Genomic DNA, 288,358 nt, shown 5'->3' on the forward strand with positions numbered 1-288,358 from the left:
GGAATAGAAGTTCATGGTTATGCTACATCAGGTTTTTTATTAGTTTTTCTTATTTTAATAAAAATGTGGTTAAATATATATGCCTGCATATGTCAGTAAGTGGAAGGAGAACAATATGCTCAACACATAATTGACTGCTCTCTGCATTGGGCAAACAGATCAGGAATGTGCCATCAATCTATTTAGAGTCACAGACTTTCCAGAAAAATGCAAAAATGTGGAAGATTTTTCATTCCATTTATGAATCCACCAGATAACAATTGACCTCAGAGTAAGAAACCTTAAAGTGCAAGGAAGGAAATACCTTTTCTTATTTTTTTTAAAGGCCCTTTATGTTCTCCTCTGAGTAAAGGATCAATTTTGCATTAGTGTCGGATGGATGGGTGCTTATCCAGAAGGAGTGGGTTCCAAATGCTATACAAGGAGGATATCATTTTCCATTTTCCTCAACGCATGAGGAAAAATGAGCACAGACAGAGGGTGTGTGTGTGGTAGAGTAGGATTTTTCACTCTCTCATCTCTTTCTTTACTTCTTTTTCCTTTGGGGAAGACAGTGCTTTATTAATAAAGTAATACCCAAAGCTGTTCCATAAAAAGTGGTTGGTATTAGCAAAAAGGGGTGGTTTTGATATGTTTTGTCTGTAGATGCTCCACTTGGAGGAATCTCAAAGACCTCAGGCCCCGTTCCTCAAGCACAGTAAAGACCGGACTTCCTGTATCTTGGTTGGACCAGGAGCAATGCTCAGAACCTTGGGGACCTAGTGAAGCTCACATAGAATAGAGCTGGGACCCTGGGAGTGAACAGAGGATGGGAAATGCTGAAAGGTGTGGGGGAGGATGGGACAAGAGTGAAGGGGAAGTGATATCAGAGAGAGAGAAGGAAACCCAAAGAGAATTCTTTATGGGCTGATTAGTAACTTGAAAGGAATAGCAAGAATAAGTTTTGCACCATTATAATGACTCTCTGTATATGTGATTATCGTACAGTAAGAGATTTCTTTCAGGTAATGAACTGAAATAGCATGCCATTCCAAACACTGCATTGTTGGCAAAAGACTGGAAATTCATTGCTTGAGAAAAACTGGCCTTTATTCAAATAGAATGCATGCTTCCTTCATTGCAAAAGTCTGTTTATGAAAAAAACAGTCAGCTATACTACACAGTACAAACCATTTGTAACTGGTCCCTGGACCACAATTTGAGTAACACTGAGCTAGAAAACATTTAAAGTAGTTGAAATTACAAATAGAGGACTTGGGCTCTGAAATCAGGCAAGTCTAGATTTGAATCCTAAGTATGCTCCTGAGCAAGTTACTTAATTTCTCACTCATTTTAAAAAATATATATTTTATTGATTTTCTACAGAGAGGAAGGGGGAGGATAGAGAGTTAGAAACATCAATGAGAGAGAAACATCCATCAGCTGCCTCTTGCACACTCCCTACTGGGTATGTGCCCGCAACCAAGGTACATGCCCCCGATCAGAATCGAACCTGGGACCCTTCAGTCTGCAGGCCAACGCTCTACCCACTGAGCCTAACCATTGAGGGCAATTTCTCACTCATTTGATCAGTGGGATCTGATTGGGCTGTGAACACTCAGAAGGAACACTTTCTATAGTGTGTTTTGGCAAGTTATAAGTCCTCAATAAATGTTAGCTGTCAATATTATTTTATCTTATTAATTAATTACACATTTATTAAGTGCCTACTTTCTACTGGGCCCTTGTAAGTATTAGGGGTGCAAAGATGAATGAAATGCAGTTTTTCCACTTAACAACCATATAGCTCATGTTCTTTCCACTTCAAGATTCTAGACCAAGTGGACAATTGCAGGTGCATCATCTTTATTGCTTCCTCCACAGCCTGCTGAGTGAGTGCAGAGGAAAGATTAGCATGAATGAGTACTTCAAGTACAAGGAAATGAAAACTTCAAAAGTCTTTGTATGCAAGAACCGGAAGAACCAACTCCAACTGGCTGAAGCAATAGGAAATGCGTTGGCTTGTGTAACTGCAAGTCCAGAGTAGGGTCAGCTTCAGTGCTGACTTAATCCTATGGTTCTGGATCCATTTTCCCCAACAGTTCTTTGACTCAGCCTTTCTCAAAATGCTGGTTTCACATCTAGAGTGGTAGAGAGATAGTGATAACATTTCAGATTCTACATCCTGTACCAGGATGAGAATAGTTTACTCAAAAAACATTCCATGAACATTCCAAGAATCCTTTCAATTCACTGTTCACAACCTGAGTTGCAGTCCCATTTCCAAACTAATCACAAACAAAACTGGTTTCTCCTAAGCCTGGGGATTTTATAGGAAGGATGAATGAGAAAGCAGTAGTGGGCCCAATAGGTGTTATGAAAAATAATAAAACTTTTTAGGAATTCCTAAAGGAATGAATAGCTGCACATAAACATACTAAAGGTCAGATTGTTTAAAGCAGTTAAAAATAATCTATTGAAATTCTTCTATCTATAGAAAAGGAACTCAAGACAAGAAATAAATTAAGTAAATTGTCCAAGGTGGCTAAGCCAAAGTTGGTAGAGTTGTGACTCTAACTTGGGCATTGTTATTTAAAATATATTGTACTTTCAACACCAGCCTATTTTCTTCATCTTACCTAATAAAAACAAAACAAAGCACATATTTCTGATTGTTTTTCCATTGCTTAGGGATTCTAGCAGCTGGTGAGAACCATAGCTCATACTGAGGAGAAAGGTAAGTGCAGTTTCTGTGATATAACTTGTTTACAATACCCTTTAGTTTCTTTTGAGAATATAGATTACCTTTCAACATTCTGGTCTTGTGTAGTTATTTTGTCCTTTATCAATAAAATTTTTAAAGGGCATCTAGTGCTCAGAAAAGTACTATATAGTACTTGGGGAGCCAAGCTGCATTAATTTGTGATGACTGCTGTTATGTATCATAACCTGTATCTTATCGAACCAAGCTTTATTGTGGATGGATTCTTGAGGTTTCATTGTTTATTTGTGCAAACTTTTAAAATTATTAGGGAGAAGTTTCTTATTTGGAGCTATTGCATTATTGCTTAATGCATTATTTCATTGTATTTAGAGTGGATCCCAGAATAACTCTTACATATTGAAGGCCTTATACTTAATTATTCTAAAAAATAACCACATCACTATAGTGAACATTTATTGGCTCGTGTATCTGAAACAGTTTTGGGGGAGGAAGAGATAAGTTTGGGAGGTCTCACTGGTATTCTGTTTTAGGCCAGCAACTGAACCATTAATGTAAATCTTTAACGTCAAATCCTTAATATAAAAAATTGGTCACTGAGCCATCAAACCAGGCACTTTTATCTGGCCTGTGATCACTCCATTTCTTCTGTTCTGTAATAGGTTTAAGGGGGATTTTAGTGTTACCATACAAAGACATATGTGAAACTGGCAATACCTTTTGGATATGCGGTCTCGATTGTTTCTCAAATCCCACTAAGAGGTCTTGTTTTCATAGAAAAATCACTCTGATATTTTAATAAAGTGTATAGCTTGTGCATATTTAAACCATATAACCTAAATTTCTTATCCTTTTGTTTTTTTCCCAATGAGTATTGTACCATTTCTAAATATTTAATTAAGGCAATAAAGTACATTAGCCCTCCACACTACAGTGACCCATGGATTTACTCCCAGTTGGAAGCACTTCTGTCCTAGAACTATTAAAATCAGTGACCTTTTGGATGTCAATTTGTTTCTCCAGCTGTCCCACATGAAGATGTGAGAAACTGCACTGGTGCTATTAAGCCATGCTTTCCTACTTTTGAGTGTCAATATGTGTATTCCTATATTGAGCTTCTTTGGCAACTTCTCATGCATGTTCTCTCCCCGAGAAGTGTGAGGATGAAGCCTAAGGTCTGTGATTCATTCCAGCTTCTCTTCTGAGTGTATGGTTTCTCAGAGTCTCTTCTAATGTTCTAGTCTCTTTACTATCTCAAATGAGACTAGCTAAATTTTTTCTAGCTAGGTAATGTTAATTTGGGTATAATGTTATGACTTATAGAAAAATGTGTTTTATTTCTCTGAATTGTCATCAGTTTTGTCATATGGGGAGTTAGACCAGGATAGCCTGTCTTAATGACAGTCTATGAAATAATGTTGTATACTTACTTGTCAATAATTAGAGATTAAAAGGAACAGATGTATTCCTAATAATTTCCAAGATTATATCACCTATTTTATTAAAGGGCATTTGAACCAAGTAGGTATTAATTCTGGGCTTTGTTGTAAGTCTTGATTTTAAGAATTATTTTTGAGTCTTGTATCTTTGAATGGGTAGAAGGGAAGAATGACTACCAACATATCAGTCTGTATTGTCTGCATATTTTTAAAATATATTTTATTGATTTTTTACAGAGAGGAAGAGAGAGGGATAGAGAGTTAGAAACATCGATGGGAGAGTAACATTGATCAGCTGCCTCCTGCACACCTCCTACTGGGGATGTGCCCACAACCAAGGTACATGCCCTTGACTGGAATCGAACCTGGGACCCTTCAGTCCGCAGGCCGACGCTCTATCCACTGAGCCAAACCAGTTAGGGCATTGTCTGCATATTATCCTTCCTGAACTTAACACTAATTTTGGTATATAACACACAAAACATCCATTTTATATTGTTCTATTTAAAGCATTTTAAAAGTATGCTTCTTGTTCTGGTTATTTCTTGTCATATGCTTCAAAGACTGATGGTTTATCACCTTGTACACCTTGAATTTACACAATGTTTTATGTCAACTATGTCTCAGGAAAGATGGAAAGAAAAAAAAAGACTGATGGCTTACTGTTTGGACCAGAAACCCTAGTTCTGAAAATTAGGTACCTCCTGGTTCTAACCCTATGTGTATACTTTCTTCCTTTCTTTGTCTAGTACTTGAGTGAGTATCTCATCTGGGTCACTCCCTTAGCCTCTACATCTCATGTCAAGCTCAAAAGATAACCTTCCTAGATTATAACTCCTGATGCTGCTGAGGTATTTCAGGTTCTATAAAGCATCATACAAACAGAAATTGTGTTAACCCATCTTGCCTTCTTTCCCTTCATTATGAATTCCTTGAAGCCTGGGATCATGTCTTGCCCTAAGAATGGAATCTACTATAACTCAGTGCAATGTTCATTATATACCAGACGCATACAGTGGTGGCCCAGGCATCGGACCAGCTCAAAGATGTGCTTTATTTGACCACAAGGCATGTTTTATTTATTTTTTAATATATTTTTATTGATTTCAGAGAGAAAGGGAGAGGGAGAGAAAGAAACATCAATGATGAAATAGAATCATTGATTGGCTGCCTCCTGCATGCCCCATACTGGGGATCAAGCCTGCAACCCAGGCATATGCCCTTGACTGGAATCGAACCCTGGACCCTTCAGTCCACAAGCCGACACTCTATCCACTGAGCCAAACTGGCTAGGACCACAAGGCATGTTTTAGAAAAACCTGCGTGCATCCAGGCAGGGAATGGACTCTCAGGCTTTGAGCATGATTCCTGATACTCCGGTAGTCTTAAATTGTGCTCCATTTACATTACCTGCTTGTCCCTGAAGGACTAGAAATTGATATTGTGAAGCTTGGCTTTTTACCAGGCTTCTTTCAAGAAAAGTTATCCTTCCATCTTTTCTACCCTGAGGCTTTCCTGGTGCTATGATATCAACACTGCTTATATAGTTGACATGACATTACTTTATTCTTGGTGATAACACAAAAGCAAACAAACATCAGTGGCTGGATGTAACAACCTCTGTATCATCCTGTGTATATGAGCAGCTCTAATTCACTAAAGTCTGTGAGCATGAATAGTTACTATTTGTGACTCCAGGCTGATTTAAGGTGACAAAGGCAACAGCAGTCCTGTATGGCATCAATGCTCTTCCCAACCTTTAAGACCAATGTTATTCCCTGTTCTTTGATTATTTGGGTGTGTGTGTTAGGAATAGACCTGGTTGCAAGTGATAAAAAAAATAGTGCTTTAAATTAGACACCTGTTTATTTACTTTCACCTAAGGGCTGGCATAGGAGCTCCACAGCCATCGGGAGCCCATGCTCTTTCTAATTTAGTGCACTATTTGCCAGCCTTAAGGCTCATAAAGGCTGTTTAGCTCCAGCCCTCAGGTGCACATTCCAGCCAGCTGGAAGGAAAGTGCAGCAAGAAAGAGCACACCCCCACTTATAAGAACTCATACCAGAAATTTCGCACACATCTTCATTTGTTCCTCACCGTCCAGAGTTCTGTCACCTGGCCACAATTAGCTACCAGAGAAGTTGGGAAATAAGATTCCTCTTCCAGAGAAGTGCTCAGCTAAAAAATTGAGGGTTCAATTTCTATAGAAAAAAATGGAAAAATAAATATTGAGGCGTAGGTAGGAATCTATACATCAATATACATGACAGAATAATTATTTCTATAACTTAATTTTTATCTCTCGTGCAACAAACACAGATATATTGTCTCCCTCCCCCCAGAAAATATACATATATTCAAACATATTCAACATCTCTGAAATCAAAGCTGAAAAAGCCCTAGACTCCAGATGTATTATTTATTTCCTATGAACTGTTTAAATGCTAAAATATTTTACATTGAGTGCCTATGGCCATTTTAGTTTACCGGGTCAATCTAATATGTGATCAACTTACCTGTTGAATTTTTCCATGAGAAATAAATTTAAGTGCAATAAACAAGCAATTCAGTAAAAAAGAGAAAGGAAGCCCTAACACATGAGCTTCATTTAGAGAATTTAATTCACTAGACATCCTGGGAGCCACATCAAGAGGAGTTTCAGAGAGCAAACAAAAATGAGGCAAACAGGAGCTGGTCTAGAAACCTGAAGGAAGGGCATCTCTGCTGGAAGATTGGCAGCCCAACTCTGTGGCCGAAGCAGCTGCACACAGATGGTGAGTGCAGAAGGTATTCCTGCAAAGCCTCAGCATCGTGTCTAGGGAGCACTGCTGTGGAGCCTTTGTAAGTGCTTGCCAGGAAAAGAGACTACCTCGCTCAGTTGCTTGGGGCCTGCAGGCCTGTAGGAAGCTAGCTTTGCAACAGGACCCCTCCTGCAGAGTTTCCATTTCCCTCCATCAGCAGAGGTACCGGGGCCCATAGCTGTATCATCCAACAAGAATCCGCAGGACTCCCCTCTATCCGGGGACTTGGGAGCTTCTGCAGAAAGCACTCAGTTAAGTTGTTCTTTCACATGAGGTTGGGAGAAAAGTGACCCTTAGTCCTTGACGGCCCCCAAGCAGCCCTGGCATCTCTGCAGGGATCCAAGTCTTGGCTTGTACATTGTGAGTAGCAATGCAGCCCAAGAACTGGGCTTTATTCAGGGGCCACTGGGCCAATGTCTTCTCCAGGAGTGTACTCGTTATCGATCTGAGGGATTATAGAACAAACAGAACCTAGAAGGGGATCAGGAGTGCTCAGGAAAAAAGAAAGGGACACTCACAAAGTCACCCATTAAGTGGACTGAGGCTACAAGCCCCAGAAAAAATAAAATAAATGGACTGTCAAGAATAAAAAATATATATTAAAATAATAAAATAAAAGGAGAGATGACATCAGGACAAGCCCACAAAACCCTACAGTATCCACCTCTTTCTGATACAAAAATGAAAGACTGAATGTGCAAAATGGACAATGGTCAGACCATATATAAAAGTGGCTCTGCAGCAACCTGCCTAGGAAAGCACCCCTTATCCACAATAACCAGTCCGGGAAGCCCACCCACTCTAAGCCAGAACTTCCAGGGGGCCACACTGCTGTCTCAGGTAACAATCCAGAAAGCCAAACAAGGACTGCTATAACCACGGGCTCCCACAAGTCAGGACGGAATGAGTGGAAGCATCTCTAATTTTTGTTACCAGGTCCAATTTAGGACTAACCAGAGAAAGCAGAATATATACCCCTAACCATTCACACGGGGTGCCTACGTCTAGTTAGCCCACCAACAGCCCCCTCATGCCAATAGCCTCCAATGAGGGCAGGCCTGAAGCCTTTTCTTTTTGTTACTATAAAACTTTCCTGTTCCTATCTCCCAGTGAGTCTGCCAGAACACAAGTGCTGGCAGCTGACTCGCTTGCCCAAGCAGAGCAGGTCAAAATAAATGTGCTTTGCCTGATCTCATTTGATTAAGTCACCATTTATTTCCACAGAAACTATGTACCCTGAACACCAATCTCATCAGCTGTCAGTGCAAACCCCACATTCAGTCACCACCTTTACTATCATGAAATCCCCATTTATTGTCCTCTTCCAGAAAGCCTTACCCTCTCTTCTCACCCATCCCATATCATGCGCTTTCTTCAAAACCCTGCCTCCTCCAAAGCCCCAGCCCAGACTAGTGGTAACTACAGTGACCCTTGAACAACCCAGGGGCTAAGGGCACCGACCCTGGTGCAGTGGTACATTTGCATGTAACTTTTGACTCCCCCAAAACTTAACTACTAATAGGTTACTGTTGACCAGAAGCCTTACCAATTACATGTTATACACTGAGTGGCCAGATTATTATGATCTCTGAACGCATAATAATCTGGCCACTCAGTATATATATATATTAGAGGCCCGGTGCATGAATTCGTGCATGGGTGGGGTCCGGCCAGCCTGTCCAGGGGGAAGGGACATGGGCGGTTGGCTAGCCTGCCTGCTGGTCGAACTCCTGGTCCAGGGGACAATTTGCATGTTAGCCTTTTATTATATAGGATATACACTGAGTGGCCAGATTATTATGCGTTCAGAGATCATAGTAATCTGGCCACTCAGTGTATGTATTACATATTGTATTCTATAGTAAAGTAAGCTAGGGAAAAAGAAATATTAAGAAAACCATAAGGAAGATATCATGCATTTATGGTACTGTATGTATTTATTTATTTTTTAATCTGCAAATAAATGGATTCATTCAGTTCAAACCTGTGTTGTTTAAGGGTGAACTGTAGTCTGATAGATACCTTTGGCCCACATTATTCTGATCACCTCCTGCAGGACCTTGGCATTCGATATCTCCAGTGTGCACCTGGGTGCTCGGGTTATTTGGTCTTGTGTTATTGGTTGTCTTAATCTCTAATTTAAATGTTTGACTGTCTTTCCCAGAAACCCCTGCAAATCCCTTAAGGGATCTCCCACAGCAGTGCTACTCAAAGGGGGTCCACAGACAGAACCCCCTTGGAACTTTTTAAAAATACAAATTGATTGGACCCTGGCCCAGACCTTTGTGAACCGAAGCTCTCCGGGTGATTCCATGCACAGCACAGCGGCAGGGCGAGACACTGCCCCACGGCCTCCGGCACTGTTCTCGGCCGGAGGAAGTGTTCAATGAGCTCTCGCAGAATTAAATTGATTGCTCCCCTTTGAATGAAGCAAAGCTTCAAGTAGAAGCACTGCCTTCTGCCTTCAAGGACTGAACAAATGTGACTGAACAATACGTCTGTGCCCTGAGAACACAGGGGAAAACATTAAAAGGCAGCTCCTCCCCGCACATTCTGTCTTCACACACTTGAGAGACTTCAAGGAGCAGAGGCTTTTATGGTCTGTGACGAGTGAGTTAAATACTAGCCAATTCAGACTTCACAATAGTGCCAACGCTGACTACGAGATGGAAAGTCTTACAGAAGAAAGGAGGCTAATGACCATGGAGAGTGTCGATTCCTAACCAGGGCTGGATCAAAAGCCTGACACTCAAGTGAATGAAGTCCCCATTCCTTCTAGCTGTCACTGCACCAGAGGGAGTGGTGTCATCAAGCCAAAACTGCCAAAAAAGAAGTCTTTTCCCCAAAATATAGTGACTTCTGCAAAATCTAGACTCTGTAAACAATTGAAACCAGCTGGAGAAATCAAGAATGTGAGCTTGTGTTTGGGGGGGTCTTGCCTTCCGTCTGCACGGGTGTGTAGCTGCAATCACTACTGAGAGGAAATGAGCTGCAGTAGGCCGATCCTATGCACCTCTGTCAGCTTCACTTTAAGGAAGTAAGGCCAGAAGACCAGATTTTTTCTTTCTTTCTTATTTTTTAGAAAGCGTATGAGGTTGGCAAGAAAAAGAACATCTGAAACTAGAAGGGTTGTAGCCCTGGCCTTGTGTGTGGAGTCCTGGCGACCAGCCCCTCCAGGCCCTGTCATTTCTATATCACACTTTTCTAAGTGGTCCGTGGGGTTCTTTGGTAATGGGGCTACAAAGGGGGCCCAGGGACAGGCTATAAGAGCCACCCACTGACCACAAGAAGATGCTCCTTGGACCCGCAGGCCCCGTGTCACACCTAAGCAGGGAAGCATGTCTCATAGGAAGAGCAGGCTTCAGCGTACACAGGGCTGACCTCTGCTGTGAATGAGAGTCGGAGGTGTGTTATTGGCAGTGCTCTGTATGCTGTGCCACCAATGTGAAAAACTAATAATAAAAGCAAATATATAAATAGGTCAATAATTCCTCCATCTCCATCCTAAAGGGAAAATATGATTAAAATTCCATGTGAAGACAAGAGCCTGCCTGCAGATGGGAAGGCTGCTAAGTACATCAAAGCCACCTTACAATGTGGTTATCATGGAACCATCTGAGCAATTAGACATGACAGTGCAGAATAAAGAACTAAAAGCCAATTACAGGTCCCCTGGGCCCTAGAGAGATTTCATAAAAAATTTATACCAGGTAAAACAGAAATCATCTGAACTGCAGCTGGCGAACTCATGTGATGCACTTCGACCGCCAAGGCCCAGCACCAAAGAGTCTTTTCTGTTATCATCTGTTAGACTGGAGAGTTCTTCTGTCATATTTCTTGCCTGTGTTGAAAGGCATTTTTGGATTAAAGAAGAAGTGGTGAGAAGTGAGGGATGGAGTGACAGTGGTCATTGGCTGGTATATTCAGAATAACTGGGTGGTTTTAACCTGCTCTGGGTAACAAAGGAGTTCACAATACGATGAGCAAAATTCCTTAAAGCCAAGCCATCAGCAATTTCCTTAAGGGGTGGGAGTATCAGGATTGATGTGTTCAGGACAATAATATATGTTGCTCTTTCTCTTCACTGATGAGCTTAAGGATAACCTCTCTCTTGCTCCCTGCTGAACATCCTGCAGCACCTGACCCATGCAGCTGACCAGGAGTGCAGTGAACCAATGGCGAGCAGCCTGGCACAGAGAGGCCTCTGGGGACCAGCAGGTCACTCCCTGCCTTTGGCCTCTGAGTGTGGTCCTGAAGGGGTGAATGGTACTGAGCAGAGACCTGCCTTATAGAGTTTGCTATTGGCTCCTTCTGAGCTTCAAGTTCAATGGGAAATTCCCCAATCAATCAATTATCATCAGTCTCCTGCAGCACCTAGCAGAATCCTTGGCTCAGACTCTCTGAGCAGTGACATAGGAGCAGTGCTCCTTTTATGTGGCTCTCAGATTTGGAAACCAAAGTTTACAGTGAGTGGCTGACCATTCAAGGCAAGAAAAAATAAAATAAAATCCAGCTCTCCATACATAATTCACTGAAAGTCTTTACTTCCTATTTTTTGTTAGCAACTGACATTACTTTCATTGATCATAGTCTACTGACTTTAATTTATTAATTATTCAACATATATTTTGAATATATAAGTCAGATTATTTCCTTATAAAAGATATCTATCTGGTAGCAATAAAGAAAATACTTTGGAATTTTATGAAATCATTCAAACAGGCATACTATTAAATTCCACAAAGGCTAACTTTTATTTTATTTTATTTTTAAATTTAATAAATCTTTATTGTTCAGATTATTGCAATTGTTTCTCCTTTTTTCCCCCCATAGCTCCCCTCCACCCGGTTCCCACTCCACCCTCTGCCCTTACCTCCCCCGCACTGTCCTCATCCATAGGTGTACGATTTTTGTCCAGTCTCTTCCCGTACCCCCCACACCCTTTTCCCCCTGAGAATTATCAATCCACTCCCATTCTATGCCCCTGATTCTATTATATTCGCCAGTTTATTCTGTTCCTCAGATTTTTAATTCACTTGATTTTTAGATTCACTTGTTGATAGATATGTATTTGTTGTTCATAATTTTTACTTTTTTCTTCTTCTTCCTCTTCTTAAAGAATACCTTTCAGCATTTCATATAATACTGGTTTGGTGGTGATGAACTCCTTTAGCTTTTTCTTATCTGTGAAGCTCTTTATCTGACCTTCAATTCTGAATGATAACTTTGCTGGATAGAGTAATCTTGGTTGTAGGTTCTTGCTATTCATCACTTTGAATATTTCTTGCCACTCCCATCTGGCCTGCATAGTTTCTGTTGAGAAATCAGCTGATAATCATATGGGTGTTCCCTTGTAGGTAATTAACTGTTTTTCTCTTGCTGCTTTTAATATTCTCTCTTTGTCTTTTGCTCTTGGCATTTTAATTATGATGTGTCTTGGTGTGGTCCTCTTTGGATTCCTTTTGTTTGGGGTTCTGTGCACTTCCTGGACTTGTAAGTCTATTTCTTTCACCAGGTGAGGGAAGTTTTCAGTCATTATTTCTTCAAATAGGTTTTCAGTATCTTGCTCTCTCTCTTCTTCTGGCACCCCCATAATTCTGATGTTGGTACGCTTGAAGTTGTCCCAGAGGCTTCTTACACTATCTTCATATTTTTGGATTCTTTTTTCTTTTTGTTTTTCTGTTTGATTGTTCTTTGCTTCTTTGTATTTCAAATCTTTGAGTTGATTCTTGTGTTCCTCTAGTCTGCTGTTGGGTCTCTGTATAATATTCTTTATTTCAGTCAGTGTATGTTTAATTTCTAATTGGTCCTTTTTCATATCCTTGAGGGTCTCATTAAATTTATTGGCCTTTTCTAGGAAATTCTTGAAAAACCTTATAATTGTGGTTTTGAACTCTATATCCAGTCATTTGTTCTCCTTCATTTCTTTCATTTTTTATCTGTTTCCTTGTTTCGCTGCTTCCCTGACTTGGTAGGGTGGCTTTGTGTGCTAAGTGTCTTATATGGTTCAATGGGTCAGCCTCCCAGTTACCTGAGGTGGACACTCTTGGTGCACCCCTTTGTGGACTGTGTGTACAGCCTTGTTGTAGTTAAGTCTTTATTGTTGTTGGTGTCACTGGGAGAAATTGACCTCCAGGCCAACTGGCTGTGAGAACCCTGGCTGTGTCTATAATGGAAGAATTGCTGTGCTGGAGAAATGCTTATGGGGCAGGACTTGTTCCAGCAGGGCTTTGGTGCTCACTGAGTCTGCCTTTTGAATGTGTCCCTTATGAGAGTGGTTGAAATCTGGTGTCGTCTCACACCGACCACTAGATACACTAGTGTCTGGATCTCCAATGGGGTGCAAGTCAGCTACTGTCTGAGGCCCCCCAGCAGGAGCTACAGCAAGAGCTACAGTTTTCTCCTCTTTGCTTGGGATTTGGAGGCTTTGGAGCTATCTCACTGGAGCTGCAGTTTATTTGGTTAAGCTGCGACAGGGCAGGCCATTTATATGCAAAAGCCGCTGTGTGGAGCTTGGGTGTGTTTGTAGATTGTGCAGGGCGGGGTCTCAGGGTGTCACTAGGCTAGGGCGTGGCAAACAGCAATGGCTGCCAGTCAGTCTTCTCTGCCTTTCTGCATTTCCAAGTCCCCGCGTCCTGCGCCCCAGCACAGTAAACAATGATTGCTGGGCACACCTCTGCAAGAAAGTCACCCTCACTTTCCGACCTGATGGCTGAGAGTCCAGCTTCTCCCCATAGGAGTTTAGGTCCCCCGCGTCTCCCCAGAAACTGGATTTCAGAGTAATCGGGAGCTTGTCATCCTTCGGGTTGAAAAAAAGCAGCGCTCCCAGTCGCCCGCCACCAGCCCGATTCACATGCCTCCGTACCTCAGCTTTTCAGTGCTTGTGCTCTTTTCTCTTTCCTTCTAGTTGTAGAACTTCCACTCAGCCAGCTTTCCCATGGTTCTGGGTGATAGACATTTTGTCTTTTAGTTGTAGTTTTGAAATTGTTGTGCGAGGCAGCAGTTTAGGTGTTTACCTTTGCCACCATCTTGGTTTCTCCCACAAAGGCTAACTTTTAATATAGTTTCCCCCTCTGGACTGTATGCTTTAAAGATAAATATAATTTCTTATTTATTGCTCAGTTCACCAATAGTAGGTATTTGATAAATATTTGTTGGATTAATGTGTCTCGGTTACCTTTTGCTATATAGCAAACTATCCCAAAGCTTAGTGGATTAAAATAACAGCCATTTTATTTAATTGTTCAAAATTTTATGACTTTGGCAGGACTCAAGTGGGCAGTTTGTCTCTGCTCCATGTGGCATCTTCTGGAGTGTCTTGACAGGGGTGGGGCATCCACTTCCAGGTGGCTCACTCACATGGGCAGCAAGCTGGCATGAACAGGCGAAGTCTGGGCTCAGGATGCTTAAACAGCTGGGCTCCTCTTTCTCTCCACGTAGTCAGGGCCTCTCCACATGATCCCTCCACATGGTAGCTGACCTCCATGAGGATAGCTGGACTTTTTGATGCTGGTGTACATCCCAAAAGCACAAAGTGGAAACTGTTAGGACCGCCTAAGGTTTAGGCTGAGCACTGGCACAGTGTCACTTCCACTGCACTCTGTTGGTGAAAGCCCACTTCACTGTCGGAGGGGAATGCACAAAGGCAGGGATACTCAGAGGCATGGGTAATTGAGGCTATACTTGCAAACTAGCCACTTCAAGAATAAATGAATAAATAAACACAATCATTAAAGAATACTTCAAGTTTGAGAGAGGGGATGTTTTAGAACAAGTGGAAGAAAGTACCGCATAAAACCATTATATCTAAAGCCATATAGAGGCCCAGCGCACGAAATCGCATGAGACCCAGAGTCCCGCCTCCACCACGGGACCCAGAGTCCTGCCGCTGCTGCAGGACCCATCAATGCACCTCCTGGTGACTGGTCATTTCGTTGTTCCAGTGTTATGGTGTTATGGCCACTTGCTTTAAAAAAAAAAAAAAAAAAATATATATATATATATATATATATATATATATATATATACATATATATATATATATATATATATATATATATATATATTACATAATGCAATGGTTCCCTAGAAGGCTGCATACAAAATGAAAATATAATAGAGAAATAAAAATATAATAGAGAAATGCATGGATGCATGGACACATTCTAGACCAAGTCAATTTTCATAAAGTGTAATGTTGCCTATACATTATTGGTTCTATTTTCCCCTCTGAAAATCTTTTTAACGGGCTCCAGGGGGAATACTTTGTAAAGTATATGATTGTTTAACCACTATGTTGTACACCTGAAATTAATACAAAATAATATTCACTGTAAACTTTAATAGAAAAAAATTAATTTATTTTTTTAATAATCAAGGATAATGTCCTATAATAAGCTATGGCTGTTAGACAACTTCTTTTTGGAATTGATGCTAGACTATTATCACACATAGAATATAGGAAATGTGATGGACCATTCAAAAAACCCTAATATTCTAAAATATCTGAATTTATTAAACATGAACTGGTAAGTGTGTGTGTGTGTGTGTGTGTGTGTGTGTGTGTGTGAACTGTTTTTATTTAAGTTGTGGGAACTATTCTCAGTGGATCATGACATATGTCCACACCATACAGCTAATATTTCCAGTGCTACTTTAACAGCTTACAGTGCCCGTTGTGACAGGAAACATGCACTAACAAGGGCACATGCTCAGGAAGGGCTCGGGCATGTTTCTTGGCAAACCTGCTGCAGAAATTGCCGAGTGAGCATCAAAGAAAAGAGAACTTGCCCTTTCTTTGACTGCATTTCAGTGACCATACATTTGATTATGCAATGGCCTTGGCTTGCTTTGGAAGTTCAAAGGTCATTATCCAGAAGCTCTGCTGCTAGGAAGGCCCGCAGAACATCCAGTCCTTCCATTTCCAGCCTGGCTGCACTAGAAGCTCCTTTCCCCGTTTCTAAGTGTTGTGTTTTGTCTCTGCTCTTGCTCCCCTTCAGAACAGTCCTGCAGGCCTGGTTCCAGGACTTTTCCTCACCAGCAGGAAGGTGCTGTGCAACCCCCAGAGGGAGCAGCCGGTGACTGCCATAAGCTGGGGTGCCCTGCCAAAGCATCCTGGGCCTCGCTGGAAGAGTTGGGGAGATGCCTAGGCAGGCCTGCCCTTTGACCCACCTGGATGTGGGCTTCCAAAGAGAGCCTGGAACCATACAAAACCTGATCTGTTCACTAGACATATGTCATTTAAAATCTTTCGGACCCACTCCCCTGACAGCTTCTTTGTGTTAGAAGGTTTTTCATTGGCTTCAGTTCGAAAGAGATCCATAGGTATCCTCACGTATTCAGGTGCAACCAGCCAGTTATAGATCTAATTCCCCATCCACAAGGGTGAATGGCAGATGAAAGCCCTGAAGAGCTTCTGGACTGAAAACTAGGATAATAAATGCTGATTATGAGTCCCCCAAATATATGAAATTATTAGCAAGTTACATATTTGCTTCCCAGATAGTGACAAAGTATGAATGGTATCAATTATTAGAAAAAGTTAAAATAGTCCTCCTGGATGAGCTAAGGTTGCTCAGTTCAACCTCCCACTATTGGTAATGTTTAGTATTAGCTTCGCACACAGTGTTGCTTAATATTCTCTTCTTTGATCTTCATAACCTGTGTGGCCCACTCTGCAGGTCAGGGAACTGAAGTGCAGAGACATTAAGTAATTTGCCCAAGGTCACTTAGGCAGCAGGTGAGGAAGCTGCCATATTATCCTTGGGGACACTGCAAACTCCTACTGAAGTTACACCCGCACATGCACACACAAGTGCACACACACACACATGCACACCTGCACACACACAGGTAGTTGGCATTCTGGCAACTTGAATGAAGCAAGCATTGCTTGTAGTGCATCTTTGGAGATGCACACATCATATGCAGTTGTTTAGTGGGCATAGACTTTCAGTTTTGTGTGGGATACGAACAAAGCTGGAAATGTGTTGGGAAGCCCAAAATCATACCTATGGTTAATGGTGAACCAGGGCCCTGCCCCAGGGATTGTCAAAAGGCCATAGAGCTACACTCTACCTGTTATAACAGTGTCCAGCAGTGTTCTCACACAGATGGCAAAATATACCTAACGGCCGTCTTACAAAGAACTTATAGTGGTTCCTTTGGAGGCGAGTATGATTATAGCCACCCTCTGGGGCACTCTAAATATGCCCAAGCCTCCTGCCATGGCACAGTCGGCAAAGATATTTGCTGGCCACCACAAGCACCGATCCACGTGTCTGATGGCGGTGGGCCAACAGACAGGGTAAGGGAAGCCATGGTTCAGAAACAGATTGAAGAAATTATTAAGCACATGTATCCTCCCCTACAGTACCACCCTTTGGCTCTGCCCAAATCTCGGTGCATAGATCTTGACACTCAAACCTCCAACATCTTGGAGGCTACACTCAGAGCTCTGAATGTTACCAACCCAACCCTTGCGGGGGACTGCTGGTTGTGCATGACCCTTGGTACACCCATGCCCCTTGCCATCCCAGCAAATACTACCGATATACAGCTTAAGGGGAACTGTAGTGTTGGCTTGCCTTTTAGGATCCAACCTATAGGATTTAATACATCCCTGTGCTTACAAAGCCACCCCCAAAATGATAACTATGATTTAGATGTAGGATTCACTACCTTTACAAATTGCTCCTCTATTGTCAACTATACCTCATCTCTCTGTCCCGCTCCCGGGCAAGTGTTTGTGTGCGGAGGAAACATGGCCTTCACGGCCCTACCTACAAACTGGACGGGGCTATGCATACAGGCCATTGTTCTCCCCGATATTGATATTATTCCGGGGAATGAGCCTATTCCCCTACCCAGCCTTGACTACATTGCTGGACGCAGTAAGCGAGCTATCCAGCTCATCCCCTTACTTGTAGGTCTAGGGGTCTCTGGAGCTATGGCTTCTGGCACAGCAGGTCTAGGGTTAGCAATACATTCCTATACAAAATTATCTAACCAATTGATCGACGATGTCCAAGCTCTCTCTGGTACCATTAATGATCTCCAGGACCAGATTGATTCACTGGCTGAGGTTGTCCTACAAAACAGAAGGGGGTTAGACTTACTCACAGCAGAACAGGGAGGAATATGCTTAGCCCTACAGGAACGCTGTTGCTTCTACGCCAACAAATCCGGAATCGTCCGAGACAAGATAAAGAAATTACAAGAAGACCTGGTGAAAAGGCGAAAGGAGCTGTTCGAAAACCCTCTTTGGAGTGGGCTGAATGGATTCCTCCCCTATCTCCTTCCCTTATTAGGACCCCTGCTCGGCCTGTTGATCCTACTATCGCTAGGTCCTTTCTTATTCAACAAACTCATGGCATTTCTTAAGCAACAAATAGAAGCCATCCAAATGAAACCCATACAGGTCCATTACCACAAACTTGAAATGGCCGACAGGGACACATATATGGGAACTTACTCAGACGCTGTCTGAAGGTAAACGTTCCTCTTTCCTACCCTTGGTGAGCTGGGCTGGATAGCCAAAGACGGGCAACTGGAGAGTATACCCAAAATTTGAAACGGGACCTCCACACCACCTAAGACAGGTGCTGGGCCAAAAGCTGCCCGGTCAGCCCATGACGGGTAAGGTGTGTAGGCCGGGTATATGTGATCTCCTGACCTAAGACAGGCACAGCCCCCTCAAGGAGCGTTCCCTGGCCAATATAATATAAAAAAGGGGGACCTGTGGGAAACTGTGCTCCCAGGACTGCATCTGGATGACCAAAGATAACATTGTTTGCACAACAGGGGGCTCTTGACAGTTATTACTTAGGCACCCTGGTGGCAGACATCCTGGCGGCTGGGGCACAAATAGACCTCTCTGTTGAGATAACCTATTCTTGATATTTACGGCCTAACTACCCTCCCGCTGACATCATTAGAGGAATTCCCTCACTCTCCCTGACTATATCTATCCCCGTATACCTTGCAATAAACGAGACTTGATCAGAAAGCCTGTCTTGTCTCCGTCTCTTGTGCCTCTTGTCCTTTCATTCCCACTCCCCCTCTAGGGTCCGCGTTGACTTTACCCGCGGGTCGGGGCAGTTTTGCAAGATCAAGAAATGCTGGAGCCTTGGGGGAGTTTTCACAAAGTCTGGCAATCACATGTAAAGGCCCAAGAAGGATTTATAAAGCACCAGCAATGGTTTCCCATTGCTACTATTTTTTCCAATTAGGAAATTTGTGGCATTACTATTAGGTCTCACTTCTTTGATAATTTTGTTCATAGGCATTGCTATGTTACCATTTTAATTGCTCTTCCCCTTATAATGCTTTGTTATCACTGATTGCCTTTTCTCCTGAAAAGTGAGGTAAGTGGGATAGGTGGATGTGACTCTCACTCAACAGAGTCTGGGCCACAGCAGAGTAAGAAATGGAATCAAATAAACCCAGCAGGCCGTGCCACGCTTCTGTGCTGCAAGATCTCACGGGGCTGCTTAGAGCATCGAAAGGACACCTCTCCCCCTTTGGATATCTTTAATCAACTCACATTTCATAAGAAATTTACTTTAAACTTGAAAGTCTTCATCGCTAAGAGGACATTTCTAGTGGACTTTTGTCATTTTATAAAGTCTTTAAAACCAGTCCAGACAGAACTAGGGAGGTGCTTGAAGCCCATGTAGAGTGTTTTCTGGAGCAAAACCTCATGGCTGAGATGCTGAGATGAGATGTCCCCTTGGGAGTTCTTTAAGCCTTCCTATGTCCCTGCAAACACACTCACCTCACACACTCGGGCACACAGAAGGGCACACACTCATGTATAGATACACACTCATAAATACAGTCAGACATACACAATCACATGCACAATGCACCCCATGCAGGCACGCACACTTACAATACCTTACACACACACTCACACATGGACTCACATAGATGGGTACACAGTACACACTCATGTATAAACAAACTCACACAGATAGTAAACTCCCATACAGGCACACACTCACAAATACTCATAGACACGTACTCACAGAGACAGACACATTCACAAACACAGACAGACCTACACACTCATATAGACAATGTTCTTCCGTGGAGGTGTGCACACTTATAATTCTCTTACACGCGCACTCATACAGATACACACGTCATATGCAGATGTTTAGTGGGCATAGACTTTCAGTTTTGCAAGATCAAGAAATGCTGGAGAGCTTGCACAAGAGTGTATGTGTATTTAACACTACTGAATTGTATACTTAAACATAGTTAAGTTGGTAAATGTATGTTATGTGCATTTTACCACAGTTACAGAAAACAATAATAATGGCGATATTCACTGTAAGCATGTGAGTGCATTAGTTAAATCACTCATCTTGAGGAGAAAACAGCCTTCCTGCACCCGTCCTCCTGGAGGGCCGGCATGAGGCGAGACAGCCCAGCAATGCTGCTCCTCCAGAAGGGAGAGGGGTGATGGCAGGTGATGGCAGGGCACCGGCAAGAGGCGGCCGTGCCCAGGGAGCTGAAGCAAGCAGAGGCGCCTGCCATCTGGAGCTGTCACTGGCATGGATTACATCTCTCCTAACAGGAGAAGAGGGAGGAAAGGCCCTCTCCTGGACCCCCAGTTTCATTGCGTGGCGGCTGTGCTGGTGCTTTATAAATTCCTTCCTGGGCTTTGCGTGTCATTGTCAGACTTCGTGAGAACTCCCCTGAGGCTTTTCTGAAGATGTGAAGGAAGGCAGAGGGCCACTGTCCTTCACCAACTGCTCTCTACTGCAGCCGGAACGTGATTATAAACATTTTGCCCAGCTCCCTCCCGTCCTCAACCTACCCCACCTCCTTCTGGAGTGGAAAGTTTCCCCCAAAGTCCTAAGGCTCAAGGGCGAGGAGGAGAAGGGCTTCCCAAGAGATGGACTTTGGTCATTTATGTCGGAGGGTTTGGCACCTGCGTGCCAGGCCGATTGTTATTTATATCCACTCAACCTCCTTCTGCATCTACATCTGTAACCAACAAAATCCTGGTGGAAAAACACAGCAGGAGCCAGACACAACTGAGGTTTTGTTTGTTTTCTTTTTTTTTGTTTTTTGTTTGGGATGTGAAGTTTTGCATGTAAATCAAATAGTTTGCTGGAAAAGTCATCCCCTGAGCAAATACCGTCTGCTTCCTGAATATTGGCAAGAAGGAGAAAGTGCTTTGTCTAGAGAGAAGAGGACCCATACCTTAGAACTAAAAGCTCACAATTAAAGTCAGAGTAAAGCAACTTAGGTCCCTCTTCCTACGTGTTTTCTGTCTCATATTACTCCCAAAGGTTGCTAGGTGATTCTGACAGGAGCCAGGCCTCCTGAGTGCTGCTTAGCCATTCTTGCCCTGACCCTGAGCAGGCGATGATGTGTAAATTGCGGCTTTCTTCAAGTTTCAAACCATAGGACGTTGGGATTATTGTCCCTCTGGTTGCAGAAAAGTGAGAAGGTGTGCCAGGGTTACGCACTCAGAGAGAACACACATCTCCTCCGAGGTTCCATGCTGAGTCTGTGAGGCAGGGAAAGTGGGGGAAGGAGTTGCATGACCCCAGGGACCTTCCGCTGGAGTGTCCTTTTGCTCCCAGACATTGCTGTGGCCCAAAAGCATGTCTGGAAGGGAGAGGGAAGGACTGGCGGACTGTGAGGAAAGATCCATTGTTTGAGGTGCCAGACCTGGAGCGCTTGCTCTGAGGTCCACTCCTTCCTTTCCTCTGCTCTACTGTCATGGGTCGGGGTGAGGAGAGTGTGCAGAAAGGAGTCAGCCCAGCAGACATGGCCCTGCACCCCTCCTTGCAAGGCTGGCTCTTGGCCGGTGTCTGGGAACATGGGTTTCAGGAGTCGTCCCTCCGATCCCTGACAGCATGGCTTGCTGCGTCTACACAGTTTGCACAGACAGTGTGGCGTACGGTGAACACTGGCCACCTGCTTCTCTTCAGAGAGTGTGGTGTTTGGCACGTGCCTACGTGACCAACCTCAAATGAAATCCTGGGCTCTGTGTCTCTAATGATTTCCCTGGTAGACAACACATCACACATGTCACACCTCTTTGCTGGGGGAGTTAAGCATGTCCTATGTGACTCCCATGGGAGAGGACGCTTGAAAATGTGTGCCTGGCTTCCCCCTGTCTTTGTCCCGTGTGCTTTTTCCCTTTGCTGATTTTGATTTGTATCTTTTCACTGTAATAAATCATAGCTGTAAGGATGACAGCCTGGTGGATCCTCCTTGTGAATAGTTGAATGTGGGGGTGGTTTGGGGACACCCCCCTCCAACATAGGTGTGGTGGTGCCAACTGTGAGGCTGTGTTTCCCAACTCCATTGTCAGCTGACTTCAGATGAGCATAGCAAATGCGAGACAATGGAGGGGGAGACAAGCAGGATCATTCTTCCCTCCTTTTGACCTCAGACAGTGATTCATGCACTCACTGAATCCCAGACGATCCCAGTCCTTGCCACATAACCCCAGCCCCGTGCCATGATGACACCGAACTCCCTGTGCTGCTGCTAATGGCTGAGTTGACTCAGCTTCCCTTGTTTGGCTTCTTGTCTCTTCATCAACCGTGTAACCAATCTCCTGTGTGAAATTCCTCTTTCCTCACAAAAATACCTAAAATGGCTTTTATTTTCCTGGTGGGACCCCACCTGCTATATTTCTTAAATACCTACATTGTGCCACCTCTGTGCCAGGCAAGGGACGTTCAGAGATAAAAGATACTACAGACCTTAGTGCTTCTGCAAAAGTCGTATTTCCTGGCACAGCCCAAGGTTCATCGTACGGTCAGCAAACTTTGTTCTGATTTCTAAGTCACAGGACTGTGAAGAAGGGTTCTGTAATGCAGATGGTCTTCAAGCACGTGCTAGGGCTTGGCCCACTCAGACTCTCTCTGATTGACACTATTTGTTCGGCACAAGGAAAGCCTTGGCACTTTTAAGGCTCCTGGGTTGGTAGTTTGGAAGAGTGAGGAAGTTAACCAGCATGTGTCACAATAATCAGCAAGTCTTGGGCCAAAAGTGACACTAAGGTGGAGGCTGAGGGTGACAAGCCTGTCCCGCAATGCTCAACGTGGCCAGGAATCCCAGGGGGACCTGGCAGCTGAGCAACCTAATCTGGAGGGTGTGAGGCTGACCCACCCTTCCCAACCCCATGTGGACCAGGGCAGGCGGATCCAGCACACCCAGGCTTGATGTTTGCCAGAACTACCAAGTGTGGTGATACTTTCCCCGGGGTCTTTTTCTCCTACTCTGCAAAGAATATGGGAAGGATGGGCTCTAGGTAATGGAATGGCCTGCAGTATCTCCTTGGGGAACTCTGGTTGGATTCTCTACTCTCTAGTCTAGTGCAGTGACAGTCCAGGAAACCAAAATTGCCCCTACATCTAAGGAGCATATCACCAGGCAAGCTCCTTGCAGGGCATCTGAGCAATTTAAGTTGAGGTCTGGAGGATGAATAAGAAACAATCTCATGGTGAGAGGAGGAGAGGGAAGAGGGCACAAGGTAAGTCCATTGCGGCTGGAGCATAGAATGGGGTGAACAGGGTGCAGGTGGGGACGGGGGGGTGCCAGAGAGAGTGAGAGAGATGGGGCTGAAGAGTAAAGCAAGGCCTAGACTGTGTGGGACTTGTCAGCTGATGCTTGGAATTTTTAGTAAAAGCAAAGAGAAATAGCAACAGAAAGGCTTTGTTCAAAGTATTTGATTTCATATTTGAGTTCCACAAAGCTCATTCTGACTGCCTGGTGGAGAATGGATTGAAAGGGGTAAATGGATATATTCAAGAGATGTTTAAGAAGTAGAGTAGAAAATATTTGTTGAAGGTTTGGAGTTGGGTGTTGAGGGGGCAAGAAGGAGTGTCAACAATGATGCTACATGTTTGGCTGGTCAACTGGTTGCAGGGTGATGGCATTCATTGAGATAGGGGACTCCTGGGATGAGCCAGGTTTGCAGGGAAAATGACACATCTCATTTTAGATATGATGAATGTGAGTTATCATTGTGACATGCCAAGTAAAGAGTAGGCAGTTTGGCATTTTGTAAAAAAAAAAAAAAAATCATGGCTAAAGACCTAGATTTAGGTGTCAGGATGCAAATGGAAATTGAAGACATGGGAGTTGCTGAGATGACCAGGGGAGCTTGCGCAGCGCTGAGGACACCCCAGAGAGTGCAGTGTCTCCGACGCCAGGGGAGAAGACCGACAAGGCAAGAGTGGGCAGCAGAGTTCAGTGCCCTTGAAGGTTAAGTAAATGATATCGAATCCTGACCTTTGGACTTAGTGGAGGTCATTGGTGACCTTTAACTACAGCTTCAGTAGAATGATGGGGCAGGAGCAGGTGGCAGAAGCTTGCAATGAAGAGGAGGAGAGAGGAGCAGTAATAGCTGGGTGGATGTGGATAAAGAAGGGTTTCAAAAATACAGAAGAGTCTTGACTTGAAGCTGTGTACGTGCTGCTGGGAAGCAGCTGCTGGAGGGCAGGAGCAAACGCTGCAGGAGGGAGAATGGCTGGACAGGACAGCAAGGCCTGGAGAGGAAGGGGCCTGGAGCACAGGCCAGGGGGCAAGGCACACCTGGCCACGGAAAAGGGGGTGGGAACCCATCCCACTTTAGTAACAAGAAAGAGGGGAAAGATGTATGAGGTTGCAGGTAAGTTCATAGATTTGGCAGCAGAAAATTGAGAGAATGCCTAACCAATGGCATCTTTTCTTTTCTCTCTCTATGAAAGTAGACCAAGGTCAGGGTCAGAAATTTGGAAGCAGTAAAAAGAAGGTTAGAAATAGCCATGACTTAAAATAGGGATATTTAGAGATACAAAGACTCAGAAAAAAAATATGGAAAATTTTAGAAGAAAATTTGTTTTTTTCCCCAATTATTTGAAGATAAACCAAAGTGGTTTTCAAAAAAAATGTTATTTTCTAATTTTTGTGGTGCTCTTAAAAGTATTTACTCACTTTCTCTCTGGCTGGGCATGCCTCCCCACGGGAAGCGTGTGGTTTGGTGGTGGCTGTGGCTCCGTGGATGGTGCAAGAATACAGGCCATGTCCCTCAGCTTTATTTACACAAGAAGGACCTGGGCTCTTGCTTTATGCGTGGTCACAGCTGTCTGTGACCTGTCTGCTGAAGTGCAGACCCTCCTGTCTGCCAAGCCCCAGCTGCCTGGATGGCAAAATCCAGACCCTTCCCTGAGGCTGACCTCAGGGAAGGGGGCGGGGTCAGCCTGGCACTGCAGGGTCATTGGCTGGTCCTCCTGGCCACCAATTGAGGAGGGGGAGGCACACCTGGAGGTGGGCATGGTGGGCAGAAGCAAGCGGGCTGGAAAACTGGGAGTAAGGGGGTTATGGGAGGGAGGAGGGGTGCCTGCCAGAACAGAGCAGAATGGCAGAGTAAATAGAAAGTCCTGAAGCCCGCTCACTTGCTCCAGCTGTCAAGAAGGGGAGGAGAAACCCTGTGGGACTGGGGAAAAGGGAGGGAGCTGTTAGGAAGTTATTTAAGAGCCAACTTTCTTGTTTCTTCCTGCGTCCTTTTGAGGAAGTACCCTAGAGACGCAAAGAGCCAGCCTGTGCTAGGACACCTCAGGAGGGGACCGCAGGTAAGCCGCCGGCCCTCCGGCCAGCATAGGCTTAGCCCCGCACCCAGAGGCTCCCCAGGGCCCACTGTGTCCACCCCCTGAAGCTGGGTCCCTCAGGGGGCTGCTGGGAGTGCCAGGGGCTGGGGTCAGAGGCAGCCCCACTTGAACCATTGCCCGTTCTTGGCCCCTAGCTCCGCACCTACCTGGCCCCTCTCTGAGCAGGACTTCTCTCAGGTACCCCATGAAGCCTTCTTGAAGGCATTGCTTGCTAAGAAGGCCACCCAATGGTAATGGGGGGATTGGGGTCTTCCTCAGGGGAGCAGACTAAGAAGAAGGGACACAAAGGGTTGGAGGGAGGAGGAAGGAGGGCTGCATCGCCATGTGGAAGCTGAACTTGAGCACCTCCCCCTACCCCCCATCCCCCCACCCCCCAGCCCCAGACCTGGGAGAAGGGGTGCTTGGGTTCACCTGCACAGGCGCTCAGGTCTTTGCTTTAGGGGTTCTCTCTCTCAGCTGGTAATTGTATAGTTGCATAGTTCTGTGCTGTGCTCCAGCGCCGCCCCCCGCCCTCAGGGGCCCACAGCCTCCCCTTGCTATTTCCCACCAGAGGTCTGCTGTTTCCTGTCTTCTCTCCCCTCCCTCCCTGCCGCCCTCGCTCACTAGAAACTGCCTGTAAATATGCCTGCAGATGTGTATGGGTGCCTGTTCCGACCTTATACTTCCAGACAGTGCTGTCTCCTTCCAAGGCCAAGCACCTTAGAAGTGATTCTCTTGTTTCCAGATGTGTTGCCTTTGCTCAGCATGTTCTGGAACGGTCTCCTCTCGTTGCCTCTATAACAGTGGCTCCTCGCCTTTTGAGGGTGTGCCTGTTTTTTCAAAATAGCCAAACCACCAGGAGTCCTGATTGGGTAATCCAGGTGATCAAGGGACGCTTCATTGGGGCCAGAAACAAGGTCTCCCTTCATGTGGCCAGTTGATCAGCAAGAACTTTTTGGGCACTGGCAGTGAGGTGTGGCCCTCACCCTGGCTCCCTGCCCGCACACACGCCAACGGAAGGGAAGCGGGCTTGGCGTGAGGGCAGTGCCCGCACCACTGACCAAGTGCACTAGAGAACGGGCTATTTACAGCCCCATCTAAGACTGCAATGTGCCTCGCTCTCTCTTGCCCAAACTCTCCATCTCCCATATTCTATTCCTTGTGATCCTGGAGCCAAAGCAGGGACCGCCTTCTCACACCCTGCCCAGTTTACTTCCGAATGTTGTTGTGCTGGACCCTAACCGCCACTAGACCAAAAGGCCCCCAAGGCAAGAATCCTTCTGTCTTATTCCGAGGTATCCCCGGTGCCCAGACCACAGGTGCCCTCATTAAATATGGGTTGGATTAAATTGCAAACATGAATGCTTGGGAAGATGCCACTTACCTGCACACAGTTGTCTGAGTGTATTCTTCAAAGTCTATATGAAGTGGGCACGTGTACATGCACAAGACAGTAAATGATTCTTACAAACATTTCTTACAAAATATTGCTTTAGGGGCAAGAGAAAAAAAACCTTGCTCCCCAAATCTGTTACATTTTTTCTTTCCTCACATCAGCCCCCTTACTTCTGCTTTCCATATGCTTTGACAAATCTCCCCACGATCCTCGGGGAACTCTACTCCATCGTTAGACTACCCGTCACTGCCACTTCTCAGTTTTTATTTATGTGAAACCCAAAATGTGCTGCTCAAGTGCTATCACACAGTTATGTCTGCGTCTCTATTTTTAATCCTTGTGTCAAATGTAACCGGCTTCGCCTTCCTTTTCTGTGTGTCCTTTCCCCACCCCAAGGCCTTGAGAAACTGAAGATGACGGAGACCCCCAGGCCCGCCTTTGGAGGCAGGAGAGCTGTCCCCCTCAACAACTCCAATGCTGAAGAGAACAACCCCCCCACTGTGGAGCTGCAGGGCCTGGTGCCCCGAGGCGTCAACCTGAAAGGTACAGGCCCCTCTGGCCCAGGCACAGCCCCTGGCCCTCCTCCCCACAGGCGCTGGCTCAGCACCCTCTGTCTCCCACAGAGCATCTCTGTTTTCAAGAAAGGCCTCCAAAATCCTCTTTTGCGTGGTCAAATCACTGAAAACCCAATTCTTGCCCCAATCCTGCCCCTTAATAGCTTTGTAAGCTCAGGGACTGGGAAGCAAGGGCACTGGCTTAGTAGTGGTCTCTTCCAGCCCCACCACTCTGTTTTTAAGACTGTTCTCTAGCTGGAAGTTTCCACTCCCAAATATTGTTGCTGTTTTGATTGTCTGGCTTGCACCACCTTCCTTCTCCCCCTCCCTCCTCCCTCCTCCATCCACTGCTGTGAATTTCAGAGCTGGCGAGAGAGCCAGCCTGACAGTAATGGAGATGGAAGCCCTCTATTTCTCTCCAGAGCAGCCCGAAGGGCAGGCGAGGCAAGCTGCATTCCCTGCTCTGGCCCCGCCGATCCCCAGGGACCTGCTCTGGGAGCAGCAGCCAGCAGCTGACCTCCCCTCAGCCCTGTCAGCTGTGACAGGGCCCAGGTGCCACGGGTGGCTTGGTGGCACAGACACCATTCTCCTGGGTCAGGCCGGGACATTCAGATTCTTGCTTCTGAATGGCATCTGGCAGGGAGCACTTTTTGTCAGTAGCCCACTTGTACCAAGACCCACTTTTGCTCCTGAGGCTTCCACCCGGGGTGGGGGGGGGGGGGGGAAACACCCACTTGCTGGGGTAGGCGCCATGGCCACCCGGGGCTGTGTGGTTAAGCCGCCTCCTCAGAAAGAGCCCAGCGGTTGAAAGCAAAGGAGAGCACAGTGGTGATTCCCACAGTCCCGAAGGTCAGACGCCACCGGATGGCTAGACGGCTCTGACTGCGCCACCCTCATGTCCAGACGATTTGATATCCAACTGTGAAAACAGAGAGATATTCAGTACCATCCATCAGGTACCATCCAAATTTGGAGGAGGGTCTTACAGAACAGAGGCCATCTTTAGCTGGGTAGAGGGACCACGCCAAACTTGGAAACTTGTAGGTGTGAGTTCTCTCTCCCAGCGAGGGACCACACTCTCTAAATCTGTACCATTAGCGCCACAGAACTGAGTGTAAAAGGACTGCTGCTCGGCTCATCTAAGCCCCCAGGTTATAGGTTAGGAAACGGAGGCCAAAGCTAGAAATTGATGTTCAACTCCTTCACTGCCCAGAGCAGGAGTCTTTCCTTCTTCCTTCCTTCCTTCCTTCCTTCCTTCCTTCCTTCCTTCCTTCCTTCCTTCCTTCCTCCCTCCCTCCCTCCCTCCCTCCCTCCCTCCCTCCCTCCCTCCCTCCCTCCCTCCTTTCTTTCTTTCTTTCTTTCTTTCTTTCTTTCTTTCTTTCTTTCTTTGCAAATAAGTTGGAAAATGTGCTGATGTCAAATTATCAAGCAGGTTACCTTGATGGATTCCGTTTTCTAGCAAAATTTCCTTCTGGCAGAGAAGCCCGTGGGCCCCAGGGCAGGGTGCTGGAGGAAGTGGCAGAGAACAGAGGGCGCGGGGGGGGGGGGGGGCGGGTCGCTCAGACCCATCGCTGAGGACTGTGAGCCTCGCAGAGGCAGTGAGGGAAGTTCCTGTTCCACAGCTGCCACTCGCTGCCCTGGGACTCAGGGCAGAGTCAGGTAAGTGCCCCAACCCCAGTGTTCCCATCAGCAAATGGGAGCAACCTCACAGTTGTCATGAGGATCAAATGGCCAGTGCCTGTGAGAGTCCCTGACCCACAGCACATGACCAATGAATGCTCACTGGTTTAGAATGTCAGTTATCACATGCACAGTTCCTAGGGGGAATGTGTGCCGTCTACTCTCCTGTATATCTGAAATCTGAACAATATGTTGTTGTCAGTGAGAAATCAAAACTGCCAGAGAACTTGAGTGCAGAGGTCAATTTTAAAAGAACCTGGTTTTACTGTGTTTTTTACTTATTTTTGGAGGCAGAGGTGAGAATTATTTTGAACTAAATTATTTTGAAAAAAAATCTGTCCTTACTTGCTTGGTAGTCATATGTCCACAACTAAGTGACATTCTGGGATAGTTTTACAGACCCTGGCATAGGAGTGTGAGTTCCCAATGACTGTTTGTAAAATGAACAGTCGATGGCTTGAGACTTGAATGACTCATCAGCCCTGGAGTTATTATAACCTTATTATTAGTAACAGCTTCCAGATTTCATAAACATGCACCCATTTACTATTTCTCACACAGATGAGCTAAGTGCTACATGCTATGAGGGTAGGGTCTCTGAACCCACAAAACAGAATAGTAAGTCCAGATGAATAAGACAGAAAAAAAAATAACAGCATATAGATCATCTGACCAAGTAAATCTATCTCCTAGTTATCTTTTGCATTTCAAATTTCTGTTTAACTATACTAAAAGGGTTTTCTGGCACTAAATATATCCATTTCTCCCCATGTGTTAAAATGCCATCTCCTTGTGTTGAAATGCCATCTCCTTGCAGTTCACCCAGTGGCCACTAGTGGCTCCAAGAGGACTTGTATCTCTCTGACTCCGTGTCTGACCATGACTTTGGCTCCAGGCACACAAAGCCCTAAATCAGACTCTCTCCTCTCATTTATTTCAATGGAAACTTTTTTCTAAAGTGTCCCTTCAGCAAGCTGCTCTTGTGTAATTGACTGAGAAAGGCAGACAAGCAAGAGGAGAAAGGGCGGGGTGGGGGAGGGGGAGGAGATGGCAGATTTTTGAATAATCTTATGGCAGTCAATGTATAAAATATATACTGAGTGGGTACAATACCTTTAATTTACAGCTTGCATAATTATTTGGCTAAGAATTATTTTAGCCTATAACTCAAATGTATAAACTTAAGTAAGGCTCCTCCCATACAACAGCACAATATTTTTAAAAAATTGAAATATTTGAGGTGACAATGGAACCTTGGAAGTGGGGTCAGCCAGGGTGTTTGATGTCCTTTGTGTTTCTAAGGATCCTTAATGCCCCCCTTTGAACTCAGTTATAGCTGAGAAAAGTATGTGAAAATCTCCTTAGATTGTTGGAATTTGCATCTATTCCTAATAGACTGATCTGTATGCACTGTTGGTGTTTCTGAAAAATCACTCCATAACCTTCTTGTCTCAAAGGTTATTTTAGCAGGAAATGTAATGTTCAGGATCACAACCTTATATGCTTGGGCTGGTTTGACTCTGTATTATTAACGATAGGCGATCATTTGCAGGAGTAAACATAACACTAATTTGACAGGTCTAATGCACTGAATTCAAACTAGAAAGCAAGTCTAGATCTATTTTTAAAAATCAAATGCAGGCAGAATCTAGTATTTATTAGCTTAATGAGGTCTTGCATCTTTCTGAGCATTTCTTCCCTCCCCACTACTCCAAGCCAGAACTAAATCAACTAGTTAACTGGTTAATTATCAATCTGCCCTTTGTGCAGAGTAATCCTCTCTGGATTCAAGGTTATTGAAAGAACAAGAAAGGCATTCACAGTATGATTAAGAAATGATGTTGCCTAGAAGCAGTTCATCCTTTCATTTGGTTTGAGGAAAACCACTTAGTGATGACCATCTATGTGTCAGGAGCTAAGCCACACTCTCTGGGGACACAAAGATGAGTAAAACAGTCCCTGTTCTCAAGCATCTCTCCATCTAGTAGATGAAACAAGTTAAAAGAATGACTACTAGTGTCAGTGGAGAGGAAAAGAGGGTGAGAGAGATGAATAGGAGTGTTCCAGGTAGACAAGTGCGTGGAATTCTATTTATAGCAGAGGGAACAATATTTGTCAAGTAATGAGGACAAGAGCGGGAAGATGAGCCCAGGACAAATAGGCAGGCATCACACCGTGACGGGCTTTGAAGCCCTTACTTTTCCTCCTGCTTGCAAAGGATTCCAAACAGCGGAATGGCATAATCAGAATTATGTTTTATAAAGGGAAATCTCATGGTGAGGAGAAACTGGACAGGAGATACATTTAGAGGCTATTGAGATACTTTGGGGTACAAAGAAATTGACTAGAGGGCTGTTAGCCCCTGGAGAAGATGTTAGCCTCATTTCTCTTATTCTAGCTTCCTCTAAGCAGCTGAGCATTTCTTATACATTCTAGGTACAGGACATTTTTAATAGCAACAGTTAAAAAACAAGCTGATTAAGAAAATGTTTTTAATCAGTCTAGTTAATGATAGTTTAATGACTATCCAAAAGAAATATGAGGAAAAAAAAACCCTTTGTTCTGTAGTTTCACAATAAACAGACCATCTTCCTCATGGATAGTATATATGCCTATCATTTGGTAATAATATTAAAAAGATTGCATGGAGAATTCAATTCACTCGGGAATTCCGAGGATATGAACCTAAACATTTAACTTATTTCAAGATTCCATCTGTGACAGGTATAATCATTTTTGGAAGAATATTTGTAAAACCAAAGCACAATATAATCCACTTTTTACATATTAGGGAAAGAAAGAGTAGGGGGACAAGGAGGCAGCTGGCTCATGGGGAGAGATTATTTTTTAACAAACCATTTTCTGATGTGTTTAAAATTAGGCTAAATTGTGGTAGGTAGACTTTTTGAAAGCTGTCACTTTGAAAGAGTGAGCTGCCAAGTTTCTAGCTATAATATTCCTCTAAAAAACAAAAAAGTGACTTAGCAATGAGTTGCCCCATTTTGCCAGGAACTCAGCTTGGACAGGGAGAAGCAAATTAATTTCCTGTTTGTGGCAAATGGAGCTTGGATGATGAGATGGCTCTTTTGGTTTAAACTACATTTTGTTAAGCAATAAACAAAGCAAAAATCAATATGCCGGCTTAACAAATGTATATCAAGTACCTCCTCCATGGGAAGGGGCAATACTAAGAAAAATGAACAATAGAAAAAAAGTTATGATATTTGTAAACCTATGCTTGACTTGATCCCTGCATGACTATCCAGACTCTGGAGTCCAGAGCAATGAAAGAAGTGTTTGACCAGTGGTATTGGGACTTCAGCTCATTCCCCAACATTGGGGCAAACCCGAGTAAGTCTATAGACCGCTTAGGTCAGGAGAGGACACTGGAAGAAGGGCAACCTGGCTGCCATGTCCTTCTCCTTCTAGAGAATAAGCCGTGTGTCTTATAAGTCCCACTGCAGGTTAGAACACTGTTTCTTTAAACTCTAGACTTCTCAGTGCAGCTTTTAAGCTTTCATACTTTAGTCTTTTTATTTTTAAATAAAATGTTTTTTCTTAGCTTAAATGATCTTAATAATTTTAAGAGATTATATAGAGAAATTTTATTTACCATTGCATTTGTTTTTTTCCCCTATTTAAAGTACCAATGTGATTTGATATGATTTTTTTTTTCTTTCTTCCTGAAGGCATTAAAAGGAGAAAATTATTCCACCTACCTATAGAAATTCAGGAAAAGAAAAGGAAGTCTGTGCACTCAGAAAACATTATCTTCTTATTTAGTCCCCACACTACCACCATTTTTCAGATGAGAAAACTGAGGCATAGGAAATTTATATAACTTGTTCAAAATCACAAAGATAGTAAATGTCAGAGTTGGGATTTAAGTCCAGGAAGTCTGGCTCCAGAATCCATACTCTTATCCACTATGCTATTCTGCCTACTAATAATAACAGTAACTACATAATAAAAATTGTTGACAATTTACTTGTTGCCAAACACTGTGTTAGAGCACTTTACAATATGTTTTTCACTTGATAATTTTTTATTGTTGACAATATTACAAATGTCCCCCACTTACCCACTTTGCCCCCCTCCACCCACCAACCCTCTGAGATATTTTGTTGCCTTTTTAAATATAAGAAAACTAGGCTCAAAAACATTAAATAACTTTTTTGAGGTTGCACAATTAGTAAATAGTGAAGCATCTCCCAAAACATGTTCTGCAAAATACTCAACAAAATAGTTTGCATGGTCATTTAGATTTGGAAAACATGGTTCTTGTAGGACATTTGCAATGTACATTAGCATGTTAAAGTCTCCCATAAACCCCACAAGAATCCAGCATTTCCCAAACTGCTTTAACAACCATGGAACTCTTAATTATCCCAACACCTATCAATAATATCCCATAAAACTAGCCCTTTCCTGCACTACCTCAGGGATGGACCGAGGCACTAGACATTAGCAGGTTCACTAGAGTTGGGTGCAGAGCTGGAAAATCAGGTTTCTGCCTGCAATGAGAACTAGAACCAGCGAGTAGACACCAAAAATATATTTGAATTTCTCTCTCCAGCTTTATGTTTCCATGTAGGCGGAGCTGCTTGAGAAGCCAAGGCTGTAAGCTAACCTGCTCATTCCTCAGGGGCATATTATCATGGGGATGGACATGGGAAGAAGTGAGGCAAATCCTGGCAGCACTCCAGAACCAGAGCATTCATTCTCTACAGGCAGACTAGACTTAACCATCCCTCACCTGGAATGCTGCAGCAGTCTCCCAGCTGACCTCTGCCTCCAACCTGTCATCATCCAATTCGTTTTCCAGTCTGCCACCAGAAGTACTTTAAATGTGTATAATCATGACAGTTTGCAACTTCGGATTCTTCCCTGGATCTCAATATAATTAAAGTGCAAACTCCTAACAAAGTCTACAAGGCTAGTGGGAGCAGCTCCTGCCTCCTCTGCCATTGTGATCCCACTACCACGCTTCAGACAACCAAGCATCTTTCAAATTTTTAAGTAAACCAAGTGCCCTCTTGCTTCAGTCTTCACTCATTCTCCTCTCTCCCTGAAACATTCTTCTCCCCACCTCTTTCTACCTGCATAGCTTGCTCATCTTTCTGAGCACTGCTTATACCTCACTTCTTCCAGAAAGCTTCCTTAACCCCCTCTAACCTGGGTTAGCGGCTCTCCTATACCTCCTAGGAAACACCCTCACCCAATATCCTGTACTTCCTTTATCAAAGTATTCATGACATGTATCAGAGCTATCTGTTCACTTTTTAGTGTCTACCACTGTGCTTGTGTTACTTAAGTCATGACTTAATCAGCATTTATATTCACGTCTTGAATGCCAATATAAAATAACACACTTATAACACTCCTAGAGGACAGGAAGTTAGAAAGGATATTAAATACACTGAATATATACTTAGGGTCTCAAATTATTTTAAGAACTTGGAACGATTAACCAAATTTAATACAATGGAATTTAATATTAGTGTATGTAAGGCCTTAAAAGTGAGCTAAGCCGAAACCGGTTTGGCTCAGTGGATAGAGCGTCGGCCTGTGGACTGAAAGGTCCCAGGTTCGATTCCGGTCAAGGGCATGTACGTTGGTTGCGGGCACATCCCCAATAGGGGGTGTGCAGGAGGCAGCTGATTGATGTTTCCCTCTCATCGATGTTTCTAACTCTCTATCCCTCTTCCTTACTCTCTGTAAAAAAAAAAAAAAAAAAAAGTGAGCTAAAAGAGAGAAAAAAATTGCATAAATAGATGTGGCTAAATAGCAATGTATTAAGTGACTTGTAAGGGTCTGGAATGAATTTTAATCCACTACTGGTAAAAATTACATCATAATGTCCTTTTAAAGCTTTTGCTTCACCAGATGCTTAATGTTAATTAGCAATATAAGAGTATTCAAAACACTAATGATAGCTTGGCCTGAACTAATAGAAACATACTATTTCTTTTGACAGATATAGTGGTCTCACTGTTTTTCACTTAGAAAACTAGAGCTAGAGTAATGTATTATTTTTTAAATTTACTTAAATTTCATTTTTTTCCATCATCACTTATGCCCTCTATACCCTCTTCCACCTTCCCCCCGCACAATCACCACACTGTTGTCCGTGTCCATGAGTGAAATAAGCAAGTCAGAGAAAGACAAGTACCATATGATTTCACTCATATGTGGAATCTAATGAACAAACTGAACTAATAAGTGAAATAGAGACAGACTCATGGAGAAAGGCTGACAACTCTAGGGGTAGTGGGGGAGGCAGGGGTGAGGAGGGATTAAACAATAAAGAAAAAATAGAATATATTTAATTCTAGGGAAAATACCAAAAGAGATAAATTTATAAAATGGAATATATATTCCAGAACAGAGTAATGAGTAAAAGATATGGAAATAATTTCTTAAGGAATAAAGATATGAAGAATGCTTTACTTAGAGGGAACTTTACAGTGGTCTTTAAACTTGGAGTGCCAGATGAAATGAATAAAACATATTCTATATTTATCCAGAAGTCAGAACCAGGATCCATGGTTAAAAACATACAGGGAAGCAAATGTCAGTTCATCCTAAGAGGATTTTTCAGATAATTAGATTTTTTTAAAAAATGAACTGGGGACATCTATAATACTTTCAACAATAAAGATAATTTTTTTAAAAAAATGAACTGTTTTCTATGTGAGATGGTAGGTTCCCTGTTCAGATGGAGGCTAAAAGCCTAATTATTAGGGCTTTCATGGAGATATTTTATGTAGTATATAGCATGTCTACCAGATGGTCTACAAAGTCCTTTTGCTCTCTGAGATTCTGTGAGGCTAAAATATTAGTATATTCTTTCCATTGTTGCTGAGGAATAAAGAGCTAATTAAACTCCACTTCTGAGGAATTAGGATATTTAGACTGTTTGAAAAAGAGACATTACTAAAAACACGCAGTCCAAAATAAAGAGAGCCAGGCGAGTTGATTACTAAGGTCCTTTTAAACTGGGACGTTTATGATTCTCCAGCTCTTTCTCTCCTTTATCTTAATTATAGTTGACATACAATATTATATTAGTTTCAAGATAGTGATTTGACATTTGATATCTTACAAAGTGATCATCACGATAAGTCTAGTAACCATCTGCAGAAGTCATTATGACATTAATGACTATATTCTCTATGTACGTTATATCCTCATGACTTATTTATTTTATAACTGAAACTTTGTACCTCTTAATGCCATTCACCTTTTCACAAATACCTGCACTCCCCTCCCCTCTGGCAACATCAGTTGTCTTTGTGTCTCTGAGGTTGTTTCTATTTTGCTTTGGTTGTTCATTTGTTTTGCTTTTTTCACTTCACATGTAAATGAAATCTTATAGTATTTATCCTTCTGTCTGACTTATACCAACTACCATAATACCCTCTAGGTTCATTCATGTTGTTACAAATGGCAATATTTTATTATTTTTATGTCTGAGTAATGTTCCACCATATATATATATATATCTCACATCTTCTTTATCCACTCATCTATAGATAGACACTTAGGTTGCTTCCATATCTTGGCTATTGTAAATAATTCTGAAATGAACACAGGAGTACATATATCTTTTCAAATTAGTATTTTTATTTTCTTTGGATAAATTGTCAGAAGTGGAATTGCTGGATCATTTTGTAGTTCTATTTTAATTTTTTTGAGGAACCTCCATACTTTTTTCCCTAGTGACTGCACCAGTTTACAATCCCACCAACAGAGTATGTGGGTTCCCTTTTCTTCACATCATCACCAACACCTGCTCCTTGTTGTCTTTTTTATAATAGCCATTCTGACTGTGTGAGGCGATAACTTATTGTGGTTTGGATTTGCATTTCCCTGATGGTTAGTGATGTCAAGCATCTTTTCTACATATATCTGTTGGCCATCTGAATGTCTTCTTTGGAGAATTGTCTATTATGGACTACTGCTCATTTTTAATTAGATTATTGTTGTTGTTTTATTTTGAGTTGAGTTTTTATATATATTTTGGATACTACCCCCTTATAGAATATATTATTTGTGCATATCTTCTTCCATAGATTTGTTATTATTATTATTATTATTATTATTATTATTTTTTAAAGAATAGTTGATTGATTTTTAGAGAGAGAGAGCAAGAGAAAGGGAGAGAGAGAGAAACATCTCTGTGAAAGTGCAACATCAATCTGCTGCCTCCCACAAACCCCCTGCCATGAATAGAGCTGCAATTCTGGCCTATGCCCTGACTGGGAATCGAGCTGGCAACCTGCTGGTGCAAGGGACCACAGCCATCTGAGCCACACCGGCCAGGTGGTTGTCTTTTTGTTTTGTTGGTGCTTCTTTTGCTGTGCATAAGCTTTTTATTTTGATGGAGTCCCATTTGTTTATTTTTGCTTCTGTTGGCCTTGCTTGGGAAACATATCATAAAATATTATTGCCTATATTTTCTTCTAGGATTTATGGTTTTATATTTAAATCTATAATCCATCTTGTGTTTATTTTTTAATATAATGTAAGAAAATGGTTTGTTGAGGATTTTGGCATCTATGTTCATGAGGGATATTGGCCTGTAATTCTCTTTCATTATGTTGTCTTTATCTGGTTTTGGTATTAGGGTGATGCTGGCTTCATAGAAGGAGCTTGGAAGTGTTCCTTCCTCTTGAATTTTTTGGAATAGTCTGAGGAGGATAGATTTTAGTTCTTCCTTGAATGTTTGGTAAAACTCCCCTGTGAAGCCATCTGGCTCCAGGCTTTTGTTTGCTGGAAGCTGACTGCTTCAATTTCTTCCATAGTTATCAGCCTATTGAGATGTTTAGATTCTTCCTGATTGAGTTTTGGAAAGTTGTATTTTTCTAAGAATATGTCCATTTCGTCCAGGTTGTCCAGTTTGTTGAAATAGAGTTGTTCATAATATTTTTTAACAATCCTTTGTATTTCTGTGGTGTCTATTTTTTGGAATATTTTGGAAAACTTTTGAGAATACTAACTTGTTAGTAGTTATTGATCTGTTCAGATTTTCTGTTTCCTCTTGATTCATACTAGGAAGATTTTATACTGATAGAAATTTACCCATTTCTTCTAGGTCGTCCAATTTATTGGTGTATAATTGATCATAGTATCTCTTACGATATTTTTATTTTCCATTACTGTATTACTACCAATATCTCCCTTTATATCTGTTAATATTTGCTATATGTATTTATGTGTGCCTATGTTGGGTGCATAGATGTTCACAAGTATTATGTTCTCTTGTTGGATTGATCCCTTTATCATTATGTAATGCTCTTGTATGTCTCTTGTTACAGTCTTTGTTTTAAAGTCCATTTTGTCTACTGTAAATGTTGCTACCCAAGCTTGCTTTGCATTCCCATGTGCATTAAACATCTTTTTCCATCCCTTAATTGAAAGTTTGTGTTTTTAGATCTGAAATGAATCTTTGGAAGGCAACATGTGTATGAATCTTTTTTTTATCCATTCAGACACTTTGTTTTTTGATTGCCACATCTTATCCATTGACACTTAAAATACTTATTGATAAGAATATACTTATTGCCATTTTGTTAATTGTTTCCTGTTTCTTTTTGTAGTTCTTTTCCATTCCTTCTTGCTCTCTTCTCTTGTGATTTGATTATATTTTTTAGTGTTATGTTTTTATTCCATTTTTCTATTTTTGTGTGTCTTTTATAGTTTTTTGTTTGTGGTTGCAAGGAGATTTATACATAACAAGTTATATACATACCTGTCTATATTAAGTTGATGGTTGCTTATGTTTAAATGCATTCTAAAAGCACTACCTTCCTCTCTCCTCCTCCCCCCACAACCTGTCATTTTATTTTATTTTTCTTCTTTATTGATTAAGGTATTACATATGTGCCCTTATCCCCCCCTTGCCCTCCCAACCCCCCCCCCCCGCCACTCATCCCCTCATCCCCCTGGTATCTGTGTCCATTGGTTAGTCTTATATGCATGCATACAAGTCCTTTGGTTGAGCTCTCCCCCGCCCCCCCCCCTATTTTTTAATATCATAGTTTGCATCTTTATGTATATGTATTTCTTTTTTTAAAATTTCTTTATTGATTAAGGTATTATATATGTGTCCTCATCCCTCCATTAACCCCCAACCCATCATATATGTATTTCTTAATTATTTATTATAGATATGATTTTTGTTGTAACCATTATACTAGCTTTATAAGTGATTGTTCCACTACCTTTATACTTTATGTTTTCCTTTACTAGTTAGATTTTTTTCTTTCATATATTTTCTTTTAGTTTTGGCCTTTCTTTTCCAATTAGAAAAGTCACTTAAACATTTCTTGTAATGCCAGTTTAGTGGTGATGAACTCCCTTAGCTTTTGCCTGTCTGGGAAACTTTCCTTCAATTCTGAATAATAACTTTGTTGAATAAAGTATTTTTGTTTGTAGTTTTTCTCCCTTTATTCACTTTGAATATAATGCCACTTCCTTGTGGCCTGCAAATTTTCTGCTGAAATATCAGCTAATAGTTTCATGGGTGTGCCCTTGTACTTAACTAGTTGTTTTATGCTTGCTACTTTTAGGATTCTCTCTTTTTCTTTAACTTCTGACATGTTTAATTATTATGTGTTAGGTGTCAGTCTCTTTGGATTATCTTGTTTAAGGCTCTGTGAATTTGGATGTCTGTTTCCTTCACCAGGTTAAGGAAGTTTCCAGCCATTATTTCTTCAAATAGGTTTTTTTTCCCTTTCACTCTCTCTTCTCCTCTTGGATTCCTATAATGTGAATGTTAGTATGCTTGATATTGTTCCAGAAGGCCCTTAAACTAGTCACATTTTTTAATTTTTTTGTTGTTTCAGATTGATTACCACTACCTTGTCTCCCAGATTGCTGATTTGTTCTCTTAGATCATCTAATTGCTGTTGATTCCCTCTAGATTATTATTATTTTTTTTAATTTCAGTTATTGTATTCCTCAGTTCTAATTAAATTTTCTATCTCTTTGTTGGAGTTCTCACTGTGTTAATTCATTCTTCTTCTGAATTTGGTGAGTATTCTTAAGATTATTATTTTGAACTCTTTATCTGACATACTGTATATCTCCATCATCATTTAGTTCTTTTTTTCTAGGATTTTGTCATGTGCTTGTTCTTTTGGAACATATTCCTCTGTCTCCTTATTTTGCCTAACTCTCTGTGTTGTTTCTATGTATTTGAAAGATCAGTTATGTCCCTTGCTATGGAAAGAGTAGGCTTACTAGTATTTAAAAATTGTACTATGAGCTCAGTTGTGCAATCCTTCCTGTTTACCAGAGCCAAGGTCATTCCCTGTGTCAGTTGCATATACCAGTTTTGATTGGGCCAAAGATGCTGAAGGCATGTTGGTAGGCAGGTACTAGTATGTCCCCCAAGCCAAATGCTGTGAAACCCTCTCACAATTGTTTCAGATATACTGGTGGACAGGGTTGGTTCTAGGCCCAGCTGTCAGTGAAGCCGGGGCATGACTATTATGGCTGCCCTGAAGGGCAGGCTGCTCCCTGGCCTGGCTGGCGGTGAGGCCAGGCTGCAATTTCTGTTGTTGCACTAGTGTACAGGTAGACCCCCTACATGGCTAGCCACAATGTCAGCCTCAAATGTTGTGGACATGCTGATGTGTGGGGCTAATCATGTGGAGTGAGAGTCACTTTGTAGGGACACTAGTCTAGACAAAGCTGCCCACAAGGTGCTCTGGAGTGATGCTAGGTGGCGTGGGAAGATTGGGTGGGATAGAATCTCAGGGAAACACTAGAGCAGGGTGAGTAACATTAGGAAAGTTAATGGAGAGTGTTAGAAATGGTGCCTGCCAGCTCTAGGCCAGCTGGGAGTGTAAAAAATTAATGGTATTTGTCGGGGCTTTTATCCCCAGAGAAAACTTGAACAGATTCCTGCCCCTCCATCACTTGCCCTAAAATTAGTCAACACACCTCCTTCATGTATGATCCAGGAGTTTTTTAAACTGCTGCCTCAGTGCTGGAACTCCGAGTGAGTTTGTGCACAAGCCCTTTAAAAGCAAAATCTTGGTGTCCTAAAGCCCTTCAGCTCTCCTGGACATAACCCCACGGTTTTTCATAGCCAGATGTTATGAGGACTTCTCTTTCTGGTTTAGGTCCCCCAGGCTGGGGAGCTCAATGTGAGGCTTAACACCATCACTCAGGGGGGACCTCCATGTTGGTGAAATCCCTGCAATTTGTGGGAAACCACACTGGGGATGTGGGTCATGACTAGACCCTCCTGTCCTTTTTCAATGTGTCTTTTTCTCTAAATCCTTAGTTGTAGAAAATCTGTTCTGCTAATCTTTAAGTCATTCTCAAAGATATTTGTTCTACACATAGTTGTAGTTTTGGTGTGTCCATGGGAGTAGATGAGCTCAAGATTTTCCTACCCCCACGATCTTGACCCCCTCCTCTTCAGCTCTTTCTGAAGCTGGATTAACACTGGGGATTGTGACTTTAATAAGGCCAGAGAATTTAGGGGAAAGGCAGCTTTCAGGAGTGAGGTATAGAGAATTAAACATCTTTATCCTACAACATAATGGAAATAAAGTATCTTTCAGGGCCCATGTAGTATAGCAGGGTTCTGAGGTGAGGTAAAAATAAAACTGCATCTTGTACTTTCTGTTTGCTGTAATGCTGCAGTCAGAATAGCCCACTGAGCACCACCCCATGCAAAATGTAAATTAGCTCCATCAGAGCTCATATGCCACTATGTGCCAGGCAGAGTTCCAGATACATTGCATCATGGTGTCATTGGATCTTCACAGAAATTCTCAAGGTATTAGGATCCCCATTTTAAAGTTGAGAAAAATTCAGCTTCTGAGAGACAATGTTCCTGAACTGTTATTATGATAGCTGAGATTCAAAATTAGGATTGTCTGAATTTTGAATTAATTGTGTTTCAGAAACTCCTCGACTTTAGAACTGGAGAGTATCTTAATGAGCCCAATTTCTTGGTTTCCCCAATGAGAAAAAAAGTGAGAGTGGAGAAAACCAGGTGCCCTACACAGATTCCTGTGTAAAGGCAAAGGAGGTCATTGGAGTCTTACAGAGTGATGTCCCAGCACACGCTCAGCAGCTGTGCATTCCGTGCACACTGTGTTCACAGCTGTGAGCACAAACCATGCAGCAGGCCGGGTCAGGGAAAGGGAAGGAAGGCAAGAGGCCATTGCCTTCCCCACCCAGCCTTCTCTCCCCGGGGCGCCATTAGAACTGCAAACGCATAGACAAAAATCGGTCTCTAGACTAGACTTTCTAAACTACAGTTGTAGTTAGCTTCACATTCAGTGATCATTTGCAGAGGGAATAGGCAAAGGCAGGAGGATATCTAATCTTTATCCAGTGCTATCATGTCTCAGATGAAAGGTATTACTGACAGTTATACTCTCAACACTAAGAAATCTGTAGATTTTTGGCATCAGACCAGGGTTTGCTTCCAGATTGGTTGATTAGTAGCTAGGGGAATGTGAGCCTTGTTTCTGAATGTGCAAAGTGGAAGCAATTATAAGCAATTATAAAGTGGAAGCATTTTTATAGAAATGTCAGTATCTTTTCTCCACACCTGTTCCCTTTCTTTCCTGACTCTGAGGGACAAGATCTACTTTAAGAATTACAAAAGGAGGGCTATTTGACCTTCTTGAAGTAAGAGAATAATTTGGGGTTAATACTCAACTTTGTCTTTGGAACATTTTTATAGGCTTTGTCAGATTTGATTCCTCCCCTTTTAAAGATAAGAAACTTGAGGTAGCTACTTCCTGCTTATCTCGAATTAGTGACACAGTGTGGCAGTAATCACCATGAGACGTTACCTGATATAAGAAAACCAGGGAATGTGAGGACTTCGACTTTAGTACTAGTTTCTCTGTATCTAGACCTATACCATAGGCACTGTCAGCACCGCTCTATCTGTCTCAAAACCAATGCTGTATGGTCTGGAATGAGATCAGAGTGTGAAAAAGCTTTTTAATTTTTTAAAATATATTTTATTTATTTTTTACATAGAGGAAGGGAGAGAGAGAGTTAGAAACATCGATGAGAGAGAAACATCCATCAACTGCCTCCTGCACACCCCCTACTGGGGATATGCCCGCAACCAAGGTACATGCCCCTGACCGAAATCGAACCCGGGACCCTTCAGTCCGCAGGCCAATGCTCTATCCACTGAGCCAAACTGGTTAGGGCTGAAAAAGCTTTTTAAAAATCCTCTTTGAAAGCAAAAATGTCACAAGACACTGACTCTCAAATCTACCAGCCCTCTGTATAGAGTTTTATCCAATAGACCTTCCTGCTTCAGTAAAAATGATCTTGTTTTTGAGGTTTACATCTAAACAAAGTTACAAAATGGTTTCTCTTGTTTTTGTTTTTGTGTTTTTTGTTTTTTTTTTTGTATGCATAGACTACCTTCATGTTACGACTGTTCACCTGTTCAAGGAGAGATGGGACACCAACAAATTGGATCACCACACTGACAAGTATAATAACAACAAGCTAATTGTGCGTAGAGGACAATCTTTCTCCATCCAGATCGAATTCAATCGTCCATACGATCCCAGAAAAGATTTCTTCAGGGTGGAATATGTCATTGGTGAGTGCCATGTGCAAGCCATAGTCATGATAGTCCATCTGTGTCATCATGTCATGTTAGTTATGACAGTATGAGTCACAAAATATAGGGTGAGAACAGGTTCGGTTGCATTTCTTTTTAGAATCATATTTTAACAGGTGGCTGAAGCTGAAAGTGTATTCAGCCCCTATTGACCCTATGCTTTAAGATGGGTCTGTACAATGCCAAACATCAATAATTAGGGCCTACCCAGGCAAAACTCTGGGTATAAGTAAAAGTGAGTATATTGGCATAAATGTTAGTTAAATTTAATTGGTCTCATATTTGCAAATCTTAGCATACAATCTCCATTTAAGCATTTCCCAAAATTTTGTTCTGCTTAACATAGTGCTATGAAATGGTCCATGAAAAGTGGATGGTCAAATAAAGTTCACTAAACATTTTGTACCCTAATCTCTTCTTGTAAGTTGCAATGCACATTAGCTGTAATGGTTCTGAGAAGTACCATCTAACTCTGTTTGATTTAGTGTTTCTCTAATTAATTTGATCATGAAACCCTTTATTAAATTATAGCTGTTAACATTTGAGACATTTGATAAATATTTCTCTAGGAATTTAAAAGAGTAGCAAGTAAACACTTGCACAAAAAAGCAAGGATGGCTCAATATCAGGAAATCTGTCCATATAATCCTAAACATAAGTCAATAAAAAGAAAAATCAGGCAATCAAATAGTCAGTAAAAAATAAATGATTAAATTCCACAGTAATTTTAAAAAAATCTTTAAATATAACAAAATAGAAGAAATAGCCTCAATTATACTAAAGATTATTTACCCAAAACCAACAACTTTTGGTATCTTAAGTTAAAACTTAATAATTTTAATAATAATCAGAAATTAGAGATGCCTGCTATCATAATTCCTTTTTTTAAAGCATTGCTCTAAAAGTGTTAGCTAATGAACAATATATAAGAAATGTCTATTGTAAACCCTAGAAAATAAGAAAAAAAGTATACTTTATTAATGGAATGCTTGTACATATAGAAAACCCAACAGATTAAAGGAAAAAGCACAGAACTAATAAAACTTTGAAATATGTCTAGATAGAAGTCAGTAGCTTTTCTCTACCACTAAAGACCTAGGAATAAAAAAAATATATTCTATGTATACTAGTAAAAATAAATAAAGTTATGAAATGTAGAAAAAAAATTGTAAAACAAAACCTATGTAAAGCATCTATAAAATCTTAATGAAAGACATGAGAAACCAATAAAAAGGCAAATATGTTCTTGGATGTGAAGTCTCAATATATTTTTTAAATGATCTCCCAAGATTAAAATGTAAATTTAATTCATTTCCAATTAGAGTTCCAATGGAAGGGTGTTTTTTAGAAATATTTTTTTTCCTAATTTCAGAGAGGAAGGGAGATGGAGAAAGATATAGAAACATCAGTGATGAGGGAGAATCATTGATCGGCTGCCTTCTGTAATCCCCCACACTGGGGATCAAGCCCACAACTCAGGCATTTGCCTGACTGAGAATTGAACTGTGATCTCCTAGTTCATAGGTCAACGCTCAACCACTGATTCATGCTGGCCGGGCTGGAAGGGTGTTTTTTGTTGTTGTTTGTTTTGGGCTGGATAAAATAACAGTTACTTTGAAAGAATAATTACCTGACAATAACCAAGGAAATTACACAAAGAAATAATAAGGAAATAGCATTTTCTATCAGAAGCAGCTATAAGGGCATATAATAAAAAATTATTTAGTAGAACAGAGAATCCAGAAATAGACTTCAGTACATAAGATTACTTAATATAGTTGTTTAAGGGAGTAAGAAAAGTATGTGTATATTTTTATATTTTGTCTTTTTGTTTATTGTTCTTTTAATAAATTAACTGATGAAGAAACAACTAGCATTTTGTATTCTAACATTTTAGTATACATATGAATGTGTATTTAATATATTATTATGTAACATGTAATATATATGTATATGTGTATTTATTAAATACATACCCTAATACCACAAGTGACCAGATATGTAACCAAAATATAAATACATGACCAAAAATAAGGTCAATGGTCCAGAAATCTGAAAGAATATTCAAAACATAAATTAGAGATAAAGGATAACATAGATACCAAAAAGCTCTTACAAATTGGCAATATAAAGACAAGCAATAGAAAAATATGTAAAATATATGAAGACACATTTCACACAAAAAAATTCCAAATGGCCTATAATCATATTAAAATGTGTTCAAATTCATTAGTACAGAGGGAAAGCAAATCAAAGAACTATCTATCAGCCTGGCAAAATTTTAGGAAAGGGTATAATATCTGTAATACCTGCTAGTATCTATGAAGAGAAAAGCATACATTACCAATGTAATGTTCAATTTCATAACCTTTTTAGAAAGCAATTTTCCATATCTATTAAGACTAATATATATGCCCTTTAACCCAGTAATTCCAATCTGAGGAACCTATATCAGACATATTAAAAATGCAGTTTATAAAGGTAGACATTATTTACTGCCGCATTGTTTATAGTGACAAAAAAAACCATAAAAATAAATGTCTCTCAATAGGCAAATGGTTAAAAATATTGTGATGTATTCACATAATGGATTGCCATTTTTAAAAAGGAATAAATGAGATCTATGCCTGAGAACTCTGAGAGAGGTAGTGAGTGACAAAACAAAATATAGAAGAGTGAGCATAAGATCTACATGTGTGGGTAACTGTGTGTGTGACTAGATCTGTATAGTATTGAGTGCAGAAATTAATATGAAGCACACGCTTGAGTTGGACTGGGTTCCTTGGTGGGGGTGTAGCCAAAACAGAGGAAGCAAAAAGAAAGGGGAGCCAAGCAAGAAAGTGATAAAAAGAAGCAAGAATGCAATGATTATTTTAAGGCATCTGTGGAAAATTATTGATCTGTGTGGGAGTGTATGTAAAGAAATGAAAAATAATTCAATTAAAACTGAAAACCCATTCCTAGAAAAAAATATGTGACCTTTACTATTTGAGTGATGTGGTTTATGCTTATTTGCATTTCCAGTTAAAAATATTGTGATGTATTCACATAAGGTATAATTCATAATGTGTATTAATGTGGGAAAATTGGTTGAAGCCACAGTAGAAGTGGGAGAGGATAAAAGAGACTCCTGAGTCCAAATAAACAGCATCAGGGTGATGCTTGGGTTCTGCACAGAATTGCTCATCATCCCAGTTGTGGAGGAAGAGAGGGAAAACTAAATTCCTGTCCCTGCTTTAGGGAAAATGAAATAACCATAATGTAATTACACTTAGGGGACAGACCATTATTGTTAATATTTTTAAATAATGGGTACTTTAGTTGATAAAGAAGTTCATAGCTAGTATTTTAAACAAAAAAAAAATCTGATGAAAGTTTATTTTTATTTCTTTCCCTAAGTTTATTTATCTGTCTTTTTTGTGTGTTTGTGCACATGGTTATTTGGATTAGATTTGATTAAAATGCCCTTGACACATTTATAATGGGACGATCATTTCATGAATGTCAAGAAATACCCAATTGTAATTCTGTCTACAATTTTGCTCCAACTTCACTGTAATTTTTATCTGTCTTTAGCCAAACAATTAGGGCAATGAGAACAGGGCAGGAAGCTTTGCCCTTGCATTGGCCTTGTCTGAGGCCTGAGACCTTCTCCCACTGAGCATTCAGACAAGAGGTATAATAGTGGAAGTCTTAGGAAGACTGAGAAGCTGGGGGTCTCAGATTGGGTTCTCAGTAAATGAGCCCTGAGAAGGCAGTTTGTGTGGAGAAAGTTTATGGGGAGTGCTCTCAGGATCGGCATCTCCGAGGAAGTCAGTGTTGGCCAGAGGGAGGAGTTGAACTACCATCAACAGAGGCATCCATGGACCACATGCTGAGTCCTAGGCCTGGACTGGATCTCCAGCACTGTCCAGTCTTGAGGCAAGGATGTGGGCCTTTCTACTCCAGCATGGACTGGACATTGGCCACAAGCTACCCGCAGAAAGAGGATCATGACCGTCATTGGCTATCCATGGCTGAGGGCAAACCTCGAAAGCAGCTCAGTGAGAGCTGTGAGCCACCAACTCTCAACATCAGGGCCATGATGCCTCCATCCTGCACGGGAGGCAGGGCCTGCACCTCAAGTCCTCTTTCTACAAAAGGCATGCTATTACTTTTGTTCCTTTAGTAAAAGGTGGGGGAAGGGAAGCGCAGCAAATTTATCTTTGAGATAAAAATTTATATATTATTTATATATTTAAAAACCCAACATGTGTTTTAAACCCTTCTTAGAGACCATAAAATGTACTTTCAGAGGTAAGCTATAGTCCAATATGGATAGCCAATTACAGGCATTATTACAGTAAGTCTCACTGAACGTTATCTATAGATTCTTGGAAATTGCCATTTTAAGCAAAATGATGTATAATGAAACCAAATTTTACCACAGGCTAATTAATATAAACAAGAGTTAAGTTACTATGGCATATTTCTAGTCATTAAAAAAATCACCAAACTTCTAAATAAAGACCCAAAGGACTTATAATATTAAACATTGAAATAAATGTAAACTATACATACATTTAAGAAAGATGAATAAAAACATGTAGTATCATTATTTTCCAACCCACTTATTCCAGTTCAGGGTCATGGTTGTCCAGAGCCTATCCTGGCAGCTCAGGGCACGAGGTGGGGCCACCCTGGACAGGCATCGCAGGGCACACACACACACACACACACGTGCGCTCAGACTAGGACAACATACACTCACCCATCTACTTGCAGGGAAACCAGAGTCCTTGGAGAAAACCCAGACAGACATAAGGGCAATGTGCATCCTCCATAGACAGTGGCTCTGGCTGGGAATCGATTTTTCTCTTTGATGTTATAACAAAATGTTATTATCTGAGCACCTGCTATGTATTTGAGAATTTTTTATTTCCAAATTTATTATGGAAACAAGAAAGGAAGATGACAAAATTCCACCTTCTACTATTTAGTGGATGAGAATCAAGCATATTCCTAAAAGCCTTAAGGACAAGTGAGGGAGGTTTTATCCCAATCAGTCTTTTCTGCATCGCACATCATTCAGGGGGCCGCACAGCCTCAGGCTTCTCAGCTCCGATAGGGCTAAGACCGAAAAAGAGAACAGTGTTGGACAGTCCCTGGGGCTCAGAAGTAATTCTCTTAAAATGCAGAACTTATTTCAGTAGGATTGGATAAAGCCATGGAAACTCAATTTTAAAAGTAACTGTTGTAATGAGAAGAGACAAGTATCGAATATGAACTAAAAATGAAATTAAGTGTAAACGTTTGTATATGCAGGAGTGCCTCAATTTCAGGAAACCTAGAATGTGAAAACAGTGACTTCAAACAAACAGAAAAGATAATACTGTGCAAAAAATAAAAGATACAGAAGAATCTCTTCAAATATTTCTATTAGAGTTTACATAACAAGATTAGATGTATCAACAAAGATCAATATAGGCACTACTCTTAAAGAAAATAACTATGCCATACAGCAATTCATTACTATATTAAAAATAAAGAAACAATAACTTTGCACTTAGTTGTTTTCAGTTCACAATCAGTTTGTTGTTATTGTATTTTTCTCTTTCCCTGTGACTTTAGGTTAGAAGAGGTGGCTTGTGTTAGTGCACTGCGGTTTCTCTATGTGGCTGTCCTCAGAACCTAGGTCATGGGATGTATTTATAAGCGACTCTGCCTTCAAATCAAGTTTCTTTCTCTGCTTTTAAATGTTTAATTGCCCCTCTCAGATGGTCCCAGATTAACCCACTTCGTGCTGGGTTCTCTGATCAAGAAAGGTGGGCAGGGAGCAGTGCTTCGGATGGCCGAGGGCTTTGAGAACTGCATTCATTAGTTGCTGGCAGAGCACAGCCATCTGTGTGAGGTAGATGAGAGTTGTTAATGAGTTCCAGGAGGTAGGTGTGGATGAAAAATATGCTAGTAGTCTGTGGGGTCTTTTGTCTCTCCAGTTCTGAGCCTGCAGCCCTGGCAAATTGTGAAAGGCATGGAGCAGAGCGTTAATTATAGGTTTTGTTGACCTGTACGTGGAGCTGTGAAAATTTAGGAACAGCTAGTGGTGTTAATTGCTATTACTTTAACATGGCTTCCTATTTCTTTTGATACCCTGTTGAGAGAGGGTCATTGTAAGGAAAGAATGCTCAACTGTATGTCTTCCTAGCTCTCCCCCTCAAAATAGTGGATGCCACCCTACCCAGTGAGCCCTCTAACGTTAATGACACAGTCCATGCGCAAGTTTCTTTCGCCCTGGAGTCTAACACAAGATCCCAAGGGAGTCAAGGCCAGCACCTGGGAGGCTGTCTCTACCCACAGCTGCAGGCTTCATATTTTTGTCATGGCAGAAAGGAGAAGGGAAGGATGACATCAGCAAAGCCTGCTCCGCTTGTCAGAGCAGAAGGTTCCCAGAAGCTCTCCGCACGCCATTCATGTCTCATTTGCTACCTTATTTGTAAGAGAAGCATTTCATTTTTCCAGTCTCTTAAGAGAAGAGGGACAGGCAGACCATGGATGCCAGCAGACACCAGTGGTGTGTGCCAGAGTGCCTTCCAGCTTTGCAGTCCTGTGAGTCAGAAAGTGCAGCCCTTCCATATTTGCATACCGAGGAACGCTGTTCATGAGGGCAGTTGTCATGTGCCCAAGCACTTACAGGACCATGTCAATTGCACATGTCCTGCATTATTAAACCCTTAAGCATTGAAATATCCTCAACACTTCAATGTTTTTATTTCCCTTATTACTTGAATAGCATTTATCGAAAACTGGCTAGGGAAGCAGATTCTGATGGGTCTTAGGACGGGAGTGACTTGACCATTCTCAGGTAGTGTTCAGGCTGGAGAGGATGTGTTAAAAGGAGTGAGGATGAGAGCCTGGATGAGGGCAGTAGTACTAGAGATGGGGAGGAGGGGCTGGATATGAGAAATATTTAGGAGGCACAATCTACAGGATTGTAGTCTGCATTGAGTGAGAGGGAAGAAAGAGTGGCTGGCTTGTGTGACTATGACGATAGTTGCTAGCACTTCCAAATGAAAGAAAGATTGTAGGGAATTTAGAAGAAAAAAATTGAGTTTGAGGAATGATGGTTCCCATTGATAACTTACTCACTGACCCTGGGGACTCATTTAATTCTTTAACCCTTACCCCCCTCCCCCCCCCCCCGCCCCCACACGCCCGCTGGGGCACAGGACTCTGGTTATCTCCCTTTTTATCAGATGAGATTAGAGTTGAAGTGGTTAAGTACTTTACCCAAAGTTACACAAAGAAAGTGCTGAAGCTGCCATTTGAACTCAGGCATTCTCACCTAATCACAATGTATATCACCTCCACCAATAAAACAGTGGGATGTACAAACATGACTACTTGAGCCTGCTGAAATTTGAGAGACTTGGGGGATTTCCAGGTAAGTTTGTCCAATAGATGGTTGCATAGATAAGTCTGAAGCTTAGGAAAGAGGTTTGGGTTGGATATGTGAAAATGTAAATATCATACACAGAACCGTGGGCAAGATCAAGTAAGAAACAGGCTCTGGCACTAGGAAAAAACAAATTTTAAAGTGTCAGTCCAGGAGCCTGAGCTCCTGAAAGAGACAAAAACCACGATCAAATGGGAGAGAAATCAGGGAAGGGCAGTATCACTAAATCCAAAGAGTGACCAGTTTCATGTAATACTTAAGGAGATTCAGTGAGGAACTTTCCACTGGATTCAACAGTTAGGGAGACACTGGCTACTTGAGGAGAAACAAAATTTTAAAGGTCTGAAAATAAATGAGATGTGAACAAATGGACATAGCAAACGTGGGTTAATCTTTTTAGAGGACATGAAAAAAGGGAGGGGTGTTTTAGTTTGAGTGCTTGTTTTAGGATTGGAGGTACCTGAACATGTAGGTAGTCAGAGGGAAAGGAGCCAGTAGAGGAAGAATCCTGAAGGTTCAGGAGAAACATTGAGTAGCTGAGGAGAATGCTGGAGGAAGTAGAAGCACAGAGTGAAGTGGCAGAGATGAGGGACTGACCAGGAAGAAGAAGCCCTTGTCCTAGGAGGTATTGGGAAAGACTAAGGGGCAATGTGGCTATGTCAGGTAAAGAGATAGGGAACTGATCATCATGCCTGGTGGCCTCAAGTTTCTCAAAGATATAGGAGGTGAGCAGATGCTGCAAGAGCTTACAAGGTGAAAGGACCATTTCCTATACCCGAGGGCATCACCCAAGTCCTTTAAGAGTACATGTCCCTATAGATTTTTGGTTCAGAAAGTCCAGTTAAAATCACCATTTGTGATTTTCAAGGACATAGCACATTTTTTCTGCAGAGAAATTTCTTGCCCCAAATCATGCAGCTGGTAAGATACGAAGAAACATTTAGCCTATGCTAGTTCCGCTATATTATGCTGTGTTTTGATGAGAATAGACTACCTGTGTCATCATTTTGAAGCAACATTTATGTAGGCTGTCTTTTAAATGTTTGCTTCTGTGTGTTTTGGCAGTGGGCTCATGTTTAAGTGCCACTTGAAGTGACTAATAATAGCATCTGAGAAACTAGGGCAGTGTTTCCTAGAGTTAGAGCATGTTATCTGTGAACATCTGAGATGTGAGATGCTCCTTAAAACAAGTTCAGTGGACTAACACTTTGGGATATTGCTGTGTTTCATGCCCCTTCACAGAGTCCCAATCCAATACACATTAGTATATTAAAATCTCAGAGGAGGCAGAAAGTAAAAAATATATATATTCTCTAGCTTAACATTTCCCAAAATCACTTTATTATAAACACTACTCTATCATATTTTTATTTTATAACACCCTTTAGTAAAATGCAGAACTCACCCTAGAAAATGCCTAACTACAGTTGCAAATTACCTTTATTCTGTAGAATATGAAGGAGGGTGGGTGACAGAACCTAAATGGATTTGTAGTCTATAAGTTATGGTAACTTAATATAATATCCATTTCTTCTTTTTGACACTTAAGATTTTGTGCCAACATTAAAATAACTCTATAAATCTGGCATTTGTATCAAGTAACTTTTCTTTTAAAAAATGATTACTTTACATTTTTTATATTTATATATTTACTAGAGGCCTTGTGCATGAAATTTGTGCACTTGGTTGGGCGGCAGGGATGGGTGGGGTTGTCCCTCAGCCTGGTCTGTGCCCTCTCACAGTCTGGGAGCTCTACAATCCATGGTCCCAAAGAAGTAGGCCCTGCCCACCCTGCCAGGGCTCCGTGATGGATCGCCCTCACAGATGGAGGCCCAGGCTACCCACTGCAGCGCCGCCGCCAGGTAGCCTGGACCTCCCTCTGTGGGGGCAATCCATCATGGAGCCCCCCAATTGATCGAGTGCCCTGCCGGCCGGTGGCCTGGGCCTCCCTCTGCAGGACAATTATGGGGCTATGGCTGGGCCCCTGACCAATCACATTGCACCCACCTTGGCTGGCCTGGCGCCAGTGGGTGTCATAGCATAGTTGTTGGGAAGGTCGTCTGGACCATTGTTCTACTGTTCAGTCGGTCAGTCGATTTGCATATTACACTTTTATTATTATAGATTTTCCAGGTTTTTATTTGGCTTATTTTATGATAAAGCCAATTTACTTTCCTCCTGAATGTGTTATTGAACACCTTTCATGTGCACAGCACTGTATTGGAATTAGAGTAGGAATACATAAATGTTTATCCTCTGCCCTCAAAGAGTCTGGACGGTTCAGCCTGAACAGTAGCAGTTGGGTTCAATGCCAGCCTCTTAGACAAAATACTTGGAAAGCACCTTGGAGAGAGACATTGTGACGCTATTGGAGGAGTCTCTATGTGCTGGGTCTCAAAGGATGGGTAAGAGTTTACCCAACTGAATGGGAAAAGTACATATTATAGAAAAAAAGTGAATTTCAGTGGAGAAAAAGCACTTGGAAACCTATTGATGCTCTTGTACACCCAGATAAGACATATAGATCTTAGACTACAAACAGATAGGAGCTTTTATGGAGGAGTTTTAAGTGGAGTCTTAAAAAGATCTATGTTTTTACTATTTAGATTATTGTTCTATTGTTCAGTGTATTAATTCATAAATTCTGTCTAATGTCCCTGACTGTCACCTGTAAATGGAAACTTTTGCTGAGGCACCAGCCTAACCTGACTCTGTATACATGTGACTCTTCTAGCAGTTTTCTATGGGATCGACTTCTCCATTATTAAGTATCCACTCAGTAATGCCCACCCCACTCTGGGTCTGAAACCATGGGGGTGAAAGAGAAGATTCCCACCCCTCCCCCTATGGTGACCCCTTAGACTATATAGTCAGCACCAGTGGTGCTGGATGAAGTTCTCCAATGAAAGACTAGCACTAAATGAGAAAACACTGTCAAAAAGGCAAATAGGAGGCCATTGCTTTCTGTTTTCTCTTTCTGGTACCAAGCAAAGACAACAATCACCAAACCTCCAAACAAAAATATCCAGTGTCTTCATGCTGACAGCTAAATCAGTCAACTCTGACAACCCACAGGCCAAGTTCTGCCAGGAATTCTTTGCCCACAGTTCTAGCTGAAGTGACAGAGATTTTTTTAGTGTCAATGTAGGAGGGATTGGCATCTGTATTCTAGTGCCAGAGACCTACAGGGAGCCCCCTCAGCCCTGCCTTGTGACCCACATCTCATCCTGCAGAGCTCGAGTTTCTAAGCAAAGCTCAGTGTCCTGAGGGTAATAGAGTGGCCAATGTGTTTCATAACATCAAGTGCAGTGCATGGAGCACTTGTAAAGGACCATGGAGAATTCCCACACTGATGCCTGACTTCCCCCTTCTTTCCCCCCTCTCTTTTTTATCTCCCTAATTTGCCTTCATCTTCACTCCTCTCTCTGCTTCTATCTTCCTGCTTGTGTCTTATACTTATGAGAATTCATAACCGTGGCTAATTAGCACCCACATAATTGAAACTGTCCTCTACTGGACACTCATGATCTGAACTTGGGGATTATATAGTATAGGCATTCCCTGCCTTTTCCATATAAATTCTAAGAAATTCTTGCAGGATGTGAAGTGAGGGGTAGGAAAAGTGGGGGGAAACTGTTTAATGAAAACTAATGTCCCCATTGTTATATCTTGCTCTAAGTCTCCAATCTGTGAAAAGAGAGATGGCATCCAAGAGAAATTAAAACCCATTGAAGAAAGAATAAAAGTGGACTACTTATTCATAATCCGTGCCCTTTCATTACGCCATGAGTGTGCTGTGAGGATTGATGAGGCACTAACTGGAAAGCTCTTGGAACTCCTGGTGATAGTTGCTTGCTGATAAGATGACCCAATTACCAGCCTTATTTTGAATATTACAACTGTATAGGAAAGCTAAATCCTTATAGTATTCCTTAAGGAGGAATAACCTTCATTACAGCAGTCAGAGCCAGACAGGTACTAGAGGAGCATAAAATAAGCTATAAATAGCTCTACCTTCCTTTTGTTATCCTTTTCACCCTTTCTTCTCAACATCTCAGCCCTTCTGCTCTTTTCTACCCTTTTTTTATAATTTTCTTTTTCCATCTCTATTTTTCTCCTGCTCTCATTCTCTCCTGTTCTCTCTCTTGTACACACACTGTCCTATGCATGAATGTTTTATTATTTACCCATTAGTTAGGGAACTTACAGGTGTTACCTTCAGGAGGTGGGTATAGAAACTTATGTATCTATTCACAAGTGTTTCCTCAGCTTTCAGGAGGCCCAGCCAGATGTGCTAAAGGCCCTGGGTTTGGGGCAGCACTCACTCTCAAGGCTCCAGAGTTTTGAGGAACTTGCAGTGATATGGGGGCCCATTCTGGCAGGCCCATCGGGGACGTGCTCACTTATAGAATCAGTCTCCAGTGGGTGTTTTCTGTGTGACTGCACTTTGGGACAGTGAAATTCGGAGCTCATTGTTTTCTACTTGTGTAGAGGTGAGCTGTGGCATCTGGTGTTTCCATATAGCAGAATCATTATCCTTCCTAAACCATCCATTTCCTCATATCTGATTAAAACATGGACCCTGAAAAACTACCCTTTATCAGAAATTGGAATCTCATTAACGTGATCAAATGCAATTAAGTTACCATTACTTTTCAAGAACATTTTAAAAGGGGCTCAATAAATGGTATAGGTCTCTGTGCACATGGGAGTGAAGAGAGACTTGAATGATATCCACCCCCTTTTCTTATTCACCTTCTTTACTTACATGCCTATGGAAGAGTAGAGAGGGGACATATATATAATCCATACTTTTCTGCTAATCTGGAGATGATCAGATTCCCATACTTTAAACTGCGAAAGCAAATATATATTTTAAAAATTAAAGGTTTCTGGGAGGAATGTGTAGAGTAACAATAAGATGGGTTATAATAAAGAGATTTATTTTCAATCTCATTCATTCATTTACACAGTAGGTTCACCAATCATATGTTGATGAACATAAGATTGCCACCTGCCAGATCTGTAGCAGATGGAGAGACAGGGAAGGTGTTCCAGCAACAGCATGTTGAATTCCTTCATACTAGTTACTCCTTTGAATTAATACATACTTCTGAACCTCCCCTTACAAAGTGAAAATGCTTTGTAAGAATAGATAATACTATACAACTGGCTGCTATTTCTAAATTTGCAGAAATTGGCTTTGCATGATAACTAGTTGACATTCTGCAGAGAGCAGTGTCCTAAGGAAATAAGGTATTCTAAGAGTCTGTTTTGAGAAAAGATAAAGATCATGGGCAGTCAGGCATGGACAGATGAAGGAGAGTAAGGTACCATGAGTTAAAAGGGAGTGGAATGAGGCTGCTGAGGGCTGCGTTTGTATTCAAGGAAGAAACAGGAAGCTAAAAGAGGAGGAGAACTGCCTGGGCATAATTGTCCATTGAGTAATTAGGATTGGTTGCTCCCAAAAAATCATGCCTCACTAGATGTTTTAGTGTATGCATGTGCTCTCTGTTAAAGATAAAGCAATCCAAAGCTTGGTGTGTTTCATAGAATCACAGAATCAGAAATGTTAGGGCTAGAAGGAATCACAGCAGTCACTTTTACCACCCACTTTGTTTACAGGTCTAAAAAATATCCATACCCAGTAAAAGGTTCAAATATATTCGTGCACAAGGTCAGCCCAGGGATGGATGAAGATCAGTTGGTCACAGCCAGGGTAATGCTATAATTTATCCTCCAAACCAGGACACTTTTTGAGAGAAAAAGAAGGGCTAAATAGATGGGATGCTAGAAAAAAAGGCATAAGCAGGAGCTTAGCAAACCTTGCATATATGGTTGTCAAATCAAAGCTGAAGAGAAAGCTACTAGAAAGCTAGAGGAATGTAGAGGCCAAAGTGGAGCTATTGCATGGTACTAACAATGGGAACAGCTGTCCAAATAGGACACAGGAAATGTGTGCCAGCAAGGAGAGACATCAGGAGCCTAGGGCATTGGATTGGGTGGGGTTTAGTATTGATTTGGCTTTGAAGTGCCAAATCAATGGAGGTGGTGAGTTCATTGAGAATAGGTGAGGTCAAAGAGAGACATTCACTCAAGATAAGGCAAGACAAAGGGAAGAAGATCCAGCCACATGAAAGGGTAAACAGACACAGAGCTGAAAGCTGTCCCCAATGAGCCATCTAAGGCATAGTGCAGGCTCTTTGCACCTTCTCACTATAGGAGCAAAGAAACCTGAGGGGTTGAGCAAGAAGCCAGTTACCTGTGCACCCTAGCATACAGAGTTAAGCCTCATTTCACATCTCTCTTTGGGGGGCTGTGCAGGGCATTGATACAGAACTCTATAACCCCTCAGGGTTTCAGGTGAAGGTGACAGCCTTGAATTAGTTGGATGTTCAGTAAGATCACCTGGGAGAGGACTAGATCTTGAAAGGGCAGGAACTGACAGAAACTTGGAACAAATGGCAAATAAATGGGCCAAAGTCACATGGCTGTGGCTCAACCAGTGTGGAAACCCAGGTCTACAGCCATTCTCTGTGCGTGTGATCTAGCTATAGAAGGTAGTTATGATTGTGATTCACCTTTTGCACATGAGGAAACTGAGTCAGTAGCCTTCCAAATATACCAAGAATTTTTCACTGCCACTTGCCTGATCAGAAATCATTATGCTGGGACTTCCTCTGGACCTGCTTTCCCTGGAAGCACCTGATCACCAAACATCTCCACACTGTACCCCATAACACAGTCTTTGGCAACTCCTTCTAGAGCAGTGGTTCTCAACCTTCCTAATGCCGCGACCCTTTAATACAGTTCCTCATGTTGTGGTGACCCCCAACCATAAAATTATTTTCGTTGCTACTTCATAACTGTAATTTTGCTACTGTTAATGAATCGTAATGTAAATACCTGTGTTTTCTGATGGTCTTAGGCTCTACAGGGTCGCCTAAGACCACTGTTCTAGAGGAAACTGATTTCAGCCAACAGCTAGTGGCAAATTCTAGAGAATCCCTTCTTACTAAAATTTTAATTGATAAGACTAATTGCACTTCTTCCACCTCCATATTTACTCTTTATGAAATTAATTCCCTAATATCTTAAATGGATAAACTGTCATAGTTGAATTCCATTAATCACATAAGATTTGGAGAGGGGGGTGGGTTCCTGTCTTCACTTCCCATTCGGGAAACTCCATATTTTTCCAAGACCTTTCCAGATCCCTGCCCAACATCAGGTGAGGAATACTAGGAATAACCAGTAATCTGGATCTCAATTGTATTGATTCCTCCTTGAGGAGAGAGTTTAGGTATAAAAACTTGGTTAAGGTACTGTGTGGGCAGGACAACCTGAAGGCCTTGGTGAGAGACAGGGGATGAGGAAGAGAGGTGAGACATTGCTGTGAAGTGAATGTTTGTGTTCCTCCACTCCTCCCAGCAAAGTCCTATGTTGAAGCTCTACCCTTCAATGTGATGGTATTTAGAGGTGGGGATTTGGGGAGTAATTAGGTTTAGATTAAGTCAAGGGAGTGGTGCCTCATTGAGGGATTCATATACTTTTAAGAAGAAAAAGAGAAACCAGAGAGGACATAGGAAAAAAAGGGTCATCTGAAAGCCAAGAAGAGGGATCTCACCAGGAACCAAATCTGCCAGTACCCAGTACCTTGATTTTGGACTTCCCAGCCTCCAGAACTGAGAGATGTAAATGTCTGCTATTTAAACAACCCAGTCTATGGTATTGTTTTAGCAGCCTCGTACTTCCTGAAGTCCAGAGCTAAATGAAGTGTGTGAAACACTCCACACTGTAGTGTTACCTGAGGAGAAATATATGGGCAGGGTTTTGTTTTGTTTTTAATAAATCAGTCATCAACATAATGCTATCAACTCTTCCAAGTATCAAGCTTTCCATTTGAACATATAACCTAAGAATTAACATTATTTCTAGTCCTGTTTCCTTAACTAGGAAAATACAAAGGCAAAATACCTTTTCCTCTCAATCCATAACTGGCTCCCAAAGAGAGAGGCCACATTAGATGTTCAACGTCTCAAAATTAGGTTGACATGTATGCTGTAAGTACTCTGGAAAACTGGTGCACCGGATAGACAAGAGCCTTTAGTATTTTGAAGCAATTACTTTCACAAAAAGAGACAAAATTTATGATTCTATGACTAAAATGATGGACATGAAGTAGTGAAGACAGCTAGGGTGGTGTTTTTCATCAAACAACTTTTTTATTTGTATAACAAATTTCTAAGTGATGGAAAATGACACACTGTCTCCATTACTTCATTTCCATCATTTCAATCTTTTTCTAACTTTCACGTTTGTGAAACAAATTGCTTTAAACATGTCAAAGTCACTTGAGTGGAGTGTTAGCCAGATTTTAAAAATAAAAATGATTCATAAAGACAGCACTTGTGTTTATAACTATCAAGATAAATTTTCCAAAAAAAAAAAATCACAGTCTTGATTATGTAGGGCACCTGTACTGGTATAAGATAATCATCTTCAGAAAGTAGAAAGAAATTTGCTCTTTGCCTTCTTTCCCCTAGATTTATATGGCACGGTAAACCTGGTCTTGTGGGTGCTAAATCATCCCTGTTTCAATGATTTACTAAGTCCCCCTAAAGCATATCGATTTCTTCAGCCTTGGATTTTGGATTGCATTTGCATTATTATGCAACAGGCTGTGCTCCTCACTGATGTCCTGCTTCTCACCAGTTAGTTCTATATTCTTTCAGTGCTGATACTTCTTGAGAGGGAATGCCCTTTTTTGAGATAGGAGGTTCCCTAATACAGGGCAACTGAAGATACCTTTAGGCACATACTTTTGAAGAATTGATATTGGTGTTCCAATGAGAGAAAGCTCAAAATATATTGCTCATCTTAAGAAACTTGGTTAAGGTACTGTGTGGGCAGGACAACCTGAAGGCCCTTGGTAAGAGACAGAGGATGAAGAAGAGAGATGAGACATTGCTGTGAACTGAATGATTGTGTTCCTTCCTCCTCCTACCAAAGACCTACATCATTGATAGTTTAAAAAAAAAAAAAAAAGGAGGACATGAATATACAAGATAATTTTACAAACAGTGGCTACACATGTTATTCTGTTGTTGATGTCACTGTTGGAAAGATTTTAAATTTTGAAACAAACTCCACTTTACAGAAAATTCACAAGAGTGCAAAGAACTTGCTTCCCCCTCACCCCAGAATCATTAGAGAGGGTCAATGTGATGTCCCATTATCCCTGAATACTTTAGTGCAAAGACACTCTCCTATATAACCATCAAAATCAGGATATTAACATTTATATGTTACTAGAAGCCTGGTACATGGATTTGTGCATGGATGGGGTCCCTCAGCGTGGCCTGGGGGGATTGTGCCAAAACCGGCAGTCCAATGCTGCCTGCTGCTCCTGCCTGCCTCTCCTGTTCATCCCGGCCCCACTGTGCCTGCCCCTGGCTCGTGCCCAGTCAGTCCTGATCAGGAGAGGCTCATGCCACCACAGTGGTGCTCGCCAGCTATGAGCCCTGCATCTGGCACCCATCAGTCAGCTGAGTGACACTCCTGCTGTGGGAGTGCACTGACCACCTGGGGCAGCTCTTGCATTGAGCGTCTGCCCCCTGGTGGTCAGTGCGCGTCATGGCAACCAGTCGTTTGGTTGCTTAGGCATATATATATATATATATATATATATATATATATATATATATATATCTAATAATAGACAAATATGCAAATTGACCATACCTCCGACACACCCACAAGCCACACCCACCACCCAATCAGAGTGAGTATGCAAATTAACCCAAACCAAGATGGCTACAGCCACAGAGAGCAAGGTTTCCTAGGTAACAGAGGAAGCCAAGCTTTCTGCCAGCCGTTGCAGGCCTAAGCCTCCACTCAAGCTACAAAGTTTCAATTATAGAAGGTAAACAAATTCAAACAAATGGCGGCAGAATGGAGCTTGAGAGAGCAGGCCAGGGTTGCCGCCGGCAACAGGGGAAGCAAAGCTTTCCACACACCCTGGCCAGGCCCACCCGCTTAAGGCAACAAAGTTTCAATTATAACCCCAACACAAATGGCTTCGGGCCTCGGAGGGAGCCCCAGGCTTGGCTCTGCTCCACGTTTCAATTGTAGAAGGAAAATAAATTCCAGATACCAGGGCCTCCGCTTTCGTTGCCAGGGGGCGTGGCCGGCCTGCAAACCACCACAGGACCCTCGCTCAGGCTGCCCCATGCCCCCAGGGTACCTCACCCTGATCCAGGACACCCTTCAGGGCAAACCAGCTGGCCCCCACCCATGCACCAGGCCTCTATCCTATCTAATAAAAGAGTACTATGCAGATTGATCATCACTGCAACACACAATATAGCTGCCCCCATGTGGTCAAAGATCCTGCCCCCATGTGGACACAAGATGGTCACCACAAGATGGCCAGCAGGAGAGGGCAGTTGGAAGGCACCCGGCCTGCAAGGGAGGGCAGTTGAGAAGGACCAGGCCTGCAAGGGAGGGCAGTTGGAGGTGATCAACCCTGCAGGAGAGGGCAGTTAGGGGTGACCAGGCTGGCAGAGGAGGGAAGTTGGGGGCAAACAGGCTGGCAGCAGAGTGGTTAGGGGGTGATCAGGCTGGCAGGCAGAAGCGGTTAGGGGCAATCAGGAAGGCAGGCAGGCAAGCAGTTGGGAGCCAGCAGTCCTGGATTGTGAGAGGGATGTCCGACTGCCCATTTAGGCCCGATCCCAGGGCAGTCGGACATCCCTTGAGGGGTCCCAGATTGGAGAGGTTACAGGCTGGGCTGAGGGACAACCCCCCTCCGTGCATGAATTTCGTGCACCGGGCCTCTAGTATATATATATATATATATATATATATATATATATATATATATATATATATGATCATCTGATCTCCAGACCCCATTTGAGTTTCAAAAGTTCTTCCAATATTGTCCTTGATAGCAAGAGGATCCAGTCCAGCATCCATGTGGCATTTTGTTGTTATGTCTCATCTCTTTAGTTTTTGTGTTTGTGTGTGTGTGTGTGTGTGTGTTTGTTTCTTTTTTTTTTTTTTTCAGTTTGGGACAGTTTAATAGTCTTTTATTTTGGCTTTCATTATTTGACACCTTTGAAGTTTATAAGGCAGAATGCCCCTCAGTTTGGGTTTTTCTGTTTCCTCATGATTAAAATCAGGTTATGTATCTTTGGCAGTAATAACGCAGAAGTGATGCTGTGTTCTTCTCATTGAATCCTATCTGGTTACACATAATTTTTACAGGTTTCATTACTGGTGATGGTAACTTTGATCATTTGATCAAGCAGTGTTACAGGTTGGTGTCTTAGTCTGTTTGGGCTGCTCTAACAGAATATAATATACTAGGTGGCTTGTAAACAAAACCACTTCTTTCTCACAGTTCTGGAGGCTGGAAAGTCTAAGATCAAGGTGCCAACAGATTTGGTGTCTGGTGAGAGCCTACTTTCTGGTTCATAGATGGCATAGATAGCTGTCCTCTCGTTATGTCCGCACATGGCAGAAGGAGGAAGGGAGCTTTCTGGAGTCTGTTTTGTCGTAAGGGCACTAACTCATTCAAGACCTAATCACATTAAACCAAAGGCCCCCACCTCAAAATGCCATTATATTGGGGGTTATATGAATATAGCAATTGGGTTCCCCAGGAAATAGGCTTTGAAATTAGCATGCAAGAAGATGATTAGGGAGTGCTCTTAGGATAAACCCCTGTGGAAGAAAGCAAAATTGGCAAGGGGAGAAGTCGAGCTATGATGAAGTCCCAACAAAGACCACAGAAAGGGCTATGGAGCAGGGATGGCTCTTCAGAATTCTCCTGTGTGGGAGCTAGAGGACTGGCTTTTGTACCCCCATGGTGTTCATCCATTGGATGTGAGATGCCCCTAGAATGAGGTGGAGTCTTGGATGAAGCAGTTTACCTTAGCTAAGGCAATTCCCAAAGAGGGCTGACCCACTGAGGACCATATTCTGACATCACTTCCAGCATCTTGGTGTAAGTCTGTCTTTCTTCAAGGAGGCTTTGTAGCACATCACAGAACCCAACACAGTGATGTCTGTCAGGATTCTGCACTGAAGAATTACTCTCTGTTCCCTTTGTAGTTGACAAGTGATTTATAAGAAAGTACCTTGAGACTATGAGATTATGTTATTCATCATCAAATTTTTATGATAGGATAATAGATTGATATCAGCATGAATTCATAATTTTTCTTTAATTAAATGGCTTACTTAAATCTGTTACTATAATTAATTTGATGTTCAAATTATCCTAGATTTTGCCAGTTGGAAATTCTTCCAATTGGCTTCAGTATATTTATTTCCTTATTTTCTGGAACAACAAGATGTTTCAGGCTCATTTTATGTTTTCCCCACCCCAGTCCTGAAAACAAATTCTCCAAGGAGCTCTGCTCCTTTTTAATAGAAAGTGACATTTAGAAATCAATATCTGGGCTCGAGGTATAGTCATTGCTATTTTTACCTTCTTTCAGTATTGCCAAATCTAATGTAGGTTTATCTCCCTTACCATTGTTTTTGCCTCCTTGATATGCCTGTGATGACCCCTGACCAAGACCCCTGAACTTCATAACATTTTTCATCCTTGAAGTTTTTCTTAATTTATACCTGAGGAGATTTGAGTGAGTATGAGTGTAAGATCCACAGTAACAGCATTCATAAAATGACTTGTAGGGAATCTTCACAACATGCCAAAATGTGCCTTGTGTTTGGGTTAGTTTTCTATTGCTACTGTAACAAATGATCATAATCTTAGTGGCTTAAATCAACAAATATTCATTATTTTGACATTAGACATAATGACAATGACTTGCACAAGTATAATGATACCTTCACTGAGCTCCTCATACCTAATCTCTTCCCTCAAGGAGGAATCAGTGGAATTCAAATCCTCATTACTAGTATTTCTGGCCTGACACCTTCCCTGGAATCTGGAAAGGATTTGGAAGGAAATAGGGTCCACTGAATGGAACCCATATCCCTCTCCAAATTGTACGCGATGAATGGATTTAAACTATAGTAGTCATTCATTTAAGATGTTAAGGAATTATTTTTTATAGGGGGTAAATATGGATGTGAGAGAAAGTACAGTTCATCTTATCAGATATTAAAATTTTAGCAATAATGGATTTACTGGATTCTTGTCATTAGCTGTTAACTGAGACTAGTTCCCTTAGAATGAGTTGCCAAATGGCTGTTTTTATGTGGTGCAATGTGGAGATGTTGGGTAACCAGAAGCTTCCGGGGAAGGCAGGCCTAGAGGAAGTCCCAAAGTAAGGATTATTTGGCCACTCAGCAGGTAATGTGAAACTTCAGAATACATGTTTCAAGCCTGGAGTTAAACTTTGGAGTTTAAGAGCAGTGACAGAAGTTTCAGACAAAATTCTCTAACTGTGTCATTTTCCAAAGGACTGGACTTGGGTGTCATTAATGGAAGGCTGAATTAGACCCATTTAGTCTATAAATAAGATATTCAGCAATGACCTTTATTTAAAAAAAAGAAATCAGTAGGTGACAAGTAACTGGAGGGAACAAGGGAAGATTGAAATATAAGCCAAGGCCTTGGGGAGATATGATGAATAGTCACCTTCTCCTACAAGATGTCCCTAGTCGGGATTCATGGTCCAGCCTAGGATGTGGTCCCTTTACATCTTTATGTTTAAACAAGGTCTTCATATTCACTTATGAAATTGAGGTATGTCACTTATGGAAACCAGGTTTGAGTATAGTTCTTTTCACAATGCTTTCAAATCAGCTCATGAAGCAACTATGAACATCCTATATAATAAAAGGCTAATATGCAAATTGACGGAACGGCAGAATGACCACTCGCTATGATGTGTACTGACCACCAGGGGGCAGATGCTCAATGCAGGAGTCGCCCCCTGGTGGTCAGTGTGCTCCCACAGGGGGAGGGCCACTCAGCCAGAAGCCAGGCTCACAGTTGGCAAGCGCAGCAGCGGTGGCAGGAGCCTCTTCTGCCTCCGAGGCAGGGCTAAGGATGTCCGACTGTCAATCGGACATCCTCCGAGGGCTACTGGACTGTGAGAGGGTGCAGGCTGGGCTGAGGGACCCCCAAAGTGCATGAATTTTTTTGCATTGGCCCTCTCATCTATAATAAGCAAATGAACATCCACACATCAACATATATACAAGCTAATAAAATACAATATACATGTCCTTCTTTCTGCCCATCCTTCAGGTTCTATCTTTGTTATGTCTTAGTAAAGTTGCTCTTTTTTTCCTTAAAATATATTTTATTGATTTCAGAGAGGAAGGGAGAGGAAGAGAGAGAGAAACATCAATGATGAGAGAGAATCATTGGTCAGCTGCCTTCTGTACACCCCACACTGGGAATCAAGCTCGCAACCCAGGCATGTGCCCTTGACTGGAATCAAACCTGGGATCCTTCAGTCCACAGGCCAACGCTCTATCCACTGAGCCAAACCAGCTAGGGCTAAAGTTGTTCTTAACTCCGCCACCAATGCACTGCTTTTGGCCTGTTACTGTCACCTGACAGTAGTCTTCTAACTTCACTTATAGACCAAACTTGGATGTTTGATTGTAAACTCGCTGAGCACAGAAAGTATATCACATACTAGTACATCTCTTATATCTACACCTGTCACCTCAAGGTTAAGTTAAAATACTTTGCTCATAGTAAGCACTAGTAAATACTGGTTTAAAGAAATGTTTATTGAGCATGTATTGTCAACATCCACATGCAGACTAATACCAAGTGGACTGCATCCTAATGCCACGCTGGTTTTTGCTTTACCAGCATTTGGTTTAATCTCTGGCAATGCAAACTCATTTAACAAATTATGTTATTATATTCATATATAATGCATTTAAAAGACAGGCACATATTTTGTTAGAATTACCAATGATTTGTCCTTTTGGTGTTGCCATTAAATTATTAATAAGAATTAACTGTTTTAGTGAAAAATTCATCAGAGGCCTGTTTTGTTTGGAAGACATTCAACCAAACTTTTGATCTTATCCTTGTTGGCTAACAATAATATTTTTTAAATTAGTTGCCATGATTTTAACTAAATAAATATTTCTCTTAATACCCACAAGCCTCAGTTTACTTACATGATGGATACAACATACACAAGTGAAGCTTTGGCTCCACAGAATTGCCATTTGCTGACAAAATGTAATTCTTGTACCAGTAAGAAAGGATTCCTTATGGAATGCTTCCTGAAGCTGCCTAAGATCATGAAACAGGTGGGCCCCAAAGCTGCTGGCTGTTGTACCTGGTCAGTGATCCCTACTTTCAGTCTGAAGTATTTCCCACCCCTTCCAAACCTGCCTGGGGCTTCCAGAGCCCTGCTTGAGGGTGTGGCAGAACCCCAAGATATGTGGAAACATCCTTTGCCAGTTGAAAGTGTTGCATAACTAGTTGGAGTGAGGAAGGACAAAAAACTGGTATGCAGTTTGGTTTACAATCATAAAATCCATCAAAGGACACTAAACTAGACATGTGACACCAACATCCTATCACTTTCCTCCATATCCCTAGTTCCGAGTAGGGTTCACCCTCAGTGGACTGATAGAACAACAGAGCCTCATTTAAACTCATGCTGGAAAAGGGCTAGAGATTGCCCTAGAAACCATTGTGATGTAGATAACCTTTGTACTTCAAGTGGCCACATTTTTATACCATCCCCTGTGAGCAAGTTTCCCTATTCACAATGTCCAGTTCTCTCCCACTTGCTAACACCAGCTTTTAGAAAAGGTTTCATATCACAGAGTAACAAATTTAAGCAAACATATTGCCTTTTCCAGGGATAAAAGCATTTTAGCATTATCTCTAATTCATTCTCTATTGGAGGGATTTTCATGATCAACAATCAAAATGAGAATATTATGGGAAGTCAAGAGATCTTTATAGCAATCAAATTGCTCTTCTACAGTCTTCAAACAGCAATCAAAGTGGTTTTTAAAATAACTTAATGTAGTCCAGGTCTCTTTTCTAGTGATTACTTTAATCAATCACAATAAATTCCAAAGTCCTGACAGCTGCCTACAGTCCTCAAGGCCTGACTTGATATCCTGGTTCTCCTTGACCTTATCCCCTATGGGTCTCCTTTCAGTTCCCTCTGCTCGGGCACATCGATCTCCTTGAGTATGCCAAGTATCGCCTTCCTCAGGACCTTTGCACTTACGGCAGTGCTCTTCCCCCCTGTTTACAGGGCTCATTTCCTCACTTCCCTTACATCACTGTTCAAATGTCACTTTAACAGAGTATCCTGCTCTGGCCACTCTCTCCCCATGAGCACACCCACCCTCATCAATCTCTGTCCCCTTAAGCTACTTTATTTTTTCATAGCACTCGTCTCCATTTCGCATAGTATATATGTATTTGTTTAGTAACTTTTTACCTCCACAAGAGGTAAACAGATCATATCAGCTCACATTTATGCTCTATGAACATACTGTGCTCTATGAACATATCTGTGTTGACATTGCTGTGTTCTCAGTATCTAGAACTGTGGCTGGCAGCTACATGGTGCTCAATAATTTTTTTGTTTCTGTTTTGGGTTAACTTTTTTTTTATTTATATTTTTATTAAAAATTTTTAATGTTGACACTATTGCAGATGACCTCTCTCCTACTCCCCGCTCATGATCCCCTCCACCCAGGCCCCACCTCCCCCTCCCTTGGCCTTCACCACACTATTGTCTGTGTCCATTGGGTATGCAAATATGTTCTTTGGCTAATCCCTTCACTGCCATTATCCAGTCACCACCATCCCCTCCTCTCTGGTACCCATAGTAAGCACTAGTAAATACCGGTTTAAAGAAATGTTTATTGAGCATGTATTGTCAATATCTGATGAACAATACATACCATAGTGAGCAAACAAGAAGAATAAATAAAGGCATCCAAATTGGAAAGGAGGATGTAAAACTCATTATTCACAGATGACATGATATTGTACATAGAAAACCTAAAGACTCCACCAAAAATACTACTAGATCTAATAAATGAATTCAGCAAAGTGGCATTATAGGCCTACTAAAAAAAAAAAAAAGAAAGAAAAATCTCTAATAAACTACCTAATGACATGATATTGTACATAGAAAACCTAAAGACTCCACCAAAAAACCTACTAGATCTGTGTTTCCAGATGTTTGGTTCCATTTTGTTCATCAGTTTATTTTGTTTATTAGATTCCACGTATAAGTGAAACCATATGGTATTTATCTCTTTCTGACTGACTTATTTCACTCAGCACAATATTCTCCAGGTCCATCCATGCTTTCACAACGGGTAAGAGATCCTTCTTTTTTGCAGCAGCATAATATTCCATTGTGTAAATGTATCACAGCTATTTTATCCACTCAGCTGCTATTAGGCACTTGGGCTCTTTCCAGATCTTGGCTATTGTAAATAACACTGCTATGAACACAGGGGTGCATATCTTCTTTCTGATTGGTGTTTCTGGAGTTTTAGGTGATGTTCCCAGAAGTGGGATCACTGGATCAAAAGTCAGTTCCATTTTTTTTTATTTTTTGAGGAAACTCCATACTGCTTCCCATAGTGGCTACATCAGTCTGAATTCCCACCAGCGGTGTATTAGGGTTCCCTTTTCTCCACATCCTAGCCAGCACTCATTGTTTGTTAATTTATTAATAGTAGTCATTGTAACAGGTGTGAGGTGATACTTCATTGTAGTTTTAATTTGCATCTCTCTGATGATTAGTGACCTTGAGCATTTTTTCATAAGTCTATTGGCTATCTGTATGTCCTCTTTGGAGAAGTGTCTATTTAGGTCCTTTGCTCATTCTTTAATTGTTTGAGTTGTATAAGTTATTTATATATTTTGGAAATCAACCCCTTACCAGATGTATCATTGCCAAATATGTTCTCCCATACAGTGGGTTCTATTTTCATTTTGTTGATGGTTTCTTTTGTTGTGCAGAAACTTTTTAGTTTGTAATGGTCCCATTTGTTTACCTTTTCCTGAATTTCCTTTTCCCTTGGAGATATCAGCAAAAATATTGCTTTGAGAAATGTCTGAAATTTTACTGCTTGTGTTTTCTTCTAGAATTTTTATGGTTGCATGACTTACATTTAAGTCTTTTATCCATTTTGAGTCTCTTCTTGTACATGGTGCAAGTTAGTGATCTAGCTTCATTTTTCTTGCATGTACTTGTGCAATTTTCCCAACACCATTTATTGAAAGAGACAGTCTTTACTCCATTGTATGTTATTGCCTCCTTTGTCAAATATTAATTGACCATAAAAGCGTGGATTGATTTCTGGGCTCTCTGTTCTATTCCATTGGTCTATATGCCTGTCGTTATGCCAGTTTTGATTATAATTGCACTGTAGTATAGTTTGGTATCTGGTATTGAGATCCCTCCAACTTTTCTTTCTCCTTACTGCAACTATTCAGGGTTTGTTTGTTTTTTTGTTCCATATAAATTTTTGGAATTTTTTTTTCTAGATCTCTGAAAGATGCATTGGTATTTTAATAGGAATTGTGTTGAATCTATAGCTTGCTATGGGTAGTATGGACATTTTAATTATGTTGATTCTTCAAATCCATGAACATGGTATGTGCTTCCACTTAATTGTATTTTCCTTAATTTATTTCTTCAATGTCCTATAGTTTTATGAGTATAGGTCTTTTACCTCCTTGAATAAAATTTATTCCTAAGTTCCTTATTTTGTTGTTGTTGCAAGAGTAAATGAGGTCGTATGCTTAGTTTCTCTTTCTGAGAGTTCATTATTAGTGTATAAGAATGCCATCAAATTCTGGATATTGATTTTTGTATCCCACAACTTTGCTGAATTCATTTATTAGATCTAGTAGTTTTTTTGATGGAGTCTTTAGGTTTTCTATGTACAATATCATGTTATCTGTGAATAATGACAGTTTTACATCCTCCTTTCCAATTTGGATGCCTTTATTTATTCTTCTTGTCTGCTCACTATGGCTAGAACTTCCAGTACTATGTTGAATAAGAGTGATGAAAGAGGACATCCATCTTATATCTGATCTTAAGGAAAATGCTTTTAGTTTTTGCCCTTTGAATATGATGTTGGCTGTAGGTTTGTCATATGATCCCACTATACCCACTTTGCTGAGAGTTTTTATCATAAATGGGTGCTGGATTTTGTCAAATGCCTTTTCTGATTCTATTGATATGATCATATAATTTTTATCCTTAATTTTGCTTATGTGGTATATCACGTTTATTGATTTTCAAATATTGAACCATCCTTGCATCCCTGGAATAAATCCCACTTGGTCATGATGTATGAATTTTTTAATGTATTGCTGGATCCTATTTGTTAATATTACATTGAGGATTTTAGCATCTATATGCATCAGGAATATTGGCCTGTACGTCTCTTTATTGATCTTTTGTTTGTTTGTTTTTTTATTTTTTATGTCATTTATTTCCACTCTGATCTTTATTATTCCCTTCCTTTTACTTACTCTGGGATTTTCCTGTTGTTTTCTTTCTATTCTTTTAGTTGTAGAATTAGGTAGTTTATTAGAGATTTTTTTTTATTTATTTATTTTAGTAGGCCTATAATGCCATGAACTTTCTTCTCAGGACTGCTTTCACTGTGCCCCATAGATCTTGGGTTGTTGTGTGTTCCTTTTCGTTTGTCTCCTCCAGGTAATTTTTTATTTCTTCCTTGATCTCATACATTTCATTTTCTAATAACATGTTATTATCCTTCATGTGTTTGAATAACTTTGAGCTTTTTATTATGGATGATTTCTATGCCATTATGATCTGAGAAAATGTTTGATATGATTTCAATTTTCTTCAATTTGTTAAGTCTTATTTTGTGTCCTAATTTGTGGTCTATCTTTTATAATATCCCATGTGCACTTGAGAAGAATGTGTATTCTGCTGCTTTGGGAAGAAATGTTCTATAAATACTGATCAAATAATCTGATCTAGTGTGTTGTTAAAGGTTGCTGTTTCCTTGTTGATTTTTTCTCTTGAAGAGCTATCCATTGATGGCAGTGGGGTGTTAAAATCCCCTACTATGACTACATTGCTGTCAATCTCTCTCATAATGTCCACTAAGAGATTTTTACATATTTAGGTGCTCCTATATTGGGTGCATATATGTTAAACATGGTATATCCTCTTGTTGGAATGATCCCTTTAGAATTATGTAGTGAGCTTCTGTGCCTTCTGTTATGACCATTGTTTTGAAGTCTATTTTGTCAGATATAAGTATTGCTACCTCCACTTTTGTTTTGTTTCCATTTGCATGGAAAATTTTTTTATCCCTTCACTTTCATCCTGTGTGAGTCTTTTGTTCTGAGGTGGGTCTCTTGTAGACAGCATATATATTTGTCATATTTTATTATCCATTCATCTACTTATATCTTTTGATTGGAACATTTAATCCATTTATATGTAAGATTATTATTGATAGGTCTTTATTATTGCAATGTATTTTCTTTATGCCTATGTTCCTCTCTGTCTCTCTCGCTCTCTCTCTTTCTTTATTCTTATTTTTATAGCAGTCACTTTAGCAATTATTGCAATGATGCTCTGGTGTTAATGAACTTATTTATTCTTCTTTTGTCTGGGAAGCACTTTATTTTGCCTTATATTTTAAATGATAGCCTTGCTGGATAGAGCAGTCTTGGTTGCAGGTTCTTGCTTTTCATTACTTTGAATACTTCATGCCAATCCCTTCTGGCCTGAAGTGTTTCTGTTGATAAATCAGGTGACAGCCTTATGGGAACTCCCTTGTAAATAAGTGACTGTTTTTATCTTGCAGCTTTTAAGATTCTTTCTTTGTCTTTAATCTTGACCATTTTCATTATGATGTGTCTTGGTGTGGGTTTCTTTGGGTTTAGGACTCTCTGTGCTTCCTGAACTTGTGTGACTTTTTCCTTCACCAAGCTAGGCAAGTTATTTGTCATTTCTTCAAACAGGTTCTCTATCTCTTGCTTGTTTTCTTCTCTTTCTGGAACCCCTATGATGCAGATATTGTTGTGTTTTATATTGTCCTTAAACTATCCTCCTGTTTGTTTTTAATTTTTAATTGATTTTAGAGAAAGAGGAAGGAACAGGGATAGAGAGCTAGAAAGATTAATGAGAGAGAAACATAGATAGGCTATCTCCTGCATGCCCCCTACTGGGGATTGAACCTGCAACCTGGGCATGTGTCCTGACTGGGAATCAATCTCATGACCTCTTGGTTCATGGGTTGATGCTCAACCCTAGCCCTAACCCTAACCCTCCCATGAACACAAAAGTTTAGCAGACATAGACACAAACAGTGAACAGAGTGGTAACTATACACAGGCAGTCCAAGGCCAGTTACAAATAACATCTATCAGCTACTTTTAGCTTAGAGCTGGGGGAAGATCTGTGGTTGGACTGAGGCTCCCTGAGGTCTGCTCCCACCTATAAGCTAGCCTACCTCACCCTGAGTCTTCCACCTGGGCCTTCCAAAGAGACTTTAGGATAAACTCAGGCTAGCCTAGCTCTGCCCAGTGGGCCCCCTACTTAGAGATTACATAGTCAGGCACTCAATGAGGGGAAATTAGTCTCTGCTTCAGAGCCAAACTCCTTAGTCTCTACCAGAGACTCTAACTCTACTTCTTCTTCAGGGGACTTGCTGTAGGTTCAGGTTGGGTACAGCCTGCAGTCTCCTCTGCAGGAGCAGGTTCAGCTGCCCTGGGCTCAAGGGAATAGATCAAAAGAGTCTCTGATTCAGAATGTTGCCTGCCCAACCCGCAGGAGGGGTAAAAACTTCCTCCTGGTTCCAGACAAAAGCCTCTGAGGGTCTCATACTTTGAATGTCCTGGTCTGAGTTCCTCTCTAATCCTGCACAGAACTGCACCCAGTGAGGGTATTCAGGACTTCACAGAGCTGAACCAAACAGTCTCCTGTTGGGGATGGTGTTTACAGCCTGCAGGGGGTGGGGACTGGTTCTACTTCTCCTTCCAGAGGCTGCCTGGCAGAACTCACAGGAAGCTCAGAACAGCCTTCCTGCGGTACACACAGAGTTCAGCACTTTCCCATCTGTCTCCCCGACAGAAGCCTTCTGGGGGACAGAATCCAAAAATCCCAGCTCAGAGTGGTACCAGTGCTCTCTTGCCACCAAACCAAGCAGGAGAGGGTAGAAAATCAACCCCTTACAGGACTCTGATCTCTCTCCTCAGCTGGTCTCAGCAAAGTGGGGACCAAAATTCCCTGCTCCACCTGGGCTCCAAACTCTTCAGGGTAGTCCAAAAATTCCAGACCTGTGTCACTGCCCCATGCCACCGACCCAGCCGGACAGGGCAGGCTGGGCAGCTCCACAGGTGGGGGGAGGGGTTCCGACCTTGTGCTCCAGGTGGGACAGACTTTTCTCCTTTCCCCAAGCCAAACAGTTTAATCACTAAGTAGGACTCTGCACGTTGCCTTTCAAGAAAGTAGAGGGTCCCTCAATGTCACTGCTAGGTGTGACTGCAGACCATTCCCCTAGGCCCAAACATGGCAGTGCAGCCTCTCCAGCAGTGGGAGCCCAGAGCAAACTTATTAAGCTGGGTCTGCTAACATCAGGAGTGCTCCTTCACTGGGAAGGTGCGATCCAAGTCTCTCAGGCAGACAGAATCGCCCTGGTTCCCTCTGCCCCATGCTAAGCAGGCTCTCCTTCTAGTCTCTGCTGTTCTGGGTTTGGGATCCCTGCAAGGGGTTGAGACCCTACACTCCCGGGGGGAGGGAAGTTTGCAGCCATGATATCCGCCAGCCTCTTAACCATCGCACCTGCTCAAGGGGGGCTCTTCCTTTCCTCGACTACGCTTCTCTGACCAGTCTCCATGTGGACTCTTCAGTGCTCCTTACATAGAACATTTCTGATCAGCTACGCTTCAGTTGGTTTTTCAAGTAGATTGCTCTGTAGTTGAGAAGTAAATCCGCCCGTGGCTGGGAGCACCTGACACAGGCTGCAGCTGCTCTGCAGCCATCTTCGATTTGGGTTTGGTGCTCAATAATTGCCTGTAGCACAAACCCAGCCCCTTCTTTACTACTCACGTGGTCATGCTCAGAAATAAAAACAAAATAGGTGTAGTAAGTCTTCTTTGCTGTTGTCACCACAGACACCACATAAAAATGAGAGTAATAATAATTTGTTCAGTTCATGACATGGCCTTCAAATACATTTATATTTAATTCTCACCTTTTATAATTGCCATTTTACATATGGAAAATAGACTTCCCTAATAATGACTGCTGGCCCAAACAGACTTGGGTTCAATTCATTCTTTGGCAACTTGAGAGCTATGTAACCTGAAGCCAGTTACTAAGTTCTCTGAGTCCCAGTGTCCCCAGATATAAAATGGATATAACTTTTAAAGCCAAAATAGAGTGTTAGTACAATATCTGACACATTGCAGGGTCCAGACAATAAAATAAAAATTTCTCTAGTTTTATAATCAACAGAAGTTTATTCAAAGAAATTGCTTATGCTGGTGAGAGAACAACTAAGAAGTCAAACAGGTGACACAGTGAAACAACCCGGAAATTAGTAACAGAAAATAACTGCCACCACACCTGGAACGGGAGGAACATGGAGGAGGAGGTCCCACCAAAACGCAGAAGCCAGCTAAGAGCTGGAGCCACAGCAGGGGAGCACCGAGGAGACCTGGGTTCTCAGGAAGCAGAGAGAAAAGGGGACTCACCTTGGTGTCTCCCCACCCCTCACCCTCTGCCTCCAAAGCCTCTCACTGGCTAAACTAAGTAAAAGCCAGAGGGTAAAGGAGCCTGGGAATGGCGCTTCTTGTGGAACCAAAAAGAGGGTTCTGGAAGATGTGGGCATTGGGTCAGAGAGCAACCAGGCAGTCAGTTGGCACAGTAGATAAACACAGACAACAGTTACCGGTCCACAGTGTACAATCTGGAACTCAAGTTAAAATTCTCTAACTCCTGTTCCTCCTTTTCCCTAGGAATTGGATCAGTACTATGAACAAATTCACAGTGTTATGTTTATAACCAAGTTTGTCTAAATAGTAAAGATTTTACATTAATTATTTTTTCTTAAAGACTAAAGCTATTCTGTCTTCTCTAAATTAGGTTACATGCACATGTGGTTAAGGGAATTTCCAGAACACCAGCTTCATTGAGTAAATCAGCATAGTGGTTAACCACATCAGTCCCTAATTTTTGGAGCAAACTCTTCAAAACAGCATGCTCATCCAGGCTTTCGGCTTACTAGTAGTCATGATTCCTAAGGTTAGAAGAGATTGCTTTTTCTCGTGGCTGTATGCCCGACACCTCAAACGGTGCCTGGCAGCTAGTCGGCACTCACAACCACTTTAGTGAAGAATGAACCAAACCTGAGGTTATCTTTGGCTCAGCTCCTCTCACTCAGAGCCAGCATCTCATTTCTGACCCAGCTCCCTGCTTCTACCCTGTACGCCTCCACTTACCGCCCAGCAGAGCCAATCATTATCCCTCTGGGGCACTGTCAGGTCTCCCCTGAAAACTTCAGCAGCCTCTGACTGGTTTCCTGCCTCTGCTCTTGCCCCCTCCTGATCACTCTCCATCCTGCAGCCAGAATGATCTTCTGAAATAAGTGCACATCTCATAGGCCACTTAGAGTGTCTCAGTGGCTCCTGCCTCATTTCCAGCCCCTCCTGGGATGCAGCCGGAACACCTCTGCACAGCATCAAAGGTCCCTTGGGCTTTCCTGTCCAAGTCAGCTGCTTCTCTTGCCACAGGTGTCCTGAGGGTCTCCTCGCTCCCTTAGGCTCCAGGCTTGCATTATTCCCTCTGTTGGGAAGGCTCTCCACCTTGTCCACCTTTAAGATCATATCTCAAAGCCACATTCTCTGAGGGGTCTTTCCGACTTTTGTAGGCAGTTTCTGGGTTTCCACTACACCCACCAGTTGTGACAATTTATGTTTCGGAAGCCCCCACCACACCTTGCTCCTCAGGCCAATAATCCCAGCTATAGCCTGACATACTGTGGGCACATTTCAAATGTGAGCCAAATTTGTCAGAGGAGCACTACAGTTTTATTTCACAGATGAAGAAACTCTCTTATCTCAGTGCTGTTGACATTTTTAGCTCCTGTTCTTTCCTTCCTCTCCATGCTGTTGGCAGCCACCTGAGCCAGGGTCTCGTCTCTTCATACCCAGATTATGGCCTTGGTTGGCCATCGAAGGCATGCGCTTTTCATGAGGATGGTCAGCATCAGGCGGTCACCTTATTATTTTTTCTGAATCATTCAAAGAGTCTAGCACAGTGCTGGTTTCATATATATTCCACAAAATTATACCCTACTCCGAAAAGGTTTTAAGAGAATGAGGTAGCCCTCGCCAATTTGGCTTAGTGGATAGAATTCTTTTATAAGAATGAATGAATTCTTTTATAAGAATTCACTATTAAAGAAAGTTGGCCCATGGATTGAAGGGTCCTAGTCCCATTCCAGTCAAGGGCACATACCTTGGTTGCAGGCTCAATTCCCAGCCCTGGTTGGGGCGTATGTGGGAGGCAACCAATCGATGTGTCTCTTTCACATCGATGTTTCTCTCTCTGTGTCCCTCCCCGTCCCTTCCACTCTCTCTAAGAATCAATGGAAAAATATTCTCGGGTGAGGATTAACAAAACAAAACAAAACAAAACAGAAAACCCAGAAATTGACACAAGCCATTATGCTCAATTAATATTTGACAAAGGAGGCAAGAGTATACAATGGAGTCAAGACATTCTCTTCAATAAATAGTGTTGAAAAAATTGGACAGATACATACCAAAAAAAAATGAGGTAAGATTGAAAGAAAAGTGAAATAAAATCAAGGTTAGGCAAGACACCTTAAAAATATCTACTTTCAATTTACCAATTACCAGGTATTTATTAAGCACCTACTATGTTCCAAGCATCCTGCAAGCCACTGGAATATACCAAGTTAAAGCTCAGTCCCTTCCTCAAGAAGCTTCCTCTTCCTTCCCCAGTTTGCTGGAGCCACAGAAGAGCACCAGGCAGCTTTCTTCCTTTAGGAAATATCGTTTATGTTTACCCATATATCCATGTATCTATGTCTATACATCTACATCAGACAAAATAAGGGGTGAAGTAGAAAGGGCGGGTTCCTGGAGGTCCTCACTAAATTACTTGCTTAACCATTTTTGTTTCTCTCCTCTTTGTTGCTGTCATCTGAGATTTCTGTGCCTTTTTGATTGTTTCTTTTTTTGGTGTTGTTCGTCTTTGTCGTTAGTAACCTGATGTTTCTAAAAACTATTCAGGGACTTCTTCCATCCTGGTCTCTGCATCTGCATTCCATCCTGGGGCTGGTGAAACAAGGTTGTTTCCCTTCACAAGGCACTGCCTCATGCTTCCAGCTCTGCCCAATGCATCACGCTGTCACAGAAACCCTTCCAGGGCCCATTTGGAAATAGATTGATTACTTTGAACATGAATGGTGCGTCTTGGGAAAAAAACAAATGAATCAAATGGAAAAATGAATGAACATCATAAAATTTACCTTACCAGCTGGAGACATGACATATTCATGAGTTCCTTGGAGACAATCCTTTTATAAGAATTCACTATTAAAGGAAGTCTGCAGTTAGGTGGAGTCAGAGTTCAGCTTAAAAGTATTTATATCTGAATGGAAAACACCCTCTGAAAGAAAAAGTCTAGAACTAGAATTTTTTATTTTGTGTGAAGGGCAGTTGGAGTGATGGTGGGCTTGCTGCAGGCATCTCCTCTCAGGCCTTCTAAAGTCTCTGGGATGTGTCTAATGGGACTGGACATCCACAAAAGGTTCTGTTCAGTCCCATTGACATTTATTGGGCACCCATTTGGTGTAAGGCATTGTGACATCCTGTGGGGCTATAAGGACAAACAAGATAATATCTTTAATTAATTCAATGAGAAAAATAGATGTCTAAGTAAATAAAGGGAAAGGTTTTGTTTGGGGTTTTCTGGTGATTCATTAAGACTTGCACAACCGGAAGTGTTACTATCACTAAGTATAGTAGGGGGACCTCAGATCATGACCACTTGATTTACAGTTGTGTTGCCCATGAGATGAGGGAAATCAGGGTGCCCTGATGTAGGAGCTTCTTCATGTCAGAGCATCAGAAGAAAGTGACTGACAGGTGTGTGTTTGTCAGCTGCTGGGACCTACTTCTCCATGTTGAGTATGTCCTTCTAGGTTCTAGACACGAGTGAAGGGAAGTCACTCCATTAGCAACAATATTCAGCAGTACTGACCATCCTATATTCTAATTAGTGGACATCCTGGTAACCTCATCTCCACATAGGATGTTGTGTTTTTAATGTGAAAATATTGCAAAGCCATCAACTGAATAAAAAATTAATTTGTAAAATGCAACAGATTCCTCTGTGGGTTACTACCTATGTAAAGCTTTGGATTCTCAGGTATGAAATGAATGTTTGAGAGTGGATTTTCCCCAAAGTCACATAGAGCTGAGTGTGAGCTGGAGGTAGATTTCTCCTACCAACTTGGAGGAAATGTGAAGAACCCATGAAAAAGCTTGGGCCCATTGAGCCAAGGTTGATATAGAATAAAATATTAAAGGAATAAAATATTTTCACCATCTTTTGTCTGATTCCAGGCTAAGGGGGGCAAGGAAGGGGATAAGGAGCTAAAGTAGTTACATTTCTCTGTATTCATTTATGTGTAAGGAGAGAGTGCGATTAAAGAAAGCATGAAGGTATTCCAATATATTAAAGAAAGCATGAGGGTATTACAGATTTTGCCTTACAAATAAATACTAGTAGTATTTCTGTGGCCTCAAAAATAATTTACAGATTAAAACCAGCATTTAGACTAAAATACCTAATAATAATTGCCCTGGCCCATGTTCGTTCTCTCTCTCTCTCTCTCTCTCTCTCTCTCTCTCTCTCTCTCTCTCTCCTCTCTCGCCACCACACACTCTCTTTCTAAAAATCAATGGGAAAAATGTCTTTGGGTGAGGATTATAAAAATAAAAAACACAATAAAAAAATCTAGTAATACATTTACCCTTGCTTCCTCACAGCATCCAATGTAGAGAAAAGAAAAAAAAAGAAAAAAATCAGCATTTAAACTAAAAGTGTGTTAATTTCTAGATCACTTGGGGAAATGGCACCAATTTTAGATAAGCATGAAAAAAAAGGCAATTGCTAATTATATTTTTTCATGTTTAGTAGTCTATATTATTAAAAATTAAATGAGGATCTTTTGGAGATATTAAATTTCCTGCTTCTATTTTTCTTGCTCAGATTTTTTAAACACCAAAATTACACAATTTGGGGTTGGAGAAAACAAAACCTCTCTCTAGGCATTATACACCTCAGCAACTGTGTGCACATGGTCACCTGAGTACAGCAGGCTTCGCCCAAGCTGGGTCAGGACAGGTGATAGGCAGTCATGGACGTTGATAGATGGGTGTTCCGGAGTGCAGCCCGACTGTGGTTTCTTAAACATGCCACGTCCTGGGGGTGAGAAGGGCTCTTTAGTGAAATGAAATACTACTCTGTCACCATTTCCTTACTCACAATTCAATCATGGCAAATCCTTCCTCAGTGCTGCCACTGAAATCATTATATTCAGAATTAAACATGGTGTAACAGAGCAGGCGACAATACCCTGAGGTGCTATTGACATGTCAGGTCTCACATCAATAATCAGCTTTCCCATACAGTGAATATGAAAAGGCCTGCAGATGTGAATTCTTTTTTCTCCCTTTGGAATGAGTGTAATCACCGCCTGTTCCTGATTCGCTTCCATGTGCCGGTCTGGTGCCACGTGGCCTGACCTGTCATCGGCGCTGCTCCCCCTTCTCCCTCCAGTCACTGACATCACTCTAGAAACCTTCCCAGCTCAGCTCCCTTGGAGCCCTGAGAGCCTCTGTGCAGGGTCTGCTTTCTCGCCACGAGTCGGTAAGCCCTTGGATCCAAACTTCTTTCTGACGTACACATCTACTACCCACCATCGTGTATCCCCTCACTCTCCTCTTGCCTCATATCCCTTCAGATTTTCCCACTTTCTTTTCCTCTTGGCTTCCTTCACCTTCCTAGTCCCTCCAGCACCCTCCCCCTCACCTTTGTGGAAGTAGCTGGATGCTGAGGAAGGAGAACAGCTTTCACAGCGCAGAGATCTTGGTCCAAGTCCTGCCTCCACTCTCCCTGTTACATGATGTCCTGCATGTGACAACCTCATGGAGCTTCAGTTTCTCACCTGTGAAAACTCCCACACAGGGTTGCTGTAGGGACCCAAGGAAACAACCCTTTATTCCTGTCCCTTTATTTCCATCTCCATGTGAAAGGCCTTGGCAGTTTTTACACTAATTACATTGAATATTTTAGCTATGTATAGTGGAACAAGACTGAGGAATTTAACTCACAGGCTTTAAGGAAACTAAATGTTGACCTAATAATAGTGCAGATGTTTGTTGTTGGTTTAATAACAAATTTTTCTATGGAAGGAAAAACTAGGTGATGGTATTTTCTTCTGAGTCTTAGACTTCTGTGTCTATAATAAGTCATCCCAGTAAACTGTAAAATTCTCTAAGGCAAAGTGGGCAAAGTTTTATGGTAAGGGCCACATACTAAATATACTAAATACAAATAAGCATTGCAGCCCATATGGTCTCTGTGACAGCTACTCAACTCTGCTGCTGTAGCACAATAATACAAAAATGAACGAGCTGACTATGTCCCAATAAAACTTTATTCACACAAATAGGTGGGAAGCTACTTTTGGCCCCTGGACTCTGGTTAGCCAGCTCCTGCTCTGGGGCATGAATGGAGATTACAGTGACCATAAATGATTAACGAAGTCAGAAATTATGAGTGAGGTACAGGTCTCAGGTGATTCTTTTGTGATAATCCTGGAATCATTAAGGTTTTTTGGTTAATAATGAACATCATCGTGTGTGTGTGTGTGTGTGTGTGTGTGTGTGTGTGTGTACATGTGTGTGGCCTGTATAAGTTCTCCTGACAGAAATATTAGTCAGCTCCAGATTTTGGGATGTAGAGTAAACAGGCCTTTGAAAGCAGATTTGGGTTCTATAGATTTGTTGGAAGTTGGTGAACCCATCCTGGCTTCCTGGATCTCCTGGAGCAGAGAAATCAGAAAGCCAGAGAGAACGGGGATAGCAGTGATAACTGCCATTCATTGAGCTCCCTTCTCATCACAAACTATCACCATGATTCTCCGCATTTTAAGTGAAGGTTCAATTGAGAGAGGACGAGTGCTTAGCCCACACCCACACTTAGGTCAGAGGCAGCTTTCCCCATGGCCACAACAGTCCCCTCAACAAAAGTGACTGCCTTTTCCTGAGACTTCCACCTTTCTCCAGATTTAAAACCAGAGCAGGTAAAATGGTCTCTTCTTCCTTCTATTTTTACTTTCCAGGAGCTGTTTCAAACACCAAACAATAAATATATCCTGAGTCACCCCATACTGTGTGCCAGGCATAAAGCTTCCATTATATTATACTAGAGGCCCAGTGTATGAAATTTGTGCACTGGAGGGGGAGTCCCTCAGCCCAGCCTGCATCATCTCCAATCTGGGAGCCTTCAGGGGATATCTGACTGCTGGTAAGCAGTAAGACATCCCTCTCACAATCCAGGACTGCTGGCTCCCAAGCACTCACCTGCCTGCCTGCCTGATTGCCCCTCACTGCTTCTGTCTGCCAGCCTGGTCACCCCCTAACCACTCCCCTGCCAGCCTGATGGACGCCTAACTGCTCCCCTGCCGGCCCGATTGCCCACAACTGCCCTCCCCTGCCAGCTCAGTTGCCCCCAATGGCCCTCTCCTGCAAGCCTGGTCACCCCTAACTGCCCTCTCCTGCAAGCCTGGTCCCCCCCAACTGCCCACCCCTGCTGGCCATCTTGTGACCACATGGGGATGGCCATCTTGTGTGAGGGCCTGGTGGTCAATTTGCATATTACCTCTTTATTATATAGGATTTTATTTTTTTTAATGTATTTTTATTGATTTCAGAGAGGAAGGGAGTGGGGGAGAGAGATAGAAACATCAATGATGAGAGAGAATCATCGATTGGCTGCCTCCTGCATGCCCCACACTAGGTATGGAGCCCACAACCTGGGCATGTGCCTTGACCAGGAATCAAACCCAGAACCCTTCAGTCAGCAGGCCGATGCTCTATCCACTGAACCACGCCAGTCAGGCCTTCCATTATATTTTAAAATTTCTTTTATTTCCATTTCCAGAACTAAACTGCAAAGAGACAAGAAAATGAAAGCTCAGACAATTAAGAAATCTGCCTAAAGCATCACCAATAACTAACTGTGAAGTGATAACTTGAACACAGTTCTCACCAACTGCAAAGCGTTCTCTACGCATACCACTGTTGTGGAGCAATGGCTAACATCGCAGGCTCTCAAGCCATACTGACTGGGTTCAAATCTCAATTCCATTACTTACTAGCTGCATCACCTTGAACAACCCTGTGTCTTAGTTTTCTATTTTATCAAACTAGAATGATACTGATCCCCCCACATACACAGTTTGTCGTAAGTAATGAAGCAGTAACGGGCACATAATAAACAGCCCAGGGATTGGCTCTTTCTATGATCACAGGAGTCTCTCATTCACTGCTGTGTCCCTAGCACTTAGAATAACTTCTAGCACATACCAGTAGTAGGCAATATTGTTGTATAAATGAAAAATGTTCAAACAAACTAGTTTTTGAATTAGGTCATGTCTGGGTTTCAAAGCCAAATTTTTTTTGTATCGGTTGAATTTGGTAGGTCAAATTTAATATGAGTCTTTGAAATCATAATTTGAAATGTAATAATGGAAACTAGTAATTGTCTTAGTTATTTCAATGCTCCCAACAAAAGTGGATGTTAGTACAAAGGTAATGCTGAAGATCATAGTACACAGCACACGGCACATTCACATATATTCTAGTTCTTTGCTATTCCCGAAGGAGAGTCCTTATGTAATTCATTCTAAAATTTCCTTCATCCTTTTTTTTTAAATCTAAGTCTGTCATTATCACATAGATTTTATCTCTGAAAGTTTATTTGTACTAAACTTGTGTCCTGTTTAATACTGTATATTTTAAATCCAAGCTAGTATTTCGTGACAACAGCTGCTGGGAGCTGCTGTAATAAATGAATTATGGTCCTATTCAGCTGGCAAGATTGCCTTTGATGCCTGCACTTCAACAATGATGGGGATCCAGAGGGCAACAGTGCCTCCAGAGGGAAGGGGGCCCTCAGCCCCCAGTGGACCATACACAGAGAGGGGCACACTCAGGAAATATGGGGATGGAAGTGCATTTGGAACAATCAGCTTTTTCAGGTAGAATTTCATGCAGGCTTCTCAGAAGCTGAGACCTGGAGCCCCAAAAACACCATCTAGACACTGTCGCTTCTTGGCAGAAAACCATTTTTAAAGCTTTATCAGATTTATAATAACATTCATTCTGAGTGGTGATTAACTGATATCCCTAACACAGCAAAGCACTGGGGTTCTAATCTTTCTCCCTGTCTTACACTGTGTAAATTATTTTCATTAAGATTAAGCATCTCACTAGAGTAACTTATGCAACCACTGCCTCAGAAGGCTCTATCCCAACAGTACATGGACCAAAGAATACTTTAAAGACCTCAGCAATTGCAGATGCTAACACGAAGCATCATTTTTGTTTGTTTTAATGTAGTATCCTCTACATGTTTTGTTTAAAACAAAGTGAATACGTTTTGCTCTTGATGTTTCTTCTGTTTACAATCAAAATGATGTACACACTTAGTCTGATATGTATTTTCTTCAAGTAAAGAAGAATCAAATGTGGAATATATTTTGGAAATAAGTATAACTGAAAAGTTTGTCTCAGTTTAAATTATTGATGCATTTGATTACCTTATAAACTAAACTGTAAATTAAACTGTAAGTTAAAGAATGTTGAATTTCTACATACAATGAAACTTTGATTTTTCAGGAGCCCATTGGTAAAATATAGTTATGAGATTAACATATGAAATAAGAATTTGGTCCTACATGGAGTAATAAAGAGAAATAAGATTTACCCTGAGATAGCTTATATGTAAAGTATGATGAGTCTGGAAACATGGTAAAATATAACAACATTTAATCTTCTATTGAAATAACAGCTAAAAAGTTGTTATGCATGAGGAATGATGTACTATGAATCTTACTTGTATTATTTTATTTCATTCTTAGATAGTATTATTACCCTCATTTGCTGATGAAGAGAAAGAATAAAAGAGGGATTTTTAAAGGTCAAGTAATTTGCCAGAGGTTGCAAGGCTAGGGAAATTGCAGAGCCAAGACTCAAAACTAGATAATTTGCCTCAGAAGCCTGAATTCTAGCCTATGACACAAGCTTACATCGTTAATAAGACTGGCAATAAACACATGTTTTGGTTGTGTATGAAATGGTTGCATATGACAACCTATACATATAATTCTATTATAGGTAATATAACAAATAATACAATTACATACAGAATAGAAATAAAAATAAAACATTTGCCTTATGTCCTTAAAAAAGCAATTCTAACTTTTTAGAGGGCAGAATTTCAGGGCATGATAACTTCACAGTACTCTATAAACTCCATTTTTGTTTTTGCATTCCAGATTAGTATTTCTATATCTTATTAATCAACCAATTAAAATTCCTATACATATTATTTTTTTTTAGCTAGACATGACAAATCTGAGCCTCAAAGAAGTTAAGAAAATGGACTACCATCATATAGCTAGTTGGGAGTATTAATGATATTCAACCCAATTCTTACGATTTCAAGTGTAATACAGCAAATCATTTTCCACCTTCTTCTGTAAGGTGGCAGAGGGAGGACAAAATTGGTTTGTGAAATATACTCAACACTACATTCGTTCTTTCTTCGCATAGGGCGCTACCCTCAGGAGAACAAGGGAACCTACATCCCAGTTCCTGTCGTTCCTGAGCTGCGAAGTGACAAATGGGGGGCCAAAGTCATCAGCAGAGATGACAGATCTGTCCGGCTGTCCATCCAGTCTTCCCCTGAGTGCATTGTGGGGAAATTCCGCATGTACGTTGCTGTCTGGACCCCCTATGGTATACTCCGCACCAGCCGGAACCCAGAAACCGACACCTACATTCTCTTCAATCCTTGGTGTGAAGGTAAAGGGCAGGCATCTATTTTTCTAAAAACAATTCATATAGTTACGATGTTTCTCTTTTTTGAAGTTATAGCAGAGTTATTGTGGAAGACATGTTTCTTCTCTATATACACTCCCCCCCACCACCACCATGATTAAAAGACAGAAAAAAATGAGAATTTTGTCCTTAAAGTATATGAGAACAAAACCTGTATACATAACATTAATACTGCTATACATTTATTCCAGGAAAAAAGAAAGATTGCCTAAAGTTGCACAATTAGTTAATTGTCGAATTATATTTTTATGGCATGGCCTCTGTGTTTGTGATTGCTCTGTGAACAAAATAGACTTATGAAACTTGACTTTCAAAACTATTAAGATCCATAATCTGGCTTCAGAAAAATACAATAAAATTGTTCCTGTCCATAGTGGAACTAATTTTACTATCTAATTCAATAGTAGAAAGCCTTAAGGTCTAAGTGATCCTATAAATTTGTTTATATGCATAGTGGATGCAAATTTCATAAGTCATAAGTCTGGATGTGCAAACATATAACTTTATTTTAATGGAATACAACTTAATCTCTGCTGCTTTTTTGATTCTTCTTTCTGTCTGCTGCCGTTTAACCTAGTTTTACTTAAATAAACTGAACCAAGTCCAAGAATTTCTCTATCAATTCAGTTTAAAAACTCAGTCCTACACAATATGTTCTCCCCATCCCCATGTCTATCCTTCTGCCTCCACACTGCCATGGACCGATTTTAATTCCAGAGGCAGCAGCATTGATGGAAAGGAACCACTTTTAGATCTTGAGAAATAAGTAATGAAACATGTAAAATCTGACATAGCGTGGGAGACTTCTCACATCATCTACCCCACATGCATTTCTCTCTAAAATCTTCCAAAATGACTCAAAGGTATTGCTAATTTTGAGTGGCTCTTGTTTGTGAGAGGTGCATTTGAATCAGGGTTAATCTGGACATAGACATTAAGTGAAGAACAATGTTTTCTACTTCTATGTAACATTAACCTGGATCCTACTGACCTTTTCTTTGAATTATCTATTTCACAAATGTTGGCAGATGACACTGAGCTAATTCTACTAGTATACCCCCTACCCACCACCCCTATTGTCTTGTAGCAAATAGCCTTATCTGTGTGACAGATGGTCAAGGTTGATGGTAACGTGTTAACTGGGACATGTGCAGTTCAAAGGTGCACTCCTGCTTACAGTCATCTTGTTAACCAGATAGAAGGCGTTCTGCAACTGAGTGAATGCAATGTTACTTACAGGGATGGAAAAGACTGAGGCATAGAGACAAACTAAGATTTTGAAAATATTAAGTTAGGGATAACTTTAGATACCAAACAGAAACTACATTGGTAGCACTGGAGTGGAGGAGAAGATGGATTGGAGATCTACTTTGGACTTAGAACAGAAAGTGCAGAGAGATTAAACATGGGAAGTGAAGAAGAGGTGGAGTAATACTGCCATATTACTCTATGTAATACAGCTGGCATGGCTCAGTGGTTGAGCATTGACCTATAAACCCAGAGGTCATGGTTAGATTGCCGGTCAGGGCACATGCCCGGGTTGTAGGCTTGATCCCCAGTATGGGGCGTGCAGGAGGCAGCTGATCAGTGATTCTCTCTCATCTTTGATGTTTCCATCTCTCTCTCTCCCTCTTCCCTTCTCTATGAAATCCATAAAATCTAGTATTTAAAAAAAAAGAATTACTCTATGTATCTGGTTTAACCAACTAGCTTGCCATTTTCAGAGCTGCAATCAGAAGAACATGCTGTCACAGAGGCAGATACATTGGTTGATTCAAGAAGGCAGCAATCAGCTCCTTGGAGTGCTGCTGATGAGTTGAATGATAAGGAAAGACAGTGGTCATGAGTTTGGAAAATACACAAGAAACTAGGGAACAAAAAAAGGATTGTTTTATTATAGAAAGAAGCCAGAGAAGTGGGCTTGGGCTACAGTGTAATGCAAGGTGAGGAAGTGGAGATAACAGGCATTGCCATTTCAGTCAGGAAGACTTTCTGTGATACCAAGATGGTGATATGAGCATCAAAGGAGAATGTTTTAAAACAGGAGAGAGTAGGCATAATTTTACAGTGATGGAGACAAACCTAGAAAAGGGCTCGCTGCCCAGAGAGAGGGTAATGGCTCAAATCCTTGGATGCACATTGGAATGACCTGGGCAGCTTTGAAAATTACTGATGCCTCAGTCTCCCATTCAAACATCCTGAGGTAACTTGTCTGGAGTGCAGCATTGGCCTTGGGGACCTTAAAAAGCTTTTCAGGGGATCCTTGGAGCCAAGGTTGAGAAGCCCTGACTTCCAGAGTGGAATCCTTAAGGGGGAAGGATGCAGGGAACAGAGATCTGAAGAAGGGCTTGACAGATGGAGCTGTCCACCCTCCATTGTGACAGGAATAAAACAGGAGGTGGGCGAAAGCATGGGTTTCTAGAATCAAGGAGGAGGATGATGCTGTTGCCACTTTGTGATTCTCTTTTGCTCAGTGAAGTGTAAAGCAAAGTCATCTGTGGAGAATAAGAAGCAAGGAAAGAGTATTAGAGGCTTAAACATGAGCCGGGAGTGGGAAGTGGGCTTCTTACCTACCGAAACAACGCAGGTGGGTCCTCCCTACTCCCCAGAACACAGGGACGCTACTGCAATCCCCTCCGGCCCCGAATCCCTTGGCCTGTGAAAGTCCAAACATTTCTGCCAATCCCTTAGGGGTTCCTGTCCTTGATTCCATCTCCGCCTCCAGGAATCCTATTCCTCCCAGTGCTGACACCAATGCTGCCTCAAAAACAACAATGCTCCTCCAAACAACATTCCACGAAGCATCCAGAATGTCTAGAAATTAATTGCAATTTGATGTGGAGGGTGAGGGATGGGAAGATTTACTCTGGTTCTGAAACTTGACACTTATCAGAATCACCTGAAGGGCTTGTTAAAACCGATTTCTGAGCAGCATCCGAAAGTTAAGCAGGTCTGGGGTGGGGCCTGAGAATTTGCATTTGTAACCAGTTCCCAGGAGATGCTAATGCTGCTAGTCAGGGAACCACTGGCTCATGTAATAATCATCAATCAATAAATACAAAATGCAGGAGAGTATTTTTTTACTCTTAAAATTGTGTTGACTCCTCCCTACACCTAACCCCAGGCTCTCCCTATCTCACTGCCTCTTTGTTTGCCCATTCTGTTCTTCCTAGTTCTCCGAAAGTCTCTCCCATCCTCTCTTCGAAGAAAACTCTTTTTCTTTTCTCATGCAGAGCAGTTCAGCAACCTTTTTTTTTATTTTCTTGTTTGTGCTCCTTCAATAGTCAGGCTTTTAGGGACTCCACACTTTTTGAAGACAATTCCATCTTTCCAGAAAAATTCTGGTGTCGGCTTTTAAGATAATAACTTTTTATGTTCCAATGTCAATATTCACTGATATCTCCCAGGGAATGTTAATGAAATGAGAGAAAGAAGCCATCTCCTCATTTCACTTATTGTGTGATTTCCCCAGCCTACAAGCTAAGGCATAAGCCAAAAAAGGGGATCTGTGTCATGAACCCCAGACACACTCAAATACATGGTTGCCTGACAATCACCCAGTTTGTGCTTACATATGCTAATTTATAACAAGGGACTCTTGAAGATATGGTCTGACAATTGGAAAGTAGATAAAAAGAGAGGGGTTTGGCCATTGCCCCGGTGGGAAAGATAAGAGAAAATCAGAAATTGTCAAAAGAGAACAACGTGAGCAAGATGCTGAAAACAGCACACTCAATGTGGAAGTGGCATCCAAGGTGGCTTAGGACACTGGGTTGAAATTATAGGGGCATGTACAGTACTTATTGATAAAGGCATGCTCAGTTGTCTTCCAAGGGGCCCTTCAGCTTGCTTTGCATTCATAGGCAATCTATCCTTAATCACTAAATCATTAATGGGGATCAATAGCAATCCCACACTAGTGAGGGCAGGAGGGATGCAAGGAGAATTATTGGCTAGATTTTTTAATTTAATAGCACCAAATGGGCTTCAGATCAATTCCAGGAGGGAGCCCTTCTCCAAGAGGTTGGAAAGAGAACTGTACCCACAAAGGCAGCAGGAATGAGTCGGACTGTTTTGTGAATTCTGATTACTCAGAAACTCTGTATTATTGAATGTATTTTACTACTTAAATTCAGAATGTTCCAGATTGGTAGTTTAGCCTTAGTGCCAGATAGTATGTTCTGAAAGATTTAGATGCCCCATACCTGTGCTCTGTCCTTCATCCAGGTCAGTATTTCATTGGTTGAGCATCATTTATTATTATGGAATATTTCTTTCTTGGTGACTTGTTTCCGCCCATATTCTCCATCATTGATTTTCTTTACCTCAATCAGCCTTGTATATATCTCCTAGCACAGTACCTAGTACATGCTTAATGTTTAATGTGAATATTTGCCTCATTGATTTAATAATCCAAATAAATGCTTTTTAGGTTCACACCACCTACCATCACAGGTAAGTTGTAAATATAATCTCACAATGAACAATCTTGAAAAATGTCAAAAAAAAACTATATGGTGTATGTGGGAGTGTGTTTGTGGGAACATGTGTGTGTGGATTTTTCTCTCTGAGCATCTGACACCAAATTAGCACCTGGTATTTCTACCCATGGATTCCATGTGACTTTTTTGTATTTTCCTTGAAACCAATAAATCAATTACATTTAATGTAAATAAATCAATAAATTTCTAAGTATCTGGGTGCTTTTAATAGGTAGTAAGTAAATATGACCAGTTTGTATTTTATTATGAAATTCATCCTTATACTATTTTCTTTGTAACTATACATATCTTTTATATCCTTCAGTACAGAATGGAGTAATCACCAGGACTGGTATTTCTCAGGGTAACAATGACCAACACTTTTTATCTTGGAAACCCTTGTACCCAGATCAAAATTCATACCCTCAGACTAGAGCCATTCATCCATTCAATCCATACATATTGAGAGTATGTCTTGCCCACTCCTCCAGGCCCATGACAACATAATTGCCCATGGGTAGTACAACAGTATTATTTATTTACTCACAAATATGAAGGGTTAATGCTATATTAGGCACTGGCATATGGCAGTGAAATAGACAATCTTTGCCCTCAGAAAGCTTCAACAAAGGTTTCACAAATGGGAAAAGCACTAAAATAAATCATGGCACAATAAGAACATATAATAAGGGCATCTGGTTTAGTTGGGGAGAGATGAGACCTCTCTAGCCCCTGGAATAGTGCTTGCATGCAATAGCAATCAAATAGTTGTTTAAGTGAATTTTTGTGAAGTTTTAATAAAGCTTATATAAAACTTTAAGCCCTTGCTTATTCAAATCTTCTACTGAATAAAAGTTCATATATCACTCTTCCCAGTGTCAGAATCATTAGAGGCTCATTCATCATTTTTTTACACTAAGTGAGTATCATTCATTGTGGTATTGCAATCCACAGGGACCCCAGAAAACATAAAGTAAACATTCTTTTAAATGGCATACAGGTGATCCCAGAATCAAGGTCAAATCAAATTAATCTGCCAATTCATGTGTTTTACAATTCTTTATATGTGTAATTATTGGTGGCCCTGGGTGGGCGTCCATTAATACCGGGGTTCTTATCCCAGCATTATAAAGAGTTCAGCAATCTGGAGAAAGGAGCTGCATGTAGATTAAGAAAGAGTCCAAGGATGAAAGATAGTTTTGAAAGGCATTGGGGGTCAGAGAAGCTTCAGCTAAAGGAGCTAAAGACTACCCCTTGGCTCAGGATCCCTTGCTATTTATTAACACAAATTGTCCTAAGGCAAGGTGGAGATAATACACTTCAAAGGGTAGGGCTTCAAGAGGTAGGGTTTACAGAAGCATTGTCAGATTGGGGAATAGCTTAACTGTTCAGGTGTTTGGCCAATTGGAAGCAATAAGATGCCCTGAGCTGTCTGGCAGCAAACAATCCTATTCAGGTTTGGGGGAGATGCATTTGTTCCAACAGGTAATTACATTATGTGACTCAGCCCTTGTTGACTCCAAGTTTCATCAACCTTTTGATGCAACTCTTATAATTATGACATGCTGAAATTGGCTCCCGGCATGTAATATTTTTATACTCCTCAAAGAATGCTCCTAGCCAGGAGCTCCCTGCATTGTGTGTTTTGGAAAGCAGGATCCTTCTCTCATTCAGCTTAGCATGGTGCTAGGCACAGAGTGAATGCTCAATAAATGTTTACTTAATTGAATTGATGACCATTACTCTGACAGGCAGGGAGAGGATTATTAGCCTCATATTTCAAGAGAAAAAACAGACTCATGGTGTTATATAAATTTCTCAAGAAACAAGCTACGGTTGAAACTTGAATTCCTGGTTTGGTAAGGATAAGCTCTTTTTTTTTAAACCAGAACATTAGTATTCTGTCTTGTGTAATATGATAAACAAGAAGTAAATGCCTGCCAGGAAGCTTCTATAATGTTCGGATCAACATTGGAAAGGCCTGCCATTAAAAATAAAGAAAAATAAAGCCAGGTTGATAACTATAAAAGCAAACAAAAGTTTTCTTTAAAAAAAATGTAAGCGTGCCAACAAGGGCACAGGCTCCCTTTGAGTCCACATGCTAAGGGAAGAATCTCTGACACTGTTCTCTGTGGAGTTGCTTCATGAATAATAGTCTGTCTTCAGAAGATATTGGAGTATACGGAAAAGTCCTTAAACAGCAAAACAAACAAATCAAATAAACTTCTCAAGCTGATCTGAGCTGTAACGTAATGCAACATATTTGCCTGTGTTTTATGGATTTATGTCATTTGAGTTAATAGGAACAAAGGCAGGCCTCTAGAATGTATTGAACCATTTTAGAAAGACAGTGGCTTTGGAACCTTCCAGAAAGAAAGGAAGCACAACCAGTAGGTGTGGCTCAGTGATTGAGTACCAATCTATGAACCAGGAGGTCACAGTTTGATTCCTGGTCAGGGCACATGCCCAGGTCGCAGGCACAATCCCCAATGTGGGGCATGCAGGAGGCAGCTAATCAATGATTCTCTCATCATTGAAGTGTCTATCTCACTCTCACTCTCCTTTCCTCTCTCTGAAATCAATAAAAACATATATATAGCACAGACTCTGAAAATGCCATTTCTTATATGCTCTGTGGACAATAATTTATTCCTAACATGCCTACAGAACACAGCCTGCTGGAGTCCCCAGTCCTTCTGATTTACTTTGAGATGGACAAACATATCACGATGACATCAATCTGGGATCACATTTGCTCTGCAGATGGAGTCACTCCCTCAGAGTGATTGCATTCGCCCAGCATAAATCTTCCCTCTGTCTCTAGTGATGTTCAGCTTTTATACCAAAGGAAGGGGAGTAGAAGTTATTCCTAATACCCTCACTCAAAATTTCTCCCTTCACTAAAATGATGACACATTTTGCCTTTTTGAAGGGTCCAAACCATCATTCCTTCCAAAGGATGAGATACAAATCCAGACTCGGATGTAAACCATCAGGCAGCCTTTGCAGAAATAACTTGCATGGTGGCATTTCTGGCCACTATAGTTTCCTTTGATCCCTGAGTTCACTCTTCTAAGCTTGACTTCATTGACTTTGAGATGAGACTTACTTTAAATTTAAATGTAAATAAGCAAAAAAAATTTTTTTTTCAACCCAGGTGATGATGAATAACCCTTTCTCCCAAAGACCTTATACAGATACTAAAATCAATATGCTTGGCATTCATTTTTACATATTTGTTATAAATTCTTACTTTCTCTAGGTGGAGAGGCAAGTGGTAATTTCCAAGGTTACCTGAAATCAATCCTACTGAGTCATAAAATTTCTCAGCCCATAATGCTTTTTTCAAAACTACCTCATATTCCCACCAGAGGAGCAGTAAAATGAATGAGATCATTCTTGTTTACTATTTGCCTCCTTAGTCACCTGGAAGAGTGGGTATTTACAAGGAATATTGAAGGTCTGCTCTGTCTGGTGGCAGAGCTGCTGGGCACAGTTGATGGAGGCATCGTGCCACATTCACCAAAGACGCCAGGCACATGCCCAGGGGCCTCTTTTCCTGTTGAGTTTTATGCTGGTGATTGTTTACGAGGGGTCACTGAGGATTAAGAAGTTGTCCGTAGGTCAAGGTGCTGCCACTCCAACTCCATGAGCTATCTAGACCTAGCTTCTCCTATCAGTTCTCAATCACTGCATGATATATACGCACATGTACACACACACACACACACACACACACACACACACACACACACACCCCTGCCTCCTAACACTTCAAAGTTCTGGGTTCTACAACACTGAGCTCTTGGTCAGTTTGTTTTTACTCTTAGTAGTACCCTCCATTTTACTAAGTGAAGAAAAAACTGCCCCCTGGAACTATAAAACCCCACCACGCCTCTAATACTAACCAATTTTTTTTAAAAAAAAACAACACCAAAACAAAAAGCCAACAACTAAAGTCTCTGGAGGCAGATGATTAAGTTTTCCTATTTTTGCTAGCCTATCAAACATGGGGGGGGGGGGGTGGAGTTTCTATAGTGATGTGTTTGTTTGTTTTTATCCAAGCTTTGGACAACTATATTTTAAAGTGACAGATCTGAGTAAAAACATGAAATAAAGCAGTACTTTCCACTCTCAATCTTCTTTTAAAGTCATAAATAAATTTAAAATTAAAATCAAGGCTTCCCGTTTGACTTCCTTGCCTTGGTGAGGATTCATGATTATGCCGCCCATTCTCCGGGAAGATTTACCTCAGCTGCTAGAAGGGAAGGAGTTGCCTGGTCCTGAGCTACACAACTCCCCGCGGCTCCTAGAGCACCACCTGGATTTATGACTCCCCATCAACAGTAACCGAAACCCAAAGGCAAATCCTTCATTTTCTTGGACTTGTCTCTCTTACGCTCCAAACTCCAGACATTCATCCCCCTCTCTTTTTCTCAGTAGGAGCTCTCTGCTGGGTGGTGGGGATACACTGAACTGATCCCTGGGACTCAAGAGTCATAGTCCACATGTATTAGTGTCAAAGCCTGGCTTCATGTTTTACTAGCACTGTGGCCTTGGGAAAGTTACTCTACTTTTCTCTTCCTCAGTTTCCTCATCTGTAAAACGGGGATTAGATAATATCTTCCTCTCAGGGCTGTTGTGTGTTTCAATGAGTTTATTTGTTTTTGTACTGCTCTTAGAAAGTTCTTGGCACATAGCAAATACTGAATACATGCTTTTTCAATAAATAATTAAATTTTGCCGAGCAACCTCCTTCTAGTGGGATGGATGCTACCACAGCATCCATAGGACACTAAGGGAACAAGGCTTAATGCAGCCTGTGTTGGTAAGAAACAGGCACAGGGAGACTTAAAAAAGGAGGAAAAATTATGATTATACTAGAGGCCCAGTGCATGAAATTCGTGCACTCAAGGGAGTCCTTCAGCCTGGCCTGTGCCCTATCATAGTGTGGGAGCCCTTGGGGGATGTCCAATTGATGGCTTAGGCCTGCTCCCCATGGGAAGCGGGCCTAAGCCATCAGTCGGACATCGTTAGCACTGCCGGGGAGGCAGGAGAGGCTCCTACCACAGCTGCTGCGTTCGCCAGCTATGAGCCCGGCTTCTGGCTGAATGGTGCTCTCCCTGTGGGAGTGCACTGACCACCAACGGGCAGTTTCTGCATTGAGTGTCTGCCCCCTGGTGGTCAGTGCACGTCATAGCGACCGGTTGTTCCACCATTCAGTCGATTTGCATTATTAGCCTTTCATTATATAGGATGATGATACTTAATAAGGACATTGATAATAAAAGAGTACAACCATACTGCTCTTGAAGAAAAATTAATACATAAAAGTTGAACTTGGTTACCTCTTATTAAATTGGTAGTTTCAGTTAAATGCAACTACATTTTAAAAACCGCTTTTTCTGATGATGAAAGTCTTATTATAGAAATAAAAATAATGAAAGCATAAAAAGAACTCAGAGATCTATAAGTCAGAGACACTATTAAATTTTGGTGTGTTTTCATCTACCTAATGTAGTTTTGAGTGTTTTCATTTTTAATTGACGATTAATTGAATGCATTGTCCTTTTCAAATATACACAGGCACTCATGTATATGGCAAAAAGCAGACTTTCCCTTTTTACCATCCAATCCTAGAGAATCTCCAGAAAAAACAACTTTAACTGTGTATAGTTCTGGATACTTTGCTATAATTTTACCTACTAGTGTTTATATATACATTGATAAAATTTTGAATTTTTAGCAACAAATCAGATTGTGTTATGCATGTTACTCTACACCTTCCTTTCTTGCACAATACATTTTGGAACATTTTCTATATCAGTACATAATATTCTTTTTAATAACTGCTTGATATGGTTGTATCACTATTGATATGGTCTTTTATTTACAAACTAGAGGCCTGGTGCACGGATTCATGCACCGGTGGGGTGCCTTGGCTTGGTCTGTGCCCTCTTGCAATCTGGGACCCCTCGGGGGATATCGGAGGCCCGGTGCACAGATTCAGCCCAATCCCTGCAGGCCAGGCCGAGGGACCTGCACCAAGCCTCTAGTATGCATATAAGATCTTTGGTTAATCTCTTCCCACCCTCCCCTCTACCCCTTCCCTCTGAGATTCACCAGTCTGTTTCATGTTTCCATGCCTGTGCATTGAGTGTCTGCCCCCTGTTGGTCAGTGCGCATCATAGCTACTGATGGAACAGTAGCTTAGGTTTTTATATATGTACTAGAAGCCCGGTGCACGAAATTCGTGCACGGCGGGGGGTTGTCCCTCAGCCCAGCCTGTACCCTCTCCAATATGGGACTCCTGGAGGGATGTCTGACTGCCCATTTAGGCCCGATCCTGGTGGACATCCAGGCAGTCGGACATCCCTCTCACAATCCAGGACTGCTGGCTCCCAACTGCTTGCTGCCTGCCTTCCTGATTGCTCCTAACTGCTTCTGCCTGCCAGTCTGATCACCCCCTAACCACTCCGCTGCCAGCCTGGCTGATGCTTAACTGCTCCCCTGCCAGCCTGTTTGCCCCCAACTTCCCTCCTCTGCCAGCCTGGTCACCCCTAACTGCCCTCTCCTGCAGGGTTGATCACCTCCAACTGCCCTCCCTTGCAAGCCTGGTCCCTCTCAACTGCCCTCCCTTGCAGGCCTGGTCCCTCACAACTGCCCTCCCTTGCAGGCCGGGTGCCTCCCAACTGCCCTCTCCTGCTGGCCATCTTGTAGTGGCCATCTTGTGTCCACATGGGGGCAGGATCTTTGACCACAAGGGGGCAGACATATTGTGTGTTGGAGTGATGGTCAATCTGCATATTACTCTTTTATTAGATAGGATAGATACTTAAATTGCTTCATTTTCAATATAGCATCCCATGCTGTATTAAATGTCTCAAATACCCTTCATGCAAACATATTTCTGTAAATATATACCTGAAATAGCATTGCTGGGTCAAAGTGAATTCACATTTTAGATTTGCATAGATAACTGTCAAATTACCCTATAGAAAGGCTGCAGCATTTTATAATACAGTCACAGCACATGAGAGTATCCATTTCTTCATGCCCTCATTGACACTAAGTGTTACCATTTGTTTTACAATTTGCCAGTATAATACTCATGATATGATATTTCATGGTTATTTTAGTTTATATGTCTCTATTAGTAAACTTGAGCATTTTTACATTTGTATTTCTCTACTATTCTGGGACAATTTATGTGAATTAAGGATTGGAAGGAAGAGATACACATGTACTTTTTAAGTCTATCACTAAACTTTGTACATAGTGAGGGAAAGAGATCTTACTGAAAAAATTTTTTTCTCACATGAATGGCTAGTTGTCAAAACATCATTTATTGATCAGATCTGTCATTATCTATTACTTTTAAATGCCATCTATACATATATTAAGACTAAATGTACATTTGGCTCTATCCTTATATTTACTTATTACTGTCCCAAAATCAATTTTAATTAGAGCTTTGTTTTATTTAGCTATAATCACAGTAATACTCCATAAGAAAAAAACAAAAAAACACAAAAAACAGGAAACCTTATTGGTATACAAAAATAAGCATTTAATCTCATGGTTCTGGGACTTGGCTGTGGTTGGGCTAGAGCAGTGGTCGGCAAACTCATTAGTCAACAGAGCCAAATATCAACAGTACAACGATTGAAATTTCTTTTGAGAACCAAATTTTTTAAACTTCTTCTAACACCACTTCTTCAAAATAGACTCGCCCAGGCCATGGTATTTTGTGGAAGAGCCACACTCAAGGGGCCAAAGAGCTGCATGTGGCTTGCAAGCCGCAGTTTACCAACCACGGGGCTAGAGTAGACCGAGCTTGATTGGCCAGCCCTGCTTCAGGTGCAGGTAGATTCTACCCTCACTGCATTGTTGTAGGGAAGCTCTGCCCCAGGTATGACTCATTCTCTTGTGACTAATGGGCTTGCTGGGGTATGTTTTTCTCATGGTGCTGGCAAAATCCAAGAGAAATACTTAATTGCTCGAGCACATTTAAAACCCCTACTTGCATCACTTCTAACATCCCTGTAGACAAAGTAAGCCCAAAGTCAAGAAGGGGATATTCCACCGTTAGAGAGAAAAACAGCTAGTTACAAAGCAAAGAGCATGGTTACAGGAACGGGGTGAATTGGTATCAAAAGTTCAATTTACCATGAAGCAAGCTTCCAAATTTTCTTTTTCTTTCTTTTTTTAAAAGATATTTTTATTGATTTCAAAGAGAAAGGGAGAGAGAGAGAGATAGAGATAGAAACATCAATGATGAGAAGGAATCATTGATTGGCTGCCTCCTGCATGCCCCCTACTGGGGATCGAGCCCCCACCCTGAGCATGTGCCCTTGACTGGAATTGAACCCGGAACCTTCAGTCCACAGGCTGTCACTATCCACTGAGCCAAATCGGCTAGGGCCCAAATTTTCTTTTTCAACATTTTCTTTTTTGGCTATTTTTTCACATTGTCTTTTCAGATAAACTCTTTTTTTTTCAATTGCAGTTAAAATTTAATATTATTTTATATTAGTTGCAGGTATATAGCAGAGTGGTTAGACATTTATATAATTTACAAAGTCATCACCCCATAAGTCTAGTGCTAACCAGGCACTTTACATAGTTGTTACAATATTATTGACTATATTCTCTACCTGTACTTACATCCCTATAACTGCTTCACAACTACCAATTTGTACTTCTTAATTCCTTCACCTTTTTAACCCAGCCCCCAGTACCCCTCCTATCTAGCAACCATCAGTTTGTTCTCTATTTATGAGTCTATTTCTGAACTCATTTTTTGTTCTTTAGATTCCACCTATAACTGAAGTCATATGGTATTGCCTTTCTCTGTCTGACTTATTTCACTTAGCATAATACCCTCTAGTCCACCTATGCCATCACAAATGGAGAAATGTCTATTCAGGTCTTCTGCCCACTTTTTGTTTGGATTGGTTTGTTGGTTTGTTTGTTTCTTTCTTTCTTTTTTGTTTTTTTTTTTTGTTTTGTTTTTTGTGTTTTTTGTGTGTGTTAAGCTGTATGAGTTCTTTAAAGATTTTGAATATTAACTCCTTATAGGGTCTACCACTGGTGAATATGTTCTCCCAATAAGTAGGCTGTCTTTTCGTCTTGTTGATGGTTTCCTTTGCTGTGCCAAACTTTTTAGATTGATGTAGTCCCATTTGTTTATTCTTTCTTTTGTTTCCCTTGCCTTAGGATATGTATCAGAAAAAAATATTACTAAGAGTAATGTCAGAGATTTTATTGCCTATGTTTTCTTTTTGAAGTTATATGGTTTCAGGTTTCTATTTAAGTCTTTAATCTATTTTTAGCTTATTTGTGTATTGGGGTCAGAAGGTGGTCTAGTTTCATTTTTTCAGGTATCTATACAGTTTTCCCAGCAGCATTTATTTAATGACTGTCTTTACCCCACTGTATATTCTTGCCTTCTTTATTACAAATTATTGATCCTATAGGCCTGGATTTTTTTCTGGGGTCTCTATTCCGTTCCATTGATCTATGTATCTTTTTTAGCCAAGTACCGTGCTGTTTTGATTGCTATAACCTTGCAGTATTGTAGAGGGCCGCCTGGGAAGACACATGGGCATTTTCTTTAATTATCGTCAGCTGAACTCTGGGCGTAGGCAAAGCCACGCCCTGGGAACATGCTTCCCCAATAAGGCTGGACATGTTAATCAGTCCTGACTTCATAGCAGCCCAGGTGTCAGCAGGGGCAGGACTAGATATGTAAATCTAGGCCTATAAAAATAAACGCGCTGCGTGGCTTGGGTTGTCGTCATTGCAGCCTCTCCATCAGAGAGGAAGGATGGTGTCCCACCCAGCTCCCAGCTTTAAATCTATTTCTGCATCTTCTTTCTTTCTATTATTTCTCAATCCCTGGCTGCCTCCACTTAGAACTGGTTCATTCATCTCTCTTTCCGCGCTGGATGCAGAAAAGGGAGATCCCCGCCATGTTTGGCCCCTGCTGCATCAGGCCCCTGCATAGTATAGTTTGATATCAAGTAGTATGATACCTCCAACTTAATTCTTTCTCAAGATCGCTGTGGTTATTTGAAGTATTTTGTGGGGTTGTTTTTTTAAATTTCTCTTTCTAATAGTTCATCATTAATGCATAAAAATGCACTGATTTATGAATATTAATTTTGTATCATGCTATTTTAATGAATTCATTAATCAGTTTTAATAGTTTTTGGTAGAACCTTCAGGGTTCTCTCTATAGATTATTATGTAATCTGCATTTGATTTTTTTTTTTACTTCTTCCTTTCCAATTTGGGTGCCTTTTACTTATTTTTCTTGTCTGATTGCTATGGCTAGGACTTCCAATTCTATGTTGAATAAAAGTGGTTAAAGTGCTCATTCTTGTCTTGTTTCTCATATTAAGGAAAATGCTTTTAGCTCTTCCTTGTTGATTATGATGTTAGTTGTAGGTTTGTCATATATGACCTTTATTATGTTGAGGTCTGTTCCTTCTATTCTCACTTTGATGAGAATTTTTCTCATAAATGAATGCTGGCTTTTGTCAAATGCTTTTTCTGCATTTATTGATATGATCATATAATTTTTACCATTCATTTCTTAATGTAGTGTATCACATTAATTGATTTGTGGATATTGAACCAATCTTGCATCTCATGAATAAATCCCACTTGGTCATAGTGTATGATCAATTTAATGTATTACTGATTCAGTTTGCTAATTTTTAAATATATATATATATATATATATATATATATATATATATATATATATTTATTGATTGATTTCAGAGAGGAAGGGAGAGGGAGAGAGAAGTAGAAACATCAATGATGAGAGAGAATCATTGATCGGCTGCCTCCTGATCACCCCACACAGGGGATTGAGCCCAAAACCTGTGCATGTGACCTAACCAGGAATCAAACTGTGACCTTCTGATTCATAGGTTGACTCTCAACCACTGAGCCATGCCAGTTGGGCGGTTTGGTAATTTTTTTTTGAGGATTTTGCATTTATGTTCATCAGGGATACTATAGTTTTCTTTTTTTATATTGTCTTTGTCTGGTTTTGGATTCAGGGCAAAGATGGCAACATAAAATGAGCTTGGGAGCCTTCCCTCCTCTTGAATATTTTGCAATAGTATAAAAATAAGTGTTAACTCTTCTTTGAATGTTTGGTAAAATTACTTTGTGAAGTTATCCAGTCCAGAACTTTGGTATGTTGATAGTATTATTATTATTATTGCTTTTATTTTATTAGTAGTGATCAGTCTGTTCATATTTTCTGTTTCTTCCTCATTTGACCCTAGTAAGATTATATGTTTCTAGGAATGTATCCATTTCTTCCAGATTTTCCAATTTGTTGTCATGTAATTGTTATTAGTATTTTCTTATAATCCTTTGTATGTCTGTCATGTGAGTTGTCACTTCTCCTCTTTCAATTTTATTTATTTGGAACTTTTCTCTTTTTGCTTGGTGAGTCTGAATAAAGGCTTATCATTTCAACTAACCAACACTTGGTTTCATTAATCTTTTGTATTGTTTTCATAATCTCTATTTTGTTTACTTCCACTCTAATCTTTATTATTTCCTTTCTTCTACTCACTTTGAGTTTGTTTGTTGTTCCTTTTTTTTTTTTTAGTTTTGTTAGCTGTAACATTAGAATGTTTATTTGAGATTTTTCTTGTTTCTTGAGATAAGCCTTTATGCTATGAATTTCCCTCTTAAAACTGCTTTTGCTCTGTCCCATCAATTTTGTGTCATTGTGTTTTCATTTTCATATGTCTTGAGGGATATTTGGATTTCTTCCTTAATCTCCTTCTTAACCATTAATTGTTTAGTTGCATGTTATTTGGCCTCGTGTGCTTGTGTGTTTGTCCGTTTTTATTTTTTGTAATTAATTTCTAGTTTCATACCATTAAGGTTAGAGAAGATGTTTGATATAATTTCAATCTCTTTAAATTTATTAAGAGGTGTTTTGTGTCCTAGCATGCAGTCTACCCTGAAAAAAATGTTCTGTGTAAACTTAAAAAGGATGTATATTCTGTTGCTTTGGGATAAAATGTTCTGAAGATATAAATTAAACACATATGATTTAGGGTGTCATTTAAGGCTACTGTTTCTGTGTTGCTTTTCTGTCTGAAAGATATATCCATTGATGACAATGGGTTGTTAAAGTCCCCTACTTTGACTGCATTATTGTCAATCTCTCCTTTTATGTTTATCAATATTTAACTTCTATATTTAGGTGCTCCTATGTTGGGTGCATAAATGTTTACAAGGGTTATATCCTTTTGTTGGACTGATCCCTTTATCATTATGAAATGTCCTTCTTTATCTTTTATTTTAGCCTTTGTTTTAAAGCTACTTTTTCTGATATAAATATTGCTGTCTCAGATTTTATTCCTTCCCATTTGAATGAAATATCTTTCTTCATGCCTTTACTTTAAGCCTGTGTGTCTTTCAATCTGGAGTGGATCTCTTGTTGATAGCATATGTATGGGTCTTATTTTCTTGTACATTCAGCCACCCTATGTCTTTTGATCCATTTACATTTAAAGTGATTATTGATTGGTATGTGGTTATTGCCATTTTATTATTCATATTTATATTCTTTGTTTCCCTCTTCTTCAAAAAGAAGTCCCTTTAACCTTTCTTGTAATATTGATTTAGTGGTCATGAACTCCTTTAGTTTTTTCTTGTGTTGGAAGCTTTTTACTTCTCCTTCAATTTTGAATGATAGTCTTGTTGAATAGAGTAGTCTCAGTTCTTGATTTTTATCACTGTGAATATTTCATGCCAATCCCTTATGGACTGAAATGTTTCTGTTGAGAAATCAGTTGACAGTCTTATGGGAGCTCACTTGTAGGGAGTTAACTGCCTTTCTCTTGCCACTTTCAAGCTTCTCTCTTTGTCATTTGCCATTTTAATTATGATGTGTCTTAATGTGGACCTCTTTGGGTTCACCTTGTTTGGGATCTCTGCACTTCCTGGACTTGTGTGTATTTTTCTTCACCAAGTTAGGGAAAATTTCAGTCATTATTTCTTCAAATATGTTCTCACTCTCTTGTTCTTTCTCTTTTTATTCTGGTTCCCCTATGATGCCAATGTTGTTACACTTAGTGTTGTTCCAGAGATCCCTTAAACCAGTGATGGCGAACCTATGACACACGTGTCAGCACTGACACGCGTAGCCATTTCTGATGACACGCAACTGCTGCTCCTGAGGATGAAACATTTGCAAAATAATGTTTTTTCCTCAAAGTGACACACTACCCGAGTTATGCTCAGTTTTTTGGCGAAGTTTGACACACCAAGCTCAAAAGGTTGCCCATCACTGCCTTAAAATATACTCATTTTTAAATTATTTTTTCTATTTGCTGTTCTAATTCAGGGTTTTTCCTATTTTGTCTTTAAAAATTGCTGCTTTAAACCTCTGCTTTATCTAATCTGCTATTGTCTCCTTCTAGTATATTCTTCATTTCAGTTATTGTATTCTTCATTTCTGATAGGTTCTTTTTTATAATTTCTATACCTTTTTTTATGCTTGCTTTCTCTTTGTTGAATTTCTTTCTAAGTCCCTTGAGAATTTTTTATGACTAGTGTTTGAACTTTATATCAGGTAGATTTCTTGCCTCCGTTTCATTTAATTCTTGTTCTGGAGTTTTCTCCTATTCTTTCATTTGGAACTTTTTTTTTTTTTTTTTTTTTTTTTGTCTTTTCATTTTGGGTACCTCTTTGTGCTTGTTTCTGTGTATTAGGTAGATCTTCTATGTCTCCCAGTATTTGCAGTGTGGCCTCATGTAGTCAATGCTCTATGGAAATAGTGGCAAAGTCTCCATGATCACCTGAGCTAGGTACTCCAGTAGTGTCCTTTGTTTGTGTTGTGTGTTACCTCTTATTGTAGTTGAGCCTTGATTGCTGTTGGCATGTCATGAGTGGGGTTGACCCTCAAGCTGACTGGCTGAGACTATTGGCCACAACCACAACATAGCAGCTGCTGTGTGTGGGGCTGATCCCATGGAGTAGGATTTGCCCAGCAGGCTCTGTTGCCTGCCAAAACCATCCTTTGTATGTGCCACTTGAGGAGCTAATTAGGTTGTGCTCTGCTATGGTATGAAGCCATCCATTGTGTAGGTGGGTTCTGAGGACTCTTGAGAGGTGCAGGGTGGTGGCAACTTTCCCTCTAGTTCTTGCTCTAAAGCCTCACAACTCAGTTTCTCACTGTATGTATCTGGCACCCTCTCAGCCACTGTCCCTCTGCTAGAGCCCAGATTGAGTGCCTGCAAGTGAGTGAGTTTCTGTGTGGGAGCTTTAAGAGGACACCTGGGTTTCCAGCAGCCTTTTATCTTATCCAGATGGACAGAATTCATGCTTCGTACTTAACTATGAAGAAGTAAATGGGAGCTATAAGTCAATGGGTTTCCAGCTCCAGGTGCAGAGGGAATGATGGTGCACCAGGACAGAAACACCAATATTTTCATTTAAAAAGCTAATAGTGACTTTAACTTTGCACTTAATTACAGACCAACTACACCACAACCTTTTCAAATAGCAAAAGTACAAAAAGAGTGTTACAAAATATTTTAGGAACAGTGCATAGTGTAAATGCAGAGTAAATAAAAGCATTGAAAAATATCTTGCTAGAGGGAGTTCAACTTGAAAAAGTTATTACCAAAGCTAAATATTTCATGTAAATTTTATTTTATATGAACTATACTAAAAAATAGATTTATGAAACTAATTTATGGCTAAAAATATCAAACAATATATTAGTCCAGAAACAAACACTTTAACTGACATGAGTGGATAAAAAGAAACAAGGATGTTGCCTACCCCCAAAGTCCTTGCTCATTAAGATTTTTGCAGTATTACTGTCTGACATATATCCCTGATGACAGAATGTGATAAGCATTGAATTACAGTGGAACCTCGTTTCTCAAACTGAATTTGTTGTGGAAGGCTGTTCAAGAAACAATTTGTTCAAAAACCTAATCATTTTTCCCATTAGAAATAATATAAATTGAATTAATTCATTCCAGACCTCCAAATGATTCCCTATTTTAACCTTTCTTATATACAGTACATGACTAATGTACTGTTTAATCTATAAGCAAACATTTATTTTCTTAAATTATTTAATCACCCCTACGAGCTTTAAATGAATCACTTTCAGCACTCATTCCGGGGTGTCTTTCAGGAGGTTAGTGTGCAGCACCTTCGCTTTTCACATATTGCTGCCTCTGAAATGCTGTCACCAGCTAACTGCTTTTCCTTTATTCAAATGAACAACAGTTTTTCCACCTCTTCAGTGGCCTGTGTTCATTGTTTCTTTCACACCCTTGGAAACATTATCACTCTTGATGGCCTCTTTATGTCATAAAATTGAGCTAATCCTCCATTTTGCCAGCAACAGAAGCAAAAAAAGCACAAAAATATTCACAGCACAATTTCCTGAGATGTTAACAAGGCAAGGTTTAGCTGTAAACTGACCCACAGTGGTGCCTTCTCTCCTTTGTTTTTGGCATGAGAGATGCTTTTTGTGCTAGATCAGCATTAGAGGGCTATCAGTTCCAGAACCAAAGTTAACTAAGACTTTTTTCCATGAGCAACTTGGTTGAGAACTGAATTGTTCAAGATGGAAGGCATTCGAGAACCAAGATTTGACTAAAGTCATTTTCAAATGCAAAAGAAAAAGAAAACAAAACAAATTAAGCCTGATACAATCTGACCAAACACATATCAATTTAGTTTCAAGATTATTTTACAAAATACCTACATTTACACAATAGTCTCCAGACAGCATTTTAAAACAAAAGTTTTAATTTATCCTGATATGCTGTAAGTTAAAAAATTATACTATTTAAGCAATTATTTAGTGTTTTATTTATTAAGTTTGTTTATTCAATAAATTTTTCTTTCTCTTGACTCAGGAAGAGAAAAAGAAAAGAGCACACATGTAAGATGGTGAGAGGAAGTGCAAGCACACAGAGAATTTAAGGTGGTGGCTAGGGAGGATCAGCAATCATGTGAACCTCATGCAATGCAAAGCTCTCCAACAATAAAAATCAATCTTCTTAGAGTCAATTATCAAGGATTTTAAAGAAAAACTCCATTTTGTAGGCAAATCCTTTAACACTTTTATTCTGATTTAAAATCAGTCCAGCTGTTAGTCTGCAGTTGCAGTACTAAGTATCATATTGTGTATGAAAGTCATTAGAAAAAGAATGCCTTTCCCCTTCAGGTTAAAAAACGTTTTTAAATAAAAGAAGTAAGGAAAAGTAGTACTAAATCTAGGATGATTTGCAAAGGACCATTATATAACAAATGCCTTAAATTTAGTATACAAGGTTTAAATTTTCATTTCTTTGATTTCATTTATGCATATCTTTTATCCTGAAAATCTTGGTCCTTAATGTCATTAAGCTGGTTGCTTATGTTACATTAGTTTTAAAATATTAATATCAATATTATTACTAACTAGTGGCCTGGTGCACAAAATTCATGCACAGAAGGGGGGGTTCCCTCAGCCCAGTCTGCACTCTCTCCAATCAGGGACCCCTTGGGGGATGTCCCTGGGATTGGGCCTAAACTGGCAGTTGGACATCCCTCTCACAATCTGGGACTGCTGGCTCCTAACCACTCACCTGCCTGCCTGCCTGATCGCCCCTAACTGTTTCTGCCTGCCTGCCTGATTGCCCCTAACCTCTCTGCCTGCCTGCCTGATCGCCCCTAACTGCCCTTCCCTTGCCGGCCTTATCTCGCCCCAACTGCCCTCCCCTGCCAGCCTGATTGCTCCTAACTGCCTCTGTCTGCCTGATCACCCCTAACTGTCCTCTCCTGCTGGCCAATTTGGTTCTTATTGGTCAGTTTCTATGCCAGTCAGCATCAAAAACTCCGCTTCCTAGACAGCCACTGGCTCCTCACAGTTCACCCAGATTTGGTTCTGATTGGTTGGTTTCTATGCCAGTCAGCATCTCTGGGCCTATCTCCGGGCCTGATCAGAGAGGCGAGGCTGATCAGCAGCCCCCTCGGAGGCCTGGAGAGAAACAGAGGCACAGCTGCTGGCGAAGCCCAGAGAGAACGAGAGAGGCAACAGCTGATCAACAGCTGCCACAGAGGCTGCGGATCACACCCTGCCTCTCTCTTCGGGCCTCTCTCCAGGCCTGATCCTCAGCCCCCTCGGCAGTCAGTGCTGGGTCGCCGTGCCTGCACTGACTGCAGGACTGACTTCCGGTCAGTTGAGCCTTTGGTCGTTTTGGATATTATGGACCCTGGGTTTTTATATATTAGGATAATATGGTTACTAAAACCACTTGCCTTTTTTTATTTCTTTCGTTTGCTTATTTTGCAGTTTTTCTTGTCCTTTTGTTATATTCTACAGGGAGTGTACAGTGAAATTGCTCTGTTTTAAAATAACTTGAAGCAATTCTCTGTGGTTAAGCCACCAACCTATTACACAGTCATGTTCATATGTTTCATTTTGGTTTCATTTATTTAGAAAAGTTCTCATGGCATTAGGGTTTCCACCCCTAATGTATATCTAATTTTCTGTAATTTCAAGGAATCTGCAGAAATAACGGAGGTAGATGAATGCATCAGTTATCTTTACAAAATTATCTCAATTTTTAATTATTATTACATAATTATATATATTTTATACATAACTTTGTGTTTCAAATTTAAGTTTTCACTTGCTACCTGTGTAGTTCCATTGTCATTAAATATTTTTCCAAAGTATATTTTAATGGTTTATACTATCTATTTTGTGAACAAGTAATTTATTTGGGAGCATTTCAGATTTCCCCCCAATTTTTCACTATTATAAGTAGTGCTCTGATGAACAAACTTTATACATACATTTTTATGTATCATTTCTAAGAGTTAGATAAATTCATTACTCTGAATCAAAGACCACATATATATTTTCAAGGCTAAATTTTTAAAATTTAGAAAAAAATAAAACAAAAAATATTACAATCTCATCAGTAGATTGGTGATTCACCACACAATTAGTATTGAGTATTAAGCTCAAATGCATAAATAAATTAATATATATGCATATATTTATTTCCTTTTAAATTTTTGAGTTCTTCAAATACTGCTTAGTTAAAATTGTTCTCATGAATATATGGTCACATTTTCACTTCTGTGAAATGCTTTCCCTTTGCTTACTTTCTTTTAAACATTTTCAGATTTGTTGTTGTTGTTAATCCACACCCCAGGATATTTTTTCCACTGATTTTTTAGAGAGAGTGGAAGGAAGGGGGAGAGACAGACAGAGAGAAATAGAGATGTGAAAGAGACACATCGATTGGTTGCTTCCCACACGTGTCCTAACTGGGGCCAGGGATGGAGCCTGCAACTGAAGTGTGTGCCCTTGACTAGAATCAAACCCATGACCCTTCAATCCACTGGTTAATGCTCTGACCACTGAGCCAAACCAGCTAGGAAAACACTATGATTTTTTAACGATTTTTGTATTTGCATCTTTCTCAATCAGCACATTTATTAACTTATTGTAATTTTTTACATATAAGGAAATTTTACTAACATTTCCTGTTGCTGCAAATGTTTTCCTAATTTGCTATATACTTTAAATTTTACTCTATATGAAAATCAAGTTTTATATTTATATTAAATAAAATGCATTAATTTTTCTCTTTGATATTTTTCTGTTATTTTTGTTTAGCTAAAACTTTCTCATCTAGAGATCAAATAAATATTGACCTTTATTTTATTTGAGATTTCTTATGCTTTCTATTTTTAAATTTAGATTTAAATTAATTTTCAGTTTATTTTTATGTACAGAAAATTTACTTTTCCCAAGCAACCAATTTTCTCAGCTGAATTTAATACTCATTGCCTTTGATTTGCAATAGTGTCTTTATTATATATTAATTTCACAGGTATATATATATATATATATATATATATATATATATATAGTAACATCTCTTTCTAGGCTATCCATTTTGACTCATATATTTTTGTACCAATTTAAATGTTTGTAGTTCTATAATCCAATCTACCATATAATATCTTAAAGGACAAGTCCATAAACATCTCATATTATAAGGAAAACAGGTTACAAACTTTCCTAAATGGCATTTCTCAACCTCAGTTGTCTTATGAGGAAATTTTTATCTCAACAACAGGCATTTGAAACCCAATTGGCTAAAATGTTTATTATTACAGTAGTCCCGACAGTTAAATCACTTTTTCAAAAGAATAAAAACAAGAGTAGCCTTTTCTTGTCAAGACGCCTGATAGCATCTGGAGAGTGCCATATGCATGTGAATGGTCAATGCCATCTCTCTTACACCCTCATGTTATTTTCTTTTAAAATGAAAATCTTCTTTCATGCTTTTCCCCAGAAATACTGACCTCAAACTCAGTTGTCACTTCTTCATGTGCTATCCACTCGGAACGAAGCTGTCATTTCCCTTTAGAGTCCTAGATGTGCTGGTAAAACCATGGCCTGCAGCCTCTAGAATCCAGCAAGGGCAGCAGTTTGAGGCATCAAAGCGCAACTTGAAGGGCTCAGGGAAGGTTGACACATGCTTGTAACTGATTTTTCTAGAAAGACAAGATGACTCCGGATGAATAAACTATTGCTACACACTACAACAGGAATGAATCTCAAAATAATTAGCCTGAGCCCGGCCAGTGTGGCTCAGTGGTTGATTGTCAATCCATGAACCAAGAGGTCACCAGTTGGATTCTGATCAGGGCACATGGCGGGTTGTGGGCTCGATCCCCAGTGGGGGCCGTGCAAGAGGCTCAGCCGATCGATGTTTTTCTCTCATAGATGTTTCTATCTATCCCTCTCCTTTCCTTTCTCTAAAATCAATAAAAATATATAAATATAACAATAATTAACCTGAGTGAAAGAAGCAAGACCCCTCCAAACATGTATGATTCTATTTACATAAAATTATAGAAAATGCAAACTAATTTATAGTGACAAAAAGCAGATTAACAGTTCCCTGGCAGGGATTGGGGATCAAAGAGAGGCTCAGAATGTTGGTGCGATGAATATTTTTATTATTTTGATTATAAAATTGTTCAGTGTAAATGTATACAGTTTATTGGACATTAGAATATATGTAAGTGTGTGTGTGTGTGTGTGTGTGTGTGTGTGTGTGTGTGTGTTTACAGTTGCATGAAACCAGCTAAATGGTAGGCAAGAGGCTGAGAACAGAAAGAGGAAGGGACAGGAAAGTCTTGGAGAGCAGGCAAGACCAACGAATCTCCAAAGGATTCTTTCAAAGCTATAATACAGCCCAGTATGGGAATCGATCGAAGCTGGTTGGGCTGAGCAATACTTTGCAAATCTTAATTTGTACACACATCCCCTGGGGCTGCTATTCACATGCAAATTCTGGATTTGGTAGGTCTGAGCTGGGGCCTGGGATTCTGCATTTCTCATAAGCTTCCAGGTGGTGCTTGTCTTCAGTCTTTGAGTAGCAAGGGCTAGAGGATTTTTGTCAACTTTGGTTTCATATCAGAATCACTGGAGAGCTTAAAATAAATGAATAAATAAATGAATATTTTTAAAGCCCTATGCCTGGATCGCATCCCAATCCCAAAGATTCAGATTTAATCGATCTTGAGTTCAGTCCAGAAGTTTTTAAATCAGAAGTTTTTAAATCTCCCCAATGATTCTAATGTGCAGCCAAGATTGATAACTACTGTTCCAGAGAGATTGATAAAAGCCTTATTCAGGAATGAGGAGGAAAGAACCCTGAAAAGGTGGGAGGGATGGCAGGTATGAGCAGGGCCAGAGAAATGTAACGAACCAGGTCCCCAATCAAAATGCAAATTGACCCTGTTCCAAACATGAAAATTTACCTGAGTGTAATTCATACCTGCATGGTTCTGCCTTTGGTAAAGATGCTTTTGCTGCTTCCACACCTGCCCTGGGAAGAAGTTCCAGACTGATAGCTAAGTAGGCAGATGGGTAGCATAGCCTTCCTCAGATTAGAGCCACAGGGAAGAAAAGTCCTTGCAATGGAGGAAGCTGACCAGAGATGCTCGTTGGGCTCCTCCTTCCCGTCACCTTCACAATTATCCATTGAAAGGAAACAACCCCCAGCCTCCCTCTTCCCATCAGTGATGGGCCATAGACCAGGCCTGACAGACGATGGGTCTTCTAATATGCCCCAGACTTGTTTTAAAAATCACTTTCAAATAGGTTGAAAATTATTTTTTATCTGGTTACAGAATTGTATCTGCATCACAGACTTTTGATTCTGAAACTATGGATGCATCAGAATCCTAATTGTTTAATGAGACTTGTCAATTTCATTGTGCTGCTTGGAACTTAAAGAGCCAACATTTGTCGGCATTTTGCTGACAAATGTCATCATTTACAGACTGACCTTGTCTACTGATTAGGCTCACCATTGCTAAAATTACATATTGGCAAAGGGGTTACCTTTAGTGAAACAAAACACTTCTATTTTTCATTTAGTTGGTTAAGTTGCAGTTAAGGAGCAAAACAACCTTGAAACATATGACTGCAGCCTGGCTTGATAATGCTCATTATGTTTGCCTTCCGATGCAGAGGATGCTGTGTACCTGGAAGATGACAGAGAGAGAGAAGAGTATGTCCTGAATGACATCGGGGTTATTTTTTACGGAGACTTCAATAACATCAAGAGTAGAAGCTGGAGCTATGGTCAGGTGAGCCATTTAAAATGTGTCATTGTCAAGGACATTTTGCTTAATATTTTTGTCACATGTATCACTGCAGTGTGCCATATGTCAATATGAGACAAGCATAATTTCCTGCTTTGCAGGATCTGAGACTCCAAGACAGAGAAGCCAGGAGTAGAGACTTAGAAAGGCAACTGCATAATTCATCAGCTGAAGTCACATATCTTAGGTTATTGCGATGTTACAGAGTCTGTAGAAAGCGTGGCATTCTAGGGAGAAATGCTGAGGCATCTCAGTGCAGTGACGTCTCATAGCTCAGACCTGGCCCTGCAACCGGGAGGGCACTGAGCTTCCCTTTCCTTACAAGGAGCGGTGCCTTGATAACGACGCAAAGGGTACCGCAAGGTGTGTGCCCAACTCAAAGAAATAACTTTTTAAAGTGTTGGTATAAGATACAGCTAGAAGAAACGGGTGTTACCATTTGGTCAAAGGGCTTTTATTTAAGGACCTTTTCTCAGCTGCAACTTCAAGTGTCTGTCCAGATATAAAACATCGTACATGGATTTCATTTAAAATATTGAATAACACGCACTATTTCAGTTTGGTATCTTTAACGTAGGAGCAAATGGGTATTTTACCATATTTCCAGAAATTAATGCATATCCTGTGATTCAGAAGCAACTTTTCATCAGCAGCATGGGAGGGTGAGTGTGCCCTTTCTCAGGGAGTCTTGGCTGAGACGACTGGGACGGGCACCATGCTGGTGCCCAGGGCGGAGAGTGCACGGAGTCTGGTCTCACCAGGTTGCATGACGCTTTCTTGGCTTCTTGATGCTTCGCTTTGACTTCCATAGGGGCCCCCCCTTCATCCATCACCAGTGCTCCTGACTGACCAAGGGGACCCAGGTCATCACCAGCTCCTGTCCACTTGCTTTGTGTCCTGCTCCTTCCCCCTGACTCCTAGGAATCGCTGCCCACCTGTATTTCTGACATCCTGTCAAGCTAATGACCTATGTTTTCTTCCCCTGTTTTGGATAACTGCCTGACTCCCTGCTTATAAGCCCTCCCCTGCTCAAGTGGCACACAACTCTTGATTATTGCCTGTTGTCTGGTGCCCTAGCTCTGGGTCCCTGATTCCGAACCTCTAGTGTGATTCTCTCTCTGTTTCCCAATGTGACAATATAGAGAGATAATAAGAGACAAGTCACCAAGGTGGGAGCAAAGAGGACTGGAAAGGGTCCCCCTCAGCCAGAATCCCTTTGGTAGTCACCCTTGAACACAGCCACTGTCTGTCTCTACTCATTCGGAATTCATTAATTTGGTCCTTCGGCATAAAGAACCAACTAACCCAGTAGTTTGCAGTGATGCAGAGAAACAACCAGTTCTATGACTATTCTTTTACCTCTCCAGTTCTTTGATATTGTGTCCCACAGACACAGTTGAGAGATGCTGCTTAAGAAGCACCAGAATAATGAGTTCTTTTTATGCCTGGAGAACAAGGGCATTACCCATTACTGCATCCATCACATCTGTTTAGGGTACATGCAGAGTTGGTATTTTCACTGGATTTAATAAATTATTACATGGTAATTAGCCATTTAGATTGTGGTTTCTGTCACAGGTGCTTGCATGGATAACTGTAAGATACTGTATTCAGGAAAATCTGTACAGTGAGGTAAAATATAGGTGAAATTTTTCCATTTTGTCATTTTATTACTACTTTGTCTTCATTCCTTTCTTAGAAAATGCTAGTGTTGCAAATGGCTAGCTTCTCCCTCCAAGGAAATTGAACTGCCTATTAGGTTGTTCCCTGGATAATATAATCTACTTTGTCCTGCCCTCTCTTTGAGTCCACCTTGTCTCCAAAGAGGGAAAACCTTAGACAGACATTCACTGCACAAGGTCTCCTACTATTTGCCATGCAAGGTATGGTAAACCGACCTGAAGTGCCTTCTTGTGATATACCTGAGAGCCATTGATTTTCTGGACGCACAGGGACTCGTGTTACTTTTGAGGTCTCAAGACTTTGGCCTGACTTTGGTAAATCGTTTATTCCTTTGCCTTGGGCACTGGAGCCAATATGTTGGAGAGATCCTCTAAATTAACTGGTACAATTTTCTGAAGAACTTCAAGTCAGTCCACGATCCTTAAGTACATCAGTTCTTCAGTAGTTCTGTTTCTATTTCTAGCTTGCTTTTAAGTTCTTATTTATTTTACTGAGAAATAAAAGAGAATGTCTTCTTCATTCCACTTTAGTGTGAAATATTAAGTATAAAAGATTATGAGCAATTACTATATAGGAATACACATTTCTAAACATTAGGTTGTGGTTTCATTTTTTTTTTTTTTTTTTGCCAGAGAATATCTTGCTTACAGAGTGGACACTGAGTAGTTTCTCTTTTTTTTCTAAATAGTTTGAGGATGGCATCCTGGACGCTTGCCTGCACATGATGGACAAAGCACAGATGGACCTTTCAGGCCGAGGGAATCCCATCAAAGTCAGCCGCGTTGGGTCTGCAATGGTGAGCAACCACGACTGATTGCTAAAACTAAGTACATGTCATTTGCCTCAGTTTAGATGTCAGTTCATTATGAGCTATTGAAATGGTGACTTAAACTTAGTAAACTTTTATTTGTAATAGCCTGGAATTCCCTGAACTTGTCATGTGCTAAAAACAAAATTCTTACCTCAGTACTATATGTTTCTTTAGCTTCAGACAAATAGTGAAAGATGACATGATACCAAAGACCACTTAGTGTTAAGAATCTCTTGCCTAGGGCCTAAGGAGTGACCAGACAAAAGGTCAGTGACTATAATCAACAAACAAACAAACATCAAGGAGCACCAAAAAAATGTACAAGACACAGCTTCTCTCCATTTTCATACCCACAGTAAGAGTCAAGGAATAAATGACTGTCTAATCTCAGCTTCTATTACAATAATACATCACCATAGGGCTTTATTGTTTACTAGAGGCCTGATGCACTAAATTCGAGCAAGAGTAGGCCTTCCTTCCCCCAGCTGCCAGCACCAGCTTCCCTCTGACATCCAGGGCCCAGGCTTCCCTCTGGCTGCCAGCAGGTACCCGGGACCCAGCTTCATCTGGAAGATGGTCCAGAAGGACATCCGGTCTAATTAGCATATTAGGCTTTTATTATTATAGACTAGAGGCCCGGTGCACAAAGTTCGTGCACTGGGGGAGGGGGTCCCTCAGCCCAGCCTGCACCTTCTCCAATCTGGGACCCCTCAGGGATCGGGCCTAAACTGACATTCGGACATCCCTCCCACAATCCAGGACTGCTGGCTCCCAACCACTCGCCTCCCTGCCTGCCTGATTGCCCCTAACTGCTTCTGCCTGCCAGCCTGATCACCCCCTAACCACTCCCCTGTCAGCCTGATTGACACCTAACTGCTCCCCTGCCAGCCTGTTTGCCCCCAACTGCCCTCCCCTGCCAGCCTGGTCTCTCCTAACTGCCCTCCCCTGCTGGCCATCTTGTGACCACATGGGGTGGCCATCTTGTGTGAGGGTGTGATGGTCAATTTGCATACTACCTCTTTATTAGATAGGATAAAATGGGTTTTGTTTCTTCATAGTAATCACATGAGATAAGTAGGGTGGGTATTACTCATGCCACTTTACAAGTTAGGAAACAGTGTGATGACAGGCTGTCAGTGACAAAGCTCCCCCTGAAATCCAGGTCTGCTGACCCCAAATCTAGAGCTTCTCTGCCTCCCGTCTGCTCTCTGTAGGAGATCCAGAAGCACCATTGAGGGTGCAGAGATCCTGCACTGCAGCAGCTCCCTGAGAGAGGGAACAATTCCCATGAGTGAGGAGGTTGGGGTCAGGTACAGGAAATGAACTAAAGTGCTGCCCAGGTCCTGTGCAATCCTGGACTGGGTTGATATGCACAGCACATAGATCCTGCCTGTGGTGCATAACAGCACATTAAAGCTGATTCATGAGCAGAATATTCCTGAAGATACACTAAGCCATGTGCTATTTTATTCCATCAAAGACTGAGCAAAAATAATTCTTGTATCACCAAATTTTAAGGTTTTTTTATAAAAAATTCTATCTTTGGAAAACATAATGAGTTTTATTTGAGCTCAATAAAATCAATATTGTCCAATCAATCAATAAGAGACCGAGAATGATAGAAATTTAATTTCTGGTTAGCTCATAAGAAATGTTGTTTTTATTAATAACTAAGCTACATGTGAATTTATGAAATAGTGGAGCTTAAAAATAGGAGCTAAAAACTAACTTCTAAAGGCAGTTTTGCTTTCTGTTGTTAGTTTCATTGCAAAATGAAAGCAGTGAATTCTAAAGAAAGAATTTAGGATTTCTTTACAAGAAATATTTATAACCACATGCATTAAACCTGCAGTCAATCACTATTTTTCCTGTTTCTCAGACAAAATTTCCTTTTTTGTTCTCCCTTGAAGTCACCATGACAGGTTTGCAGGGAGAAGGGAAGCAATGGCTAGAGTGGCTGAAAATAAATGAATTCCCTCGTAAGCATTCTAAAAAATGGCCTGCTCATCAGCCTAAGCTTCCTCGCACGCTGTGTGTATCTTCACCAATCCAGAAGCCACTGCCAACCACAGCCAATGCACAAGGGAAGCAAATATGAAGCCGCCAACCCAACGCTTCCCTAATGGCAGCTGGCCAAGTGGAAGCTGTCCAATTTTGAATTAATCACATAATCCTAATACAAATTGCCTTGCATTTTATGAATCATAAAAAGCTATGGAGTTCTAATTTTGAAATCTATAACCTAATTACAAGATTTAGCACTAGACAGAATCTATCTGGGGGATGGTTTGCTTTGCTTTGCTTGTTTTGGGGAGGGGGAGGTTTTAGGTGTTGGGGCCAATATCTCCATTTTCACCAACACCATGCTTACATATACAAAATATACGTTTGATAATTTTCAAAATCTCTTCTCAACTATTATCTCTTTTCATCCTTAAAAGAGCTCTGTGAATGTTTCCAATATCTATTCAGTTATAATGATTTTAGAAAATAAATATTGAACCTCCCAAAATCAATTAAAAAGGTGACACTTTAAAATAAAATCAAGCCCTAACAGGTTTGGCTCAGTGGATAGAGCGTCGGCCTGTGGACTGAAGGGTCCCAGTTTTGATTCCAGTCAAGGGCATATACCTTGGTTGCGGACACATTCCCAGTAGGGAGTGTGCAGGAGGCAGCTGATTGATGTTTCTCTCTCATCGATGTTTCTAACTCTCTATCCCTCTCCCTTCCTCTCTGTAAAAAAAATCAATAAAATATATTTAAAAAAATAATATAGTCAACTGTTACCCTGACCAGTGTGGTTCAGTTGGATGAGCATTGTCTTGAAAAGTCACTGGTTCATCTCTGGGTCAGGGCACGTGTCCAGGTTGTGGGTTCAATCCTGGGGTCAGGGTGCATGCCGGAGGCAGCCGATCGATGTTTCTCTCTCAAATCGATGTCTCTCTCTCTCTCTCTCTCTCTCTCTCTCTCTCTCTCTCTCTCTCTTTCTCTCTCTCTCTCTCTCCCCTTCCCTCCCTCTTTCTCATACTCTCTCTCAAATCAATAAAAACATATTTTTATAAATAATGAAAAAAATAAACTTTTCTAATCATTCAGGCAGTTTCTCTCCTGTTAACAAATCCTGGAAATCTATCATGAAATGTCTGAGTGAAGTTAAGCAATGACTGAGAGAAAAGAAAACAACAAAAACTCTCAAATTCTCAGTTAGAGATTTGCTTCAAACTATGAGATGTATTTAGAAAGCTCAGAAGGAAAATGTTCTGAAGTTGCCAGTCTAGCCAGACCAAGGCGGACGGGCTATGTGGCTTCCCAGGGCTGGCCCAGTTCACTGCAAGAACAGAGGCTGTGGCAGGGTGTTTGGGGAGTTCTTCTTAAACATCCCCCAGCCTGGCCACTGAAGCTGGGAGTGCCTTTCACAGGATACAAGTACTGGAACAGAGATGCATCGTAACACAGAAATGTTCTGGGGAGGGTAATAGCCTGACTTCACTCCATGCCTTGATGAAAATGACAGGAGGCAGAAATTTTCTGGGATCAATTGTTGTCAGGGAGGAGTGGAGATGAGCAGCCTGGCATCAGCTGGGCACCTGGAAAGGTGAAGTGGGGACAAAAGGCAGGAGCAGAAGCCTGGGGCCCCAAAGACGAGTTGCTTAGGATGGTCACTGCAAAGTCTAGCACTGAATGTTGGCAAGGAATTTGAAGGGAATAGGTGGGTGCATGATGCTAAATGAGCACTGATAGTAACCCATGTTGTGAAAACTTTCTAATAATAATAATAATCTACACTAATAAAAGAGAAAAATGCTAATTGACCATACCTTCGCTACTCCCACAGCCAATCAGAGTGAGTATGCAAATTAACCCAACAAAGATGGTGGTTAATTTGCATATGCTGAGGGAGGGAGGAGTGAAGACTGAAGACAGCGTAGAAGGAAGAGGGAGGGAAAGCGGAAAGCAAGGTGGCTGCCAGAGGGAAAGCGCAGCAGGGTGGGCGGGGCAGCAGCGGCGGGCGGGATGGGGCAGGATGGGGCGGGGTGGCGTGCACGGCCTCGGCGGCCGCTTGCAGGAATCTTCCTGCAACGGGCTCCTAATAATAATAATAATAATAATAATAATAATAATATAAATCTGGATTTTACACACACAGTCCCCAGATAAATATCATTATTGTCCAGTGTCTACGGCCTTGATAGTGCTTTGTTGTGGGGGATGTCCTGTGCACTAGAGGATATCTGGCAGCATCCCTGGCTTCTATTAAAGAAATATCAGTAGCATCCCCACACCTTCTGCTGTCACAATAAAAAATGTCTTCAGATATTGCTAAACGCCCCCTTGGGATCAAAATCACCCCCGTGAGGGCCACAGCAATAGACCCCTCTGTGGCTCAGTTTCCCTGCCTCTGCAATGAATAAAACCCTCTCTTCTTGACTGCATAAGGTATCTGTCTTTTTACCTCACTCAAACCTGTTGGTTTTCATTCTGTCACAGAAAAGAAAGAGGAGGCAGCATTGATCTGATCTGCCCATGTCAGGGGATACCTCTCGCTTCTGACCAGGCCACCCTCTATGTGACCTAGGGCAAACCACTCAACCTCTCCAGGCCTCACTTCATCTTTAAAAGGAAATTTTGCCCCTGTACTCAAACCACATTTGTTATTCCCAGTGACAGCAAAATATCCTTTTATTCTTCAAAATGATGCTCTTCTTTCTTCTAGTATTTCCTCTATAAAGTCAGTATCTTATTTGGTTCTTCTTTTATGTTGCATTACTTCACTTAGATGTGAAAATAGGAAAAACTTATGATAATTTGGATAGCCCTGGGCTATTGGATTCTCCCAGGAGAAAGTCTAAAAAATTTATAATTTCATTGTCTGGGGTTTGGGCCGGAGATGTTATAACCTTATATAAGCTACCTTTTATGTAGGCTTTCCTAAATACTGAGTGGTCCATTTTACCACAGCTACATTGCAGATTGGTGAAAGAGAAAATTTTTAGAAAAAGAAAATTATAAAATAAGAAACTTGCCCAGAGTTATACTTTCTCCTTTAAACTACATTGCTTTGCTGCTGTTTCCTTTGCACCTCATATCTGATGTGGCTGTACCCACCAGGACAATTGCCAGGAAATGTGCCGGGGAAAAATTTAGAAAGATGCTTTGTGCCATCTGAAACATATTTTGCTCACAGGGCATTAATAAAGCATTCCATCGTTGACCCTGGGTTACTGTGAAGAAGCCACCATAGACTCTGAGGCCCAGTCAGACACCAAAACAGCTGTTCCCTGCCATGTTGTGACCAGGACAGCATGGTCCTGGGGAAAGGGAACACAGTGACAGTAGCTGGCATTCCCGCTGCATGGTTGCCTGTCTCTGTCAGTTTCTACCCCTTGACTGACTGGATCTGGCTCACATATGGGTAGAGTTCTCCAGGGAGGCGCACTGTTGCTGCAAATGGGTGCTGTTGCTTATCATAAGTTTATCTGCTTGTTAAGCAGATACCGCTTGTTTATTCACTGTGAAACCCCGAACTTCTCAGCTGAGTGCAGGTTTGCTCCTTTGGGTTGAGACTTTGTCAATGGAAGAGCTGTGTCCAAATGCAGAGAACATGTAGTTGAGATCTGGATGATGCTCCAGGGGTCTTCTGGTAAAGAACAGATGGCCTCAGAAATGATGTCACTCAAGGTCACACAGCAAAGAAGTGACTGAGCTAGAACTAGGTATGGTCCTTGCTCTCAGATCATATTACCTCAGAGGGCCATTACTAACACATTAGTACTAACAACATGATTACTATATCAAATTAAGTAGCTGTTTCCTAGGAGAGGGAAAGAACCCAAAGAAATGGGGTTCAGAGACAGGTGAATTTTGAAATAGGGGAATACTAGTATGTGAAGAAAGGTGTAAATCAGAGAATTCTTAATAGCCAGAGGTACTGGGACCTTGGAAGAAAAAGTTCTAAAGAGAATTAGGTACCAAATATGGTTTGATGGTGGTAGTGGTGGTGATGATGGTGGTGGTGGTGATGGTAGTGATGGTGGTGATGGTGATGATGGTGGTGGTGATGGTGATGGTGATGATGGTGGTAGTGATGGTGGTAGTGGTGGTGATGGTGATGATGGTGGTAGTGATGGTGGTAGTGGTGGTGATGGTGATGGTGGTGGTGGTGGTAGTGGTGGTGATGATGGTGGTGATGGTAGTGATGGTGGTAGTGATGGTGATGGTGATGATGGTGGTAGAGATGGTAGTGATAGTGGTAGTGGTGGTGATGGTGATGATGGTGGTGGTGGTGGTAGTGGTGGTGATGGTGGTGGTGTTGATAGTGGTGGTGGTGATGGTGGTGGTGGTGGTTGTGATTGCTGTAATGATGTTGATGGTAGAAAAACAATATTAACTCACTCATTTAACAAGTATTTATTGAGACTCTACCAGTCTAGATACTGGGAATAATTGAAAACAAAGCATAGCTTCTTCCTTCACAGAGTTTGCAGCCCAATAGAGAAGACAGAGAGGTAAATAGACATTTTCAACACAGAAAGGCAAAATCTCTGATGAAATAAACATATGGGAAAGCAAATCTCTTAAGCTTTGCTCAGAGTTTTCCCAGAAATAAATACTAGCTTACCAAGAGTTAGGATATTAGCTCACGGGGTAGAAGAGTAGTTGGCAAGGGCCCATAGCAATCATAAACCATGCTATTACTCATGGGAACCCTTTCTCCATGATGGAAATTATACCCAAAGATCCAGTCACCAAAAGCACTGAAAGAAAATGTAGGCCAGGGTAATTTGCTCCTCCGGGGCCTTGTTTGATTTAATTAAAATAATTTTTAAAAGGTGACATTATTGGGAAATTTTTGAAAGAAGGAAAAGAGAGGGGAAAAGGTCAATATAGTTATGTATTTTAAAATTCCAGTCCTGATACTGTTGCCAGCTTGAACTTTGCTATTTCCCTTGAGGTGCACACATTTATTTTTAACCCTGGGTCTTTTGCTAATATTGAACCACAATGCCATCATTAATCCCCATTAATACCTGTTCTGACTGTGCCTTTTGGAAACTAACTCAGATCGAACTTTTTTAAACCAATCGATGTTCAGTGTACTCTTTCGTGTTATAAAAAATCATCTGGAACTCCAGCTAGTAAATCAAACTGACCACACTGGAGGCAGGTCCTGAAGTTTCCTAGGGCCCAGGACAAGATGAATGACCATAGACCTTTGAGATAAAATGGACTTCAGGGCTCGCTGTCTAAGCACATGCGATCTCATAGACAAAATGAAAATAAAGTTATTTTTCACTTTGTCCATCTTTATTCCCCTTCTCATTGTCTCCGTATTTAGAAAGTTATTTTTTTTCTTTCCGTGCATGAAAAAATCAGTAATGCCTTCACTCCTTTGAAATTTTGTCATGCAGCTCCACAAGACACTTACTACAAAACCATGTTTTTATTTTTATCCAGTTGTTTATCTGGGCATCTTATAGGAAGCTTCACATTCAGCAAACCTCTTCATGCAACACACTATTATGACTATTAATATTGTGTTTGAAAATTCATTGAGCTAGAAATTCTACCTTTCAGTATTCCAAGTGAACTTCAGAGTCAGAAATAAATGCATGAGGTCTATTCCTGATCATAAAGACCAACCACAGCACAGCTCCCTGACCATTTTATTTTAAAAAATGAAATAAAAATTTTAAAAGCACTATCTAGTAGTTCCTTTGGTTCATAAACAGCTAAAGCCCCCTTCCTTGGAGTGAACTATCCTGAAAAATCATCACCCAGGTGCTCAGTGGCCATTGTGGGCAACCATTTCACCCCTGAGGAGCTTTTTCACACTTCCCCATGTGAATCTTAATTTTGGAAGAGTGAAATCTATCACAAAAGCTTGATTATCCTGTATATTAAGAGAGGAATATGCATATTACTCCATAACATAACAACCATTTAGCAGGCTACACGTGCAGCAGGCTCGGGTGGGCGGGCCGCGGCAGCCGGGGGACCTGAACCTGTGGTGCCTCCTCTGGAGTTGGGGAGCTAATGACGGACGGGCCCTGGTCCTCCTCCAACAGCCCTCTCCAGCAGGCATGGGGCTGCTGACACCCAGGCTAGGCCTCTGGCCACAGATACACAGGTTCACAGAGACCAACTCTACCAGGCCACCCAGAGGCCATGTGGCTGGGCTGCAGGGTGCCCAAACCGGTGCCCGTTCAAGACATGACACAGAGAGGAGGTGCGGGAGGAAATCCAGAGAATGGGATGTGGGGGTTCAAGACTCACTCCCTTTGGGCTTTGTCCTTCTTGGCCTGCCTGAGGGGTGGCTCCCAGGTGAGTGCTGTGGCTTTGGCGAAGCTGCTGGCCAGGAGGCGGTGGCCCAAGGGTTGCAGAGTGGCACAGAGGTGGGCCGGGGCAAGGGGCTGGTGGGCGGGGATCTGCCTCACCCGCAGAGAGTGAGGTTCTGCAATGGGTCGACCCGGTGGGAAACAAGAGGCAATGACTGCTGCCATGGAATGATGCCTGGGCAGAGGGGTGTGGACCCGTAGCCCTGAGGCAGGGGTTGAGGGGCGGCGCCACCTCAGTGGAGGGGTGCTGCACTGCTGAGTACCCCACTGCAGCTGTTTGGTGAAGCTCCCAGCGCTAACTGGGCCTTGCTCCGGAGGCCTGCTCACTTGAGAGGCAGCGACTCTTGCTCCCCCCGCAGCCCAAAAGTAAGCTCCTGCCTGCCCCACCCCCAGTTCCCGCCCCACCACGCCCCACAGCGGTGCACGCCTGCACAGTGAGTGCGAAGCCTACCACCTGCTCCCCAGAAGGGGGGGGGGGGCAGTAAAGAATGGGAGGGAGGGGGGAAGGAAGAGGAAAGAATGTGGAGCAGTCATGATGAAGAGGTGCTTAAGAACGAGGCTCAGAAGCCTGACAGGAGTTTGTTCTGTTTGCCCTGTGGCTGTGCCTTGGAAGGGTAGAGAGCGCGGCTGTGAGGTCTCCCTGCGTGCTGAGTCCACTTCCTCAGCCAACTGGAATTGGCCTCAGTTTCCTGGTCTGTAAAATGGATTAAGTGTGTCCCAGTGCCTTTGCTAAGCTTTGAGGACCAATTGAAATACTACATAAAGAAAATGAGGGAAGAATTGAGAAAGAAAAGGAAAGGAGATCAACACAAAAGAAAGATTGGAAGGAACCTGTAAACCTATTGTCACTTAAATAGGGAATATAGTCAATAGTGTTGTAATGATGGTATGATGCCAGGTGGGTACTAGAAATATCGGGGAACACTTTGTAAAGTATATGATTGTGTAACCACTATTCTGTAACTAATATAAAACCTGAAACTAATACAAAATAATATTGAATGTAAAGAAATGAAAATAAGAGTGAAATTTTATAAATTTCAAAGTTTAAATAAAGGCTGTAAAGGAAGGAAGGGGGAGAATAAAAGTAGTTTTTTGTGTTTTTTTTTTTTCATTTTACCCCTTTATTGTCTTTTCAGTACATGAAAAAGACAGTTGTCTTTATTTGGTGCTTTTATACTTTTCTAAGTCATTATCTCATTTGATGTTCAGGGCAACTTAAAGACAAGATAATTATTCCCTCCACTATTAAAATAAAGGAAATCTTGGTGTCTGATTCAATCGTCAAGCCCTTATTGTAAAGCAGGGTTAGTGAAATTTTCTGTGAAGGGTCATATCTATACTAATAAAAGCCTTGGGGGTGATCAGGCCAGCAGTGGAGGGCAGTTGGGGGTGATCAGACTGGCAGGAGAGTAGTTAGGTGTCAATCAGGCTGGCATGGGAGCAGTTAGGGGGCTATCAGGCTGGCAGGCAGAAACAGTTAGGGGCGATCAGGCAGGCAGGCAGGCAAGCAGTTAGGAGCCAGCTGTCCTGGATTGTAAGGGGGATGTCCAACTGCCGGTTTAGGCCCTATCCCTGTGGCCTAAACTGGCAGTCGGATATCCCCCGAGGGGTCCGAGATTGGAGAGGGTGCAGGCTGGGCTGAGGGACATCCTCCTGTGCACGAATTTTGTGCACCGGGCCACTAGTCCTATATAATAAAAGGCTAATATGCAAATCAACCAAATGTCAGAATGACCGGTCGCTATGATGTGCACTGACCACCAGGGGGCAGATGCTCAATGCAAGAGCTGCCCCTTGGTGGTCAGTGTGCTCCCACAGGGGGAGCACCACTTAGCCAGAAGCCGGGCTCACAGCTGGCGAGCGCAGCGGTGGTGGCAGGAGCCTCTTCCCGCTTCCATGGCAGTGCTAAGGATGTCCGACTGATGGCTTAGGCCAGCTCCCTGAGGGGTCCCAGACTATGAGAGGGCACAGGCCGGGGGCTGACTCACCCTTTCCCCAGTGCACGAATGTCATGCACCGGGCCTCTAGTGTAATAATAATTTGTTTCCAGATTTTTGTATCAAAGATTTATGTAATTGCCATCAGAATTTCCCATGGAGGGCAGTGGTGGCCAGCCCCAGATCATCAGTGCAGACACTGCATGGGCTCCAGTGCCGCCTTTGTGAAGGTGAAGACACAGCTTCCACTTGGTATTTTAGAAGAATGGCAATGACTCACACACCTGCATTCTAACTTTGCAAATGACTAGAAGCTCAAAATTCCTGGCTGGTGACCATTATCAGATGTGGGCTTCAAGATGGATTTAAGTCTCCATCCAGAGTCTGGGTTTCCAATCCTATGGGCTTTCTTATTTTATTTTATTTTAAAATATGTTTCTGTTTATTTTAGAGAGCAAGGAAGTGAGACAGACAGAAAGAGAAACATCAATGAGAGAGAACATCAATTGGCTGCCTCTTAAACACCCTACTGGAGATCGATCCAGCAACATGAGCATGTGTCCTGACCACTGGGAATCCAAAAGCAACCCTCTGGGTGCAGGAGATGATGCTCAACCAACTGAGCCAAACCAGCCAGGGCCTGGCTTTCTTATTTTAAACTAGAGGCCCAGTGCATGAAATTTGTTCACTCAGGTGGGGGGGGGGGTGGGGGTCCTCAGCCTGGTCTGCACCCTCTCACAGTCCGGGAGCCCCACAATCGATCACCCCACAGAGGGAGGCCCCACCCACCCAGCCAGGGCTCTGTGATCAATCGCCCCAAAGAGGGGGGCCCCACCCACTGCCACAGCCCGCTGGTCGTTGGTCTGAGCTTCCCTCTTTGGGGCGATCGTGGAGCCCCCATATTGATTGCCCCGTCAGCCGGTGGCCTGGGCCTCCTTCTGTGGGGCGATCATGGGGCAATGGCCAGGCCCCCAACCAATCGCATCGCACCTGCCTTGGCTGGCCTGGCGCCAGTGGGTGTCATAGCACGGTCATCCAGATGGTCATTCCTCTGTTTGGCCATTCAATCAATTTGCATATTATGCTTCTATTATTATAGATTGTTATTTTCTCTCTCCATGATTTATGCTCAGGAATATCAGGAATGCTGTTCCTCACTTTGGGATGGTCAAAAAAGATAGAGGCCTCTGGTGCTCTTCATAACCTTTTCAACGGTGACACAGCTCAATCGGTAGGGGCTCCCAGAGGTGGCAACTTGGAGAACCTATCAGTGAAGATTAAAAAATGTTATTGTGGTCCAGCAGAGTAAAATACTAAAATGCCAATTCTAAGAAGATTTTTTTTAACCCTTAAATTTGAAGCTTCAAGATATCCCTAAGCATGGGAATCCAGTGACGAATGGGAGATACAGTCAGGACAATCTCTAGGTCACCTTGCTCACTACAGATCTTTATTTCCATGTTTGTTTGTTTTTGAAGAATTTTTGAAATTTAATAAATATATTGTAAGCCAGTATGAAAATAGAATTTACCTAACAGAAAATTTTCCATAGCCACTTTTGAGAAATTACATTTATTCCATAAATAATCAAAGTGCAGATAAAAAGACTGAGGTCTCAGGAATTTAAATGACTTACACAAGGTCATTGGTAGAACTGGAAATGGACTTCATGTCGCCTGCCCAGACATTCCATTCTCAATGTTCTATTTCCCTGGCTTTTCTCTTTGTCTGTCCTCTCTTCACATCGGATGAGCTCCTTGGATACAAATATAATGTTTTCTACAAACTCTGTCTGATTTAATCCTTCTCTTTCAGAATGGGGAGCAGGAGGAGGGAACAATGAATTGTTCAGACATCATTTTTCTCTCTTATGGTAAAAGCCTGCAATGTAATAAAGTTTTCATTTGTGGGAAAACAGCTTGGTTTCTCCATTATTAAGGGTACATTTCTTATGCCTGTTCTCCCCATTTTTTGGGGGGGAGGAAAAAAAACAGACATTTATTACAAACCATCTCTCGAATGTGATCATCAGAGTCAATCTAAATGTCTGCTTTCCTTGAATTGCTTCCTGGAATGAGGTTTCAATGCTGCATTTATTTTGAAATTGCATGGGCTATTTCTTAAAGGTGGGGATGTTTTCAGCACTGAGCAGACATCCCCAGGACAGGTGGATAGAAATGCAGCAAAGCCAGAACAACTCGTTAGGATATGCCCTCACAGCTTTATGCATCTGGGATCCCCTTCTCACCCTCTTTCCTTCCTCTTTCTCCTCCCATGAAATTCTTCTTTCCTCTTCTCTCTCTGCTTTTTTCCCCTTTCAAAAAATTTTGGAGACCTGTTCTACACCTGCCCTGCACCATGCAGCAGTGGTATAGAAATTTTTTAAAAGCAGACATTAGAAAAGCTTAAAATATTGATATATCTCTCTCTCAGTCCACATTTGGTTATTTCTCTCTTGATGGTCAATTAGTAAAATATGTTTTGGCCAAATAAGGATCCTTAGTTACTAAGGGAAACAAGGTTAATAATTTCTAGTTGTGCCGAAACCGGTTTGGCTCAGTGGATAGAGCGTTGGCCTGCGGACTGAAAGGTCCCAGGTTCGATTCCGGTCAAGGGCATGTACCTTGGTTGCGGGCACATCCCCAGTAGGGGTTGTGCAAGAGGCAGCTGATCGATGTTTCTCTATCATCGATGTTTCTAACTCTCTACCCCTCTCTCTTCCTCTCTGTAAAATAATCAATAAAATATATTTTTTAAAAATAATAATTTCTAGTTGTAATGGTTTCCATGAAAATGAATCTAATGACTCACCCTTGCCAGAGCCTGTGTCAAGTGTGTATACTAAAGAACATTTGCACAATAGTGGTCAGCCATTCCAGGAACCAATATAGGTTAGGGTTAATCCATGTTTTTTTTAATTGAAGTAAAACTTGCATACAGTGAAAAGTATGGGTATTAAATGCAAAATTCAGCTAGTTTTGATTAATCACCACCCAACTAAAATATAAACATCAGTCCAGAAATTTCCCTGTGCTCCCTTCCTAATCAATCCACACCCCCATAGGCAACCACTGTTCTGATTTCTTGCAATAGATTAGATTTGCCATCTTAAACTCCCAAAAAGTGGGTACATATATTTTTGGGGGCTGGTTTCTTTTACTCAATCAGTTGTTTCACATGTCTTTAATTTTTTTTTTATTGCTGAGCAATATTTCATTGTATTTTCTATATCACAAACTGTTTATCCACTCATCTGCTGATGGACATTTGAGATTGTTTTCAATTTAGGGTTATTATAAATAAAGCTATTATGAACATTATTGTAAAAGTCTTTTTATGTACATATGTTTTCATATCTCTGGAGTAAGTGGCATGTCTAAATCATAGGGTATGTATATGTGTATCTTTATAAGAATCTCCAATGTTCCAAAGTGATTGGGCCATTTTACATTTCTGGCAGCAATACATGAGAATTTCAGTTTTTCCACAGCTTCATCTATTCTTGGTGTTTTCAGCTTTCTTAATTTTAACCTTTCTACTGGGTGTATAGTGGTATCTCATTGGGATTTTCATTTCTCTGATGACTAATGATACTGAGCACCTTTTTATGCATTTATTGACCAATTACACATCTTTTTTGATGTGGTATCATTTCAAGTTTTTGCCCATTTTGTTATTGGATTATTTATGTTTTTATTAATGAGTTGTAGCTGCTTTTTCTCTATTCCTAATATAATATATCTTATGTTGGATATGTATTTAAGATATTTCATTCCAGAATATGGCTTGCCAATAAATTTTTTAAATACTATATTTTAAGGAACAAGATTGTACATTTTATGAAATTCAATTTTTAAAAAAATTTTAAGAATTAGCCCTAGGAAATATGTTATTTCCACAAGATCATGAAGATATTTTCCTATATATATTTTTAAAGCTTTATAATTTTGGCTTTTATGTTTAGGTCTGTGATCCATCTTAAATTATCATCCTATGTGGTATGAGGTAGGGGTCTAGGTCCCCCTACTTCAGTTTACCCATTTGTTCTAGTACCATTTGTTAAAAAAAACTGTTGGAAACTAATTTTTTAAAAAGATTTTCAGTTTTTGAAAAGACTGTCAATTACCCCCCTATCCCCCCCCCCACCCCTCATTAAATTGCTTTGGTGACTTTGTTGAAAATCAAATGAGTATAAAAGTGTGGATCTATTTCTGGCCCCATTCTGTCCGATGGTCTATTTATCTATCCTTATATAGCATAGTGTCTCAATTACTGTAGTGTTATAGTAAATCTTCAAAGCACTTATTCCATAAACTTTGTTCTTCTTTCTCAACATTGTTTTGGTTGTTCTAGAACCTTTGCATTTCTCTATAAATTTTAGAAACAACTTGTCAATTTCAACAGAATGTCTGTTGGCATTCTGATTGACCCATTTGTCTTGATCTAGTAAAGAAATATTAAAAGATGGCTTACACCCACCTTCCACTGATACCATATCTATTCATTCAGCGAAACTTATTTAGTGCCCACTCTGTGCTAGCAATGGGAATTCAAAGTCAAAACAGCATGGTACCTTCCTTCCTTGTGGAAATGTACATCTGGTAATGGGAACAAGGGCAATCAATCAATGACACAAAGCAACATACTAAATAAGAGGGCAGTACTAAGCAAAGAATACTACATAAGCACAGAGAAAAGACATCCAAAAGAAAAAGATCAGTAAAGACTTCCAGAATGAGATTATCTGAGTTTTAAAAATCAGTAGGTAAAGAAAGGGTTTGAGTATGAAAGGGCATTCCAGAAAGACAGAATACCCCTTCCAATAGCACTGGGGTAGAAAGAAGCTTGTTGCTAAGCCCACCACAATGAAAAGCGAAGGAGATTGTAGATGGCTTTCCTTTTCTTTGTTATATGTGTTGTGAAAGTCCAAAGAGAATCAAAGATGAGGATCCAGGCAAGGGACAAAAGGGAATTTTTGCCACCCTTATTTTTCTCGTGTGTGTTTGCTGGGAGGCCCGCCCATGGAATAACCTGTCTAGGAGTACTTCATCTTCAGCTCGTTTCCCTTCCTATCCTTAGCACATAATTTGTAAAATGGCAGAGAAGACATAAGAAACATAACTCCAAATTTCCAGACCAATGGACTTTCCAATTTTACTTTTTGGAACTATTTTTTTAAAAACAAATATCAATTGAACCTGAATATATAGAAGAGAAAAGCAGAGCTGTTGCTATTGAAGAGTGATGGTGCCTGAAGACCCCACCATCCCCACCACTTGGTAATCTCATTCCCCAAACCCAAAACAGTGACTACTGAGGTTCTTTGTAGAACTTTCGAGTGTCATAGCCCAATTTGACATCTTTACGACTTCTACTTACAATTAAGATTGAGCCCTAGCCAGTTTTCTCAGTGGATAGAGCATCGACTGGCCACCTGAAGGGTCCCAGCTTTGATTCCAGTCAAGGGCACATACTTTGGTTGCAGGTTCCCCAGCCCTGGTCGGGGTGCATGCAGGAGGCAACCAATCAATGTGTCTCTCTCACATGAATGTTTCTCTCTGTCTCTCCCTCTCCCTTCCACTCTCTCTAAAACTCAATGGGAAAATATCCCCGAGTGAGGATTAACAACAACAACAAAAAAAGATTGATCACCACCAGATAGCTGGGGACTTGTGGTTCACGTATTTGGAAAGGATCTTATTCAAGAAATAACCTTTCTCTTTTCCAAATTTAACTCTCCACATTCGAAGCTAAATCATGTTACCCAAAATTTATAACCAACAGTCTTTGAGAAACTATTATAGATAAGATTAGATATACAACTGTATTATACAAGAGTTACAGAAATCCTAGCCTTTATGGGAACATAACTTTTAACAGTGAAATTTAGCAGGATACCAGTTTTAACAGAGAAAAATTTTATAATCATATAAAATGTGCACTCAGGATAAGAAAAATACATTTACCTTTTAAAAGAAGCAGAAAAAAGCAGTAATTTTTAAAAATGTAAAGGTATGTGCTATAGAAAATTAGAGAATCAAAAAATATCACTTTTTTTTTCCAGCATCAAGTTAAAATCCACTCAATCCCCTTTAACTGACATGGAGAAGTCCAGTATTGGTCATGCTTTAAGGCCTGCCCTGTCCTTTGAAATGTACAGCGATCCAGGGCTTACTCTGAGCTTAGGGTGAGAATTACTCAATGTGACTCCAATGCCAGGCCCTAAAGGCAGGTGGCTCCACTTTAGAACCAAGTACAGACCAGCCATCGTATTTAAGGGGCCTCCCCCCAAAGCATGGCATTTCCTGGCTGGTTTCCCCACTGTTCCTCAGTCCCTGTTGGCTCACCTCCTGAATGGATGGCCTCCCTTGTCAGCCCTCAAAGAGCCTTGCCTCTGTCCCTCCTCATATTTGAACAACCCCAGTTTAATCGTTCCCCGTGGACCTAAGCCTTGACTTCAGGGAGGCAGTCCACCCCTCTCAGAGCACAAACAAAATTTTATCTATTCTGTCCTCCATGGTAAGTACTTGGGGAAATTCTAAACATTTTTAAAAGTAGAAATAAAAAATAATAATTATATATTTGCACTATAGGAATTGAACGTAAGTGGTATCTTGGTGTTTCTGTTTCTAATCTTTTTATTTTTATGAAAGAAGGCAATGTTCTCTCTAAAAAGAATTTGAACATTCCAGAAACATTTTTAAATGAAACTTAAAAAATTTTTTTCTCTCTAAGAAATAGTCATTATTATCATTTTATGTACATTATACCAACTAGATATCTAAATTTATTTTTATCCTCAGAATGTTTTTTTCCATTGATTCTTAGACAAAGTGGAAGGAAGGGAGGAATAGGGGAGAGAAAGAGAGAGAAACATGCATGTGAGAGAGACACATCTATTGGTTGCCTCCCACAATCACCCGGACCTGGGCCAAGGATCAAATCCACAACTAAGATATGTACCCTTGACTGGGAATCAAACTTGTGACCCTTCAGTTCGTGGGCCAATGCTCTATCATTGAGCCAAACTGGCTAGGATTAGATAAATAGATACCTTAAGAGAGAAATATAATTTAAAATCATAAATGTGATTATACTAGAATGCTAGTTTAATTTTAAAGTATTATACTATTTTTTATGTTTTTTTTGAGATACTAGAGGCCCGATGCATGAAATTTGTGCAAGATTAGGCCTTCCCCCAGCTGCCAGCACTGGCTTCCCTCTGGCACCTGGGACCCAGGCTTCCCTCGCAGCCCCGGCTTCATCCGGAATGTCATCCGGAAGGATGTCCAGAAGGACGTCCAGTCTAATAAGCATATTACATTTTTATTATTATAGATATTTTATATACAATAAAATGTACAAATTAAAATGCACAATTTGATTATTTTGAACTCATGAAACCATCACCAAAATGAAAATAATGAACATGTCCATCACTGCCCAGAAGTCTCCTTTGTGATTTCTTCTTTTGATTACTCCCTGCTTTGTCTGCCATCCCCAGGTATCAGCACTCTGCTTTCTGTCATTAAACATAGATTTAATTTTCTAGAATTTTACATGAATGAACTAATGCAGTATGTGCTGTTCTTTGTCTGGCTTCTTTATGCTTCTTTATCCCCTTTGAGATTCATCTATGCTATCATTGTGTGCATCAATAGTTCGTTTCATTTTTTCTGAGTAGTGTTGCATTGTGTAGATGAACCACAATTAGTTTATCCATTTATTTGTTGGTGGACATTTGAGCTGTTTCCAGTTTTTAGAATAAAGCTAGGAATATTCATGTAGAAATCTTTGTATAAACATATCCTTTATTTCTTTTAGATAAATACCTAGGAGTATGGTGGCTGAGTCATATGGTCAGTGTATGTTTAATTTTTAAGAAACTGCCAAAGTGGTGTACCATTTTACATTCCCATCAGCAGTGTGTAAGAGTCCCAAGTGTTCAATCTTCCCCAACAGACTGTTATGATCAGTCTTTTTAATTTTAGACTTTCTAATATGTGTATTGTGTTATCCCATGGGAGTTTTCGTTTGCATTTCCTTATGACCGATAATGTTGAGCATCTTTTATTGTGCTTGTTATCCATGTATCTTCTTTGATGTATTATCTGTTCAAACAGATAGCCCATCTTTTATAATTATTTTTTCATTTTCTTATCATTGAGTTTCAATATTCTGGTTACAAGCCCTTTATCATATATGTGATTTACAAATATTTTTGCCCACTCTAAACTTATCTTTTCATTCTGTTAACAATGTCTTTCAAAGAGCATAAGTTCTTAATTCGATGAAGTCAAATTTGTAAATATATTCTTTATGGGTTATACTTTTGGTATTATATCTAAGGAATCCTTAACTAACAGAAGGGTACAAATTTTTTCCCAATGTTTCCTTCTTGAAGCTTTATAGTTTTAGGTTTTAAATTTAGGTCTATGATTCATTTTGAGATAATTTTTTGTCTATGGTGCAAGGTATAAATCAAAGTTTATATTTGCATATTAATATCTAATTGTTCCAGCAGCATTTGTTGAAAAGATTATTCTTTGTCCCTGAAATTGCCTTTACAACGTTGTCAAAAATTAGTTAACTATATTTCTGGAGTTTCTTTCCGTGTTTTCTGTTGTGTTCTATTGGTCTGTTTGTATTTATGTCAAACAGTGTTGTGCTATTTAATTTAAAATACTGCACTTAATTGTATTCAAATTCTATTAAATTTTAAGTTTTATTTAATTTTATTAAATTTCACTTTTCACAGAAGAGGAAAATTGAATTACCATAGAAGAAATTGTTAGCTTTAAATAAACGTTTCTTCACTACCAGAAATACTATTTTCTAACAGATCCCTCTAAGGTTATTAAAAATGTATGAAACCATTAAAAGAATAAAGTAATTATATTTTTAAATTATATTTTAATGTTAGATTATGTCAGTTAACTAAGAGAGATCAACACGTTAAAACATTAGCAATCCTATTCTTTCTTTCCTCCCTCATGTCTAATTTTTCTTAGGATCATTACTGTTTTTACATTATCAAGTTTTATATTATAGTTCATACTCATTCTATAACTACTTTAATTCCCAAAGGTTTTTATACTCAAATGAATTTTCTCACCACTGGATCCCTTCCACCACCCCCACCACCACCACCACCACCCCCCACCACCCCCACACACACACACACACACACACACAGTCTCTGCTTCTGGATTCTTTGTTTGATTCAGCCCTTAATTTTTTTGATGTCACTTTTCAAGTAGTTTGGTTTTGATGGATGCTATATTTCCTGAGATGCTTCATATTTGAAATCTGCACTGATTGTCTTTATATTTGCAGAACATCTTAGCTCTGCATAATATTCTTGGGTCAACCTTTCTTTCTCTCGGGACTATTGATTGACTGTGCTTTGATTGACTGTGTTTTGCCATTGAATGATGCTATGGAGAAGTCTGAAAGCAGTCTAATTTCCTCCCTAGTTGCTAATTTGCATTTTCTGTCTGTATTATTTCTTTATCCTTAAGTTCAAAAAGCTTAATTAGTTCAAGTTTCTAGGCAATGAGCATTCTGCATCAAGTTACCCTGAAGCACAGATTCTCTTTTAATGTATAAATGCAACACTTTCTCAATTGGTAAAATTTCCTTATATTATGTCATGAATATATCTTCTGTTTCATTTGTTGGGTTCTCTGTTTTAAGGATACTAATTATCCTTGTCTTTCATAACTATTAGCTTTTCTCTAAAGAACTTCATCTCTTCATCTTTTTCATTGGAATGTTCTTTATTTCAAGCTTTTCTTCTGTCATTAATTATATTTTTAGTAGTATCTATTCTGTTTCTTATAGTTTATCATTTTTTAGTTCCATGATGATGTAATTTGTCCCTCATTTTTTTCCTTTCTGTGATCTCCTAAGAGATTGTGTTCCTTAATTTTGTTTTCATATGAGTATTATTTTAATATTCTCCCTCTCCCACCCCTCTCTTCTTTCCTCACTGCTTCTTTTCTTTTTATTCATGTTCATGCTAGTATAGCTCTTCTTCACCTGGTCTATTTGCTCTAATATAATGTAGATAATATCTTTACTATCCCCAATCTAAGATTAGTTTGATTTCTCCTCTGCATATCAGCTTGAGGCCAATGTATTTTATTCTCTCTACTGGGAAAGACTGGAGCAGGGAAGGGAGTTTAGCTGAAGACATGGCCATCTCTTTTAGAATACTTGGGGTCTGCTTTTTGTTTTAAGATTCTGTCAAATTTCTCATTCCAGAATCCACTTCACCTGGTTGGAGGCATATCTCACTCCCATGGGTGAATAACGCTCAGGCTTTGTGTCATTTCTCACTGTCCCATAATCTCTATCTCTTCAGAGATTAGACTTTTTTTTTTTTTTTTTTTTTACCAATTTGTCCACAGCATTTGTGTCCACTATCCTTGTCAAAATAAGAAAAAGAACTGCATTTTCATTCAGTTTGTTTCTTTCAAGATTTTCAATTTCAAATGAGAAATCTCAGGATTGTGTTGAGTTGACAGTAAGGCTTCTGAAGAGCTGATGGTTAGGGTTAGGGTTAGGGTTAGGGTTAGGGTTGGGGTTAGGGTTAGGGTAGAGTTAGGGTTAGGTTTAGGGTAGGGTTAGGGTTAGGGTTAGGGTTAGGGTTAGGAGCTGAGCCATGTTATCTTTCTCCTCACTCCATAATCCTCATCTTTTCTGGGAACCAGATTTTAAAGTTTACTGAATTACTAGAGGCCCAGTGCATGAGAACTCATGCACTGGAGGGGGGGGTCCCTCAGCCTGGCCTGCCCCCTCTCACAGTCCTGGATCCCTTAGGGATGGGAGGTGACCCAGCGATCAGGGGAAGGCGACACCCCCATCACACCTCTGGGGCTGCCACTGCCGGCAGTGCAAGCCTCTGCCAGCCCTGGTTAGCTGAGCTCGGGTGACCCTGGGAGTCTGGGAAGCTTACATCCGAGACTTGCCTGCACCTCGAGTGTCAGCTGGGCAGCCACCATCTGAGGCTTGCCTTCTCCTTGGGCCAGCCCTAGGAGGCTGGGCAGCCGCCATCTGAGGCCTGTCTGCGCCTCGGGCATCGGCTGGGCTGCAGACATCCGAGGCTTGCCTGCACTTCAGGCTGGCCCTGGGTGGCTAAGGGGCTGATGGGACTGGGGGACTCTGGAGGCAGGTGCACAGAGCAGCCGGGCCCACCTGAGGGCAGGCCTGGCCATGCCACAGGCCTGCTGCCCTGGCGGGGCTAAGGGGACTGGGTGCCACCATCTTGTGGCTGTGGATGCCGCTATCTTTGAGGGTGTGGCAGTCAATTAGCATATTCCCTCCTTATTGGCTGTGGGTGCCGCCATCTTTGTGAGGGTGTGGTGGTCAATTAACATATTCCCTCTTTATTAGATAGGATGTTATGCACTTGAGTTGCTAACAATGACTTTTTTGCATGTTTTCATATTGTAGCTATTATGGGAGGACAATTTCATGCAAACCTTACTTAAGTTTAATAATGCTCCCTGTCCAAAGTCCTGGGCTCATGTTGTCTGCTTGACCATCTGTGATGCAAGACTGAGACATTTCATTCTGTTACTGGTCTATCTATGAGTTCATGATAGGGTGTTAAAACAGCCCAGTGTGGCATAAAAATTATGCCTTTGAAGTGTCCCAAACATATCTTGTTGTATATGGAGGAAGTTATTACTTTAACCCTTCCCATATGTAACTAAAGACTTATCTGTTTCTGTGTCTGGGCTCCCCAGAAATCAATGTTCTAATTAGAAAACAGTAGCTAATCTGGCCAAATGCTAATAAATGATAGTTGTGATTTGTCTAACAACAGGAGAAAAGCTCAGCATTAACAATTAAAAGGTCTGTAGAGGAGATGACTTTTTTTCTTACTCTTCCTCTTAGTTTATTGAGTTCAACCATAAGCTATAAATAGCTTCTAATTAATGGCTTTTTGTTTGAAAATCAGTCATCGAACCATAGTTTAGTAACTTTTACCTCTGAGATTCATAAGACCAATTCTATTTCTCAATGATAAGGATAAGGAAATGGTCATGTGAGTTAGAGCTGAATCTATCTGTCCACAAAGACCACACCTCATCATTGCCCTCGAAGGCACTCTTCAGGCTTCGTTATAATGGATGCAGAATTTTAAATAATCAACTGCAGTGAGAAGTAGTGATCATGAATAGAGCCAAAATGGCTGTTTAACCCCTGCTGCAACTCAGTCATTCCATGGTGTTACAGAATGAAGTCAAAGTTTACATCAAAGGCCTGAGTTTGCAATTAGTTGAAGAAGGTCTTTCAGAAATCTTCAAAGAATTACATTTTTTCTACATTAAACAAATGAACTGGGTAGTAACCTTCACTTTAACCTGGTTGGACAGAGTCGAAGGGGGAAAACAGTATGTCTAACTCAAATTGAATGGGGATCTTCTAGAGAACACTCCCAGAAGAACCCTCTTTGGGAAATGCCACTCAGTGGTAGAGTGAATTTCATATTTTAGTGGAGGGTTTGTCATTGAGAGTAGGAGGTATTTGTACGTCTTAATTGTTTTCTTCTAGAATTTTCTATTTCATCCAACATTGCCTTCTTACATGATACCCAGGCAGAGCTCCTAACAGGTCCCTGAGACTGCCATGTTGTTTCATGACACCAACCATTTATTGAAACTGTTTCCATTATATAGGTGGCCTTTTGTAGCCACCAGCCCCTCAAAACCTAGCTTTCATGTCATTTCCCATATTCAGCCCACCACCACCACCATCACCATCTTCCAGCCAGATAAAACAGATTACACCCTCCTTGGGCCCCCACTCCACTTATACACCTTTCTGTCTTAATACCAGTAACCTTTACCTGTACTTGATTGGTTTCTTATCTATCTCTCCCCAGGAAGATGGTCTTATTCTTATCCAGTGTTGAGTTTATGAGTGATTATTCAACTACTTGAGCACCTGTTCTTTGCCAATACTTGCTAGAAATCAGAAAGACAGATGTTTATATCTGTTCTCAATTAGCGCATGGCCTACTGGGAAAGATAGACTCTTATATAGCTAAACTCAGCAAGCCTACTAAGAGTCTGGGCAAGTGCTGATGCTGAGTCATTAGTGGGCAAGGTAGTGACCACATAAAAACTCACCATATTTTAATAAATCTTCTGTGGTTTTCACAATCCAAACAAATCTGTTTCAATTGCATGTTTCACTTTGCTTACTAATGTCTTCTCAGTCTAGTCTAAACCTATGCTTCCAAAACTAATATAGACACAAATAACCTGGGGATTTTGTTAAAATTCATACTCTGAGTGAGCAGACCCATGGAGGTGACTGAGATTCTGCATTTCCTGGTGTGGAGCTGGGACCCCCCACTCCTCAGGGGGAACCTCCATCAACTGAGATATTCCTTCTAAGTTTTATCAATGTTGGTGTGGGATAAGACCATTCTGCATCTCTGCCCCTCCTATCAGTATAGATATGGCTTTTTCTTTAATTCCCTTGTTGTAGGACTTCCATCAGCTCAATTTCAGGTGATTCTAAATGATAGATGTTCTGTAGTTCAGCTGTAATTTTGATGAGGTTGTGGAAGGAAGTGAGTACCATGTTTACTTATGCTGCCATCTTGACCAGAAGTCTCTTATTAACTTTAAATGGTTCCCATTCAGCATCTGTTTAATTTTTCCATTCATTAGAGTTTGCCACTCATCATCAAAGTCAAAATCCCTTAAACCATGAGACTTTGGCCCCTCACTCTAACTATACATCTTTTGCATTTGTCAGTTTTAAATTATCCTTCTACAAAATCCCTACTTGATCCCTACTTGAACTGTTTTCTTATGTAAACTTCTTCCTCTCTTCCTCTCTTTCTCACATCACTCTCCAGTACTATTTCAACCAGACCAAATACATTATGTGCATCTCCTCCTAAGCACATGGAGAAGACATTACAAGTCTTCCTATCTGCTATTCAACACCACCTTACTAAAATTATATGCTGTTTAAGAGGCAGTCTAGTTATTTGGTTTGCCCTTGCACACTTAGTCATTACATCACTTTCCCTGACAAAACAACAGTGGATTAAACAATAGTGAACAGTTTTCATCATGTAGGATATATGGAAGACACTGGAAGCCTTATCTTGCCTAATGTCAGAGTCTGGAGAAAACTTTTCTAAATGATCCTTCTTTCTTCTCACCACCTGTGGTCTCATTTAGGTTAATTCCAAAGATGATGAAGGTGTGCTGGTTGGATCCTGGGACAATGTCTATGCCTATGGCGTGCCCCCATCAGCCTGGACTGGAAGCATTGACATTCTGTTGGAATATCAGAGTTCTCAGAATCCAGTTCGGTATGGTCAGTGCTGGGTTTTTGCTGGTGTCTTTAACACATGTAAGTATCCAACTGAGTAATATGTTTTTAATGTAAAGGAAATTTCACTTCATGGCATTTTATCTATAACCTGGCAAAGAGACCTAGCAATCCCTGTTGGCTCTATAGAATTTATAGGTGACTGTTCTGGGATGTAGTCAATGTGTAATTAAATTATTCTGAGCCATATATGCTCATAGTTTCTCTTTGACTGCAGAGTCTTTATAGAAAGAATGATGGACTATTTCCTACATAATCCATCATTCTACTTCCAGAGAAATGGAGGGTCCCAGGGGCCAAGTAAGGATGTGGAGGTAATAATATGGCATTTTCTTTTCAGTAACCCCCCCAACATTTAAAAAAGGTTTCTTTTCAGTAACCTCCCCAACATTTAAATAAGTCAAATTTAAATTTAAAAAATAATAGCAAATGTTTACTTGTTATCGAGAAGTTTTATAAATATGCTTAGTTGCTTATGGTTTATCACTGAGAGGTTTTGTAAATATATCTATTTAATTTTTAGCCTAACGATGGAAGGGATTGTGGCAGGTGGTCTCATCTCCATTTTTTAATCTCCCTTTTTACACGTGAGTCTCAATGCCCCTGAGCAATTAGGTATCAGAACTTAATGAACAATCATCACTCCCCAGTTTCCTTTCTGGCTTTTAATTCACCCAACATCCAATCCATAGCATAAAGCATATGGGAACAGAATTATTCCCTTCAGCCTCATGCATCATTTTGTGAAATGCAATTTGCCTATCTAGGACCAATGTTATTGTTAATTCAGTGAATACTTTTTAAAATACATTTATTTCAGTGTGTCTTCATCATTGGTAACGATTTTCATTCACATGCCATTTCTACAGTCTTGGAGAAAACATCAAGCACAAATTTCTGCTTATTCATTAGTAAAGAATGTTTTACCAAGCTAGCTTTCTTATTTTTCAGAAAAATCAAGGTGGGCTCAGAGGCTAGAAGCAAAGATAAGACCATTTTTAAAAAAATAAATGATTATGAAGCCTATCAGTTTCAACTCAAAGTTGTTATAGTCTAAGAACTAGCCTGGCCTGTATTGCTTAGTGGCTTGAGCATCATCCCATGGACCAAGAGGTCCCAGTTTCAATTCCTGGTCAGGGTAAATGCCTGGGTTGCAGTCTCAATCTCCAGTAGGAGGCGTGCAGAAAGCAGCTGATCAATGCTTATATCTCTTTATCCCTTTTCCTTCCTCTCTCTCTAAAATAAATTTTAAAATATTTTTTAAAAAAAGAACTAGCCAGTGATCCAAGTGAGGAGAAATCATGAGTTTTGTATTGTTTGTTTTTTTCTTCCCCCTGGCTTCAAAATGATTAAGATTATTTTCTTAGCCATTTGAGTATACCCAAGGACTAAAGGAAAATATGTATATTTCCTGAGAGTAATCAAGGTCAATGTATCTGTCTCCTGGAAGGGCTGGTCTCTGAAGTTCTACAGAAAAGCATGAACTTCAAGATAGTAGTTCCCCTCCCTCATGGTTTGCAAGCTAAGACTACAGCACCCACTGGAGGCAGCCACTCTTATGAAATAATTCCAGGAAAACAGAAAGGGCCCTCTGCCTCCCCATGTCCTGCTGCCTATAATCTCATTATCCCAGTGTAATTCCTTCAGGCTTAGAACCAGATAAAATAGTGAGCACCTTCCATCCATTTATGCCTTTTGTATAAAAGGGTCACTAGATCTACTCCAGGCTTTTATGGAAAGTTAGAAAAGGCAGAAGCATGATATGGAGAAGCACAGTGGGAATAAACCCAAAGAGGGAAGTTGGAGGGAAGGAAGTCCTAATGCCCCAGTGTCAAGCTTCACCTTTCCAGACTCCAGTGTGGACTTCCAAGGTTGTTCTATTGAAGGAGGTGGATAGTCTTTGGTTAAAAATGCTAAATTATTCTGAGAAAATAAAAGGCAAGCCAAGTCATTAATCTTAAAATTGTCAGCAGAATTATTTCTAATGAGCCCTGATGTGTGGTGTCCTGGGAGACAAGGAGGGCATGTGGATTAAGTTTAATCAATAGGTACATATGGCAAGAGATGCATCCTGGCAATTTGTTATCTAACAATTAAAATGAATCAGTGGTGTTACCCTCCACCAAGTGTCACAGAGAAAATGCCACCCGAGAAAGCAAACCCCACTGAGGACCTGCTTCGTGCATTCCTAGCTTCCTATTAGCTATTTTTTAATTTTATTTTCAGAAACATAGTCCCCTTCGCTGAACTAAACTAATACCACTTTGACAATTGTATGGTTTGCAACAGACAATTGGAACGCTGTTACTGGGCTTCTGTTCCAGTTGACTTCATCTGGCCCAACTGCAATTCTGGATGACTCTGCAGCAAGGTTTCTCTCTGCAGCTTTGGTCCTGACAATAGCCCCTTCTCCAGCATGGAATATTTGAGGACAACATGTTGGTATTAAAATGAAAAACAAACAGAGTCCAGCCTTGGAAATTTCCTGAGCAGAAACACAGTTTGCTCATACAAAGCTCACTTTAGCTTATTTTGCAAGGTTAATATGACCTTGATCATTTCTTGCTTGTGCATATGGAAATCATGGGCAGACCTTGAACTGCTTCCTAAGGTCGATATAAGGTAACCACTGACCAATTCCCTATCTTTTAAGAATATCCTAATATAACCAGTCACTATGAAGAATAAACAGGCACTGATTCTTCACTGTATAAGCTGCTTTGTGCCTCCTTCCATGTTTTGTTTTGAGTGTTCCTGGTTAGTGAACTGTCTTTTTGGTATATGCACAATAAACTAATTACTACTTTGGAGATTCATTGGTTTTACTTTTGTTATTTCTGACCTTTGACATTGTCGAAGAAGAAAGTCCCTATGAGAAGGGATTGCTCCCTATGATTTATTAATTTTTGGTGACGTGGTTCATTGTGGTCCTTCTTTCCTGCAGTTTTGCGATGCCTTGGGATACCAGCAAGAGTTGTTACCAATTATTTCTCAGCTCATGATAATGATGCCAATTTGCAAATGGACATCTTCCTGGAAGAAGATGGGAATGTGAACTCCAGACTCACCAAGGATTCAGTGTGGTGAGTTTGATTTACAAGGGCATTTGCTGATATCAAATTAAAGTGACATTACGCATTTCCCACAAGACAGACTTGGTCTACTGTTTCTTTCTATTCTATTTTAAGGACTGTTCGATACCATAGGCAGAAATGTCTGATTGTCAGAGAGTTTTTTCACCTAAAGAATGAGAAATGTTACTGAACAGGCAGTTTGGGTTCTTAGTAATAAAGATGGGCCAACTCATTATGACAGAAACCACTGATAAAGGCCATTGTTTTAGTGGCTAGAACCTATACTAGCTCTTCTCTACTTTAGTTTATGAACATTATGGTGAATGGCAGAGATATGGGAGCCAAGCATTGTCTATGTCAATACTCTCAGGGTCATATAGTTAAGCTAACATTTATTAAGCAATTACTGTGTACCAGTTTCTGTGTCCATGATCTTATCTAATTCTTATCAAGTCGGCGCTTATTAATATCTCCATTTACAGATGAGGAAACCGAGGCCCAGAGAGGTTAGAGTAATTTACTCAAGGCCACACATCTAGTTCACTGAGAATAAAACCCAACTGAACTTTGACCACAATTGTTTTTTGCCTTGGCAATATAGGATTGATCTTTGAGTGTAAAAATGTTGTTCTCCTTGATTTGTGACATCATCATTCATTCAGAGATGGAAATAAGAGTCAGGTTGACATTGTTACCAAATACCAATCACACAGTTCTTTCACTGCCCTGAACAACCACATCACAGCTGGCTACAGGGAGTTTAACATTCCAAAGGAATTTCCTTTTTCCATGGCACCCACTAAGTCTTAAAAATATTCTAAAAAGATGGGAAAAATTGCCCTGGCCAGTGTGGCTCAGTTGGTTGAGCATTGTCTGGTGCACCAAAAGGTCACCAGTTCAGTTCCCAGTCAGGGCACATGCCCAGGTTACGGGATGATCCCTGATCAGGGTGAGTGTGAGAGGTGGCTGATCAATGTTTCTCACATCCATGTTTCTCTCTCTCCCTCCCTCCCTCCCTCTCTCTCTAAAAAATCAATAATAACATATTTATTTTTAAAAGAATTCAAATTTAAAGGACATTTATGAAGGTTTGTATGGAAGGAAATTGCCAGGCATTGAACTAGGTAGCATTTCCAAGCCAAAAATGTGTCTCCTCTGGGTGTTCTTTCAAAGAAATAAAGCTAAAACACTGTCAGTTGTAAAAGCAGCCAAACGGGGATGGTAGGAAGTTATAAGCTGATTTTAAGAGAAATTAAAAGTTAGAAGTGCCTTAACTCCCCCATGTTACAGGAATGGATCACAGTTGTAGGAGTGGTATTAACTCGCCAGAACCAGTAAACGCTCTTTTGAGAATGTTGGAAGAAGGAAATCGCTGAACTAGTAGCAAAGTGCCACTATGAATAAAAACCAGCAGTTCATTTGCAGGGAATGAGCTGAGCAATGGTAAGCTGGAGAGTTCAGGCAAGACAAAACCTCACCTCTGCAAACTGAACAGCAATTTAAAGCACCATTTAAGCCCTTGGAATCGCAGTATAGCAGCCCTGCATGTATATGAAATGAGAAAAACAGACCAAAATAGCCTCCCCAAAAGCCTGTTGTGACAGTTGAAAATGGCAAAATGAGAATTATTTGGCCTTCCGCACTGCATGCACACACACACACACACACACACACACACACACACACACTGCCTTTGTAGTCAACTGCAGTTCGAAATTATTCCTCCCTATTCCTTCATCCAAATGCCTCCCATCATAAATCCCTAGGAAGCATAAACAAAACTGATACTAAATTGTGAAGCTGATGGAGCTTGATCTTGGTAACCCTTTCATCTTCCAGCTCCCTCTCCAAATTCCTTTCCCTGTTCCTGCCACCCTTTGCTCCTTCTTCACCTTTCCCAAATTTCCCATCTCCCTGGGACTATGTTCCCTGGTCTGGAACCCTCACTCATCCTCCACAGCCAGGCTACAGCCCTCGGCTCCTTTCCCCTCCCCGCATTTGGTGCTGGCATAGCAGGCTTCTAATATATAATGACTGACCATCTGACTAACTGGATGGCTGACATTAAAACTCAGGGCAGACCAGACCATGTAGCACCAGGAAGAAAGGGCTCAGTCAGGTCTACGTCCAAGGCCAGGCTCTGCCACTGACTAGCTGTGTGATCCTGAGCAAGGCACAACCTCTCTGTGCCTTTCTTTTCTCCTTTGGAGACAAAATTTTCTACTTGACTCAGCACAGAGCCAAGCATAATAGGTGCCTAATGGGTGTTAGTTGTTATCACTGCCTTCGTCATTAGCCACACAGCTGGAATTCCTTAGAGGCAGTATGTCGCCATCAACTCAAGCACAGTGAAGCAGTCAGAATAAGAGGGGTGCCAGTGTGCTAAGATGACTGTGCTATTTCTATTACTTTGGGGCATTTTTTAAAACAAAAACAGAAATTTGTGCCTCCCCTGTGCAAAAACACTAGTGGAGCCTAGAAGCTACAGATGTTCCGGAACAGAAGTATTTCTAAGCCCTTCGTTGATTGGGGGGCTCGTGGGGCTGCCCTGATATATGGCTAGCACATGGCCACACAGTCACGCTCTGTCTTGGGGAGTTACTTGTGTGGCCTTGAGAAAAGGGTTTTACCGCTCAGAGCTTTAGCTTCCTTATCAGTAGAATGAGGGTAATCTTGATAGTGACATTTCCTAATGGGGTAGCTGTGACAAATGAGGTAATCCAGGCAAAGTACTTACCACAGTGCTGGGCCAGGACTGCTCACCCAGCGCCTGCTAATGAGATGAGAAACATGGGCGCCTGAGCTGCAGGGAGGTCACTGGGGGCAGAGGTTCACGCGGGAGGATTTGGTGGGCATCCGCTGACCCCCGAGAGGCCAGCGCAGCGTGCTGGCAGCACATGGCCTAGGGAATTTTCTTGCCGAGCTCTCAGGAGCAATTGGTCTCACCCAAGCCCCCAGACTCACTTCCCTCCACAGGCTCCAGTCAAACAAACTCGCCCCAACGCCCTCTCAGTTTGTTAAGTGGCTCCTGTCCTCCTTGCCCTGCCTCTTTCCTCTCTTCCCAAGAAACCAGGAGAATGATTTCTGGTTTCTCTCGCTTGTGCCTCCACCATCTCTTCACCGAGGTCCTGATGGTACAAATTTTGTGGTGAATGAATGTTTCTGGTTGGATCTCAAAGCCCAGGATGTCCTCTTTTCCACAACTCAGCCAGGTCCAGCAAGCCTGGAGCAGAAATAAGCCAGCCCGAGGGCTCAGAGGGGAGCACAGGAATGCGTGTGGGGAGGGGGCGTCCCTCTCCAAGCACTCCTAAGCCAAGAGAGGTGAGGTGTGGATTTCACCCCAGGTCCAGACTCTTCTCCCTTTGTCAACACAGGGACTGGCTGCTTGTGTGCCTGCTTTCTGCTTTGCCTGGTGGGTTTCCCCGCTGAGGTGCCTCCCTCACAGGGGGCAGCAATTTCGTACAGAGTGGGCACCGTGTTGATGGCAACAGAGGAAAGAGTCAGCTCCTTAGCCATTCAGGAGAGGGAGAGGCCGAGGAACTTAGCTGGGCAGAGTAATTGGACCTCAGGGTTTCCAATGAAATTCCGAGTGGGCCAACGCAGGTAAGATATCCTGGAAGGAGCAATTTAAGCCGCCTGTCCCCAGTGTGCTGATGGGTTTTGAATTATGCGCAGCCTCTGGGGAAGGTATCAATGAATCACTGTGGACACTTTAATGAAGATGCTTGAGCAACATTGAGCTGCAGTTCACAGTGAATATGGATATGAGGGCTCATTGAGGAGGGAGAGTCTGGACTCAGTCTGATGGGCAATGGAGAAGTCTCTTTTGGCCTTACCTTGAAAAAGGTCAGTTTAGTCACCTCATTACATGACAATCACAATAGAAATGGAAGCAATGATAAAAGGGATGGTGGCACTTGTTGGGGTTGTGAAAAGTATTTCAGTGAAAGGCTTCTCTAGTTGATGAGAGCATTGTCCTGGGTATTTTTGCTGGAGAGGATGGAGCAGAGTTGGTCATTCTAGGTGAAAACTCTGCCCATCTTTTGGCTTGCCCTCACCAGAATGCAATCCCTACCATGGGAGCAATGTCCCATCTAATTTATTTTTGTTTGTTTTGCCAGCATGTAACAGAGCGCAGGGCATAGAACAAGAACTTAATAAATGGAATTAGTTGAAAAAATTTAAATGTTCATTTAACTGAATTCATTCAACAAGCATTATTATGCACTATGTCCAAATACCTAGATGCGAAAGATTCAGAAAGAAACTAATAGGTCACTGCCCTTGAGGAGCTCCATCCAGTGTTGGCGGGTGAGATAAGCACATAGAAAACACTCCATAAATCACATAAGGTAGGCTGTAATGTGAGCCAGACGCCACGGAGAGGAGGGGACGGGCTTCCAACCCGAGCCCAGGAGGGTAAGGGGGCAGGCTGCTCACATGCTGAGATGAGAAAACCACGGGTCAATCAGTTTCGAAGAGCAGGCAGGAAGGAGTGGAGTTTCATACAGAATTATGCTGTATCATCATGACTATAGCTGTTGAATATGAAACTCACTCTAACTCTCATGATCCAGCCCCTTACAGCTCCTTCACATGCAACATCAAGGACGCCTAGCTCTTCAACTGCCTTTCTGAAGGGGCTAATTCCTCTAGGCCATGCACTCACAAGGAGTGGGTGAAGTTTGTTTAGGGGTGGGGATGGGGTGTTATTACCTCTCTACACCCCTCTGTCACTGCTTCTGCTTCTCTACCCTCTAGGCGCTGTCCAATTCAAGGTTCTGACTCCTCTGAGATAAACCCTCCCAACCCTCTCTTTGTTTTAGAGGGTCCAATAGTCAACAGTTCCAGATTCCCTCTTGGAGCCAACAGCTTTCTAGACCCTGTGACTCCTTTTTGTCCAGCTTCTAAGCCCCTTCTTCGTGCAACCCTTTCCCTCCTGCTTTGTGTGAAGACCTGCTCACCTGCACAGGGCCGGGCTGTGATCCGCTTACTCACATTTAGCACCTGCTTTGCAAATTGGCTTCACATCAGCCCATAGGAAGGGGGAAAAAAACAAAAAACAGAAATCAAACATATCACAGAAAATGTTTGTAATTGTTGGCTGGCCTCAATACATCTGGTTCTTTAAAAAAAAAGTTCCAAAGTTCCAACTTCCTTTTAATACTTTTTAGGAAGAGCATAGCTGCTATTTTGTTTTGTTTTCTTCACTGCAAATGCAAACATTTCTATGCTGCAATGGGTAGTACTGAATCTGTAAACATACCTGTAAACAAAGCAAGCTTTAGAACACCTGGGAGTCAGTCCTGGATTCAAAACAGCCACCAATTCTAATTCCCGTTGCAGTCTCTGCCCTGGGCATGGTGGCTGGCACATTGTGGGCATGTTTTTTTTGGAATTTAGACTAATCCACCTGGTGCATCATTTGTGTGTTCCAACTAGTTGGACTTTCATATTGCTCCATTATCCTAAATTTTAGTTACTGTATGTGAAAATAAGTATCTAAAAATGAACCCAAGTTTTTAAAAAAGTAGAAAAAAATTCTACATACAGACCAAACTACTTCAAGATCCTTAAGAGTTTATAAAATTATCCTATGATGCATCTAACTACCAATTTTGCATATCTACCAAAGACATTTAATTTATTTTCTAATCATTTTTATTAATTTTAGAGAGAAAAGGGAAGGACATAGAGGGGGGAGAATATTATTTTCAAACTAGGGGCCCGATGCATGAAGATTCATGCACAGGGGGTGGGTCCCTCAGCCCGACCTGTACCCTCTCCAATCTGGGAGCCCTCAGGGAGCCCTAGCCAATCCAGGAGTTTCTGTCTGTCTTTGCAATCATATGAGCAAATTGTCTGAGACCCCAACCCAGTTTGGTTTGTTGCTCACAGAATAATAGAGGCTTTTTTTTTCTTTGCTTCATTGATGGAGATTTCCTGGAAGTTTTAGGTTATCTTCCCTTTAATTTTTCCTAGACACTCTGATTTTACTTATGTCTCTCACCTTTGCTTCCTCTCCATCCCCCACCGCAACAGTAACTTGCTCCAAGCTCACTTTGCTCTAGTGTCTAGGACAGTGATCAGCAAACTCATTAGTCAACAAAGCCAAATATCAACAGTACAATGATTGAAATTTCTTTTGAGAGGCAAATTTTTTAAACTTAAACTTCTTCTAATGCCACTTCTTCAAAATAGACTCACCCAGGCCGTGGTATTTTGTGGAAGAGCCACATTCAAGGGGCCAAAGAGCCGCATGTGGCTCGCGAGCTGCCATTTGCCGACCACTGGTCTAGGAGATCCGTCTGCCACCAGAACTATGATTCCCAGCATTCCTGGTGCTCCCCACACTCTGAGCTTCTGCTTCTGGTCTTGGGGCTGCCACCAGAACTACTACTCCCAGAATTCCTGGTGCTCCCTTGCCCTCTGGGTTTTCCCTTCCTCTCCCCACAGCCTCCTGCTCTGCCAAGTCTTCCAAACCGCCAGCTCTCCCTCTCTGCTCTCTGTCTGGTGGCCCGTCGATGGTTCCGGGCGTGGCTGGTGCTGCTGCCCTCGCCTCCCTGGGCAGTGATGGTCCCCAGAGCCTGTGGGAGTGGCCTGGCTCCACAGCCCTTGCCTCCCAGGCTGGTGATGGTCCCGGGAGCCTGCCCTCACCTACCAGGCCCAGCGATGGTCCTGGAAGCCTGTGGGCATGGCCTGGCGGCACCGCCCTCACCTCCCGGGCCCGGTGATGGTCCCGGGAGCCTGCCCTTGCCTCCCCAGGCCCCGCGATGGTCCTGGGAGCCTGCAGGCATGGGTATGCAAATTAACCCACCATCTTTGTTGGGTTAATTTGCATACGCACTCTTGATTGGCTGGTGGGCATCATGGAGGTACGGTCAATTTGCATTTTTCTCTTTTATTAGTGTAGATAAATCATCTTGTTAACCACATTACTGTCAGCCAAATTGTTTTTGAGAATATCACCTAGAGCTAGATTATGAGAGCTGTCATTAGAAAACTAAGAATATGTACTGCGATCCCACACCAGAGTCGAAAGGATCGAAAAGGCATTACCACCTCCAAAGAATCAAAATAGCTCGTGCTTATGAAATACTTTATTGGTACCAGATCCTGATCTAAGTGGGGGACATATACTAGCTCATCTAATCCTTTTAATTACCTGTTAAGGCAATTACTGTTATTGTCTCCATTATAGATGAAGAAACTGAGGTGTAGAAACTTAACCTGGTTACCAGCCAGAAAGTGTCAAAACCTAAATTACAAACCCAAGACGGCTCACCCTAGTGCCTACTTTTTAAAAAATAATACCTTTATTGAAATACAATTCACATATTAATAATTATAAAATAGTGTTGATGTTTTAATAATATAGAAATATGTAATCTGTATTACAATAACAGAACAAAGGGCTAGAGGAATAGACCAAATTTTGTTGTATGTTATTGAAATTAAGTTACTATTAATCTGAACTAGATTGTTTTAAATTATGATGTTAATTGTAATCCCCAGGGAAACTACTAAGAATAAAACTGAAAAACTTATAGTAAAAAGAAACAGAAAAAATTTAAAATGATACTAGAATATATCTGTTTACACAAAATAAGGAAATAATGGAGGAACAGAGGAATAAAAAAGACATCATAGCAAAATGGACAGTGCAAATCCTATTTATCAGTATATCAGTAATTACATTAAATGTTAATGGATCAAACTTTAAGATTTCTTTTATGGCCAAACATATCATTAATTCTGAAAAAATGTTCCATTTGCACTTAAGAATAATGTGCATTTTACTATTTTGGGGTAGTGTATTCTATAGCTGTCCATTATGTTTAGTTGGTTTATTATATTGTTACTAGGGGTCCAGGGCATGAATTTGTGCACCTTGAAAGGAACTGTGGTCCGCAAGGCTGTGATGGGCACAGGGGCAGGTCTCGGCCCATCCTCCGTGCCCCTGCCCGGCCCCTCCCACCACAGCCCCCGGTCCCCTGTCTGCCGGCAGTCCCGCTTTCAACGCTGCTCCCATGTGCTGATGGCACTGGACCCGCTTGCACCCGCTGACATCACAGAGCAATTAGGGCCAGCACCAGCAGCGGGTGCGAGCAGCAGCTGCTCCCCCAATCACCCCTCAGGAGCAGGGGGAGGTGGAGAAGTCCTCAGAGGCTGGAGCTGCTGATCTCACCGGCTGACAGTGCCAAGCAATCAGGACCAGTGCCAGGCACGAGTGGCGGCTCTAGTGCAGGCTGCGGGTGTGAGTGGGGCCATCACCAGCAGTGGGTGCAAGTGGTGGCTGCCAGCCCCAATTGCCCCTCAGGAGCAGAGGGGCGATCGGGGCTGGCAGCCACCCCTCACACCCGCTGAGAGCTCCAAGCAATCAGGGCCAGCACCAGATGCCGGCATTGAGTGCGAGCGGGGCTGGCACTGGCAGCAGGTGCGAGCACCGGTTGGGACCGCAGCACATGGGAGCAAAGAATTTTCAGTAACCACCAGAGGCTCACCCTGATGACAGTGACCAGCGCCCTGCCTTGATCTGGCGCCCCCGCTCACCTGCTCCACCATCCTGCAGTGGCTGACACCCACCATGTTCCGCACACACCCCCTGGTGGTCAGCGTGTGTCATAGCAACTGGTTGTTCAGTTGTTCTGCCGTTCAGTCTATTTGCATATTAGGATTTTATATATATACTAGTAGCCCATTTGCAGGAAGAATCCTGCAAGCGACCGCTGCTGCCGCCGCCATTGCAATCACCACGCTTGCACCCCACGCCGCTGCCGCCCGCCCCGCTCCGCCCCACTCCACCCCGCCCCACCTCACCGTGCTCCGCCCCGCCCCACCTCACCATGCTCCGCCCCGCCCGGGCTTTCCCTCTGGCAGCCACCTTGCTTTCCGCTTTTCCTCCCTCTTCCTTCTAAGTTGTCTTCAGTCTTCACTCCTCCCTCCCTCAGTGTATGCAAATTAACTGACATCTTTGTTGGGTAATTTGCATACTCGCCCTGATTGGCTGGTGGGCGTGGTTTCGGCTGGTGGGCGTGGCTTGGCATAGCAAAGGTGAGGTCAATTTGCATATTACTATTTTATTAGGTAGGATAGATAGTGTTCTATTTCCTTGCTAATTTTCTGTTTGTTCTATCCATTATTGAAAGTGCAGCATTGAAGTCTCAAACTTGTATTTGTTTAATTGTTTACTTTATTTTTAATAAAGTACAATTGACATATATCACTATATTAGTTTCAGGTATATAACAATCTTATATAATAAATATGCAAATTAACCCTCACACCCTCACAAGATGGCTGCCTGTGACCAGGCCGGCAGGGGGTTAGTGAGGGACAACCAAACGACTGAACAGCAGGCTGCATGGGGCAACCAGGTTGGTGGGGGCAGGGGGGCCGTGACGGGTGACCAGGTCAGCAGGGGTAGCAGTTGGTGGTGACCAGGCTGGCAGAGGGGGCAGTTGGGGGCAATCAGGCTGGCACGCAGAGGCAGTGAAAGGTGATCAGGCCAGCAGGGTGGGGCAGTTAGGGGTGACCAGGCAGGCAGGCAGGTGAACTATTAGGAGCCAGGGTCCAGGATTGTGAGAGGTATGTCCGACTGCTGGTTTAGGCCGATCCTCAGGATTGGGCCTAAACGGGCAGCCGGACATCCCCTGACGGGACTTGGATTGGAGATGGTGCAGGCTGGGCTGAGGGGACCCCCCCCATGCACAAATTTCATGCACCAGGCCTCTAGTCCTATATAATAAAAGCCTAATATGCAAATCGACCAAATGGTGGAACAACCAGTCACTATGATGCACACTGACCTCCAGGGGGTAGACACTCAATGCAAGAGCTTCCCCCAGCCTGCAGGCCCCAGGTCAGCCAAGGCAGTGCCAGTGTGAGCACCCCCTCTGCCCTCAATCATCCTGCCAGATGCCCCACAGAGGGAGGCGACTGGCAGTGGTGGTGGGGGGCGGGGCCAGCTGGCGAGCAGGTGGCGCCACCTCTCAATTGCCCCACTGGTTGCCTCCAAGGTGGGTGCCAGCAGGGGCCCCCCAATTGCCCTGCTGGTTGCCCCACAGATCGGCCCTGATTGCCAGCCAGGCCTAGGGACCCTACCCGTGCACGAATTTCGTTCACCAGGCCTCTAGTAATTCAATATTTGTATATATTACAAAACAATCACCACAATAAGTCTAGTTAACATCCATCAACATACATAGTTATAAAATATTTTGTATGTGATGAAGATGTTTAAGAACTGCTCTCTTAGCAAGTTTTATTTTATTTTATTTTTTAACTAGAGGCCCGGTGCATGAAATTCGTGCATGGAGGGGGGGGGCGTGTCCCTCAGCCCAGCCTGCACCCTCTCCAATCTGGGACCCCTCAAGGGATGTCCGACTGCCCATTTAGGCCCGATCCCGGATTGGGCCTAAACGGGCAGTTGGACATCCCTCTCACAATCCAGGACTGCTGGCTCCCAACTGATCACCTGCTTGCCTTCCTGATTGCCCCTAACCGCTTCTGCCTGCCAGCCTGATCACCCCTAACCACTCCGCTGCCAGCCTGATTGATGCCAACTGCTCCCCAGCCAGCCTGTTTGCCCCCAACTTCCCTCCTCTGCCAGCCTGGTCACCCCTAACTGCCCTCCCCTGCAGGGTTGATCACCTCCAACTGCCCTCCCTTGCAGGCCGGGTGCCTCCCAACTGCCCTCCCCTGCTGGCCATCTTGTGTCCACATGGGGGCAGGATCTTTGACCACATGGGGACAGCTATATTGTGTGTTGGAGTGATGGTCAATCTGCATATTACTCTTTTATTAGATAGGATAGAGGCCTGGTGCATGGGTGGGGGCTGACTGGTTTGCCCTGAAGGGTGGGGGTTCCCTTGGGGCATGGGGTGGCCTGAGCGAGGGGCCTGTGATGGTTTGCAGGCTGGCCATGCCCCCTGGCAATCCAAGAGGAGGCCCTGGTATCTGGAATTTATTTACCTTCTATAATTGAAACTTTGTAGCCTTGAGTGGAGGCTTAGGCCGGCAACAGGATGGCTTCTTTTGTTACCTAGGAAACCCAAGCCTCCCTCCCGCTCTCAGTGGCTGTAGCCATCTTGGTTGGGTTTATTTGTATATTTGCTCCTGATTGGCTGGTGGGTGTGGCTTGGCTGGTGGGTGTGGCTTAGGCGTAGCAAAGGTGCTGTCAATTTGCATATTACTGTATTATTAGGTAGGATGTATTTTTATTGATTGCAGAGAGGAAGGGAGAGGGAGAGAGAGATAGAAACATCAATAAGAGAGAATCATTGATCGGCTACCTCCTGCATGCCCCACACTGGGGATTGAGCCTGCAGTCTGGGTATGTGCCCTTGACCAGAATCAACCTGGGACCCTTCAGTTCACAGGCCGATGCTCTATCCACTGAGCCAAACCAGCCAGGGGTCTTAGCAAGTTTTAAATATGAAATACCATATTACTAGCCATAGTTACCATGCTGTACATTACTAGCCCATGACTTAACCTCTTTTATAACTGGAAGTTGTACCTTTTGAATTCCTTCACCCATTTCATCCAACCCACACACCCTGACTCTGGTTGTATTGTTAAATTGTCTCTTTTGCTTTTCAATTCTGTCAGTTTGGGCTTCATATGTGTCTGGACTGTTATTAGATACAGATATGTTGATTATTGTTATGTCTTCCTGATAGCATTATCCTTTTATCATTATAAAATGTCCTTCTTTGTTTCTACTAACACTGTCATAAAGTCTATTTTTTTTTTTTTCTGATATAAATGTAGCCAATCCAGCTATCTTTTGGCTATATTTTCATGGTATATTTTTTCATCTTTTTTACTTTCAACCTATTTGCATCTTTGAATGTAAAGTGTATCTCTTGTATACAGTATATAGTTAAACCATGTATTGTTATCTATCTTGCCAATCTCTGCCTTTTGATTGAAGTGTTTAGTCTATTAACATTTAATGTGATTACTAATAAATAGGATTTAAATTTGCCATTTTGCCATTTGATTTTTAAATGTATTGTGCCCCTTTTCTTCTCCTATTTCTCCATTACTTTTTTATTTTGTGTGAAACATATATTTTTAGTATATCATTTTAATTCTTTTTCTGTTTCTTTTAACTATATATTTTTTAGGTTTCTCTGGGGATTACAATTAATATCAAAACTTAAAACAATCAGGTTCAGATTAATACCAACTTAATTTCAATAGCATACAATAACTATTCCATTCCTCCAGCCCTTTGTGCTGTTGTTTAATACAGATTGCATCTTTCTACATTATAAGAACATCAGTACAATTTTATAATTATTGCTTTATGAAGTTGTGTTAAAAATTAGAGAGGAAAATAATTACAAACAAGTATACCTTTAAACTGTGTCCCCTATTTTTTCTATGTAGCTATCCTTACCTTCTCTTTTGGAGGACAGTATTGCAAGATATACAATTCTTGGTTAACAATTTTTCTTTCAGCAGTTTGAATACATCATATCACTGGTTTTCAGCTTTCGTGGTTTCTGATTAGAAGTTAGTTTTAATCCTATTGATGCTCCCTTGTACATAAAAAACCACTTTTCTCATGCTGTATTCAATTTTATTTTTGTCTTCAGTTTTTGACAGTTTGGCTATGAAATGTTTAGGTGTATATATTTTTTGAGTTTATCATATTTGGAATTTTTAAACTTCTCAAATGTATGTATTCATGTCTGCAATCGAATTTGGAAAGTTTTTAGTTATTATTTCTCAAATATTTTTTTCTGCTCCTTTCTCTCTTTTCCTTTAGGGAGTCACATTATAAGTATGTTGTTACACTGGATGGTATCTCACTGGTGTGGGGTACTCTGTTCATATTTCTTCATATTTTTTCTTCTGTTATTCAGATTGAATCATTTTAATTGATTTTAACTTGACTGAATTATTTCTTTTTTCTGTCTACTTAAATCTGCCTTTGAGACCCTCTGGTACATTTTTGAAATTTTCATTCCAGTTATTGTACTTTTCAGCTCTAGAATTTCTGTTTGGTTTATTTTCATAATTTTTATCTTTTCATTAATTTTCTCTGTTTGTTATATATCACTCTCATTGTTTCCTTCAGTTCTTTAAACACAATTAAATGACTTAATGTCTTTGTCTGATAAGCGCAATGTCTTGGCTTCTTCAGTGACAGTTTATCTTGACTGCCTTTTTTTCTGTGTATGATCCATACTTTTCTGTTTTGTTTATGTGTCTTACAATTTTTGTTAAAAACTGGACATCTATATATATAAAAGCTTCAGTGACGTTATGACAGAGTGACTGAAATGACCGGAACGACCAGTTGATCAGTCGCTATGACACACACTGACCACCAGGGGGCAGATGCTCAAGCTGCCCCCTGGTGGTCAGTGCACTCCCACAGCCAACCTCCTGCGGTCGGCCAACCTCCCGCAGCCCCTCCCCCCAGCTGGCCAACCTTCTGCGGCCCCTCCTCCCCGGCCAGCCAGCCCTCCCCTCTCTTCCCCCTATTAGCCCCAATCAGGGGAGCTGGCCAGCCAACCTCCCATGGCCAAACTCCCGTGGCCCCTCCCCCTGGCTGGCCAACATCCCATGGCCCCTTCCCCTGGCCGGTGGGCCGGCCAATAGTCCTCAATCGCTGGCCAGGCAGAGGGACCCCACCTGTTCACGAATTCGTGCACTGGGCCTCTAGTTTTAAATAATAAATATGGTAACTCTGAAAATCAGATGTCCTGCTCCCCAGAACATGTTGATATTTGTTACTGTTTTTGTTGTTGCTGCTGCTGCTTGTTTGTTTAGTGACTTTTCTGGACTAATTCTGTAAAGTCTGTATTCTTTATCATGTCTGGTCACCAAAGTTTCTCTGCTGAGTTAACTTAGTAGGCTGCTAACAATTGGACAGATTTCCTTAAATACCCTGAACCAACAAGTTCCCAGTCTTACATGGAGCTCTGTGTGCATGTATGTGGGGGGATGTATTCAATGATCCAGCAGGAAGTTTACAATCAATTCTGCTGTAGCCATTGCTCCCTGCTTGTACAGAGCCTCAAGGTCAGCCAAAGGTGAGAGATTAGGACTTTGTTGGGCTTTCCTGGGTATGCACATAGCCCCATACACCAGGGGTCCTCAAACTTTTTAAAGAGGGGGCCAGTTCACTGTCCCTCAGACCGTTGGAGGGCCAGACTATAGTTTAAAAAAAACTATGAACAAATTCCTATGCACACTGCACATATCTTATTTTGAAGTAAAAAGACAAAACGGCAAAAACACCCGCATGTGGCCCACGGGCTGTAGTTTGAGGACGCCTGCCTAGACTCTCAGAGTATGTTAGAGTTGTTCAAAACCCCCATGGGCATCTCAGTGCCTAGGTTTTTATATTAAGTTTTTTGGAGCAGCCTTTATTATACCCAACTTGTATCCCTTCTTCAGGCAGTTATGGTGTTAAATAGTTGCTCCTGATTCTTTTTGGAAAACATCCTAAGAATAGGGCTATTTGCACAGAGTGATCTCTGAATCTGATCAAATTAAAATAATCCCTGAGAATGGAGCATTTTAAAGAGCTTCCAGACAGGTTAAATAGTGACAATTCTTTGAAGATGGAGCTTCCAGAAAGTTCCAAATCCATTTTCTCCCCTTCATTGGTTGATAGGCTACACTTTTTTTTTTTTTATCACTACTATAGTGGTGAGGCTGTTGGATTTCAAGACTACCATGGAGAAATGGAGAGAGGTGTGGGAATAAGGCAAATTAAAATGCCACAAAGGTCACTATTCTTATTGAAATTCATTTGTTTTTAATGAATAAATTCTCCTTAGATTGTTGAAAGTCTTTGGTTCATTTTCAGAGCTCTAGAAAAGTTGGTCATGTTTACTAATATTCTCATTGCTTTTATGGAGGAGCAAGTTTTTGGAGGTCCTTACTCTGCCATTCTGGTAGTGTTTCCCAAGAGCATACTCTTAACCACTACAGTGCTTCCAAGTTGGGATGTACCATACTTCTTAAAGGTTTTACATTTTGTAGGAATATTTTGGTGTCTATTATCATCTTCCTGACATATATCATCCTCTTATTTCTCTACTTCCTGGTACATTATAGGGCATTATATTGATACCTGAGAAATTATGTGTATAGAAAGCTATCTATGGATTTCATTTCTGTATAATAAAGGGGTGTTGCAAAATAATTGTTTTAAAATTAGGAAGGGACTTTTTCTTCTGCAGGTTGAAAGTCACTGTTCTAGACTCTCCTCCCATGCCTATTATATACCCACCCTAGTCCCACATCTAGAATATCTCCTAAGAGGGCCCGTAGTCCCTATTCTACCCAAGTCCCACTTGAGAGTGAACAAAGAGAAAATTTGGGAGGTTAAAAAAATTAGAGGTTATTACAAATACCTCTCAAGATATTAGAATGAAAAGAAAGTGGAAGCCAAAAGACAAACCACATAGAAAGTAGTAAGGTATTTCTATGAAGATATTCCAAAAATAGAAATAAGAAAAATGTCATGTTTTGGTTAATCATAAATTCTGCCTAAGAGAGTCATCATATACACCAAAGTTTACCAGTTTTCAAATAATTAAAAGCTAATATAATATGCACCACCTATGCTTTACTGAATGTAAATTAATTTCTTCTGATGATGAATAAGACCTCTAGAAAAGCTTCATATAAATAAGATCTATCAACCTTAGAATTGTATACTCGTGAACAGCTTTGTAATGCAAAACAGTAACTTTGGTACCTACAAAGACTGCTGCTTATGTTTTTAAAACACTTTTTTCAATAATTATTAATAAACTTAGCCAGAATTTGTTACAGATCGTTTTTTACAGATTAGCATTATCCAAACAAATACTCTGGAAATCCAACCTTTTCTTCATTTTCAGGTAGAATATAAATTCCTAATTGCTATTACAGAGAGAGTAGTGAAGAGGGACAGGGCCTTATTTTCAAAATAAATCCAGCAGAGGGAACCCCGCAGAGTAACAGAACTTCTACTAAGTAGTGGTGGGAAATGTGCCTTATGTGAATGAGCGCTATCTACTTCCTGAGCATTTGGGAGGGTTATTTGTTTATTTGTCTTGTTTTGCATTGTTTTTTTGTTTGTTTGTTTGTTTTTTTTGTTTTTTGTTTTGCCTTATGTAGTCTTATTCTGGCTCTTCCATTTTCTGGTGCCAGTGAAAAAATAAAACAGATAATCACAAAAGGGGAACTATAAAAAGGGGGGGGGGGGAAGAAATCTACATGATCATCCTCCAATTTTCTAAAAATCGTTGTGAATAAAACTGCTATAGAATTCTCTTAATAAATATTCAAGAAATCAATATCTGGAAGCTTAAGAGAGTTGAAAGGCTATACTCTCAAGACTGAGGAAAGACACACTCCCAGATAACTATGAAAATGGAAAGAAACTTAAGCACTATCATACTGTATACGTAATTTAATACATTGGGGTTGGCATTTGTCCGGTATGCAATGGTAGGGCTTAACGGGCATGAAGAGTGAGTGTCCTTTCTGATTGGTTGCAGCTTCCAATTGGCTCATGTCTGCGTCTGGGTGGTCATTAGCTATTTTGATTATCACCATTATTATAAGTATACCTCCTAGTTTCATTTTAGAAGTTACAGTACTTATTTAAGCCTGCCCCCCATCTTCAACCCCCTCAAATAGGGTCTCTCCTGCTATATCAGACTGTGTTTAAACCTGCTTCTCAATGAGTGTTGTAGGGCCCTTCCCTGCTTGAGACAAGCAAAAAGCAAACACCTTCATATCTTCTCTTTTTTCTTGATAGTCAGTTGGTCCCTAAAAGGGGGACTGGCCTGGTCTCCTCCTGACTGGGCCTCTCGCCTTTGACTGGCATGACCCCAGAGAGACCCTGAGTGTCCTCCTGGTCCCAGCACTCCGGTAGCCCTGACAGTGGGCAGCTGCGCTTGAGGCAGTGTGTGCTCCAGCTCTGAGCTCTCAGCAACTCCGCGGTTCCTCTGGCATACCTCCCTTCCTCTGCGCCATCCCTTTTGTTGTCTAGCTTCATTACCTTTCCTAAGTGACGAGTTTTTTTCTGGGTCAAAGCTTTCATTTCCTCTTTGGAATGTCTTCTTAGGCACACCTCAGAATCCACCAGCTTGTCCTCACTTCTTTCCAACAACTCCGACCCCACCCCAGCCCCGCTGCCATTGAAACGGCCAAAGCTTCCCAGTTCCAGGATGTGCTGTCCTTTTAGCCACCATAGCACTGTCTGTATTAGAAGTACATCAGCAGGTCCAGAGCGGTGGAGCTGAGCTCATTTTCTATGAATATACAAGCAATTTGCAAGTTAGATGAGTGCCTTTCTTCCACCCCTGCCATTTTTAATATAAAAGAATTCAAACACTTGGTTGACATTTGAAGTTGGTCCAAGGCATCTCCTCCAGGACTTTCTCTGGACCTTGTTTGTGCTCTCCCTTGAGCCCTGGCAAAGCTGCAGAAACAAAGTTACAAGCTCATAACCTCTTTCTTTCCTTTTAGGGAACCCTTTCCTCTGAAGCCTTTCTGGACAGTTTGTAAATGAGATGACCTAGGGAAGTGTTTAAGCAGTTAGCAAAGTTAAAGGCAGTAAAGGACTCTTGGCTTCAATCATCCATCCTATTTTCTTTGAATTAATAGCACACGGAGTTCTGAAGCCCGGCGTCGTCTCAGCCATGTTCTCGTCCACTTTTCCACCCTCCCAGGGGCTCTAGCAATCTGGATGTGACCTTACTCAGCTGTTAGAACCAGGGCAGATTCTGAACTGTGATCTACCTTCTTTTAATTAAAAAAAAAAAAATAGTCCTCTTAATGTTTTTATTGAGAGAGGGTAATTAGTACCTATTTGTTATAAAAATTTCAAACATTGCAGGAAAATACAACAAAAGTAAGAGTCATATTCTAACTTCTCAACATTATCAACATTTTGGTAAACATTCTTTAATACGTCTCTGAATATTGTATTAATTTTTGTATTGCTGCATAACAAATTGCCAAAAACTTAGCAGCTTAACAAGAATTTATTATCAGTTTCTGTGAGTCAGGAGTTTGGGCACAGGTCAACTGGGTCCTTTGCTCAGGGTCTCAAATGATGGCAAAGTGTTAACTGAGACTGTTATCCATCTGATGTTCAGGGCTCGTTTAGGTTCATGAAATAACTCAGTTCCTTGCAGCTTTAAAATTTATGTAAGCGGCCTTCTTCTTCAAGGCCAGCAGTCAATGTCTCTGATGCTTTGAATGTCTCTGGCTTGTTCTGTCTCTGACCTCTAAGGCTCATTTAAAGGACTCACCTGATTAGGTCAGGCCCATCTTGGTAATCTCCCATTTAATTAACTCAAAGTCAACAGATTAATTACCTGAATTATATCTGAAAAATCCTCTGCCATTTAAAGTAACATAATTTCAGGAGTGATATCCCATCTTATCATAGATTTCAAGGGGAGAAAATTATACAAGAGTGGGGGTCATTTAAAATTCTGCCTTTCACACTTGAACATGTACATATACACACATGCATATGGTGTTCTGTAGTGTGCTTTTAAAAATTAATATACCATAGATATATTTTCTGCCTAATAAACATAAATCTGCATTTGTGTGGCTGAATAGTTTCCTATCTTGTGTTTTGGATCACTAATCACGTATTGGATAGTTGCGCTGTTTCTGATTGTTCCTTCTTACAAATAATGCAAGGATGAACATTCTTATATACTTCCCATTGCATCCCGTGATTATTTCCTCTGTGCAAATTCCAAGGAAAAGGGTTTACTGAGTCAAAGGATAAACTTTGGCCTCAAGGGTCCCCAAGAAGTTCATGGCTGTTTTTCTAGCGAGGCGCTGCCTTTGGTGGAGACTTTCTGGGTCCTTTGTACCGAAACTGCCTAATTGAAAGGTGCCCCAGAAATCACTAACTGTCACTACAGGAAGAGTACAGAAAATGACATAAAGCAAAAATGTGTTCTTCACTTGTCATCTCCATCATTATCCACCCCAAAAAGTTATCTTCAACCTGATTAAATAACAACACTCAATGAAATGGGGGCTTCGTTTTAATTTTGACACTGCTACAAGGCAACAAGGAAAATAAATAACTTTGAAGGTTTATGCATTTTTAAACTTTAAAGGAACACTGCACATTTCAATGGTATAGTGCAAAGTCAGGCTTCAAATGAAGCTCTGAGAAAAATATAAAACTTTGAAACTTAAAAACAAACAAAGGTTTAATTACACCTGCCTGACCTTTTAAGCAACCATGACTTTGTGGGTGCCTCTCGAGGGCCGGCTCTGGTGCTGGGAACGTGATGGTGAACAAGACAGAGCCCCAAATTGAAGCCACACACTCTACACATACGTTGAGACTACAGGATGAAATCAGAAAGACTACCGAGCATCTAGATAATGAAGCTATAAATAAGAAGCATGTAGATTTCCCAACCTGGAGAGGAGGTAAATGGAATTCGGAATTGTCTAATTATCAACCTCTTTCATGGAGGAGCTTGAAATATAAAAGCGAGTATGTATACCCAGACATACTCAACATCCAGACAAAAGGGAACCCTCATGGCAGGGGTGGTCCAGAACATACTTTCCCTGGCCATTGTGGAACAGAGAACAGCATGCTGGAAGTAAGACCCATGGCTTCGGAGGTGTCATCCCTCCCTCTGCTCACCGCCTTTCTGGGAGCCCAACCATTGGCTTTCCAAGCACTGACTAAGACCCAACCCCACTGGAACTCTAGGCACTGGGTGAGGTGGCCAGCACATAATTAGTTCTGTTCATCTCGCCCACTGCCTACAAGTTCCCGATCCATTTAGTAAACTCTTCCACCCTTAATATACAAATAAGGCCTCAGTCAGAGGTTAAAGTGGAAGAGATTGCAAATAGGTAGTTAGATATCATAATGAGAGAAAATAAAGATTTACCCATCTCCTGCTTATATGAAAAAAATATTGCCTTCAAATAAAAGTTTTTGTCTAAGATCTTTACTGCAAATCTTGTTTATCTTGCTTAAGGCTTAACCTTGCCCAAGACACTTACATTTAAGTCAGGAGGTTCTGGAGCCTCTTCATCTAGGGTGGCGGTGTAAGTCAGGGTTGGCAAGCAGCACGCGTTGTGTAGGAAGCAAGCCTGTGTCCATGTGGGATTGCAAATGATTTATTGCTTTGTTTTCTGGATCTCTCTGCCGATGGTGCAACCTTCACCGTTCAAAAGGGGAGGCCAGCAGTCATTGTTTAAAATGGTGACCTTTCTCCCAGCTTCAGAGCAAAGATAGAGGCTCTCAAGTAGAGCCAACCTCATGTTCCTACCCCAGGGCCTCTATACCCCACCCTGATCTACGTCTGTGCCTCCCTCCCCTGCAGCCAATACCTCACTCACCACACCTGTCCATGGTGCTGCTTTTGATCCCTTGCAGCCTCCTTATTGGAGCCTTCTTTTTTCCATCTCTCTTTAGTCTTTCTTTCTTTCTTTCTTTCTTTCTTTCTTTCTTTCTTTCTTTCTTCCTTCCTTTCTTTCTTTCTTTCTTTCTTTTTATTTTAATCCTCACCCAAGGTTATGTTTTTATTGATTTTTGAGAGAGAGAGAGAGAGAGAGAAACATCAATGTATGAGAGAAATTTCCATCGGTTGCCTCCCCTATGCACCCCAACCAGGGATTGAATCTGCAACCTCGTTATGTGCCTGCTCAGGAATTGAACCTGCAACATTTTGGTGGAAGAAACTATACTCCAGTCAACTGAGCCAATAGGCCAATGCTCTTTGTTCTTCTTTTATTCTCACTCCTTCTTGACTGATGTGTTTCTCTACAATCATGACAATCTCTCCTAATGTAAAAATAATCAAAACAATCTTCCCTACATTGCATTCTTTCTAGCCATTGCCCTATCTTCTCTTCTTCCCTTCACAGTCTAGATCACTTTTGGCTGAGAAGTCTACACTGCACCTCTCCCCTTCCCACTCACTCCTCGTCTGGCTCTTTTCCTCACTCTCCTCCATCACCAGGGGCTTCCTCCTCATCAAATCCTGAGTGCCACATGTGAATATAAAAATTCCTCTTGGGGTTCATCTCCTGGATTTGCCACAGGCACTCAAGTTCATCATATCCTAAATGAACTTGTCACCCACCCTACACCACCCCCTTCAACACAAACCTTCTTCCCTTCCTCCTTCCTTCAGTCTTGGTAAACAGAACCATCATACTGCAAATGTGAAACTCTTCCTCAGCTCCTCTGGTTCCTTCACATCTCCATGAGACATCAGTTGAACCTCTCAGTGGCTCCTCTCCCTCTCCACTGTGAAGACCACCTCTTTAGTGAACAGATTTTTGATCCATTGCAACTATTGCACTATTTTGGTGTGTGTGTGTGGTGGGGGGTGGGGGGGGTGGGTGAGGTAACTTGACTCAATCTCCCATATTGCCTCTTCACATACCTTTCACAAAAACAGAACTGCAAATTTAACTTTCCCAAGAATAAAACCCAAATATTTAACTTGGGATAAAGGATTTCAAAATCTCATTTTTACCTATGGCATAAGTCAGCATTTAAAAGCATGGACCATGGAGTTTTATTACTAACTAGTGGCCTGGTACATGAAATTCGTGCATGGGGGGGATGTCCCTCAGCCCAACCTGCACCCTCTCCAATCTGGGACTGCCGGTAGTTGGACATCCCTCTTGCAATCTGGGACCACTGGCTCCTAACTGCTCACTTGCCTGCCTGTCTGATCGCCCCTAATCACTTTGCCTGCCAGCCTGCTCACCCCCCCCCCCAATTGCCTTCCCCTCCTGGCCTGATCACCCCTAACTGCCTCTGCCTCGGCCCTGCCACCATGGCTTTGTCCAGAAGGATGTCTGGAAGGTATCCTGGAAGGTCTCCTGGTCTAATTAACATATTACCCTTTTATTAGTATAGACTAGCTGTGTGTGACCTTGGGAAAGAATCTTAACCTCTCTGTGCTTCAGTTTCCTCCCTTGTAAACTGGGGATAATAAATAACAGTGCCCTTCTGATAGGGTGCTAGGAATATCTGATGTGTCAATATACAGAAAGGTTTTAGAATGGTGCCTGGCACTCAGTGAGTGTCATAGGTATTTGTCAGTGTTGTGATTTCCTGCCCACCTTCACCTGCCATCTCTCTTCTCTCATACACACAAATATGCAAACAAGCTTCCCTCCAACCACAGGGACAGCATACAGTTCCCCAATACACCGTGTTGGCTATTTCATGCCTCCACAACTTTGTTCTTACTCCTTTTGCTGACCTGCTAACCTTCCGGGGTCAGTTCAAATGTCACTTCTGCTGTGAGCCTTCCCATATACCCTAAGAGTTTTTCACAGAGACCAATTGCATCTCAGATGAATTTCCAGTGTAGCATGCATCACATCAATTATTTTTAAATGTCTGAGAGTTACCATTTTTGAGCACTTACCACGTGCCAGACGTAGAGTGTTTTACATGGAGTATATTGTTTAAGCCTCACAGAAACCTTATGAAATGTTTGACTAATTGGTTTACTAGTACATGTTTGCCATTTCTCCTAAGTTGTGAGGCTACTTATGAGCAAAAACTATGTCTTGATCTTTGTTGATCTCCAGTACCTAGCATGGTGCCTGACACATAATGGGTGCATAATTAAATAAATACCTCTGAATTGAGCCAATAAACGTTGAGCTGTTCTCAGAGAGACATGGGGAGATGCATGAATTACTAATGTTGAAGGACATTTAGGAAAAGGCTGGATGGTAGTTGGAGCAGAAATTCATCAGTGCTATAAACAAACTACTGCAATGACCTCCCCACCATTAACTGTTGTTCCTCTATGAGGATTTTCTGTCATGTAGTCGGGTTCATGTGCTCATTTGTTCCTGTATTGTCACATAATTTCAGGTCTTTTCAGGGACATAATAATACAATTCATGATGACATTATTTTCCATGCTCTTGTCTCCAGGGTCATATGCAAAGTTGGGGAAAGTTTTGCATGGCCCTTAGTTCATGGGTTGCCCACCTTTGTTTGATAAAGGGTAAAGAGACACTTGCCCTGATAACCTTTCCATCTTGTTGAACGGAAAATGGAAATTTGCCACAAATTATAGACAATTATAATCATGAGTTAATGTTATAGTTTCCATGGCAATGATCTAAATACAGGCATTTTATTGTTAATTGTTACAAGGAATATGCTTTTTATAAATCTAATGTACATAAATATAAAAGAAACTCAAAGATGTATTATTTTGTTTTCAATTAACTTTTCTTTCCTACCCCCTTAGCAGATAGTAATTTCTGTTTCATTAGGACATTTAGGAAAAGGCTGGATGGTAGTCGGAGCTGAAATTCATCAGTGCTATAAACAAACTGCTGCAATGACCTCCCCACCATTAACTGTTGTTCCTCTATGAGGATTTTCTGTCATGTAGTCGGAGAATAGTTAAGATCAAAACTACTTAATGCACTGATTAGAGTATCTTGTTTGCATATTTGTGTGTATGAGAGAAGAGAGATGGCAGGTTGAAGGTGGGCAGGAAATCACAACACTGACAAAGCAGAGAATAGTTAAGATCAAAACTGCTTAATGCACTGATTAGAGTATCTCTGAGGGTCCTTGAAACTGATATTAGCAGGAGAAGAGCTATGTCCAGTTATGTGAGTGCCCTTAGGGATACCCATGGGAATGGATCTGCTTTGCAAACTCAAGTCTAAAACCCCAGGACATCTCTGGAAGTCCTGGATTTAGTTTAATCTAAATCTGTGCATGGAGGAGAGGGTCCCCTTAGCCCAGCCTACACCCTCTCCAACCTGAGACCCCTCAGGGGATGTCCGACTGCCGGCCAAAACTGGCAAATGGACAACCCTCTCACAATCCTGGACTGCTGGCTCCTAACTGCTCACCAACCTGCCTGCCTGGTCACCCCTAACTGCCCCCCCTGCCAGCCTGGTTGCCCCCAACTCCCCCCCGCCCCCGCTGGCCTGGTCACCCCCAACTGCGCCCCTCGCTGGCTGGTTGCCCCTAACTGCCCACCTGGTCACCCCTAACTGACCCCTGCTGGCCTGGTCGCTCCTAACTGACCCCCTGCCAGCCTGTTTGCCCCCAAATGCCCCCCCCTCTGCTGGCCTGGTTGCCTCTAACTGCCCGCCCTGCCAGCTGGTCACCCCTCACTGCCCCTTCTGCCAGCCTTGTCACCCCCAACTGTCCCCCTGCTGGCCTGGTCACCCCCAACTGCCCCCCCTGTTGGCCTGGTCACCCCTAACCGCCCCCCATCAGCCTGGTCACCCCTAACTGCCCTCCCACCAGCCTGGCCCCCTCAACTGCCCCCCCACCAGCCTGGTCGCCCCTCACTACCCCCCCTTCTGACCTGGTCGCCCACACAGCCTGCTTGTTCAGTCGTTTGGTCATCCTTCAATAACCCCCCTGCCAGCCTGGTCACCCCATGCAGCCTATTTGGTCATCCATCTGGTTGTTTCGGTCATGAGGGCCCCTGGCTTTTTATATATATGGATGGAATATCCTCAGGATTTTGGGTGACTTTTTTTATGTTTTGGAGTATTGAGTGTGATGGGAAATTTAATCTCACTGGAGTGGTGTTTTCCAAGGAACTACCACTGCTGGAATGAAGCCTGGATGACGAGGCCTGATCTTCCCGTTGGATTTGGAGGCTGGCAGGCTGTGGACAGCACCCCCCAGGAAAACAGTGACGGTAACCTGCATCCTCTCTTGAGGGAGCTGTTTGACTGCTGATCTTCATGTTGCTTTTGTGATTGCACTTGCTGTGTGGGAAACACTCTCAGGGGAAACCCATAGCAAAAGGGTGTTCCCTGTGCTCACAGGCAGTACTAGCCACCTGCCAGTCAGGTTTTACTTCAATTCAATGGTTGCCTTTCCCTGGATTACTTTATAACTTTCAGAAAAAGAGCATAAAACTTAACATACATGATTCTTCTACTCCTGCTTTGATAAGCAGTTTTGAAGACAGGAGAAAAACATCTGTGTCAGCACTTTAGGCTGTAAAACATACCTCCACCCTCCATGGTATACAGTGGTAAGAAACATGGCAGGAGAGAAAATAAAGGACTAAAAACACTGGTGTTTTCCCAGAACCAGTTTATTTTTATATTGTATGATTTCTTTCAAAATTTGAGACTGTGGCTATTTGTTGTCTAACTTGCAAATTATGCTAAGCAAAGAGTGACAGTATGACCACCTGGATTTTTATAAACTCACATCATAAGCCTCCATTAATTTTTGATGTGGTGATAAAAGGTAGTGGCCTGGGGACATTATATTTATTTCCTCAGGTGTTGATATGAGATACTGGTGTGTGTGTGTGTGTACACATACACATAAACATTCATCATGCAATTACAAGAGAGTCATAGTGGGTTCTAAAGGAGAAAGTTCAATGCTTCCTGGTGTTTTGGATTATACAGGGTGGGGCAAAGGAGGTTTACAGCTGTTGGGATGGAAAATAATACAATAATTAATAAATAATAATAATACCAGAATAAACACCATGTTTCGCACACTCACAACTGTAAATCTATTTTTGCCCACTCTATATCTTGATGAGACTCCAGAATGACTAATAGCAAATCTCCTATTAGCTAGAGATCGCCGGTTAAAATTTAAAAACTTTGTAAATTTAAATGTGGGCCTATTGACTTCCTCGGTGCAGATGGCACATTGGTCAATGTGTGGCTAGTGTCTGAATTCTCCAGTCAAACTTGACATGTGGTTTTTTGTCTTTTTCTTTTTTCTTGTCTTTTATTTTTTATTGAATTTATTGGGGTGACACTGGTAAACAAAATTATACAGACTTCAGGTGCACAAATGTCCAAAGCACAAATCAACAACACAGCACTGAGGACATCATCACTCCCAACACTGCAGACACCCACTGTGGAAGCATAAATGTTATGTGAGCCAACAGCTTGGCACCCACTCTCGAATGTGTGTTGGTAGGTGGAAGAATAGACATGGGAATGGTGATGCCCTGCATTTTCTTTATGGCTTCAAATTTTGGATTGAGGACGAGTCTCCAATGAAACCATCCTGATTGCACACACTGGTCACCTGCCCTCTGGCATGGAAAGCATCTGGGCTAAATCAATGCCACACTTGCCTCTGCAGAGCCGCCTCAGTGTCGCACCTGTCCTGTGTCTGGACAGACGTGAAGACTCACACTCTCTCCTCTGTGTGATGCAGGGATGTACCGGTGTGGCCCGGCCTCTGTTCAAGCCATTAAGCACGGCCACGTTTGCTTCCAGTTTGATGCACCCTTCGTGTATGCAGAGGTAAGTGGGAAGCCGGGGAACGTGCTGCTTTCCTCCCCGCCTCTTAACACCTCAAACAACAGAGCCCTGGCACCGTTCCAATCAGGCTCTTCATTCTACATGCAGTTCTTAGCTAACATTTTCTTTCCTAGATGTTTTGATATTTTTCCCCCCTCCAAAGAAATTGCTTTTCTAATCATCATACTCTAGGACTAGAATGAATAACTATTATTAATATGTGAGGCCTATGTCCTTAAGAAACTTGATTCTTTATGGGAGATGGAGTCCATAAACACATCAAAAGTTAAATAATAATAGCACAAGAGATGCTATGGAACTGGCAGATGAGTTATGTAGGTGATAACTGGTCTGCATTTATATATACAGATTCATTCACTGAGAAATATGGGCTGGGAACTGAAGTAGGACACCAAAGACCATGTCTAGGGTGGGAGGGTGACATGGGGACAGACAGGAAGGACACCTTCGTGATAGCCACCAGAGGAGACGTCGGCGGCAGGAGCCCTGGGAGGAGCGTCTGGATGCTCCCTCAGGGGTTAGTGCCGGAGCTGAGTCTTGAGAGGTGATCAGCAGTTACTCAGGAAAAGAGGCTACGGAAGAAGCTGGAGGAAGGGAAGCATTTCAGGCAGAGAGGACGGCCAGTGGCATCCCAATGGTGTGTATCTATGCAGGCTCACAAAACGTGATGCTGGTGTCAGAGATGACAGCTGAAGGAACTAGACGTGAGGAATTTAGGTCCTGAGAAATGGGCTCTTCATCTTGTAAACGAGAGTCTCCACGGAGAGGACTGGGCAAAAGGCAATCGAGGGCGAAGAAGGAGGCAAGACTGGAAAATGTTTAGGGAGTACAATAAACGTAAATATTTAGACAGCGCCATCAGAAATGGGAAATGCACAAAACGAGCAGGGTATCTTCCACCACACCTCCCTTCGCAGTTGCTAGAAGCCGGGGAGAACAGGCGTTGCCGTGTTTGGATTTTATTCCCTCCTTTTCACTTTGGGATTTGAAGATTTATCCAAACCTCCCAGCTGCCATCTGAGAGTTTATGCTGCTATAAGAACCTCTTAATAGGAAATCACTCTAAAATTCACAAAGCCTTGTTTCATATTTTCATTACGCTTTATTGCTGCAAAGAAGGAGAGAGGAAGGAGCCTCCCTCCAAGAGCAAATTGCCTAATAGCTGTTAATGCAAAGCTCTTGCCATTATTAAATATAGATCGGGTGTTATGGATGACATCGGGATGTGCAGATTATAATTACTCCTCTCAACGCTGCAGACTCGTCTGACAGAGTGTACGTTTGTTGCTCTGGCACAGGCTGAGCTCCAGGGCCAAGTCATTTATAAGAGCTGTTTGAGCTGTTAACTAGGGTCTGAAGAATCTTTTCTCAAGGGAACCTAAAGTCATACCCCATGGGGGCGCCTCCATGACTCAGGCTTTGGGCCTTGTCCTCTCTTCCCACTCCCACCTCCTGACTGGGGGAATTGGCCTCTCCCTGCAGGCAGGCGGGCACCCACTGGAGTCTGCCCCTCCTTATCCCCTGGATGCTGACGTCCCTGGTCACTCCCCACTCACTTCCGGGCCAGAGCCAGCATCATGCTTACTGACTTTTTTGCTCTTCTCCTTTAGTGAAAGCAGAAGCCCAAATAAGAGGGAGCATGAGGGAAAGCATCTTACCTCTATCCCTTTTCCTCTCCTCCTCTATTTTGGAAATTTATCCTTAGCATTTACAGATTCCTTTCAAGGCTTAAAACTTACTTCTCTCCCCTGCTGCCTTCTCATGCCCTCGGTGCTGGGGTGAGTTTCTCAGTTCTGAAGGGCCCTCTGCCTTTTCTCTCCCCAAATAGTGGTGTCCTTGGGCCTCCAAAGAGGTGAGAAGGGAGCGGGACAGTCCTGGGAGTCTGCAGTCGTCTCCTGAATTCCACCGTCACTAAGCTCTCAGGAGCAGCGGCTCCTCTGCTAGCTTAGCTTCCTCTGCTTGGATCTGTATTCTCCTTCACACCATCCCACTCACACCCACACACGCGCATGCACACACATGCATGAACATGTGAACATACACGCACACACACACACGCCTGCCTCCCCTCCCCGGCACTGGGCTGGGTTTGCAGCAGTCATGACGGATCCCTCAGGGCCACAGTAACCAGCTCCTTCCCCAGCGCTGGGCCATCAGTCCTCTGTGACAAGCTGTGCAGCTGCCTCTCTGCAGATTCTTTATTCTCAATCCAAAGTTGTTTATTTTGCTACCACTTGTTAGATGCAGCCCATTTTCTGGCATCTTCTCTTCTGATCCGAAATAATTCTTTCATTCATTCAAATAACATAAAACTTGGAAATCATCTTGGCTTCTCTTTTTAACCTTCCTCGGGCATCTCGCCAGAAATACCTTTAAAAACTGTCATTCATCAACCCTGTCTATGATCCTCATCATTACCCTCTGAGCTCTGTACAGCTCTGAGCCCTGGGGAGTTGCCTGCTAATTCATCTCCCTCCTCCTCTCTTACCCCCTTTCCTATCTATTCTCCACAAATCAGCCAGAATTGTCTTTTAAAATGTAAATAAAAACCTGTCACCACCTTGCCTCCAACCATCTAACAGATTCCCATCACCCTTAAAATAAAATTGGGCCAAAACCGGTTTGGCTCAGTGGATAGAGCGTCGGCCTGGGGACTCAAGGGTCCCAGGTTCGATTCCGGTCAAGGGCATGTACCTTGGTTGTGGGCACATCCCCTGTAGGGGGTGTGCAAGAGGCAGCTGATCAATGTTTCTCTCTCATCGATGTTTCTCACTCTCTATCCCCCTCTCTTCCTCTCTGTAAAAAAATCAATAAAAATATATTTAAAAAAATAAAAATAAATAAAATAAAATTGGACATCAATCCTTACAAGGTTTGGTGTGATCTGGCCCCTGGCTTCCCCTTCACTCTCACTCCTTGCTCATTTCCCTTCAGCCACACTGACCTTCTTACTGTCCTGGAATCATCCAAACATGCTCCCGTTTCAGTCTGGACACACACCGTTCCTTTTGGTGCGAAAGCTCTTCCCCTTCTGTATGTTAGGGGGATGTTCTGCTCTCTCACTGTATCCTGGTCTCTGTTCCGGTCACCTCCTCAAAGAGGCCCTCACTCACCCCACCCCACCTGAAATATCATAGTCTGCTCTGTGCTCTGTTGTTTTTATCCTTCTATCCAGCCTTAGTGTTGATTATTTCTCTCTCTGGCTTCTCATTGCTGAAAGCAAGTTCTGGACATAGTAGTCATGAATGAATGAAGGAGTCAAGCGGGCAAGCAAACAAAAGCTGACACTGAGTACACTGCTAAGAAGAGTATCTCAGAGAGAGATTGGGGCCAAATGGCACCCCCAACCGCTAGTGGGAGATGAGGCACACAGGACCTGGCGCATGGCCAGCTGCAGGCTGCAGGAATGGTGAGCACAGGCAGATTTACAGCAGGTGGGCGGGGAAAGCTGGTGGACCAGGCAGGTACCCACTGCCTCCACGTGTCCTCAGAGGACCACCACTTTCCCTACACAGCTATGGGCCATGCAGTTATCTCCATTGGGAACCGATGAACAAAGAAAACTCTGTCCTGGGTTCTGAAGAAAGTCTCCATCCTTTGTGGTGGAGTGTGGCCTCTGGCAGCAGTGGACATGTGTTTCCACTCCACGGGCACAGGCAGGAGTTTGCAGAGAGGCCCCTGCTGCCTTCTGCCCCAACCCTCCTTTGCTGAGTCCCCGGGGGCCTGAACCTCACTCAGGCTGTGCAGGAAGTGCCTGTGCCTGTGCCTGTGCCTGTGCCTGTGCCTGACCCTGAGGCAAGTCTGTGATGTGCTGAAAATAGCACCAGATTCCACGGTGGGATGCCAGGCTCTGCATGACCACAGTCCCTTCAAATGTGGAGGAAGGACTAGGTGATCACTAAGACTCCTTCCAGTCTAAAGAAATTGGTCTTAAACATAGGGTTTTCACAAGTAGTACTGATCTAGCCCTGCGAAGACAGCGTTCTTAAACCCAGAGATCCAGTAACTTGCCCAAAGTTACACAGCCTGGGTCCTATATTTCTTCCAGCAGCCCCTGTTCTTACTATTCCACTGTAGAGATAGACAATGAAGATATTAAAATCGTTAAATATTTTGTTTATCTTGACTCAGTCATCACTTCAAATGGAGACTGAAGCCAAGAAATCAAGAGAAGGCTGAGACTCAAAGGACAGCAATGAAAGCATTAGGAAGATCACCAAGAGCACAGATGTGTCCTTAGAGACCAAGGCTAAGATCACCCACACCCTCTTATTCCCAATTACTATGTACATAGTAAGGCTGGTAGGAAAATAAAATAATTATTTATTTAAAATATGATGTTGGAGGATACCCTGGACCACAGAAAATGAACAAATGGGTTCTAGAGCAAAAATGACAAAACCAAAGCTATCCTACTTCAGGCACATCATGAGAAGGGCAGTTCTTTAAAAAAGACCGTAACTGCCCTAAATGGTTTGGCTCAGTGGATAGAGCGTTGGCCTGTGAACTCAAGGGTCCCAAGTTCGATTCTGGTCAAGGGCATGTACCTTGGTTGGGGGCACATCCTGAGTGGGGGGTGTGCAGGAGGCAGCTGATTGATGTTTCTCTCTCATCGATGTTTCTAACTCTCTATCCCTCTCCTTTCCTCTCTGTAAAAAATCAATAATATGTAATTTTTTAAAAAAAGACGATAATGCTGGAGAAAGTAGAAGGCAGTAAGAAAAGAGGGAAACCAAATATGAGATGGGCTGGCTATATAAAAAAGGCTGTAGGCATGAGTCTACAGGAGTTGAGAAGGACTGTTGAGGACAGGACATTGTGAACATCACTCATTCACAGAGTCACCAGGAGTCAGAAGTGGCTCAGTGACACATGACACACACCTGAAGTAGGTATCCCAAGGTCGGCTTAGCCATTTAACAGCATTGTGAAGTCCTCAAACGCTTCTTATCATTCTACTCTACCATCTTTGTATTGCTGGCAATGTTGCTTTTCACTGTCTCAGGATGATTAAAGCAGCTCCAAGTGTCACTTCACTTCACATGAAAACATTCAAAAGCAGAAAGAGTAGGACAAACGCTCCAAGTACTGCTCTCCTTTTATAAAAAGTCATTCCCAGAAGCCACCCAACTGAGATTCTCATTTTCCTAGAAGTAGGTCACACGGTTACTGCTAGCTTAAAAGAAGTCTGGGAAAGCAAGTACCAGACATGGTACTTTCAGTTCTCTCTTAAGAGGTGGGATTCACCAGCAAGAAAAAAGGGAAGAGCCTTTGCCGGGTGGCTCAGTTGGTTGGAGCATTGTCTTGTACACCAGAATGTTTCAGGTTCCATTGTGAGTCAGGGCACGTACCTAGGTTGTGGGTTTGATCCCTGGTCCTGGCGTGTATGGGAGTCAGTGTTACTTACTCTCTCTCTCTCTCTCTCTCTCTCTCTCTCTCTCTCTCATATCAATAAACATATCCTCAGAGTATAAAAGAAAAGAAAAAAGGGGAGAAAGAAGTGATTGATGTTTAGACAACTGAGAGTCCCACTTCTAAATATTCTTAATTAAAAATACCTGATTATTAATCTAGACTAGATTCCCATATAGAATAGCTTTTGAGTGAGTTTAGCCCTATGAATCCAGTGTTGTTGAAACATACCAACTCTAGGGGTATTAGATGACTACACCATTGAGAGGTAGAGATTTTGGTAACAAAGACACTTCATGACAGCTAATGCTCTCTTTTCCTGTTTTTAGGTCAACAGTGATCTTGTTTACATTACAGCTAAAAAAGATGGCACTCATGTGGTGGAAGCTGTTGATACCACCCACATTGGGAAGTTAATTGTGACCAAACAAATTGGAGGAGATGGCATGAAGGATATTACTGATAACTACAAATTCCAAGAAGGTAATCCTATATAATAAAGAAGTAATATACAAATTGACCCTCACACCCTCGCATAAGATGGCCACCCCCATGTGGTCAAAGATGGCCACCCCCATTTGGTCAAAGATGGCCTGCAGGGGAAGGCAGTTGCGGGAGACCAGGCCTGCAGTGCAGGGCAGTTGGGGGTGACAAGGCCTGCAGGGGAGGGCAGTTGGGGGCAACCAGGCCAGCAGGGGAGGGCATTTAGGGGTTACTAGGCAAGCAGGTGAGGGCAGTTGGTGGTGATTGGGCCAACAGGGGAGGGCAGTTTGGGGCGACCAGGCCAGCAGGGGAGGGCAGTTGGGGATGATCGGGCCAGCAGGGGAGCAATTAGCCATCAATCAGGCTGGCAGGGGAGTGGTTAGGGGCAATCAGGCAGACAGGCAGGTGAGTGGTTAGGAGCCAGCAGTCCTGGATTGTGAGAAGGATGTCCGACTGCCGGTTTAGGCCCGATTCAGGATCGGGCCTAAACCGGCAGTCAGACATCCCCTGAGTGGTCCCAGGTTGGAGAGGGTGCAGGCTGGGCTGAGGGACAACCCCCACCCCCAGTGCACAAATTTCATGCACCAGGCCTCTAGTTTACTATAATTGAATGACAATTTCTTTGCCAAAGTCCATTTTGTACTTACTAAGGTCACTATGAGATGTATCCCAGAGAATGCACTGGCATTTATAACTTATGGTAGTCAGAGCAAAAGCATAAATTCTCAGGAGTGAAAGACACATCACATCCACAATTTTTCATGGTAGTTTCATTAGTATGTTTGCTTTGATTAGAATTCACTCCACATGGCTTGTGAAATGATTTGATTTTAAGTCATATTTACTTTAACAGCATATAGAATAATGACAAAAATAATTTTAAATAATTCTATTGGAAAACATTATAATTTTAGTTCAATAACAGAAATTTAAATAACTATTCACATCTGTTTAGTACTTTATACACTATTCTTACATACATTATTCCACTGAATGATCATGGAAATCCCTTGAGGTAGATAATACAATATTAAGAGGACAGTGCAATCTTACTAGTCAGGCAATTAAGCTGAAGGCCTGTTTAAATCCTATCTAATAAAAGAGTAATATGCAAATTGACCATACATCTGCTACACCCACAAGCCACACTCACCAGCCAATCAGGAGCGAGTATGCAAATTAACCCAGCCAAGATGGCTGTGGCCACAGAGTGAGCAGGAGGCTTGGGCTTCCCCAGCAATGGAGGAAGCCAAGCTTCCTGCACACCCTGGCTGGCCCTGGACTCCACGCAAGGCTACAAAGTTTCAATTATAGAAGATAAATAAATCCCAGATACCAGGGCCTCTGCTTGGGTCGCGGCGGGGCATAGCCGATCTGCAAACCACCACAGGCCCCTTGCCCAGGCCACCCCACACCCACCCCAGCCTGATCCGGGACACCCTTCAGGGCAAACCAGCCAGCCCCCACCCATGCACCAGGCCTCTATCCTATCTAATAAAAGAGTAATATGCAAATTGACCATCACTCCAACACACAAGATGGCTGCCCCCATGTTGACACAAGATGGCCACCACAAGATAGCCAGCAGGGGAGGGCAGTTGGGAGGAACCAGGCCTGCAAGGGAGGGCAGTTGGGGGCAATCAAGCCTGCAGAGGAGGGCAGTTAGGGGTGACCAGGCTGGCAGAGGAGGGAAGTTGGGGGCAACCGGGCCTGCAGGGAAAGGCAGTTGGGCGGGACCAGGCCTGCAGGAGAGGGCAGTTAGGGGTGACCAGGCCTACAGGGGAGGGCATTTAGGGGCAATCAGGCTGGCAGGGGAGCAGTTAGGCATCAATCAGGCTGTCAGGGGAGTGGTTAGGGGGTGATCAGGCTGGCAGGCAGAAGTGGTTAGGGGCAATCAGAAAGGCAGGCAGGAGAGCAGTTGAGAGCCAGCAGTCCTGGATTGTGAGAGGGATATCCGACTGCCCATTTAGGCCCGATCTTATTGGGATCGGGCCTAAACGGACTGTTGGGCCTAAACAGGCTGTTGGACATCCCTCAAGGGGTCCCAGATTGGAGAGGGTGCAGGTTGGGCTGAGGGACACACACCCCCATGCACGAATTTTGTGCACCAGGCCTCTAGTTATAAAATAATGGCAATGTGGTTTTGTTCACTTTTTTTGTGCAGAATATTTCATATGGAGCTGTTGAGTTGGTACTAGATAAGATTGCCTACTCTGTGCCTGGAATAGTGTTTGGTGCTGGGATCATTTTAGTGAGCAGGACCCAATTTCTGTTTTCCTGGCCAAGTGACAGGATCATTATGCAGAGGGGGCTTTGATAAGAAGAAGAGGAACACTCAGTCCAACCAGGAGTTTCAGAAAAGGCAAAGCAGGGTGAGAGAAATCACATACCATAGTTAAAGCTGGCCAGGGGTTTCCACACAGTGGTAACACGACCAAATCATGAAGGTTTGAAGCACCTGGTATGCTTGGGGTCCTGCTTGCTCAGAGTGCCCAGGTGCTGAAGACAAAACTGCCCAAGGTCAGCAGTGGACAGGAAATGAAGGAACTTGGGTATCTCAATAGGAAATGAGGAGTATATTTCATAGATGATTCATCATCAGAGTTCTTAGGGGTAGCATTTATTTTAGTGAAGAGATAAAAATGATGATATTTAGCATATACCTAAATATCCATCAGTATTCCTGAAGTGCTATGGAGTGCTGAATTTCTCTGAAATATTTTAGACAGTCTCTGCACTCTTATTTACAAAAGCAATTTGCACTATAAAGAGGAAGTTTGCTGAACTGAGAACTCTTGTGCATAGTATTAGAAATTCAAAATTTCTGTCATCTGAACTAGTGAATTTTTGCTGTATTTCTAAAATGATTCATTCTTTTTTTCTGTTACATATCCTCCATTGCACAACATGGATCAAAAGATTTTTTTCTTTCTTTTTTTCCCCTAAAATGAGGGGAAGAAATAATAAATTCAAAGACATAGCAATAGAAACAATCTAAAATATGTTTTTGTGCTTAAAAAATAAGCATGATAAAACAAAACAAACAAACAATGCCCTCTTGTTATTACGTTATATGCGAAAAGGTTTGGAAAGGAAATATAAAAGTCCATAAAAAAGATAAAAGAAACTAGCTGTAATATTCATTCATTCATTCATTCAACAACTGCTATTAACCATCCCCATATTTTCAACACTGGGTACAAATAGAGACATGCATAGCCCTGCCTTCCCGTCTAGCTGGAGAGACCAGCAGGAAGCAAACCCTCACCAAGCTGTGGGATGTGTGCAGGGCACAGAGAAGGGAATCACAAGCCAGTCTCGGGGATTCTGGAGGATGTTAGTGAGGCTCACCGAGATGGAAAGATGAAAATTGGCTAGGTGAAGCATGGGGAAGGAGTTCTTTAGGAAGAGGCAGCTGGACAAGGATTGTGGATAAACTCTCCTAGTGTGGAAGAAATCCTGATCAGACAAGAAAACAAGCGGTGAGCCTACAGGGGGCTGTCCAGGCCATCAGCTGTCTTGTCTAACCTCACAGCAGAATGCCATTAGCTGTCAGCAGTGGAGGTGGCAGTGAAGTCCAAATCAAGGTCAGATGTCAAGAAAGGAAGGACCCAAAGGCAGTCTACAAAAAAGGAGTCAGGGCTTGGCCAAGGGTGGACAACAGATTAAAACAAATAAAGTGTGCCAACTCTGAATGAGGAAGACATTTGCAATCTGGGCCACAGAGTTTGGCAAGAAGGCAAGGCTCAGATAGGTGGACCATGTGGGGGTCTGGTCTAAACAGAAGTGCCCCTAAATTCCCATAGGTAGTTGTAAGAAACACCCATCTGGTTCTGGATTAGAGTTTAATCCCAGGTAGATGGATAATTGGCCTCTTAATCAAAGATGGCGTATGCATTTCAAATTCCAGCTTTGGGAATGACCGAGTGGAGTACGGTTTAGAGGAGGATGCTGAGACTGCTCTCAAATGTAGTGGGAAAGAGTGGGTGATTATCGATGTCTGTCATGGGCATCTAGGAAGGGGCAGCCAGCAGCCACGGCTGTGTATTTGCCACGCTGATTCTCATTGAATCTTTCATACAATTTCTCTATCCACAGATTCTGAGTGAGGCCACTAAAGTTTGGAGATGAGTAAAAACCTAAAAGAGGAATTATTACCATATTTAGGAATTTACTATTTTAATTAACTAAATTGTGGATAGATCATTTTTCACTTGGACAAACTAAAGCTTAACATTAATTTTATACCTTTTATACTATAAAACTTTGAAAACCAGAATCCTTAAAACTTCTTCTGGGCAATATATCTTCTTCATGATGGTATCTGGATCCCATTTCCTCATCCCCCGATCAATGATTCCCTGTCACTTGTATTTTTCTCTCTCCTTTTGTGTTAGCTCCTTTCCATTAGCATTTCAGTGTTTAAAGAGTTTACAAAGTCTTTTTCAACAATATATCCCCCACCAAACATGCCCGCACTTTCTTCCTCCTTGCCTCCATGGCCAGGTGTCCTGGGAGAGCTGCCTGTACCTGGCAGCCTGCCATGTTCCTTTCCCTTATATTCCTCACCTACCATGCCCTACATTTTGCTACCACATATCCTTGAAGATCTTCTCAGGGTCACTGAAACCACCTGACTGCCATGTGGAAGAAATATTTGCAGACCTCAGCTTGCCTAACCTTCCTATACCTTTTCATGCTATTACTCCCAAGTCTGAAATCCGGTTTTCTTCGTTTCTATGATGCAATGTCTCCTGGTTCCATCCCAACCTGCTTGGTTCTTTGCTCTGTCTCCTGTCCCCCTGACCCAAGCTTTCTGCTTTCCTTACTCCCTCCGAATGTGACTTCATTCTAGGCTTACATCCTTTGGTTCATGCCCATTTCCTTGTGTTCTTTCTATAGCTGGTGTTACATCCACATATACACTGCTCACTCCCAAGTCGCTGACCCCAATTTAGACTTCACTTTTCAGCTCCACATTTACCTAAAGTCCCACAGAAACTTGAAATGGAACCTTCCCAAATGTCACCTCTCTCACTCCCTTCCCCTCCCTAGATCTGTTTCTCATCCTCTCTCTACCCCAGTGAAGGGAACCATGATCCACCAGGTGCAACAAACCTGAATGTCCCTCTGAAACATCTTCCCTTCCCCGCCCCTCCTGATCTCCATGGCCACTCTGAGAATCGGGTGGTATCATGTGTGGAGAACTCTTAGCATTGTGCCTGCTACCCAGAAAGTATCCCATAAAAGTAAGCTTCTGCTACTGCTAGTAATTGTATTATCCCTACCATATACTACTATTAGCTTGGGCTATGATGGCTTTTCTCCTGGATACCTGCTACAGCTTCCAATTCCCTGTCTTCTTATCCTCTTTCCCTTGTTCTAAACCCTGCATTGCTGCCAGAGTGGCATATATAAAATGTAAACCTGAGCCTGGTTGCCGCACTACTTAAAAGCTCTCCCTCTCTTTTGTCATCTCCAGGGCATTTCAATAAGAGCGTGGCCACACCCCTGCCATCTGCCCTTTTGCCCCCTCACTGCCCCTGATAATCACATGGGCAGTTATCATAAGTAGCAGCCAGGTGAACTGCACAGTTCCTCTAATAAGCCAAGCTGCCATTTGCCTCCAGGCCTTTGTTCTCCCTGTGGAGGGAAAAATGCTGAGAAGTCTTCCCTGCCCCCGGGTGAATGGTGACCCCTCTTTACTGACAGACTCCTACAGGAAAGGCTGTGCATCTCACCTGAGCACAGCATCTGACATTAGAGCATGAAATATCAAATGAGTGGTAACTCAGGTGGCACTTTCACAGGTGAGCCTTAATTGAACATCAAATGTCCTACACTGGACTGTTTGGTATCTACACTAATAAAAGAGAAAAATACAAATTGACCATACCTTCACGACACCCACCAGTCAATCAGAAGTGAGTATGCAAATTAACCCAACAAAGATGGTGGGTTAATTTGCATATGCAGGCACTGAGCGGCCGGGGGCAGGGCGGACGCTTGCATCATTGCCATGGCAACGACACAGGCGTTCCGCACCACCCCAGCCACTCTGGGCCTCTGGGCAGCATGGGAAGGCGGAAAGGCAGTTCCAGGCCAGAGCGAAGGTGGTGCCGGCAGCCAGGGGAAGGAAGGCCCATTCTTGCACAAATCTTCATGCATCGGGCCTCTAGTCTATATATACTGAGTGGCCAGATTATTATGATCTCTGAACGCATAATAATCTGGCTACTCAGTGTATATCCTATATAATAAAAGGCTAATATGCAAATTGTCCCCTTGACCAGGAGTTTGACCAGCAGGCAGGCCGGCCAACTGCCCATGTCCCCTCCCCCTGGCCAGACTGGCCGGACCCCACCCATGCACAAATTCACCAGGCCTCTAATAATCTGGCCACTCAGTGTATATAAAAATGTTAATACGCAAAGTGTCCCCTTGGTAGTTTGACCAGGAGACCGGGAGTTCAATTGCTTGCTATGATGTGCACTGACCACCAGGGGGTGGCGTGGAATGAAGCAAGGCCGCAGCCAGCAGCCAGAAGGCCCTGATTGGCCCTGATCGCTGGCCAGGCCTAGGGACCCTACCCGTGCATGAATTTCATGCACCAGGCCTCTAGTCCATTACAAAGATGAAAATTTGGTCTGGATGAAAGCAGAGGGCTTCTCCGAACCTCAGTCCTTTGGAGCCTCTGTGCCAGGCTAGGTCCTAGGTCTGGAGGACATGGAGCTTGCATTGTAACAGGGGAATAACATCACATAGTGACAAGTACAGGCAAAGGGAAATAAAGCCAGGTGATATGTTAGTGAGAGCTGAGAGGACTAGGGACATTTACACAGGAGGAAGGAAGGGAGAGCACTCTGAGAAGGTGACATTTGAGCTAAGATCCAAACAATGGGAAGAGTGCGCTCTCATTGCATCCCAGTTAACAGACCTTCCTCCTGGGGTTGAAGGAGGAGTCTCAGACAACAGAATCTGGCTGTAGGCCATTCTCTCCCAGCACTGAATCCATGGCCTGAATCATATGAGACATCAGAGCACCAAGCACAACTGCAGAGTGACAGGGGTTCTGCCTGCTCCAGGAGGCCCGCAGCTCCTGCCTCCTATCGGGGCCTGTGCTTCCTGTAACAGCCCAGCCTGCTCTGCCTGGCACCCCTGCTCACAGGGACAGGCTCGTCCCTAGCAGAAGCTAGAGGTCCCTCCATCTACGACATGATACAGAATAAAGTCTCTTATCCCCACAAGCCTCCACTGCCCCCTCCCCTCATCCCAGCCAGCTCAGCTTCTCCCTATCAAGTAGGCACCTCTCTGACCATGTTCCTGCTGCTGCTGCTCGCCCCCTGCATTTCGCCTAAATGCATATTTGGTATCCATCCAAAGCGATAGCCATCAGTGCTCGCTTTCTCGCAGAGCTATCTGCCAGATGCATTCTGCTAAAGTATTTCACTGCACTTTCCTTGTCACAGCCCTCCTTCCCTTTATTACTATCTCCCCCTATTGATCTGCAAACATGTGCTCTAGCCAATGCTTGTCCTAGACAAATTGTTTCTGGCATCTCATGGCAATCTTGACAATCAAAGCACTTGTTAATACACATGCACACACACATACACATTTTCGATTGTTTGCAACACCTGCTGGCATTTTCTTTGTCTTTGCAAAATACTAGCAGCTGCCAATCCTTATGCATATAATACCTCTAATCCACCTAACAACCCTATGATGTTGGCTTCCTTGTTTTACAAACCAGGAAACTGATGGTAATAACAGTGCCTGCCTTTTGTCTCTAAGGATTAAATGAGATAGTGTATGATATGTACTTACCACAACACCCATCACAATAATAACCATTTGACCTCTTCATCTCCATTGCTTTTTATTATAAACTAAGTAAAGTGAAAGATAATATCTTAAAATTAGCATAAGTATAAAAGCCAGCATTTTTATTTTGAAGTGATTGTGTGTTATTGTTTTTCTTGCTGGCTAATCCCATGACTACTTTTTAGAAGCCAAAATATTTGCCTCTCTATTTGCCACATGCGCTGAGATATATCCAAAGGAATTAGGATGGTAAAGACAATAGCAACTATCTGTCCACACCTCCTCAATCCCTGTCCCCCAAAGCCAAGCATTTGGTTCTGTGCTCTATAAGGAACGTTAGCCCAGTTTGGACTCGGAAGCAGCAGGCTCTTAGGCCTAACTTGTACCTGTACTTCTCACTTTCTCACATGTACAAAGCAAGTTTTTAGTCTCTTCCTCTCTCCTTCTCTCCATACCTTCATCCCCATCACCACCACTTTGGAAACCCTACATAAGACATATTTCTAAAAACAGCACACGTCTCAAACAGCACCACCATCCCAATAGGCAGCCCTCAAAGCAATGTGTTCCGTGTCAGATGACTGGGAAATCTTGCTAAACAAGTCTCCCTACGAGGGCACAATCTCAGAAGCTTCCATAGGTTATTGAACATGGGACCATCCAGGAGGCACTAGAGAACCCAGTGCTCCCCAAGGGAACTTGGCCTTCAGTCCTTCTGCAGGAAGGCTTGTTAACAGTTTGCTAGATCGGAGCGTGGGGTGCAGTGCACGGTTTGGGAAACAGGGATCTCTGCACTCTGCCAGGAGTGAATGGCAATGGAGGGCGGAGCGGAGGGCAGGATGAGCTGCCCAGGTCCAGCTCAGCAGGAGCAGATGGGGCAGGCCCAAGTGGAAAGAGCGATGAGGAAGACAGGTCTTGTTGGGGAGAGCCATGAATAGGGGGAAATTCAAATGCAGAAGGTGGGCTGGCCAGATGTGACTATTGCCAAAATCTTTGCTTAGAGATCTTCAATTTCTAGCTACATGGCCAGGAGTTGGGTAGGGAAGCAACTGATAACATAGTTTTGCCTCTTCTACCTTCTGAACCCTGATATAGTGACACTGCAGAAATGACCGTTAGAGCAAGCCCCTTAGCAACCCCCTCTCAGACAGGCCCTGGGATGCTGCCTAACTCTGTAACCCGGGCAGGTCATGACTGGCTGGGACTTGATTTGGCAGAATTTGTAACATCGGAATGATTTGGGCACCTGCCTCAAAGGAAGCGGTGTGGCTCGCAGCAGCAGTCCAGCAGGCACAGCACACGGGGCCCGCAGCTCAGGGGGTGCAGTACTGCGACCTTCTCTTTGAGGGACTGCGTTTCTTTTCCCGTCATCACCTCTGCATCTTTCCTAGGTCAAAAAGAAGAGAGACTGGCCCTGGAAACTGCCCTGATGTACGGGGTTAAAAAGCCCCTCAACACAGAAGGCATCGTGAAACCGAGGTCTGACGTGGACATGGACTTTGAAGTGGAAAATGCCGTGCTGGGAAAGGACTTCAAGGTCACCATCACCTTCCAGAACAACAGCCCGAAAGCTTACACCATCTCAGCCTATCTCTCGGGCAACATCACCTTCTACACAGGTGTCTCCAAGGAGGAATTCAAGAAGGAGACATTTGATGTGGCTCTGGATCCCTTGTCCTGTAAGCTACCTGGGGGGCTGTTCTCTCCGGGACCTGAGACCTGCTTCTCTGTCTGGCTCAGGCCCGACACCCCTAATAACTTTCTGTTGAGTGAAGGTTCTGCCCCAGAGTTCAGGAGCGTGGACCACATGGGAGAACCCACTTCTTTTAGAGAGGCCCCACCTTTCATCTTCATGCCTCATGCACAGAAGTGAACACTGAAATTTTCAGTCATGAGCCAGCCCCAGGAGTCGTGGGAATTAAATATAGTGTAACTTCTTGCTACTCGAAGTGTGGGCTGAGGACCTGAAGCATCGGCATCCCTGGGGAGCTGGTTAGAAATGCAGACTTTCAGGCCCTTCCAGGCCTGTCAATGAGGATCTGCATCTTAACAAGATCCCAAGGGCACTGAGTGCATGGGAAAGCTTGTGAAGGACACATCCCAGCACGCAGGCCCCTTGCCGGTGTCTCCCTCCCAAAGTTAGGCTCTGAGGGCACGGGGCTGCTCCCGCAGGAATGGTGGGTGCTGCTTTACCATTTAAAAGGCAGGGAGAGCTAAGCTCTGCATAAAGACCATTTCTGAAAATGGATCTGTCTGATACACAAGGACAGGAGAGAGCCCAGCCTTGGGAGAGGAGATGGGAGGCTCAGGTGTGCTGTCCAGGAGCCTCCGACGGGGTTTGCGCTCTCTACCATCTCTCGGGGGCTCTCTCATCCTTGACCCCTTCCAGCATCTCCTTCCGGAATATCTTAAGTGGGATTGGAATGGACATGCTGCACTTTGCACTGAGGATTTCAATTTCAATCAATTTCATTTCTTGGGGTCCTAGTATTTAGTGGGCACAGCAGTTGGTCACACAACTGGCAAAATTAGTCAATCGGAAGGAACCAGCCTCCAGGCAGAGCACATGGAGTTAGATAGGACAGGTCGGAAAGGACCTGAACACTTCTGGGCATCAGGCTTTTGTGGACCAGATGTGTTGACACTGAAAAAGAAAAGAAAAAAAGGGAATATGAATAATAAGTTTTACAGAGCAGAGGACCAAACCACATCTTCACAATGTACAAGCTTTCTGCATTTGGTGTCTGTCCCAAGCCACAGTAAGTTCAGAAAGATATTCCCAGAAGAATGGGAAGCTAGTCCCAAAAATCTCAATCCTAAGAAACCTACCCAAACTTGGGGGAGGAAGCCAAGCTCCCTCACTTCAGTAACGTGCCTTTAACAATTAGGAAACCCATCGGCATGGTATTTTCTTTGGAAGCTGGAAGAGTAGCGCTTTTTCTACCCCTGGAGGTGGAAAGGGAATCCCTATAGAAAAGAGCATCGGGGAGGGGAGTGGTAAAGGACTCGGAGCAGAACAGCCATCACAGCTGTTCAGTGCAGGCAGAGGCAGTGACCTTTTCAGCCTGAGCCTTGGAGTGAGACAAGTCTGGATTGAGGTGTGACTGTCGCCTACTAGCTGTGTGTCCCCAGGCAAGCTACCCTAGTGATCTGAGCTCACTCTCCCCATCTGTACATAGAAACAGTACCACCCACATCACAGGGTTGTGGATTCACTACTCAAACCTTTATTTTGTGCTTACAAGTCCAGGTCCTGCTTTATGCTGGAGACATAGCAATGAACAAAACAGGAGTTCTCACTACCCTCATGGAGTTTGTAGTCACCTGTGGTGGGGCAGGGGCTCAACAATAAACAATCAAACAAGTGAATATATAGTGTGGTTGAACCTGTAATAGGGAAATAGAAAGCAAGCTAAGCAAGAGAGGAAGTGGTGGTAGAAATGAAGTGGTCGTGAAAGAAACCATTTAAAAGCAACATGACAGAAGGGCAGGAGTGAACTTTCTAGCCAGAAGAAACCGTAAGTGCAAAGGCCCTGAGGCCAGAGCATATCTGATGTGTTCAATGAACAGCAATGAGACCAGAGTCAGGAACAAAAATGGCAAGGTGAGAGTGGTGGGCAAAGAGTTGTAGGCCCTAGTAAGCATGTTGGCTTTGTTTCCAAATGAGCTGAAAGAACCATTAGAGGGTTCTGAGCAGAAGTATGGCATGATCTGACTTAGGTTCTGCAAGATCACTCTGGCTGCTGTACTGAGAATAGACTTGGGGAAGTAGGGCTAACGCTTAGAGATGTTATTGCAATAGCTTAGTGAGAGATGGTGGGGTAGCGAGGGAGGTAGTGAGAACTGGTCAGATGTTCTGAAGGTAGAGCCCACCGGATTGGCTGACAGATTGGATGTGTGGTGTGAGAGAAGGCGAGTGAGGAAGAAACTAAATGAGATAAATATATTTGAAATGGATCACATATGGTAGGCTCTCCGTAAATGTTAACTTCCAACATGTTTACATTTTGAGAAACTGAGACTGAAAAGATGAGTTGATGTGTTCAAGGTCATGCACAGTAATTAGAGGCAAAACAGATAACAGAAGCCAACTCCAATTCAGGCAGGGACAGTGAGCCAACTTGCTGTAACCTTGGGCCCTAAGTGGGCCAGTTTCCACTCATGCCCTTGCTACCTGGCATCCAGCTGCTCCTCCCTCCCCTAAACAGGGAACTAGGAGCAATCCTTTTCCCACCTCACAAGAGCCCCATCTCTAAATCCTCTTCTCCTCTCCCTAATCCAATAATGATTGAGCTCATATGAATTAGTGAGCTAGGATGACGTACTACATTAGCCCTCCCAGTCACTGACCAAACCTAAGCCAGACTTCATATTAACATAGGTCCCACCCTCTCGGCCCACCCCAAGGCTTGTCCTGTATAACTTGAAGGGAGTTGGAGACTATTTCTTGCTTTGCCCTACAGATGGGTGGCATTAACTGCATGCAATGAGTTGCATATTGCAATATAAAATAAATTGCACAATACTGCAAAATATGATTCTAGACTTTGATTTAGAAGGTCAGAGTACATTGCTAGGAGGCTGTATTGCAAAGAAAGTTTTCCAAGTAGAATGGGAGGCATACTTTCCAGATTGATGATTAAAGAAACTGTGTGGGCTAGAGTCAGCTTGGAAGACTTGAATAACTTAAACCTTCCAGTACCTTCAAAGGTGCTATCATTTCCACTTGGCTATATTTAGTTTTCTCTGCTTTTTGGAAAAGAGATGAGGCAGCTCCAGTCTGTGTCTCCCTTGGCTTTCCCCAGACACCGTAAATGATATTGGCAGGATCCCAGCTCCACCGCTCATAGAATGAAAATCTATTCTTCTTTCTCTTGCCACATTTAATAAACTTTATCTAGAACAATTTCTTGTGCGGTGGCAAAACACAGCACTTACATAACATACTATTTCAGGAGCACTGTTCTCTTGGGCTGGAAACACAGCCCAGTTTCCTCGGTGCTATGATTTAGAGAGTGTTCTGCCCCCGAGATAAAGGGGTCCTGGTGCTGACATTGTAAAGGTAACGAGAGCCTCTGCAAAGATTTCTGGAAAGAAGTCAGACATATCCCACCAGCCTGAAGGAACCCAGTGGTCAAACACCCGTGTAGAAAGAGCCAGAGGACGCCCATATTTTATTACTGGCGGTAGATTGAGGCAAAATGCATGTTCTTCAAGGCCTGTCATTTTGCCACTCCATCTGTGCAGATCTGGGGAAGTGAAAAGCAGGCCCCGTGTGCTCATCTGAGGTTGCCTCTAACTGAGGGGGCAGAGTCTTATTCATCTGGACAATTAATTTCTGGGGGAGCCATGGAAAGCGGAATCTAGGCTCAGGCCCAAAGAAGGCAGCATGATTGGTCATTAAAAAATGCAGAATTCAAGGGCCAACATCAAGGCCAGTTCATAAATTCAAAAGGCTGGCTCTGAATGGAACAGGACTGCCCAGGAATCAATCCAAATCCTTTCGCACGCATGCAAGGTGGACCAATACCTTCTAACAACTCTGCATAGCCTGGGGCAGAGTTCCTCAGCAGAGGCACCAGCACATCCCAGACTGTGGATAACTGCTGCGGGGCCGTCCTGTGCATTGCACGATGTTTAGCAGCATCCTTGTCCTCTGTCCACTGGATGCCTGCCAGTAGCAACCAGTTCTGACAACCAAAAATGTCTCAGACATTGCCAAATATGGCTAAGGGTGGGGGGAACAAAATTGCTCCCAGTTGACAGCCACTGGTCTGGACTAACCAGCCTTTCCAGTTTGCCAGGAATTGATTAGGTTCCAGGGTACAGAACTTTCCATTTTAAAACTGAGACTGTCCTAAGTCCACCTGAACTCTGCCACTTCTGCTGTAAAACCCCCTGTCTCTGGGAGCTTCACGAACCTGCAAAGCCATCACCTGGGCAGCTTAGTCCAGGGCAGACCCTGACAGTTGGTGGGGTGGGGTTGGAGAACCTGCGTCTGTAACAGCTCCCGGTGGTGGTATCCGCTGGCCCACAGACCACACTGGAAGCAGCAGGCCTGGGTTGGAAAAGCCATGCTTGCCCCTCTGTCAGGGCTGATTCTGCGGGGAGCCCCTGGGGACTGGGGCACTTCTCAGCCCCCGGCTGCACACCAGAGTCCACCTCACTGAGCCTGGGCCCCTAAGATTCTGATTGAATTGGTGTGGGGTGGGATCCACCAGGGAAGGTTCTTAAATAGCCCCAGGTGACTGTGATGTGGAGCCAAGACTGGGAACCCTTCAGCCGGAGGGCTGGAGGCGGCCACGGCACCTGCTCATCTGTGCGGAGCTTCCAGGCGGGTGCTGATGCCTCTCACCTGTGAGCCAGCGGCCAGGAGGCCTCCCTGTGCTCCGGTGCGGGTCTCCACGCAGCCTTCCTTCCCGGCTGCGGGGGCCGCTGCTCATTATGGAGGGCTGTCATGAACTACGCTCTGCCCTTGAAACTGTCAACCGTGGCAGTTATTTCCTTTAATAACTTTTGCAAGAAGGAGGAATCTTTGGCAAAAGGCAGGCATTGGGCGGGGAAGCAGTGGTGGAGACGTGCAATTCCCTGAACGCCTACGGACCCTGTGCTCTGCGCCTGGGGGTGGAGGCACGAGTCACCGTTTTCCTGCCGGGCGGCTGGCTGACGATGCCACACCAGCACGTGGCTCTGCCCAGGCAGGTCGCAGCAGCTGTGGCACTGGGGCCTGGGGCCGGCCTGCAGCAGGACTGCACTTTGCTCTCTAGAATCCTGGGCTGCGGGAAAGGAGAGATAGAGAAAGTGGGCGATGCAGCCACAGAGAACCTCACTGCTGTGGCCAGAGCCACAAGGTAGAGTCCCCATCCCCAGCCTGACACTGAGCAGAGGGAGCCGGACCCCCTCCCCCTCCAGATGTCCCCCTGAAAGCTGACCTCAGTGACTCGAGGAAACAAGCTTTTGGCACAGAGGCCTGTTGAGTGACAAACAGGAGAGGAGGTGGGAGGAAGCTGAATGCCTATGGTGAAAACTGGTTCCAACAGCTTCTTTCTCTTCAGTAGAAAAATCATGTCAGATGGTACAGAAAACGCAGAGCTACAAGGGGGAAAAGGTTTGGGTCACTGACAGTGTTGCTCCAGCGTGGCCCGTGGCCTACACGAGATGCTGCTTATTGCACGAGGGGTTGGCATGTGGAATGGTGTCCTTGAACGTCACCGCTCCACACCTGCCATCCTCAGATTGGCCCTACCCAAATCAAAACAGCTGCAGTCAAAACCCCTGAGTCCTTGGTTTCAAACATGGCATCATATTTTACAACAGCAAAAGCACTGTTTGGGAAATCTGACACATTTTCTCCAGTAAGACCTTACTGAATATTAGATTTCCAGCACATTCTTTCTTTACCCAGAAGCAGGAGAGCTTATCCCTGATTGACTCTGTTCCATATGCCCCTCCCTCACCTTTGCTTTGTTCGGTGGGTGCTGTGCTAATGTGGGAAAGATGGGGGCACCCGGGGAAAGGAAAGCGGGTCCCATCCCAGGTCCTGACACCCAGCATGTTTGTTTCCCTCTGCCAGTCAAGAAAGAGGAGGTGCTGGTCAGAGCCGGCGAGTACATGGGCCAGCTGCTGGAGCAAGCGTCTCTGCACTTCTTTGTCACAGCTCGTGTCAATGAGACCGGGGATATTCTGGCCAAGCAGAAGTCCACTGTGCTGACCATCCCCAAGATCATCATCAAGGTCAGTGTTAGCATCTCAGACAAGGGAGAAGAGCAAGATTGTTGATTAGTTATTCAGGCTTACTGTGTTTTACTGTGAGTGTGTGTGTGTGTGTGTGTGCGCGCGCGCGCACTCCAAAAAAAAAAAAAAAAAAGGAGCTAGGATCCTCCTGTTCTTTGAAAGAAGTAAACCACACTATATATAGACATGCACATGTAACACTTTTCTCTCCTCTCCAGATCTAAATATATAGATCTGGCTGCAGATATAAATATAACCTGTAGGTATGAACACACTTGTGGAGGAAGATAAAGATGTGTAATGGATACATATACTTAGAATTCTCACTGCCTCCAGCATAAAGTGGGTCAGGCCTGGCATGAGATGGAAACTGCTTGGATCGTCTCCACCTGCACTTTGGGCAGTACTGCTGCTCATGGAGATGTAGCTGTAGCCAGGTGAATGCACAAACTGAAAGGTCAGCGAGATGGCAGTGACTTTTCATCCAGGTATTCACCTTGCAGCCACCAGAAAATGCCCTCGTGCCTTTTCCCGTAAATAACCCCTCCCCTGTCACCAGGAAAACCACCTTCCTGACTTGTGTCACCACGGGGGTGTTTTGTTGCCCACTTGGCTAGTAGTTTTAACATTTTCTCCCCACTGAGCACCAGAAATCTCTGCCCAGGTGGCTGAAAGGAACTTGGCAGAGGAGGGCTGACTGTGGCGGCCTGTGTGCTCCCGCGTCTCAGGAGCAGAGGCAGCATCGCAGCCGCATGGCTGACACCTTCCCACCCTGTGAGCGGGTACCCAGCCCGCAGCAGGGTCCTTGGAGTACCACACCTCCTGCCAGCACACCCCACCCCAGGACTTAGAGACCTTCCCAGGCCGCCGGAGAACATCGTTCTTGAAGTGACTGAGTGATTAGCACAGCTCCTGAGCTGCATTCCTCAAAGTGATAGACAAATCATAGTTAGACAAAATTTTCACATTTTAAATGCCCCTAGAGCTGGGAGATGGGCAATGGGCTAGGAAGGGGGAGTTAGGCCTTGTGTCTTATAAATAATTTTCTGTGGATCATTTGTAAAACGAATCATTGTTGTGTAGCATTCAAAGTGGCAGCTTTTGTTGGGTCTCAAGACATGTGGATGACACTGCTGACCACCATAGTGAGTCACCCCAGGATAAGGCTCATCCAAATACAGACATGTAGTGCCCTCCGAGGACAAGAGCCCCAGACCCTGCATTTCTAGAAAGGCCTCCATCATCATCTGTGGTTATTTCACCCCAGTCACCTCCCACAGGTGAGCACCAGAGGCCTTGAAAGGCAAATTAAAATGAGGATGTTCAGGGCCTGCAGGCAGAAGAGGAAACAAAGGCAAAATGGGGAAGTGCACTGGCGTCCCTCCAGAGGTGCCCTCAGTCAGGGAAAGCATGAACCCAATAGTGTGAGGCGCTGGGTACCATAAGCAGGGGGCCTTCCCACCACCCTCAATGGGCAGGCTGCCCCCATGGCCTGCTGTCCCTGGGAGACATGGGGCGGTGCCTGCAGCATCATCCCAGCTGCACTCGGAGGCATCCCTTACCCTTTCCCATCAGAGCAAGGCCTGCCTGCTCTCCCCAGTTATGAAGCCACAGCCTGTCCCTGGGAAGGGCTGGGAGAGAGCATTCCACGCTGCACCGTGATCAAACCACAGCATGAAACAGAATTTAATGGCACCGCTGATAATGCACTGGATGTATAAAAGAAACTAATAACTTTCATCCCTTAGACATTATTAACTTGAAGGATTATTTGTTAGTTGTCTTCTGGGTTTACTTAAAGAGCAGTTTCGTTCCCCAGGGGCAGAATCAAATACCATCTCCAACAAGCCGAGTGAGCTGGGCAGGGAGGGTGCATTTTTTAAAAAGTTGTATTTTTGTTTTATTTTTAATTTCCATTAAGGTGTCAGGGATGCTGTTTCTGGAGGAAACTTATTCAGAGGCAGAACCGTTTGACCGGGACTCAAGCTTGAGAGAAATGGACATTGTGGCTTCTGTCCAGAGCCGAGCTTGTTCGGGAAAGGAGGCGGGAGGCAGGAGGCAGCTTTGCGTGAGCTGCCTCTTAACCACTAACCCCATTAACCACATTAACCTCAAAACAAACTAAGTCCCAGCAGGGGAAGAGGTGTTCCTGGGTAAAGCACCTCACACGTTAAAAGCCACCCAGGTGTCCTGAGCTGTGAGAGGCCTGATTCCAGAAACTAATGGCCTGGAGGCCTGGGAGGCAGCCTAGCCTGCTGGACATATGAAATACAGAAGGCAGTCCTCATCCTGCAAGTGACTTAGGGAGGGAAAGACACAGAGGAAAGGCAGGAGGGTGGGGGGAGAAGGGGATGGGAAAGGAAGGGAGGAAAAGAGGAAAGGAAAGAGGAAGGAAGAGCAGAGGGGAAGGAGGGAAGAGAAAGAAAATGTTACACTGAAGTATTAGGAGACCTTAGGGAGAGGAATCAAATAAACTAAATAAAACAGGAATTGGAGAGGGAGCTAAATGCAACAAAAGTAAAAAAAAATAATAATAACAACAACAACAAAAACATAATGGCTCAGAGGTCCAGAATTGCCAAATTCTAGGAAAATGCTGGAACTCTTTGTGCATCACTTTGAGTCTGACATGGTCCACAGCTGACCGAACCTCTCAAGTTCTCTGCCATGAATGTGCTGGGCACGGTGAGATGACATATAAGCCAAGGGTTAGGAGGACATGACCTTCCATTCTTATCTCACGGGCAGCAGGAAGGAAAAGATCTGAACACAGTGATGACAATGATAGCAGCTAGAAATTATTGAGCTCTGTCTAGTATTATCTTATTTAATTCTCAATACCATCTTATGAGATAGATATTATTATAATCCACACTTTACAGATGAGAAAACTAAGGCCCAGAGAAGGTCAAAACATGTATAGAGGTCAAAACATGGGCTTTGGGACCAAACTATCTGAGTTAAAAACCTCTTTTCTTAATATAATAAGTGTGTGACCGTGGACACATCACTTCTCTTTCTTGGCATCTGTAAAAGAGAGATAATGGCAATACTTCCTTCATAGGGTTGTTGTGAGTATATAATGAGTTAATGGATACCTAAGCCCAAATCAAAGTCAATGCCAAGTATATGTTGGTTGTTGATATTATTGTCATTGTTACTGTTCAGAAGCAACTCGCCCGTGAGCGAGTGCCTGCTAAGGGAAAGAGTGAAGCTTCTAACCCAGGTCTTTTGCAGATAACCATTGCTCTCACACTGGAACTTCCACAGAAAGTGGAAGATGGTGACTGCCTTCACAAAGTGTCTGTGTTTTTCAAGGGAGAGAGACCACCCAATCATGAGTTTGGTTGAAGTGGGGTATCAAAAATTAAGGCTGTAGAGCAATAGATGATCCTCAATGAATGACAGCATTTCAAGCAGTAGCAATGGATGAAGAGACATCTTCAGATCCTAGGAAAAAACCTAATCAAGGACAAGTGAGAGGCAGATGGCAGGTGTGGGGAGCAACTAGAAGCCTGCTGTGGCCAGAGTCGAGGCTGGAAGCAGGGGACTAGTGGTTATAAATTTAGAACAGCAGCTTGGGGCCATTTTAAGATGAGTCTAGAATTTTCAGATGAGAGCTTTATATTTGAGTCCATGAACAAAGACTTCAGTGAAAACTCTGGAGCATACATATAACATTATTGCCCTCCTCCCGAGAGTTGGAACCTCTTTTCTTTCTCTTCCTCAAAGCCTTTGCCCAAGTCATCATCTTATTCTGGGAGTCCCCAGCTCAGCCTGGGGACTGCAGTTTCCTGGCAGCAACTTTGCAGCTGTTCTTAACGAGCCCCCTTTTTAGAGCAAATAGAGGCCAACCTGGAACAATATTGAGCCCCAGCAAGGCAGCTGGCCAGTGGACATGTACTTACATCCTGATGGACCCAGTCTTGGATTACATTCTTCCCGCCAACCACCATGCATGAGTCACAGTGTGTGATCCGCATATGGAAAATGGAAAATGGCAGGAAGAGACATTCATTAAACTTTAATGAGCACGCATCTCTTTTTCCATGCTATCACAATATTTTGATGAAAAAAAAAGTATATTTTATTAAAATTAGACATAGAATTTTTCTCTGCCTTCCCATGTGTTGATGGTTGTAAGATGCTTTAAGTCAGAAAAAGACTCAGGCTTTTTGGTTTTTAATGAACATCTATTTTTAGGAAAGGATGGAGGCAATGACGGGAATTCAGCTCCAGGCTGCAGACTGGTGTGTCGGGAATCTGTGGTGTGTGATGTGGGAACAGCATTCTGGCGGGGCTCTCCCACTGTCAGTCAGCAGCGAAGGTTTCACATTTTTCCTCCTCTCACCCAAGTCAGCTAGAACAGGAACACCAGGGGGGACACCTGGAGCCCCTTTTGTGGGGACACAGTAACCTGTAATACTTAGAGATGGCTGCAGTCACACCACCTGGGTTCAGAGTCCTACCTGCTTTGGGCTAATTACACAACCACCTCAGAAGTAAAGTGGGTACTGACCTCACTGGGCTTCTGGGAGGGAGCAAAGAAATATTCACATAAAGAGCTTTGCATGGTACTTTGATCATAGTAAGTACTCAATGAAGACCAATGTCTATTAGCTTCTACCACACACATTTTTCTTCTCCTCCTCTTTTTCTTTCTCTTCCTCTTTCCTCTCCCTCCTCCTCCTCCTCCTCCTTCTCCTCCTCCTCCTCCTCCTCCTCCTCCTCTTACTCCTCATTCTCTCCTCCTCCTTCTCTCCTCCTCCTTCTCTTCCTCCTCCTCCTCCTTTCTCTCTCTCTCTCTTCCTCCTCCTCTTCCTCCTCATTCTCTCCTCCTCCTTCTCTCCTCCTCTTCCTCCTCCTCCTCCTTTCTCTCTCTCTCTCTCTCTCTCTCTCTCTCTCTCTCTCTCTCACACACACACACATCCTTTCTCTCTGAACTTCAGTGTCCCCTTTGGCAAAATAATTAAACCACTAATATTTATAATACTATTTATTATAATTATAAAAGACAAAGTTTCTGAGGATTAACATCTGTAATGTTTGTGAGAATGCTGAGCCCATGCCAGGACCTGGTAGCTGCTGTTAAAGTTTCCTCCTCCCCTGCCTAGTCCCATCTATGCCTGGAAATCCCGCAGTCACTCCCTGAGAACTGCTTAGAGCAGCATGTGGCCTTCTGGCCTAAAGTGAAGGTAACACTCACCTGGTGGCACTGAAGCTGACCGCTGGGTGTCAAGTGTGTGCGTTGCTCCCTATGGAACCCTCATGCGTGCGAAGCCAGTCTTGAAGAGCCTGGAGCAAGGCTAGGGGAGAAACAGAGGACTTCTATGATTCTATTCAGGATCTGGGAAATAAACTCTTCTGAGTGCCATTCTAAAACCACTCAGGTGCCAAGACCTTGGTGGTATTATCCTGTAAAACAAGTCCTGCAGGATTTGCAGAACATCACTAACTGTTCACCCTGTAGAACTCATCTTCTCATATGCATTAGGAGCAATGCTGCTAAGAGAAAATATAACCCTTTCTATGTATATAATTTTTAAAATTATAATCATGAACACACAGGTGCTTTAAAAATTTAAAAATTCTTTTAAACACTTAAAATAAGAACAATTGACTGTTTCCAAGATTTTTTAACCTGAGTTTTAATGTGCTTCACTGCCCTAGGGCCCCCACAGTGTAGGTGTTGGCCTAGAGTGGCATTGATAAGATTGTAACATGCATTTGCCCCTTACTTATTTGTTTTGTTGACTAAAAGAAATTTCTAGTGTTTATTAATCTTTTAGTTTAATCCGTCACTCATCTTTTCATTAATTTCTTAAATTCACTCAACAAATAGTTATTTGGTGCTCCCTCTGTAGATAATTGTAAAAAATGCTTTTTTAAGAATTATCAGAGAAAACTCGGCATTAAGAACATTTTTATTGACTTTTTCTTTGAAAGATTGCTGGTGATTGCATTCAGCAGTGCCCACCCTTGACCAGCTGCAGGAGCGTAGCTGCACTGTTCTCTCAGGACCTGACCACCCCTGCCACCAGCCTGCGGGGTTCCTCCTGCATGGACAGTGTCCACAGGGCCTACAGAAGTGGGCAGTTCATACAAATCCACAAGCAGAATGTCCGCACCACCAGCTCTGACTAGCCAGGCCTCTGTGCTCTGGACTTGCTGCACTGAGGATAACTAACACAGGTCACACGAGCTATGTCCCTGCCAACCCTCCCCAGGGCGCTGGGACCTACCTCTGGGCGGGCTCCACTCCAGGCTTGTGCAGACCCTGCCGAGCCTGGGGGGTGGAGTGGCTGTGAGGGCACCAAATCCAGCCCACTCACCACTCACCAAGCCATGCAGAGAGCCGCACCCACCCCCAAAAAGGGGCGCCCTTGCCTAACTTGTGCAGCCACACCCCAGTGCTGGCTCCACATCCTGATCTCTTCTGATTGACACACTACTTGGTTTTTTTACAACTGCTCAATGTTGTGTTCTAACTGGAGCCCAGAGGTTAGGTGTGGAATCCTCCTCATGCCCGGGAAGGCCCCACTTTCACCAGAGCAGAGCAAGGCTGGGCTGCTTGCTGTGGTGGGTGCCTGGGCCCTGCTCCTACAATATCCCAACTCATATACCTTTATCCCACAGGAAAGGTTAAACTTGGGGAAGCCATTTGAGATGTAATAAGTGCTTCCAAAATGCTGAGGGCCAGTGGGTAAATTGTAATTAACTGCAGTTTTGTTTTGTTCTGTGAAAACCTGAATATTTGAAACTTTCCGTCAAGACAGAAAATGAAAAGAGAGACCAGGTTCTAAATAACCCCTGAACCCTGAACCATTTCCCCCCATGTCTCCAACCAAGCACTTTTCTCCCTTCCCACCTCCCCGTGTTCTCCCTGACTGTCACGTGTCCCAGTCACCAGGACACACACCTCCGCCCTGCCCATCCCATGGCCCTGCAGTGCCCCAGGGTTGGGCTTCTCCCCTTCTCTTTAGAAAGTGTTGGTGGAGGCTCCCAGCTAGGCGGTTCTCCGCCCAAAACCTAAGAACTGAATCCACCTCATTTCCACAGGGGACCTCGGGGATAAGGTCCTCATGTAACCCTGCAAGCGGGTCTTCCTTTAAACCTCAACAGCATTTAGATCAGTAAATGCTAGCGTGTTTCAGATGCTCTGCCCGATCCTTTCACAGTAAAACCCCCTGGTAACCACCTAAGAAACCCAGGCCCAGAGAGCTCAAGCCACTTGGCCCAAGGACACTCCGTGGCAAGCCCCCGTCTTCGGACCCTGATGCCAGCAGGTTTTCCCCCAGCTTCCCGCATGGGTGGTCACTGTGTGTCTCAGCCACTGTGGTTGTGCCCTCGGTGCTGTCCTACACCGTCTCCGGAGAAAATCAAACACAACTGTCTGAGCTCCCATGATGAGGGGCTCTGGGCAGATAAAGCCTTGTGATCTGGGACTGTCCCAGGCAGGGCACCCCAGCCAAGGCTTTCCATGCTCAAGTGCTGACTCTCCACCCACTGATGGCCATTTGTCACAGAGGAGCAGACAGTGGGGGTGCTCCATCAGCCAGGAGGGCACACCCTAGGCCATGACCATGGGAGCCCTGCCGCCAGAGCGTGCACAGCTCTATCTCCCTCCACTTACAGCCGCAGAACAGCCTGTACTTGAGAACGGAAACGAGTACCTGCTAACCAGGTGCCTAAAACATAATTAGCTCTCTGCTTATCTGGTTTGCTATTTTTTAATCTTAGTAAAAAACACACATAAAGTAAAACATTAAGAATAATGACTCCCATCCACCTTATCATATAATCCCACTATGTTTAAGCTACTGGTTATTTTCTTAAAATGATTATCTCCATCTTTACCCTTAATAGAAAATCCTATTATCATCAAGTAATGTAATATATCAAGGCCCCAAGGCTATCTTGCCACATTTCACTCTGGCATAGAAATCTAATTCTCTCCCCATAAAGTCAAAAAGAAAAAGTTGGGTAGTATATATGTTTTCAAATTTAGTTCAGGGTCAAGTTATAATCATTGTGCTCAACTGATAGTTTAGTGACAGTATAAGGTAATACAGTCAATGATTTCTCAGTGGGCTTCAGAAAATAATGAGCCTATTTCCAGCAAAGAAAAAGTCACTATTTTTGCTTCTCTGCTGTGAAAGATCACAGTGTATGTGGTGTTTAAAGATGAATGTTTTGGAGTCAGAAAGACCTAGATTTATATCTGGGTTCTACCAACTTACATCTATGTAACTTGGGCATTTTGTCTATCACCTAAGTTTCAGTTTCACATCAGTGGGATGTGTAATGATCTCCCAAGCCCGTAGGGCAGTAGGAAGGACTAAGCAAGATAATACAAATAAAATGATGAGAAGAATGCCTGCATTACTAAGTGAACAGCATAAAATGTAAGTTATCGTTAATATTGTGGTTACTAATCAGAGTTAATTAGGGTTGTTAAGCAATGACTGGGGCACCAGACTGTTTGCATTTAGGTCTCACTTCCCCTACTTACTGTCTGTGTGAACTTGAACAAGCAACTTGTCTTCTCTGTGTCCCAGTTTCCTCATCTGTGAAATGAAGACCCATAGCATTTACTCCACACAGTTGTGAGGATTAAACCAGTTAACAGCATTGTTTGATGGGACTTTCTATGATTATGGTAATATTCTAAATCTGTACTGTCCTATATGATAGACACTAGCCACATATGCTAATAGTTACTGAGTACTTGAAATGTGGCTATGCAACTGAGGAGCTGTACTTTTAATTTAATTTAATTCACTTAGTTTAAATGTAAATAGCCACATGTGGCTAGTGGCTACCATTTGGACAGTGCAGACTAAGAACATTGCCTGACTGTCTTTACCCATTAGCACTGCAGCAAATGCCGGCGTGTGTTAGCCAGTAGCGGTGGTGGGGCCGTGCTGAGAGCATAGTTACACACAGGCACCTGCTTCTCCTTGCAGTGACCACAGGCTGAGGAGGAGAAGGAAGTTCATGACTGAAAGCACTGGAAGTAAGGGGTGTGAGGTGAACTCCTAGATCATACGGATCACATTGCCAACTAAATTCATTCTTTCTCAAACTTTCCTTCAACCCCACTTCAGTTTTGAATATAGTTATGTATATTGTAAAGCATATACTCCATGGAAGAGACCTTGTGATTTCCTACAAGGTAATTTCTTCCCAAAAGTTTGTGTGTGTGCATGTGTGTCAATAACTTTCTTGTTTATCAGTTGCTCATTATCATGGAATAGCATAAAAAATAAGAACTCAGTATGTTAATATTGGTGAATTATGTTTAACTTGGAAAAGCATATTTTGTCAATTTTTCAAAACAGAGATTCTTTAAATGGAAAAATTTAAAGAATCAGGGCCATCAAACCTGGAAAATAATTTAATGACACTGAGTATAACATATTCTTTATCCTTTTCTCTGGTTCAAGTAATAGCTACCCTTCTCTAAGGTGAATACACATAAAAGTGTCTTCTTGATCTAACTCTCTGGATTGCTAAAGGCTCCCTTTACTTGAGGTTTTATGAGAGCAAGGAAATCAGAAACATAATTATGCTGATATGAAATTATTTTTACAGCACTGAAGAAAAGCAGTGCAGATTCCCTAAAAAAATTAGATTTGAACAGACATTTTCAGCCACAGTAGTCATCATTCGCAGCATTTCACAGATACCACAGCGTGGCACACCACTCAAATAAACACTCGATATGAAAATACTGTGCGTATGTTCCATTTTTCTCAACAGAATGAGGGGTAATATCTCCACTTAAATTCCTAAGCAGAAAATAGTGATGTTAAATGTTGGGCAGGCTTTTATATTTGGTTTGGTTTGAGTTTTAAGGCTCATTATCATCTCAGTAGTTAGGCGAAGGAAGTTTAAATTTGGGTACAAGAGACAGATGTCAGGAAAATGACACTGCGTCTTTGATAATTGCAAAAGTAGCATTGTCCAAACTTGAAGGGACCTCTTTTTTCATCTTCCCAGCCCTTCTAAGCCCCTTCTCCACCCCAGGACCAGGAAAGACTGAGCAGTATTTATAGAGGTAAATACTACTCCTGCTGCAGCTAATTATAGAGGTAATCTCTGGAAACAACCTGATTAGACATGACATATGAAATTACCTGAGAAGACTTAATATTCTAATCATATTCATATCTAAAGCCTATCCATGAAGACCCAAACACACAGGCCAACTTTTTAAATACCTGATTTCCCCCATCACTGTCATCAGTGACCAGAAAGATGCACGTGGCTTTCCACAGCCCGGATCTTCCTATACTGCTCGCCTCCCAGTATGGAGATGGTTCTCATCCTGGAGCCTCCAAGTCCCCAAGGGCCATGCAGAGATCACATGGGTCTATCTAAACCCCCTAAAACTACTTGCAGTTGTGCATGTCTCATATTTGTCACTGTATAAATCTGTGTGGAAGGGTCAGTAGATATTATCAGATGTTTTAAGGGGCTTGTGCTCAGACTTATACAAGTATACAGAAGGCAGATGGCTCTGTAAAATATCCCCCCCAAAAATTAAAATCATCAGAGCAAATAATGTTACTAGTAGTGTCTCTGAAAGAGCCCAACTTTCTCAAATTTAGAAAGTTTATGTAGATGTTATCTTTAGTTTGTATTTTTTTTAATGCAAAAAAGTTTGTTCAACTTAAATTACACAGGTTCTACTGCCTGAGAGGCAATGTAATTATTTGGGGAGGGCCTAGACCTCTATAATTTTAAAGTTCCCCGGTGATTCCATTGACGTGCCAGGCTGGGGACCACTTACTAAAGTGCTGCACACACTGCCTGGCTCACAAGCCATGCTCGGTGGTGACAGCTGCTGTGGTCACCATCATGGTCACCGTCTGCTCCACCCCTGATTCCTGTGAGCCTGCTCTCCACCCATCCCACCCCGGGAGATGGGGATCCGAATTTAATAAACATGGGGAATCGGCTACAATTTTCATTTTTCTTACACATTTAAAAAATTCCATAGATATAGGTTTAGTCACAAATGTATGTTCTAGATTAAAGCCATAAAGTTCTATTCTTGACTATAGAGTCTTCTTCTAAGGGCAATGTCCTTCTCTTTTCATTAGAAAGTCTCATTTCCACATGACATTTTCTATATTACACATACTGCTTAAAGAAACAAAGTACAATAATGACTAGGTTGTTGTATAGGAAAATCAAATAACCATTAAATTCCTTTTTTTAAGCAGTCAGTCTAATTGAACAATATTTACTGGGCATTGGCTAGATATTGGAGTAGAAAGTGGCTAGAATAAAAGGTGAATAAAACAAACTCCCCCAGCCTGGCTGGTGTGGTTCAGTGGTTGAGCGTCAACCCATGAACCAAGAGGTCGCTATTCAATTCCCGGTCTGGTCACATGCCCAGGTTGTAGGCTCGATTCCCAGTAGGGGGTGTGCAGGAGATAGCTGATTGATGATATTTCTCTCTCATCAAAGTTTCTATCTCTCTGTCACTCTCCCTTCCTCTCTCTCTAAAAATCAATAAAAACATTAAAAATAACTCCCCCAAGCTTTGCCACTTCAAAAAGCATAAGCTGTAATGTACTAGCCTTTACCATGTGTCATGATGCTTTATATGTACCAAATCATCCTACCCTTTTATTGCAATGAAGGACTTTTATTATTATCTTGTTCCCAAATTACTTAGTGCTTTACAGATCCATCCACAGGATGCACAGCCCCTAAGCAAACAAGCTAATGCTATAGGCACCGGGACATGTTCCAGCACATTGTGTTGGTGTTGGGAAAGCAGGTAGTTCCGGGGGTGTGGCACCGTGCGGCACAGAGTAATCACAACTGGTAATAGCATTCCCTTAGATCACCCCATAAAAGTGCCAGTCAGTTCAGAGCCAAGGAAACTGAGTCTCAGAAAGGTTGAGGAAGTGACAAGTCCCCACTGTTAGGAAGTGTTGAAGCTGGCATTGAACTCTGGCATCCCCTGCCAAACATCTGATCCTGCCGAGATATGGATAAACTCACCCACAATTAGCTTCACCCTCTCCTGACTCAGATGTTGTAGCTGCAGATGAAGTCTCTTCTGGCTATTTTAGTGTCCAGCTTCCTCTCCTCAAGTTCAACAGTGAGGACTCCCTCTTTTGACATACCGTAGTTCTTTATAGTGTTTCTAATAGTGAGAAGGCACAGACCCCCTGGAGCATTTTTTCCTCTTGAACTTGGGAATTCCCCAAGTTCTGGCAGGAAACTTGAGCCCTATCCAGAAGCAGAGTTCACCTGGCCACCCTCACCACGAAATCTGTTACTACACCAAATGCATTTCCACTGCCTGCTGACAAAGAGCAGCCAGTGGCCAGGCTATTAACCTGAGTTCTAATTAGGGTGCTTTTTATAATGAGAAAAAGAGGGTGGTTCTAATTAGTAATTTTCCACCTTTTTCTCGGTAGGTGTCTCCCAATCAAAGCAATAAGCTATCTGCATCGCACTGGTCCCTTCCCTTGCCAAAAAATAATCCTACTGCAAAACTGAAGCTACAGTGAAGGTGGTAAAGGACACGAGAGAGCGGAGAGAGGTTTTATGTGCTGCTAATGAGCTGTGTTCTCCCCCAACTCTTTTCTTAGGTCCGTGGCGCTCAGATGGTTGGTTCTGACATGGTTGTGACAGTTGAGTTCACCAATCCCTTAAAGGAAACTCTGCAAAACGTTTGGATACGCCTGGAAGGTCCTGGAGTGACAAAACCAATGAGGAAGATGTTCCGGTATGTGGTGAAGGGTTGTGGGAAGGTGATGTGGGGCTGTGGGACATTTAGTTCTCTGTGTCTTCTCCAAACTTACATCTAATTCCCAATGACAATGTCTCAGAAGCTGCCACTTCCTTACTGGTATTTCTGTGGGGCATGAAGTAAAAATAGGGCTGGTTTGATCAAACTTCCATCATTTAATTCCTAAGACCATCCAAATGAGGTGGGTACAAGTATTATCTTCCTTAGGGAGGAGAGGAATTTGAGGCTTTGAGAGGTCAACTGATTTATCCCGAGGTGCACAGCTTATAAGAGTGACACCAAGATTCTGACTCAGGGTGGCTGATTCCAGAACCAAGTGTCAAGCATGTTTGTGCCTTACCACTTACTTCCTCGTGTATCAATTCTACTAATGTGTCAAATATGTTACTAATAGCATATATGTCAAATATGCTATTCCCTAAGTGTTCCTTTTCTTGGATTATTTCTTCCCAACTCCACCTCCCAGACTTCACCAGCCCAAGCACTCAGGAGAATAAAGGTGAGTCTGAAGAGTTCTAGACTTTGTTTCCTAGTCAGGGAACCAATGACGACCCCAGGCCCGTAATAATAGAAATGAAAGTCTGCTCCATTCCAACCTAGCACCATCAGATTGTGCCAGACAGTTCTCAGCTTCTTTGGCTTCTACGGACAAATACTGTCACCCACAGAACAGACCAGAATGCTCAGCTAGCACTAATTGTTAGAAAATAATTGTACCTTTTGATCCTACCAATGATCTGAATTCTGTCATCTGGAGCTATACACAAAATAAGGCCCATCTCTCTTCCATCTGACAACTTGCAAATGTTTGCAAACAACTGTCACATCTTCCTTAAGTCTTCTCTATACCTGCCCTGACTTTATTCCTCTCGCCTCTAATATGGTTTTAGCTCCCTCCCTCTCCCACGCACTCCACTTTGTCAGTATTCCTCTTAAATGTAACACCCAGAATAGATTCCCAATCTCTGAGGTTTATTACTTTCATTTCTACCACAAATAAGTCCCTGTCGGCATCAATCAATCTAGAAAATTTCCTGTGGGGTGACCTTCTAAGGTATAGAAAGGGAGGTGGGGGCTTTGGAAACTGCCTGATGACCAGATTCGTTGGAGATTGTCCCCATGTCCTTTATAGAAGCGACCCTGTTTTGTAATCTGTGGGGCAACTACAAGGCCTCCTTCACCCCTTCTGGGGCACCTTTAAAAAGCAATTTGCCCACTAAGGGCTCCCTGCATTTCTTTCAAATTACAGTGCTCACAGCTTCTGCACACCAGAAGAGATGCCTGATGCTGGTGGATGCAATAAACAGCAGAGAAAATAACTTGAGTGCTTTAAAAAAAAATGCAAGCACAAAACATCCCAACCTTCCTGTGCTAATAGGAAAGTTGCAGGAGAAAAAAAAGAATTAAATTAGAAATCAACCCTAGCTTGAGGAAGAGGTCAGCAATAATAGCCCTGCTTTGTCAGAAACCATAGTCTCACTCACTCGTTCTCGCACCTTCCAACTTGAATCAGATGCAAGAATCGCTTGGCAAAGTGAAACTTTTCTTCTTCAGCACAACCCCCTGGTGTATTCAATTTTTGCTTCTCAATCAGTAACCCCCCAAGCCTCATCTGAGGGTACTTTTGCACCTTTACTCCTGCTACCTTTATACCTTGGCTGTGCCAAGAATCCCACCTTGATCAAAAGCCAATGCATGAAAGAAACAATCTATGTGTTAGAGAAAAGAGTAATGCTCACACAGTACAATGACGCACTACTTGGGAGGTATAAGGCTCAAAATAGGTGCATTGATTATTGTTAATATCTGACATTAGGGTGGGTAAAGTATAGCGAATAGGAAATGATGAAAGAGGCTAGTCCTTACATGGGCATTAGGCAAATGTCCCACTCATACTCTGCCATAAGGTTTTATTACTAGTTACTGCAATATATTGGTCTATGGCAGGTAGGTAACAGACAGGACACCAGTTCCTCCATCTCTCATGGAAATTCAGATCCAGGGGGGGATCTCTCCAAAGTCAGGAAGCTTTATTTTTCAGAAACGGTCAAAAATTGGAAAAATATATATAATCTAGTGTAGGCTTGGGACTTTGGGGAGAGCACTACTTTATCCATTTCCTCCTGACTCCAGCACACACCTTCACAACCAAGAACTGAGCCAGGGATGCCCACAGCCATATTGCCAGATAGTTAGAAACACTCCAGAGTGCCCTCTGCTGCCAAGATCTGGTCTAAGAGTGGCAGGTCTATATAAGGACTTGGGCTCTTGAAAAGGGCAATTCTGTAGAAGCAGAATCCTTCACAAGGCTGAGTTCCTTTCTAGGACACACATCTTGAATAGTAAAGGGAGTTACCACCCCGAGGTCCACCCACACCCCTGCAGGGGTCTTAGAAGGTAGGGTGTATCTTGCTTAAAACAGTGGGTCTGGAAGGTAGGAGCTGGTGGTAAACCAGGAATTGAAGTAGGAACAAGGAAGGCAGTAGGTGCCGTGTCTTATTCCTTGATCAGGGTATAAGCTAACTCTACTCTGAGAAGGTTTACCTTCCTGCCCTTCCCCCACCTCCTCTCACAGAATCTCAGCTTTCAAGTTTCTGCACTTGATATTCCCAGGACATAAAATAATTCATCTTCCAGATTCATTTTTCTCTTTTAAAAATGATCAGGTTCAGGGAGTTATTTCAAGAGAAAAGCTCCCTGACTTTGTGATTTTGGTTTAAATGTTGAGTTTTTCAAGTAGGACGGAAGTTGAGGGCTAGACCCACGGAGGAAAAACCATAGAGAGTTGCAGTTTATTGTAATAATAATCCCATTTGCCCTCATGTGTTCAAGATGATAAATGGCCAGCATATCCCGATGGCTCAGCACATTACTGAGAACCATTTATCACCACATCTATCCGCAGGCAAATAAGATTATTCCAGTATTACTCCACTTACCAAGGTGGGGAAAGGATTTATTTCTCTCTTTCTGTATCTATTTGTCTGTAGGCAAAGGCATACTTAGACATGCATGTGTGTCTTCATGTAGCATTTTTGTGTTGTGCTCAGACATGATGAGTGTACAACGTGTACATGTATGAGATACAGGTGTGAATATCATCATGTGGGCGAGTTTATGAGTGAGCACAAATAATGTAAAGCTCAGAGACTACAGTTTCTGTCTGAGGAAGTTACCTGCATTACATGCTGCAGGCCAGATTTTTGAGCAAGACGACTATTTCACAAAGTGTTTCTGATTGATCACTTGGGGAAACCAGAGAAGGGAAAATGAATGGATTGGGGTAAAAATAGCACAATTATTGAGAAATAAATATCTCAAAACATACTCCTATTGAATTAATCACTGCAATGAAGGATGGATAACTTTTTTTCCACCTACAGGCAGGAGGAACCTACTGTCCTAAATTATTTTGCAGATGGTCCATGCAGAGAAAACAGCAGCCACAAAGGTGACTGTGATAATAATAAAAATAACACCACATACCTAACACTTGGCACTTCCCATGCCTTGCCATAGTTCTAAGCACATTACAAATATAAACTCTTCACACCCTGTTCAATATTCCATAGTATCCACCTTTTACAGGCAAGGAAACCCATAGTGAGGTCAATGATTTTTAAATCCTGAATCATAAAATCAATTTACTGAGTTTAAAAATTACATATATAGGTTATATGTGTGTCCTTTTCACATAGTTTGGCTTTTCTATAACTGATTTAAAGAATTTATATAGTCACATTTATAAAGAAAAAAATTATGAAAAGTGTTAGCAAATACCAAATTAATGGAGACATTTAGACTATCAGTGTAAAGTCAATGCCTAGAGTAGCCCCAAAGAGAGAGATTCCCAAGGCCTCGATGCCTTTCTAGTTCACTGGCCACAGATAGGAGAGAGAGAGGGATTTCTTACTTGGTATCTGGATTTCTAGAACTTGGGCCTCTTTCCTTTTTTGTCCCAGAGGATACACCCACAGCCAGTGGAAGTATATATTGTTATAGTGACATTTGAGGAAATCTTTGGGTTCCAATTTTACATAGCATAGGTCAAGCACAGGTATGTGGCCCATGTTTCTCCCTTCACTCTGGCTCTGTCTAAAGTGATTTAGGGTGGGTCCAACCCCGAGAGCAAATGGGAGCTCATGTGGCTGAGGCCCTTGGACCACTCCAGACTCTCCTTCACAGTTCTTCCTTGCAACACCTCCAACCACCCTGAGTCCAAAGCTACAGTGTTATCCCCAGATGCTTTGGTCCCCCAGGTCCCTCCACGGTGCTAACAAAGATTTCCTCCTCCAGTTCCTGGCCAATCTATCTATGGATCTATCCACAAAATTCCTCTATTTCTGAACATTTCTCATTTCTGAACACAAGTGCCCTTATCATGTCCCCCAGTGTGTCTCTTTTTCCATCGTCCCAGACCATCGGGCTCTGTGGCCATGGAAACATCCATATGTCCCTTTGGATCTAAGTTTCCTCATCGGTAGAAGAAGACCATTGAAATAAGTGATTTCTAACTGCTTTCCAATCCTCACATGCTGAGCCTCAGTACCCCCTGGAAATAATCAGACCCCTTATCCCTCTTTTCAATTCATTTCCCTGTTGCTCTCCCAGAAAAGCACTGGCCCAGGGTCCCATGCAAAGCCACTCAGTATGTACCCTCCCTGAGAGTCAGAGAGCAAAGACCAAGAATCCGCCATGAACAGCACTTACTTGAGAAATCAAACTTGTGGAAAAGCAAGTGCAGTGATCAAAAGGTCATCTTCTTATGGGGTATAGTATGAAGTACAGTATACAGTAGTAGAAAGAGCGTGGATTTGGAAATCAGATAAACCTGGGTTTGAATCTCATCTCTGCCCATTAACAGCTCTGTGGTCCTATAAAAGTTGCTTTGCTTGTTTAATCTTCCATTTTTATTAACTTTAAAATGTGTCAACTGGTATCTAACCATCATACATATAAAACCTGCTGTAATCTCCTCCTGAAGCTGACATGGGTGATATATGTGATATGCCCCAGAGAAGCTTAAAACCTCCTAACCCTTATTGACCTCAGTTATGCACTGCAGTGGGCTTGGCCATGAAGCTTGGGAAGGCCTCATAGCATGGGCTGCAGAGCAAGAGGAGGATATCAAGACCATCAAAGGCTAGGCTCTCTATCAGCAGGCAACCAATGAGGAGCAGAAAAGTGCATGGGCAGAGGACCCAGCTTGGTGGTTGAAACAGGATTACGAATTACAGAGCATGCAGATACTCCAAGTCATTTGGCAGCAGGCAGGGTTATGATCTTGGGCCTGGGAAAAGATCTATCCCAAGAAAGCGGGTGAGAACTAATCAGAGTGTTGGCACCTCAGCAAAGGCATCCAAGGGATTCAGATAGGAGTCAAGTCACAGATGGGGCCAAGGCAGTTCAGTCACATTGGTGAGGCCACTATAGAGGCTTGGGAACAAGTTAGAGTTCAGTTAACTCGTGGGTGATAGGGCTCAGCCCAGCTCACCATACACTGCATGGACCACATATACTGAGAGACATGCTGATGCATCCAAGAGGAAAAAACCATGGCCCAAGGGACTGTTACTGGCAGACTCTGGCAGAGCTTCAGTAGGGCCCTCCTTCGGGTTGTAACCAGTAGAACCAGCCAGTCTTCTAGTCACCATCAGCTGAGAGAAGAGAGCAGGGCTTCTCACTGATTCCTGATCAAGTTGGGAAACTGGATCTGCCTCTGCGGGAAGTAAAACCTTTCCTCTCTTTTCATCCTTTCAGTGAAATCCGGCCCAACTCCACTGTGCAATGGGAAGAAGTGTGTCGGCCTTGGGCCTCCGGCCCTCGGAAGCTGATGGCCAGCATGACCAGTGACTCCCTGAGACATGTGTATGGCGAGCTGGATTTGCAGATTCAAAGACAACCTTCTGTGTAAATGCAGAGGAGGCTGAGATGGACCCAGGCACTTGGCCTCTTCTAATCTTGGCTAAGGAAATTCTAATGCAAAAATAGTCAGCTCTTGCTTTAACTTAGTTGTGAAGACCCAGGCAGGACTGGACAGGGCACCAGAGTGGGGATGCTGTGTATTTCAAAGATAGACTTGCCCCAAACTCAGGCTATTCATAGTGGGAGCTAGTTTTTCATCGCTCTACCTTCCAAAGGATTCTGAGGATTAGCTTTAATTAAGCCCTAATTAAACTCTCATATCTCATAAGAGTAAAAGTCATCATTTATCATCACAAATGGCTGCAGCTTCAAATATCAGAGGACTTCCCTTAGCAAGGGGATTTGCTAAATACCTGGCCTCATGTAAAACAAGATTTCTGGCCCCCCATTCATACTTTTATAAGGGTGATATACTCCCCCAAATGGGGGAAAGCACATGATTCAGCCCTAAAATTCTATTTCCCTTTCTTAGAAGCAGGTTCTGCCCTCCGTGTCAGAATATTTCTCCCATGGATTGAGTACAACATCATTTGTCTTCTTGGCAAAGCTCAGGAAAGGTCTTTCATCTTGCACCTGCAGCAAAGCAACTGCCTGCCAAATTTCACAGATTTGCCTTGTGAGAAGATGTGGCCCCATATTAGCAAATTGCATTTGTGAGAAACTTAATCACCTAAGAGGAGCTAAGAAAGCAGGTGCAATGCTCAGATCTATTAAATAATGCAGTTTTATGGTACATTTTATAGGTGGTGTCACATCATGGCCTGATCTGCAGGAACCAATAGCCCTTTAACCCTTTCTGGGCTACAGTACAGGCATACCTCAAACCACCACAATGAAGCAGAGTATCCTAATAAAGCAAGTTGCAGTTGTTTTGCTGGTGAAGGGTATTGCCTTCAATTTGTAAAAATTGCAAGGATGCCTGTACTAGAAATTAATGAGTCTAGCTTGCAACAGGAGGAATCAGGAATTAGTCTCTTTAATTAGTAATTATATTTCACCTGTCTCTCTGGGATCATTTTGCATAATGATACATTTTAGAGGCAGAATAAGCCCAACAATTTGGAGAAGCAGGCAGATTTAGTGACCAAGCCTGTGGGAGGATGGGCAGCCACTAATCCTCTCGTCCTTCACATCACCCATGTTGAGACCTCAGCTCATCACTCAGATGCTGAGAGGTAATATGGACTCCGTCTTGCAAACAGCTAGTAGTACTGCAGACCCTATGACAGAGGATGCTGACATCATTTGTATTGTGCTCCAATGTATTTATTTGCAAAGCTGATGCATGGTCAGAATTACCCACTGATATGCTTAGGGTGTGATTTAGGTCGGTAGATTGTGATTCTTAACAAACAAACAAAAAAGAGCAGAAGAAACCTGAGGGAGAGGCCAGAATGGAATTCTTAGTCTATATAACCACATTGCTAAGTCTTTGAGACTGTTTATGAGCTTTTAGCACCAAGAGTCCATGAAGGTAGCTGGCCCCCTATGGGAACATCATACTAACTCTATTAAGTAATCTCCCAGCATTTGCCAAGCCTTCCAATATCCAATTTTAAAGTTAAAGGCATTCTGTGAGACTGTCAATCTGGCTTAATGTAGTATATTCTTATTAACTAGAATGTAATCAAAGCTTAAAATAAAGTTAACCTGATTTTGTTTGCATCTGCACAAAAGTGAATGCTTTGAATTTTCAGTATAACATAATACTACTCAAATGCTCAATAAATCACCCTTCATTAGTAGATCATCCACCTGGACAAGAAGACAAGCATTTCTCCTTTCAAAAAATTGACCATAGTTGTTATTGATGTCAAAGTAAGTTCTCCTTGCTGCTCTCTCTATATTTTAGCCACATTCACTGGAGGAAGAGGTTTACATATTTAGTTCAAAAACCAGCTTCTAGAAACTTTCTCATGAATGATCTCATTAATCATTAGGGTAAATCAGTGGACAAGCCAGCATGAATACCTATCGTAATGAATACTTTATCATAATGAACACCTTTTGTGGACTTAAAACAGAGATGGAAAATACATGGCAAATATGCACAGGAGAGCCTACATTCATGGTAGACATCACTCAACAATTGCAGCTCATATTGCACCTCAGAGACCTTCTCAACACAGTACTCCAGGAAGCTATTACCAACTAATTTGGAGTTGGCACACAAAACTTATGTGCTATGTCTACTTTAGAGCCAGTCCAACTCTTTTAATAGCTGAGATTCTATGCCATATAATAATACTGTGGCTCTACAAGTTATATTTTTGCAATGGTAAACAATGTATCTTAGATAGCAGCAGAGATTCTAAATTCTACTTTCTGTCTATACTAGTCCTCTGTGCCTTTGAACAAATCCTTATTTGCGTTTATAGCTTCAGTGGCTAAAGAGGAGTAACAATACTTACATTTCCACAAGGTTCTTCTGGGGAATATATCAAGCAAACCTTAACAACAACATATGCAAAACTATGGGCAGATAGATGATGATAGATAGATGATAGAAGATAGATAGATAGATAGATAGATAGATAGATAGATAGATAGACAGATAGATATTGTATGAATATATATGGGTGTTTTTTTAAGTACTTTTACTTCATCAACCTGTAAAAGGAGTAAATATAAGTATTTCCAAACTGTTGATGAAGAACTTAAAAAGGTCTAAGAAGCCATGTGTCATGGCAAATTAAGCTGGGGCAGGAGTATGCAGTGTAATCAACCTCTGGCTTTCTGTACACTCTACATCCCTTGTCTCCCAAGAGTTTTAAGAATGCTGATCTAAAACCAACTTCAAGATTCTTTGAAGAGCTGCAGTATAACAAACAAAAACATGCACAAATTTATAATAGTAATGTGGAGGGAAATAGAGTTTGTGCTAGACTCATTGGCAATTAAAAGTCACAGAATTCTTGGTGTAAGTTTATTTATTAACATCCATCCAATATTATTACAAAGTTAATAAGCAGTCAACCAACCCAACCATCCATTTTATTCACCTTTTCTACCACTCAGCCATCCTCCCAAAATTCAGCCAGCCAGACAGCCAGCCTTCCAACCACCTATCCATTCTTTATTCCAACCATCCATCTAACCACCCAACCATTCATTAATAAACGCATGCAAGAATGAATTTAAAAAGTATTTATTGAATATTAGGCATCATACTAGAGCTTAGGGATTCAAAAATGAAAAACTCATGTTCCATACCCAGAAAGCATTCACAAGCCAGAGGAGGAGCCAAATGCATAAATAGAGTACAAAGGGATAGATGTTAGTACAATATGCCCAGAGTACCATGGAAATAAACAGAAAAAGATGCATGAAAACGGCTCCCCAAAATCTGCAAGGATAATGGGAAAATATTTAAATAGACACTTAAAAAAGAATAGGAAGTAAGTTGGAGATCATTTGACAGAAAAGAGCTCATGCAACAGCCTAGAGGAAAGAAAGAACATGGCCCTTTTAAAGAATTGAAATTAGCTTGGCATGAAGAGGTGGTGAATATCCAGCAAGGGGAGGCAGAGCTTTTCATATTCACCATAATGATGCAAGAAATCATTCATGAGAAAGTATCTGCAAAGATTCTTAGCCACAGAAATGCAGGTTTGCGTCAGAGCTGGAGTACTTACAGGAATGAGAATTTGTTCTTCTGGGTCATGTTGTGGAGGGAGGCTAATAGATGCTGCTAATAACACACTGGATGCATAACTAAAAAATATAGGTGGGTCAAGGCCCAAAGAGTATGGTGTAGAATTCCTATCTCAGGTCAGTGTGGCAGGTATAATATCGGGGTGTGGCTGCATTTGAATTCAAACACGGAAAATGAGATGTAGACAAAGTGGAAAAGGTGGCATGTTGGAGGGTGTTGTCCATTTCAAAACCTGATACAAATGTGTGACAGACAAATTCCTAGAGGCTAAAATTTGGGTAGCCATTTAGACATGACAATTACCATGCACAAGAAATGCTAAAGACCCAGAATCTTGTTCTGAGGGCCATGCTCACTTCTGACTTGAAGGCAAAGCTCTCCAACTCAGTACCCAAGAAATCCAACTGATTCTAGAGACACTTCTTCCCATCTTAAGGCAAGGTTTTCCTTCCGTTCTAAGCACCTCAACTCATGTAGACTCAGTTTTACTTCCATAAGACTCTATTAAAAAAAGAACACAGGACAACAATAACAACATCTTTTGAGTATGTCTGTCAGAAATTACTCTTTAAAAACAAACATAAATAAATGATAAGTGGGGGGAAAGCACCTCAGTTGCAGCAGGAAAACTTACTAGAAAATTGTGCTCACTCCAAAGACAATGGACTTTTTAAAAAAGATGCTTGGTAAGCTTACTGCTGATACAATTCCTGAACTCCTATTAATTTTCACATTAATTAATCATTGTTCTAGGACAAGTAATTATCTAAGCAATATTTCACCATCCTGAAACTAATCAAACATAAGGGTCCTAGTGAGTATTTCTATTAGTAAAAGCAAGTGCCTATAACACAGAAAGGATTCTTTCTCTTCTTTCTGATTTGAGCAAGTGGGCAAATATAGCATGTAAAATAATTACAATCAGACTTAGAATTTATCTTAAAGTGATAGAGTATCATCCTGGCCAATGTGGCTCAGTTGGTTGGAATGCCATCCTGTGCACCAAAGGGCTGTGGGTCAGATTCCCAGTCAGGGCACATACTCAGGTTTAGGGTTCAATCCCCAGTCAGGGTGTGTACAGGAGGCAACTGATCAATGTTTCTCTCTCACATTCTCTCTCTCACATTGATGTTTCTCTCTCTCTCTCTCAATCTCCCTCCTTCTCCCCCTCTCTCCCTCCCTCATTCCCTCCCTCTCTTTTCCTCTCTAAAATCAATAAAAACTTACCCTTGGGTGAGGATTTTAAAAAATGCATGCAGGAGATTTCTTTAAAGTCATAGAGCATCAATAACCATCAGATATCGTTACTCCTCTCATTGACAGGTGGGATGCAATTTCTCTCCCCTCTCCATGATTCTATATGGCTCTATGATTACATTGACTGATGGAATGTGGTAGAAACAACACAATCAGTTCTTAGCCAAGGCCTTGGGAAACTGGTAACTTTCACTTGTCTTTTGAAATCCTTCTCCATTGAAGTTTTGAGTTTCCATGCAAAAGCTCAACTACTTTAACAATGTCATACTGAGGAATCTGCATGTAGATGTTCTTGTCAACCATTCTTGCTGAGCTCAGCCTTCCAGCTACTCCCACCAAAGCACCAGACATGACAATGAAGCCATCTTGGGCCCTCTAGACCAGTCCATCTACCAGCTGAATACCATCAAGTGATCTCAGTCAATTCCATTTAGAGCAGAAGACTCACTATGCCAAGCCTTACCCAAATGCTTGACCAATCAAATTATGAGATATGTAAAATGATTATTGTTTTAAGCCACTAGGTTTGATGTCATCTATAAAGCAGTAGAACATAATCAGAGCACTTACTCCAATAATCTCAGAAAGGAGAACAATTTACTGACTAAATACTATTCTTGCTTTAAAGAAATATCAGTGTTTTGATCATCATTTTTCCTTTCTGAAAAATGTATAGACATGTAATGTTTGTTGTTATTTAACAGCCTCTATAGATTTGAAGAGACCTAACATGTGTACTCCCAAGTCTAATTTAAGTATTGACAGTGCCTTTAATTCTTCCTCTTAAGCTATGGTTTTTTTGGACACTTCATCATCTTCATCTCCATCAAGATTTGGTCAGATGCCATTAGGGATAGTTTGAAGTTGAGAGAGAGGGCACAAAGATGAAGGATAACATTGCTCTTTCACAAAGACTTAGAAAATAGGGCCACTCCATTGAGAACCTCAAAGAGGTTTCACATCCTCTACCACCCTCACAAAACCAGCTTTCCCATGAACTGAAATACTAGGAAATAGTTAAATAGTCTGGTCATTAACGTACATTCCATTTTTTTCTCCCTGAACATTTAAAAATGCCTTCATTTGCACAGAGGTCTACACTGGTTTAGCTCTGTGTGAAATACAATAGAACAAAGTAATTTATTTTTATGTTAGTTATACCTAAACCAAAATTTGTGGTCACTACTACAGCTAAGTCCAATAATGGCCTAAAATCAGTTTCTGGTTAAAGGTGATTCGTAAACTAGCCATAAAAGTAGGAAATGTCATCCTTGTGCCACAGTTGATGGCATGACACCAAAACAGTCCTGCCCTCTAGAAATGTGTCCTCTGCACCCACCAGTGGTTATAATGCGTATCAATTTTCCTGCCCAACCTCTCTTCTACAAGATTCTCTGTGCCACAGATGTGCCCCACATTTTTGTGCAGTCTTTCATCAAAGCACCATCCAAAACCCACAGAAAGTCACCTACCCACAGTCCCTGACAGAGGCACGGAGTTAGTCTCTCTGATGTACTCTCATTGCTCTTGCCTATGCTCAGCAGGACAGCATGGCCCTCAGAAAACAGAATAGCATCTAATTTGCCATTATATACCTTTTCCTCAGATGAGAGATTCCTAAACTAGGTAGACCATGCCTTATATTATAAATCATGGCATTTAATGTAGGTTTTGAAGGTTTTCCTACCATAATGACATAATGATATTTTATCATGCACTTAACCTTTACTATTTCTGGTGCCAGTTTCTTATGGCTATTACCCATATTTCAAATATGGACATCTGTATCTTTCAGAAACTTTCAAATGACAAGTTCACACCCCCTCCAAGAACAAGCCTGTTCAGGTTGAAGTGCCCATGGTGTTGACCTGCTGCTGCCAAGCTTACTTTTTCATACATTGCTTTTATTACAGATGTAAGGCTGAGCTCATGATTATTATTATTTTATCTTGCCTATAACCATGAATTCAAAAAATATGATTCTAATAAAGGAATCTGCCTTTTAAGCTGATCATTAAAAGAGATGCTTGGTATCTTCAATAATATCCCAATTAGCTTCATTTGAGCATACAATTTTAAAAGTCCAGACAGATCAACAAAATGTTATTACTGACATAAAATTGAAAAATAGGTATAATACCATAAAAATTTCTATGATTAAAAAAAAACAATAGGTTTCAATGATAGATTCGCTAGCAATGTTGAGCAAAAAATGAAGGTCGTTATCTGGCAAATTTAAGGGAAAAAAAGCCTGAGCTCATCTAAGTAACCTAAATATTGAGAACACACTATAAAAGAACTCTACTTCCACTATTTTTTTATTTAATCCTGGGTATCTTCTTTAAAAACCTAATTTAAAGACAGCTCTTCCAACTAATACTTAATGTGTTGTTCTGTTAGTGCTCAATACACTTCAAATAATAACAGGTAATGAAGCACTGGCTGTATATGGTTCTTCAAAAATTAATACATCAGATAATTAGGTATCCAAAAGCTACCTCAGCTATTATGATTTTTTATTATTATTATTACTAATATAAAATTCCATTAAAATTCCATGGCATACTTGGTTTTGTGCTGAATTGAGAAGGAACAAAGAATCCATCCAAAATAGTGAAATAATAGGTTGGTCTTGGGCACTGCAAGAAAAAGTGTAATTGATACAACTCCTTTCAAAAACTATTTGGCAGCATCTACTAATCTGAATTTATGTAGTGACCCAGTAATTCCACTCCTAGGTATAGTTCTGACAGAAATATTTACATATATTCACCAAAAGATAAGAGTGTTCAAAAATGTTCATAGCATTCAAAATAATCCCCCCAAAAGTTAGAAATCCAGACATGGCTTAGCTGGGTGCTCTGGCTCAAAATTTCTCACAAGGCTGAGATTAAGGTTAGTCAGGGTCATCGTCTCATCTGAAGGCTCAAGAGAGACATTGCTTTTCAGTTTATTCATGGGCTCCTTACAGACTGGTGAACTGAGGGCCTCTGTTCCTTTCTGGCTGTTGACTGGAGGCCTCTCTCCATTCCTTGTCATGTTGGCCTTCCCGTAGGGTCACTCACACTACTTGACACCTGACATCCATCACAGTGAGAAAGCAAGAAAGCAAAATAGGGCAAGCAAGACAGAAGCCAAAATCATTTTATAATCTAAACTCAGAATGAAACCTATAATTTTTGTCGTATTCTGTTAAAAGTGAGTCACTGGGTCCAGCCCACAGTCAAGGGGAGAGGATTACACAGGGCATAAACATTAGGAGGTAGAGATCATTGTGGGTGATCTTAATTATACCTCAATTTATGGAAAAAAATATCCTTAGAATTGCCAGGATGAAGTCACAGGATCTTGCTACACAGATATTTTATTTCATAGATCTTCATGGCCTTTTCCTGAGGAGCTATCCTTCAATATCTATTGAGTTCTAATTAGTTTTCTTGGAGGTTCTTCCTCCTTCACAGAAGTCATCAAGCTTTAAGGTTCACTCTTGACAGACCACCATCTGACTGGACCCAAATAAGCTTCTTTAACCAGCTAGTCTACTTTTCTAGCTAAGAAAGCAATATCTGGATGCTAGGGAGGGAAGAGTTGCTGTTTTCACTACAGCATCACATTTTAGACAGAACCTAGAAAAGAACTTGGAAAATCAATGTTCTTCACCATTAATATTTGGGTCCCTTCAACTGGAACTCACCTTATTGTATATGAAAACCAGTAAATACAACAGAAATTATATGTCAGACCATATGTTAACATGTGGAAAAATAATAACCTTTAAGTTTAAAGTTGATTATTGCTGGGGCTGACCAGCAGCCCTGAACGATGGATGAACAGATTACTCCTACACAGTTTCACTGTGGGGGAGAGAGCTAAGGGATGGCCCGGCTGAAGAAGCCAGGCAGCCTCGATTGCCTGCCTTGTTAGGTTTTTATTGGAATTTTTATCTTTAGATACATTCAGTAGGGTGAGTAATCTTGGGAGGACACGTGTTTACATTATCCTCTATGCAAAAGCATCCAGGGATTAAGCATAAGGATTCCAGTAAATATCCAAGGGTCTGCACATGCACAGACTTTTTTGGAAAGGTCAAGGAATAATTAGGGGCGTTGCCTTCGACACTCTTCTAAGTCTCCCCTAAATTGGAATTCGGATAAACAGGGCAGGCAGCCTTCCACACACTTCCCTTTTCTCAGAATGTCCTCCTCACAAGCTTTCCAACCATGTCTCATGCTTCCCCACAGATTATCTCTTTCCATCTCTGTTGTGCCTTGGCATGACTTCCCTGACAATTTCTGCCAAATGTTGAAAGAAGTTGTAGTTATCTGACTGACCCATCACGATGATTTTCTTTGCCAAAAATGACTAACAGTCCCAAGTGACTAAAATAGATTCCATTTAGGCAAGCATCCACTTTTCAACTCAGAAGAGAAACTCTGTGGTTCTGGTGCATGCATCACTGTGTACCTGGTACAGAGTAGCCTGTCAATAAGCATTTGGTGGATGAATGAATGAACAGAATGGAATAGGGATGGAGTGTTACTATCCCTGGACTCCATCGTTCAGGCTGCCCCTTGTCATTTTGGTCACTGCCATTCAGGCATTTTCCATATCACTAAAATCTCAAAGTCCTTTGTCCCCAGGCAGTTTGTTTCCTCTTTACCATTCTGCCTTCCAGAATTGACCTAAGCATCAAAGCCAAAATAATATCAAAAGAACATGGGTCAAGATGAGATGAGAATCAGAACTCAGAAGTTGAGCACAGCTTATATGAACATAGTCCACTGTCTATCTGCTCCTCCCTGGAAATGAAATATTTGGAATCATTCTAATCTGAATTACCCCAACCAAGTTTTCCCAGAAACATAGCTCCCATTTTCTCAAGCACCCTCAAAACAATAATCAAAGTTCAAAATTGCCCTTTTCCCTCCTCATGCTACTGCCAAAGTGATTTTAAACAATTCTGCAGAAAACGTCAGTCACTATAAACTCCTTCTGTTGCTAAGATTGGAGTTCAGGATGAGGGGTTTTAGGAAATCTAGAGATGAAGCTAATAGAAGAAATAAGTTGAGCTTTCATTTTATGTCTCAAAACTAGGCACCATGTACTGACCTTCCAACAAATATTTCTCACCAGAAACCAAGCAACTCTTCAAGGCAGTGAGCGCCAAATTGAAGATGTCCAAGTGGCCTTGGCACTCAACCCATTCATTGGGAATGGTTTGATGAGGATTGCTAAACTAGGCAAAACAATGATAAGATGATTCCCAAAGACACTTCCAATTCCAAGAATCTATTATTACAAGATTCTGTATTTGATATAATATAACACCTAATATTTTCCCACCAACACTGAGAGCTGAAATACTCACTGTGTCATTCATAGATCGTGTTTGTAGTGTATGTAAATAAGAATTTTATTACCATGCCCTTAACCCATAACTTAAGCCTCATCAGTATGCCTTTCTAGCCAACTGTTTTTATCAGATAAAGACAATATTTCCTTTGAGTGCCAAATGTGAAAGACTTACCAATTTATTAGTTGGATTCCAGGCTTTTTCCACAATACCTGAGTCCCAATTTTTAATGACAATTCCATCCCTATTAACAACTCATGCAAGGAAAACAATGGCCTGGAAGCAATGAGATGTTAAAGTCTACGTAACTAATAACCCTGGCTGCAAAAATGACATAATTATATTAGCAGGTTGGAAGATTTAAAGTTTCAAGAAACACAGTCTACATATTAGAGGCATGCATTCATTGGAAAATACATGGCACCCTGTGTTGCATAGACTTATTCCTAGTTAACCACCACCCAAAATATGGATAAGCTTTCAGATAGCTAGGATGAGAAGACAGGTCTGAGGGAAAATGCTGTCAGGAGCAATTCAGCTGAAGCCCATGTGATGAGATGAAGGCTTATCCTCCATCAAAGTTAGCTGGGAGAGGGACTCCTCCTTTAGCATAGGAAGTGTTAGGGACCCCCGGGTAGAAAGGGTAAGCCAAAGTGGTAGGCCAAAGTGAATACAATGAAGGACCTAGGCCCAACGGGGTCACTATAAAATAGGAAGCCAGGGCATCCGAGGTAGCAAATTGTCCCCTACTTTATCCATTCACATCCAATTAATATTACCCCACCTTCTCCCCGACACCTCCTCTTCAGAATTTACCAATTTTCTGGTACTTTGGCCTTGGTCCTTAGGAACCATATTTCTCTTTATCCACCAGGGGGTGGTAAAAAGTCTTATGTGCAGCAGAGCTGAGCCAGCTGTTACTCTGAAGGTTCAATCCCCACAGTCTATATAACCCTACTGAAGGTCATAGAAAATGGGATTGTGTGTTTTATAAAGAATAAGGCATTATGCTATATAATTATTAGTTTCTGTGTCCTTCATCTTAACAGGGGGGAAGAAACAACAGTTCTGGGCAGAAAAAGTGATGTTCAAACTCCATTCTTGTGTCTGTCCTTTCATCTTCCCTGAAGTAATTTTCTGGGAAAGAAAAAGCCTATAATTCCAGATATACAGATGTCTCATTTAGAATTAAATATAGATGTCTATTATTTCCAAATTCTTGGGGCTTTAAAGTATGAGAACTATGCTCATGGGAAAATATGAATTAAAAGAAATGATGCTATAAAAAAAGAAAATTCCTTGTCTCAAAAGACTAGTGCTGACACCATATCCCCAAATGTAAATGCATTGGCACTGAGTCCTAAGAAAGGGTGGGAGGGCCTTCACAGACTGGAAACTGACACACCATGACTCAGGGCTGCCTCTTTTCATAGACTTCATCTCAGACTCACAATAGCTCTCCCCTCACTTCTCCTGGCCCTCAGGGAAGGTTCTCAGCATTTTTACCTCCCCTTCACACCCTCTCTCTACTTTGGCTCATTTGCATATGCATATGAAAAAAATTAGATTGTGGAATTCTAGGAAAGTATAATAAAGATGCAGGACCTCACTGTGACTAATTCTTAAATGGATTCACATTAAAATGTGGGCAGTGCTGAGCACTGTCAACCAGAAAGCTCAATAAAAGGATTCTAGGTTTATATATTAAGGAAGCTTAATAGCCTTTGTCTCTATGCAGTCACTCTTAGCAGGACCTAATTTCATTGACTTTTATGATAATTTCTCTTTAACTCTGTTACATTTAATTGCTTCTTATATATAAAGAGAAAAGAAAGATATGAAAAAGATTAGTGAAACACTATTTAAAAGTTAAATGATAAAGGCATGTTTTTTATAATCGCAAATGGTCTAGGTAATCTGCTCTATAAACCAACAGTGATTATTTCATTTCATGTTAGTTGTTGGAAGGCAGTGTCATTTTAGTCTTAAAAGGCTAATTCATTATCTACTCTTTGGTAACTATTTATTTCAAGGAGGTAGCCTCTAGATATTAAGGCTTACAAGTGCAAAGTTGTACTTTGTGATTTACAAAATAAATTACCTTTCTTATTGAATCACCTGATCCAGACTTAATCAACCATTTTTAAAGCCATCCCAGTAAGATTAGCTGATTCATATGATTTATCTAACATCTGTGTTCTCCACATCAGCTATGTAATGCTTTACATGTAGTACATTCCAAATTAAAGAGGAATTTGACTGTATCTTCATTTATTATTAATCCTCATGGAAAACAGCCTCCTCTTTGACAACAAACTAAAAACATACCGTTTTACCTCTTATTATTTTTCTGTATTCCTCTCAAGAGAGTGAAAACTATTTTAGGTCAGCTTCTCATGGTATCACAAAATGACCAGGCCCAGGAAATAGAAGGCAAATATTTGAAAGCACTCCAGAGTTTCAATAATGTGTGCAGACCCCACTGTAGCCAGGTCCAGGCAGATTAACCAAGGAGCTAACAAAGGCTACAGGACCACCTACTTGCACAGAGCCCTTCCAAAATTCCTAAGACCTGGGGGGGGGGGGGGGGGGGGATCTTGGCATTGTTTTCACATTGTCACAGGTATTCATAAAATTTTCAAAATAAAGTTATCTTATTTTTTTAAATCTTTATTGTTGTAAGTATTTTTTCCCATTGACCCCTTCTAGCCCTCCCCCACCCCTAACTCCGGGCCTTCATCACACTATTGTCTGTGTCCATGGGTTATGCATATATGCATACAAGTTATTTGGTTGATCTCTTCCCACCCAACCACTCACTCCCACCTTCCCTCTGAGATTCCACAGTCTGTTCCATGCTTCCATGTTTCTGGATCTATTTTGTTCATCAGTTTATTCTGTTTATTAAATTCCACAAATAAATGAGATCATGTGATACTCGTCTTTCTCTGACTGGCTTATTTCACTTAGCATAATACTTTCCAAGTCCCTCATGCTATCTCAAAGGGTAAGAGATCCTTTTTTATTGCTGCATAGTATTCCATGATGTAAATGTACCACAGCTTTCTTGTCTACTCATCTACTGATAAGCACTTGTGCTGTTTCCAGATCTTAGCTATTGTAAATTGTGCTGCTATAAATGTAGGGGTGCATACATTCTTTCTGATTGGTGTTTTGGGTTTCTTAGGATATATTCCTAGAAATGGGATCACTGAGTCAAATGGCAATTCCATAGTTAATTTTTTGAGGGAACTCCATACTGTTTTCAATAATGGTTGCACCAGTCTGCATTCCTACCAGCACTGTACCAGGGATCCCTTTTCTCTACATCTTTGCAAGCACTTGTCATTTGTTGATTTGTTGATGGTAACCATTCTGACGGGTATAAGGTGATACCTCACTGTCCTTTTAACTTGCATCTCTCTGATGATCAGTGACTGTGCATTTTTTCATATGCCTCTTGGCCATCTGTATGTCCACTTTGGAGAATTGTATATTAGGTCCTTTGTTCATTTTTCAAAATTGGATTGTTTGTCTTCCTTTTGTTAAGTTGGGTGAGTTCCTTATATATTTTGGATATTAACCCTTTATCAGATGTATCATTGCCAAATATGTTCTCCCATACAATGGGCTGACTTTTCATTTTGTTGATGGTTTCTTTTGTATATTTAGTATATGTATAGTAATCTTGGTTTCAGATCCTTGCTTTTGATTATTTTGAGTACTTCGTGCCATTCCCTCTGGCCTGTAGAGCTTCTGATGAGAAATCAGGTGTCAGCCTTATGGGAGCTCCTTTGTTGGTAATAGTTTGTTTTTCTCTTGCTGCCTTTAAGGTTCTCTCTTTGTCTTTAATTTTTGGCATTTTAATTATGATATGCCTGGGTGTGGGCCTGTTTGAGTTCTTCTTGCTTCAGACTCTCTGTGCCTCCTGAAGTTATGTGACTTTTTCCTCCACCAGATTAAGGATGTTTTCTGACATTACTTCTTCAAATAGGTTCTCTATCCCCTGCTCACTTTCTTCATCTTCTCTTACTCCTATGATGCAAGTATTGTTATGTTTCATGTTGTCCCACAGCTCCCTTAAGTTATCCTCCAGTTTTTTCATTGTTTTTTCTTTTTGGTTCTCTGATTGAGTGATTTTTTTCTACCCTGTCTTCTAATTCACTGATCCAATCCTCAGCTTCCCCTAATCTGCAGTGTATTCCTTCTAATGTGTTCATTATTAGTGCTACATCATTCTTCATTTCTGACTGGTCTTTTATCATAGTTTCTATAACTTTTCTCATGTTGTTGCGCATCCTTATGATCATTATTCTAAACTCTATATCTAATAAACTTATCTCCATTTCATTTACCTCTTAATCTGGAGAATTATTTTGTTCTTTCATTTGGCGCTAGTTTTTGTCTCTCCATTTTGGCTGCCTGTTTGGGTTTGTTTCTATATATTAGGTAGATATGCTACAATTCCCTGTCTCTAGTGCAGGACAATGTCAGGCACAGTTTGTCCTCAGCCCTGGGTACCCTGTTTAGAGCTATCAGCAATCCAAAGCTTGTGGCTCCCTTTGTTGGGGCTGGGTGCTTTTGGAAAGGACCAAGATGTGCACCGAGGTCTGCTTTTCCTAGCTCCGGGTCTAGAAGCAGATCAGGCAAAGACTCAAAACCTCCAGAATCTGCCTCTGCTTGCAGTCTGGTAGTTATTCAGTCCTAATTAGCCTCTGGCTATTGACCACAGCAAGGTTTAGATTCTACTGGGTGGGGCAAGAAGTTTTCCAACAGGGTGGGACAATTGCTTTCCTTCCAAGCAAAAGCTGCCTGGATGGTAAAGGTCTTCCTGAGAATGATGTCCTTTGTAGTATGAGGGAATGACTCCGCACAGGGAACCAGGTTGGGTGCCTTCTGAAATCTAACCAGAGTCCCCAAACCTGGATTCTCCTCACACAGTCCACTCTGCCCTCCCTCTGTCAGAGCCCAAGTTTAGTGGCTGCACCAAAATTTTGTGCATTAGCCTTTTAAGTGGATACCTGCATTTCCAGCTGTCTCTCCCTGGCAGACAGCAACTCCATTGCTTTTCACAGCCAGATGTTATGTGGGCACCTTTCTTAGTTGTGATGCTCTAGGCTGAGGAGCCCAGCTTGAGGTTTAATCCTCAGAGTTCTCAGTGGGAACCCCCACAGTTGAGATATCCCTCTGGAACTTCAGCTGCTTGGTAATCCCTTTTGCATCTCTGCACTTCCTACCAGTCTCTATGTGGTCCCACCTTTCCATCCTTTGTTATCAGGGTTCTCTCCAGCTAGTCTTCAGCTGATTATTCAGGATGTTTTTTCTTTATTTTAGTAGTAATTCCAGTTTGGTCCTGGGAGAGTGTCGATGTAGCTTCTACTTTGTCACCAATTTGGAACTCTCAAAAGGAAATTATTTTAACTAATCAGTTAAATTAGCAGGTTTTTTTCTGTCACACTTTCCTTTGTGTCAGGTGACATTAGGCTTTCCACTGGCATTTTGAGGACCCAGATTAAAAAGAATGGATTAAGAATAGATCCACTTTGTATTTAGTTCCATACACTCATGTGGTCTTGTCTGTAGTAAAGTTATTGATAGTTGTTTCAATGTAATAATAACTTTCAGGAACCATCTCTTATTCACAAAGGTGGAATGAACTCTACCTTGGTACAAATGTGACTGAGGTGCTTCTCAGAAGTATGTGGGAGAAATGAGATTTAAAATATAGAGAGCTGGAAGCTAGTCTGTGTAACCTTGTAAACTATGGATTCAATTATTATTGATGCCAAGTCAAAATGAAAGAGCTCTTCTGTCAGCTATATACTAAAAAATACAGCATGTATAATTCTAAACACAACATATGTCTGACTTTTTATGTGAGTAATGTAAAATAGAATTGTGAAAATTCTTAACTCTATAGCACACAAGCAATTACATCAACATCTGTACTCACGTGTTTTGTAGCTCCAAATATCATATCACATGTAAACTACTAAGATCATTTTTCAGAGCTCTCATAGGACTAAGAGATAGCTGAAAACCAACAGCCTTCAGAAGAGATCCCAGAAAGACAGTGCCTTAGAAATAGGCTAATCTAGTCCTGTAGTAAAGGCTACTCTTGACTTCACCTAACATAACTTAAAAACTAGGCTTAAAAGGTTAGAGTTGATGCTCAAGGAAATTAACTGCATGTAATAACAAATATTAATACTCTATTGATTTAGACAACAAAATACAGAAACTCAAAAAACAGTTTCTATAAAAATGTAGCAGCCATAATACAATTAAAATGTACCAGACATCCAAGGAAACAGCAAAATGGTAATACTCATAACCAGGAGAAAAATAAGTCAATATAAACAAACCCAGAAATGATTATAATAGTCAATAAACTAATAACCACAATTCCATTATAACACTTAATATGTATATGGGACAGGATTTCTAGAAAAGTATACACATAATAAAAGAAAAAAATAGAAATCTTAATAGAGAATTGGAAAATATTTTAAAATAACTACATGTAAATTCTAGAATTAAAAATTCTTTAATTACAAAGAAATAAAGTTAACTGGGTTTTTTTGACAGTAGGTTAAACAATTGAAGACAGGGCAATAAAAACTATTCAGAAAATAGTACACAAAGGGGAAAAAAAAACTAAAAATTGAATAGAGCCTCAGTGACATATGGAACAATGTCAAATGATCTCAAATATATATAATTTGAGTACTAGAAAAAGAGCCAGAGTGGGGAGGAGAGAGAAAACAGAAAACGCATATCCTATCTAATAAAAGAGTAATATGCAAATTAGCCATCACTCTGCTACACCCACAAGCCATGCCCACCGGCCAATCAGGAGCAAGTATGCAAATCAACCTCACCAAGATGGCTGCGGCCACGGAGTGAGCAGGAGCCTTGGGTTTCCCTGGCAATGGAGGAAGCCAAGCTTTCCACACACCCTGGCCGGCCCAGTCCTCCACTCAAGGCTACAAAGTTTCAATTATAGAAGATAAATAAATCCCAACAAAAATGGCTGCAGCCACAGAGCAAGCAGGAGGCGTGGCTCCATTTAAGGCTACAAAGTTTCAATTATAGAAGATAAATAAATCTCAGATCCCAGGGGCTCTGCTTGGGTCACCAGGGGGTGTGGCCAGCCTGCAAACCACCACAGGCCCCTCGCCCAGACCATCCCACGCCCCAAGGGAACCCCCACCCTGATCCAGGACACCCTTCAGGGCAAACCAGCTGGTCCCCATCAATGCACCAGGCCTCTATCCTATCTAATAAAAGAGTAATGTGCAAATTGACCATCACTCCAACACACAAGATGGCTGCTCCCACGTGGTCAAAGATGGCTGCCCCCATGTGGACATAAGATGGCTGCCACATGATGACCAGCAGGAGAGGGCAGTTGGGAGGGACCAGGCCTGCAAGGGAGGGCAGTTGTGGGTGATCAGGCCAGCAGGGGAGGGCAATTGGGAGGGACCAGATCTGCAAGGGAGGGCAGTTGGGGGCAATCAAGCCTGCAGGGGAGAGCAGTTAGGGGTGACCAGGCCAGCATAGGAGGGAAGTTGGGGGCGACCGGGCCTGCAGGGAAGGACAGTTGGGGGGCACCCAGGCCTGCAGGGGAGAGCTCTTGGGGGGTGGACCAGGCCTGCAGGGGAGGGCAGTTAGGGGCAATCAGGCTGGCAGGGGAGCAGTTAGGCATCAATCGGGCTGTCAGGGGAGTGGTTAGGGGGTGATCAGGATGGCAGGCAGAAGTGGCTAGGGTCAATCAGGAAGGCAGGCAGGCAAGCAATTGGGAGCCAGCAGTCCTGGGTTGGGAGAGGGATGTCTAACTGCCCGTTTAGGCCTGATCCTACTGGGATCTGGCCTAAATGGGCTTTCAGACATCCCTTGAGGGGTTCCAGATTGGAGAGGGTGCAGGCTGGGCTGAGGGACACACCCCCTGTGCACGAATTTCATGTACCAGGCCTCTAGTGAATTAATAATTTGATTTTTTTAAATGAGTTCCTCTGGGCTTCCAAGCTGCTCAACAAATCTCAAGCAGTAGAAACCAAGACATTCACATGGAAGCACACTGCAATCATCTAGCAGATAACAGTGATGAAGAGGGAAAAAAAATGTTAAAAGCAGCCAATGAGAAAAGATACATTATATACAAAGGTGGCTTAAAAAAAAACTTAGCAAAGCAGCAATGAAAAGAACTTTCTGGAACCTGATAAAATTCACATTTAACCTAATCTTTATGGTGAAAGACTGAACTTTCCCCTTTTATGATTGGGAAAAATGTACGTATATTCTCTCCTACTACTTCCAATCAACAATAGAAATGGAGGTCCTATTCAGGATAAAAAAAAGTAATAATAAAGCAGACATAAGAATTAATAAAAATGTCTTTATTTACAGATGACATGATTTCTACCTACAAAATCCCAGAAAAGCCAGACAGACTATATGATGCCATTTAAATGAAATAAAAGAATAAGCAAAGCTAATCTATATTGATAAAAATCATAAAAAGTATTGCATTTTGTGGGTACAGATGTGGGCCAGGATGGACTTTGAAGGGACTTGAAATATTTTTTTTTAATTTCTTTATTGATTAAGGTGTCACATATTTGTCCTCATCCCCCCATTCCCATCCCCCCCTCCCCACGCATGCCCCAACCCCCTGTTGAACTTAACCATTGGATAGGCTCATATGCATGCACACAAGTCCTTTGGTTGAACTCTCCCCCTCCCTCCACCCTCCCCTATCCTCCCTCTGAGGCCCGATAGTCCGATCGATGCCTCCTTGCTTCTGGTTGTGTTCTTGTTCCTCAGTCTATGTTGTTCATCATTTCCCCTAGATGAGCGAGATCATATGTCACTAGATATATACTTATGAGAACTGAATGTGAGACGGGCAATAATAGTTATGCTGACAGGCAGATGGATCAGTCTGTAGTGAGTTTCTTTCTGGACCAACAGTTCTATTGAGACCCAATTTCAATGTCCACCAGTTCCTTATGTGTACATGTCAGCACTGACCCCTCAACTCTGGATGGTGGACAAATGGTGGTAACGGAGGTCCGACTCCCTCTGGTTTGGTCTCGGCCGGACCCAGGGGCACGGCTTCACCCGGACTAAGGGGCACGTGGCCTTCCCGGATCTAGGGACACATGGTCTCACCCGGACCCAGGGACGCTTGGGCTCTCCCAGACCCAGCGGCACGTGGCCTCACCCGGGCCTAGGTGCACGAGGCCCCACCCGGATCCAGGGACACATAGTCTCACCCGGACCCAGGGACGCTTGGTCTCTCCCAGACCCAGGGGCACGTGGCCTCACCCGAGCCTAGGTGCACGAGGCCTCACCCTGATCCAGGGACACATGGTCTCGCCCGGACCCAGGGGTGCGTGGCCTCTCTCAGACCCAGGGGCACGTGGCCTCACCAGGACCTAGGTGCATGAGGCCTCACCCGGATCCAGGGACACATGGTCTCACCCGGATCCAGGGACGCCTGGCCACTCCCAGACCCAGGGGCATGTGGCCTCACCCGGGCCTAGGCGCACAAGGCCTCACCCGGATCCAGGGACACACGGTTTCACCCGGACCCAGGGACGCCTGGCCTCCCCCAGACCCAGGGGTATGCGGCCCAACCCGGGCCTAGGTGCACGAGGCCCCACCCAGATCCAGGGACACATGGTCTCGCCCGGATCCAGGGGTGCGTTGCCTCTCCCAGGCCCAGGGGCACGTGGTCTCACCTGGACCTAGGTGCACGAAGCCTCCCCCGGATCCAGGGACACATGGTCTCACGCGGACCCAGGGGCGCTTGGCCTCTCCCAGACCCAGGGGCGCTTGGCCTCACCCGGGCACGGGACCCAGCGTCATCCGGGTCCAGGGGCACTTGGCCTCACCCGGACCCGGAATCCGGCCTCACCTGGACCCAGGGGCACGCGGCCCCACCCAGACCCAGGGACGCGAGGCCCCACCCATACCCGGAGGCGCACGACCACTCCCGATCCCAGAGGCGCGCAACCCCGCCCGCACCCGGGTCCCAGCGGGGCCCCGTCCACCCGATCCCAATTCCCACCGGTCAACCCCCCCCAGCAATTGCCCCGGCCATCCTGCCAGAGCTCCAGGACGGCCGCCGCAGAACTCGTCAGGCGGCTGCTCGGCGAAGCTCCGGTGCGCCCGGTGCGTGGCTGCGGGCCGGTCCGGCGTCGCCGCGCCGGCCCCTGGGTCCGCAGCGGCGGCCGGTCACTGAGCATGCGCACCCAGCCGCCCCCGGGGCACCGAGATTCCTGAAGAGCTCGGAGGCCAGCAAGCGCGGAGTCCCCCACCCCACGTCTCACAGGGGCCCGTCTGTCCGTGCTCGGCAGCAAGTGGAGCCGCCCCCTCAGCCGGAGACCACCGGGGGGACCGCGCCGAGCACGCTCCAGGTCGCCACTGCGTCGCCCGAGCCGCAGTTCCCAAAGTGTGGTCCTTGGGTCATCTGCATCAGCATCATCCCGCATACCCCTCTTATTCTAGCTGCAGAGCATCCACTCAGCCAGCCCTACGGTGGTCTTGGGTGGTGTCTGCTCCGCTCTCCCGTCGCAGCCTCAAAGTTGTTGTGGCAGACAACATCCAGGCCTCCGCCCTATGCCTCCATCCCGGTCCTCCCTTGTATAGTTAAGTCTTGATTGTTGCTGGTGCCACCGGGAGGGCTCTCTTTGTCTATAAAGGGAAGAGTTGCTGTGCAGGAGACACTCCTATGGGCCGGGTCTTGGTGCAGCAAGGCTTTGGCGCTCACTAGAATCTGCCTGTTGGATGTGTCCCTTATGTGCGTGGTTGAAGTCTAGTGTCATTCCTCACAGACCACCAGATGCCCTCGTTTCTGGGTCCCCAATGGGGCGTAGATCAGCCACTGCCTTAGGCTCTCAGCAGGGATTACAGCAAGAACTGTAGTTTCCTCCTCCTGTCTGAGTGGCCCTGGAGCAGTCCGACTAGAACAGCAGTTCATCAGGTCCGCTGCCAGAGGGCAGGCCACCCACATGCATAAGCCATTGCTTGGAGCGTAGGTGCGCCTGCAAGACTTGCGGGGCGGGTCTTCAAAACGTGCGGGGCGGGTCCCAGGGCGGGGCGGGTCTCAGGGAGGGGCGGGTCCCAGGGTGGGGCGGGGTCTCAGGGCGCCAACAGGCCATGGTGCGGCGAGCCGCAATGGCTGCGAGTCTGCTCCTTCTGCCTTCCAAGTTTCTAAGTCCCCTCATTCCGCACTCTAGCGCAGCAAACACTGATTGCTGGGCGCACCTCCGCAAGAGTCCTGCCTCTCCCCGCAGGCATCTGGGTCTCCTGCGGGTCCCCAGAAGCTGGATTTCAGGGTGATGGAGAGCTAATCTCCACTAGGTTTGGAACAAAAGCCCCTTTCCCCCGCCACCAGCCCGACCCACGCGCCTCCGCACCTCGTCCCCTCCGATTTTGCTGGTTTCCTCTTCCCTCTTAGCTGTAGATCTGCCGTTCAGCCATCTCTCCTGTAGTTCTGGGCTGCAGACGCTCCGTCCTCCAGTCGCGCCCCTGAAATTGCTGTGCGCGGCGCCGTTCGCAGTTCCTTTGTTTAGCCCAGCCGTCCTCTTGATTCTCCTCTGTCAAAATGGCTAGAGGACTTGAAAGGAAGATGAGAACTCCTAAGAATCCTCCAAATCGGTGTTGGCGACGTCCGGGGCCCCGAGGATCTCAGTGCGCAGCTCGGCCAGGTCGGTGGCACGGATGAGCCCCTCCTGCATAAAGATGGTCTCTTCCTTCACCGAGAGCCACTGCGCCGAGTCCGCGGCCGCCGCCACAGCAGCCGCCGCGGTCCCCACGAGCCCATGGCCCCAGCTGCGGTACTGACTGAGAGGAGCAGCTGCCCGGTCTGGGGAGACGCGAGCAGCAGTCGCCACCCTCAGCAGTCCATGTTTCAGTTGTATTTCCGAAACTGCCATGCGAGGCAACAGATCAGCCTTTCACCTCCGTCGCCATCTTTTTTGGATGTCCGAAAGATTTTCTGAGATGATGAAATATTCTGCATCTTGATAGGGGTGGGTATTACTCAGGCATATGGTTCTTTCTCTAACCTCAGGTAATTTGTTTATAGGCATACACAAACCAATTATCTGCTGAACACTGAAGAACAAGATTCTTGAGTAGGACAAAGCTTCACAAATGGCTTAAATATTTTTTGGGCTAACCTATATAAAATAAACAATAAGATAAAAAGTGTATGTTTGTATATGTTATGCAATTTGGAAGGATAGAATGAAAAGCATTATACAATATTCAATAAGAATAGCAGGTCTAATACCAAATGTGAGGGGATAAAAAAGAATCTAGGATTAAAATCAAGTTTCATCTCCTAGCAGGCTCTGATCATGCACCAGATGAGAATATTTACAATATACCCACTGGTAGCTAGTTTCAGACCACATCAGAAAATGACCTGATTAGCTCCACAAGTGGCATACCCAAAGGCAGGTCTCAGCAGACACGAGAACCATCTGGGGCAAATTTTGCTTCCTGGGTTAAACCCCCACATGACATCTCTATACAGTGTGGTTGAGGTCAATCTTCACAGTCAACCAGCCTGAAGATCAACCCCACACACAGATGAGCCAACAGCAATCAAGATTCAACTACAACAGAAGGGCTTATATAACCCATACAAGGGACAATCTTGGAGCACTCAGCTCAAGTGATAAAATGAATTATACCACTGAGCCCCAAAGGACACCTATGATATAAGGCCACCCAACCATGGCTAGGAGACATAGTAGATCTACCTAATACTCAGAAACAAGTATAGAGAAGCAGCCAAAATGGGGAGACAAAGAAACATGTCCCAAATGAAAAAATAGGGGGGGAGGGGGAATCTTCTGAAAAAGAACTAAATGAAATAGAGACAAGCAATCTACCAGATACAGACTTTAAAACAATGGCTATAAGGATGTTCAAAGAACATGGGGGAATAATGGTAAACTCAGTAAGAACTTCAACAGAGATAGTAAGCATAAGAAATTACATAGAAACTATGAAAAAGAACCAGTCAGAAATGTAGAATACAACATCTGAAATAAAAAATATGTCAGAAGGAATCAATAGAATATTAGATGAAGCAGAGGATCAAATAAGTGCTTTGGAAGACAAGGTATCAGAAAGCATCCAATCAGAGAAGAAAGGGGGATTTTTAAAAATGAGGATACTTTAAGACCTCCGGGACAACATTTGCATCATGGAGTAGCAGGGGGGAAAAGAGAGAGAACAAGGGATTGAGAGCCTATTTGAAGAAATAATGACTGAAAACCTTCCTGACGTGGTAAAGAAAAATGACACACAGTCCAGGAAGCAGAGAGCCCCAAACAAGGTGAACCCAAAGAGACGCACACCAAGACATATCATAATTAAAATGGCAAAGATTAAAGACAAAGAGAGAATCAAAAAGCAGCAAGAGAATGAAAGTTACCTACAAGGAAACTCCCAAAAGACTTTCAGCTCATTTCTCAACAAAAAAACATTTCATGCCAGAAGGGATTGACCTGATATATTCAAAGTGATAAAAGGCAAGGACCTACAACCAACACTACTCTACTCAGCAAGACTATCATTTAGAAACTGAAGAAGAAAAGAGCTTCCCAGAAAAGAAAAAGCTTAAAGAGTTCATCACCAGTAAACAGGAATTACAAGTAATGTTAAAGGGTCTTCTTTAAGAAAGAGAAATTTTAAAAGAGGAATATAAATATAAATAATAAAATTGCAATAAATACATACCTATCAATAATCACTTTACTAGTAAGTGTAAATGAATTAAATGTTCCAATTATAAGACATTGGAAGATGAATGGATAAGAAAATAAGACCTATGTGTATTTGCTGCTATAAAAAACCCACCTCAGATCAAAAGATTCACATAGACTGAAAGTAAAGAGATGGAAAAGAATATTTCATGAAAATGAAAACAAACAAAAAAACTGGGGAAGCAGCACATCAGACAAAATAGACTTTAAAAGAAAGGCTATAATAAGAGACAAAGAAAGAAATTACATAATAAAATGAAAGAGAAGTAACAACAGACACCACAGAAATACAAAGGATTATAAGAAAATACTACAGATAATTAATTATATGTCAACAAACTAAGCAATCTGGAAGAAATCAATAAAATTCTTAGAAACATACAATCTTAAAAAACCAAACCAAGAAGAAACAGAAAATCTGAACAGACCAATTACAACCAACAAAATCAAGGCAGCAATGAAAAAAAACTCCTAACAAACAAAAGTTCTGGTCCAGATGGCTTCACAGGGGAATTTTACCAAACATTAAAAGAACTAACACCTTTCCTTCTCAAACTATTCCAAAAAATTCAAGAAGAGGCAAGACTCTCAAGGCTATTTTTTGAGGCCAGCATGATCCTGATTCCAAAACCAAATAAAAACACCACAAAGAAAGAAAATTATAGTCCAATATCCCTGATGATCATGGATGCAAAAATCCTCAACAAAATATTAGCTAACCAAATTTAGCAATACCTTTAAAAAAATCACACACCATGATCAAGTGAGATTTATTTCCTGGGATGCAAGGATGGTTCAACATGTACACATCAATTAATATGATATACTACATAAACAAAATGAAGGATAAAAATTATATGATCATATCAGTAGATCTAGAAAAAGTATTTGACAAAATCCAGCACCCATTTATGATAAAAACTTACAGCACAGTGGGAACAGAAGGAACATGCTTTAACATAACAAAGGCCATATATATCAAACCCACAGCTAACATTATACTCAACAGGGAAAAACTAAAAGTGTTCCCCTTAAGATCAGGAACAAGACAGGGTGTCCACTCTCACCACTCTTAATCAACACAGTACTGGAAGTTCTAGTTATAGCACTCAGACATGAAGAAAAAATAAAAGACATCCAAATTGGAAAAGAAAAAGTAACACTGTCATTATTTTCAGATGGCATGATACAATATAGAGAGAAACCTAAAATTTTCACACAAGGAAACTACTAGATCTGATCAACAAATTCAATAAATTAGCAGAATACAAAATAAATATTAAAAAATCAGTTGCATTTTTATACACCAATAATGAACTATCAGAAAGAGAAACTAAGAAAACAATCCCATTTACATAAAATGAAAGAGAATGCATTAAAAACTACCTAGGAATAAATCTAACCAAGGAAGTAAAGGCTTATACTTGAAAAATTGTAAGACATTGAAGAAGATACAAATAATTAAAAGAATATACAGTGTTCATAAATAAAAAGAATTAACATTACTAAGATGTCCATACTATCCAAAGTAATCTATAGATTCAACACAATTTTTATCAAAATGCCAATGGTATATTTTACAGAATTAGAACAAATAATAAAAAATTTTATATGAAATCACAAAAGACGCCAAATAACCACAGCAATCTTGAGAAAGAACAAAGTTGAAGGTATCACACTACCTGATATTAAACTATACCACAAAGCTATAGTAATCAAGACGGTACTGGCATACAAACAGACATATAGATCAATGGAACAGAATAGAGAGTCCAGAATAAAGTAATACCTGTATGACAAAGGAGACAAGAACATACAATGTGGTAAAGAGAGTCTATTCAATAAATGATGCTGGGAAAATTTGCAAAAATATGTAACTAGACCACCTTCTCACACCATATACAAAAATAAACTCAAAATGCATTAAAGACTTAAATAGAAGACCTGAATCCATAAAATCCCAGAAGAAAACACAGGCAGTAAAACTCTCTGACATTGCTGTTAGCAATATCTTTTCTGATATACCTTTGCAGGCAAAGGAAACTAAAGAAAAAAACAAATGGGACTAAATACATCAAACTGGAAAGATTTTGTGCAGCAAGGGAAACCATCAACTAAACTCAAAAACTACCTACTGAATGGGAAAAGAAATTTTCCAAAGATACTTTGATGAGGGCTTAATATCCAACATCTATAAAAAATTCTAATAACTTAACACCAAAATAAACAAGCAATACAATGAAAAAAATGGGCAGAGGATCTGAATAGACACTTCTCCAAAGAGGACATACAGATGGTCAATAGACATATGAAGAGATGCTCAACATGACTGATCATCAGAGAAATACAAATTTAAAAATGAAATATCTCATACTTGTCAGAATGGCTATCATCAATACACATCAAAAGCAAGTATTGTGAGGATGTAGAGAAAAAGGAACCCTTGTGCATTATTGGAGGGACTAAAAATTGGTGTAACCAACATGGAAAATATAATATTTAGGTGTTATCACAAAAATAAAAATAGAACTACCTATGACCCAGCAATCCACTTCTGGGCATTTATCTGAAGAATTCCGCAATACTAATTTGAAAAGATATATGCATCTCTATGTTCATTTCAGCATTATTTATAACTAGAGGCCCGGTGCACGAAATTCGTGCACGGAGGGGGGTTGTCCCTCAGCCCAGCCTGTACCCTCTCCAATCTGGGACCCCTCAAGGGATGTCTGACTGCCCCTAGGATCGGGCCTAAACGGGCAGTCGGACATCCCTCTCACAATCCAGGACTGCTGGCTCCCAACTGCTTGCCTGCCTGCCTGCCTTCCTGATTGCCCCTAACCGATTCTGCCTACCAGCCTGATCACCCCCTAACCACTCTGCTGCCAGCCTGTTTGCCCCCAACTTCCCTCCTCTGCCGGCCTGGTCACCCCTAACTGCCCTCTCCTGCAGAATTTATCACCTCCAACTGCCCTCCCTTGCAGGCCTGGTCCCTCTCAACTGCCCTCCCTTGCAGGCCAGGTGCCTCCCAACTGCCCTCTCCTGATGGCCATCTTGTGGTGGCCATCCTGTGTCCACATGGGGGCAGGATCTTTGACCACATAGGGGCAGCTATATTGTGTGTTGCAGTGATGATCAATCTGCATAGTACTCTTTTATTAGATAGGATAGAGGCCTGGTACAGGGGTGGGGGCCAGCTGGTTTGCCCTGAAGGGTGTCCCTGATCAGGGTGGGGTACCCTGGGGGCGTGGGGCGGCCTGAGCAAGGGGCCTGTGGTGGTTTGCAGGCCAGCCACGCCCCCTGGCAACCCAAGCAGAGGCTCTGGTATCTGGAATTTATTTTCCTTCTACAATTGAAACTTTGTAGCCTGGAGCAGAGCCAAGCCTAGGGCTCCCTCCGAGGCCCGAAGCCATTTGTGTTGGGGTTATAATTGAAACTTTGTTGCCTTAAGCGGGTGGGCCTGGCCAGGGTGTGTGGAAAGCTTTGCTTCCCCTATAGCCGGCAGCAACCCTGGCCTGCTCTCTCAAGCTCCATTCTGCCACCATTTGTTTGAATTTGTTTACCTTCTATAATTGAAACTTTGTAGCTTGAGTGGAAGCTCAGGCCTGTAACGGCTGGCAGAAAGCTTGGCTTCCTCTGTTACCTAGGAAACCTTGCTCTCTGTGGCTGTAGCCATCTTGGTTTGGGTTAATTTGCATACTCGCTCTGATTGGATGATAGGCGTGGCTTGTGGGCATGGCTTGTGGGTGTGTCGGAGGTATGGCCAATTTGCATATTTGTCTATTATTAGATTAGATAGCCAAGATATGAAGTGCCCATCAATAGAGAATTGAATGAAGAAGATGTGGAACATATATATTAGGGAATACTCATTCATAAAAAAGAATAAAATCTTACCATTTGTGTCAGAATGGATGGACCTAGAGGGTATTGTGCTAAGTGAAGTAAGTCAGTCATAGAAAAACAAATACTATATGATTTCACATACTGCGGGGGCCTGATGCGGCGGGGGCCAAACATGGCGGGGATCTCCCTTTTCTGCGTCCCGCACGGAAAGAGAGATGAACGAACCGGTTCTAAATGGAGGCGGCCAGGGATTGAGAAATATTAGAAATAAAGAGAGGAGAGATAGATTTGAAAGCTGGGGCTGGGTGGATCTTTCTGTGCCTGGCTTAGGCCACAGAACAGATCCAGACTGCAAAGCTGAGGCTTTATTTATAATCAGGGACAAACAAGGCAATTAACAATGTTCTTGTAAGTTTTACTTGTTTTGGCAGCACTTGCTGCCCCTCCCACAGCCCACTAGCTACCCAGGAAAGATCTAGGGATCAGTTACAGAATCAGGCTTAACTACGGTGGGAGGGGTCTGCCCTCCAAACGAACTTGTTTGTGATCCTGCCACAGGTCAGTCTGAGGCTTAACCCTATAACCACTTCCTACAACATACATGTGAAATCTAAAGAACAAACTAAATTAATAAACAACAGAAACAGACTCACAGATGCAAAGAACAAACTGATGACTGCTAAATGGGATGTGGGTGGGTTTGGGACCTGAGTGAAAAAGTTTAAAGGATTAAGAAGTACAAATTGCTGCAGCTTCTACATCAGCATGTGCTGCTTCACCCTGCACTTCTATGTTGTGGAAACGTCTTCTTTCCTTAAACCCCATGAACCAACCTCTGCTGGCTTCAGACTTTTCTTCGGCAGCTTCCTCACCTCGTTCAGCCTTCAGAATTGAAGAGAGTTAGAGACCTGCTCTGGGATTAGGCTTCGGTGTAAGGAAATGTCATGGTTGCTTCTGTCTTCTATCAAGACCACTAAAACTTTCTCCATATCAGCACTGTTAAGGCTGTTTTGCTTCTTATCATTCGTGTGTTCACTGGAGTAGCATTTTTCATTTCCTTCCAGGACTTTTTCTTTGCATTCACAACTTGACTAAGTGGTGCAAGAGTCCTAGCTTTGGGCCTGTCTCCGCTTTCAACATACTGCCTTATTAATCTGAATCATTTTTTGATGTTTTTATTTAAAATGAGAGATAGACACTTTTTTTTTATGTGAACACTTAGGGGTCATTTCAGAAGTATTAACTGACCTAATTTCAATACTAGTGTGTCTCAAGGAACAGGGAGGCCTGAGCAGAGGGAGAGAGATGGAGGAATGGCTGGTTCATGGAGCAGTGAGAACACACAAGGCGATTATTAAGTTTACCATCTTACAAGGGCATGCCAAAGCAATTAAAAATAGTAATATCAATGAATACTGACCACAGATCACCATAACAAATATAATAATAATGATAAAGTTTGAAATACTGTGAGAATTGCCAAAACATGACAGAGACATGAGCAGATGCTGTTAGAAAACGGCACCAATGGACTTGCCTGATGCAGGGACGCCACACACCTTCAGTTTGTTAAAAGAAAAAAATTTGAAGTGCCATACAGTAAAGCACAGTAAAATAAAGTATGCTTATAATAGGAAATCTGAACACACCAATAATCAGTAGATTGAATCAGTACTCAGAAACTTTCCAACTAAAGTCTGAAGGCTAAGCAGAGAAAGAAAATATTCTTTCCCTTCACCCTCCTTTCCTCGCTTTGTCAGTGTGCATACATGTTCACCTAAACTGGTGGTACTTTTGCCTTTAGACATGACCAATGTTTGCGATGAAGGAATGATTCAGTAACGTGGGGGGACTCCTGCTAACCTTCTATAGATGGCTGAGTCAGGAGAAAAGGAAAGTTTCCTAAAAAGGACCAAAGGGAGTTAGAAAAGGTGAATCATAAAATGGGAGAGGTGTTTCCCAGAAGGGTGGAGAAGGGTGAAAGGAAATTCTTTGACTCGATTCCATTAGAAAGTTGACCCTAGAAACATTGGGCTTTGTGAGAAGAACATTAATCCATTAGCAACAAGGAAGAAAAAATAGAAAAATGCTGGAAGGCATTTAACCTCAACATTATGACTGTGAAGAGCCCTTCATGATTGGATGGTGTCTGGAAACTTGGGGAATTAAAGCACTGAGAATGCCCTCATAGTTCCATCACTGTGATTTGATACAAAATGATTAAGGGTAAATGCAGGCAAGGGTCTTTAGGAGAGAAACAGTTAATTTACTGCTGGTAACTTTACCCACATCGGAGACTGTGTATTTATGGCTGTTGGATCATCATAGTATTTCCTGCAAAGTATGGTGACTGCTCAGCAGAAAAGCTTTGAAGAAATAGTCCCCAAACCCTTATGGTTTTTATTGCCCATGGAGTACATGTCTGTCACTGCTGGGGCTTAAGCAGGACATCACAGCAACCACAGTTCAAAAATCTACCCCAAGTGGATTACGGGGATTGGCCCCGTGTTAAATAAGTTAGATGCTGTCATGAGGCCATGAAGAAAATTCAGAAAACACTCTCATCCCCACTTCATTGTTTCACACAGTGTGATCAGGGTTTGAGGGGGAAATGCTCAAATTAGAAGTAAAGACTTTCTCTTTTTGTGGATTCCATCCAAAGTTGGAGGGGGTGTGTGTGTGGGGGGGAGGGGTGGCAGAAGTCATTCTGAGTGCCCCAAAGGGGTGAGCTTGCAAAGTTGGCATCCACCATCCAAGCCCTTCACATACAGTGGGTGGTCATTTTATCCCGTGAACATTACACATTGTCGGAATCGTTTTATACATTTTTCAGTTGTAAAACAAAAGTCCTTTGACTCATAGAATGGCTCCAAATATTACCAGAATCTCCAAATATTCCCAGTACTTCAAATCCAGAATAATTAATATAAATTTTGAAAGTTCAATCTTTATAGCAATCTCTACAATACTCTAGGTTCGTGTCTTTGGAGGGGGTGGGGGAGACATTATTTATGGCAAAAGAAAAAGACAGCTATATTTTAAGGCTCTGTGCCTCAATGTGTCAACTTCTCCCCATTTTTTCTTTCAAAGTATTCATTGGTGTGCTTGAGGGTAAGAAGTGACTTTACACCCAAATGCAGCCAGGACTGGCCATTTCCATCTTGTGATGGCCTCTCAAGAAGTTTCTACTCATCCCCCCATTGGCCTTCCTTTTGCCACAAAGTGTGCTAAGTAATTAGCCTTTAATTTTATTCTGATTTTACTCCTATTATCCCCCCTCTGGATGCTGTAGATTGAGACTTTTCCTCTAATGTGTTTGTTAAAAGCAAAAGCAACCATCTCAATCACCGAAACATTACATTTATTATTTGTAACCAAAAAGACACTTGTTACAAAAAGCAAACTTGTCAGCCAAAGGTCCGGCCTGTGATGCTATTGGTGGGTTGACAGATCTAGTCACACAGCCTTCCTATAGTAGTTTCACCATTATTGAGCGAACTCGGAGCATCATGTTCTGATGGTGAATGGGCATACTAATTTGTGTTCACATCTCTCAAAAACCCTAACAAGGTACATGATTGGGCCAGTTTTATGGTTTTTATAAACTTGGAAAGCTCTCACTCAAAATGACCTCTGGCCATTTATGCATTGAATGGTTCAGGCATGTGACAAAAGTTTTCCTCCTATTATTTACAAGCTAGTAGGGGCTGGGAATATAAACAATTTTTGGTTAGTCCAAAAATCTCCACTGTCGTCATTGCTCTTCCCATATTGACTAGTGTCATATCTATTGGAGGGAGGTAGAGTCAGTCACAGTACCATATTGTCCAAAGGTTGAGAGTCTAGAGCAGCACTGTCCAATAGAAATGTAATTCAAGCTACATATTTAGTTGTAAAATTTCTAGTAGCAAACACTAACATTTAAAAACAAGTAAAAAGAAACAGGTAAAAATAATTTTATTACATATCATATTCAACCCAATCCAAAATATTACCATTTCAATATATAAGAGAACAGATTCGTTTCCTATTGCAGCTATAACAAATTACCACAATTTATTGGATTAAAACAAAACATTTATTACCTGAAATCCAAAATGAGTCTCATTGGGCTAAATCAATGTGTTGACAATACTGTGTTTCTTTCTGGAGGCTCCAGGGGAAAATTCATATCCTTGCCTTTTCCAGCTGACCACATTCTTTGGCTTATGGTCCCTCTTCCATTTCCAACGCCAGCAATGTTTGGTCGAATCTTTCTCACATGACATCACTCTCACCCAGAAAATCCAGGATAACTCTTTAAGGTCATCCCACTAGCAACCTTAATTTCATCTTCAACTTTAATCTCTTTGCCATGTAACAGAACATATTCACAGGTTGTAGGGATTAGACTATGGACATCTCAGGGGAAGTATTATTCTGCCTGCCACTGTCAATATAAAATTTATTAATGACACATTATTTTACAGTCTTGTTTACATACTATCTTCATAATCTTCAAAATTTAGTGTGTATTTTTCACTTAGAGCACATTTCAATTTCAATTAGCCACATATCTGGTGTTCAGTAGCCACATGTGGTTAGTAACTATAAACTGGTCAGCAGAGGTCTAAAGCAATGGTTTTCAACTTGGGCTGCACAGTAAAATCATCTAGGAAGCTGCTTAAAATTCTTGATTCTCAACCCATGCCCCATTCCAATTGAACCAGAACCTTGAATCAGGTTTGTTAAAGCTCCCGATATGATTCCAATATGTAGCCAAGATGGAGAACCTCTGGTGTGAGCAACAGTAAACATCATTCTTTCTATGCCATTGAGACCTTTCCCCAGTCTCTCTTTCTCTCAAGAACCAGAGCTATTTCCCTGGTGTCAAAGGCTTGCTGGTTGTGTCATCTTAGGCATTCAAAGTGTCAGACACCAAATGAGTGTGTGTGTGTGTGTGTGTGGGGGGGGGGGGTGTGGGTGTGTGTGTGTGTGTGTGTGTGTACGGCAGCACCAAAAACAATCATTCTGTCACCCAGAGAGATTGTGAGGAACTGTTCTTTGGCAGAACTTCTCTTGCCTTTGATTCTTTCTCCTCTTTCCTCACTGCACTTGCCTGGAAGTAGTAAAAAATGGAGGGTAGGGGAATCTTTCAAATAAAAGTATGTTTAAAATCTCCTTGATACTAACAAAATGTCAAAATCACAATTTAGGAGATTGTAATGACCAAAATGCCCTTGGCCAAATAAGCCCAAGGACATTAAATACAGAGAGAGCCACTAAAATGAAGCCTGGCTTGCTAACCTTAGAATTTCTACAGGGCTGTGTAGTCCTCTTGAGTTCCCAGTGCAACAGGCCAAGGCTCAGGAAGGTCCACAAATGTATATGCACGACTCACAGGTCTCAAAAACAAAGGCCCGCCCCCACCACATTCTGACATTCCTGGTCTGCAGGGCAGAGCTGAATAAGCAGTTGGCCTGCCGGCTAGAAAGCTCTGGGGGATTGTGTCCAATAAGAGGCAGAAAAGCAAACACTGCCCAACTTCCCCATCCATGGCCCGCCTTACTGGAAGAGATGGAGCTCTGAGAGGTTCATTTCCCTTTTTCTCTTCCACTAAGACCCGTATGGTTTTCTAATGGCATTTTAAGCTAGCCGTTAATGAAGGTAATGTAGTTTGGGAAAAAGCAAAAAGGCCCAATTATAAGAATCAATATATTGTGTGAGGGGGAACAAAAGCCTCTATTAAATATGAAGCAGGGCTTCAATTCCAGCCAGAAGCAGGCCAACAAGCAAAGCAAAACCATCACATGAGATGGATGTGAGAGAGAGGAGCGCTTCTCTGAGCCCAGCGTCCTCGTTCCTCCCGCCTGCTGGAAATGCCACAGCCTCTCTGGACAAATTAGATAGCTGAGTAACCCCAGGCCCCACCAGTGCCTGCACACTGCACTCAGCAGGCCCTTAGTAAATGTTTGTTGAATTAATTCATGAACAAATGAATATATCAATTAGTTGATGAACAGCCCTGCCCTTCCTTATCTATTTCATTTAGATCAGTTCTTTCAAAGGGTGGTCCCCTGACCAGCGGCATCAGCTTCACCTGGGCACTTGTCCATAAGCAAATGCTCCCTCCCCAAAACCAACAGACCTGCAAAATCAGCGATCTGAGCAGGGCCCAGCAATCTGAGTTGTACCAAGCTCTGCAGGCAGTTCTGACTTGTCTGAGAACCTCCACTTCAGGCAAAGCCTCAGGTTTCAACAAGGAAACCTACCACTCAAAAACCTCACAGTCTTAGCACTACAGGGATGAAAAGCTGAATCTGACTTGTCCCCTGCCCTTGAGGAGTCTTTGTCATTGAACCAGTGGCACTTACAGGGTTCAACCGGAAAACTTTACTCTTCTCCCCACAACCCCTTTAAAGACGGCTCAAATCCAACTGTGGACTAGGGTGCTCCCAACCCCCAATGAAATCGCCTGCAGGGTGCATGATTCTCCCAACCCTCTCAGAGCACAAAAAGATTTTGGCCCGTTTTAGTTACAGAAATAGTCTCATTTCAGTAATATCTAGTTCAGTGTAAAATCACATACACTGTTCTCTCCTTCCTTCCAGCTCTGTCTTGCTTCAAAGAGGAAGTAGGTAAGGAAGGGAATAAAACTTATCCTTTATTTGCCAGCCAAGTTCTGTGATTCTTCCCCCAGTCACCAAACTGTGTCTGGCTCCTCCAAGACAGGGAGATGGGGAGAAATGGGGAAGGAGTGCCGAGAACCAAGATTAACAATAATTAATATAAATTTGAGAAGTCCGGTCAGAAGGCTGAATGGGGCTCTTTTATATTCAAAGGGTGAATATCTGCACTTTATTATCTACTGCTGATGACTCAATGACTTAAAGCAAACTCCCCCAACCTGATAATCTTATTGTTTACTAAACAATTACCATTGATATGTCTGGTTGCATTTCTAAAAGGCAATTGTGTATTCTGGTAAATAAAAGCAGAAGGGAACGGAGATTCAGTGGAACTTGGTCCCTTGTATCAAGATCACAACTGGCTTCCCCCATAATTTCCAAATTTATATTTCTTATCTTGTGTAATTAATTTGGTGCCAGCCCTTTCTCCAAGTCTTTGAACCTGAGGTCACAGGGCCGTGGCTTCACAAAGGAGGAGAGGCAGGAATAATAGGGATCTTACTTGACTGGGAGGAAGCTATTGGGCACCCTGGGAGGGCTCCAGCTTCAACCTCCTGTATGCGGGCACTGCCTGGCAACTTGGGACTTCTCATCCAGCCTCTGGTATCTGTTAGGACCCCTCCTTTGGGGTCATCTTCACTATTGCAGGCAATTCTTTTGGGTGAAAATCACAGAATTGACCCTAGACTGGCATCCTCCACTTAGTCCCCACGCAAAGCTTGCACCTTAGGCCCACCATCTCTGGGAGTGATGTTCACATCCAAACTAGTCATCTTTCTTCATTCCTTAGGTGGGCAGGCAGAGTCCCGCACAGCCTTCCTCCTCCCAGGGGAAGGAAAAGTCAGCGATCTCTGGGTCTTCCATACCCCAGGAGACACAGGTCGCTCTTGCTCCTCTTGAAGCCCCTCTTATGTAGCTTGAGAGAAGGGAAATGCCACAACCTTCCAACTCTCCTGGAGGATCCTGCTTCTATGTTCTAACCTCTTTCCCTAAATTCTTAGCTTTCAGTTATATAGGCTAGAAGGTGAGCGATGAGGGAACAGTCGCAAAACTCATTTTCAGAAATCTCCTTGGACAAACCCACACGGAGTATCTCATGCCTCACTTTGGAATGTGTGTTTGGCTGGCATCAAAGCCTAAAATTGAGAAATTGAGACTGTTGTATTTTGATATCCTTTTATACTACACATATAAATAACTAATACTAATATGGTGCTTCCCAGTTAATAAAGCTGTGGTAAGATATGTAATGGCTTTGTTGAAAAACAATAAAATTTATAAGAAACAAAAAGATTGGTTTCAAGTTTAGAATTTTAAAAGAGAAAACAATCACTTTCACCTGGGGGACCAAGTAGCCAGCTATTACTCATAGCAATACGGGTAGTAAAGCTCACTGCTGAAACCTTTAACAAATCACCCTTCAAGATAGCTCAGTTGGACAGGTCACCGCTGTTACACAACCTCCCGGCCCACCCTGCCCTTCCCAACTTCTCTGATAACGCTGTTCCCACCATTTCACCTTTCTTTAATGATTTTCGTAACTCAATTTACCCAAGGTCCTGTTTGAGGCCCTCTTAAAGCAGACACCAAATGCCAAACCATCCTTCCAGGGATCTGTACTGGTAGTTAGGCTGTACTCTGTTTTGACTATGTTTTAATGCTGTTACAGTCTGAGTTTTCACTGCAGAGAGTGGAGCGATTTGTGAACAATGAAGTCACACCATGGTTCCAGACTGGGAGCCGACTCCACCTGGCCCTAAGGCACTCTGCCACACTCTGGCCTCCATGCCCTCACCAACCCCAGATCCGGCCACAGAGCACAGCTCATTGCCTCATGTTGATGAAATTCAAATGAAATTTCTGACTCAACCAGAATTCAGAAGAACTATTCTTGACCTGGTTCTATGGATCCTGAAGTTCATCTGCCCATCCGCGCATCAGGTGTCCCCCATGTAACCCATCTCTAATATGCCATGGTTGTGGTCTACTGTCAAGCAGGCATCAGCAGAAGCACAATTTCTAGACTTAACCAGAGATTTCAAATATTGATAAAGCTTGTCCCTCACTGCCCAGGCCCTGGCCAGAAAACATTAACTATTCAAGAAAATGCATAAAGCTAATTGCTAAACAGCACTCTAGAGCTGAGCTCTCCATAAGGAGCAAGTAATGGAGCATGCGAATAACTTTACAGCACAAGCAACACTGCCTGCAATTATATAGGCATACCTCAGAGATACTGCAAGTTCAGTTCCAGACCACCACAACAAAGTGAATATCACAATAACGTGATTCGCACAAAATTTTGGATGTAATTTTTTTGCACACAAAAGTTGTATTTACACTATACCATAGTTTATTAAGTGTGCAATAGCATTATGTCTAAAATGCATATACTTTAAGTAAAAATTACTTTCCTGCTAAAAGATGCTAACCTTCATCTGAGCCTTCAGCAAGTTTGCTGGTGGAGGGTATTCCCAGCAATTTATTTTAAAAATGCAATCTCTGTGAAACACAATAAACAAAGCACAATCAGATGAGGTATACCTGCATAGTTAATGCTCTCCATAATGCTCTCCAAATGGGTTGGCCACATGTCCTGCCTGCCTTCTTCACCACCCACTCAATACTTCTCTATAACTGTTTTGAATGCCTGGGATTAAAAAAAATAATAATGAATAGTTTATTGATTTTTAGCAAGAGAGGAAGCGAGAGAGAAAAGTATCAACATGAGAGTGTAACATCAATCAGCTGCTCCCTACTGTGGGTCAAGCCATGTGGCCTATGCCAACTGTGTGTATTTTTAGATGCTTTTTAAATATATAATTTTATTGATTGCAGAGAGGAAGAGAGAAGGAGAGAGAAATAAAAACATCAAGGATGAGAATCATTGATCTCCTGCCTCCTGCATGCCCCCTACTGGAGATCCAGCCTGCAACCCAGGCATGTGCCCTAATCAGGAATCGAACAGTGACCTCCTGGTCAATGTTCAATCACTGAGCAACACCAGCTGGGAGGCCTATGCCAATTGAATGTGCCCGCCTCTTGAACAGGGAGCTCATGATGTAGGGAATCAGGGACCGAGAAGCCTGGGAGCACTGGTGACAAGCAGTGTCCCAGAGGCTAAAGGAAGCAGAACCCAGTATCAGCCACTCACAGTGTCCAGGGCTCAGAGGCAGTGCCCTGGTGAGGGCCATTGTTCCAGGGTGGGAACCTTTAAGCCTCGTTCTGCAGATCTCTGTAACTTCAGAGTTATCTTTAACTTTCTCCACTCTCTTACCCAAACACCCATTCAATTATCAAGTGATGTTGATTTTTCTGTGATTATGCCTTTCTCGTCTATCTTTTCTTGTTTTTCCTGGGGCCATACCCTATGCTTCTAATTTAATTTAACTTGATTTAGTGTTATGTTAATGCAGCAAGCAGTGGTCTAACTGGTCTCCCTGCTTTCCAGTTTTCCACCTTTCATTTCCAACACCTGTCACTTAAAATGCCCATAACGCTGTTTTGGTCGGGTTAGCCCTGCTCAAAAACTACGTAGAGCTCCCTAACTGCAAAGTAAGTCCCAAAGAGTTTAGTGTAACCCAGAAGCCAACTGGCCTTACCCCCTTGAGTTCTTCCTTTCACACAAAATTAGATTTTCCCCACATCAAACTAAATTAAGAGCTTTTTCTTTGTATATACACCCAAAAGAGGAATTACTGGATTAAACGGTAACTCTATTCTCAATTTTTTTAAAGGAACCTCCATGTTTTTCAGAGTGGCTGCATCAATTTACAGCCCCACCAACAGTGCACCAGGGTTCCATTTCTCCACACCAACTCCAACACTTACTTCTTATCTTTTTGCTAATAACCATTCTAACAGGTATGAGGTGATATCTCATTGTGGTTTTGATTTGCATTTCCCTAATGAGTAGTGAGGTTGAACTCTTTTTCAAGGAAAATATATATCCCTACTCATAGTAATTCTCTGCAGTACTATTCACAATAGCCAAGCTATGGGGAAAAACCCAAGTGTCTGTCAGTGAATACATGGATAAAGAATGTTTATGGCCCTAACTGGTTTGGCTCAGTGGATAGAGCGTTGGCCTGCGGACTCAAGGGTCCCAGGTTCGATTCCAGTCAAGGGCATGTACCTTGGTTGCAAGCACATACCCAGTAGGGAGTGTGCAGGAGGCAGCTTATCGATGTTTCTCTCTCATCGATGTTTCTAACTCTCTATCTCTCTCCCTTCCTCTCTGTAAAAAAATCAATAAAATATATATATTTTTAAAAAGAATGTTTATGGAACTCAATGCAATACTGACCATTAAAAAAATGAAGTATTTCCATTTGTTACAACATGGATGGATCTTAAGGGTATCTTGCTAAGCAAAATAAGACAGACAGAAAAGGACAACAACTATATAATTTCACTTATATGTGGAATATAAAACAAAAAATTAACAAACCAAAATAAAAAACCTAGTAGATACAGGCAACTTTACTAGGAAGGGAAAGTTGTGAGGTAGGGGAGGCATGAAATAGGTAAAGTGGATAAAAAATTTGGTGATAGATGGAAACTAGACTATTGGTACCCAATAGAGTACATAGATATCCTATATAATAAAAGCCCAGTGACCATAACAGCAGAACGACCAGAACAACCACTCAACCAGTCACTATGAGGTGCACTGACCACCTCTCAATCCCTCCCCTGGCCATCAGGCTCCCATCGCCGGATGGGAAACAGGGAACTGGGGTGGGTCGGGGAGGCAGGACTGGCGAGCGGGCAGAATGGGCCAACCTCTTGGTCCCTCCCCCCAGCCCACTGGCTCCGATCACCTCCCATTGCAAACAGGGAACCAGGGTGGGTGGCGGGGGATGCGGGCGGCACCAGGCCAAGGCCCCCGCCCCACTGGTCGCCCCACACACAGAGGGTGACCAGTGGTGTGGGTGGGGCCGGCGAGTGGGTGGGAACGGCCGACCTCTTGGCCCCCCTCTGGCCGTCAGGCTCCCATCGCTGGATGGCAAACAGGGAACAAGGATGGGTGGCGGCGGGGGGGCAGGGCCGGCTGCCAGCAGCCAGGGAAGATGGTCCTGATCGCAGGCTAGGCCTAGGGACTGTACCCATGCATGATTTCATGCACTGGGCCTCTAGTCTATATATATAAAAGCCTAAGCAACCAAACAACCGAACGACTGGTCAACCAGTCGACTGGTCACTATGATGTGCACTGACCACTGGGAGTAGACGCTCAATGCAGGAGCTGCCCCCTGGTGGTCAGTGCGCTCCCACAGCCGGAGTGCCGCTCAGCTGACCGATCCATCCCAGTGGCCCACCAGCCCAGCGGTAGCTACTCATTCCCTCAATAGTCCTGCAGGTCCAATATCCAGAGAATTGGCCAAGCACCAACAGACCAGTGCCGCTGGCATGATCCTGACAGCGCTGCCAGCCTCCTGGAAGTCAGCCTCAGGCACCACGGCTGCTTCCCCTCCCTAGACGCTCCACAAGGAAGAAACAATATAAAAGTGGCAGCCAGGTGGCTCCCAGCAACCGGTGCGAACTTAAGCAGGGTGGGCATCCCACCACCAGCCTGGAGGGATGATTGCATCCTGCCCCCTCACCCCCCTCGAGACAAGCAGCAGACGCAGGGCTCACAGCTGGCGAGAGCCACTGTGGCAGTGAGAGCCTCTCCCAATAAGGACTTACTGGGCGTGAGACCACAGCAGGCACAGCGGGGCCGGGATGAGTGGGAATGGCAGGCAGCATTGGACTGCCGGTTTTGGCCCAATCCCCGCAGGCCACGCTAAGAGACCCCACCCATGCACAAATTTGTGCACTAGGCCTCTAGTCCTATATAATAAAGAGGTGATATGCAAGTTGACTGTCACACCCTCACAAGATGGCTGCCTACAACCAGGCTGGCAGGAGGGTTAGTGAGGGATGACCAAACGACTGAACAAGCAGACTGCATGGGGCAACCAGGCCCGCAGGGGGGCCATGAGGGGCGACCAGGCTGGCGGGGGGGTGCAGTTGGGGGTGACCAGGCTGGCAGGAGGGGCAGTGAGGGGCAACTAGACTGGTGGGGGGGCAGTTGGGGGTGACCAGGCTCGCAGGGTGGACAGTAAGGGGTGACCATGCTGGCATGGGGGGGGGGGGCCATGAGAAGCGACCAGGCCGGCAGGGAGGGGGCAGTTGGGTCGACCTGGCCAGCAGCAGGGGTCAGTTAGGGGCAACCAGGCCAGCAGCGGGGGAGCAGTTAGGGGCAATCAGGCCTATAGGCAGGTGAGTGATTAGGAGCCTGCGGTCCAGGATTGTAAGAGGGATGTCCAACTGCCGGTTTAGGCCCGATCCTTGGGATAGGGTCTAAACCGGCAGTCAGACATCCCCCGAGGGTCCCAGATTGGAGAGGGTGCAGGCTTGGCTGAAGGGACACCCCCTCCCATGCACAAATTCCATGCACCAGGCCTCTAGTCTATATATATATATAAGGCTAATATGCAAAGTGTCCCCTTGGGAGTTCGACCAGGAGAACAGGAGTTCAATTGTTCACTATGAAGTGCACTGACCACCAGGGGGCAGTGTGGAACATGGCAGGCATCGGCGATGCACTGTGACCTCTCACCAACTACCTGGGGGTCGGGGAGATGGGGATGGAGGTGCAGTGAGAATGCAGGGTGTCTGCTGAGCTCGCTCTCATTCCCCCTATTAGCCTCCCCCAGGACACCAGGGCTTGAGCGCCGGGGAAGCCCCTGCACTCAGGTGCCAGATGCCCATGAGGAGCCTGCCCCGCATCCGCATGGCGTCTTCTGGTGGGCAGGGCTGCAGCTGCCGGGACCGTAGGGGCTGGTGAGGCTCCCTGTGTGTTCATGCAGAAGCCAGTCTGCAAGCTGGCTGGGAGAGAGCATGTTGCCCACCTGGCTTCCGTGTGGCACCACTGGGTGGCTCAGAGGCCCACACTGCACCCTGGCCCACAGCATCCAGCCACGCTCACCACATCTCCATGTGGTGACTCGGGCGCTGTGACTCAGGCGGAAGAGGGTGTGCAGGGGCCTGGGTGCCCAGGTGCTGCCCAGGGCCTAGAGGTCAGCTGGGACTTGCCCTTTAATGCCAAATGCTCACACTTTGATCGCCGGCCAGGCGTAGGGGCCGCACCCATGCACGAATTTTGTGCACTGGGACTCTAGTAAAATTATAATGCTGTACAGTTGAAATCCTATATAATAAAGAGGTAATATGCAAATTTACTGTCACGCCCTCACAAAGATGGCAGCACCCACAGGGTGGGTGGGACAGCAGGGAGCAGGCTCAATGGGCCACCTTCACCCGGAACTGCTGACTCTCCCACCCACCACCTGCTGCCTCCCCACTCGCCCTGGCCTCGCTGCTGCTCGCTTAGCCTAGCAGTTCATCTGCAGACTGAGGGACCCTAGGCAGGCAGAGTCTGGCATCTGAAGACTGCGGGGCCCTAGACAGGCAGTGCCCTGCAGAGTCCGCACTGAGGTGGGTGAGGCGGGTGCGTGGGCCGCGGCGGTCTCTGCGGCATGGGGATGGACTGAGACTTCAGGTGACTCACCCACGGCTTCCGGGTGGGGTGTCGCTGGGCTGGGCTCAGGGTGGAGAGGGCTGGGGGAAGTTGAGGTCGGGTGGGGTGGGTTGGGTGGGGGCAAAGACTCACCTCAGGCTGCAGGCGGGGGTGCTAGCCGAGGTTTAGTGTGGGAGGCAGGGAGGGGCGTGGCCCGTGGAGGGCATCATCCATCTGGACGTGCCCGCAGGGCAGGGTGCCACCGGGAGGTGCGGGGCGGGTCCAGGCAGGTGGAGACAGCACCTGGGAGCCCAGCACGGGACCGCCTGGACCCACCCGTGACAGATGCGTTTTGTGGAATTTCACAGTCACCCCGCACTTCTCTTAATATTTTCAAAACTGGCACAATGCACCCAAGCGGGAGTCCTGTATGGTAGGGAGTGGACATTAGGAGTAGCAGTGAGAGGAAGCCTGGGGTCCAGGGGGTCACAGAAGTGGGTCCCCAAAGACTGACCGCCTGCCTGGGTGGGAGGACGGGCTGAGGTGAGAAGATCTGCAGATGGGAAGGAGTAGGGAGCAGGCAGCAAGCATGTCTCACACAAATCCCAGTCACTTTGTGGTAATTGCCATGCCTGGAGTATTGTGTAAACCCTGGAGAAAAATGTATAGGTCATTTAAGCTTTTATCTCTTAAAAACGGGATTTTTAAACGGCAGCTCCATTTAACATACTGAATGTAAGGCCCCGTATTTCTTATGAAGGGATGTGACCTAATATGGCAGTCATGGCAGGATTAATGATATATCACTTAAATTGATACCATGTAGTTAAAAAACAGGACTTTGTCTAAGTCAACAGGTAAATTCCTATTTAAAATTCCCTATATGGCCCTAATCAGTTTGGCTCAGTGGATAGAGCATCAGCCTGCGGACTGAAAGGTCCCAGGTTCGATTCCAGTCAAGGGCATGTACCTTGGTTGCGGACACATCCCCAGTGGGGAGTGTGCAGGAGGCAGCTGATTGATGTTTCTCTCTCATCAATGTTTCTAACTATCCTTCTCCCTTCCTCTCTGTAAAAAATCAATAAAATATATTTTTTTAAAATTACCTATATGAAAATAAAAACAGAGAAACTGTTGCCTTTCTGGAAAGATGTACATATCCTTTTGGAAAATGAATTAAGAAATAGCTTTGCTTTAATTGTCATGATTCTCTTGTGACAATTTTCTGACTTTTCTGGGAGGGGTCTAGAGTTACAATTTTGGTCACATTTTTAGATCAATGTGATTTTTTTTTCCCCCAGCCATATATTTCTGTTGTAACTATAAGATTGATCTAATTTTGCATTCTTTTTTATGCTAATATTTCTTTACAGGTAATTTGGGGGGGGGAGGGTCCACAAAAGTCTTCTTTGAAGAGCTTTGTACAGTTACTGAAGGATGTCAGAAGCAGTGTTGATTGATCTATTTGGTTTGACATTGAACTCTCAGAAAAACTATCAGACATTACTGAAGACATTGAATGCTGTTAGGTACCGCCATGCTGCCAAGGCCAAGTTCCTTTGCATAATGCGTTGAACTGGCAGTCGGACATCCCCCAAGGTATCCCAGATTGGAGAGAGTGCAGGCCAGGCTGAGGGAGCGGGCTTGATGAGCCATCTGGATGCAGTGTGGGCATCGCGCACCGGGCCTCCAGTTTATATATAATGTTATTAACCAACCAGTAGCCCATTTGCAGGAAAATCCTGCAAGCGGCTGTTTCGGCCGCGTGCGCTGCCGCTGCCGCCACCTTTGCAGCCACCACGCCTGCACCCGCTCGCCACTGCCGCCCGCCCCACTCCGCCCCGTTCCACCCCGCTCCGCCCCACCTGGGCTTTCCCTCTGGCAACCACCTTGCTTTCTGCTTTTCCTCCCTCTTCCTTCTAAGTTGTCTTCAGTCTTCACTCCTCCCTCTCTCAGCATATGCAAATTAACCGCCATCTTTGTTGGGTAATTTGCATACTCGCCCTGATTGGTTGGTGGGTGTGGCTTTGGCTGGTGGGCGTGGCTTGGGCATAGCGAAGGTGCGGTCAATTTGCATATTACTGTTTTATTAGGTAGGATGGTGCCTCAAAAAAAAGAGCTTAGCTCTTCTTTGGGTTTCCCCAAATAAACCAAACATTCCAAAGTGTTGGTGATTCCATAGGGGACGTGAAACAGGAGTTTACATTGCATACCCCAAACAAGCATGTTAGAAATCTGTATTAGATATCTGTTTCCTAAGTCCTTTCTTTTTTTTTTTTCCTCTTCAATCCTCACCTGAGGATATTTTCTATTGATTTTAGAGAGAGGAATGGAGAGAAAAAGAGAGAGAGAGAGAGGTACAAAACATCAATTGGTTGCCTCCCATATGCACCCCAATTGGGACTGAACTTGCAACCTAGGTATGTGCCTTAACAGGGAGTAGAACCCGCAACCTTTTTTGGCATATGGAATGATGCTCAACCAGCTGAGCCATCCAGCCAGGCTCCTAAGTCCTTTCTTGACCATGGACACAGACACAACTGCTTATCGCTCAGTTCTATGTTTCCCTCTCTGTGTCTGATTGCTCATCAGCAGGATGAAAATAACACAATCCACCTCATTAGGTCATTGTGTGGATTAAATGGGTAGATAGATGTGAAGCCCTTATACTTGTGCCTGGGGTTGCACACGTTTGTTGTTATTGCCCATGAACTTCCCAGTTATGTGAGCCAAACTTCCTATCTTTGCTGAGACAAATTTGAGTTGGGTTCCTGTCCACTTGCCATAAAAGACCTGATCATAAAGGACATAAAAGACACAATTATATGAAGTATGTGTTATTTTCCTCATTTTTATAGGGCGTTAGTGAAGCCAGTAATATTCTTTAGCAGTCTTGTATTCACATTTGGCCTGCAGTGTCATTTTAACCATGGGGAAAATGCCTATTTTATGGTTATCATAAACGTTTTGCACCTTAGATTTTCTAAAAGTCTCCCCAAAATAGTGTAATTTTCCAAACATCTGGCTCACATACTTTTTTCATAAATAATTTTTAACTATGAAGTATTTTAAGAACATAGAAAAATGCTAAAAATAACAGACATCTTTGGTTTATTCCTAAAATGCATACAGTTTATTTTTCATGATAGGTCTTTAACCCACCAGGATTTTGTTTGGGGAGGTGTGTTTTTTTGTAAAATAGGGGATAGAGATATAATTGCATCTTTTTCCATATAAATAATCCATTGTAGCTTTACCATATATTAATGAATTCATTTTCCCCAATAATTTGCAACGCCATCCTTGTCATTAAGTATGCCAGTTTCTAGATTCCTTTTTCTGGTGCATTATCTGTCTATGTGAGGTCACCCTACATTGTCATCCATTTTAATTATTATATACTAGAGGTCCAATGCACGAATTTGTGCATGGGTGGGGTCCCTCAGCCTGGCCAGCAATCGGGGCCAATCGGGGCCATCTCGCCCAGTCCCAATCAGGGCCAATGGGGGCCAGCCAGCCAGGGAGGGACTGCGGGAGGGCTCCAGGGCATGTCCAGCCCGTTTCACCCAGTCCCAATTGGCCGGACCCCAGCAGCAAGCTAAACTACTGGTTGGAGCATCTACCCCCTGGTGGTCAGTTCACTTCATAGCAACTGGTCGAGTGGTAGACCAAACAGTCAACCAATTGGTTGGACACCTAGCGTATTAGGCTTTTATATATATACTAGAGGCCCAGTGCACGAAATTCGTGCACGGAGGGGGGTTGTCCCTCAGCCCAGCCTGCACCCTCTCCAATATGGGACCCTTTGAGGGATGTCCAACAGCCTGTTTAGGCCCAACTGTCCGTTTAGGCCCAATCGCAATAAGATCAGGCCTAAACAGGCAGTCGGACATCCCTCTTACAATCCAGGACTGCTGGCTCCCAACTGCTTGCCTGCCTGCCTTCCTGATTGCCCCTAACTGCTTCTGCCTGCCAGCCTGATCACCCCATAACCACTCCGCTGCCAGCCTGTTTGCCCCCAACTTCCCTCCTCTGCCAACCTGGTCACCCCTAACTGCCCTCCCTGCAGGGTTGATCATCTCCAACTGCTCTCCCTTGCAGGCCGGGTGCCTCCCAACTGCCCTCTCCTGCTGGCCATCTTGTGGTTGCCATCTTGTGTCCAAATGGGGGCAGGATCTTTGACCACATGGGGGCAGCTATATTGTGTGTTGCTGTGATGATCAATCTGCATATTACTCTTTTATTAGATAGGATAGAGACCTGGTACAAAGGTGGGGAATAGCTGGTTTGCCCTGAAGGGTGTCCCTGATCGGGGGGGTTCCCTTGGGGCGTGGGGCAACCTGAGCGAGGGGCCTGTGGTGGTTTGCAGGCCAGCCACGCCCCCTGGCAACCCAAGCGGAGGCCCTGGTATCTGGAATTTATTTTCCTTCTACAATTGAAAGTTTGTAGCCTGGAGCGGAGCCAAGCCTGGGGCTCCCTCCATGGCTGGCAGCCATTTCTGTTGGGGTTATAATTGAAACTTTGTAGCCTTAAGCGGGTGGGCCTGGCCAGGGTGTGTGGAAAGCTTTGCTTCCCCTGTTGCCGCTGGCAACACTGGACTGCTCTCTCAAGCTCCGTTTGAATTTGTTTACCTTCTATAATTGAAACTTTGTAGCTTGAGTGGAGGCTTAGGCCTGGCAAGGGCAGGCGGGAAACTTGACTTCCTCTGTTACCTAGGAAACCTTGCTCTCTGTGGCTGTAGCTATCTTAGTTGGGTTAATTTGCATAATTGCTCTGATTGGATGGTGGGCGTGGCTTGTGGGTGTGTCAGAGGTATGGTCAATTTGCATATTTGTCTATTATTAGGTAGGATATATATATATATATATATATACACACACACACACACACACACACACACACACACACACACATACACACACTAGTAGCCCTGCACACGAATCCATGCACCAGTAGCTTGTCAGTAGCTTGCTGCCGCCCTCCAGTAGCTCTCTGCCCACTGACTCGCCCTCCTGTAGCTCCCCCCACCCCCCCTCATAGCTTGCTGCCCTGCCCTCTCCTATAGCTCTCTGCCACCCACTTGTAGCCAGTAGCTCACTGCTGCCCTCCTGTAGCTCTCCGCCCACTGCCCTGCCATCCTGTAGCTTCCTCCGTCCCCCCACCCCCCTAGCTCACTGCCCTTCCCCCTCTTGTAGTTCTCCGCCGACTGCTTGCAGCTGCCCCACCCTCCCACTGATCCGTGATCCGGGTGTTACATGGTTGGTCATTATGCTTCACGGCATAACAACCATTTGCATATTACATCTTTATTATATAGGATATACTAGAGGCCCGATGCACGAAATTCATGCAAGGGGCTCAGCTCTCACAGCTGCGACAGCTGCCTCGGCTCTTGCAGTCCCAGCTTCATCCAGAGGGTTCTCCAGAAAGACATCCTGAAGGTTGTCTGGCTGTCCCATCTAATTAGCATATTATGCTTTTATTATTATAGATAGATAAGGTGGTTTTTCTCTGCACCTCCCTTTAACTTTTTCAGCTCCTGTTGCTTCTGCTTTCACTTTTACTGCTTATGCTACTGTTTTCCAAAAAACATTTTTACTGTTTTTGGCCCTTTACTGTTTCATGAATTTTAGAATAAACATATGAGCTCCATCCAAGAATGTGGCATGATTCAACATTTATTTACATCATCCTGTATGTCATACAGTAAAAGTTTTTAATTTTCTCCATGAAGGTGTCATGTTTTTAGATAACGATATTCCTGGTAACTTTACAGTTTGGGATAACATTATAAACGTTATCTTTTTAAAAACTGCATTGTCCATCATTTGGTACTGCTGTTTAAGAATGCTATTGTTTTCCCTATATAACAACTTTGCCAAATATTCTTAATAGTTCCCACAGTTTACCTGTAGAGTTTCTTGCATTTTCCATATAGACATTCATGTCATCTTTAAAAAAATAACAGTTTGCTTCTTCCTTTACAGCTCTTGTATGTTTATTCTGGTGTCTGGCCTGTTGCTCTAGTAAGGACCTTCAATCACTATTTAGTAGATGCAGTGACAGCACACATCCATATCTTGTCACCAACTAATTCTAATGAATCCTCTGAAGGAAGTTACCTTCTATTCCTAGGTTATTAAAAGTTTTGATCTTGGATGGCTGTTGAATTTTAACAAATATTTTTTCTACATATTTTGAAATGATCAATAGTTTCTTCTTTAATCTGTTCATGTGATTTATTATCATTTATGTTAAACTAGAGGCCCAGTGCATGAAATTCATGCACTGGGGGGAGGGGGAGATGTCCCTCAGCCCACCCTGCACCCTCTCCAATCTGGAACCCCTTGGGGGATGTCCGACTGCTGGTTTAGGCCTGATCCTGATGTTTGGAAATCCCTCTCACAACGTGGGACTACTGGCTCCCAACCAGCTTGCCTGCCTACCAGCCTGATCACCACCTAATCACTCCCCTGCTGGCCCAATTGCCCCCAACTTCCCACCCCTGCTGGTCTGGTAACCCCCAACTGCCCTCCCCTGCAGGCCTGGTAGCCCCCAACTGCCCTGCCCTGCAGGCCTGGTTCACCCCCAACTGCCCTCCCCTGCCAGCCTGGTTGCCCCTAACTGCCTTCCCCTGCCAGCCCGGTCACCCCCAACTGCCCTCCCCTGCAGGCCTGGTAGCACCCAACTGCCCTCCCCTGCAGGCCTGGTTCACCCCCAACTGCCCTCCCCTGCCAGCCCGGTTGCCCCTAACTGCCTTCCCCTGCCAGCCTGGTCACCCCCAACTGCCCTCCCCTGCAGGCCTGGTAGCCCCCAACTGCCCTACCCTGCAGGCCTGGTTCACCCCCAACTGCCCTCCCCTGCTGGCCCGGTTGCCCCCAACTGCCTTCCCCTGCTGGCCTGATCCCCCCAACAGACCTCCCCTGCCGACCATCTTGTGGCAGCCATCTTTGACCACATGGGGGCAGCCTTCTTGTGTGAGGATGTGAGGGTCAATTTGTATATTATCTCTTTATTATATAGGATCATTAATATTAGATTATTTGTCCATTCCTTGATTTGCAGTGCTATTATTTTATTTTATTTTTTTATTATTTTTTTAAATTTCTTTATTGATTAAGGTGTCACATATTTGTCCTTATCCCCCCATTCCCATCCAACCCCTCTCCCCACGCATGCCCCAATCCACTGTTGAACTTAACCGTTGGATAGGCTTATATGCATGCATACAAGTCCTTTGGTTGAACTCTCCCCCTCCCTCCACCCTCCCCCTACCCTCCCCTATCCTCCCTCTGAGGCCCGATAGTCCGATCGATGCCTCCTTGCTTCTGGTTCTGTTCTTGTTCCTCAGTCTATGTTGTTCATCATTTCCCCTAGATGAGCGAGATCATATGTCACTAGATATATACTAATAAGAACTGAATGTGAGACGAGCAATAATAGTTATGCTGACAGGCAAATGAATCAATCTGTAGCGAGCTTCCCCCTGGACCAACAGTTCTTTTGAGACCCAATTTCAATGTCCAGTAGTTCCTTATGTGTACATGTCAGCACTGACCCCTCAGCTCTGGATGGTGGACAAATAGTGGTAATGGAGGTCCGACTCCCTCTGGTTTGGTCTCGGCCGAACCCAGGGGCACGGCGTCACCCGGACTAAGGGGCACGTGGCCTCACCCATACCCAAGGGGCGCGTGGTCTCACCCGGGCCTGGGACCCAGCCTCACCCGGATGGATCCAGGGGCGCACGGCCTCACCTGGACCCAGGATCTGGCTTCACCCGTACCCAGGGACGCTTGGCCTCTCCCAGACCCAGGGGCACGTGGCCTCACCCGGGCTTAGTTGCACAAGGCCTCACCTGGATCCAGGGACACATGGTCTCTCCCGGACCCAGGGACGCTTGGCCTCTCCCAGACCCAGGGCCACTTGGGCTCACCCGGGCCTAGGTGCACGAGGCCTCATCCGGATCCAGGGACACATGGTCGCACCCGGACCCAGGGACGCTTGGCCTCTCCCAGACCCAGGGCCACTTGGGCTCACCCGGGCCTAGGTGCACGAGGCCTCACCCAGATCCAGGGACACATGGTCTCACCCGGACCCAGGGACGCTTGGCCTCTCCCAGACCCAGGGCCACTTGGGCTCACCCGGGCCTAGGTGCACGAGGCCTCATCCGGATCCAGGGACGCATGGTCTCACCCGGACCCAGGGACGCTTGGCCTCTCCAAGACCCAGGGGCACGTGGCGTCACCCGGGCCTAGGTGCACGAGGCCTCACCCGGATCCAGGGACACATGGTCTCACCAGGACCCAGGGACGCTTGGCCTCTCCCAGACCCAGGGCCACTTGGGCGCACCCGGGCCTAGGTGCACGAGGTCTCACCCGCATCCAGGGACACATGGTCTCACCCGGACCCAGGGACGCTTGGCCTCTCCCAGACCCAGGGGCACGTGGCCTCACCCGGGCCTAGGTGCACGAGGCCTCATCCGGCTCCAGGGACACATGGTCGCACCCGGACCCAGGGACACTTGGCCTCTCCCAGACCCAAGGCCACTTGGGCTCACCCGGGCCTAGATGCATGCGGCCTCACCCGGATCCAGGGACACATGGTCTCACCCGGACCCAGGGACACTTGGCCTCTCAGACCCAAGGGCACGTGACCTCACCCAGGCCTAGGTGCACGAGGTCTCACCCAGATCCAGGGACACATGGTCTCGCCTGGACCCAGGGGTGTGTGGGCTCTCCCAGACCCAGGGGCGCTTGGCCTCGCCCGGGCACGGGATCCAGCGTCATCCGGGTCCAGGGGCACATGGCCTCACCCGGACCCGGAGTCCGGCCTCACCTGGACCCAGGGGCATGTGGCCTCACCTAGACCCAGGGACGTGAGGCCTCACTTATACCCAGAGGCGTGTGACCACACCCGAGCCCAGAGGCGCGCAACCCTGCCCGCACCCGGGTCTCAGCGGAGCCCCGTCTTCCCGATCCCAATTCCTGCCGGTCAATCCCCCCTCAGCAATTCCCCTGGCCATCCTTCCAGAGCTCCAGTATGGCTGCTGCATAACTCGTCGGGCGGCGGCTCGGCGAAGCTCCGGTGCACCCGGTGCAGGGTGGTGGGCCGGTCTGGCGTCGCTGCGTCGGCCCTTGGGTCTGCATCGGTGGCCGGTCGCCGAGCATGCGCACCTGGCCGCTTCCGGGGCGTTGAGATTCTTGACGGACTCGGAGGTCAGCAAGCGCGGAGTCTCCCACCCCATGTCTGATAGGGGCTCGTCTGTCCGTGCTTGGCTGCCAGTGGAGCCGTCCCCTCAGCCGGAGACCACCGGGGGAACCGCGCCGAGCACGTTCCAGGCCTCTGTTGTATCGCCTGAGCCATAGTTCTTTTGTGTCGCCTGAGCCGTAGTTCTTAAAGTGTGGTCTTTGGGTCACCGGCATCAGCATCATCCCACATACCCCTCTTTTATTCTAGTTGTAGAGCATCTACTCAGCCAGCCCTATGGTGGTCTTGGATGGTGTCTGCTCTGCTCTCTTGTCGTAGTCTCAAAGTTGTTGTGGTAGGCAACAATCAGGCTTCCGCCCTATGCCTCCATCTTGGTCCTCCTTTGTATAGTTAAGTCTTGATTGTTGTTGGTGTCACTGGGGGGGCTCTCTTTGTCTATAAAGGAAGAGTTGCTGTGCAGGAGACACGTTTATGGGCCGGGTCTTGGTGCAGCAAAGCTTTGGCGCTCACTGAATATTCCTGTTGAATGTGTCCCTTATGCACGTGGTTGAAATCTGGTGTCATCTCCCACAGACCACTAGATGCCCTCGTTTCTGGGTCTCCAATGGGGTGTAGATCAGCTACTGCCTTAGGCACTCAGCAAGGATTACAGCAAAAACTGTAGTTTCTTCCTCCTGTCTGAGTGGCCCTGGAGCAGTCCGACTAGAACAGCAGTTCATCTGGTCCGCTGCCAGAGGGCAGGCCACCCACATGCATAAGCCGTTGCTTGGGGCGCAGGTGTGCCTGCAAGACTTGCGGGGCAGGTCTTCAAAACATGCGGGGCGGGTCCCAGGGCGGGGCGGGGTCTCAGGGCGCCAACAGGCCATGGTGCGGCGAGCCGCGATGTCTGTGAGTCTGGTCCTTCTGCCTTCCACGTATCTAAGTCCCCTCGTTCCGCACTCCAGCGCAGCAAACACTGATTGCTGGGCGCACCTCCGCAAGAGTCCCGCCTCTCCCCACAGGCATCTGGGTCTCCCGGGGTTCGCCAGAAGATGGATTTCAGGGTGATGGAGAGCTAATCTCCCCTAGGTTTGGAACAAAAGCCCCTTTTCCCCCGCCACCAGCCAGACCCACGCGCCTCCACACCTCATCCCCTCCGATTTCGCTGGGTGCGAGGCAACAGAACAGCCTTTAACCTCCGCCGCCATCTTTTTCAAACTTCCCAATTTGTACTTCTTAATCCCTTCATTTCAGTCAACTCTACTGAAGTCTAGCGCCGCCGGGAGGTGCACGGAAAGGGCGCCCGGGCCTCCGTCCGGTGCGCGGTGCGCGCGTCCCGCGGAACCAGGCGCGCGAGGGCCGCGCGGCGGGGACGGGCGCTGGGCAGCCGCCGAGCTCCAGGCACCGCCATAGCCGCGTTCCGGGCGTCGCCGCCACGGCGTCCCCCCAATTTGTACTTCTTAATCCCTTGAATTCAGTCAACTCTACTGAAGTCTAGCGCCGCCGGGAGGTGCACGGAGAGGGCGCCCGGGCCTCCGTCTGGTGCGCGGTGCGCGGCCCGCGGCACCAGGCGCGCGGGGGCTGCGCGGCGGGGACGGGTGCTGGGAGGCCGCCGGGCTCCGGGCGCTGCCGCTGCGGCGGCGTCCCCAGCGTCCCGGGCCGGGCGGCCTGCGGGGGCGGCGGAGTTGCGAAAGTGAGTGAGTTTCCCAGGGTTTCGCCCGGAATGGGGTTCAGTGCAATCGGAGCCGGCGCTCAGCGCACTCCGGAGCCTTTATCTCCTTCCTGCCAGTGAACGCCGGCCAGGTCATCAGCCGCCCCTTCCTCTCCGGTTCCATCCTCCCCGCAGGCGTGTGTGCTCGTGTCTCCGCCCATTTCTCCATACCTCAGGCTTTTACGGCTTCCCCGACTGTCCCCGTGGCCTTCTCCTTCCCCCCAGCTGTGGGCATTTCAGTCCACCAACTTTCCTGTGGTTCTGGACGATGTCCGTTCTGACCTCTAGTTGTATTTTTGAAATTGTTGTGCCCGGCTGCAGGTTAGGTGTTTAACCTATGGCGCCATCTTGGTTCCTCGCAGTGCTATTATTTTATTTAGGGTATTCACTTATCCTATATAATAAAGAGGTAATATGCAAATTGACCATCACTCCAACACACAAGATGGTTGCCCCCATGTGATCAAAGATGGCCACCCCCATGTGGACACAAGATGGCTGCCACAAGATGGCTGGCAGGGGAGGGCAGCTGGGAGGGACCAGGCCTGCAAGGGAGGGCATTTAGGGGTGACTGGACCAGCAGGGGAGGGCAGTTAGGGGCAACCAGGCTGGTAGGGGAGGGCAGTTAGCGGCAACCAGGCTGGCAGGGGAGGGCAGTTAGAGGCAATCAGGCCGGCAGGGGAGCAGTTAGGCGTCGATCAGGCTGGCAGGGGCGTGGTTAAGGGGTGATCAGCCTGGCAGGCAGAAGTGATTAGGGGCAATCAGGTAGGCAGGTAGGTGAGCGGTTGGGAGCCAGCCATCCTGGATTGTGGGAGGGATCCCAGATTGAAGAGGGTGCAGGCTGGGCTGAGGGACACACACACACCCCACCCCATGCATTAATTTCATGCACTGGGCCTCTAGTTTATATAATAAAAGCCTAAGCAACCATTACAGCAGAATGACTGGTCACTATGATGTGTACTGACCACCAGGGGGAAGATACTCAACTCAGGAGCTGCCCCATGGTGGTCAGTGTGCTCCCACAGGGGGAGCGCCACTCAGCCATTAGCCAGGCTCATGGCTGTCAAGCGCAGCAGTGGCAGCAGGAGCATCTCCTGCCTCCACTGCAGGCAGGCGGTAAGGAGTGAGGGGTCCCAGACTGTGAGATCCCCGGATAGTGAGAGGCAGACATCCCCCAAAGGGGTCCCAAACTATGAGAGGAAACAGGCGGGGCTGAGGGGATCCCCCCACCCCACTGGTGTACGAGTTTCGTGCACCGGGCCTCTAGTATATTAATAAGTAAGAATGTCATATAATTCTCATTTTTTATAATGCCCCTTGCCCAATATTTAAAACCAGCCTCATAAAAAGAATTGGAGAGCTTGCCTTTTTTTGTTTTTCCTCTGGAAAACACTGCATAAGAAAAATTATTAGTTCCCTAATAGTTGATAGCAATAACTAATGGAATAGTTTGGGCTGGTGTTTTTAGGGAAACATATATTTATTATCCATTCAATTTTTTAAAAGTCATAGGACTGCACTGGCCAGGTGGCTCAGTTGGTTGGAGAGTCACCCAGTACACCAGAAAGGTTGTGGATTTGATCCCAGTCGAAGTGGCAACCAGTCAATGTTTCTCTCTCCCACCACGCTCTCTTTCCTTCTTTTTTTTTTCTCTCCCTCTCTTTCTCTTTCTTCCCTTCTTTCTATAATCCATAAACATACCCTCAGTGAGGATTTTTTAAAACTACGTAGACTTTATGACTTTATATCTCCTTGAGTAATTTTGGATAGTGTCTATTTCCACTAAGTTTTTTATTTATTGGCATAGATCATCTTATAATTTTTTAAAAGTCTATATACTCACTATAGTTAAAGCTTTTTTATTTATAATATCATTTGTGTGTCTTCCCTAACCTTAAAACCTTCCATATTTAATTGTTCCTTTTTCCTTCTAAGAAATTATTTTTGGTAGAGTTGGTCTTCTCTATGGTTAATTTTCTAATTCTTTAATTTCTTTTCTTATCTTTATTTTACTTTATGGATTTACTCTTTGAGTTATATGCTTACCTTGTGAATTTTTCTATTCTTTTTTTAATTATGTGCATTAGGATATGAATTTTTTTCTCTAAATACCAATTATTTTTATAGGCTCAAAATTTTCATATGTTGAGATTATGCTATCATTTATTTCTAAAGACTTTTAAATTTCCAGTCTGATTTCTATTTGAACCAAATCATTTAGAAGTGTGGTTTTTATTTTCTAAATGCATAAGATTAGTATTTTCCTTTTACCAAATTCTAATTTAATTGCATTAAGATGACAGAATATTGTTATCAAATACCTGTTTGATAACAGTTTCTTAGCATTTTTGAGACTTGTTTTATAGCTTATTAAATATTCAGTTTATTGTAAATGTTTTTAAAAATAATGTGACTTCTCTAAATGTTGAATACAAGGTTCTGTGTATACAATTCCAATCTTTCATATATTTTTTATTGTTTGTGTATTTGATTTGCCAGTTTCTAAAAGAGAACATTAGAATCAGTTTATATGTGAATTTATTTATAACTTCTTACAACTATATCAATATTTGCTTTTTATTTTTGGTGGTATCTTGTTAGTTGCATACAAATTCAAGAATATTCTGCTTTTCGGTATATTGCTTCTTTGTCTTTAAATAATAGTTATTTTTTAATCTCAAATAATACATTTTTTGCCTGAAAGTACATTTTGTCTGGCAATATTGCTGAACTAGCTTTGTTTTGGTTAGCATTTGTCTGAGATACTTTTTCAACTTTATTCTTTAACATTTCTTTATCATCAAGATTTATGTGTATGTATTTTACATACAGTTGATAGCTGGATTTGGTGGTTATTTTCTTAATCTAACCTAAGAATATATTGATTTAATAGATATGTTTTATCTTTTAGTTCCACATTTTTGTAATTATTACTTAGTCTTAACATATTTTTATTATCTTATTTTGTTTTTTACTTAAACATGCTTTTTTACTTATTTTTCTCTTCTACTTTTCCTTTTTATTATAAACTAGAGGCCTGGTGCATGAATTCGTGCACAGGTAGGGTCCAGACAAGCCTACCCTGTTGGGGGCCGATTGGGCTGGGCTGGAAGGGGGAGGGGATGTGGGAGGTTGGCTGGCCGGCCCTGGCCCTGATCCAACCGGGGCCAGCCAGGGGGAGGGGCCGCCCCCTGATCAAGCCCATTGGCCAGCCATAGTGCGCGTCATAGCAACTGGTCATTCCAGTCATTCCAGTCGTTCAGGAGGTCTGGTCGTTTGGCTTTTATATATATATAGATTACATTTTTAATTCCCTATTTTCTCCCTCTACCTACTTGGAAGTTACGTGTTCTATTTTTAATGTTTTAGTGGTCTTATTTTAAATGTGTAATTGTTCAAAAAAGGGAGACTAGAGTTAACATTTCTACTTTCTATACAAACAATGCAATGATTTTAGACCACATTAGCTCTGATTATGATTATCCCCTTCCATTATCTATAGTATTGTTGTTTATAGTTTTATTTTCACCTTATTTTTGTTCCCCTAGTCATGCTATTATTGTTTTTGCTTTTATTGTCATTGTGGTAGAGATTATTTTTAATGCCATGTTTTTCAGTTATTTTAATCATCATAGCTCTTATCACTTCTAACTTTGAGATTCAACTTCTTTTCCCTGAATTTGTTCATTTTGTGAAGGTTCATGGTTTATAAATCTCTCAGTTTTAGTCTGAAAAATAGGTTCATTTTATTCACACATGTTGGGGGTATAGAATTTTGGGTTAACCCTCCTTTTCACATGGCTCTTTGAACTTATTATCCCATTGACTTCAAGCTCCTATTGCTCCTCTTGAAACATCTATTAACAGTCTGCTATTGTTTTTTGTAGGTAACATTCTCTCCATGGTTGCTTTAAGATTTTCTCTTTTATTTCAGTACTATGCAATTTTACTAATATATTTCTACATGTGAATTCACTTTTATTTCACCTGTATCAGATGAAATTTCTTTAATCTGAAGCTAATTGTTCTTCAATTAGACACAGCATAATTTCTTATTTTATTCTCTATCTCTATAAACTTTGGCTTTATGTCTTTCTTTTTATCTCTTTTTGTTGCATTCTGCATAATTTTTAAAAATATTATGTACTTCATTAATTCTATCTTCATAATTGCCACAATTGATATTGAACATATACAAAGAGTTTTACTTTACATGGCTATATCTTTCAATTCTAGAACTAAATTCAAGTTTTAGAATTCTTCAAATCTGCCTATCTTTTTCTCAAACTCTTATTCTTTGTTTAGGACACCACTTGTTTTTTTTTCTATCTTTTATTTTTTTTAAAACATACAGCCGTCCCCCTTTATACATGATTTCTCTTTTCACAGTTTCAGTTACCCATGATCAACAGTGGTCTGGAAATATTAAATGGAAAATTCCAAAAAAAGCAATTCATAAGTTTTGAATTGCACACCATTCTGAGCTGCATGATGAAATATTGCACTGTTCTACTCCATCCCACCTGGGACATAAGACAACCCTTTGTCCAGCATATCCACACTGTGTACACTACTTAGTAGCCTTTTAAGTTATCAGATCATCACAGTATTGCATTGCTTGTGTTCAAGAACACTATTTTACCTAATAATGACCCCAAAGTGCAAGAATAATGATACTGGCAATTTGGATATGCCAGAGAAGCTGTAAAGTGAATGTATGTATACAAAAAATGCATAGTAATGTAGAGTTTAATCCTATTTGTGATTTTAGGCACCCACTGGGGGTCTTGGAACATATCTCTCTATGGATAAGAAAGGACTTCTGTACTAATTTGTGTTCTTCCTCAGATAACCTATTATCTTAAGTTCTTGAGAATTCTAAATCTACTGTCTATGTCTGCTGACTCTTGTCCATCGTGAATTATTTCCTCATTAGTTTTATAATTTTTATGTGGACTCATTTTAATTTGGACTTCTCTCCCTGTGGATTATCTTGTGGATGCATCCTTACAGAGTGATTTTGGGTTTGGCTCTGACACAACCCTAGGGGTATCAGCAAACCCCTTGGTTTGGCCCAAGGTTCTGACTACCGGAGTAGTAAAATTGAAACCCCAAACTTTTGTGAGGTTTAAATTTGGGCTTTAGAAATCTCAGAAGAGACCTGTTTTTTCTACTCAGAATCCATTTGATGCAAACAAGCTTTATTTTCCTGTTCTAATTCACCCTTTAACTGAGAATGAAGGCCTTCAAAAATTCTAGCGTTATATTAGGGCTCCTCAATTCCAAATGTCTGCCTCACAGACCCAAGGCTTCATCATTTGTACCCATATGGGCAACAACACCTGTGCAGCTAGATTAACAAAACCAATATACACTCCTACCCCACCCACAACATCACAAGCATCTGTTCAGATCATATCACTCAGAACTTTTAGTTCTTTCTCTTGTCTTCCACTGGGGCTTTTTTCTTTTTGATATATTTAAAAGATTAGTTGTTATATTTTTATCCACTTCTAGGTGTCTGTAGCAGAAAACTTTCAGGTTGCCATAGTTCATCATATTGCCAGAGACAGAAGTTCCTTATACATATATCTTCTTAGAATCAACTATTTCTAAAAATAATATCATGGAAAATTGAAACTAACCAACAACAAAAAAGCTATGTTAACAAACTTTTTCACTCATGGTGCACTACCAATCTTTGCTTAGTTTCAGCAAAGTTGCACACACTTTTGTTAGGAAGCAACAGGTACATTCCACACTGATGCCAAATTGTTAAAGAACTTTTAGGCTTTCAATCATTTGAGACAAAATTCCTAAACTAAATTCCTAAGGAAGAAATAAACAAAAATACCTTAAAAATTATTTTCTCAGCACCAGATGTGAATTAGTGGAAGAGTGAACCTTTACGAATCTGTTACAGTAATTTCAATAAAGATAGAGAGATAGAAAGCATGGAGTGTCACCATGATGGGAGGTACAGAGAAGGCTCACAGTCATTTGGACAGATAAAGTCTTTTTTTTTTTAATCCTCACCAGAAGATATTTTTCCATTGATTTTTATAGAGTGGAAGAGAGAGAAAAAGATAGAGAGAAATATCGATGTGAAAGAAACACATTGATAGGTTGCCTCCTGCATAAGCCGCAACCAGGGCCCTAGCCGGGAAGGAGCCTGCAATCGAGGTATGTGCCCTTGACCAGAATGGAACCTGGGACCCTTCGGTCTGCAGGTCAACATTCTATCCACTGAGCCAAACCGGCGAGGCCTGGACAGATAAAGTCTTGATTCTTAATGTTAAAATACATTCAGCAAGAGCAGCAAGACCATATCATTTTTTTTTTAATTCTCTAGGCATACACAAAAGTAACACATTTTTCATAAGGAAATTAAAACAAGCAGAAAGAATATTTTATTCCACCCCGTCAGACCATCTAACTTCAGTTCAATGTCAAGAGAGCCTCAAGGAGATGAGGGGCCCCTTAAGGTAGACCTGTGTGAAGCTTCTAAACAGCATTGTCAATAGAAATAAAATTTGAGCTGCACATGCAAATTTGAATGTTCCAGAATCCACACTAAAAGAAACAGCTGAAATTAATTTTAACAATATATTTTATTTAACCCAATCAATCCAAAATATTAACATTTTGACATCTAACAAGATAAAAAGTATTAATGAGATCATTTACATTTCTTTTCTATAGATGCAGTCTGTATTTTATACTAATAGCTCATCTCAATTCAGACTAGCCACATTTAAAGTGCTTGACAGTCTCATATGACTAATGGCAACCATATTGGACTAACACAACTCTAAATATCCATTTATAGATATATATTTTTCTAAAATATATTTTTGTGCAAGTGCTCTATTATTATATTACAATTAATTTTTAGAAATAAAATTTCTGAACAAGGAGCATACAAATAATATATTTTAGCTTATTGCCGAGCTGGCCTCCAGAAATTTGTGTAATTTAAACTTCCACAGCAATGACTAACGGTGCCATTTCTCCATGATAGTGTCCTCTGATTGGGAAACGGAACAATATGCAACTGCAGTTACCAATAGAAAACAATTTGAAGAGCCAGGATATATTTATTATGTTTAAAATTAGGTTTCCCTTCTTTAAAAAACTAATACATTCACAATGCATTGAAGATATAAATAAAGAAGAAATCATTTATAATCCAACAACCTAGGAATACCTGCTACCAATGTTTAGGTACCTTTTTCCAGATTTGTGTCTTAACTCTTACATTTAAATAAGAATGCTGTCATACTGTTAAAAAACACAAAATTAGCCCATATGGTGTGGCTCAGTGGTTGAGCATCAACCTATGAACCAGAAGGTCATGGTTTAATTCCAGGTCAGGGCACATGCCCAGGATTACAGGCTCAGTCCCCAGTAGGGGTCGTGCAGGAGGCAGACAATCAATGATTCTTTTTCATCACTGATGTTTCTATCTCTCTTCTCCCTTCCTCTCTGAAATCAATAAAAATATTTTTTAAAAAATGAAAAACCCACAAAATTATAAATAAGTAAACACAAAACAGAAATATGGACAGATTTTTTAAGTATAATAGGACACAATGTACAATTGAATGTTTAAAAAATTAAAATCACAACAAAATATACCATTTTATGATAAAGTACAAGCTGCCAGAATGACGCATGAAGAGACTGAAACTAGCATACATTAATAACATTGGAAATACATTGGGAAAAGAAGTATCTCCCCAAAAGGCTCCAGGCTTAGAATGTTTTTCAAGTAAATTTCTCAAATTATTAAGAAACAAAATTCCCAACCTATATAAGCAACTTCTCAGAACCTAGAAAAGGAAGGAGGGGAGAATCCAAATGGTTTCAAAAGCCAGAGACTCAAGAAACTATAGAAAAGTAAACTTTGAATGTGGACTCTATCATTCATATATCCTCCTGACATATGTACTATCACTATTATTTATACAAATTACTCATAAAAACAAAATGAAATAAACATCATAGGTTTATTATCTCATAATCATTTTATTTCTTAGGTTGGGAGTTTCTTTTCTATAGCTGGACCCTCATTCCTGATATAACTGAGATATAAACTTAGCCTTCACTGAGATTCTACTTTTTATAAGTTAATATTGTGTCACATGGCACACCGGAGAAAGAAATTGTTAAATTATGGCTGTCATTGAAGGATAAATTGGTTCAAATTTATACTCACTCAAAAAAAAAAAAAAGTCTATGGCTTCTATGCCATGAAAGTACAAATCCAGAATGTGTTTCTCTTTCTTGTTTTCAAAAGTTCTGCACATCTAGTTAAAATATTCAGTTTCATCTTTCAAGGACAATTTATAAAGATTATTGAGTTTTTTCTATTTATTTCTCTTTTTTAAATCAATTGTTTCATAAAATTTCCTATGCACTGTGTAATTATTTGCTTTAGTTATATGATAATTGCCTAGAGAACAGATGGTTTGTCTCCTTCCACGATGTCATTTGTCTAACTCAAATATCATTCATACCTAGTGGGTAAAATATGGCATCAGCACTTCACTAGACTAATAACCTTAAAATGTCTAGCAGAAAAAGTAAATATATTTTACTGATTTAAAAGGTATTAATTAGGCTAGACAAAAATAAAGTCTTTTGCAAAAGATACATTGTCTCTGGGTATTATAAAAGCAAATATTGTAAAAGGAACCAAGATGGTGGCATAGGTAATTACCTATACTTGCTGCCTCTCACAACCACATCAAAACCACAACTAAACAGCAGAACAACTACCACCCAGAACTGCGGGAAAGCAGGCTGAGTGGAAGTTCCACAACTAGAGAGGTGAAGAAAGCTCATTGAGACCGGTAAGAGGTGCGGAGGCACGGAAAGTTCTGGCACCTGGATGTGCTGCTCTATAAACTGGGAGGGAGATACAAGCTCCTGCTTTCTCTGAACTCCAGTTCCAGGCGAGACTCTGGGGGACCTAGACACATACAGGGAGAAACTGGACTGTCTGGCATCGGGACAGGAACGCGAGAGTGGCTTACTCTTAGAGGTGCTTGCAGCAATCATTGTTTCTGCACAGGGGCGTAGGACGTGGAGAACCAGGGACTTCTCCGGTTCAGGGCAGCCATTGCTGTTTGTTCCACTCTGGTGATTCCCAGAGACCCCACCCCACCCAATTTACAACCCCACCCAAGCTGTGCATATTGGCTTTTGCATATGAATGACCTGTCCTTTCACCTAAAACAAACTGCAGCTGGGTCAGAGAGCACCAGAGATTCCAAAAGAAAGCCCACTACCTGGCAGCAGCAGCAGCCTTGCTTCACAGCTGGGCCTCGTCTGGGCACTTCCAAACCCCATACAAAGAGGAGGAATCTGCAAATATCTCTGTAGCTCCTGCTGGGCGGTCCCAGAGAGTGACTGACCTTGCAACTCCTTGGAGATCCAAGAGCCAGTGTACCCAGTGGTCAGAGTGAGACCATACCGAATTACAACTCATCACATCCATAAGAGACACACTCAAGGGACAGACTCAGTGAGCACCAAAACCCTACTGAAGCAAGTCCTGCCACATAAGGGTGTCTCCTGCGCAACAGATCTTCCAGTGTAGACACAGCTGGTCATCACAGCCAATTGGCCTGGAGGTCAATTCCTCCCAGTGATACCAACAGCAATCAAGGGATAACTACAATACTGTGGAAACAGCCCACAAAAGGGTGCACCAAGAGTGTCCATCTCAGGTGACTGTGGAGGCTGAGCCACTGGGCCCTATAGAACACCTACCATACAAGGCCACTCTATCAACTCAAGGAGACTTAGCAACTACCCAGTACATAGAAACAAACACAGGGAAGCAGCCAAAATGCGGAGACAAGGAAACAAGTCACAAATGAAAGAAATGGATGAAAGCAAAATACTGGATATAGAGTTCAAAATCATGGTTATAAGGTTACTCAAGAATCTTCCAGAAACCTCCGAGAAATTTAGTGAGACCCTCAAGGATATGAAAAAGAACCAATAAGAAATTAAGCATACACTGACTGAAATAAAGAATAATATACAGAGATCCAACAGCAGACTAGAGGATCCCAAGAATCATGTCAAAGATTTGAAATACGAAGAAGCAAAAAGCACCCAACTGGAAAAAAAAAAAGAATCCAAAAATATGAAGATAGTGTAAGGACCCTCTGGGACAACATCAAGTGTACCAACATCCAAATTATGGGGGTGCCAGAAGAAGAGAGAGAGCAAGATATTGAAAACATATTTGAAGAAATAATGAAAGAAAACTTCCCCTACCTGGTGAAAGAAATAGACTTACATGTCCAGGAAGCACAGAGAATCCCAAACAAAAGGAATCTAAAGAGGACTACACCAAGAAACATCATAATTAAAATGCCAAGGGCAAAAGACAAAGGGAGAATCTTAAAAACAGCAAGAGAAAAACAGTTAGTTACCTATAAGGGAGTACCCATATGACTGTCAGCTGATTTCTCATCAGGAACTATGCAGGCCAGAAGGGAGTGGCAAGAAATATACAAAGTGATGAATAGCAAGAACCTACAACCAAGATTACTCTACTCAGCAAAGCTATCATTCAGAATTGAAGGTCAGATAAAGAGCTTCACAGACAAGAAAAAACTAAAGGAGTTCATCACCACCAAATCAGTATTATATGACATGCTGAAGGGTATTCTCTAAGAAGAGGAAGAAAAAGGTAAAGATAAAAATTATGAACAACAAAGTGACAACAAATACATATCTATCAACCAGTGAATCTAAAAACCAAGTGAATAAAAAATCTGAAGAACAGAATAATCTGGTGAATATAATAAAATCAGGGGCATAGAAAGGGAGTGGACTGACAATTCTCAGGGGGAAAGGGGGTGTGGGGGGTGCGGGAAGAGATTGGACAAAAATCATACACCTATGGACGAGGACAATGGGGGTGGTAAGGGCATGGGGTTGGGTGGAAACTGGGTGGAGGGGAGCTTTGGGAGGAAAAAAAGAGGAACAACTGTAATAATTTGAACAATAAAGATTTATTCAAAAAATAAATAAAATAAAAGCAAATATTTTAATCAATTTTATCTACCTCTCAAAAAAAGTCCTAAATGATTAGATTGCCTTTATTTCAAAAAGCTCTTTATAAAGTCAACATTCTATTTTGAAATTTTTAAAATGATCTTATCTTTTATACATGTTCTATTATATCTAGAGATGACAAGCATTCAGAACAAATTACTATTTTTTACCAGATGCCCGGTGCATGAATTTGTGCACAAGTGGTGTTAGGCTGGCCAGGGGGAGGGGATGCAGGAGGTTAGCTGGCTGGCCCCACCCCTTGGTCGAATTCTCGGTCGAACTCCCTTTCGAAGGGATAATTTACATATTAGCCTTTTATTACATAGGATTATTTTTTGACATATAATGTTGCTATTACCACTTCTTCTAAGAATATTTTGAGACACCAAAATAAAATTTGTCCAATTTTGTTTAACCCTACTTAAGACGGAGTCTCTAGGAAAATTCAAAGACAACAACACTGTCTAACTCCTAGCAATCCTATATAATAAAGAGGTAATATGAAAATTGACCATCACTCCAACACACAAGACGGCCACCCCCATGTGGACACAAGATGGCCGCAACAAGATGACTGGCAGGGGAGGGCAGTTGGGGGTGATCAGGCATGCAGGGGAGGGCAGTTAGTAGTGACCAGGCCAGCAGAGGAGGGCAGTTGGGGGCAACCAGGCCTGCAGGGGAGGGAAGTTAGGAGTGACCAGGCCAGCAGAGGAAGGCAGTTGGGGGCAACCAGGCCTGCAGGGGAGGTGCCGGGAACCAATTCCAGCATGTAATAATTACAAGAGTTTCATCAAAAGGTTGGTGAAGCTTGGGGGGGCTCAACAAGGGCTGAGCTACATATGTAGTTTACCTGTTGGAACAGCTAAAGGGCACTTCCCAAAACCTGAATAGGATTATTGTTTGCTGCCAAACAGCTCAGAGCATCTTAATCTGCATGTTATTGCCTCCTGTTGGCCAAACACCTGAACAGCTGTAGGCTATTCCCAAATCTGACAATGCTTCTGTAAACCCTACCCTTTGAAGTGTATTATCTCTACCTTGCCTTAGGACAAATTGTGTTAATAAATAGCACGGGGTCCTTAGACAAGGGGTAGTCTTTTAGCTCCTTTAGCTGAAGATCCTCTGACCCCCAATGCCTTTCAAAATTATCTTTCATATTTGGACTCCTTCTTAATCATCTATGCATCAGCTCCTTTCTCCAGATTGCTGAACCCTTTGTAAAGCTGGGACAAGAACCCCAGCAGGGAGGGCAGTTAGGGGTGACTGGGCCAGCAGGTGAGGGCAGTTAGGGGTGAACAGGCTGGCAGGAGAGGGAAGTTAGGGGTGACCAGGCCTACAGGGGAGGGCAGTTAGGGGTGGCCAGGCCTACAGGGGAGGGCAGTTGGGGATGACCAGGCCTGCAGGGGAGGGCAGTTGGGGGCGACCAGGCCTGCAGGGGAGGGCAGTTAAGGGTGACTGGGCTGGCAGGGGAGCAGTTATGCATCAATCTGCCTGGCAGGGAGTGGTTAGGGGGTGATCAGGCCAGCAGGCAGAAGCGGTTAGGGACAATCAGACAGGCAGGCAGGCAGGCAGGCAGGCAGGCAGGCAAGCAGTTGGGAGCCAGCAGTCCCAGATTGGAGAGCTTGCAGGCCAGGCTGAGGGACACACACCCCCCATGCACAAATTTCATGCACGGGGCCTCTAGTATAAGCATAAAACTTCGCATGTAAGGCTTATTTACCTAATTTACCTTTTACTTGATACGTTATGTTCAGCTTTCAACAAAAATTTACAAGTCATGCTATAAGGCAAATAGCACAATCTAAAGAGGCAAAGTAGGCATCAGAACCTGAGTCCTGATATGGCAGAGAGTTTGAAATTATCCGACTGAGAATTTAAAATAAATTATGATTGATATGTTAAGAGCTCTAATGGACACGTGCAAGAACAGATAGGCAATGCAGAATGGTAAATGCTAACACAATAACATAAAGGGATGGAAATTCTAAGAAAGAATCAAAAGGAAATGTTAGAAACAAACAAACAAAATCTATAGATTGAAAACAACCAAGGAAAGAATCCATAAGTTTGAAGATATATTAATAGGAATTTCCAAAACTGAGATGCAAAGAGGGAGAAAAAAAGACAGAAGAGAATATTCAAAAACTGTGGGACAATTAGAAAAAGTATAACATACATGTCATGGAAATACCAGGAGAAAAAAAGAGAGAAAGGGACAAAAGAAATATTTGAAGGAATAATTGCCCAGAATTTTCTAAAATTAATGAAATACACCAGACCATAGATCCAAGAAAATAAGAAGGCATCAAGGAGGATAAAGACCACATAGGCATGTCATATTTAAACTGCAGTAGACCAAAGACAAGAGAAAATCTTGAAAGAAGCTTTCCCCTCTTCTCCCCCACAGAAAAACACCTTCCCTATAGAAGAACAAGAATAAGAATTAAATAATTTTCTTCAGAAACCATACAAACAAGAAGAGCGTGAAGTAAAGCATTTACAGTTTGAAAGAAAAAATAACACCAACCTAGAATTCTATATCTAATAAAATTATCCTTGAAAAGTGAAGGAAAAAGAAAGTTTCTCAGACAAAAAGACCCACTGGTCTCACCTGCTTCCCTGGCTCTGTCCTCTCTGAGCTTTGCCATGTTGCAGCTTTGACTGCCCCACTGCGAGTCTTTGTCATGCTCCTTCCATCAACAATCTAGATCTTATTGGTTCCACAACTCCATAGTCTGTTGAGAAAGAAGCCAGAGAACATTCTCCCCTTCTCTGCTTAATTGGGAAACAGATGGGGAGGGAAATGGAGGGTACCCCATATCAGTTGTGCTTAAGACCAAAATTGTTACAGAATGAGCAAGCAAGATTTTCAGATCACAAAGGTAGACACATTTTTCCCTGCGGCATGCACACACACCACCAGATTCTCCTCTGTTCTCTTTCAGTGGTGTTGTAGACCTTTCCCTTCAATCTCATTTCCATTGCCCTCCACCTATCTTGTTGTTATTTTTTAACTATGACAAAATTTTATTTAACAGTTTTACTTCTTTCTTCATACACATATATAGTATAAATTTATATTTTATTAAATGTATTGGGATGACATTGGTTAATAAGATTATATAGGTTTCAAGTATAGATTTCTGTGATACGTGATCTGTGTATTGCATTGTGTGCTCATCACCCAAAGTCAAGCCATCTTCCATCACCATATATTTGGCTACATTTACCCTTTACTATCTATCTCTCCCGCCTTCCCTCTGATAACCATTATACTGTTGTCTGTGTCTGAGTTTCAGTTTTATATCCCACAAATGAGTGAAATCATTTGGTTCTTAGCTTTTCCTGGATGACTTATTTTGCTTAACATATGTAAACTGGCAGAGCCACTATGGCAGTTTCTCAAAAAACTAAGAATAGAGTTATCATAAGACCCAGCAACCCCTCTTCTGGGCATCTACCTGACAAACTAGAAAACATTTATTCACAAAGATATATGTACCCCTATGTTCATTGCAGCATTATTCATGGTGGCCAAGACATGGAGACAATCAAAGTGTCCTTCAATAGATGATTGGATAAAGAAGATGTGGTATGTATATATACTACATAAGAAAAGATGAAATACGGCCATTTGTGACAACATGGATGGACCTTGAGAATATCACACCCATCTTGTTTAGCTGAAAAGTCTGTACATGTCTGAACCCCTAATGAAAATACCATTACAACTTCCATCCCCTAACAACCAGATTGTAATGGATGCATGGATCTGGTTCAGATCCTGACCTCTCCCTTCCAAATATTTTTTTATTATTATTTAAGAACGACATATTAAATACTACCAAGAAATAGGGATTAGCCCAGCTGGTGTGGCTCAGTTAGTTGAGAGTTGTCTCACACACCAAGTTCTATTCCTAGTCAGGGCACATGCCAAGGTTCAATCCCCAGTAGGGGGTGTGCAGGAGGCAGCTAATCAATGTTGCTCATCAATGTTTCACTCTCTCTTTCCCTGTCAGTTCATCTCTCTCTCAAATCAATAAAAACCTAATTTAAAAATGGAATAGGGGTTATAGTGGCATTGTAAATATAAGAAAGTAAATATTTTTAGAGATGCATACTGAAGTCTGTAGGCTTAAGATGGCATGATCAATAGGATTTGTTTGAAGATATTTCAGCAAAGAAAATAAAGGGATATAAATAATACCAAATTTTGACACTTGTTGAATCTGAATGATAAGTATATGGAAGTATATTCTATGAGTTTATTTTCATTGTTTGAAATTTTTCACAATAATTTTTATTTTATTTTATCCTCACTGCTTCTTCAGTAAGTGTCTCAATTTCCATTTAATCAGATATTAAATAGATGCCAGGACAAGGCTTGCTTATCTAGTTCAAGCTCCACTCATTTCCTAGTTGAGACCCATTACAGAAACAGCATTTCAGTGAACTCACTGGTACCTAAGTCTTTGCTCACGTTCCTTATTATAGTAAATTTGTTGAAGGGTAATTCCTGTGTCATACTGATTGTGTTTCAGAAAAGTAAAAACAGCTTATTCTGTGCAGTAAGGGCAAGGTGCCCTCTTCACACACCCTTGCCAACGCTCGGTTGTCATTCTTGTTTTATGAATCTTTTGTAAATGTGATGTAGAAAGAAAGGTAAATAGATTTAACTTGGCCCAGGCAAGAGGGAAGAACATTCAAGGTGACAGAAAAAGCCTCAGCAAAGGCACAGAGGTGGGAAACAAGCTAATTTCTTTAGTTCTGTATTGCCAGAATTCACTCATTTAGTGAATATTTATTTGCCCAGAGCCTCTATATTTCAATGGATATTAATGCTATTCGCTGTTAAAAATGTGTATTAGTAGCTAACTGACATTTTTTCCGGATAAATTAAGAAAAGTAAAGGGAAAACGCTTCTTTTAAGTTAGCAGTTATCCAGACCAATGGCATCCAACATACCTGTTAACACTTTCTAAAAGTGTCATGGTTTAAAGCCCTTTTGCAGCAGTGGATTCTCTCAAGAGGTTTTTAGTAAACTCTTCCAGAAGAATTAAAAAGCAAGTTCTTTAATAAAGACAGAGAAAGACATTCATTTCCAGTTGGGCTGAAATTCAGAAGACTTCAGCAATCAAATCCTATTCTGAAGGAGTCCTGATGTTCACCCTGAGGAGAGGAATGCCCGTGCCAGGTTAACTCCCCTGCGGGCGTCCTCAGAGGTAAACGATCCCTGCATTGCAAAGCCTCCGCTCTGTGTTCTGCACTCGCAGCAACTGCTTGGCTGAGGTTAATGCTCTGCTTGCTTCCACTTGCTACTCAGCCTGCACGTTTGAACATGGATGACTGGAAACCGGAACAGTGCAAGACAAAGAGCAAGAGCGAGAAGTGTTCCTCCCGCTCCAGATCGTATTCTGATGTTTTCCAAGGGGTCATCTGAAATTAAAGGACGACGTGGGAAACCTAAGGACCTCTGCCAGCAGGTCTCACCGCACTGCGCACAGACTGGCGCCGGCGGCGACACTGCGGCTCCCTGGCCAGGAACCTCCGCCCTGGTGCCGCTGCAAACCGACCTTCCTGGTCGCCTCTAGCTGGGGCTTTGGGGTCGGGCACACCTGAACAAAACTTGAGTCAGCATTCTTTAATGTGGTGTTTTAACATTCACAGTTGTTTCCAAGAAATTAGCATTCTTCTCCCTGGAGAGGGAAAAAAAAAAATGCAGTAATCCCTCCCCTTAAAAGCCAGAATCAGGAACAAGGGTGCTTAAACGAAAAGAAAAGAAGAAAAAGAAAAACCCCTGTTTTGTTTTGTGTTCTCCACAGTGAATGGGTAAATATACAACAGTACAGTACTGGCTTTGCCTTTCAATGCTTTATCTTCTATGTCTCATCTGCAAGCCAGGTTTGCACCGATAAGTAATCTCTCATCTTTGGGGAGGAGAAAAGATACATTCTTAAAGGACTGTTAAATATACATATGTGTCCTATATTGTTTTATAGTACTATAGTTTGTTGTGATATAAGGCATATTTAATAGTACTGCATATAATATACTAGTACAAATAAATATATAATAAGAACAGAGATACAGTGCCCTCTACTGGATCAATTCAACTTGATTAATCTCTCTTACAATAGCTAATTTAACTTTCCTTCAAGTGACTATCCATCCCTCATGTTAGGCGATGCTTCATGTGGGGTGTTTCTTCTCTGGCTCACACTAGCAACAAGCACAACGTCCCGGCATACACTATTTTGTCTTAATGATGCTTGCTTAGTATACCTTGTTCTAATCCTTCACGTTCAAAAGGATTTTTCAGCCAAAACCGGTTTGGCTCAGTGGATAGAGCGTCGGTCTGCAGACTGAAGGGTCCCAGGTTCGATTCCAGTCAAGGGCATGTACATTGGTTGCGGGCACATCCCCGGTGGGAGGTGTGCAGGAGGCAGCTGGTCGATGTTTCTCTCTCATCGATGTTTCTAGCTCTCTATCCCTCTCTCTTCCTCTCTGTAAAAAATCAATAAAATATAAATTTAAAAAAAGGGATTTTTCAAATTTACTCTACAAATGCACTTGTGCTATTATCTATGGTGTTTGGAGGACAGTACACAACACAAAGTAAGGGGAAATCTGATCGATTGATTGATTGATTGATTTGAGCCACCTAAGCAAATAATCCAGACTCTAATTCCCAAACCAAAAATAAACTTTCTTTATTGTGTGCTATTGGAACTATTCAGATGTAATTTTAAGAATCAGACAAATATGGGTTCAAGCACAGTATCCATTTTCAAAAAAGATGGACAAATCAAGACATTATGCAAATTTCTAACTATTGCTTTAAAAGCAACATTACATAGACAAATAATACAGAAATCATGATTCTGAATAATTTTTTTCTTAGCAGTACAGAGACACTATGGAAAAGACATATCTGCTCCCCAAAATGCTGATAATTTTTCTTATGTGGATTCTTGAAAATTGGGAATAATAATGGACTTAGGGATTCATGGGAAATGATTTAAAATATTAGAAAATATCCTATATAATAAAAGGCTAATATGCAAATTGTCCCCTCAGGAGTTTGACCGACCAGGAGTTCTACCGCTCATTATGATGTGTACTGACCACCATGGGGTGGCTGGAATGAAAGAAGGCCCCGGCCAGCAGCTGGCAGCCAGGGGAAGGAAGGCCCCGATCAGCCCTGATCACCGGCCAGGCCTAGGGACCCTACTTGTGCATGAATTTCGTGCACCAGGCCTCTAGTTTTAAAATAAGAATAGTAGTTTCAAAACACCACACACTACAATTTAACGTGTATGTGACATTGAGGGACAGCTGGAAAGCAGAGGGATTAAAATATTGGGGCTACCATTGCCTGTAAGAGTCTTCTCACCATAACACTGAAAATGTCAGTGTTTCCCCCTGATGTGACCCTGTCCTGATCTGGATCTTATCTCCTGACTACCAAGTGCAATGAACCTCCCACAGATTTTCAGAAGCTGGACAGAGCTTATTATGGAAATTCACAACCCAAAGTAAGCTGGCTGGAAAATTAGATGCCTGTCTCCCTAATGCAGGAAATTTAAAGAGAAGATGTCAGGCTGATTGCAGTCTCATCCCAATCTCTGCTGCAAAGAAGCACAGAAGAGAAATTTCTAGAGTCTCTCAGACGTCCCTATCAGCAACATGGAGCAGAACCTTGTGGACTGGCCCCAAAAGGAGAGCCGTGGCTGGAGGAAACCCTTGCCCAGGTCCCCCAGGATGGCTCAGGTGCTTCTGTGTGGTATTTGAGCTCTACAGTTCAAGCATCACATGAAAGTGCTGACTCTCCTAAGAAGCTAGCTCCCATCCAAAGCTGAAGAGGGTGAGGAAGGCCAAGGAACCTCTCCCTGGGCAGTGGTTTTTGCCCTACAGTGATTATGGGGACCCCCTGGTGGGCCTTTGGAAAATCTGGAGTCCACAGCTGCTTCTGGACACTCTGGCTCAGTGGGTCTGGAGAAAGGCCCAAGAATCTGCATTTTAGCAGGCAGCCCTGGTGACTCTGGTACAGGTGGTCCTTGGACCATACCTTAGAAACACTGTCTGAGGACATGAAGAAACAAACATATTCAGCCAAATGCACTGGCATCTCAAGACCTCCTCCTTACGAGCACCCATCTTTTAATGAGATCCTCATGGAATAAGAACTTGCTTGTACTCATTTTGCCCTTATATAAACAGTATTATAATAAATGTAGCTATTACTCTAAGGTTCAACCATATGACAGTATACATGACAGTGTAGACACCCCCGAGACACTTCTTAATCCTGGACTAGCCCCACACCATGCTTTTTATTTTATGCACCAGCTGCAGGAATTGTTTTTCTGCTCCTTCCTTAAAATCATTTTCAGCTGTTCTTTCTGGCCAGCATCTTCTCCCTGCAACACTGCAGAGAAAGCAATCTCGTGTCTCTTAAAAAGGGCACAAGACATTTCAGCTTTTCACAGAAGTTTTATTATAAGCAACAATGAGGAAAGGACAAGGGGAAAATATATGGACATAGATCTAGAAAGAAATCTGACAACCTCATAGAAAAGTTACTACCAAAATTCAGTGTTTCTTGTTAGCAGCTATTGACTCTATAGCAATAATACCTGTTCTACTCCTTTCCTCCTGTTTATCCGTTCTTTCCTTTCTACCTTCTTCCTCCATCCTTCCCTCTCTTCCTTGCACAAATGTGTATTGAGGGTCCACCATGTGTTAGGCACTCAGGGCTCAATGGCACCGTCCACACATAGCTCAACAAATGCACCAGAGTGCTCTGAAAGCACCAAAGGGTGGACTTTTCTAAGTGAGGCCTCACTGAGGAATGATGTGAAAAGAGTCCGGAAGAAAGAAGAATTGACCAGGCAAATTGTGGGGGAAATAAATTCCCCTCAGTGAAAACAACAGCCCCATGCAGCTAAAACAGTGGGAGAGTCTTGGAAATTGGAGAGTGCTGGAAATTGGACTAGAATGGTAGGTGGGGATCAGCCATGAAGGGCCACATAGATCACAATAGTGAGTGGGAGTTTATCTTATAAAATATGCACAAGTGATCTAAAGAACAAAGTAAGCAAGCAAGCAAGCAGAACAGAAACAACAGACTCATAGATACAGAGAACATTTTGATCATGGGACAGGGTATTGGGGACTGGGAGAAAAAGGTGAAGGGATTAAGAAGTACAAATTGGTAATTACAGAATAGTAAAGTACAGCATCCTATCTAATAAAGAGGGAATATGCAAATTGACCATCATGCCATCTTAAAGATGGTGGCGCCCACAGCCAATAAGGAGGTAATATGCTAATTGACTGCCCCACCCTCAAAGATGGTGGTGCCCACAGCCAAAAGTTGGTGGCGCCCAGGACCCTCAGCCCCACTGGGGAAGCAGGTACATGGCAAGGAAAGAGAAAAGTACACTGAGACTCAGAGGAGCTGTGGAAGTAAAGGCAGAGGTACGGAGGCGCACACACAGGAAGGGCTGGCAGCTGAGTATGAGATTTTCTTTTTCAATCTGGAGGGAGACACAAGCTCCCTACTGCTCTGAACTCCAGTTCCAGGCAAGACTCTGGGGACCCAGACTCATACGGAAAAAAAACTGGACTGTCTGGCATCGGGCGGAACTTGAGGGTGGCTTTCTCTCAGAGGTGCTTGCAGCATTACCAAGGGACACTGAGACCCAGGGGCCTCTTAGGGCAGGGCTGAGCATTAGCCATAGTTGTTTGCTCCGCCCTGTTAATTCCATGAGACCCCGCCCCACCCAAGCTATGTGCAGAGGCTTTTGCATATGAATGGCCTGGCCCTCTGCAATATAAAATTACCTAACAAACTGCAGCTGGGTCAGAGAGACACAGAACATCCAAAAGAAGGGCCAAGGTCCCACAGTAGCTTGCATTACTTCACAGCTGGGCCTCATCTGGGCACCTCCAAAACCCAAACAAAGAGGAATCTGCAGACCTCTCTGTAGCTCCTGCTGGGTGGCCTCAGGCAGAGGCTAAATTAGCACCTCCTTAGAGATCCAAGAGCCAGTGTACCCAGTGGTCAGAGTGGGACCATCCAGATTACAACTCCTCAGATCCATAAGGGACACGCTCAGGGGGCAGACTCAGTGAGCACCAAAGCCCCACTGAAGCAAGTCTTGCCCCATAAGGGTGTCTCCAGCACAGAAGTTCTTCCATCATAGACACAGCTGATCCTCACAGCCAATTGGCCTGGAGATCAATTCCTCCCAGTGATACCAACAACAATCAAGGCTTAACTACAGCAAGACTGTGCACACAGCCCACAAAGGGGTGCACCAAGAATGTCCACCACAGGTTACTGGGGAGGTTGAGCAACTGGACTCTTTAGGACACCTAGCACACAAAGCCACTCTATCAACACAGGGAAGCAGCCAAAATGCAGAGACAAAGAAACAGGTCACAAATGACAGAAATGGAGGAAAGCAAACTACTGGATATAGAATTCAAAACCACGGTTATAAGGTTTTTCAAGAACTTTTGAGAAACCGCCGATAAATTTAGTGAGACCCTCGAGGATATGAAAGAAGATCAACTAGAAATTAAGCATACACTGACTTTGTTTTCAATTACAGAGATCCAACAAAAGACTAGAGGATCACAAGAATCGATGTCAATTCTTGAAATATGAAGAAGAGGGAGAAAAAGAGGGATGTAGTTGCAATTATAACAATGTCAATTAGGATGTCCTTATAACAATGTCAAAAGGATGTCCTCTGCAATTATAACAATGTCAATCTTGAAATACGAAGAAGCAAAAAACACCCAACCAGAAAAGCAAAAAGCAAAAAGAATCCAAAAATATGAAGATAGTGTAAGGAGCTTCTGGGACAACTTCAACATCCAACATCCGAGCAAGATATTGGAAACATATTTGAAGAAATAATGAAAGAAAACTTCCCCTACCTGGTGAAAGAAATAGACTTACAAGTCCAGGAAGCACAGAGAACCCCAAACAAAAGGAATCCAAAGAGGACCACACCAAGACACATCATAATTAAAATGCCAAGAGCAAAAGACAAAGAGAGAATCTTAAAAACAGCAAGAGAAAAACAGTTAGTTACCTACAAGGGAGTACCCATATGATTGTCAGCTGATTTCTCAACAGAAACCATGCAGGGCAGAAGGCAGTGGCAAGAAATATATAAAGTGATGAATAGCAAGAACCTACAACCAAGATTACTCTACCCAGCAAAGCTATCATTCAGAATTGAAGGTCAGATAAAGAGCTTCACAGATAAGAAAAAGCTAAAGGAGTTCATCACTGCCAAACCAGTATTATACTAAATGGTGAAAGGTATTCTTTAAGAAGAGGAGGAAGAAGAAAAAGGTAAAGATAAAAAATATGAACAACAAATACATATCTATCAACAAGTTAATCTAAAAATCAAGTGAATAAAAAAATCAGATGAACAGAATAAACTGATGAATATAATATAATCAGGGGCATAGAAATACAATTCTCTGGGGGAAGGAGGTGTAGGGGTGTGGGAAGAGACTGGTCAAAATGGTACACCTATGGATTAGGACAGTGGGGGGTGGTAAGGGCAGAGGGTGGGGTGAGAACCAGGTGGAGGGGAGCTATGGGGGGGGGGGGGAAGAGGAACAACTGTAATAATCTGAATAATAAAGATTTATTTTTAAAAATTATCAAAAAAATAAAAATTTATCGTATTTTCCTGCGTATAAGACGACCCCCAACTTTTCCAGTTAAAATTTAGAGTTTGGGATATACCCGCCCTAAAAGATGACACCCAGTGTATAAGATGACCCCCAAGTTTTGAGAAGATTTTCCTGGGTTAAAAAGTCATCTTATATGCCAGAAAATACGGTATATTTAAAAAATAAGGAACTTATTATTTCACCATAAAAAATGTACAATTGACTATATAGTGACTTTTATAACTGACAAAGTGGACAATTTCATAAATCTAAATTAAGGTCCAAACCAAGGTAGAATGGGGGTGGGGAGGAAGAGGCAGGCCTAGTAATTATTACACTGGGATAGCAGGCATAAACCTAGGTCATCCAGGGTGACCCAGATGACCATCTAACCATAGGGTGTCCTGACCTGGGTGTTAAAATCCCTTGTCTCAAGTCTTTCCTTGGTGAGAAAGTCTCCATCTTATGGGCTTCACCCACTTTAGCATCTAAATACCATGAGTAGAACTGCTTTGGAGCAAAATCCAGAGGCATTGCTGTCTTTAAGTTCTGATCTCTTCACAAGAAAAAGCTGCCCTAGGCCTTTTCTCACTTTAAAAAATAGCAGCTTCTTGAAAGGAAGAATGGCATCTTTCAATACAGTATTGTTGATGATGCTGACCCCAATGTAACTTACTTAATCAATCCCTTTTTTTCAATTCTTTGATAATAATGAGTATTGAGTTACTATGTGATTTTAAAGATACAGGTATATGATTTCCTAAGTACAAAGAATTCCTTGTATGTTTTGAAAAGGTTCTGCATTTTATATAAATCTAAGGTTCTGCAATATCCTGTCTTGGGGATCTAACATTCCTCAGCTAATATTACCCCCATTACTGTGAGAGCCAATGAGAGAATCGGGTCCTAGATCAGCTGGCAAGGCTGCAGGGGCTGTAAATCATTCTTGGGCTGGAATAGTGAATAGGACCTTTCAGCTGCCACATGACTGCAGTCATTTTTCGGCTCATGAACAACAAAAAATTACAAACGAAACAAGAATTTGGTATTACTCCAAGTCAAAAGAGCCTCAGTAGCAGACATATTGTGATGCTATTTCCCTTGTGAAGCTCTTAATCCTGTCTACCAGTGAGGCTTGGTGTGTGCTAAATGAGCCCCATTAGCCAAATCCCACTCAGGGCCACGTCAAGGAGGAGTTCAGCTCTGGTGATGAGACAGCACAACCTCCTGTGGATTTCTCTGCAAGGCCACTTCATCTTGCTCTGACAAATAATTTTTGTGCTTTAATTATACGAGGTGCTCTAGAACCATGACTCATAAACTGGGGATCTTGTCCATTTTCATTCTCCAGGTCTGGGGAGGCACCTGAGACTGTATCTCTAACAAGCCTCCGGGTGATGCCTACACTGCAGGCCCACAGACCACACTGTGACTACCAAAGGTCTAGAACATATTCAGAAACTAAAACAGCAGTGTTTCTGAGATATTACAGTGGCTACAGAGACATTAAGCCAGTAAAGTTATGTTGACTCATTGCAGAAACTCTGAGATGAGCTGTTACCTCTTTTTACACCAACGTCTCTTAGAATCATATGTGGGTTACGGAGCACAACTTCTTACACAATTGTTCACCAAGACTACTCATAAGCAAACTAATAACAAAGGGGATTATTTTTAGCATTGTACTTGCTCATATTCTGTATGCTTTTCCCATTTCATGGGACCCATCCTCCTTCCCCTTCATCATCCATTCACCCAACTCTACCTCCCACCTTCATCTGAATCAAGTGTTTCTCAGTCCTGTTCCCTAATCTCCCTTCCCATAAAAATATTCTTCAGGAGACAAATCTGACTAACTGATCCACATGTAAATAACAACAGCTTCATGAGGTGTTAACCTAAGCTGAAAGAATGACTGTCTGGAGGGAGAATTCCAAACACCATCCAGAGGTGAGAAAACAGCATTGGATGCATTAAGGCCTTTCTGGCAGTGGTCTGGGACTGACCTGAAAGTCTGTTCCAACATGCATGAGTCTACTTCTAGACCCTCCTGTGGCCAAGAATCCCTCACATCTACCCCAGGAGAAGCTTCTATCCCCAGAGCAGTCCTAAAAGCTGGCCTTGGGCCACCATGGTCTAAGCAGGCCCCTGGACAAACACCTCAGGATTGGTTTTGTGATGTTTATTAGGTATTATATTTTTGTTCTTTAACTCAAATTATCTAAATGAGACATTTTAATATCAAATTTATTTACTTATGTTTATAGAGGCAATGAGCAGAGTTAGAAAGCCCTCTAAGTGAAATCTAAGCAGCTCTAGAATGTCATATTTTGCTGTAACTGAAAGAAGAAGAGCCCTCTATTTTTCTTCATCTTCAGGTGCATTACTTTTGTCAAATATCTGCAAATTGGGGGCAGCAGGAACAAATGGCAAACCTGTTTCCTCACTTTCCTTTTCTCTCTGTGTCCTGAAGAGCACTCTCCTGTCTTAGCCCAATGGAAAAGTACAATGTTTCTTGCATCACTGGGCTGGATTTCTGTGGTGAAAACCCTGGGACTGAGTCACTGGGGTCAAACTAAAAATGCTTGCTGCCATAGGTTGCCCAATCTGTCCACCATGTCATTTATGAGGTAAATAAAGTATTGAATTAGGATACAGGAGGACTATGAATCCAGATGCCCAGCCGATGGAAAGATCGGTAATGAGAAAACAGAGCTGACCTCTTTCAGCAAAGCTAGGAAATGGCAGGGGAATGTAAGAAGCAGCTGCTCACTTTTGGCAGCTGCAGTGAAGGGCAATGTTATGGAATGTCAAAAAACAGCATATTTCATTGCAGCCTCACTAGTGCCCTTTAATGATTCAGGAGTGGAGCCATCTTTAACGACACTTGGCATACTGTCTGGTTTAAAGACAAATAAAATGTCCTCATTTCATCAGCCTTTCAAGAGAAGGAGAATTGGAAAATTCTCATGCACCACTTGAATATCAGTTTGGTACCCAGGAGGACCACCTGCACACTTCTCTCTTTCATCTTGACCTATGGAATAATTTCCTACTTTGCTCTGAGAACATCTACTGAGATATTTTTAGATCTGAATTCTACCACAGAATCTAAATACTCTAAAAATTGTGGATCATAATTGAAGTATACATCAAATTAGAGCTGTGAGAATGTTCACAGCCAATAGCCCTAACTAGGATCTTCTTAATTCAACCGTGAACAAACTTCATTGTCAACGATTGTAACATATTAATTTTTAAAGTGAGATCTATCCTTAAAATTTCCTCACCACGTCACTTAAAGGGGCATATGAAGATGTTTTCTCAGAGTTGAGCTTTGGGTACATCGCATGAATAGAGAGGAGGACCTAGTGAATGTCCCATTTGATCAAACTCAAAGTAAACCAACTAGTGAGTTTTGTTAGATAAGTCAATTGTAAGTTATACAACTTAAAACTTACTGTTGGCTACACTCAGGTTCAACAAAATAATCTAAAAGTTTTTTTAATTGATGTCATCATGACACAACATAGGACATGTGTTATGGGAAGTGCATTGTGATTCATGAAATCATTGATTATCACCAAAGATGCTGTGTTTTTTTAAAAACCTGGCTTGTCAAAATTAATTCTGAGATGTATCACAAGTAATTTGTCACATTTAATTATTAGAGTACTTTGGTTTTTAAAATACTTCACCTTCTGTATTGGCCACATTTCTACATTGCCGTGTGTGTGTGTGTGTGTGTGTGTGTGTGTGTGTGTGTGTGTGTTAAAGCAGAGTCAAGATTATAAGCCATTACTCCTAATCATGTGCCCTCTGAATTGTTCAAGAAAGAAAGAAAAAAGTGAAATTGGAGAAGTAACTATTGAGTCAAAACTGAACATAACTAATAATAAGTAATTATTATAAATGTCATCTATAATCATGTTTAACAAAACTAGATTATATGATATTCCCAAGAACATCAAACAGGAACAGGTGGGGACAAATAGGGCCACAAGATCCAAATGGTATTAGCAACTGTGGAGAAGGAGGCAGAGGGAGACAACAGGGTGTTTGTCAGTCTCAAAATGAAGAATTGCCAAGAGTTTTACATCAACCAAACTGACCTTCAAACATGAAGTCTTCAGAGAAGCTGTTATAAACATATAAGAACTCAGGGAGTATGTTCCCATGAGCCCTCCCTGGGATCCCAAGAGTATGAGCTACAATCAACCAAATTATTCAAGAGATTTTATCATGGGATTGGAAGGAATTCAGGCAACAGGGGAACATTTTTTAAAAATGACATGATTGGGTTCAAATAGAAAAAAATCAGAATGTGGGGAATGCTACAAA

At 42.6% G+C, this 288,358-nt stretch overlaps 1 protein-coding gene across 1 annotated transcript; it reads left to right on the plus strand.

The window, feature by feature from the left end:
- Positions 1-23,202: 23,202 nt before the first annotated feature.
- On the plus strand, positions 23,203-209,962 carry F13A1 (coagulation factor XIII A chain). The gene is made up of 16 exons (XM_054721509.1): positions 23,203-23,226; positions 25,471-25,531; positions 27,339-27,485; positions 43,593-43,781; positions 85,121-85,372; positions 111,455-111,573; positions 113,960-114,067; positions 138,572-138,746; positions 141,670-141,808; positions 166,385-166,488; positions 167,994-168,082; positions 173,842-173,995; positions 183,211-183,498; positions 189,393-189,553; positions 202,171-202,307; positions 208,092-209,962. Exons 3-16 carry the CDS (start codon positions 27,356-27,358, stop codon positions 208,243-208,245), a joined length of 2,199 nt encoding a protein of 732 aa, XP_054577484.1. The 5' UTR covers positions 23,203-23,226; positions 25,471-25,531; positions 27,339-27,355; the 3' UTR covers positions 208,246-209,962.
- The last annotated feature ends 78,396 nt before the right edge of the window (positions 209,963-288,358 follow it).

The sequence above is a fragment of the Eptesicus fuscus genome, chromosome 9 (genome assembly GCF_027574615.1).
Source record: "Eptesicus fuscus isolate TK198812 chromosome 9, DD_ASM_mEF_20220401, whole genome shotgun sequence".
Taxonomy (NCBI): Eukaryota; Metazoa; Chordata; class Mammalia; order Chiroptera; family Vespertilionidae; genus Eptesicus; species Eptesicus fuscus.

Excerpts from the sequence above, each read along its gene's own strand:
- F13A1 (XM_054721509.1), top strand. The coding sequence starts at position 27,356 with ATGACGGAGACCCCCAGGCCCGCCTTTGGAGGCAGGAGAGCTGTCCCC. Across the intron at positions 168,083-173,841 it reads CACCCTTCGTGTATGCAGAG|GTCAACAGTGATCTTGTTTA; the intron begins GTAAGTGGGAAG and ends TCCTGTTTTTAG. Across the intron at positions 183,499-189,392 it reads GGCTCTGGATCCCTTGTCCT|TCAAGAAAGAGGAGGTGCTG; the intron begins GTAAGCTACCTG and ends TCCCTCTGCCAG.